This window comes from Anomaloglossus baeobatrachus, chromosome 1 (genome assembly GCF_048569485.1).
Source record: "Anomaloglossus baeobatrachus isolate aAnoBae1 chromosome 1, aAnoBae1.hap1, whole genome shotgun sequence".
In the NCBI taxonomy this organism is placed as follows: Eukaryota; Metazoa; Chordata; class Amphibia; order Anura; family Aromobatidae; genus Anomaloglossus; species Anomaloglossus baeobatrachus.
Window position 1 is genome coordinate 481,009,088 of NC_134353.1, and position 243,718 is coordinate 481,252,805.

The following is a 243,718-nucleotide window of genomic DNA, read 5'->3' on the forward strand; positions in this document are numbered from 1 at the left end:
ACGTTCTTTGCTAAATCTTCACTTGTAAAGTGGCTTTACTAATTTACATGTTTTAAAGGAACAATTAGTTAATGAGTTATGTAACCAACAACATAGGATACTGCTTTAAAGGGCATTGTGCTACAAACATAGACCTCTAAATGACATCTTAATGATATTCTCATGGGTGGTGTGTATTGATATTAAGATTCCAGTTGAGAAGGCTGGAAAAATATGGGTGTGATGTCTCCATAATAAGATGCCAATGGAAGAGGCTGCAAAAACTAGGTAGACAAATGCTGATAAGATCTTTCAACTGTTTGGAGCCAGCTTTTCTTTCGAGCAGCATAGTTTCTTCCCTATGGGACTCTAATCATAATGCTGGGAGTTGTAATAGATTGGTAATTGAAAACTGCCCTAATATACAGGAATTTTCTGGTGGGAGTTTTATTCTTGGTCATAATACAAAGCTCTTAGCTAGTCACAGGGTTAAAGTGAACCTGTCAGGTGCAATATGCTCCCAGAACTGCTCGTGGTATATTGCTAATCCCTGCCTAACCGTCCCTGTATACACTAGCATAGATAAAGCGATTTTTAGAATAAGTATTTCTAAGGATCTTTTATCTTCCGCTTATGAGTGCGGGGACTAGTCCCAAGGGCGTTGTATATCCGGACTAGTCCGCACTCTTAGCATGTTAGACGTGCTAACATGCTATTCAATTCAGCATCACCTGCCATGATGCGCGTACCTGTGTTCCCTGTGACCGCGCTTCTCAATGCCGGGCACTTCCGGTCATAAGCAGTATGAAGCCAGGTGTATGCGTCCTGGCATCAGAGAGGTCTACTGTACATGACGAAGTGCCCGGCATTCAGAAGCGCTGTCACCGCGAACACGGGTATCCGTGGCTCCGCTGGTGATGTTGAATTGAAGAGCATGTTGTACACCCCTGTGGGCGTGCTAACATGCTAAGAGGGTGGACTAGTCAGGGGATATAACGTCCTTGGGACTAGTCCCCGCGCTCATTAGCATAAGATAAAATATCTTTAGAAATACTTTTAGAAACACAACCGTTGCCGGCTATTGCCATTCTCGCCCTGCACTTGGGGTACGCCGGTGTAATGCGAGTGTAGTGTGATTTTTCTCTTGCCCCATAGACTTGAATGGGTGTGAGAGAAACAAGACTCGCATTACAATCGCAGCATGCTGCGATTTGTGTTCTCGGTCCGATTAGGGCTCAGAAAATAATCGCTCATGGGTGCTGGGACATAGAGTAATATTAGTCCGAGTGGAATGCAATAAAACATCGCATTCCACTCGCTCCGATTTTCATGCCGTGTGTCTTAGGCTTATAATATAAAAAGCGAGATCCCACTTTCACAGAAAAGCAGGTCTAAGGGTTGGTTCCTGGTCTGTATGTTCAAACCCAACTTTTGCTAGTAGTTTTGGTTCTTTAGGTTGATATAAGGGGACACTAAAAATAACCAGTCTGGGGCTGGCCATCTGCCCATTCTATAATAGGCACTCCCTTAAGGCCGGTGTCGCACTTGCGAATGCTTCGCGTGTATCTCGCGCGAGTTTCACGGTGCATCACCTGTCACGGACTCTCACTCTGCTCACAGGAGCTGGTCGGTTGCATGCATCTCTGTGCAGCTGAGACTCTCCTGTGAGGAGAGGGTGAGTCTGTGACGGGTGATGCACCGTGAAACTCGCGCGAGATACACGCGAAGCATTTGCAAGTGAGACACCAACCTAAGGCTTTCATAGACATTTGGATAGCGGTTGACCAAATGATCATGCAGCCAATGGTTTATCCATCCCCCCCCCCTCCTCAAAAAAAACAAACAAACCCCAAACAAACCCACATTAGACTGTGGACTGATCCAGCAGATAGCTGGATCACGCTAAATTCACCACATAATAAATTTACCACAACTTGTCAGTGGGTGCACATTGCCTGAAGTGGCACTGCAGTCATGAATTGGGGTAGTGAAAATTTTGCTATTCTAGCATTGTGTAACTATTTTGTAAAAAGCTATGATGAGTTGCCATCTCCGATGTAAAATCTGCCAGATTTATTATAGTGGTTCTGGGCTGTTTGATAAATTGGGTTACTTTTAGATTAAGTTTCCACCACATATTAGTTTGTGCCTAAAATGTGTGCCACAGTTTTCATCTACTGTGTTGCATATAAGGTCACGCCACTAAAAAGTGCTTAAAATGCATGATAAATATGGTGTGAGTCAGGAATGACAGAATTCTTTTGGAAATTTTTACCAAAAAAGGGACTCCTATTAGTATGAGTAATCTTCCCCACTGCTTTTAATAGGACATCACTACTTAATGTTATGAAGGACTGGCCCAGAAGAATATTACATTACCAATAACTGTGTTCGGTTTAGTATGAGATCTGTTGAGGTGTAAATAAGAATTTTTCTATAAATAGGATAATAAAATATTTAGGCCTTTTTAAAAGAAATATAATGTGCATGGCTTCAGGCAGGTACTGTATAAATCAGGATATGCCATGTGCTTGAACTGTTAAGTTCAGTGTATATATATGCTTTTAAAATAATTTCTAACATGTAGGCATATAAAAAACTTGAGCGCTTTTTATCTGGTTAAGTCCACGTGCGCACATTGAGTATTTGGTGAGTTTTTCAGTATTTGTAAGCCAAAACCAGAAGTGGGTAATAAATACAGAAGTGGTGTCCATGTTTCTATTATACTTTTCCTCTGAATGTTCCACTCCTAGTTTTGGCTTACACATACTGAGGTAAAAACTCACAAAACCAGGAATGGGTAATAAATGCAGAAGTGGTGCCCATGTTTCTATTATACTTTTCCTCTGAATGTTCCACTCCTAGTTTTGGCTTACACATACTGAGGTAAAAACTCACAAAACCAGGAATGGGTAATAAATGCAGAAGTGGTGCCCATGTTTCTATTATACTTTTCCTCTGAATGTTCCACTCCTAGTTTTGGCTTACAGATACTGAGGTAAAAACTCACAAAACCAGGAGTGGATAATAAATACAGGAGTGGTGCCCGTGTTTCTATTATACTTTTCCTCTGAATGTTCCACTCCTAGTTTTGGCTTACAGATACTGAGGTAAAAACTCACAAAACCAGGAGTGGGTAATAAATACAGAAGTGGTGCCCGTGTTTCTATTATACTTTTCCTCTGAATGTTCCACTCCTAGTTTTGGCTTACAGATACTGAGGTAAAAACTCACAAAACCAGGAGTGGGTAATAAATACAGAAGTGGTGCCCGTGTTTCTATTATACTTTTCCTCTGTCCCACTCCTGGTTTTGGCTTATAGATACTGAGGTCAAAATCTCACGAAATACTGAGTATGTACGTGGCCTAAAGGACATTGTTCTCTTTGCTCTTCCTTTTATCCAGGAGTTAAGTTACTCACGCTAGCTGCTTTTGGTAATCTGCTCCACCCTGACCAGCCCTGTTCACATGAGCCTGTACTGTGTGCACATTGTCTAGTGGATCTCTATGGAGCTGTGATAATTGCTTGTACAATAATGGACTGGTCTGCTAAATGCACCTCAGCAGGAATCAAAGGATATCCTGCCATAAGTGATTTACATTAATAAGGTACAATAAGCTATAGGAATAAATTATATTTACATTTAAAAGGAAACTGTCATCAGAAATTTAGCTATAAACCTAAAAGTTTCCCCCTCTGCAGCTCCTGGGCTGCATTCTAGCAAGGTTCCTCTAGTTTTTCTGGCCCCTTTTATACCAAAATAAACACTTTATAAAGTTGTACCTTTTTCGTATGTAAATTTCGTAAATTATCCATGGGGGCGGGCTGCCTGCTGTCGGTTACTGTCCTCCTGCCGATTTACGCCGCCCCCGAACGCTGAATTTCATATCTCAAGACTCCGCCCCTGGGCGCCCGAGGTCCTGCGCATGCGCTGTGCGACTGTAGCGGGACTGTGCACTGCGTGCACGTGTGACCGCTGGTGACGTTTTGCGCAGGCACGAGGTTATGGGCGGTGCTGTGAGTGTCATCAGCAAGTGCCGCCCATAACCTCGTGACCGCACTTTCCCCTCCGCCTCCAGCTTTCTGCGCCGGCCAAATGACCAGACGTCACCTCCTTCCCATCGTACCCTGCAGCAGGAAATAGATGGGAGGAGCGGAGAGGACCTGAGCGACGTACAGATAGTGCGGCCACGAAAGTATGGGCGGGCACTTGCGATGCAATCACAGCGCCGCCCATACTCTCGTGCCTGCGACCACGTCACCAGGTGTCCCGGCGTGCACGGGACCTCGGGCGCAGTGGGCGGCGTCCTGAGGGATGATTTGGAGCGTGGGGTGGCGGCGTAAGGGACAGCAACGGACGCCAGACGGCCCGCCCCCATGGAGAACTTACAAGATTTTCATACCAAAAGGTATAACTTTATAAAGTATTTATTTTGGTTCAAAAGGGGGCACAAAAAGTATAGAAACCTTACTAGAATGCAGCCCAGGAGCTGCAGAGGCGGAAACATTTAGGTTGAAAGCCAAATTTCTGATGACAGGTTCCCTTTAAGCTTCTACTATGTCTTTTTTCAACCAATCAATATGCATTCTCTTGGTAGGAAAGAAGAAAAAGATTAATGCTTGTCAAAATAGCATTCATAAGTTTACAAAGCGACAGACGGATTCTCTTCAGCAGCACTCCGTCTATATAGCTCTACTGCACTCCATTAGTCACTTTTAGGTTGGGGTCACACTAGCGTATTAAAAATCCGTTCCATTTTCATCCAGAAAAGTAGGATTTTTTTTGTCTCACTTTTCATTCATGTGCTGTGCATGTGTTGTCCGTATGCTGTCAGTGTGCAATCCGTTTTTTTTTTCTCACCGGTCATCCTTGTGCTGTTCGTATGCAAGCCTTTTTTTTTTTTTTCTTTTTCTTTTTTTCTCAGCAAGTATTATTCATTTACAGTCATTTACAGGACATTTACAGTGTTCTATGCTACAGAATAGTAATGTATCAAAAAAAAGACATCACTATTATGGTGTGGTCCGTGTTGCGTCCGTATTTTCTCGCACCCATTGATTTGTATTGGTGTGTCTCGCACGATTTCGGCATACACTCGCAGTCTGCTGCAACTTTTTTCTCATACAGAATCTGGATGAAAAAATAATTTCCCATCTGCTCTAACTCCTTGACTAACGTTGGCCTGAGTGCAATGTAATATTTTCTCACATTGCTCTTGTCCAATTCATAGGCTCGTGTGAGCAAAACCTTAAGGCCAGAGTCACACTTGCGAGTGCCTCGCGTGTAACTCGCGCGAGTCTCTCATTGAATCATCCGGCACGGACTCTCACTCTCCTGACAGGAGCGGGTCGGTTGCATGTATGTCTATGCAGCTGAGATGCTCCTGTCCTGAGAGTGTGAGTCCATGCCGGGTGATTCAATGAGAGACTCGCGCGAGTTACACGCGAGGTACTCGCAAGTGTGACTCTGGCCTATGGAGAAAACCTATGAGAGCTGTCAGCAGAGGCGTGTACAAACCACGTATAGGCGTTTGATGCATCATGGTGGGGCTAAACATTTAGGCTGGGGCCACATGAGGATTACTGCGATCCCCTTGCATGACACTCTGCTCACGCTGGCAGTTCAGCAGAGCCGAGTGTCATGCGATTGTCCCTGCAACTGAGGTCCGATTGTGTGAGCGGACCTCAGCTGCGGAGGACGGGCCGGCGCTGCGGAGGGGAGGGAGAGATATATCTCCCTCTCTCCTCCGTTGCCGGTTATTGCCATTCTCGCACTGCACTCGCAGTACACCGGTGTTCCGCGTGTGTAGTGTGATTTTTCTCTCGCCCCATACACTTGAATGGGTGTGAGAGAAACAATGATCGCATTACAATCGCAGCATCCTGCAACTGTCTTCTCTGTCCAATTAGGGCTGAGAAAATAATAGCACATGGGTGCTGAAACACAGGCTAATATTGGTCCGAGTGGAATGCGATTATTTAATTTATTTTTTTTCTCGCACTCCATTCGCACCGATTTTCATGCTGTTTGGCTTAGGCCTTGGGTGCACTTTGCCACATGCTTGTTTTCAATCTAAAAGATCTTTCCTTCCCCTTTTTTTCGATTGGCATCTCTTTTCACAGAGCCAGAGTAGTACTGAGGTAGATGGGAAAACAAGCACATAAGAAGATGCACCTAAAAGGACTCTATCAGGACAGGATTTCTGTTCACACCAAGTACAGACACTCGGTACATCATGGCGGGTCTAATGATTTAAACACACCTTTCCACCTGCATAGTTCCCTCAATCTCCACCACCCCAAACCCCCTCTTTTTTGACAGCTCTGGCCTCAAAGGCAGAGAGAGATGGAAAACAGGCAGGTGGGAAGGTGCACTTAAATGATTATCCCCGCCATGATGCACCTAGGGCAGCATATCCATTATTTCTGCGTTTTTGGCTGTGTTTTTTCACCATTGAAAGCAATGAAATAAAGTATAAAAAAAATTAGCATTTTTCCTGCCAGGATATGCAGATTTGGCTGCAGAATGTCTGCAACATGTGCACATAGCCTTAATATACATTCCCACAAGACACAAATGCAACAGATATTACAGTATGAGAATTGTGCATGTTATTTTGTAGACATGGGGGGAATATCCACATTGCAAATTGCCATGGATGTTCCAGTGTAATTTTCCCAGTTTGAAATGTAAGGCTACGTGCACACACTGAGTATTTGGGGAGTTTTTTACCTCAGTATTAGTGAGGCAAAGCCAGGACTGGGTAATAAATACAGGAGTGTGTTTCTATTATACTTTTCTTCTGATTGTTCCACTCCTGGTTTTGGCTTACAGATACTGAGGTAAAAATTCACATAACCAGGAGTGGGTAATAAATACAGGAGTGGTGCCCGTGTTTCTATTATACTTTTCCTCTGATTGTCCCACTCCTGGTTTTCCCTTACACATACTGAGGTAAAAATTCACATAACCAGGAGTGGGTAATAAATACAGAAGTGGTGCCCGTGTTTCTATTATACTTTTCCTCTGAATGTTCCACTCCTGGTTTTCCCTTACAGATACTGAGGTAAAAATTCACATAACCAGGAGTGGGTAATAAATACAGAAGTGGTGCCCGTGTTTCTATTATACTTTTCCTCTGATTGTGCCACTCCTGGTTTTCCCTTACAGATACTGAGGTAAAAACTCACCAAATACTGTGTGCATGTGGCCTAAAGCGTGAACTGCACTTAACTTCTTTAAACCAGACAATCTCTTTACCACCTATACACAGGTTAGGTGATGACTTTCTAACCAGTGGTATCCTGCCCTTGGGCCCTGCACCAATCTGTGTAACTGGGATTATCTTTGACAAGGAACCTTTATGACTATTGCAAAATGGTGCGGCAGGTTAGTCGGACCCCTGACTGCACTGCTGCTTTATTCCAACAGGGATAAAAACTTTCTCTTTTGCGGAGACCCCCACCTATCAACAAGTTACGTACTATCCTGTGGTAAGAGCTATCTCGCTTTAATGGACAGCCTCTTTAACATAATAACTGTAATGCCCGGGTAAAATATACACTCAGGCCATGTGCACATGAGTATTTGGTGAGGTGTTTTACCTCACTATCTGTAAGCCAAAACCAGGAGTGGGACAGTCAGAGGAAAAGTATAATAGAAACACGGCACCACTCCTGTATTTATTACCCACTCCTGGTTTTGGCTTACAGATACAGAGGTAAAAAAACTCACCAAATACTCAACATGTGCACGTGGACTTATTGTCTAAACCCATGCAAATATAATGGACTTTTTAACACCAGCAGAGGTCAAATGCAAAGGGTTCATCCACATTGGACTTGTGTCCTGCAGAAGATAAGTCATTAAAATTTTAGCATAAATTGACATGCTGCGGTGAGAAAAATGAATGTAAAAACCTGTAACCCTTAAAATGTGCAGTTGACTACCACCATTGGCCTCAGGTCAGAGCAAGTCCTCTACTTTACTCATGTGATCCCAGCCAATTCTAGTTGTAGAACATTTCCCTGCATCCAGCTATTTGTTCTGGAGCAATTCACATATGCAGTTCTTTTTTTTTTTTTTGCAAAATTTAAGAGTTTATGAATGACAAATATAAAGGGAAAGTATATGTAGCGGTGATAAAACAAAAATTAAAAAGTGTGGGCAACATATTCTATGTAGCTTTTTTTTTTGTCTTAGGCCACATCCACACATTGAGTAATTGGTTAGTTTTTTACCTCAGTATCTGTAAGCCAAAACGAGGGGTGGAAAAATCAGAGGAAAAGTATAATAAAGCACGGACACCACTCCTGTATTTATTACCCACTCCTGGTTTTGTGAGTTTTATACCTCAGTATCTGTAAGTGAAAACCTAGAGTGGGACAGTCAGAGGAAAAGTATAATAGAAACACGGGCACCACTTCTGTATTTATTACCCACTCCTGGTTTTGTGAGTTGTTACCTCAGTATCTGTCCCACTCCTGGTTTTCCCTTACAGATACTGAGGTAAAAACTCACAAAACCAGGAGTGGGTAATAAATACAGGAGTGGTGCCGTTTCTATTATACTTTTCCTCTGACTGTCCCACTCCTGGTTTTCCCTTACAATCAGAGGAAAAGTATAATGGAAACACGGGCACCACTTCTGTATTTATTACCCACTCCTGGTTTTGCCTTCCAAATATTGAGGTAAAAAAAGAAGGGAATTTTGTTACTTACCGTAAATTCCTTTTCTTCTAGCTCTTATTGGGAGACCCAGACGATTGGGTATAGCTACTGCCCTCTGGAGGCCACACAAAGCACTACATTAAAAGTGCAAGGCCCCTCCCCCTCTGGCTATACCCCCCCGTGGTATCACGGGTTCTCCAGTTTTAGTGCCAAAGCAAGAAGGAGGAAGCCAATAACTGGTTTAAACAAATTAACTCCGAATAACATCGGAGAACTGAAAAACCGTTCAACATGAACAACATGTGTACCCGCAAACAACAAAAAAAAACATCCCGAAGGACAACAGGGCGGGTGCTGGGTCTCCCAATAAGAGCTAGAAGAAAAGGAATTTACGGTAAGTAACAAAATTCCCTTCTTCTTCAGCGCTCTATTGGGAGACCCAGACGATTGGGACGTCCAAAAGCTGTCCCTGGGTGGGTAAATAAATACCTCATGTTAGAGCTGCAAAACAGCCCTCCCCTACGGGGGTGTCACTGCCGCCTGCAGGACTCTTCTACCTAAGCTGGCATCCGCCGAAGCATAGGTATGCACCTGATAATGCTTGGTGAAAGTGTGCAGACTGGACCAGGTAGCTGCCTGGCACACCTGTTGAGCCGAAGCCTGGTGACGTAATGCCCAGGACGCACCCACGGCTCTGGTGGAGTGGGCTTTTAGCCCTGAAGGAACCGGAAGCCCCGCAGAACGGTAGGCCTCTAGAATTGGTTCTTTGATCCATCGAGCCAGGGTGGCTTTAGAAGCCTGCAACCCCTTGCGCGGACCAGCGACAAGGACGAAAAGTGCATCGGCACGGCGTATGGGCGCCGTGCGGGAAATGTAGATTCTGAGTGCTCTCACCAGATCTAGCAAACGTAAGGCCTTTTCATACCGGTGAACCGGATGAGGGCAAAAAGAAGGCAAAGAAATATCCTGATTAAGATGAAAAGAGGATACGACCTTAGGGAGAAACTCCGGAATGGGGCGCAGCACAACCTTGTCCTGGTGGAACACCAGAAAGGGAGCCTTAGATGACAGAGCTGCCAGCTCAGACACTCGCCGAAGCGATGTGATTGCAACAAGAAACGCCACTTTCTGCGACAGCCGAGAAAAGGAAACTTCCTTCAGAGGCTCGAAGGGCGGCTTCTGGAGAGCAACTAGTACCCTGTTCAGATCCCATGGATCTAACGGTCGCTTGTACGGGGGCACAATATGACAGACCCCCTGCAGGAACGTGCGCACCTTAGGAAGACGTGCTAGACGCTTCTGAAAAAACACGGATAGTGCCGAAACTTGCCCTTTAAGGGAGCTGAGCGACAAGCCCTTTTCTAACCCCGATTGCAGGAAGGAAAGAAACTTGGGCAATGCAAATGGCCAGGGAGACACTCCCTGAGCAGAGCACCAGGACAAGAAAATCTTCCACGTTCTGTGGTAGATCTTAGCCGAATTCGACTTTCTAGCTTGTCTCATTGTGGCAATGACTCCCTGAGATAATCCAGCAGATGCTAGGATCCAGGACTCAATGGCCACACAGTCAGGTTCAGGGCCGCAGAATTCTGATGGAAAAACGGCCCTTGGGACAGTAAGTCTGGTCGGTCTGGCAGTGACCACGGTCGACCGATCGTGAGATGCCACAGATCCGGATACCACGACCTCCTCGGCCAGTCTGGAGCGACGAGTATGACGCGGCTGCACTCGGATCTGATCTTGCGTAGCACTCTGGGCAAGAGCGCCAGAGGTGGAAACACGTATGGGAGCTGAAACTGCGACCAATCTTGAACCAAGGCGTCTGCCGCCAGAGCTCTTTGATCGCGCGACCTCGCCATGAATGCCGGGACCTTGTTGTTGTGCCGGGACGCCATTAGGTCGACGTCCGGCACTCCCCAGCGGCGACAGATTTCCTGAAACACGTCCGGGTGAAGGGACCATTCCCCTGCGTCCATGCCCTGGCGACTGAGGAAGTCTGCTTCCCAGTTTTCTACGCCTGGGATGTGAACCGCGGATATGGTGGATGCTCTGTCCTCCACCCACATTAGAATGCGCCGGACTTCTTGGAAGGCTTGCCGACTGCGCGTCCCTCCTTGGTGGTTGATGTATGCCACCGCTGTGGAGTTGTCCGATTGGATTCGGATCTGCTTTCCTTCCAGCCACTGTTGGAAGGCCAGTAGAGCAAGATACACTGCTCTGATCTCCAGAACATTGATCTGAAGGGTGGACTCCTGCGGAGTCCACGTCCCCTGAGCCCTGTGGTGGAGAAATACTGCTCCCCACCCTGACAGACTCGCATCTGTCGTGACTACTGCCCAGGATGGGGGCAGGAAGGATCTTCCCTGAGACAATGATGTGGGAAGGAGCCACCATTGTAGAGAGTCTTTGGCCGTCTGGGAAAGCGAGACTTTCCTGTCCAGGGACGTTGACTTCCCGTCCCATTGGCGGAGAATGTCCCATTGAAGTGGGCGCAGATGAAACTGCGCAAAGGGAACTGCTTCCATGGCTGCCACCATCTTCCCTAGGAAATGCATGAGGCGCCGCAAGGGATGCAACTGGCCCTGCAGGAGAGATTGCACCCCTGTCTGTAGTGACCGCTGCTTGTCCAGCGGAAGCTTCACTATCGCTGCTAGAGTATGAAACTCCATGCCAAGATACGTTAGTGACTGAGTCGGTGATAGGATCGACTTTGGAAAGTTGATAATCCATCCGAAAGACTGTAGAGTCTCCAGCGTAGCATTCAGGCTGAGTTGGCATGCCTCCTGAGAGGGAGCTTTGATCAATAAATCGTCTAGGTAAGGGATCACCGAGTGTCCCTGAGAGTGCAAGACTGCTACCACCGCCGCCATGACCTTGGTGAAGACCCGTGGGGCTGTCGCCAGACCAAATGGAAGAGCTACGAACTGAAAATGGTCGTCTCCTATCACAAAACGTAGAAAACGTTGATGTTCTGTAGCAATTGGCACGTGGAGATAAGCATCTCTGATGTCTATTGAGGCAAGGAAGTCTCCTCTGGACATTGAGGCAATGACAGAGCGGAGGGTTTCCATCCGGAACCTCCTGGCGTGCACATGCTTGTTGAGCCGTTTTAGGTCCAGAACAGGACGGAACGAGCCGTCCTTTTTTGGAACCACAAAGAGATTGGAGTAAAACCCTTGCCCTTGTTCCTGAGGAGGGACTGGGATAACCACTCCTTCCGCTTTTAGGGAATCCACCGCCTGCAGCAGAGCATCTGCTCGGTCTGGCCGTGGGGAGGTTCTGAAGAACCGAGCTGGAGGACGAGAATTGAACTCGATTCTGTACCCGCGAGACAAAATGTCCGTCACCCACCGGTCTTTGACCTGTGACATCCAAATGCCGGAAAAGCGGGAGAGCCTGCCCCCGACCGGCGATGCGGAGGGGGGGGGCTGGAAGTCATGAGGTAGCCGCTTTGGAAGCGGTACCTCCATTTGCTTTCTTGGGGCGTGTGTGAGTCCGCCACGAATCTGAGTTTCTTTGCGTCCTCTGAGTCCCTTTGGACGAGGTAAATGGTGTCTTGCCCGAACCTCGAAAGGACTGAAACCTCTGCTGCCACTTTTTCTGCTGAGGTTTGGGTGTTCTGGGTTGTGGTAAAGAGGAGTCTTTACCCTTGGACTGCTTAATGATGTCAGCCAATGGCTCGCCAAACAGTCTCTCTCTAGACAACGGCAAACTGGTTAAACATTTTTTGGAACCAGCATCCGCTTTCCAGTCCTTTAACCACAAGGCTCTGCGCAAAACTACCGAATTGGCGGACGCCATTGAGGTGCGACTGGTAGATTCTAGGACCGCATTGATAGCGTAAGACGCAAACGCCGACATCTGCGTGGTAAGGTGCGCCACTTGCGGCACTGCTGGATGCATGATAGCATCCACTTTTGCTAAGCCAGCTGAAATAGCCTGGAGTGCCCAGACGGCTGCGAATGCCGGAGCAAACGACGCGCCTATAGCTTCATAGACAGATTTTAACCAAAGGTCCATCTGTCTGTCATTGGCATCTTTAAGTGAAGCGCCATCCTCCACTGCAACTATGGATCTAGCTGCAAGTTTGGAAATCGGGGGGTCCACCTTTGGACACTGTGTCCAGCGCTTGACCACCTCAGGGGGGAAAGGGAAACGCGTATCTTTAGATCGTTTAGAGAAACGCCTTTCCGGGTGAGCGTCGTGCTTCTGGATTGATTCTCTGAAGTCAGAGTGATCTAACAAAGCACTCAATTTACGCTTGGGATAAAGGAAACGAAACTTTTCCTGCTCCGCAGCCGCCTCTTCTGCTGAAGGGGCTGGGGGAGAAATATCCAACAGCCTATTGATGGCTGAGATAAGGTCGTCTACCATGGCATCCCCATCCGGGGTATCCAGGTTGAGAGGGGTTCCAGGAGTGGATTCCTGATCACTCTCATCAGACACATCACAGGGAGACTGATTGCGCTGAGACCCTGAGCAGTGTGAAGACGTCGAGGGTCTTTCCCAGCGAGCTCGCTTAGGGTGGCTGGGGCCATCATCTGAGTCATAATCCTCGGCCTGTGAAGCCGGGGACCCCCCTGTGGGCTGGATACATTCCAAGTAAGGGGGACCTGAGGACAGAGGCCTCGCCGTGCCCAGAGACTGAGCCCCATGCATAGATTGCAAGGTCTCAAGGATTTTTGCCATAGATACAGACATATTATCTGCAAAAACTGCAAAGTCCGTCCCTGTCACCGGGGCAGAACTTACAAGCGTCTCAGCCTGGGTCGCTACCTCTCCTGACTCCGGCTGGCGAAGCAGCACCGGGTCGGAGCATTGCACACAATGGGGGTCATCAGAGCCTGCTGGTAGATTAGCCCCACATGCAGCACACGCAGTATACACAGCCCTTTTTGCCTTGGCCGCCTTGCGTTTTGAGGATGACATGTTGCTGCTTCCACAGAGCGATCTGGGATATGCAGCCAGAAGCGCACCTCACAGTGCAAGAAATACAATATCTATATAACTGTATCCAGTACACTGATACACAGTGAGGCACTAGAGGGACCAGCACAGAAAAAACGCTTACCGCCCGCTTAAAAAGCGGGTGTGTGGTCGCCAGATAGCCCCTAGTCCAGGTCTCCCAGAGCCTTGCGTCCTTCCTCCAGCCAGGCATGCATGTAATGGCTGCCGGCGTCTCGAGAGAGGAAGGGGGGCGGGCCCTGGGCGTTCCTGGCCAAGAGCGGGAAGCCTGCTTCCCTCTGTGCCTAGTGTGAGGGCTGGAGCATGTAAATCAGGCTCCAGCCCTCGTCGCTGCTTGCGAACAGCGTCTCTCCCCTACCCTGAATGACAGGGTGGGGGCGGGAACGGAACGGAGCTGCCGGCGTCCTAGGCCCAAAAAGCCGGGGACTAAAGTTATAACCGCCGCCGCCGTAAAAGCGCGGACGGCGGATCCCCGGCGCACCACAAGTCACAGCAGCGCCGCCCGGTCCAGAGGGGGTCGGCGCTGCGTTCCCATACACAAAACATCCCCCAGTAATCTGTAGGGACACTAACTCCAACATTGCGGTCCCCGGCGCACTACAACACCCAGCCAGCCCGGAGTGTGTCTGTGCCTGCCGGGGACACAGAGTACCTGTAAGATGCAGGGCCCTGTCCCTGATCGTACTCCTGCTCCGAATCCATCAGGTTCTAATGGGTCTGTGGATGGAGCCCGGCATCAGAGCTGAGAGGCCGGCAGGATCCCACTTCCACAGAGCCCTACCAGGGGATGTGGAAGGAAAACAGCATGTCAGGCTCCAGCCCTGTACCAGCAATAGGTACCTCAACCTTACAACACCATCCAGGGGTGAGAAGGGAGCATGCTGGGGACACTATATGTGTCCTCTTTTCTTCCATCCGAAACCGTCAGCAGCTACTGCTGACTAAAATCTGTGGAGCTATGCATGGAATGTCTGACCTCCTTCGCACACAAAGCTAAAACTGGAGAACCCGTGATACCACGGGGGGGTATAGCCAGAGGGGGAGGGGCCTTGCACTTTTAATGTAGTGCTTTGTGTGGCCTCCAGAGGGCAGTAGCTATACCCAATCGTCTGGGTCTCCCAATAGAGCGCTGAAGAAAAAAAAAAGTACTCAATGTGTGCATGTGACCTAAAGGGGAATCTGTGGGGTCATGGAAGTCTCCCAAACCACCACCAATAAGTTTGAGTCTTATTCTTCCTTCTAAATAATGTCCTAAATGGGGTTTTTCGGTCTTCTGATAAGTCTGCAGTGACTCTCTGACTGCAGACTTCTGAATCCTGACAGCGTGCGGTGCGTGGGATTACTGGTGAAAGTCGGCGGTCACTTTACCTCAAGTGTGCATTTGCAGACTTTAGGCTATGTGCGCACTAGAGATGTGAAGTTTCTCGAGAAAATCTTCTCGAGAAACTTCTGGGAGTGAAAGATTTGCTGACCTCCGGAAAAAATCCGCGGCAAAACCGCATGCGGATTTGCCGCGGATTTACCGCGGATTTGCCGCGATTTTGCCGCGATTTTCCCGCGGGTGGTTCCCTGCGGATTTTTGCAGTCTGTACTGCAGAAATCCGCGGGATACCTGCGGATTTAATGGACATGTTCATTTTCTCAAGAAACTTTCTCGAGAAACTTTTCTCAAGAAACTTTCTTGAGAAAAATCCGCACCAGTGCGCACAGCTTTTTTTTTTTCTCATAGAATTTCATGGGAAATGTCTGCACAAAGATTGCAGACATTTCTCAAGAAATTTCCGCGGCAAATCCGCGGGTAAATCCGCGGGTATTTTGCTCTAGTGCGCACATAGCCTAAGGCCTCTAGACATTCCCAGCTTCTCTCAATACAAGGAAATTGAGAGAAGCCAGGGACGTCTATTCAGAGCACTTGACTGCCTACTCTTAACGGCAATATTGCTGAATCCTGATTGTACACAAACACACTGTCAGGACCCAGAAGTCTGCAGTCATATAAAGTGACTGCAGACTTGCCAGAAGACCGGAAAACCCTTTGTGTCTGACGACAAATCTTCTTGTGTGGGGAAAACTACTTTTATAGCTAAATTGTGGCGTGTATGAAGTATCTAAACAGCTGTGCTGTTATCTTCATTTGGCAAGATGCTTGTCCTATACACTTATCTGAAGTGTGGCTTCTGTAAAGGTGGTGTCACACATAGCGACGCAGCAGCGATCACGACCAGCGATCTGACCTTATCAGGATCGCTGCTGCGTCGTTACATGGTCGCTGGTGAGCTGTCAAACAGGCAAATCTCACCAGTGACCAGCCAGCAGCGACGCGTGGAAGCATAACTAAGGTAAATATCGGGTAACCAAGGAAAGCACTTCTCTTGGTTACCAGATATTTACCTTAGTTACTAGCGTCCGCCGCTCTCATGCTGCCAGTGCCGGCTCCCTGCACTCCTAGCCAGAGTACACATCAGGTTAATTACCAATGTGTACTCCACTTACGTGTGCAGGGAACAGGGAGCCGGCACTGGCAGCGTGAGAGCTGTGGACGCTAGTAACTAAGGTAAATATCGGGTAACCAAGGAAAGGGCTTCTTGGTTACCCGATGTTTACCGTGGTTACAGCTTACCGCAGCTGCCAGACGCCGGCTCCCTGCTCGCTTCAGTTCGTCGCTCTCTCGCTGTCACACACAGCGATGTGTACTTCACAGCGGGAGAGCAACGTCCAAAAAATGAAGCAGGACATTCAGCAACAACCAGCGACCTCACAGCAGGGGCCAAGTCGTTGCTGGATGTCACACACAGCGACGGGACGTCACTGCTACGTCACAGAAAATGGTGACTTAGCGACGACGACAACGACGTCGCTGCTATGTGTGACAGCACCTTAAGTCTCATGTGTGTTTTTAGAACTGATAAGTAAATGAGATATATCTATCTAGAGTAACGGATAAAATACATACAAAGAAACACTATTTTCCTTATTGGACTTATTATGGTAAAAGATATGGCAGCATTTAATGGGGTGAGTGATGTAACATACGAGGCATTTCAGTGGCAGTAACACCCATGTTTAGTACATCCTGAAGACCTGCATGCAGTACTTGGGGCCTTCACTACTGTACCTCTTCTGCTCCTCCAGTCTTTTCCTGGACATAGTAAAACACTGGCTCTATATATGGAATGATCCTATTTATTGGCAGAATGTGTATATAGAAATGTTACAATTTATGTATATATAATTAGTAATGTCTCCTACAGAAAAGAATGAAGGCTTCTAGTAAAACGTTCTTGTGTGATGTGATGAGACTGAAAATCTCAAACTGTATATAAAAAAAAAAAAAAAGTGTAGTTTGTCTTGGTGTATTTGTGTCCTTAATTTTGGGAGAAGTTGACTTTTGTTGGGGTGGGGGTATTTTTTTTTTTCTTCTTACTGTGTTTGAGTTGCATTCTGAAAAAATAATAAAAATACAAACTGATGCACATTTAATTCTGTATACAGGACCTTTCTTCCCTCCTCTCTGTCATTGTTTTCATCAGTTTGCTTTTATAATTAACTTATTACAATTTTTAATAAAATTTTATTTTAAATAAAATTTTATTTTTAATTTTATTGTCTCAAAGGCTCACAACAGGAGCAAATCTAGGATTAAAACACAATACAAATTTTCCTTCATCTGGTAATCTAGCTAGTGAGGTCCAATTGAGAGAGATCTGCTGGCTCTTGGGTGTGAAACCTGCTGTGCATGTGGGATGGAGGATAGCGGTAGATATGTCAGCAGCCCTGCTCTCTTCCTGATGCAAAAAGTCCTACATCCTGGAGAGTGTTGTTCACTTGGTTGATGCTGTGAAGGGGTTTCTCTTCACCATGATAATTCTTCTGCAATCATCCACCACTGCTGTTTTCTGGAGGCGTCTAGGTCTTTTTACATTGTTGAGGTCACCAGAGCTTGCTCTCTTTCTCAGGATGTACCAAACTGTAGATTTAGCCACTGTTGTAGCAAATTCTCGATTTTTTTTTTTTATTTTTTTTTTTTTTCCTGTTTTCGCAGATGACGAATGGCTTGTTTCACTTGCATAGAGAGCTCCTTTACCACATGTTTACTTTTCAGCAAAAACTTCAAAATGCAAGCACCACATCTCAAATCAACTCCAGGCTTTTTATGTGCTTAATTGAGAATGAAAAACCACCCTGCCCATGAAACAGCCTATGAGTCAATTGTTCATTTAGTTTTGGGCCCTTTAAAACCAGGTGGCACATGTAAAGGAGCTGAAACTCCTAAACCCTTCATCAACTTTTAATATGGATACCCTCAAATGAAAGCTAAAAGTCAGGACTTTATGTCCATGTCTATTATATAACTATATCTTGAATATTTTTCAGTAAAGAATGTCCACTTATACATGGACCTAACTGTATTTTAGGCTGCGTTCCCACCATGAGTATTTAGTGAGCGTTTGATATTGCAGAATTTTGCACTCTTAAGGCATATTAGGTTACTTGCGGTTTTTCCAAATGCGTTCTTGACACTGAGGTTTTTGTCTCTTGTTGGTATGTCATGTTTTTTAACCTCTTAACGACATATGTACAGTTGCGCCATATGTCGTATCCCTCTCAGAGGTATATGATGGCTGAATAACTCAGCCATCTCTGCTAACAGCTGCGGGTGAAGTGGAGCTCAGCCCTCAGCTGTTAACATATTGAATGCTGCTGTCAATCTCTGCCATGGGAGCATGCCATTCTATGCGCCCCCAATTTTAAGGCGACAAATGGGCGGCCATGACAGCTGGAGATCTGCTAAGACCCTGAGGCTGCCATTATGTTATTTCTGAAAACTAGCGTTTAGCTTTTGTGTTCACAGGAGACCGCTAGTTTCACTATACATAGCAGTGCTGATGCACTGCTATGTATAGTACAAGCGATCTGATGATCACAGGTCCAAGTCCGCTAACAATACTAACAAATAGTTAAAAAAATAAAGTTTTTAAAAATATTAAGTTCAAATCACTCCCCTTTTGCCCATTAAAAATCAATTTTAAAAATAAAGCCCAAGAAAAACATTTTTATTACTGCGTTCGTAAAAGTTTGACCTAGCAAAATATAAAATTAATCCGATTGGTAAATAATTTAATGAGAAAAAACAAAACAACAAATCACCAGGATTTCACTTTTGAGCTGCTGTAACGTTGCAGTAAAAGATTACCAAAACATTGTATCTGCCCCAAAATGGTATCCGTAAAAATGTCAGCTTATGGTGCAAAAAAAAAATCATTATATTGCCAAATCAGTTTTAGGCTATGTGCGCACGGTGCGTCGTGTCACTGCAGAAATTTCTGCAGTGATTTGACAGTACATGTCCACGTCAAATTGCTGCAGAAACACTGCATAATGAATGCAGTGTTTCTGCACAAAAAAAAAGCTGATTTCATGCGCTCTGGATGCTGCCCCTACCACAGACAAACAGAGCAGGACCTGCATCCATAGCGCACGGAATAAGTGACATGTTGCCTTTTACAACGCAGCAATTTGGAACAAAATTTTGGCATCCAAATCGCTGCGCTCTCAAACGCAACGTGCGCATGGATTATGCACAATCTTCATAGATTATGCTGGAGACGCAGGTTGCATGCATTTACGCTGCGGTGCAATACGCAGCGTAAATGCATGAAATTCGGTAGAGTGCGCATGAGCCCTTAGGGCTTCTGCGCACATTGCGTCGTGTCCCTGCAGAAATTTCTGCAGTGATTTGACAGCTGTTGTGCGATTCAAATCGCTGCAGAAACACTGCGTCATGGATGCAGATTTCTGTAGAAAAAATGCTAAATTCATGCGCTCAAGATGCTGCCCCCACCATAGACAGAGTGGGAGCAGCATCCAAAATGCACGGAATAATTGACATGTTGCATTTTTAAACAATGATTTTGTCAAATTTTTGACATCCAAATTGCTGCGTTCAAAAAAAGCATCGTGCGCACAGATTGTACTGGGGACGCAGGACGCATGCATTACGCTGCAGTGCAATACACAGCGTAAACGCATGAAATTACGCAACGTGCGCACAAGCACTTACTGTATAGTAAACATAATAAAATAAACTTGTGCAATTGCCCCCCCCCCCCCCAGTTTAACACACTTGGATTTTTTTTTCCTGCTTTCCAGTGCATCACATGATGAAAAGAATGGTGTTACTCAAAAGAAAAGTACAACTTGTCCTGAATAAAAAAAACAATCCCTTGTATGCCTATGTTGTCAAAAAATAAAAAAAGCTATGGCTCTTAGAAGAAGGGGGAAACTGACACTGATCTGAGAAGGGGTTAAACAAAACTGTTTCTTTTTTTTTTTTAATATACGGTAATACTTCCTGGTATTTCACTTGTCAAAAAGCTGAATAAAGAAATTGACATTTGGATGTTGCCACGCTCCTTCCTTGAAAGGCTCACTTCAGATAGTGTAAATAAAGGCTGTGTTAAACAGCTGACATCCATCTGTAACATCCACCATTATAGGTAATTACAGCAGATTAAACCCTTTGCTGCAGTCCGTAGTTAACTGATGTCTAAGGGGTCAGACTGAGGGATGCTGATGTATTACGATGGTACCCATGGGCCTAAGCCGAGGTTTGTGACTACATTTTATTTATTTGCGTATTTGCAGTGCAAACGTGCTCAGTGTGAACATGCATTACTCACAAAATGTTAGGGGTGAAACTTCAGGATGATCCTAAAATACACTTACTAGTCATGCGTGAGGATGCTTGCCACTACTCATTACTCGACTGAGCATCGGTGTTGAAAAATGCTTGAGTTTCCCATTAACTTCCATTATACTTGGTACTTGAGTCATGCCTGATACTCATCACTAACTCCAACCTTTTCCGGTAAGCTTAATGTAATTGTCTCTAAACCTTTGAATGTCCAGGTCCAACTGTTCAATGTTTCAGAACTTTTTTGCACAACTTGCTGTTCTCTAACAAGGAGATTAATGGCAAAACTCCAAACAGGTGTTTGATCCATGAATCAAATGTATAAAGCTGAGTGTATGTATATACAGTATGTGTATGTATGTCTGCCAAAGGAATCTACACCATCGCATTTACAATCACAAAATGTTGCACAGACACCTAATTTGACTCGGAGATCGTCATAGACTGTTTTGAGGGGAAGTTTTAACCCTGCACTTTACAGTTAGTTGCTAAAAAAAAACCACGTTTCCCTAATATATTGGATGTTTTGACAGCCTGGATATTTATCAGATGGTAAGCAAACAATCACAGATCTGCTATTATTTTGCTACAGGTTATTAACTGGAGCTCTGATTGGTTGCTATAGGCAATGAAGGACATGCTTATTATAAGATAGCTTATTTGTCAGTTAATATGATTGTGGTGGTGAGGGAGGGGAGTGGGCGAGAGAAACTTAGTTAATATCCTGAGCAACGCCGGGTTCTACAGCTAGTAGCCCAATATATTTTGAGGTTCAATTAGAATTGGTATTTATAGTCCTCCTCATCAACGATACCTCGCCATTGCGTGGCTTCAAGCAGGATGTTCTGAGACGGAAATGGCCACTGAGCTTAGAGTCTCAGCAGTTAGCAATAGAGATATTGAGAGACTGAAAGAGTCACAAAAAGGCATAGAAGTGGACATCCTTTGGCCACATCCCACACTAATAGCTTCATTGTGAACAATTCCCTTTGGAACCAGATGATGAATGCCACACAATCCCAGGCACATTTAAGGCTGGTGAGAGGCACCCCCAAATGTCACATCAGACCATACAAAGCCAGTTACACAAGTGTGGCCTGCGTGCTAGACTATCTGCAAGAGTACCTGACCATACCACCAGGCACAAGTGTTATCGTTTTTCATGGGCCAGGGGGCTTCTACTCTAGACAAGGGACCAGTGGGCCTTAGTACTATCCATTGATGAAAGATGATTCATGCTGAGCAGAAATCATGGCCGCCAACTACTGTATGTTGGAGACATCAAGGAGAGCACTATGCATCAGCTACTACTGTCACCAGATGGGCCTTAGGAAGTGGTGTTAGTGTGGGCAGTCTAGTGTGTCTATTCAATACATAACTGCCCTACACTTTGTGAATGCTACAGTGACAAGCCCCTACTACTTGAATAACCCCATTAATCCAGTCATTGTGCCTCTGCATGAACATCACAAGCCTAGCTTCATTTTCATAGATGACAATGCTCCAGCTCATTGAGGTCACATCATTAGGGAACGGCTGCTGGAGACTGGGGTACCTCAAATGTAGGGTTCTGCACTTTCTTCAGAACTGAATCCCCTAGAAAACCTGTGAGATCAGTAGAGTCGCCATGTAGAGACTTTTAAATCTGTTCCCCGAAGCCTCAATGACCCGAGGGCCGTCTTTTACGAAGAGTGGGATGCCATGACACAATAGACAATAACTCGTCTTGTGATCAACAGGAAAGTCGCTGTCAAGCTGTGATTGATGCTCAAAGACACACGACAAGTTTTTGAGACATTATTTTTTGTTGGGTATACCCACCACTGTTGGCTTTAGTTTCAATAAATTGTTTTAGATGAGAAAATCAACTTTGCATACTTCTACTTAAATGTCCTACTTGCCATAGCACTGTAACATGAACTTTTTCCATTCTCCATAAAATTCACCCGAAAGCCAAATACTGTATCTCTAACTTTGTGTGAGTAGCTTATAATGAAGGCCCTCAGGTCTGCTAATACCTGCTATCGGGTCAACAGTTCCCAGTTACTGCTCCTATTTTATTCCTGCTGCTCCAGAGTATTCCATTTTACATATTTTGTTCTAAATCCACAATACAATTCCTGAAATTTTGACCTTTTTATTTAGTGCTTATTTTTATGGTCATTACAAAAAGGGGTGTTGCTCACAGGATAATTATGCAGAGCAGCTTTAACCCCTTAGCAGCCGCCAATTTTAACGCCAGTTATTCAGGGTACTTATTCCTAAGGCCCCTTTCACACGTCAGTGATTCTGGTACGTTTGTGCTTTTTTTTAAACGTACCAGAATCACTGACATACGCAGACCCATTCTAATGAATGGGTCTGCTCACACGTCAGTGATGTTTCACTGACCATGTCTCCGTGCAGCGTTCACGCGTGTCCATGATTGCCGCACGGAGACATGTCCATTTTTTTCTGGCATCACTGATGTCCCACGGACCACGCAGTGGTGTGGTCCGTGAAACACGTGCCAGAAAAAAACGTGCTTTTAAAATAAAAAACATTTTTACTCACCCGGCTTCAGCGGCGCTCTCTGCAGCCCGTGCAGCCTGCTGCTTGTAAGCCGGCTCATTACTGTCGCGCATATTCATGATGACACAGCCGACCCGGAAGCAGGTGCTGCAGGGGTCAGCGCCGGCCGGATGCTGCACCGCGGGAGCGATCAGCACCATGGAGAGCGGGAGCGCGCACAGGTGAGTTGATTTCTAAGTGCAATCACGGGCCACGGAGAACGGAGCCCAGATTGCACTTAGACAACCCACGTGTGCCGTAATTCACGGCACACGGAGAGACATGTGCGTGTTTTACACGCCAGTGAAAATTGTCAGTGTTTTTCACTGATGTGTTAAACGGGCCTTAGGCTGTTAAAAAAACGGCGCTGAGGGATAAGAGAATAGTGCCGCCGCCACGCAGAGTAAAATTACGCTGCTAACAGTTGTACACGACAGTTGACACCCACAGGAATCGGCCCTGTTCGGTTCCATTAATCCCTTAAATGCCACTGTCAATTGCGAAAGTGATATCTAAGAGGTTAAACAGGGGTTAAAAGACCTCTTTAGGCAGGATCATTGCCATTGTACCCTGGAGTCATCTGATGATCCCAGGGTAAGGTGGCCTATAAGATATAAGTAGTGTCTTACAGGCTGTGTCAGTGAATCACAGACCGGTCTCATGCTGCTGTAGACGAATACAGCAGTGAATGAGGTCAGTACTCAGAGTAAAACGTAAAACATATTCATGTACCCGGGACTAAGTGAAAAGTAAAATAAAATGTGAAAAAAAAAACACACAAAAAAAGCGCATACATCATGAAAACGCATTTTGCCAATAAAAATGCAGCTTTTGTGTTAAAACAAAAATGAACAATAAATAGTATTGCCGTGTCCAGAATGACCTGATCTATAAAACTGTTACAGTATTCAACATACAGAATAAATGTAAGAAAAAAAAAACAACAAAACACTAAAAATGGCATTTTTCATCATTCTGACACAAAAAAAGTGAATAAAAAGCAATCAAAAGTCATATGTAAAAAAAAAAATGGTAGAAACAAAAATTCCAAACTGTTCTACAAGAAACATGCCTAATATGGCTCATTTGGAAAAAAAAGAATTACAGGTCTCAGAATATGGTGATGAAAAAAACAAATTAATTGGGGCGTGGCCTGAACGCTGATGTCGCTGGCTGCATAGGTGCGGACCTCCAGCTAAATAGGCTCCAAAGCAGCTTTCATAGACCAGATTAAGCAGAGTTTCTCCTCCAACTCATGTTCCCTTTGGTGCCTGACCGCCAGAATCATGTTATAAAGCGGGGAAAGTCCTTGAAGTGCAGTTCAATGGCTAAACTTACAGATTTCTTTGCTGGCGACGCAGCTAAGTCCGGGGCCGAGAAGATGGCAGTGTCCTAACCTCCATTTTCTCCTGCTCCTCAGGATCCCAGGGGGTGTCAGACCTGCTGGACAGTGACGCTACAGATATTCCCCTTAGGCTACTTTCACACATCTGGTTTTTGCTGAGCGGCACAATACGGCACGTTGCAGAAAAAACGCAACCGTTTTTTTGCCACCGGTTGCGTTTTTTCCGCCTAGACTTGCATTAGCACCGTATTGTGCCAAATGGCCTTGCGTTGCGTCCATTTTTGCCGGATGCGGCATATTTAGCCCATGTGGCGGCCGGAGGAAACGTTGCCTGGCACGTTTTTTTGTGCGGTGAAAAAAAAGCATTGCGCCGGATCCGGCGCAATTTACAATGCAAGCCTATGGACACCGGATGTGGCATCCTGCGGCAAAAACCGCATCCGGCCGCCGGATGTGTTTTTTGAACTGCGCATGCTCAGTATCAAGCCGCATCCGTCAAAAAACGGACGGGCCGCATGGAAAAACTTATGCAACGGATCAGTTTTTTTCGCCGCATCCGTTGCATAGGTTTTTGAGCCGGATTGAGCCGCACTGCAAAAACCGGATGTGTGAAAGCAGCCTTACCAAGAACACGATACAGAGCCTACTTACATCCCTGAGAATCTCTCTCCAAGAAGACCTCAAACATATGGTAGCTGAACTGAAAGGGGAACTTAATCCAATGGGGAGAACGCACCTCTCATATAGAATCCAAGATGGCGGAACTTGCTAGTGCTCATAATGATTTGATATATACCATATGATAGATTGGAGGAAGAGGTCTCAGCTTAAAAAGATTTTAGACTTTGAGGACAGATCTGAGTGGAATAATTTTAGAGTGCGGGGGATTCCAGAATCGATACCAGACCGGGACTTACACAAATTCTTCACAACATGTTGGTGGCAGTCCTGCCAGAGCAGGATATTAAAGAGCTTGTGGTTGACAGAATACAAGGAGTGCCCAAACCTAAAGCACTGAACCTAGAAATGCCATGTGACACCTTGCCAAACTATTTTTTTTTTCCCCATAAACGAAGGAGGCCTTTTCACAAAGTCTGAGGAAGGGTCCTGCTCTTCCAGAGGAGTAACAAAACGTTTGTGTTTCCAGTCCTCTCTGCTTGGACATTAGCCAAAAGAAGGGAATTTGCTCTGTTAACCAAAGCACTACGGGATAATAGTATAATGTAAAGATGGGGCTTCCTGGTTAACACACTACATGCACACGCTGCAGTTTTTTCTGCACACACACTGCAACCAAAACTGCACCTTGTCACAGAGAGCCTGGGAATGTAAAAAAAACGCTTGTAATGTAGATACGTTTTTTAAAGGAGAAATAAAATATGATAGGATAGGATAATTGATAGCTAGAATAGATGAATAGATAGAAAAAAACAGAAAGAATAGATGGAAATAAATAACAGAACAGCTTGATAGAGGGATAGCTAGCTTGGCCAGCTGTGTTTTTAAGTTTTTGGGGGTAAAAAAAAAATTATGTTGAGTCTCCCCCATTTTTCATATCCAGCACAGGAACAGCATCAGGTGCAGGCTGCAACCCTCAGCGGTGTGCTGTACCTTGGCTGGTTATGAAAAATAGAGAAGATCCCACGCTTTTAGGGTGTGACCGCACTTTGCGTTTCCACCTGCGTTTCAGCTGCGTTTTAGGTCCGTTTTGAGAAGCACCTTTTTCATGCCAAAAGGCATGCGTTTTGATTTTACAGCAAAGTCAATGGAAAATGGTGATTTTCAGACCGCACTTTGCGTTTCTAAACGCTACGTTTAATTTGCATATTTTGTGGCAAAAACAATGCGTTCAAAGAAGCAGCATGTCAATTGTTTTTGCCATTTTGGATGCGTTTTGCTAACATTGAAGTCAATGAGAAATGGCCAAAACCAAGAGTTTTTCAAATTCCTGCGTTTTACCTGCTTTCCTTTCTCGCCTTTTCATTGGGGGACATAGACAGTGGTTATTATGATGTCTCCAGGGAGGCGTGACACTAGATATAAAAAAGTGTTAGCTCCTCCCCCCACAGCATATACCCTAGCTAGGCAGCAAACTAGCTCAGTTTTTTCTAGTGTCAGCAGGGAGGCTGACATGTCTGGACTGAGCTCCACCAGAGGTGCCTCAGGCCAGCTTATTTTGTTTTCATTTTTACTTTTTATTTTGTTTTCTTTTTCTTATTCATTCTATTTTTGATAGGGGCAATACCAGGGTGCCTTGCCACCCCCGTTCCCCCCGTGTACGGGCAGAGGAAACCTGGCGTGCACAAGCCGTTAGTCTTCCCTCGCGCCCAAGTGGTCGGGTCTGCGTATCCCTCCAGGCTCCCTGGAAGCACCTCACAACAAGGTAGCTCCAGACGGCTAAGCAGAGCCGAGGACCTGCTTCAGCCTTGAGCCGAAGATGCGTCCCTGAGATCCTTGCATCCATCACCGACGCGTCTTCAGACGGAGCCAGGAGCAGGTATGGAGATGACGAGTCATCTGTCCACTGCATCCAAACCGCCGCCTGGAAAGGCGCCGGTGGGGCGATGCAGGCCGTGATCCCGGGGAGCATCATTAATTTAGCCCCCGCCTTCGGCCTGCATTCTAGCAACGCCCCCTCTCACTGCTCTGGAAGCCGCTCCCTCACTCAAGAGCAGCTCCTTTCCGACTGGCCATCACGCTTAGTCCCAGCCTTGAGACCAATCAGTCTCTGGGGGCCGTCTCTCTCCTCCAGGCTGCCAGGAACACTGGACGCCATTTTCCACGTGGGGAGCAGACTCGGGTGAGATCGCCTCCTTGGCTCTGCACTTCTGCAGCACTATATACCACTCTGCTCAGCGGTATATCGCTGTCTCTCTAGTGGTGTGTGCCTGCTGGCTAGCGGTGTATATCAGTTATTAGCGGTATATACTGGCTCTGCCAGCAGGTATATGCCGGCTGTTTGACAGTATATGCCATTTTGCTACAGTATATACCGGCTGTGCATAGCAGTCACTTTATAATACTGCTAGTGGCTCCTCACTCATATAACTCTACCCCTATAGGGCTGTAGGACTCTATTGCTGACATGCGTAACCGCAAGGGTGATAAACCTTCCCAGGCGTCCTCTACGGACCTGTACTATGCCTGTACCACCTGTGGACGCTCATTTCTAATGGCCGAAGCTATCCACTATGCCAGGGCTGCGATGCCCCTTCTACCATGTCACAACAGACCCCGTTGCCGGACCAGGATGCCGTGCAGTCTCGGACGATAGTCAGTCTGACCGAGATTCCGTGACCTTTAGTAGTCACGATTCTCAAGACTCTGACTCTGATTCAGATGTCCTTTCTGAGTCTAGGCATATAGAAGACACACTAATTTCGGCTGTCAATCACTCTCTGTCGATCTCTGATCAGCCTCCTGACCCAACTTCTCAGTCGGCAATCAAGCGGGCCAAGAAGCCTCCTAAATCCTTTGCTCAGGATCCGGTTTTTCGGCAAATTATATCTAAACGGTGGGATCACCCTGATAGAAGGTTTAATAAAAAACCCTTCTCTTCATTCGCTTATCCCTTTCCCTCTGAAATGGTTAAGCCCTGGTCAGTACCCCCCCGTTGTGGATCCGCCAGTATCCAGACTGGCTAAACACACGATCATGTCTGTTTCAGACAACGCGTCTCTCAAGGACTCGTCCGACCGCGCAGTTGATGCTGCGGTCAAATCTATTTTCCAGGCTTCGGGCTCCTCTCTTCGCCCCCTGTTTGCCTTAACATGGGTCGCGAGAGCTATGGGTGTGTGGAGCAAGAACCTACGCAGGATGCTTCGCTCTTGTAATATTCCCCCAGCGGCTTTTGAGATCCTTGATTTGTTCTCTCTAGCCTCTAATTATTTTCTTCACGGCTCCCTAGATGCAGCTAGTTTGTCAGCCTTATCGGCGGCCAATGCTGTCTTTGCCCACAGACTCCTTTGGCTAAAAATATGGAATGCGGACAGTACCTCCAAGAAATCCCTGTCCACACTCCCCTTCCATGGCCTGCGTCTGTTTGGAGAATCGCTGGACAAACTCATATCTGAGACAACGGGTGGTAAAAGTACCATTCTACCTCAAAAGCGGCCTGTATCCAGGAATTTTAAAAAATCTCCTTGGCGCAGGCAGTCCTTTCGGCCTGCCCCCCAAAAACCATCAGCCCAAGGATCGTCCCAACGCTCAGATCAAGGATCCGGCCCCTCAAGGAGCTCTTCTTGGCGTTCCCACTCCAAGCAACCTAAACCCAAAGGACTTCGCTCTGTACAGGCCCCCTCAGCATGACGCCAGGTATCCCTCAGATCCGACTCCTGTTGGAGGGCGGCTTCTGCTTTTTCGGGATATCTGGCTAGACCACACTCACGATGCTTTGGTTCGATAAATCGTCACCTCAGGTTACAAGATCGATTTCCATTCCCTGCCGGCCAACAGGTTTCTGCGTTCTCGTCTTCCAAAGTCCAAAACGCAAAGCCAGGCCTTATTTCAGGCCATAGCCTCTTTACAGAAAGCAAACGTTATCATTCCAGTGCCCCTGGAACAGCGCGGCAAAGGTTTCTATTCAAACCTTTTTGTCGTTCCCAAAAAAGATGGCTCTGTCTGCCCTATCTTGGACCTCAAACGGTTGAACAAATTCGTACGGATTCAAACTTTCCGAATGGAATCATTGAGAGCAGTGCTAGTCCCCATGGAACCTGGAGAATTCCTAGCTGCCATAGACGTTCAAGATGCTTATTTACACATTCCCATATGTGTCTCATCAACGGTTCCTTCGCTTTGCCGTAGGACACTGTCATTTCCAATTCAGGTCCCTCCCCTTTGGGCTAGCCACTGCGCCTCAGGTCTTCACAAAGGTCATGGCGGCCGTCATGTCCATTTTACACCCCAGAGGCATCCTGGTCATTCCCTATTTGGACGACCTTCTTGTCAAAGGGAGCTCTCTTCAAGTTTGCTCAGAAAGCGTGCAGATTTGCCTAGACACGCTGTCAAGGCTAGGGTGGCTTATCAAATTCAACAAGTCATCCCTCATTCCTCATCAGCGTATCACCTTTTTCGGTATGCTGATAGACACGGCTCAGTCCCGGGTTTTTCTTCCAGAGGACAAGAGGTCTTCCCTGATCTGGGCCACCCAATCCCTCCGCTCTCGCCGTCACACATCCCTTCGGAATGGAATGAGAGTGTTAGGCAAGATGGTGGCGGTCATAGAAGCCGTGTCCTTTGCCCTACTCCATCTGCGCCCTCTACAACTGAATCTTCTATCCTCCTGGGACAAGAATCCAGCTTCCCTAGACCGGTCTGTCCGCCTATCTCGGTCTGCGCTCAGCTCCCTCGTCTGGTGGACTCAAGCCTCATCCCTATCTCAAGGGAAGTCCTTCCGCCCGGTCCACTGGCAAGTAGTCACAACGGATGCCAGCCTGATAGGCTGGGGGGCGGTGTTTCTCCACCACACTGTTCACGGACGCTGGTCTCCTTCTGAGCGCTCCCTGCACATCAATGTTCTGGAGATCAGAGCCAAATTTTTGGCCCTACAGAACTTTCAACCCTTACTATTGGGCCTCCCTATTCGGATCCAGTCAGACAATGCCACGGCCATGGCTTACATCAACCGTCAGGGAGGAACTCGCAGCAGGGCAGCGATGAAAGAAGTATCCAGGATTCTTCTTTGGGGAGAGATGCACATTCCCATTATTTCAGCTGTCCATATTCCGGGGGTAGACAACTGGGCCGCAGACTTTCTCAGCAGGCAAGGGCTAGCGGCAGGGGAATGGTCCCTCCACGACGAAGTGTTCCATCAGATCACTCTTCGTTGGGGACTCCCAGATGTGGATCTCATGGCTTCTCGGATGAACGCCAAAATACATCCCTTCATATTCCGGTCGAGAGACCCGCTAGCGCTCGGCTCCGACGCTCTAGTCTTTCCGTGGTCGCAGTTTCGCCTACCCTACATCTTCCCTCTGTTTCCTCTCATTCCGAGAGTAATCAAGAAAATCAAAGCGGAGGGAATCCCGGTGATCCTCGTGGCCCCGGACTGGCTCAGGAGAGCCTGGTACCCGGAGCTTCTCCAACTGCTCGGCGACACTCCCTGGCGTCTTCTCGACCGCCCGGATCTTCTGTCGCAAGGTCCAATATTCCACCAGAATACAGCACAGCTGCATTTGACGGCGTGGCGCTTGAATCCCTGATTCTAGCAAAATCAGGTCTTTCTTCTAAGGTAGTTCATACCATGTTTTTTTTTCCAGGGCCAGTGTAAGTGCCTTAGCAGTAAGCACACTAAAGGTTCAAGGTATCAAGACAGAGTAATAGTTAGTGAAGAACCATAGGCACATTACCCAAACACATGACCCAGCGGGGAATCCACCGAATGTAAACACTCACATGCAGACGCACATGGGGAGCAGTCCCAACACGTGTTTCGTGATGACTTCCTCGGGGGACCATGTGTTTGGGTAATGTGCCTATGGTTCTTCACTAACTATTACTCTGTCTTGATACCTTGAACCTTTAGTGTGCTTACTGCTAAGGCACTTACACTGGCCCTACTGGGAATGTACCCTTGTATTTACCTTGCTAGATCCGTGCAGCCCCACATGGGGATTTTTTGCTCGCTATTCTGTGTCATGTAAACCTCTTCACTGTCTATGATGTTTTTATATCCCATGTGAAATTTATACGCCTGACCCAACCAATTAAAGTTTTTTATGTGCTACTTGCTTTGGTGTTGGTGGTTCCTGGGCCATGGGATATGATGTAATATGAAGCAAATTTAAAGACTTCTTTTTTCTGCTTTTTTGAATATGTTTCTGAAGTTGTTGCCTTTTACTCTATCTAAGTCTGCTGTGACTGTCTTGGTTGTTGCTATCTATCAGGCGAGTGTCCGAACTGGTGGCCCTTTCCTGTCGCTCACCTTACCTGATTTTCCATCATGATAAGGTGGTCCTTCGGCCTTCTCCCGCTTTTCTCCCGAAGGTCGTATCTTCTTTCCACTTAAACGAGGACTTTGTGTTGCCGTCATTCTGCCTGGTCCTGGTCCACTCTTTTGAAAAAGCCCTTCACACTCTAGATCTCGTCAGGGCTCTGCGGATCTACATCTCCAGAACATCGCCGTTGCGCAAGTCCGATGCCCTCTTCGTCCTCTCACAAGCACACAAAAAGGGCAATCCGGCTTCTAAATCCATGATTTTTCGATGGATTAGGACTGCCATCTGTGAGGCTTACAAAACACGAGGTGTTGTTCCTCCTCAATCTGTGCGGGCCCACTCTACGCGAGCAGTGGGTGCTTCCTTGGCTATCCGCCATCAGGCTTCGGCGGCCCAACTTTGCAAGGCCGCTACCTGGTCCAGTGTGCACACGTTTACAAAATTCTACAGAGTGCATACGCATGCCTCTGCGGATGCTGCTCTTGGAAGACAAGTCCTTCAGGCGGCAGTGGCCCATTTATTAGTGGCCACTGCTCGGTTTCTTGACAGTGTTGATATGTGTTCACTGCAGTTGCAGTTGTTGGTCAGCTCTTATAACTGACCCTAACACAGTTAGGGTCACAGAGCTAGGGACCCCAATATAGAGATATACCTTGACGAGGTTTTGGGGCTCAGTTACATTGATCAATGCGATTGCTAAATATCTCCTTTTTCCTAATATTCATAGCAGGTATGCAATTCATTATTCACATGTTCAAATTAGCAAGTAGCATTTTTCATTGTATATTCCAATATTTTTCCATATGCTTGAGGCATTATACCATTATCTAAGTTTGATGTGCAGCCTTATTCTTATATATAGTATGTATTTTTGGCTTGCACTCATATATATATATTAGTGCTCACTTCAGTTATCCTATTCAGTTATATGTAGTTTTTTTCTGAATGTGAACACAGCTCCGCCCCTTTCGGCCATGTTTTTTCCATCTCCTATATAAGAAAGTCCTTAGTTACCCCTCTCCACCCATAGCAGTTTTTAATTGCAATGAGATGACACACAGTTAGGGTCACAGAGCTAGGGACCCCAATATAGAGATATACCTTGACGAGGTTTTGGGGCTCAGTTACATTGATCAATGCGATTGCTAAATATCTCCTTTTTCCTAATATTCATAGCAGGTATGCAATTCATTATTCACATGTTCAAATTAGCAAGTAGCATTTTTCATTGTATATTCCAATATTTTTCCATATGCTTGAGGCATTATACCATTATCTAAGTTTGATGTGCAGCCTTATTCTTATATATAGTATGTATTTTTGGCTTGCACTCATATATATATATTAGTGCTCACTTCAGTTATCCTATTCAGTTATATGTAGTTATTTTTCTGAATGTGAACACAGCTCCGCCCCTTTCGGCCATGTTTTTTCCATCTCCTATATAAGAAAGTCCTTAGTTACCCCTCTCCACCCATAGCAGTTTTTAATTGCAATGAGATGACACACAGTTAGGGTCACAGAGCTAGGGACCCCAATATAGAGATATACCTTGACGAGGTTTTGGGGCTCAGTTACATTGATCAATGCGATTGCTAAATATCTCCTTTTTCCTAATATTCATAGCAGGTATGCAATTCATTATTCACATGTTCAAATTAGCAAGTAGCATTTTTCATTGTATATTCCAATATTTTTCCATATGCTTGAGGCATTATACCATTATCTAAGTTTGATGTGCAGCCTTATTCTTATATATAGTATGTATTTTTGGCTTGCACTCATATATATATATTAGTGCTCACTTCAGTTATCCTATTCAGTTATATGTAGTTTTTTTTCTGAATGTGAACACAGCTCCGCCCCTTTCGGCCATGTTTTTTCCATCTCCTATATAAGAAAGTCCTTAGTTACCCCTCTCCACCCATAGCAGTTTTTAATTGCAATGAGATGACACACAGTTAGGGTCACAGAGCTAGGGACCCCAATATAGAGATATACCTTGACGAGGTTTTGGGGCTCAGTTACATTGATCAATGCGATTGCTAAATATCTCCTTTTTCCTAATATTCATAGCAGGTATGCAATTCATTATTCACATGTTCAAATTAGCAAGTAGCATTTTTCATTGTATATTCCAATATTTTTCCATATGCTTGAGGCATTATACCATTATCTAAGTTTGATGTGCAGCCTTATTCTTATATATAGTATGTATTTTTGGCTTGCACTCATATATATATATTAGTGCTCACTTCAGTTATCCTATTCAGTTATATGTAGTTTTTTTTCTGAATGTGAACACAGCTCCGCCCCTTTCGGCCATGTTTTTTCCATCTCCTATATAAGAAAGTCCTTAGTTACCCCTCTCCACCCATAGCAGTTTTTAATTGCAATGAGATGACACACAGTTAGGGTCACAGAGCTAGGGACCCCAATATAGAGATATACCTTGACGAGGTTTTGGGGCTCAGTTACATTGATCAATGCGATTGCTAAATATCTCCTTTTTCCTAATATTCATAGCAGGTATGCAATTCATTATTCACATGTTCAAATTAGCAAGTAGCATTTTTCATTGTATATTCCAATATTTTTCCATATGCTTGAGGCATTATACCATTATCTAAGTTTGATGTGCAGCCTTATTCTTATATATAGTATGTATTTTTGGCTTGCACTCATATATATATATTAGTGCTCACTTCAGTTATCCTATTCAGTTATATGTAGTTATTTTTCTGAATGTGAACACAGCTCCGCCCCTTTCGGCCATGTTTTTTCCATCTCCTATATAAGAAAGTCCTTAGTTACCCCTCTCCACCCATAGCAGTTTTTAATTGCAATGAGATGACACACAGTTAGGGTCACAGAGCTAGGGACCCCAATATAGAGATATACCTTGACGAGGTTTTGGGGCTCAGTTACATTGATCAATGCGATTGCTAAATATCTCCTTTTTCCTAATATTCATAGCAGGTATGCAATTCATTATTCACATGTTCAAATTAGCAAGTAGCATTTTTCATTGTATATTCCAATATTTTTCCATATGCTTGAGGCATTATACCATTATCTAAGTTTGATGTGCAGCCTTATTCTTATATATAGTATGTATTTTTGGCTTGCACTCATATATATATATTAGTGCTCACTTCAGTTATCCTATTCAGTTATATGTAGTTTTTTTTCTGAATGTGAACACAGCTCCGCCCCTTTCGGCCATGTTTTTTCCATCTCCTATATAAGAAAGTCCTTAGTTACCCCTCTCCACCCATAGCAGTTTTTAATTGCAATGAGATGACACACAGTTAGGGTCACAGAGCTAGGGACCCCAATATAGAGATATACCTTGACGAGGTTTTGGGGCTCAGTTACATTGATCAATGCGATTGCTAAATATCTCCTTTTTCCTAATATTCATAGCAGGTATGCAATTCATTATTCACATGTTCAAATTAGCAAGTAGCATTTTTCATTGTATATTCCAATATTTTTCCATATGCTTGAGGCATTATACCATTATCTAAGTTTGATGTGCAGCCTTATTCTTATATATAGTATGTATTTTTGGCTTGCACTCATATATATATATTAGTGCTCACTTCAGTTATCCTATTCAGTTATATGTAGTTTTTTTTCTGAATGTGAACACAGCTCCGCCCCTTTCGGCCATGTTTTTTCCATCTCCTATATAAGAAAGTCCTTAGTTACCCCTCTCCACCCATAGCAGTTTTTAATTGCAATGAGATGACACACAGTTAGGGTCACAGAGCTAGGGACCCCAATATAGAGATATACCTTGACGAGGTTTTGGGGCTCAGTTACATTGATCAATGCGATTGCTAAATATCTCCTTTTTCCTAATATTCATAGCAGGTATGCAATTCATTATTCACATGTTCAAATTAGCAAGTAGCATTTTTCATTGTATATTCCAATATTTTTCCATATGCTTGAGGCATTATACCATTATCTAAGTTCGTTGGTCAGCTCTTAGACGGGCTTTGCACACTACGACATCGCAGGTGCGATGTCGGTGGGGTCAAATTGAAAGTGACGCACATCCGGCATCCCATGCGACATCGTAGTGTGTAAAGCCTAGATGATACGATTACCGAGCACAAAATCCTCGTAATCGTATCATCGGTGCAGCGTCGGCGTAATCCATAATTACGCTGACGCGACGGTACGATGTTGTTCCTCGCTCCTGCGGCAGCACACATCGCTGTGTGTGAAGTCGCAGGAGCGAGGAACATCTCCTACCGCCGTCACCGCGGCTTCCGTAGGATATGCAAAAGGAAGGAGGTGGGAAGGATGTTTACATCCTGCTCATCTCCGCCCCTCCGCCGCTATTGGCCGCCTGCCGTGTGACGTCGCTATGACGCCGCACGACCCGCCCCCTTAGGAAGGAGGCGGGTCGCCGGCCAGAGCGACGGTCGCAGGGCAGGTGAGTGCATGTGAAGCTGGCGTAGCGATAATTTCCGCTACGCCAGCTATCACACGATATCGTACCTGCGACGGGGGCGGGGACTATCGCGTGCGACATCGCAGCATCGGCTTGCGATGTCGCAACGTGCAAAGCCGCCCTTAGTCTGATGTTATACACTGTTAATAGTTCAGTTCCCACCCAGGGACTGCTTTGGGACGTCCCACTGTCTGTTTCCCCCAATGAAAAGGCGAGAAAGGAAATTACATTTTTGTGTACTCACCGTAAAATGTCTTCCTTGGAGCCTTTCATTGGGGGACACAGCTCCCACCCTTGTGGTTTTGGTTGTCCTTCTCCTACTGCTTTTACACCAAACGGAGCTAGTTTCCTGCCTAGCTAGGGTATATGCTGGGGGGGGGAGGAGCTAACATTTTTTCATATCTAGTGTCACGCCTCCCTGGAGACATCATAATACCCACTGTCTGTGTCCCCCAATGAAAGGCTCCAAGGAAGACATTTTACGGTGAGTACACAAAAATGTCATTTTTATGTGCAGAAAACGCGTTTTGGACTACCAAAACGCATGCTTTTTGCACATCAAAATAATGATTTGCAATGTCCCTTTACACACACACATAGTCCGACAATTAAAATTATGAAAATTATGCTTTAAATGCTATTTTACCGATTAAATATATATTACCGCTATAATTTTATGATAAATCTATATTTTCTTTAATTTTCCCATTAATATAGATCTGATCCTTTTTTTTCTCTTTTTTCATTCTGTTTGACAGTTTAAACTTTATTTAGCAGTGTCTTGATGTTCAAAACGCATCTGTCAAAACGCAGGTGGAAAAGCATGTAAAAAGCGCTGAAAACGCATCTAAAACGCGGTAAATACGCGTGCGTTTTCAGCGCTAAATTTCTGGAAAAGGCAACTTTGGTCAAATCAATTAAGCCCAAAACGTGCGTTTTAAACTGCAAGTAGGTGAACGCAAAGTGAGGTCGCAGCCTTAAAGTATTTGATTTATTTTTAAAAAAAATGACGTGGGGTCCAGACATTTTTCTAAAACCAGTCACGGGTACAGCAGACAACTGGGGGCTGATATTATTAGGGTGGGAAGGGCCATCATTATTTGGCTCTTTCCAGCCTAACAATAACAGCCTGTACAGCCGCCCCAGAAGTGGCGCATCCATAAGATGTGCCAATTCTGGCGCTGGACCCAGCTCTTCTCGATTTGCCCTGGTGCGGTGGCAATCAAGGTAATAAAGAGTTAACAGTAGCCCATAGCTGCCACTAACTCCTAGATTGGTGATGGCAGTCATCTGAGACCCCGCCCCATCACCAATCTGTAAGTGAAAGTAAATAAACATGAACACCCTAAAAATCCTTTATTTAGAATAAAATACAAAAAGGCCCCCTCTTTCACCACTTTATTAACCCCCAAACACCCCTCCAGGTCTGAAGTAATCCATACTAGGTCCCACGGCAATTCAGCTCTGCTACATCTCTGTCCTGTTACAGCTAGCATCTTAACATGACTGCTAGCTGTGAGTGCAGACAGAGCCGCGGAAGAATGAACTCAAGTGAACCCCTGACGTCACAGCTGCGGGACCCGCAATACCGCATGTGTTGCGGCAGTGACCTCTTGGGCTCACCGCTGTGAGGTTCAGGCCGTGAATTAAGTGAGCCACGCAATCAGCGGTGACGTTACTCAGGTGAGTCCGCCACCTGTGGCTCACTTCAATCACTGCCTGATTTGTGGTCACAGATGGAGGACTCCAGCTGTGAACTGAAATTACCTGAGTGACAGCACCGCTGATCTTGCGGATAACTTCAGTCACTCAGGTGATTTGCTGTCACAGGTGGAGGACTCCAGCTGTGGCTAATCTGAGTGATGTCACCGCTGATATTCAATATCAATATTCAGTCTTTAAGGCACCTAGGTTGTGTTTAAATTAATAACTTCTTACTAACAAGGAAGTCGTAGATGAAATTCCCAAAAACCTAAAAGAATATTTTCTCTGCAATGACAATGGTGCAGTATTGGACGAGACCTTATGGACAGCTCATAAAGGATTCATTAGACATTTTCATCAAAATAGCCGCGTTTGAGGAAAAAAAAAGAGAGAAAAAACTAACTGATATTTTGATCCGAATCAGTCTTTTGGACGAGGCCAATAACCCCCCACCTCCCCGTTCGTCAGTGAGCTTCAAATCTATCACATCATTAAGATCCCAACTCATGAAGTCACTGCTCGTTACAGCGAGCGGTTCACACAGTAGCATGCAAAGCACCAGCGACTGTGACGAGCGGTGACATCATGAATTCACCGCAGTTCAGTGCCACCAGCTCTCGTGATACTTTGTGTGAGAACCATGGCAGTGAACTCATGATGTCAGAGCTCGTCAAATCCAGCAGAAGTTCACACGCTATTGTGTGACCCACTTGCAGTGAACTATGGTGACCTCATGAAGTGAATGTAGTTCACTGCCAGTGGCGGCTCTCAAGCATCACAGCGTGAAAGCTGGTAGCAGCTGCTGTCCCAGCCTAGGGGGGTTCATGCTCTGAGCATTTTTCATAGACTGGGACATTGAGTATGGGAACGTCATGGGACCTCCATATGGATTATGGTGTGCCTGCTTGGGATTTTGGTGGGGAACTAATGCTTGTCTTTATTTCCTTACTAGCTGTAGTACCCGGGCGTTGCTGTCTCTCTCCTAGTCTCTGTCTGTGTGTTGCTGTCTGTCTGTCTCTCTGTGTCTATGGCTCTGCCTGACTATTTCTATCTCTGTCTGTATTTGTATCAGTCTCCATCTCTGTCTCTCTCTATCTCTGTGTCTGTCTGTCTCTATCTGTGTGTGTCTGTCTGTCTCTCTCTATGTGTGTGTCTGTCTGTCTCTCTATATCTCTATGTGTGTGTCTGTCTGTCTCTCTATATCTCTATGTGTGTGTGTGTCTGTCTGTGTCTTTCCCCGGCTGTCTCTTTGCCCGTCTGTCTCTTTGCCCGTCTGTCTCTTTCCAGGGCTGTCTTTTTCCAGGTCTGTTTCTTTCTCCATCTGTCTCTTTTCAGGGCTGTCTCTTTTCCCGTCTGTCTCTTTCCAGGGCTGTCTCTTTCCAGGGCTGTCTCTTTGGCTGTCTGTCTCTTTCCAGGTCTGTCTCTTTCCCCATCTGTCTCTGTCTGTCTTTTTCTGTCTCTCTATCCATCTCTCCACCGACATCATATAACCTCACGCATAAGCTTCAACTAAGTTTATTTTGTTCCTATAGCAACCACTGACCGTTGCTATTAATAACCTATAGCTCCCACCTCCATTCAGTTTAATGGCGGCAGGATTTTAGAGACTAACTGTAAGGCACGGGGTTAAATTTTTCTGTCAAAACAGTCTACGACGCTCCCTGGGTCACATGAGGTGTCTGTGCAAAATTTCGTGATTGTAAATGCGACGGTGCGGATTCCTTTAGCGGACATACACACAAACACACACACATACACACACTCATACATACACACATACACTCAGCTTTATATATTAGATTAATTCTCTCATTTTATATCTTCAGATTAACTTTTGTCATCAAAAGATCAAACAGAAGTGGACTCCCGCGCTGTCGTAAGAAGATGGTCAGCAGTAATGGATAAATCATGATTTTATTACGCATTTCAGAGATCACCTCTACTTCCTCAGATAAATCACACATGTACAACAATATGTTGTTATAGCTTATGTTGTACATGTTTGATTTTTCTGAGGAAGGAGATGTGATCTCTGAAACGCGTAATAAAATCTTGATCTAACCATTACTGCTGACCATGTTCTTACAACAGTGCGGGAGTCCACTTCTATTTGATCTTTTGACGCTAACCTCCTCATGGTGCCTGCTGCAGCCGTAATCTTATTCCCTTTCAATAGCAGTTGTGACTATTTTCACAACTGCATCAGGTGAGCACATCTGATATTTCCTACAAACGTTCTTTAACATTAGTACCCTATTAGCACTTTTTGTCTTTACAGTCTGCTTCACATTGAGGGGAACTTTTGTGGAACATTGTGGTACCTCCATGTGAAATACGGCAGAACGCCAAGGCTTTTTATTTTTTATAATAAATTGGTGAATGAGAGCTACTGTCAGAGGGTGTTTTTATAAATAAAATATTTTTTATGTTTTTACTATATGCATGTACTAAGTTAGTAATGGGCGTGTAAAGATAGACACCCAACCATTACTTGATTCCAGCTGTCAATTCACAGCTGGCATGATCCCTATATATTACCCCATTTGCCACCGCACCAGGGCAACAGCAAGAGCCGAGAACAGTGCCAGGATTGGCACATCTAATGAGTGCACCATTTCTGGGGTGACTGCGGCCTGCTATTTTTAGGCTGGGAAGGGACCAATAACCATGGCCCTTCCCACCCTGAGAATACCAGCCCCCAGCTGTCAGCTTCAATTAGGCTGCTGATCCAGTTTAAAAATAAATCATTTTAAAAAACATTGTGGGGTGACCTCTGTTTTTGATGATCTGCCAATGTAAAGCTGCCAGCTCCGGCTGTCTGCTTTTACCTTATCTGGCTACCAAAAATACGGTGAACCCCACGTTGTTTTTTTCATTTATTAATTTTGTGGCTACCTACAAGGCTAAACACCTTTTAGTGTCACATGTAAAGGGTGCAAGCTTAGAATATGTAAGGAGTGGGCAATTATATAGGTGTTTGACATCAGTCTATCTAGCATCGATCATTTTTCTGGCTTTTCACGTTTTACATATAAAAGAACCTTCATTTCAGTATCATGCTTTTTTTTTCTGGCACCGGTTAGGCTACGTTCACACATCAGTTTTTTCCCATCAGGCAGAATCCGGAAAAAAACGGATAAAACTGATCCAGCTCCAGATCCGTTTTATCCCCATTGATTTGTATTAGAGCCGGATTGTGCCTGATGGCCTTGCGTTGCATCCGGCTTTTGACGGATCTGGCGTAATTACTCAATGTGGCGGCCGGATGGAACGTCTCATTGAACGTTTTTTGTCTCTGAAAAAAAAACGTATCGCGCCAGATCCGTTGCATCAGGATTGTGCCTGATGCCAAAAAACTGATGTGTGAACATAGCCTTAGGCTAGGTTCACATTTCCGTTAAAATGTATCAGTCACAATCCGCGGCTATGGTAAACAATGCAATCCGTTTAGCGGATTCCGTTGTTTCCCATAGACTTGTATTAGTGGCGGATTGCGACTGATGACCTTGCGTTGCATCTGCTGCGCCACGGTCAGTTGTTTTTTGACTGACCGCCGGGCGGGAGCAACGCAGAATGTAATGTTTTTCTGGCCGTCAAAATTAACGCGCCGCGCAGGAATCCGTCAAGCTTGTAATGGATGTCTATGGTGCTGGATTCCGTCGTAACCAGTCTTACAACAGAATCCAGCGCCGGATTCCGACAAGCTCTACTGAGCATGCCCAGCATGTTTGGCACACCCACTGGGCTGTCCCAAACACAAACAGATCATGACTGATCCGTCAAAAAACGGACGCATAGCGGATGTAACGGACGCGACGGATCAGTTTTTTCACAGGATTCCTGTGAAAGGAATCCTGTGAAAAACACATCCATTGCGTCAGTTGACATCTAAAAAAACAACTGATCCGTTGCTGACGGATTTAAAACGGAAGTGTGAACCTAGCCTTACACAGATGTCAAACGCACGGACGTATGACGTCCAAAACAGGCCGTGCAACACGTGTAAAGCGGGCCTTAGGCCGTGTCCACAATACTCTGCAAACCTGGTAAAATTGCAGCATCTTTACGGCAATTTTGATAAATGATAGAAAAAATAAAGCAGCACTATCGCATTGTATGAACCTGACAACATTCTGGCAGGTGAAGAGGCTCCTGAGCTTGACCACCAGGGCTGCTGGTGAATGCACAGCTGGGGTAAGAAACCATGGGGCCCCCATAATGTCTTCACACACTGCAGCAATATGGCGCACAGGATGTTTGCCTCTGGGTATTGCTTGCACTCCATAAAACTGTGCCCACTTGTCAGGGACTATCCATACTGATGTCAGGAAACATAAAGAGCTGCAGGTTCCCACGTATACAGTGCTCTAGTAAGGAGCCGTGGCTCCCCCATCCTGGGTTTAATCCTAGTGACAGCCATCAACACCTCACGCTGCGCCACATTCACAGTAGACCGACTCTCTGCATTAGTGCGCATGCGCATCATCCGCGAGCGCACACATTCTTGTAAGGAAAGCGCCACGTGCTGACTTTCCGGCGCTTCGTCCACGTCATTAGCCGTATTTCGAGCTGCTGCTATTGCTGCCATGGTGATAGGCCGTGTGGTGAGTACTAGTTTTGCGACGCTTCCGGCCGCTGTAAACGAGTGGCGGTGCTCTGTGAGAGGTGTTGGGTTTGGTGCAGGCCGCATCCTCGCCATGGAGGTGCCGCTGCCCCCAGAAGGTGAGAGGCAGGGTTGGTTTCTCCTGGGATGCTGTGTTTCCCGCCATGTGTGAGGAGACTTCCCTGACACTGGAGGGGTGTCAGTCCTCTCTGCCGGTCAGGCAAGGGTGCAGTGTTCAGTGGAGTTTTCTCATATCTATTAACCCCTTCCTGCTGTGGCCAATTTTCCTTTTAGTGCTTTCGTTACCTGCCTTTCTTTTCAAAGAGACTTACATTTATATATCCCACGGGCATAGCCATAAAGGCCTGTTTTCTGCAGGACAAATATAGAATTTCAACCTTGACTTTTGGGTATTGTATTTTCACACAATAATTGTGTGGTAAAATGAGCTAAGTATCTTGGTTCTCCAGGTTAGTGTGATTACAGCGATACCACACGTGTATAGTTTATTGTTGTTAGAGTAAAAAAAAATTCAGAACATTGAGGACAAACCAGGATTAGTGTATTTTGTTAATGCGTGCATCGTGGCCGCCTTGCGTGCCTGCTTTCTTTCGTGCCTGCGTCGGGGCCGCCTTGGGTGCCTGCTTTCTTTCGTGCCTGCGTCGGGGCCGCCTTGGGTGCCTGCTTTCTTTCGTGCCTGCGTCGGGGCCGCCTTGGGTGCCTGCTTTCTTTCGTGCCTGCGTCGGGGCCGCCTTGGGTGCCTGCTTTCTTTCGTGCCTGCGTCGGGGCCGCCTTGCGTGCCTGCTTTCTTTCGTGCCTGCGTCGGGGCCGCCTTGCGTGCCTGCTTTCTTTCGTGCCTGCGTCGGGGCCGCCTTGGGTGCCTGCTTTCTTTCGTGCCTGCGTCGGGGCCGCCTTGGGTGCCTGCTTTCTTTCGTGCCTGCGTCGGGGCCGCCTTGGGTGCCTGCTTTCTTTCGTGCCTGCGTCGGGGCCGCCTTGGGTGCCTGCTTTCTTTCGTGCCTGCGTCGGGGCCGCCTTGGGTGCCTGCTTTCTTTCGTGCCTGCTTCGGGGCCGCCTTGGGTGCCTGCTTTCTTTCGTGCCTGCTTCGGGGCCGCCTTGGGTGCCTGCTTTCTTTCGTGCCTGCTTCGGGGCCGCCTTGGGTGCCTGCTTTCTTTCGTGCCTGCTTCGGGGCCGCCTTGGGTGCCTGCTTTCTTTCGTGCCTGCTTCGGGGCCGCCTTGGGTGCCTGCTTTCTTTCGTGCCTGCTTCGGGGCCGCCTTGGGTGCCTGCTTTCTTTCGTGCCTGCTTCGGGGCCGCCTTGGGTGCCTGCTTTCTTTCGTGCCTGCTTCGGGGCCGCCTTGGGTGCCTGCTTTCTTTCGTGCCTGCTTCGGGGCCGCCTTGGGTGCCTGCTTTCTTTCGTGCCTGCTTCGGGGCCGCCTTGGGTGCCTGCTTTCTTTCGTGCCTGCTTCGGGGCCGCCTTGGGTGCCTGCTTTCTTTCGTGCCTGCTTCGGGGCCGCCTTGGGTGCCTGCTTTCTTTCGTGCCTGCGTCGGGGCCGCCTTGGGTGCCTGCTTTCTTTCGTGCCTGCTTCGGGGCCGCCTTGGGTGCCTGCTTTCTTTCGTGCCTGCTTCGGGGCCGCCTTGGGTGCCTGCTTTCTTTCGTGCCTGCTTCGGGGCCGCCTTGGGTGCCTGCTTTCTTTCGTGCCTGCTTCGGGGCCGCCTTGGGTGCCTGCTTTCTTTCGTGCCTGCTTCGGGGCCGCCTTGGGTGCCTGCTTTCTTTCGTGCCTGCGTCGGGGCCGCCTTGGGTGCCTGCTTTCTTTCGTGCCTGCTTCGGGGCCGCCTTGGGTGCCTGCTTTCTTTCGTGCCTGCTTCGGGGCCGCCTTGGGTGCCTGCTTTCTTTCGTGCCTGCTTCGGGGCCGCCTTGGGTGCCTGCTTTCTTTCGTGCCTGCTTCGGGGCCGCCTTGGGTGCCTGCTTTCTTTCGTGCCTGCTTCGGGGCCGCCTTGGGTGCCTGCTTTCTTTCGTGCCTGCTTCGGGGCCGCCTTGGGTGCCTGCTTTCTTTCGTGCCTGCTTCGGGGCCGCCTTGGGTGCCTGCTTTCTTTCGTGCCTGCTTCGGGGCCGCCTTGGGTGCCTGCTTTCTTTCGTGCCTGCGTCGGCGCCGCCGTGCGTGCCTGCGTCGGGGCCGCCGTGCATGCATTGCCTGCCTGCGTCAAGGCCGACGTACTAGCAGGGTGATGTGTGGCCTAGTAACCCCTTCATTCCCCTCCCTGTGTTGTTATAGTGTGTAATATGAATGTATAAAAATGTTTTATTTCTTACACGTTCCCTATATAAATGATCAGAGTCTCTAGCCCCGTGGGCGTTTGCAGCTTTCCGTGGTATCATGCTGCTGTGGGCGCGATACCATTGATTTACATTAGCGACGTCACCATCAGCTTCTTGAGATCGCGTACGTGCGTGCCATTCCCGCAGCCTTGTTATCCGGGTGCTTGATTGCCGGCTTCAGATGCACACTACGCATGACCAGAAGACTCCTGTTGTTCCGACCATGCGCACAGCGCGTCTGAAACCAAGAAGCAAGCATCCGGATAACAAGACTGTGGGAATGGTAAGTGTGCACGCGCGGGATCTCAAGGAACTGTGGTGACATTGCTAATGTAAATCAATGGTATTGCGCCCTCAGGAGCGTGATACCACGGATAGCTGCAAATGCCCACGGGGCGATGCCCAGGGGACTAGACCCTCTGATCATTTACATAGGGAACATGTAAGTAATAAAACGTATTTTTATACATTCATATTACACAATATTACAACGCAGGGAGAGGTAGGCCGGGGGGTTTCTAGGCCACACATCACCCTGCTTCTAGGTCAGAACGCATATGGGACCTGACAGGTACCCTTTAAATACAAGCTGCAACCTAGTTAATGAAATGGTACGAAGCATGACTCGGATGTGTCTGCTACTACCTAATAATCAGATGCTTTCTAGTACAATATGAAATCGGTGAATAGTTATGTCTTGTTCCCTTTTTAATAGATCAAGAACTGCGTAATGTTATTGACAAGCTTGCACAATTTGTGGCTCGAAATGGGCCTGAATTTGAAAAGATGACCATGGAGAAGCAGAAAGACAACCCAAAATTTTCATTCCTGTTTGGAGGAGAGTTTTACAGCTACTACAAGTGTAAACTTGCTATGGAACAACAACAGTGTATGTCTGAAACCTGCCGAATAGCCTTTATTATGTCCCGTGTATTATATTGTACTTCTGAGTTGCCTGTTAATCATTGCATGAGCTGTAATAATGAGAATGATGCAAAGTATGCAGACGTCTTTAAGATTTGTATATATTTTATTTAGACAATTAGAATCCTAATAATTCATCAGCCAATAATATTCATAATACCTTCATCCAATATATTGTTTTGTATCAGGTTGTCCATAATGAAAGTGCACGTTACTGTGGACAATCTCTGTCTATGCAAATTGCTTCACACCAACTCTGCGGCCTACAGCACTTTAGTTTAGGAGATGGCTCAAATGTGGTATTCTGACATGCTGAACACATTTCAATTGTGTTTTTTTTATTTATACAGTGATTTGCAAGCAAACACAGGACTTGGAACCCAAACTTCCGATCCCCACCATTCCCCCACCATCTCTGCCACTGCCTCCCACGTTACCACCACCGCAGGGTACCCCAGCTCTAGAGGATCTTATTCAACAAAGCCAGTGGAACCTTCAACAACAAGAACAGCAACTTGTCAATATGAGACAGGTATCAGTCAGTGTTATTTTATATCACAGGGGTTAATAGTAGAAGTATACCTTGTTCAGAACCCCTGTCTACAGAGTGCATCTCTGCCTAAGGGTGGCTTTACATGCTGCTATATCCGGCCCGATATCGCTAGCATGAGACCCGCCCCCATTGTTTGTGCGCGACGGGCATATCGCTGCCTATCGCGCACAAAATCGTGCACCCCCGTCACACGTACTTACCTGGCCTTCGACGTTGCTGTGACCGGCGAACCGCCTCCTTTCTAAGGGGGTAGTCCGTTCGGCGTCACAGCGACATCACTAAGCGGCCGCCCAATGAAAGCGGAGGGGTGGAGATGAACGGCCGTAACCTCACGCCAACCTCCTTCGTTCCGCATTGTTGGCCGGAGGCAGATAAGGAGATGATCCTCGTTCCTGCGGCGTCACACGTAGCGATGTGTGCTACTGCAGGGACGAGGAACAACTTTGCCCCAACGACAGCAGCGATAACTGGCAGCGGACCCCCATGTCAACGAGGAGCGATTTTGGACGTTTTTGCAACGATCCAAGATCGCTCCTAGGAGTCACACGCTACGACATCGCTACAGCGGCCGGATGTGCGTCACAAAATCCATGACCCCAACGAGATCGCTGTAGCGAAATCGTAGCGTGTAAAGCCCGCTTAATTCTAGTTACACGCATCCTTTATCGCAATCAGCGCATGGCCAAAGATGTGTTCAACAGCCGAGGGCTCCTGACCTGAGTTCGGCAACCTCATATATACCTATAAGGCTAGTAAGTTTGGGTCAGGAGCTCCTCGACCGCTCAGTGTATTATAGTCTGTGTTAACATAAGCTTATCAGTAAAGTTTTAACAAAGCTCCGCAGTCAGTATTAGATACATTTCTGCTTTGGAAATGCAATAAAAACTCATGTTTTGTTTTATTTGCATGGTTTCCTCCTCTCATTAAAGTCTATGGCTAAATTCTGAAAATAAGGCATTTAGTGCAAGAGAAATTGACATATTGCAAAATTCTAAATTGTACTGTATCAAAAAAGAAAAAATGCTTCACTACTGCAACTGTAATAAGATGTTTTGGGGTTTTTTTGTGTAACAAACCCTACCTAATACTCATTGTGGAAATGTTACCTAATGGTTTTACTTCTACACATGGCAATACATTAGAAAATAAGATATTTGAAAAAAGGCTAAATTGTCCAAATGTGCTTCTAAAGGCCCCGTCACACACAGATATAAATCTTTGGCAGATCTGTGGTTGCAGTGAAATCATGGACATATTGTTCCATTTGTACACAGCCACAAACCTGGCACTGATTGTCCACAATTTCACTGCAACCACAGATCAGCCAAAGATTTATCTCTGTGTGGCCTTAACTCAAATCTATTGGCAATGATCATAGAATTTAAAGGGAACCTGTCAGGTGCAATATGCACAGAGACCCACGAGCAGTTCTGGGTGCATATTGCTCTAATCCCTGCCTAACCATCCCTGTATACACTAGTATAGATAAAGATCTCTTTAGAAAAAGTATTACTAAAGATCTTTTATCTTCTGATTATGAGTGCGGGGACTAGTCCCAAGTGTGTTTATATCCCCTGACTAGTCCGCCCTCTTAGCATGTTAGCACGCCCACAGGGGTGTACTAACAGGCTATTCAATTCAGCATCACCAGTGGTGACGCACGCACCTGTGTTTGCTGTGACCGTGCTTCTGAATTCCGGGCACTTCCGGTCATGTGCAGTATGAAGCTGGGTGTACACGTCCCGGCTTCAGAGAGGTCTACTGCACATGACCAGAAGTGCTGGGCATTCAGAAGCGTGGTCACAGTAAACACAGGTACGCACGTCACCGCTGGTGATGCTGCATTGAATAGCGTGGTAGTACGCCCCTGTGGGCGTGCTAACATGCTAAGAGGGCGGACTAGTCGGCGATACGAGGGACTGTGGATAAGTCTTTGGCTTTACCCAGAAAGAAACGAGATGGGATGATGAAACTTTACATTTATTCCACATACTTTCCACTGATATCAACACTTCTTACGTCAGTATTCCAAGTTCTGTAAGCCTAGCAAAAAGGATTTTGGTTGTGCCTCAAACCAGGCATCCGTAGCAGCCATGGCATCAGAAATTGTGTGAAATTTGGTACCCTTGAGGTGTTTCTTCAGGTTTGGAAACAGATGCTAGTCGGAAGGAGCTAGATCTGGTGAATAAGGTAGGTGGGCAATCCGTTCGAAGCCCAGCTCTGCCAGTTTTGCCGCGGTTGCTTGTGCAGTGTGAGCGGAGGCGTTGTCTTGCAGGAACAAGATTCCTTTGGACAGCTTGCCGCGCCTTTTGCCCTTCAGAGCTGCCTTCAATTGGTCTATAAGTTCCATGTAATACCTTCCATTGATGGTGGAACCCTTTTGAAGGTAGTCCACTAGCAGTACGCCCTCCTTATCCCAGAACACAGACGCCATCACCTTAGTGGCTGATTTTTGCACCCTGAACTTCTTTGGATGAGTAGAACCACTGTGCCTCCACTCTTTTGACTGCTCCTTGTTTTCAGGGTCATACAAATAGATCCAGGTCTCATCCATAGTGACCAGTCAATCCAGGAAGATCTGATCAGTCTGGAAACACTGACAAATGGACCGGGAAGTTTTCACTCGCATGCTTCTCTGATCTGTTCTCAGACATTTGGGGACCCACTTTGCAGATAGCTTCCTCATGTCCAAATGTTCATGGATAATGACAGAAACATGTTCACGGGAAATCCCCATGATGTCTGCTATTGCTTTAGCTGAAATTCGTTGATTCTCCAGTATGAGATTGTGCACAGCATCGACCATCTCCGAAACAACAACTACTCTCGGTCGTCCAGGACGTTCCTCATCATTGGGGCTGAAGTGGTCCATTTTGCATTTGGCAAACCAGTTCTTAACTGGAATATGAAGGTCATGATCCTCCAATGTCTGCGATATGACCATGAATATCCTTCGCGGACTTTTCTTGCAGAAACAAGAATTTTTATCACTCCTCTGCTCTCAGTTGCAGTGAATATCGCATGAGACTCCGCCATTTTGTTTTCCCTCCTGCGTAGAACACCGTTACCATAAGCAACAAACACAAAATTTCTTTATCGTTCCTTCCATGGGAGACCCAAACCATGGGTGTATAGCTAGCGCCTCCGGAGGACACACAAAGTACTACACTCAAACGTGTAGCTCCTCCCTCCGGGCTATATACACTCCCTGGATGACAATCTATCCAGTTCAATGCTTTGTGTTTCAGGAGGATACACACACATGCATTCTCTGATATTTTTTTCTCATTTTTATTTTATTTTAAAGATTTGGAAGAAAAGCAGGTCCAGTCTGGACTCCCGGCATGTCCCTTCACACCCCACTCTGTCGGCGGTGCTGTTAAGGTTGACTTTATAAGGCTGGAGCCTTCACATGCCGCGCTCCTTCACATCCTCTAAGAGGCTCTGGGTTGAAGTGGGAGCCTCCACGGTCCTCTCTGCTTGCAGAAGACCGGTCTCCATCCGCAGCCCTGTCTGGTCCCTGCTGGAAGGAGCATTTACCCCCCCTCTCCAGGGACATGGCCCTGCGTCTCAAAGCTAAGTATAGAGACGTTTTTCAGGGGTCCCGGGTACTTTTATTAGGGGGACAGTATGTGTTTTAGCGTTACTGTAAATTCCGGCCGATTCTGGGGATTTCCCCTGAGAACCGCGCCGAAGGTGCCTGCTCGTCGGCCGCATTGTTAAATCTAGGCCCCGGCTTCTGTTTGGGCCTAGTTTCGGTTTTGGCTTCTCTGCATGTTTTGCATACAGCGCCGCCCACCGCCCGACCAGCAGAGGGGAGGGCACTCCTCTCTGGGGAGATGTTCCCTCCCCTGTATATCGTCCTGTATCTCTCTGCCCTCCGTTTTTCCCGCTCCTGGGCTTTTACACGCCCCCCCCCTCTTTCTCCCAGCGCCATTTTCTCAGCGTTCTTACGCTGGAGGGCGCTGGATGCTGCAGCTGCATACTATCAGGAAGGCTAACGCTTCACAGGGGAGCGGTGGAATCCGGAGGGCACACAGAGAGCACGGGCTGGTAAGCCACAACCTCTGGTTGTGGACTTTTATTACACTCTCAGGCATTCTATAGGAGTGTATTCTGGCTGCAGAGCCTCCACCTCAGCAGCATGTCTGTCACTAGGAGCAAGGCTGCAAACATGTACGCTATATGCACTGCTTGTAAGCTCATTCTGCCAGAGCCAAGCACATACCCACATTGCGATGCCTGTGCTAACATGGTTGTGTCTCAGCCTGGAGCCTCCGCAAGGGTCCCTCCGGCTGCTTTGGCCCCGGTGGCTGAACCCCCGGCTTGCGGCTTGGGTAGCATCCTTTTCACAAGCTATTTCCAAGTCTTTTGCCGACTCCATGGGGCAGCTGTCCCGGACACTGCTGATCATGCATCAGCCCCCTTCTCAGGGTGCTTCGGCTGCTTCTAGCTCTGCAGAGCTCCCAGAGCATGTCCCAGGACCCCGTCCCCCTAAACGGAGACGCAGGGACCCTTCCCCTTCCCACGGCTCTGATTCACGTGCCGAGGTGCAGGGCGAGGAGGACTCGTTTACTGTGGGCTCAGACGCTACCTCTATGTACCCCATTGACTTGTCTGAGGGTGATGCGGATGTTAGTGACTTGATTGCGTCCATTAACTCCGTACTGAACCTCAACCCACCAGAGTCTGAGGAACAAGCCTCTCTGGTAGAGATACACCAGTTTACCTCACCTAAGAAAGCTAAAAGTATGTTTTTTAACCACTCCAGCTTTCAGGCCACTGTTACCAAACCCAGGGCCTGTCCTGACAAACGTTTTCCGAAGCGTAGTTCAGATGACCGTTTTCCTTTTCCACCAGAGGTGGTTAAGGAATGGGCTCAGTCCCCAAAGGTAGACCCTCCGGTGTCCAGAATCTCAGCCCGCACAGTCGTGGCTGTGGCTGATGGCACTTCTCTTAAGGATCCCACTGACCGCCAGGTTGACCTTTTGGCCAAGTCTGTATATGAGGCGGCTGGAGCCTCGTTCTCCCCGTCTTTTGCGGCAGTGTGGGCTCTCAAGGCAGTCTCTGCCTCTCTGGAGGAGATGCATTCCCTCACCAGGGACTCTGTGCCTGACCCGGAGACCTTAACTTCTCAAGCTTCGGCTTTTGCATCCTACGCCATGTCTGCCATCCTGGAGGCTTCTCACCGCACGGCGGTGGCCTCCGCTAACTCCCTCGCGATCCGCAGGATCTTGTGGCTTCGAGAGTGGAAAGCAGACGCTTCCTCAAAAAAGTACCTTGCGCTCCCTTTTGCTGGGTCCCGGCTGTTTGGGGAACAGCTGGATGACATAATCAAGGAGGCTACTGGCGGGAAGAGTACTTCCTTGCCTCAAACTAAGGCCAGGAAACCTGTCCAGGGCAGGATCCAATCGAGGTTTCGTTCCTCTAACTGGTCATCCTCGAAGCCCTCGACCGCGTCCACTACCGCAGCCAAGGATCGTAAATCGAACTGGCGCGCAAAGCCGCGTCCTCAAAAGACCGGAGGAGCCGCTGCCACTAAGGCAGCCTCCTCTTGACTATCTGGCTGCGCCAGCAACGTCCTTGGTCGGTGGCAGGCTCTCCCACTTTGGAGACGTGTTGTTCCAACACGTCACCGATCAGTGGGTGCGGGATATTATCTCCCACGGCTACAGGATAGAATTTTCTTCCAGCCCGCCAAACAGATTTTTTCTGTCCACACCCCCTTGCTCCAAGGCCGCCGCCTTCTCTCAGGCCGTGGCATCCCTGCAGGCCAACGGGGTAATTGTTCCGGTTCCCGCCCGGGAACGGTTCAGCGGTTTCTACTCAAACCTCTTTCTAGTCCCCAAGAAGGACGGTTCCTCCCGGCCCATCCTGGATCTCAAGCTTCTCAACAAGCATGTTCAGGTGCGGCACTTTCGCATGGAATCTCTGAGATCGGTCATTGCCTCAATGACCCAAGGAGATTTTCTGGCATCCATCGACATCAGAGATGCCTATCTGCATGTGCCTATTGCGGTCTCACACCAGCGTTGGCTACGCTTTGCAATCGGAGAGGAACATTTCCAGTTCGTGGCTCTTCCCTTTGGCTTAGCCACGGCCCCTCGAGTGTTCACCAAGGTCATGGCAGCAGTGGTTGCGGTCCTGCACCTCCAGGGATTGGCAGTGATTCCTTACCTGGACGACCTTCTAGTCAAGGCCTCATCCAGTGTAGACTGCCAGCGGAGTGTCTCTCTTACTGTCGCCACGCTAGTTCAGTTCGGGTGGCTTGTCAACCTGCCCAAGTCCACTCTGACCCCGACCCAGGTACTTATGTACCTAGGGATGCAATTCGAGACTCTGCCGGCACTTGTCAAGTTGCCCTTAGTCAAACAGCAGTCCCTTCGTCTGGCGGTGCGCTCTTTGCTGAGGCACCGCCGTCATTCCATCAGACACCTCATGCAGGTGCTGGGTCAGATGGTGGCGTCAATGGAAGCGGTTCCCTTTGCCCAGTTCCATCTGCGTCCCTTGCAGCTGGACATTCTCCGCTGTTGGGACAAGCGGATCTCTTCCTTGGACAGGCTGGTGGCTCTGTCATCACAGGCCAGGAACTCCCTTCAGTGGTGGCTTCAGCCCCTCTCCCTGTCACAGGGACGCTCCTTCCTGACTCCGTCTTGGGTGATCCTCACCACGGATGCCAGCCTCTCCGGTTGGGGAGCGGTATTTCTCCATCACCGAGCACAGGGCACTTGGACTCCGTCCGAATCAGCCCTCCCGATCAATGTGCTGGAGATCAGAGCTGTGTTTCTAGCTCTCCTAGACTTTCACCACCTGTTGGCGGGCAAGCACATTCGGGTTCAGTCGGACAACGCGACAGCGGTTGCCTACATCAATCACCAGGGCGGGACTCGCAGCCGTCTGGCGATGTTGGAGGTTCAACGAATCCTCCAGTGGACGGAGGACTCCAAGTCCACCATATCTGCAGTCCACATCCCAGGCGTGGAAAACTGGGAGGCCGATTATCTCAGCCGTCAAACCGTGGACGGCGGCGAGTGGGCCCTGCATCCGTCAGTGTTCCGATCGATCTGCCGCAAGTGGGGCACTCCGGAAGTGGATCTAATGGCATCCCGGCACAACAACAAGGTTCCGGTTTACGTGGCTCGCTCCCACGATCCTCAAGCCTTCGCAGCAGACGCACTGGTTCAAGATTGGTCTCAGTTCCGTCTGGCCTATGTGTTTCCCCCTCTAGCGCTCTTGCCCAGGGTTCTGCGCAAGATCGGAACGGAGGGCCGTCGAGTCATACTCATTGCTCCGGACTGGCCCAGGCGAGCTTGGTACCCAGACCTGCTCCGCCTGTCCGTAGAGGTGCCGTGGTATCTCCCGGACCGCCCAGACCTTCTCTCTCAAGGTCCGTTCTTCCGCCAGAATTCTGCTGCTCTCAGATTGACGGCGTGGCTCTTGAGTCCTGGATCCTGACGGCTTCAGGCATTCCCTCTGAGGTCATCTCCACCATGACTCAGGCTCGGAAGTCTTCCTCGGCCAAGATTTACCACAGGACTTGGAGAATTTTCCTGTCCTGGTGTCGCTCTTCCGGCCATGCTCCTTGGCCGTTCTCCTTGCCGACCATCCTGTCTTTTCTACAGTCAGGTCTACAGTTAGGTCTGTCCCTCAATTCCCTCAAGGGACAGGTGTCGGCTTTGTCGGTATTGTTCCAGCGGCGTATCGCCCGACTGGCTCAGGTGCGCACCTTCATGCAGGGCGCATCTCACATCATCCCTCCTTACCGGCGGCCCTTGGATCCCTGGGACCTTAATCTGGTCCTCACGGCCTTACAGAAACCCCCTTTTGAGCCTCTCAGGGAGGTTCCTTTGTCTAGACTTTCACAGAAAGTTGTCTTTCTAGTAGCCATAACTTCTCTCAGGAGAGTTTCTGATTTGGCTGCGCTTTCTTCGGAATCCCCCTTTTTGGTGTTTCACCAAGACAAGGTGGTTCTTCGTCCGACTCCGGACTTTCTCCCTAAGGTGGTGTCTTCCTTCCACCTTAACCAGGACATTTCATTGCCCTCTCTTTGTCCGGCCCCTGTGCATCGCTTTGAGAAGGCGTTGCACACCTTGGATTTGGTGCGGGCGCTCCGAATCTATGTGTCACGCAACAGCGGTGCACCTCAATTTTTGTGCTAACCACGGGTCAGCGCAAGGGTCTCTCTGCTTCTAAACCGACCCTAGCTCGTTGGGTTAGGTTGGCTATCGCCGATGCCTACCAGTGTTCTCAGGTGCCTCCCCCGCCGGGGATTAAGGCGCACTCGACCAGAGCTGTCGGTGCCTCCTGGGCTTTCAGGCACCAGGCTACGGCTCAGCAGGTGTGTCAGGCTGCCACTTGGTCCAGTCTGCACACTTTTTCGAAGAACTACCAAGTGCATGCTCATGCTTCGGCAGATGCGAGCTTGGGCAGACGCATCCTTCAGGCGGCTGTCGCCCATTTGTGAAGTTAGGTTTTGCCTACTTCTCAGTTTGGTTTATTTCCCACCCATGGACTGCTTTGGAACGTCCCATGGTCTGGGTCTCCCATGGAAGGAACGATAAAGAAAAAGAGAATTTTGTTTACTTACCGTAAATTCTTTTTCTTGTAGTTCCGACATGGGAGACCCAGCACCCTCCCTGTTGCCTGTTGGCAGTTTTTTGTTCTGTGTGTTTCACCGGCTGTTGTTGTAGACAGAGTTCTGGTTTTGCCGAGTTTTACTCTATCTCTACTTATGGGTGGATGTCCTCCTTCAGCTTTTGCACTGAACTGGGTAGATTGTCATCCAGGGAGTGTATATAGCCCGGAGGGAGGAGCTACACGTTTGAGTGTAGTACTTTGTGTGTCCTCCGGAGGCGCTAGCTATACACCCATGGTCTGGGTCTCCCATGTCGGAACTACAAGAAAAAGAATTTACGGTAAGTAAACAAAATTCTCTTTTTTGAAAACATATATTAGACACATAAGACTTTCATTACCATAGAAACAAAAAAATATTGCACGTGACAAGTTTCCTTTTAAAGGGAATCTGTCACCAGGTTTTTGCTCCCCCATCTGAGTAGCATAATGTAGAGACAGAGACCCTGATTCCAGTCATGTGTCACTCACTTACTGAGTTGTTGGCTGTCATTGTTTTTTGTTTTTTTTTTTTTTGCTGGAGATCTAGCAGTTCTACAGAGCTCATAAATATGTTGGCTTATCTAGCAGCAGACTGAGTAGTCCTCCAATGATAGTTTACTGCTGATTAAACTGATTTTATCTAAACTACACTAAGCAACTCAGTAAGTGACATCCCTTTGGAATCTGGGTCTCTGCCCATACATTATGCAGCCCTCAGATTAGGTGGCAAAAACCTGGTGACAGATTCCCTTTAATGAAGAGACTTGTGTGTGGCCATCTCTCCAATAACATTTATGGGTAAATAGTTCTAATTGCACTGATCTATGGCAAGAAAATCTGTGCATGTGAATTTATCCGCAGATTCTAACCCGAAGGATGATGCTAATTGCATGTTTGGCTTTATTTTCTCAGGAGCAAATAACTGCTGCAGTAGAGCATGCAATTGAACAGCAAATGCAGGTCCTGCGGGAAGAAACTCAGTTGGATATGAGCGAGTTTGACAACTTACTCCAACCTATCATTGACACTTGTACTAAGGATGCCATATCCGTGAGTCAACCTATTTCTTTCATGTGTACTTTCTTGCTTAGGAAGGACTCTTAATAATTGATTTTTATATAATACTAGAAGGTTGCCCGATTCTAAAGCATCGGGTATTCTAGAATTTGTGTAGTTAATGTATAATTTTTGTTATATATATTAGATGTTGCGTGTAGTTGCTAAGTGTTTCTGTAGGGGCTGTACATGTTCTGGGTGTGGCGGGGGGTGAGAGCGGTGTTGTATGTGTGTTGCGTGTGTTGCGTTGTTTGTGGAGCGCTGTGTGTCTGTAGCGTTGTGTGTGTTGCACGGTTTGTGTGTGTGTGTGGTGTGTTTTGGGGGGAGGTATGTTTTGTGCAATGTGTGTGTTGTGCGGTATGTGCGTATATTTATGTATGCCGCGGTGTTTGTGTGTTGAGTGTTGTGTGTGTGCGGCGTTGTCTGTGTGTGTGGGTGTCTGTGTAGGGCGGTGTTTGTGGTTCTGTGGTTCCCAGTGTGTGTGTGTGTGGTGTGTTGTGCAGTGCGCGTGTCTGTGTGTGTGTTGGGGGGAGGTGTGAACCTCCCATCGTGCCCCATCCCCCATGCTGCGCACCTCCCATCGTGCTCCATCCCCCATGCTACGCACCCCCCATCGTGCTCCATCCCCCATGCTGCGCACTCCCCATCGTGCTCCATCCGCCATGCTGCGCACTCCCAAACGTGCTCCATCCGCCATGCTGCGCACTCCCAAACGTGCTCCATCCGCCATGCTGCGCACTCCGAAACGTGCTCCATCCGCCATGCTGCGCACTCCGAAACGTGCTCCATCCGCCATGCTGCGCACTCCGAAACGTGCTCCATCCGCCATGCTGCGCACTCCGAAACGTGCTCCATCCGCCATGCTGCGCACTCCGAAACGTGCTCCATCCGCCATGCTGCGCACTCCGAAACGTGCTCCATCCGCCATGCTGCGCACTCCGAAACGTGCTCCATCCGCCATGCTGCGCACTCCGAAACGTGCTCCATCCGCCATGCTGCGCACTCCGAAACGTGCTCCATCCGCCATGCTGCGCACTCCCAAACGTGCTCCATCCGCCATGCTGCGCACTCCCAAACGTGGTTCATCCGCCATGCTGCGCACTCCCAAACGTGGTCCATCCGCCATGCTGCGCACTCCCAAACGTGCTCCATCCGCCATGCTGCGCACTCCCAAACGTGCTCCATCCGCCATGCTGTGCACTCCCAAACGTGCTCCATCCGCCATGCTGCGCACTCCCAAACGTGGTCCATCCGCCATGCTGCGCACTCCCAAACGTGCTCCATCCCCCATGCTGCGCACTCCCAAACGTGCTCCATCCGCCATGCTGCGCACTCCCAAATGTGCTCCATGCCCCATGCTGCGCACTCCCAAACGTGGTCCATCCCCCATGCTGCGCACCCCCCATCGTGCTCCATCCCCCATGCTGCACCAGCATCAGCCTCTCTGCCCACAGCATCAGCCTCTCTGCCCGCAGCATCAGCCTCTCTCCTTCCAGCCTACCCGAGCCTCAGCCTCCCACAGCCTCTCTTCTCTCAGCCTTTCCCCCTCCCCCTCCCAGCCTTCCCCAGGATCAGCCTCTCTCCTCCCAGCATCAGCCTTTTCTGTCCCCAGCATCATCCTCTCTCCTTCCAGCCTACCCCAGCCTCAGCCTCCCCCAGCCTCTCTTCTCTCATCCTCCCCCCTCCCAGCCTCCCCCTCCCAGCCTTCCCCAGGATCAGCCTAGCCTACCGCAGCCTCAGCCTCCCCCAGCATCAGCCTCTCTTCTCAGCCTCCCCCCTCCCCCTCCCAGCTTTCCCCAGGATCAGCCTCTCTCCTCCCAGCCTCCTCCAGCACGCCGTGCTCCTCTGCCGACACTCACAGATCCGATCGCTCGCACACACACACACACACACACACTCACGCACACCCGATCGCATACACTCACGCACACACACACTGACGATATCGCACATACGCGCTCACACTCACAACATCCGGAGATACCACATGCTTCTGGCCATGTGATCCTCCGGCAGGTCCTGGAGAAGCAAGCGATATCCCAGGATGTTGTGAGTGTGTGGATGCGATGTGATGTGTGTGTGAGGTGTGTGTGAGAGTGAGTGTGATCTGATGTGTGTCTGTTGTTATGTGTGTGCGTGTGTGTATGTTACGCCGCTGCATGACCTTGATGCGCTGGTAACTATGCTAGCATGGTTACCAGCGTATCTCGTCCCCCGCTCGCACGGGAGCCCACACCAGCATACGGCGGCCAGGCCCAGCAATGCGAGGGTATGTGTCAGCTGGGTTTGCGGCGTACGCTGATGTGGGCTCCCGGGGGTACAGTACTCACCTGTGAGTCGTGGCTCCGTGACAGTGTCGGTTCGGGGAATGCGCGCGCGGGGGGGGCAGAGCTAGCGTGCATTGCGTGAGGGGGGCGGGGCGTGGCGTGGCCGAGTTGCCAATGCCTGCAGGGTGCCGGGGCGAGAGGCCAATCCGTGTGGGGGCGCAGCCTGGGCGAGCAGCCAATCAGTGTGGGGGGGCGGGGCCATGGCGAGCCCAGCGGCCAATCAGCTTTGTGTCACCGTAAGGACACAATTTTGGAGCATGACAGACAGACAGACTAAGGCAATTATATATATACTAGAAGGTGGCCCGATTCTACGCATCGGGTATTCTAGAATTTACGTATTGTGTAGTTCATGTATGATTTTTGTTATATATATATATATATATATATATATATATATATAGATGTTGTTGTGTGTAGTTACCAAGTGTTTGTGTAGGGCGCTGTACATGTTCTGAGTGTCGCGGGGGGTGAGAGCGGTGTTGTATGTGTGTTGCGTGTGTTGCGTTGTTTGTGGAGCGCTGTGTGTCTGTAGCGTTGTGTGTGTGTTGTGCGGTTTGTGTGTGTGTGGTGTGTTTTGGGGGGAGGTATGTTTTGAGCAATGTGTGTGTTGTGCAGTATGTGCGTATATTTGTGTGTGCAGCGTTGTCTGTGTGTGTGGGTGTCTGTGTAGGGCGTTGTTTGTGATTCCTAGTGTGTGTGTGTTGTGCAGTGCGCGTGTGTGTGTGTGTTGGGGGGAGGTGTGCACCTCCCATCGTGCTCCATCCCCCATGCTGCGCACCCCCCATCGTGCTGCATCCCCCATGCTGCGCACTCCCAAACGTGCTCCATCCGCCATGCTGCGCACTCCCAAACGTGGTCCATCCGCCATGCTGCGCACTCCCAAACGTGCTCCATCCGGCATGCTGCGCACTCCCAAACGTGCTCCATCCGCCATGCTGCGCACTCCCAAACGTGCTCCATCCGCCATGCTGCGCACTCCCAAACGTGCTCCATCCGCCATGCTGCGCACTCCCAAACGTGCTCCATCCGCCATGCTGCGCACTCCCAAACGTGCTCCATCCGCCATGCTGCGCACTCCCAAACGTGCTCCATCCGCCATCCTGCGCACTCCCCATCGTGCACCATCCGGCATGCTGCGCACTCCCAAACGTGCTCCATCCGTCATGCTGCGCACTCCCAAACGTGCTCCATCCGTCATGCTGCGCACTCCCAAACGTGCTCCATCCGCCATGCTGCGCACTCCCAAACGTGCTCCATCCGCCATGCTGCGCACCCCCATCATGCTCCATCCGCTTGGGAGTGCGCAGCATGCCGGATGGTGCACGATGGGGAGTGCGCAGTATGGCGGATGGAGCACGTTTGGGAGTGCGCAGTATGGCGGATGGACCACGTTTGGGAGTGCGCAGCATGGCGGATGGACCACGTTTGGGAGTGCGCAGCATGGCGGATGGACCACGTTTGGGAGTGCGCAGCATGGCGGATGGAGCACGTTTGGGAGTGCGCAGCATGGCGGATGGAGCACGTTTGGGAGTGCGCAGCATGGCGGATGGAGCATGATGGGGGGTGCGCAGCATGGCGGATGGAGCACGTTTGGGAGTGCGCAGCATGGCGGATGGAGCACTTTTGGGAGTGTGCAGCATGGCGGATAGAGCACGATGGGGAGTGCGCAGCATGGCGGATGGAGCACGTTTGGGAGTGCGCAGCATGGGGGATGGAGCACGTTTGGGAGTGTGCAGCATGGCGGATAGAGCACGATGGGGAGTGCGCAGTATGGCGGATGGAGCACGTTTGGGAGTGCGCAGCATGGCGGATGGAGCACGTTTGGGAGTGTGCAGCATGGCGGATAGAGCACGATGGGGAGTGCGCAGCATGGCGGATGGAGCACGTTTGGGAGTGCGCAGCATGGGGGATGCAGCACGATGGGGAGTGCGCAGTATGGCGGATGGAGCACGTTTGCTCAGCCTCTCTCCTTCCAGCCTCCCTCAGCATCAGCCTCCCCCTCCCAGCCTTCCCCAAGATCAGCCTCTCTGCTCCCAGCCTCCTCCAGCACGCCGTGCTCCTCTGCCGACACTCACCCACACCCGATCGCATCCACTCACCCACACAACCGATCGCATCCACTCACCCACACAACCGATCGCATCCACTCACCCACACAACCGATCGCATCCACTCACACACACAACCGATCGCATCCACTCACACACACAACCGATCGCATACACTCACACACACAACCGATTGCATACACTCACACACACCCGATCGCATCCACTCACACACACCCGATCGCATACACTCACACACACCCGATCGCATACACTCACACACACAACCGATCGCATACACTCACACACACCCGATCGCATCCACTCACACACACCCGATCGCATACACTCACACACACCCGATCGCATCCACTCACACACACCCGATCGCATACACTCACACACACCCAATCGCATACACTCACACACCCCCGATCGCATACACTCACACACACAACCGATCGCATACACTCACACACACCCGATCGCATCCACTCACACACACCCGATCGCATACACTCACACACACCCGATCGCATACACTCACACACACCCGATCGCATACACTCACACACACCCGATCGCATACACTCACACACACCCGATCGCATACACTCACACACACCCGATCGCATACACTCACACACACCCGATCGCATACACTCACACACACCCGATCGCATACACTCACACACACAGACACTGACGATATTGCACATACGCGCTGATACTCACAATATCCGGGGATATCACATGCTTCTGGCCATGTGATCCTCCGGCAGGTCCTGGAAGCTCACAGCACAATATCGCCGCCGAGAAGCAAGCGATATCCCAGGATGTTGTGAGTATTTGGATGCGATGTGATGTGTGTGTGAGTGTGATCTGATTTGTGTGTGTGTGTGTGTGTGTGTGTGTGTGTGCTGTTATGTGTGTGCTGTTATGTGTGTGCTGTTGTGTGTGTGCTGTTGTGTGTGTGCTGTTATGTGTGTGCTGTTATGTGTGTGCTGTTATGTGTGTGTGCTGTTATGTGTGTGCTGTTATGTGTGTGCTGTTATGTGTGTGCTGTTATGTGTGTGCTGTTATGTGTGTGCTGTTATGTGTGTGCTGTTATGTGTGTGTATGTTCCGCAGCTGCAGGACCTTGATGTGTGGATGCGATGTGATGTGTGTGTGAGAGTGAGTGTGAGCCGGTGTACACTGGTAACTATGATACACATCGGGTAACCAAGGGACCTTAGTTACCCGATGTGTATAATGGTTACCAGCTTTCACGGCCTCCGTGAAGATCCCAGCATCGCAAGGTTATGTCTGGCGCTGCCGGGATCCTGACGGAGCCGGTGTAGAAGCAAGCGATATCCCAGCATGTTGTGATGTGTGAGGTGTGTGTGAGGTGTGTGTGAGAGTGAGTGTGATCTGATGTGTGTGTGTGTGTACTCACCTGGGAATCGGGGCTCCGTGTCAGTTGGGCCAGAGCGAGCGTGCATTGCGTGAGGGGGGCGGGGCCTGCAGAGAGCCGGGGCGAGAGGCCAATCCGTGTGGGGGGCGGGGCCATGGCGAGCCCAGCGGCCAATCAGCTTTGTGTCACCGTAAGGACACAATTTCGGAGCATGACAGACAGACAGACAGACAGACAGATAGACAGACAGACAGAATAAGGCAATTATATATATAGATAGATGGATGCCCCCTAGGTTGTCTTGGTAAGCTGCAGTTACATTATTGGAAGGAACAATGGGGTGACAGCCATCCATTTTTTTTTTTTTTTTTTCATTTGAAAAGGATCCATTTTTTACTTACTGGATCCGTTTCAAGTCGAATAACATGGTTGATTATTTAATGGATCTTTTTTCCGTAGCCTTAAATCAACTGAATCCATCTATGTTCACATGTCCAGTAATTTTCTGTAGGAATGGATTTAGCAGCAATCTGTTGACAAGAAAAGTTGTGCATGCTTTTTTTTTTTTTTTTTTGTAAGTCTGAAAAAAGTGATTTTAATAGTTTTAAAGGGAAGGTGTCGTCAATTTTTTTTTTTTTTCAATAACTGAAAAAAAAGTAAAGTATTAATGTTTTAATATGTTTAAATATTGTTTTTAATTAAGAAAAATATATAAAAAAAAATTAAGTTTGATATTTTCCACTCTTAAACACTAGAGGGAGCAGCTGCTGAGATCCTGCTGCAGAGCTACTGTAGAACTAGCTCACATTACAACTGCAGTAAAAGTGGGCAGAATCTGCTCTCCTGTGTGAACTAGATGGACCTAGGTCTTTTTTCAACCTAAGTAACTATGTGTGTGATGTCACAGCTCCCCCTCCCAATCTGGACGTTTCCAAAAGAATAAGGGAAGATGAAGTTTAGGATCACAGTGCGGCGCCATTTTGTTGGTGGCCGCAAAATGATCCTAATATGTCCAAAGTGTCACTAAGGCCAGCTGCATAGTGCCTCACTGTCTCCCTATGCCCTGCTCGCTGACTGACCTCACTGTATGGCTGTTCCCACGTTGCGTTGTGTCCCTGCAGAAATTTCTGCAGCGATTTGAACAGCACATGTGCGCTTCAAATCACTGCAGAAACACTGTGTAATGAATGCATTGAAAAGCCGATTTCTTTGTCGCTCCATTGGGAGACCCAGACAATTGGGTGTATAGCTTCTGCCTCCGGAGGCCACACAAAGTATTACACTTTAAAAAGTGTAACCCCTCCCCTCTGCCTATACACCCTCCCGTGCATCACGGGCTCCTCAGTTTTTATGCTTTGTGCGAAGGAGGCTGACATCCACGCATAGCTCCACATCTTAGTCAGCAGCAGCTGCTGACTAGGTCGGATGGAAGAAAAGAGGGCCCATAACAGGGCCCCCAGCATGCTCCCTTCTCACCCCACTCTGGTCGGCGGTGTTTGTTAAGGTTGAGGTACCCATTGCGGGTACATAGGCAGGAGCCACATGCTGTTTTCCTTCCCCATCCCTTAAGGGCTCTGGGTGAAGTGGGATCCTAATCGGTCTCCAGGCTCTGGGACCGTGCTCCCTCCGCAGCCCCTGGGGAATCTGCTGGACAGGAGCCGGGTATCGTCAGGGACAAGGCCCTGCTACTGTGAGGTACTCTGTGTCCCCGTGGGGACCGCGCATGGAGCGCTTGTGCCATTACACACTGCAGCGCTGCTGGGTGTGTTAGTGCGCCGGGGACTACCGTGCCGACCGCGCGTATTTGCCGGCCGCGCTCATAACTTTAGTCCCCGGCTTTTGCGGCCTAGTATCGCAAATTCCCGCCCCCAGGCCTGCCAGTCAGGGGAAGGGCGGGACGCTGCACAGGACATCAGCGCTGAGGGCTGGAGCATACTTTGTATCCTCCTCCCCCCTCACTGAGCACCGTGGGGCACCAGATTCCCGCACTTTCCAGGGCACGCCCACGGCCCCCTCCTCCCCACAGAACGCCGGCAGCCATTCCTGTCAGCACTTCTGACGCTGGAGAGGAGAGACAACACGGCTCTGGGAGGCCCAGGCAGGGAATCTGGTGATCACACAACCGCTTTGAGCAGCTGGTAAGCAGCACCTGAGGTGCTGGCCCCACTGAGTTCCGAAGTGTACATATATATACACTGTTGATTTTTTACTATATACCCTCCTGGATTGTACTCAGAGGAGACAACAGCATGTCGTCCGCAAAAAGCAAGGGTGCGAAAGCACAGGCTTACTTTGCAACCTGTACCTCATGTGTGGCTATACTACCGGCAGGTTCCACTGACCCTCATTGTGTGCAATGCTCGGCCCCTGTGGCACTTACTCAGCCGGAGCCTCTGCTACAGGTGGCCCAGGTGGAACCACCTGCTCCCACTGTCCACGTGACAGGGACGGAGTTTGCAGTATTTGCTGACAAACTTTCTGAGAGTATGGATAAATGGTCTGCTAAGATACTAGAAGCCTTGCAGTCCAGACCGGTAACTCAGGCCACGGGCACTGTTGAATCATTGACCCAGGCCCCCCTCATTTGGAGCAACAAAGTGCTCCTGGGGTGTCTCATAGGTCCCAGGATGAGGTCTCTGACACAGACCGCAGTCCCAGACCACCTAAGCGGGCTCGCTGGGAAATTCCCTCGACTTCATCACACTGCTCAGGGTCTCAGCAGGAGGACTCTCTAGACGATGAAGCTGAGGTAGCAGATCAGGATTCTGATCCTGAGGCCGCTCAACCTAGATACACCTGATGGTGACGCCATAGTGAATGACCTTATAGCGACCATCAATCAAATGTTGGATATTTCTCCCCCAGCTCCTCCACTTGAGGAGTCAGCTTCTCAGCATGAGAAATTCCGTTTCAGGTTTCCCAAGCGTACAATGAGTACGTTTCTGGATCACTCCGACTTCAGAGAGGCAGTCCAGAAACACCGAGCTTGTCCTGATAAGCGTTTTTCCAAGCGCCTTAAGGATACACGTTACCCCTTCCCCCCTGACGTTGTCAAGGGCTGGGCTCAGTGTCCCAAGGTGGATCCTCCAGTCTCCAGACTGGCGGCTAGATCCATAGTTGCAGTGGAAGATGGGGCCTCACTCAAAGATGCCACTGACAGACAGATGGAGCTCTGGTTGAAATCAATCTATGAAGCTATCGGCGCGTCTTTTGCCCCAGCATTCGCAGCCGTATGGGCGCTCCAAGCTATCTCAGCTTGTCATGCGCAGATTAATGCAGTCACACGTACGTCTGCTCCGCAAGTGGTGTCCTTAACCTCTCAGGCGTCGGCGTTTGCGTCCTACGCCATTAATGCTGTCCTGGACTCTGCGAGCCGTACGGCGGTAGCATCCGCCAATTCAGTGGCAATACGCAGGGCCATGTGGCTACGTGAATGGAAGGCAGACTCTGCTTCCAAAAAGTTCTTAACCGGTTTGCCATTTTCTGGCGACCGCCTGTTTGGTGAGCGATTGGATTGTTTAATGATTTCATCCAAGGGAAAGGACTCTTCCTTACCCCAGTCCAAACCAAACAGACCTCAACAACGGAAGGTACAATCGAGGTTTCGGTCCTTTCGGTCCGCGGGCAGGTCCCAATTCTCCTCGTCCAAAAGGCCTCAGAAGGATCAGAGGAACTCCGATTCATGGCGGTCTAAGTCACGTCCTAAAAAGACTGCCGGAGGAACCGCTTCCAAAGCGGCCTCCTCATGACTTTCGGCCTCCTCACACAGCATCCTCGGTCGGTGGCAGGCTCTCCCGCTTTGGCGACGCCTGGCTGCCAAAGGTAAAAGACCGATGGGTGAGAGACATTCTGTCTCACGGTTACAGGATAGAGTTCAGCTCTCGTCCTCCGACTCGGTTCTTCAGAACATCTCCGCCCCCCGAGCGAGCCGATGCTCTTCTTCAGGCGGTGGGCACTCTGAAGGCAGAAGGCGTGGTGATTCCTGTTCCTTTTCAGCAACAGGGTCACTGTTTTTACTCCAACTTGTTCGTGGTGCCGAAAAAGGACGGATCCTTCCGTCCTGTTCTGGACCTAAAACTGCTCAACAAACACGTAAAAACCAGGCGGTTCCGGATGGAATCGCTCCGTCATCGCCTCAATGTCCCAAGGAGATTTCCTAGCATCAATCGACATCAAAGATGCTTATCTCCACGTACCGATTGCACCAGAGCATCAGCGCTTCCTGCGTTTCGCCATAGGGGACGAACACCTTCAGTTCGTGGCACTGCCTTTCGGCCTGGCGACGGCCCCACGGGTCTTCACCAAGGTCATGGCAACAGTAGTAGCAGTTCTGCACTCTCAGGGACACTCGGTGATCCCTTACTTAGACGATCTGCTTGTCAAGGCACCCTCTCAAGTGGCATGCCAACACAGCCTGAACATTGCTCTGGAGACTCTCCAGAGTTTCGGGTGGATCATCAATTTTCCAAAGTCAAATCTGACACCGGCCCAATCACTGACATATCTTGGCATGGAGTTTCATACTCTCTCAGCGATAGTGAAGCTTCCGCTGGACAAACAGCGTTCACTACAGACAGGGGTGCAATCTCTCCTTCAGGGTCAGTCACACCCCTTGAGACGCCTCATGCACTTCCTAGGGAAGATGGTAGCAGCAATGGAGGCAGTTCCTTTTGCGCAGTTTCATCTGCGTCCACTTCAATGGGACATTCTCTGCAAATGGGACAGGAAGTCGACGTCCCTCGACAGGCACGTCTCCCTTTCTCAGGCAGCCAAAACTTCCCTTCGGTGGTGGCTTCTTCCCACTTCATTGTCGAAGGGGAAATCCTTCCTACCCCCATCCTGGGCGGTGGTCACGACGGACGCGAGTCTGTCAGGGTGGGGAGCGGTTTTTCACCACCACAGGGCTCAGGGTACTTGGACTCAGCCAGAGTCCTCCCTTCAGATCAATGTTCTGGAGATAAGGGCAGTGTATCTTGCCCTGAAGGCGTTCCAGCCGTGGCTGGAAGGCAGGCAGATCCGAATTCAGTCGGACAACTCCACAGCGGTGGCATACATCAACCACCAAGGCGGAACACGCAGTCGGCAAGCCTTCCAGGAAGTCCGGCGGATTCTGCTGTGGGTGGAAGCCACAGCCTCCACCATATCCGCAGTTCACATCCCGGGCGTAGAAAACTGGGAAGCAGACTTTCTCAGTCGCCAGGGCATGGACGCAGGGGAATGGTCCCTTCACCCGGACGTGTTTCAGGAGATCTGTTGCCGCTGGGGGATGCCGGACGTCGACCTAATGGCGTCCCGGCACAACAACAAGGTCCCGGCATTCATGGCACGGTCTCAAGATCACAGAGCTCTGGCGGCAGACGCCTTAGTTCAGGATTGGTCGCAGTTTCAACTCCCTTATGTGTTTCCTCCTCTGGCACTGTTGCCCAGAGTGTTACGCAAGATCAGGTCCGACTGCCGCCGCGCCATCCTCGTCGCTCCAGACTGGCCGAGGAGGTCGTGGTACCCGGATCTGTGGCATCTCACGGTGGGCCAACCGTGGGCACTACCAGACCGACCAGACTTGCTGTCTCAAGGGCCGTTTTTCCATCTTCTGCGGCCCTCAACCTGACTGTGTGGCCATTGAGTCCTGGATCCTAGCGTCTTCAGGGTTATCTCAAGAGGTCATTGCCACTATGAGACAGGCTAGGAAACCAACGTCCGCCAAGATCTACCACAGGACGTGGAGGATATTCTTATCTTGGTGCTCTGATCAGGGGTTTTCTCCCTGGCCATTTGCCTTGCCCACTTTTCTTTCCTTCCTTCAATCCGGATTGGAAAAAGGTTTGTCGCTCGGCTCCCTTAAGGGACAAGTCTCAGCGCTCTCTGTGTTTTTTCAGAAGCGCCTAGCCAGACTTCCACAGGTACGCACGTTCCTGCAGGGGGTTTGTCACATAGTCCCTCCTTACAAGCGGCCGTTAGAACCCTGGGATCTGAACAGGGTGCTGATGGCTCTTCAGAAGCCACCTTTCGAGCCAATGAAGGATATCTCTCTCTCACGCCTTTCACAGAAAGTGGTCTTCCTAGTAGCAGTCACATCACTTCGGAGAGTGTCTGAGCTAGCAGCGCTGTCATGCAAAGCCCCATTCCTGGTGTTTCACCAGGACAAGGTGGTTCTGCGTCCGGTTCCGGAATTTCTCCCTAAGGTGGTATCCCCCTTTCATCTCAATCAGGATATCTCCTTACCGTCTTTTTGTCCTCATCCAGTTCACCAATGTGAAAGGGATTTGCACTTGTTAGATCTGGTGAGAGCACTCAGACTCTACATTTTTCGTACGGCGCCCCTGCGCCGCTCGGATGCACTCTTTGTCCTTGTCGCTGGCCAGCGTAAAGGGTCACAGGCTTCCAAATCAACCCTGGCTCGGTGGATCAAGGAACCAATTCTCGAAGCTTACCGATCCTCTGGGCTTCCGGTTCCCTCTGGGCTGAAGGCCCATTCTACCAGAGCCGTGGGTGCGTCCTGGGCTTTGCGGCACCAGGCTACGGCTCAGCAGGTGTGTCAGGCGGCTACCTGGTCGAGCCTGCACACTTTCACGAAACACTATCAGGTGCATACCTATGCCTCGGCAGATGCCAGCCTAGGTAGGAGAGTCCTTCAGGCGGCGGTTGCCCACCTGTAGGAAGGGCCCGTTTTACGGCTCTATTACGAGGTATTCTTTTACCCACCCAGGGACTGCTTTTGGACGTCCCAATTGTCTGGGTCTCCCAATGGAGCGACGAAGAAGGGAATTTTGTTTACTTACCGTAAATTCCTTTTCTTCTAGCTCCAATTGGGAGACCCAGCACCCGCCCCTGTTCCCTTCGGGCTGTTGTTCTTTGTGTACACATGTTGTTCATGTTGAATGGTTTCAGTTCTCCGAAATTTCTTCGGATTGAATTTATTTTAACCAATTTATAAGTTTTCCTCCTTCTTGCTTTTGCACCAAAACTGAGGAGCCCGTGATTCACGGGGGGTGTATAGGCAGAAGGGGAGGGGCTTTACACTTTTAAGTGTAATACTTTGTGTGGCCTCCGGAGGCAGAAGCTATACACCCAATTGTCTGGGTCTCCCAATTGGAGCTAGAAGAAAAGGAATTTACGGTAAGTAAACAAAATTCCCTTTCTTCGGCGCTCCATTGGGAGACCCAGACGATTGGGTGTATAGCACTGCCTCCGGAGGCCACACAAAGCATTACACTAAAAAGTGTAAGGCCCCTCCCCTTCTGGCTATACACCCCCCGTGGGATCACGGGCTGCTCAGTTTTCAAGCTTTGTGCGAAGGAGGTCAGACATCCACGCATAGCTCCACTGTTTAGTCAGCAGTAGCTGCTGACTATATCGGATGGAAGAAAAGAGGGCCCATACTAGGGCCCCCAGCATGCTCCCTTCTCACCCCATTCCTATTGGCGGTGTTTGTTAAGGTTGAGGTACCCATTGTGGGTACGGAGGCTGGAGCCCACATGCTGCTTTCCTTCCCCATCCCCCTGAGGGGCTCTGAGGAAGTGGGATCTTACCGGCCCCCAAGCCCTGAGGCCGGGCTCCATCCACAGACCCGTAGAACCTGCTGGATACGGAGCTGGGTACCGTTCAGGGACAAGGCCCTGCAACATTCAGGTACTCTGTGTCCCCGTATGGACAGGCCGCGCACACTCCAGACTTGCTGGGTGTGCTAGTGCGCCGGGGACAGTAACGCTGTGCGCTGGGGTTACAGTCACTGCAGTTTCTCTGAGGGACTTTATGTGTTGGGGACTGCCGCGCCGGCCGCCCCTGGAGCGGCGGCGCGGCTGAGACTTGTGGTGCGCCGGGGACTTAGCGCCGACCGTGCTTTTACGACGGCGGCGCTTATAAATCTAGTCCCCGGCTTTTGCGGCCTAGCTCCGCTTCGTTCCCGCCCCCACCCTGTCAATCAGGGCAAGGGAGAGACGCTGTACGATAGTCAGCGCCGAGGGCTGGAGTCTTATTTACATACTCCAGCCCTCTCACTGAGCACAGTGGGGCGCAGGTTTCCCGCACTTTGTCTGCACACGCCCAGGGCCCGCCCCTCTCCACAGGACGCCGGCAGCCATTCCTACATGCAGTCTGGCTGGAGAACGGACACAGGCTCTGGGAGACCCAGACAAGGGATTTCTGGCGACCACACACCCGCGTTAAGCGGGCGGTAAGCAGCACATTAGTGCTGGCCCCACTAGTGCCACAGTGTTATATTGGTGTATTTTTTTCTCTATACCATATATATATATATATATATATATTGCACTGTAAGGTCGCTTCTTGGCTGTATACCCTATATTGCTCTGAGGAGACGACAACATGTCATCCGCAAAACGCAAGGGTGCCAAGACACAGGCTGTATACGCTACTTGTGCCGCTTGTGGGGCTGATCTACCGGCAGGTTCCAATGACCCCCATTGTGTGCAATGTTCGGTCCCTGTGCCACTTCGTCAGCCGGAGTCTATGGTGGTAGTGGCCCAGGCAGAGTCACCGGTGAACCCTGTCCCGGTGACGGGGACAGAGTTTGCAGTTTTTGCTGACAAGATGTCTGTCACTATGACAAAAATCCTAGAGACCTTGCAGGCCAGGCCAGTTACTCAGACCATGGACACTGCTGCGTCAATGTTCCCCGGTCCCCCTCAGTTGGAGTTAATCCGTGCTTCAAGGGGGTCCCAGGCATCTCAGGCTGAAGGCTCTGACTCAGATGACAGTCCCAGGCAGCCTAAGCGAGCTCGCTGGGAGAGACCCTCCACGTCATCACGCGGATCAGGGTCTCAGCGAGAAGAGTCTCTGCATGATGAGACAGAGGAGGGTGATCAGGAGTCTAATCCTGAGACCGCTCTCAATCTGGATACTCCTGATGGTGACGCCATGGTAAATGACATTATAGCGGCCATCAATAGACTGTTGGATATTTCTCCCCCAGCCCCTTCAGCAGAAGAGGCAGCTGCACAGCAGGAGAAGTTCCATTTCAGGTATCCCAAGCGTAAACTGAGTACTTTTCTGGACCACGCTGACTTCAGAGAATCAGTCCAGAAACACCATGCTTATCCAGACAAGCGTTTCTCCAAACGTCTTAAGGATACACGTTATCCCTTTCCCCCTGACGTGGTCAAACGCTGGACCCAGTGTCCAAAGGTGGATCCCCCAATCTCCAGGCTTGCGGCTAGATCCATAGTTGCAGTGGAGGATGGGGCTTCACTTAAAGATGCCAATGACAGACAGATGGACCTTTGGTTGAAATCTGTCTATGAAGCTATCGGCGCGTTGTTTGCTCCAGCATTCGCGGCCGTGTGGGCACTCCAAGCTATTTCAGCTGGTCTGGCACAGGTGGACTCTATCATACGTCCAGCAGTGCCGCAAGTGGAGTCCTTAACTTCGCAAATGTCTGCGTTTGCGACCTATGCTATCAACGCTGTCCTGGACTCTACGAGCCGTACCTCAATGGCGTCTGCCAACTCGGTGGTTTTGCGCAGAGCCTTGTGGTTAAAAGAATGGAAAGCGGATTCTGCTTCCAAAAAATGTTTAACCAGCTTGCCACTATGTGTAGACAGACTGTTTGGTGAGCAATTGGCTGAAATCATTAAACAGTCCAAGGGTAAAGACTCCTCCTTACCCCAGCCCAGATCAAGCAAACCTCAACAGAGGAAGTGGCAGTCAAGGTTTCGGTCCTTTCGAGGCTCGGGCAAGCCCCAATTCTCCTCGTCCAAAGGGACTCAGAAAGAGCAAAGGAGCTCTGATTCCTGGCGGGCTCACTCACGCCCCAAGAAAGCAACCGGAGGTACCGCTTCCAAGGCGGCTGCCTCATGACTTTCGGCCGCCTCCCTCCGCATCCTCGGTCGGTGGCAGGCTCTCCCGCTTTTGCGACATTTGGCTGCCACAGGTCAAAGACCGGTGGGTAACAGACATTTTGTCTCACGGGTACAGGATAGAGTTCAGTTCTCGGCCTCCGCCTCGGTTCTTCAGAACTTCCCCACATCCCGACCGAGCAGATGCCCTTCTGCAGGCGGTGACTTCTCTAAGAGCAGATGGAGTGGTGGTCCCTGTTCCTCTTCAGGAACAAGGTCAAGGTTTTTACTCCAATCTCTTTGTGGTGCCAAAAAAGGACGGCTCATTCCGTCCTGTTCTGGACCTAAAACTCCGCATCCTCGGTCGGTGGCAGGCTCTCCCGCTTTTGCGACATTTGGCTGCCTCAGGTCAAGGACCGGTGGGTAACAGACATTTCTTCGGCGCTCCATTGGGAGACCCAGACGATTGGGTGTATAGCACTGCCTCCGGAGGCCACACAAAGCAATTACACTAAAAAGTGTAAGGCCCCTCCCCTTCTGGCTATACACCCCCAGTGGGATCACTGGCTCACCAGTTTTCTGCTTTGTGCGAAGGAGGTCAGACATCCACGCATAGCTCCACTGTTTAGTCAACAGTAGCTGCTGACTATATCGGATGGAAGAAAAGAGGGCCCATATGGGGCCCCCAGCATGCTCCCTTCTTACCCCACTTGTGGTTTGTAAGGTTGAGGTACCCATTGCGGGTACGGAGGCTGGAGCCCACATGCTGTTTTCCTTCCCCATCCCCCTGAGGGGCTCTGAGGAAGTGGGATCTTACCGGCCACCAAGCCCTGAGGCCGGGCTCCATCCACAGACCCATAGAACCTGCTGGATGTGGAGCGGGAGTGCCGTTCAGGGACAAGGCCCTGCAACTTTCAGGTACTCTGTGTCCCCGTATGGCAGGCCACGCACACCCCAGGCTTGCTGGGTGTGCTAGTGCGCCGGGGACGGTAGCGCTGTGCGCTGGGCTTATAGTCCCCGCAGATTACTGGGGGACTTTATGTGTGTGGATCGCCGCGCCGACCGCCCCTGGAGCGGCGGCGCAGCTGCGACTTGTAGTGCGCCGGGGACGCGCCGACCGCGCTTTTACGGCGGCGGCGCTTCTAACTTTAGTCCCCGGTTTTCTGCGGCCTAGCTCCGCTTCGTTAACGCCCCCCACCCTGTCAATCAGGGTAGGGGAGAGACTTTGTTCAATCGGCAGCGCCGAGGGCTGGAGCACGATTTACATGCTCCAGCCCTCTCACTGAGCACAGTAGGACACAGGCTTCGCGCTTTTTCTCTGTGCACGCCCTAGGCCCGCCCCCAGGCTTGCAGCTCCCCAGGACGCCGGCAGCCATTATACACATGCAGTCTGGCTGGAGAACGGACGCAGGCTCTGGGGGACCCAGGCTAGGGGTTTCTGGCGACCACACACCCGCGCTAAGCGGGCGGTAAGCAGCACATACGTGCGGCCCCACTAGTGCCACAGTGTTATATTTTTCGCTGTACCAGATATATTTATATACTGCACTGTAAGGTCGTTTCTTGGCTGTACACCCTATATTGCTTTGAGGAGACAACAGCATGTCATCCGCAAAACGCAAGGGTGCCAAGGCACGGGCTGTATACACTGCTTGTACAGCATGTGGGGCTAATCTACCAGCAGGCTCCAACGACTCTCATTGTGTGCAATGTTCAGTCCCAGTGGCACTTCGGCAGCCAGAGTCTATGGTGATGGTAGCCCAGGCAGAGACGCCTGTGAACCCTGCCCTGGTGACGGGGACAGAATTTGCAGTCTTTGCTGATAAAATGTCTGTGACTATGACAAAAATCCTGGAGACCTTGCAGTCCAGGCCAGTTGCTCAGACCATAGACACTGCTGTGTCTATGTTCCCCGGTCCCCCTCAGTTGGAACTAATCCGTACTTCAAGGGGGTCCCAGGCATCACAGGCTGAGGGCTCTGACTCCGATGACAGTCCCAGTCCGCCTAAGCGAGCTCGCTGGGAGAGACCCTCCACGTCATCACGCGGATCAGGGTCTCAGCGAGAAGGGTCCCTATATGATGGTTCAGAGGTGGGTGATCAGGAGTCTTGTCCTGACACCGCACTCAATTTGGATACGCCAGATGGTGACGCCATGGTAAATGACCTTATAGCGGCCATCAATAGGCTGTTGGATATTTCTCCCCCAGCCCCTTCTGCAGAGGAGGCAGCTGCACAGCAGGAGAAATTCCATTTCCTGTATCCCAAGCGTAAATTGAGTACTTTTCTGGACCACTCTGACTTCAGAGAATCCATCCAGAAACACAATACTTATCCGGACAAGCGTTTTTCTAAACGCCTTAAGGATACACGTTATCCTTTTCCCCCTGACGTGGTCAAACGCTGGACCCAGTGTCCAAAAGTGGACCCTCCAATATCCAGGCTTGCAGCTAGATCCATGGTTGCAGTGGAGGATGGGGCTTCACTTAAAGATGCCAATGACAGACAGATGGACCTTTGGTTGAAATCTGTCTATGAAGCTATCGGCGCGTCGTTTGCTCCAGCATTCGCGGCCGTGTGGGCGCTCCAAGCTATTTCAGCTGGTCTGGCACAGGTGGACTCTCTCATACGTCCAGCAGTGCCGCAAGTGGCGTCCCTAACTACGCAAATGTCTGCGTTTGCGACCTACGCTATCAATGCGGTACTGGACTCTACGAGCCGTACCTCAATGGCATCCGCCAACTCTGTAGTTTTGCGCAGGGCCTTGTGGTTAAAGGAATGGAAAGCAGATTCTGCTTCTAAAAAATGTTTAACCAGCTTGCCATTATCTGGAGACAGACTGTTTGGTGAGCAATTGGCGGAAATCATTAAACAGTCCAAAGGTAAGGACTCCTCCTTACCCCAGCCCAGATCAAGCAAACCTCCACAGAGGAAGTGGCAGTCAAGGTTTCGGTCCTTTCGAGGCTCGGGCAAGCCCCAATTCTCCTCGTCCAAAGGGACTCAGAAAGAGCAAAGGAGCTCTGATTCCTGGCGGGCTCACTCACGCCCCAAGAAAGCAACCGGAGGTACCGCTTCCAAGGCGGCTGCCTCATGACTTTCGGCCGCCTCCCTCCGCATCCTCGGTCGGTGGCAGGCTCTCCCGCTTTTGCGACATTTGGCTGCCACAGGTCAAAGACCGGTGGGTAACAGACATTTTGTCTCACGGGTACAGGATAGAGTTCAGTTCTCGGCCTCCGCCTCGGTTCTTCAGAACTTCCCCACATCCCGACCGAGCAGATGCCCTTCTGCAGGCGGTGACTTCTCTAAGAGCAGATGGAGTGGTGGTCCCTGTTCCTCTTCAGGAACAAGGTCAAGGTTTTTACTCCAATCTCTTTGTGGTGCCAAAAAAGGACGGCTCATTCCGTCCTGTTCTGGACCTAAAACTGCTCAACAAGCATGTGAACGCCAGGCGGTTCCGGATGGAATCCCTCCGCTCAGTCATTGCCTCAATGTCTCAAGGAGATTTCCTAGCATCAATAGACATCAAGGATGCTTATCTCCACGTGCCGATTGCTACAGAGCACCAACGCTTTCTACGCTTCGTGATAGGAGACGACCATCTTCAGTTCGTAGCTCTGCCATTTGGTCTCGCGACAGCCCCACGGGTGTTCACCAAGATCATGGCGGCAGTGGTAGCAGTCTTGCACTCTCAGGGACACTCTGTGATCCCTTACTTGGACGATCTACTGGTCAAGGCACCCTCTCAAGAGGCATGCCAACTCAGCTTGACTGTTGCACTGGAGACTCTCCAGACGTTCGGGTGGATCATCAACTTCTCAAAGTCAAATCTGTCACCGACCCAGTCACTAACGTATCTTGGCATGGAGTTTCATACTCTCTCAGCGATAGTGAAGCTTCCGCTGGACAAGCAGCGGTCTCTACAGACTGGGGTGCAGGCTCTCCTTCAAGATCAGTCGCACTCCTTAAGACGCCTCATGCACTTCCTCGGGAAGATGGTGGCGGCAATGGAGGCGGTTCCGTTTGCGCAGTTTCATCTGCGCCCACTTCAATTGGACATTCTCCGCCAATGGGACGGGAAGTCAAAATCCCTGGACAGGAAAGTCTCCCTTTCCCAGACGGCCAAGGACTCTCTGCAGTGGTGGCTTCTTCCCACCTCATTATCACAGGGAAGATCCTTCCTACCACCGTCTTGGGCGGTGGTCACGACAGACGCGAGTCTGTCAGGGTGGGGAGCAGTTTTTCTCCACCACAGGGCTCAGGGTACGTGGACTCAGCAGGAGTCCACCCTTCAGATCAATGTTCTGGAAATCAGAGCAGTGTATCTTGCCCTACTAGCCTTCCAGCAGTGGCTGGAAGGAAGGCAGATCCGAATTCAGTCGGACAACTCCACAGCGGTGGCATACATCAACCACCAAGGGGGGACACGCAGTCGGCAAGCCTTCCAGGAAGTCCGGCGGATTCTGATGTGGGTGGAAGCCACGGCCTCCACCATATCCGCAGTTCACATCCCCGGCGTAGAAAACTGGGAAGCAGACTTCCTCAGTCGCCAGGGCATGGACGCAGGGGAATGGTCCCTTCACCCAGACGCGTTTCAGGAAATCTGTCGCCGATGGGGAAGGCCGGACGTCGACCTCATGGCGTCCTGGCACAACAACAAGGTCCCAACCTTCATGGCACGGTCTCGCGATCAAAGAGCGCTGGCGGCAGACGCCCTAGTGCAAGATTGGTCGCAGTTCCGGGTCCCTTATGTGTTTCCACCTCTGGCACTCTTGCCCAGAGTGCTACGCAAGATCAGATCCGATTGCAGCCGCGTCATACTCGTCGCTCCAGACTGGCCGAGGAGGGCGTGGTATCCGGATCTGTGGCAGCTCACGGTCGGCCAACCGTGGGCACTACCAGACCGACCAGACTTACTGTCCCAAGGGCCGTTTTTCCATCGGAATTCTGCGGCCCTGAACCTGACTGTGTGGCCATTGAGTCCTGGATCCTAGCGTCTTCAGGATTATCCCAAGGGGTCGTTGCCACCATGAGACAGGCTAGGAAGCCCACGTCCGCTAAGATCTACCACAGAACGTGGAGGATATTCTTATCCTGGTGCTCTGCTCAGGGAGTGTCTCCCTGGCCATTTGCATTGTCTACCTTTCTTTCTTTCCTGCAATCTGGGTTAGAAAAAGGTTTGTCGCTCGGCTCCCTTAAAGGTCAGGTCTCGGCGCTATCCGTCTTTTTTCAGAGGCGTTTGGCACGCCTTCCTAAGGTGCGCACGTTCCTACAGGGGGTTTGCCATATCGTACCCCCGTACAAGCGGCCGTTAGATCCATGGGATCTGAACAGGGTACTAGTTGCCCTCCAGAAGCCGCCCTTCGAGCCTCTGAGGGAGGTTTCACTTTCTAGACTATCACAGAAAGTGGTTTTTCTGGTAGCGATCACATCTCTTCGGAGAGTGTCTGAGCTGGCAGCGCTATCATGCAAGGCTCCCTTCCTGGTCTTCCACCAGGACAAGGTAGTGCTGCGCCCCATTCAGGAGTTTCTCCCGAAGGTGGTATCCTCTTTTCATCTTAATCAGGATATCTCTTTGCCTTCGTTTTGTCCTCATGCAGTTCATCGGTATGAGAAGGATTTACATTTGTTAGATCTGGTGAGAGCACTCAGAATCTACATTTCCCGCACGGCGCCCCTGCGCCGCTCGGATGCACTCTTTGTCCTTGTCGCTGGCAAGCGCAAAGGGTCGCAGGCTTCCAAAGCCACCCTGGCTCGATGGATCAAAGAACCAATTCTTGAAGCCTACCGTTCTGCTGGGCTTCCGGTTCCATCAGGGCTGAAGGCCCATTCTACCAGAGCCGTGGGTGCGTCCTGGGCATTGCGACACCAGGCTACGGCTCAACAGGTGTGCCAGGCAGCTACCTGGTCGAGTCTGCACACTTTCACCAAACATTATCAGGTGCATACCTACGCTTCGGCGGACGCCAGCCTAGGTAGAAGAGTCCTGCAGGCGGCAGTTGCCTCCATATAGGGGAGGGCTGTCTTGCAGCTCTAACATGAGGTATTCTTTACCCACCCAGGGACAGCTTTTGGACGTCCCAATCGTCTGGGTCTCCCAATGGAGCGCCGAAGAAGAAGGGAATTTTGTTACTTACCGTAAATTCCTTTTCTTCTAGCTCCTATTGGGAGACCCAGCACCCGCCCTGTTGTCCTTCGGGATTTTTGGTTGTTTTTCGGGTACACATGTTGTTCATGTTGAACGGTTTTCAGTTCTCCGAGGTTACTTCGGAGTGAATTTGTTTAAACCAGTTATTGGCTTTCCTCCTTCTTGCTTTTGCACTAAAACTGGTGAGCCAGTGATCCCACTGGGGGTGTATAGCCAGAAGGGGAGGGGCCTTACACTTTTTAGTGTAATTGCTTTGTGTGGCCTCCGGAGGCAGTGCTATACACCCAATCGTCTGGGTCTCCCAATAGGAGCTAGAAGAAAAGGAATTTACGGTAAGTAACAAAATTCCCTTCTTTGTCTCACGGGTACAGGATAGAGTTCAGTTCTCGTCCTCCGCCTCGGTTCTTCAGAACTTCCCCACATCCCGACCGAGCAGATGCTCTTCTGCAGGCGGTGGGCTCACTAAGAGCAGAAGGAGTGGTGATCCCTGTTCCTCTTCAGGAACAAGGGCAAGGTTTTTACTCCAATCTCTTCGTGGTTCCAAAAAAGGACGGCTCGTTCCGTCCTGTTCTGGACCTAAAGCTGCTCAACAAGCATGTGAACGCCAGGCGGTTCCGGATGGAATCCCTCCGCTCCGTCATTGCCTCAATGTCTCAAGGAGATTTCCTTGCATCAATAGACATCAAAGATGCTTATCTCCACGTGCCGATTGCTACAGAGCACCAACGTTTTCTACGTTTTGTGATAAGAGACGAACATCTCCAGTTCGTAGCTCTGCCATTTGGTCTGGCGACAGCCCCACGGGTTTTCACCAAGGTCATGGCGGCAGTGGTAGCAGTCTTGCACTCCCAGGGACACTCGGTGATCCCTTACTTGGACGATCTACTTGTCAAAGCACCCTCTCAAGAGGCATGCCAACACAGCCTGAATGTTGCGCTGGAGACTCTCCAGACTTTCGGGTGGATCATCAACTTTTCAAAGTCAAATCTGTCACCGACTCAATCACTAACGTATCTTGGCATGGAGTTTCATACTCTCTCAGCGATAGTGAAGCTTCCGCTAGACAAGCAGCGGTCACTACAGACAGGGGTACAGTCTCTCCTTCATGGTCAGTCGCACTCCTTAAGGCGCCTCATGCACTTCCTAGGGAAGATGGTGGCAGCAATGGAGGCAGTCCCGTTTGCACAGTTTCATCTGCGCCCACTTCAATGGGACATTCTCCGCCAATGGGACGGGAAGTCAACTTCCCTGGACAGGAAAGTCTCCCTTTCCCAGACGGCCAAGGACTCTCTGCAATGGTGGCTTCTTCCCACCTCATTATCACAGGGAAGATCATTCCTACCCCCATCCTGGGCAGTGGTCACGACAGACGCGAGTCTGTCAGGGTGGGGAGCAGTTTTTCTCCACCACAGGGCTCAAGGGACGTGGACTCAGCAGGAGTCCACCCTTCAGATCAATGTTCTGGAAATCAGGGCAGTGTATCTTGCCTTACTAGCCTTCCAGCAGTGGCTGGAAGGACAGCAGATCCGAATTCAGTCGGACAACTCCACAGCGGTGGCATACATCAACCACCAAGGAGGGACACGCAGTCGGCAAGCCTTCCAGGAAGTCCGGCGGATTCTGTTGTTTGTGGAGGACAGAGCATCCACCATATCAGCGGTTCACATCCCGGGCGTAGAAAATTGGGAAGCAGACTTCCTCAGTCGCCAGGGTATGGACGCAGGGGAATGGTCCCTTCACCCGGACGTGTTTCAGGAAATCTGTCGCCGCTGGGGGGTGCCGGACGTCGACCTAATGGCGTCGCGGCACAACAACAAGGTCCCGACGTTCATGGCGCGGTCTCGCGATCAAAGAGCTCTGGCGGCAGACGCCTTAGTGCAAGATTGGTCGCAGTTCCGGCTCCCTTATGTGTTCCCACCTCTGGCACTCTTGCCCAGAGTGCTACGCAAGATCAGATCCGATTGCAGCCGCGTCATACTCGTCGCCCCAGACTGGCCGAGGAGGTCGTGGTACCCGGATCTGTGGTATCTCACGGTCGGCCAACCGTGGACACTACCAGACCGACCAGACTTACTGTCCCAAGGGCCGTTTTTCCATCGGAATTCTGCGGCCCTGAACCTGACTGTGTGGCCATTGAGTCCTGGATCCTAGCGTCTTCAGGATTATCCCAAGGAGTCGTTGCCACCATGAGACAGGCTAGGAAGTCCACTTCTGCTAAGATCTACCACAGAACGTGGAGGATTTTCTTATCCTGGTGCTCTGCACAAGGAGTATCCCCCTGGCCATTCGCGTTACCTACTTTTCTTTCCTTCCTGCAATCTGGGTTGGAAAAGGGCTTGTCGCTCGGCTCCCTTAAAGGGCAAGTCTCGGCACTATCCGTGTTTTTTCAGAAGCGTCTAGCACGACTTTCTCAGGTGCGCACGTTCCTGCAGGGGGTTTGTCATATCGTCCCTCCGTACAGGCGGCCGTTAGATCCATGGGATCTAAACAGGGTACTAGTTGCTCTCCAGAAGCCGCCCTTCGAGCCTCTGAGGGATGTTTCACTTTCTCGTCTCTCACAGAAAGTGGCCTTTCTAGTGGCGGTCACGTCTCTTCGGAGAGTGTCTGAGCTAGCAGCGCTGTCATCCAAGGCTCCCTTCCTGGTGTTCCACCAGGACAAGGTAGTGCTGCGCCCCATTCAGGAGTTTCTCCCTAAGGTGGTATCCTCTTTTCATCTTAATCAGGATATCTCCTTGCCTTCCTTTTGTCCGCATCCAGTTCTTCGGTATGAAAAGGATTTACATTTGTTAGATCTGGTGAGAGCACTCAGAATCTACATTTCCCGCACGGCGCCCCTGTGCCGCTCGGATGCACTCTTTGTCCTTGTCGCTGGTAAGCGCAAAGGGTCGCAGGCTTCCAAAGCCACCCTGGCTCGATGGATCAAAGAACCAATTCTTGAAGCCTACCGTTCTGCTGGGCTTCCGGTTCCATCAGGGCTGAAGGCCCACTCTACCAGAGCCGTGGGTGCGTCCTGGGCATTACGACACCAGGCTACGGCTCAACAGGTGTGCCAGGCAGCTACCTGGTCGAGTCTGCACACTTTCACCAAACATTATCAGGTGCATACCTATGCTTCGGCGGACGCCAGCCTAGGTAGAAGAGTCCTGCAGGCGGCAGTTACCTCCCCGTAGGGGAAGGCTGTCTTTGCAGCTCTAACATGAGGTATTTCTTTACCCACCCAGGGACTGCTTTTGGACGTCCCAATCGTCTGGGTCTCCCAATGGAGCGCCGAAGAAGAAGGGAATTTTGTTACTTACCGTAAATTCCTTTTCTTCTAGCTCCTATTGGGAGACCCAGCACCCGCCCTGTTGTCCTTCGGGATTGTTGGTTTTTTTCGGGTACACATGTTGTTCATGTTGAACGGTTTTCAGTTCTCCGATGTTACTTCGGAGTGAATTTGTTTAAACCAGTTATTGGCTTTCCTCCTTCTTGCTTTAGCACTAAAACTGAGCAGCCCGTGATCCCACGGGGGGTGTATAGCCAGAAGGGGAGGGGCCTTACACTTTTTAGTGTAATTGCTTTGTGTGGCCTCCGGAGGCAGTGCTATACACCCAATCGTCTGGGTCTCCCAATAGGAGCTAGAAGAAAAGGAATTTACGGTAAGTAACAAAATTCCCTTCTCTTCATGCGCTCTGGATGCAGCCCCCACCATAGACAGAGCGGGACCTGCATCCGAATCGCATGGAATAAGTGACATGTTGCTTTTTAGAACGCAGCGATTTGGCAGCATGCAAATCGCTGCGTTCTAAAACGCAACGTGCGCATGGATTATGCACAGTCTTCATAGATTGTGCTGGGGACGCAGTACGCACGCTGTTACGCTGCAGTGCAATATGCAGCGTAACTGCATGCAATACGCACACTTGGGCACAGAGCCTATCTCGCGCCCCCATATACTGTGCTGTCGGCTGGGATTGGAGGTCCGAGGGGACATGCGGCGAGGAGGGGTGATCTGCAGCCTGAGCGGCACTGCACTATAGATGTCATGCTGAGATTACCACTCCCAGCCGCATGCACTCACCTCAGACCTGCGCCCCGACAGCCTGTCCTGTCAGCGATCACAGTACCCCAGCAGTGGAGGCCCGAGATGAGCACACGCGGGGGGGTGAGGTGACTGGCAGAGGGTCACTATCGCAGTCAATGCCCTGGGCGCTGCTTAAAGGAGGTGACAGGCCCACAAGATTGGAAGAGGCAAGGAAAAAGAGCTACTGCTGGGGTAAGCGGTACTTTCTTTATCGTTCCTATGGGAGACCCAGACAATGGGTGTTTAGCTTCTGCCTCCGGAGGACACACAAAGTACTACACTTAAGTGTAGCTCCTCCCTCTGAGCTTATACACCCCCTGGAGAACCAGATCTAGCCAGTTTATCGCTTTGTGTTCAGGAGGCATACATCCACACATGCATTCTCATCTGATTTTTGATTTTTGGAAAGAGTTTGAAGAAAAGCGGGTCCAAGTCTGGACCCCCGGCATGTCCCTTCTCACCCCACTGTGTCGGCGGTGTTGTTAAGGTTGATTCCAAGGCTGGAGCCTTACATGCCGCGCTCCTTCACCATCCCTCCTGGGCTCTGGCTTGAAGAGGGAGCCAGCACGGTTCTCCATGCTTGGCAGGAGACCGGTCTCCATCCGCAGCCCTTCAGGATTTTGCTGGACCGGAGCACTCATCCCCAGGGACTTGGAACCCTGCGTCTCAGCAAGCTAAGTACCTGAGGTGTTTATATATTGGGGGTCCCTATACTTTATTGTTGTGGGAGAGTGTGCTGATTGTGTTTTATGACATTTCCGGCGGGTTCTCTGGCTGTCGCCTGAGAACCGCGCCGATGGTGCCTGCGCGCCAGCCACACCACTCAAATTTAGGCCCCGGCTTCGCCAGAGGCCTAGTTTCGGTTTCTCTGCCCTCGCATGTCACTCATGCAGAGGGACAGGCTCGGCTCCACCCGGCGGCCGTTCTGCACAGGGGAGGGTCACTCCTCACTGCAGTGTATGTCCCCTCCCCTGTAGGTCTCTATGGCCCTCCAGATCCCGCTCTCAAGCAAGTCCCGCCCCCTCTCTTCGCTCCGGCGGCCATTTTCTCAGCGTTCCCCCTGCGATCAGTCATTGCAGCGCTGGTCTGCAGCATCCCTGCTGAGGTGCTGTGCTTGGGGGTCTGGGCTTCGGGATCTGGAGGGCACACAACACGGCTCCAGCGGTCTGTTAAGCCACAACCTCTGGTTGTGGACCTCTGTATATACTCTCTGGGGGTCATTCTCTGGCAGAGCCCCCACTCCAGCAGCATGTCTCACACGAGGAGCAAGGCTCCAAAGCTGTATTCAGTATGCGCTGCATGTAAGCTCCTACTGCATGAACCGAGCACCTATCCACATTGTGATGCCTGCTCTAACCTGACAGTGCCTCAGCATGGAGTCTCACTCCCAGTGGTCTCTCAGGCTGCTCCTGCTCCTGTGGCTGAACCCCTGGCTTGGGTAGAATCCTTTTCTAGGTCTATCTCCCAGTCTTTTGCCGACTCCATGGGACTTCTGTCCAGGACTTTGCTGAATATGCATCAGCCCCCTTCACAGGGTGCCTCTGCTGCTAGGGGTCTCTCAGGACCGGAGCTCACAGAGGATTCATCATCTGGTCCCAGACCCCGTCCTTCTAAGAAGAGACACAGGGTTCCCTCTCCTTCCTCGTCCCGCGGCTCTGATTCAGGAGCTGACTCGCAGGACGAGGAGGATGCCTTTACGGGGGGCTCTGAGGTTAACTCCATGTACCCCATTGATCTGTCCGAAAGTGACTCAGATGTTAGTGATTTGATTGCGTCCATTAATTCTGTACTGGATCTCAATCCGCCAGTATCGGAGGAACAACCCTCTCTGGCAGAAAAGCACCAGTTTACCTCGCCTAAAAGGGCAAAGAGTGTGTTCTTTAACCACTCCAGTTTTCAGGCCGCTGTGACCAAGCCCAGGGCCTGTCCTGACAAACGCTTCCCAAAGCGTGGTTCTGATGACCGTTTTCCCTTCCCACCTGAGGTGGTCAAGGAGTGCGCTCATTCCCCAAAGGTAGACCCCCCGGTGTCTAGAATCTCAGCCCGGACCGTTGTATCGGTGGCTGATGGCACCTCTCTTAAGGATTCCACTGACCGCCAGATTGACCTTCTGGCCAAATCTGTATATGAAGCGGCAGGGGCCTCGTTCTCCCCGACTTTTGCAGCAGTGTGGGCTCTCAAAGCAATCTCTGCTTCTCTAGAGGGGATGCATTCCCTCGCCAGGGAATCTATGCCCGAAATGGTTACCTTAACTTCCCAAGCTTCACAGCTTTTTCATCCTATGCCATGTCTGCCATGCTGGAGGCTTCTCACCGCACTGCGGTGGCTTCGGCTAATTCCCTCGCTATCCGCAGGATCTTGTGGCTTCGAGAGTGGAAGGCAGATGCTTCCTCAAAGAAGTTCCTTGCTGGACTCCCTTTTGCTGGGTCCCGGCTGTTCGGTGAACAGCTGGATGAAATTAAGGAAGCTACTGGCGGGAAGAGTACTTCCATGCCACAAACCAAAACCAGGAAACCTGTCCAGGGCAGGAACCAGTCGAGGTTTCGTTCCTTTCGTTCCTCCAACTGGTCGTCCTCTAAGCCCTCGGCCTCGTCCACTAACTCGGCCAAGGACCAGAAATCCAACTGGCGCCCAAAAGCGCGTCCACAAAAGACCACAGGAGGTGCTGCCACCAAGGCAGCGTCCTCGTGACTATCTGCCCGCTCCAGCAACATCATTAGTCGGTGACAGGCTCTCCCACTTTGGCGACGCGTGGTTTCAACACGTCTCCGATCAGTGGGTGCGGGATATCATCTCCCACGGCTACAGGATAGAATTCTCTTCCAGCCCGCCAAACAGATTTTTTTTCTCTCAACTCCCCCCTGCTCCAAGGCCGCCGCCTTCTCTCAGGCCGTGGCATCCTTGCAGGCCAACGGAGTAATTGTACCGGTTCCCGCCCGGGAACGGTTCAGAGGTTTCTACTCAAATCTCTTCCTAGTCCCCAAAAAGGACGGTTCCTTCCGGCCCATCCTGGATCTCAAGCTTCTCAACAAGCATGTTCAGGTGCAGCATTTTCGCATCGAGTCTCTGCGATCAGTCATTGCCTCAATGACCCAAGGGGATTTCCTGGCATCCATCGACATCAGAGATGCCTATCTGCATGTGCCAATTGCAGTTTCACACCAGCGTTGGCTACGTTTTGCAATCGGAGAGGAACATTTCCAATTCGTGGCTCTCCTCTTCGGGTTAGCCACGGCCCCTCGGGTATTCACCAAGGTCATGGCAGCAGTGATTGCGGTTCTGCACCTCCAGGGGTTGGCAGTGATTCCTTACCTGGACGACCTTCTAGTCAAGGCTTCATCCAGCGCGGACTGTCAGCGGAGTGTCTCGCTCACTAGCCCAATTCGGGTGGCTGGTCAATCTGCCCAAATCCACTCTGACTCCGACCCAGAGTCTCACGTACCTAGGGATGCAGTTCAAGACTCTGCCGGCACTTGTGAAGTTGCCCTTAGTCAAACAGCAGTCCCTTCAACTGGCGGTGCGTTCTCTGCTGAGGCCCCGCCGTTATTCCCTCAGGCGCCTGATGCAGGTGCTGGGTCAGATGGTGGCGTCAATGGAGGCTGTTCCCTTTGCCTAGTTCCATCTGCGTTCCCTGCAGCTGGACATTCTCCGCTGTTGGGACAAGCGGCCTTCCTCCTTGCACAGGTTAGTGGCTCTGTCGCCACAGACCAGGAGCTCTCTTCAGTGGTGGCTTCGGCCCCTCTCTTTGTCTCAGGGGCGCTCCTTTCTGGCCCCGTCCTGGGTGATCCTCACCACGGATGCCAGTCTATCCGGCTGGGGAGCGGTATGTCTCCACCACCGAGCGCAGGGCACTTGAACTCCGTCCGAGTCAGCCCTTTCGATCAATGTGCTGGAAACCAGAGCCGTGCTTCTGGCTCTCCTAGCTTTTCACCACCTGTTGGCGGCCAAGCACATCCGAGTCCAGTCAGACAACGCGACAGCGGTTGCCTACATCAATCACCAAGGCGGGACACGCAGCCGCCTGGCAATGTTGGAGGTACAACGCATCCTTCAATGGGCGGAGGACTCCAAGTCCACCATATCCGCAGTCCACATTCCAGGCGTGGAAAACTGGGAGGCAGATTATCTCAGCCGTCAAACCGTGGACAGTGGCGAGTGGTCCCTGCACCCGGCAGTTTTTCAGTCAATCTGCCGCAAATGGGGCACTCCGGACGTGGACCTAATGGCATCCCGTCACAACAACAAAGTTCCCGTTTACGTGGCTCGCTTCCACGATCCTCAGGCATTCGCCGCGGACGCTCTGGTTCAAGACTGGTCCCAGTTTCGTCTGTCCTACGTGTTTCCCCCTCTAGCTCTCTTGCCCAGAGTCCTGCGCAAGATCAGAATGGAGGGCCGTCGAGTCATCCTCATTGCTCCGGACTTGCCCAGGCGAGCTTGGTACCCAGACCTGCTCCATCTGTCCGTAGAGGTGCCGTGGCCTCTTCCGGACCGTCCAGACCTTCTCTCACAAGGTCCGTTTTTCCGCCAGAATTCTGCGGCTCTCAGATTGACGTCGTGGCTCTTGAGTCCTGGATCTTGACGGCTTCTGGTATCCCCCCTGAAGTCATCTCCACTATGACTCTGGCCCGTAAGTCTTCCTCCGTCAAGATCTATCACAGGACTTGGAAAATTTTCCTGTCCTGGTGTCGCTCTTCCGGCCATTCTCCTTGGCCATTCTCGTTGCTGACCCTTCTGTCTTTTTTACAGTCCGGTCTGCAGCTAGGACTGTCCCTCAACTCTCTCAAGGGACAAGTCTCGGCTCTGTCAGTGCTATTCCAGCGGCGTATCGCCCGGCTGGCTCAGGTCCGCACCTTCATGCAGGGCGCGTCTCACATCATTCCACCTTATCCGGCGGCCCTTGGACCCCTGGGACCTCAATTTGGTTCTCACGGTTTTGCAGAAACCCCCTTTGAGCCTCTAAGGGAGGTTTCTTTGTTTCGTCTTTCACAGAAAGTGGTCTTTCTAGTGGCCATAACTTCCCTCAGGAGAGTCTCCGATTTGGCTGCGCTCTCTTCGGAGTCACCTTTTTTAGTTTTTCATCAAGATAAGGTGGTTCTCCGTCAGACTCCGGACTTTCTTCCTAAGGTGGTCTCTCCTTTCCACCTTAACCAGGACATTACCCTACCTTCCTTTTGTCCGGCTCCTGTTCATCGCTTTGAAAAAGCGTTGCATACTCTGTATCTGGTGCGTGCTCTCCGGATCTATGTGTCTCGCACCGCTGCTCTTAGGCGGTGCACCTCTCTTTTTGTGTTAACCACAGGTCGGCGCAAGGGCCTCTCTGCTTCTAGCCGGCCTTAGCCCGTTGGATTAGGTCGACCATTTCGGATGCCTACCAGTGTTCTCAGGTGCCTTCCCCGCTGGGGATCAAGGCACACTCGACCAGAGCTGTTGGTGCCTCTTGGGCTTTCAGGCACCAGGCTACGGCTCAGCAAGTCTGTCAGGCTGCCACTTGGACTAGCCTGCATACCTTTTCAAAGCACTACCAAGTGCATGCTCATGCTTCGGCAGATGCGAGCTTGGGCAGACGCATCCTTCAGGCGGCTGTCGCCCATTTGTGAAGTTAGGCTCCGCCTACTTCTTAGTTTTTCTGTTTATTCCACCCATGGACTGCTTTGAGACGTCCCATTGTCTGGGTCTCCCATAGGAACGATAAAGAAAGAGAATTTTGTTTACTTACCGTAAATTCTTTTTCTTATAGTTCCGTATTGGGAGACCCAGCTCCCTCCCTGTTGCCTGTTGGCAATTTCTTGTTCCGCGTGTTATCACCGGCTGTTGTCGTGGACAGAGTCTCCGGTTGTTCCGGTTCTTGCTCTGTTTTTACTTGTGGGTGGCTATTCTTCTTCAGCTTTTGCACTAAACTGGCTAGATCTGGTTCTCCAAGGGGTGGTGTATAAGCTCAGAGGGAGGAGCTACACTTTTAAGTGTAGTACTTTGTGTGTCCTCCGGAGGCAGAAGCTAAACACCCATTGTCTGGGTCTCCCAATACGGAACTATAAGAAAAGAATTTACGGTAAGTAAACAAAATTCTCTTTTTTGCCCTTCTCCAGCAATGGAGTACCATTAGCAGCACAAGTTGCTGCCTCTGCAGCTGAAGCAGAAGCTCCAAAAGCAGCCGGGTGGCAACCGCTCCAGCAGCCGTGCCCGCCAGAACTCCAGAGATTCCAGAAGGGAGGGATCCTGTGACTTGGTGCAGCCTCCGGATCCGGAAGTACCCCAGAAAAGGTTGTCCAAGACAAAAAAAAGGAAAGTGTCTTCTGTGTAAGTCCCCGTTACCACCTGGGGCACAGAAGAAATTATGCCAGAGTTGTATTTTGGAGATTGTTAGAGAGGAGATCCTGGACTTTGCATCTAGTCTTAGGACTATAATAAAGACTGAGGTTAAGGAGTCCTGTAATGCCCTGTCCCACTTAAAACCAAAGAGGTAAAAAAAAGTCATGTCCCAGGACATAGTCTCGGGGGAATCTTCTAAGTCAGATGGAGACTCTGCTTCTACCTGCTCGTCACCTTCATTGTCATCTTCTTCAGAAGGGCCGGAAGGTAGACCTTGTTTTCCAAATACAGAGGTTAACCGATTGATCAAGGCAGTTAGATCCACAATAGGTCTAGTGGACACTAGTGAGCCTGAATCCCTGGAGGACATTATTTTTGGGGGCCTGACCATAAAAAGAGACACTCCTTTACAGTTAATCATAGAGTTAAGCGGGTGGTAGAGGAGCAGTGGAAAAAACCCAATAGGAGGGCCGCACTGTCCTCTGCCTTCAGGAGGAGATACCTCTTTGAAGAATCAGAAGCTGCTTGCTGGGACAGAAGCCCAAGAATTGACGTGGCAGTAGCTAAGATGGCAAAAAGATCTTCCCTTCCATTTGAGGATCTGGGCTCCTTTTTAAAAGATGATTTGGACAGAGAAGCAGATAGCTTTCTAAAAGGCTCTTGGGAGGCATCTGCAGGCTCCCTGAGACCAGCTGTTGCAGGCACCTGCGTGGCCAGATCTCTCATGGTATTGCTGCAGCAGTTAGAAGCCCAGGTGAAGAACAACACCCCCAGGGATAAAATTCTTTCCTGATGCGTCCACCGAGTCCATTAGACTATCGGCAAAATCGGCATAACTGACCAGAAGAGCGCTCTGGCTTAAGGGCTGGCTGGGAGATGCCAAGTCCAAAACTAAACTTTGTACCCTGTGGAGGAAACTTCCTTTTCGGGGATGCCTTGGATTATATTTTGAAGAAGGCTGCTAATGGTAAACAAGGGTTTCCCAGGTTTTCTTCACGGCAATTCCAGCGTCATTCCTTTCGTAAAAGAAGATACCTGAAGAGAAAGTCACCCAGTGATCAAGTCACCTGGAAATCTCAAATAAGGAAGCGCTCAAACTTTGTTTGGTAGTCCCTCCAAGGAAAGCAGAAAATCATCTCAATGACATCACATCCCAGGTGGGAAGAAGGGTCTCCCACTTTTTTCATGCCTGGGAAAAGATAACTGCCAGCATCTGGATTATGGATATAATAAAACAAGAACTCGAGTTAGAGTTTCACTCGACCCCCAGGCGGTCACTAATTGTAACATCGCTCAGCAGGGCGGAGGAGAGATGCCTTGCTCTACAGAAAGAGGTATTAGACCTCATCCACAAAGCAGTCATAGTGGAAATTCCCAAAAGCGAAGTGGGCAAGGGGTTGTACCCCCTCCCTTTTCCTGGTTTCACACCGGATGGCACTTATAGGAAAATAATAAATCTGAAGGGGCTAAACAAACAAATAAATGTTTTTTCCGAATTGCTACATGGGAGTGTTAGATCTCAAGGACGCATACTACGTTGTCCTCATTCACCCAGCACATCAGCAGTTCCTGAGAGTGGCCCTCCCTTGGCAAGGAGGGATAGGTCATTTTCAATTTAGGGCTCTTCTCTTCGGACTATCCATGGCTCCAATAATATTCACTAAGGTGGTAGCAGAGGCGATGGCCCACATAAGAAAAAAAACATACTCCTTATACCTTACCTGGATGATTTCTTAAAAGTGGGAAACTCGGAGCATCATTGCAGCACCCAGATCCAGATGGTAACCAAGATTCTAGCAGATCTGGGGTGGCTAATAAACCTGAAAAATCCAGGCTGTAACTTTTGCCTGTACAACCCTTTTCGGGGCTAATTCTAAATTCTTCGACCCAGTTGTGCCGTCTCCCTGTAGAAAAGATCTTCCATATCCAAGCCTTGGTGTCCTCCAGGATACTGGAGCCAATCATGACCCTCAGGAAGGTCATGTCTCTCCTAAGCTCTCTCACATCCTGCATCCCAGCAGTGTTAGGCTGCTTTCACACCTCCGGTTTTTGCTATGCGGCACAATCCGGCATAAAAAAAAAAACGGTTGCGATTTTCCTGCATAGACTTTAATTAGTGCCGCATTGTGCCGCATGGCCTTGCGTTCCATCCGGTTTTTGCCGCATGCGGCCGGATGGAACGTTGCCTGGCACGTTTTTTCGTGCGGCAAAAAAAAACCGCATCGCGCCGCATTCGGCCGATGCGGCGCATTTTTCAATGCATGCCTATGGCGGCCGGATGCGGCGTGATGCGGCAATAACCGCATCCGGCCGCCGCATGCGGTTTTTGCCACTGCGCATGCTCAGTAGCATGCCGCAAGCGGCAAAAACCGGACTGGCCGCAAAGGAAAAACTTGTGCAAAGGATGCGGTGTTTTCACCGCATCCGTTGCATAGCTTGCACAGCCGGATTGAGCCGCACAGCTCAAGCCGGATGTGTGAAAGTAGCCTTATGGGCGCAGTTTCACACTCCTCCCCTACAGTGGAAGGTATTAACAGCCCAAAGGAGGTTAGGGGGGTCCTTAGAAGAGAGGGTAGCGCTTCCCCTCCCTGTCATAGATTCCATTCAGTGGTGGTTGGACGCATAGAATCTCTCAGCAGGAGTTCCTTTGGTGGTGCAGATATCAGACACCATCACTATGGATGCAAGCGCCTTCGGTTGTGGGGCACACCTGAGAAGACACACAGCCCAGGGGAGATTGTCTCGATGATTCCATCTGAGTTTCTCCAATCTAAGTGAGCTATGGGCAGTGGGATGAGTCTTAAAACAGTTTCTCCCTTACAAGGCCGCCATGTCCGTCTTATGTCTGACAACAGAGGTGCAGTATCCTATTTGAATCATCAGGGGGGAACTCAGTCTCTCCCTCTAATGAAAGCAGCTCAGGAAATGTTATCCTTAGCAGAGAATCTTTCCATCTCGCATTCTGCTCTGCATATAAAAGGGGTGGCAAACGTAACCGCCCATTTCTTGAGCCGTAATTCGATGCAATGGGGGAGTGGTCTCTCAACCAGGAAATTTTCCATCAGGTAGTGGAACTTTTGGGGGGGGTCCCGATAATAGACCTATTTGCCACCAGAGCCAACAAAAAAGTACACAGGTTCTCTTCCCTGAATCCTCGTGAGAAGCTCTGGGCAGTAGATTCTTTTTAGATTCATTGGGGCTCAGGCCTATTGTACGCCTTCCATCCACTCATTCTCATACCTGCAGTTCTCAGGAAGATTCGGGAGGACCGAGCAAGGATTATTCTGATCGCCCTCTTCTGGCCCAGGATGCCATGTGTGTTTTTTTTTTTTTTTTTTTTTTATGAAAAGAATGTCTCCTTCAGACCCATGGGTTCTTCCAGAAATCTCGGACCTTCTCTCTCTCAGGGCCCGGTTGTTCATCCTCAGGTTTCAGGTCTACATTTGACGGCCTGGAATTTGGGATGGTCCTGTTAGCAAGCCTTGGATTTTCTGAAAATCTGGTCTCTACACTATTAAAGAGCAGAAAGCCTATTACCACTAAAAATTATTGTAGAGTCTGGAACAAGTTCCTCTCCTCCTCTGGGGAGGTTCCTCTGGGTTCCATTCTCGAATTCTTACAGAAAGGGCTGGAGCTGGGCTTAGCAGTTAGTAATTTTTAAAGTTCAGGTTTAAGCTTTAGCAGCCCTTTACAACTATGATTTAGCAGGCAATAGCTGGGTCAGGAGGTTTATAAGATCCTGCCAGAGATCTGCTCTGGTTCCTTCAAAAAGATTCCTCCTTGGGATTTAAACTTAGTTTTGGATTCCCTTACAGAGCCTCCCTTTGAGCCCCAAGGTCAGGCTTCAATAAATATACTCACTTTAAAAACTGTGTCTTTAGTCGCAGTCACGTCAGCCAGGAGGATAAGCGACTTACAGGCTCTAGCTTCCAAACCTCTTTACATTCTCATTTCAGATGATGGCATAAGCTTGAAAACAGACCCAAGGTTGCTGGATCATTTCATAGATCGCAGGAGATAGTCTTACCTTGCTTTTTTCCTTTCCTCAAAAATCAGGGGAAAAGCTTCACACTCTGAACGTAAGAAATATGCTGATTCGGTACTTAGTCTAAAGGCCCCGTCACACTAAGCAACATCGCTAGCAACATCGCTGCTAACGAACAACGTTTGTGACGTTGCTAGCGATGTTGCTGTGTGTGACATCCAGCAACAACCTGGCCCCTGCTGTGAGGTCGTTGGTTGTTGCTGAATGTCCTGGGCCATTTTTTAGTTGTTGCTGTCCCGCTGTGAAGCACAGATCGCTGTGTGTGACAGCGAGACAGCAACAACTAAATGTGCAGGCAGCAGGAGCCGGCTTCTGCGGAGGCTGGTATCCACAGTAAACATCGGGTAACCAAGAAGCCCTGTCCTTGGTTACCCGATATTTACCTTTGTTACCAGCCTCCTCCACTCTCACTGTCAGTGCCGGCTCCTGCTCTGTGCACATGTAGCTAGCTGCAGGACACATCGGGTTAATTAACCCGATGTGTGCTGTAGCTAGGAGAGCAGGGAGCCAGAGCTAAGCAGTGTGCGCTGCTCCCTGCTCTCTGCACGTGTAGCTCCGTGCGGTGGTAACCAAGGTAAATATCGGGTTGGTTACCGATATTTACCTTAGTTACAAAGCGCAGCATCTTCCACGCGGCGCTGGGGGCTTGTCACTGGTTGCTGGTGAGCTCACCAACAACTCGTGTAGCCACGCTCCAGCGATCCCTGCCAGGTCAGGTTGCTGGTGCGATCGCTGGAGCGTCGCAGTGTGACATCTCACCAGCAACCTCCTAGCAACTTACCAGCGATCCCTATCATTGTTGGGATCGCTGGTAAGTTGCTTAGTGTGACTGTACCTTTACACGGGATGGAGAAGGACCCGGGCACTGTTTGCTTCCAAAGGGGTCAGGAAAGGTTTAGCGGCCTTTTAAAGGTACCTTAGCTAGGTGGGTCAAGGATGCAATTAGTCTAGCCTATACAGGCCGAAATGTTTCGGTTCCTAAAGGCATTACAGCTCATACCACCAGAGTGGTATTTACTTCGTGGGATGAAAAAAGCTAAGGTACCTATTGATCAGATTTGTAAAGCTGCAACTTGGTTGTCTCCTTGCACCTTTTTATAGACCGGATTTGTCCTTCACAGTGGATTTATTGTTTGGTAGAGGGGTTTTGCAGGCGGTGATCCCTCCCTAAGCTTTTTTGGATCTATCATAATCTCTCTGGTGGTGCTGCCATGGGGGAAGGGAAAAATCAAAATTACTTACCGGTGATGTTTTTTTGCAGAGCCCATGACAGCATCACCGCTTCCTTCCATGTTTACTTTCCTTGTATAGACACGAGGTGCTAGTCTTAGTTTTTATGGTGCTGGTTTATATTGATATATATATTTTTTTGTCTGATATTCCTCTCTTGCTCTGTAACGTAAGGCTATGTGCCCATGGGACAACGTACCCGTTGATTTTGCTGCAGGTTTACCGCAGCTTCTGCCCAGAATCCACAGCTGCTGGCCGGAATCTGCAGCTGTCCATTGCTGCGGGATTCGAGCAGTTTTGTTGTGGTAAAACGGTGAAAATACCGCAAAATCCAGATGAATCTGCAGGTACGTTGTCCCGTGGGCACATAGCCTGATGCGGTAGAGAGGTACTGTCCTTTTTAAAGGGAACCTGTCATCAGAAATTTCGCCCAAAACCTAAAAGATTCCCCCTCTGCAGCTCCTGGGCTGCATTCTAGGAAGGTCCCTGTTATTATTGTGCCCCATGTGAGACCAAAATAAAGCCTTTATAAAGTTCTACCTTTTTGTATGCAGCTTCTGTAAATCCGTCACGGGGGCGGGCTCTCTGCCGTCCGTTATTCTGCCCCCTGGTCCTGTATGCCGCCCCCATCGCTCCTTTCCATATCTGATGCACCGCCCACTGCTCCAGCCATCCCCGCGCATGCCCAGTGCCAGTCTCACAGGACTGAGCAGTGTGACCGCTGGTGACGTGTGCGCAGGCAAGTGATTATGGACGGGGCTGTGATTGTTATCAGCAAGTACCCGGCCATAATCTCTTGAGCGCGCAAACCTCACCAGCGGTCACACTGAGCTCAGTGTAGATGCTAGACTGTATGGGCTGCTTCCAGGGATGACGTCCCTTTGTCATGTGATAGGGGCGTGTTCGAAATACTATCACGTGACAAAGGGACGTCATTCCTGGAAGCAGCCCATACAGTCTAGCATCTACACTGAGCTCAGTGTGACCGCTGGTGAGGTTTGCGCGCTCAAGAGATTATGGGCGGGTACTTGCTGATAACAGTCACAGTCCCGTCCATAATCACTTGCCTGCGCACACGTCACCAGCGGTCACACTGCTCAGTCCTGTGAGACTGGCACTGGGCATGCGCGGGGATGGCTGGAGCAGTGGGCGGTGCATCAGATATGGAAAGGAGCGATGGGGGCGGCATACAGAACCAGGAGGCAGAATAACGGACGGCAGAGAGCCCGCCCCCGTGACGGATTTACAGAAGCTGCATACAAAAAGGTAGAACTTTATAAAGGCTTTATTTTGGTCTCACATGGGGCACAATAATAACAGGGACCTTCCTAGAATGCAGCCCAGGAGCTGCAGAGGGGGAATCTTTTAGCTTTTGGGCGAAATTTCTGATGACAGGTTCCCTTTAATTCAGTGGGTTTCCTGTCCTAAGATGGGTGGACCTCTCTCTCCGGTAGTGCTGTTATGGGCTCTGGAAAAATCCATTATCTGTAAATAATACCTCCCCCCCCCCCCCCCCCCCCTGGTACCAGTCACACTGACGTACGCATGTCACATGGATGACACACATGATTTATACAGATGTCCAAAACGGATTGTGCAAAACGTGCTTTCTTTGTCGCTCCATTGGGAGACCCAGACAATTGGGGTGTATAGCTTCTGCCTCCGGAGGCCACACAAAGTATTGCACTTTAAAAAGTGTAACCCCTCCCCTCTGCCTATACACCCTCCCGTGCATCACGGGCCCATCAGTTTTTTGCTTTGTGTTGAAGGAGGCAGACACATTCACGCAAGCTCCACATTTTAGTCAGCAGCAGCTGCTGACTTTATCGGATGGAAGAAAAGAGGGCCCCTAACAGGGCTCCCGGCATGCTCCCTTCTCACCCCACTCTGGTCGGCGGTGCTGTTAAGGTTGAGGTACCCATTGCGGGTACAAAGGCTGGAGCCACATGCCGTTATCCTTCCCCATCCCTTAGGGGCTCTGGGTGAAGTGGGATCCTAACCGGTCACCATGCACTGGGACCGGGCTCCCTCCGCAGCCCCTGGGGGAATCTGACGGACAGGAGACCGGGTATCATCAGGGACAGGCCCTGCTCCTCTGAGGTACTCTGTGTCCCCTTGGGGACGGCGCATAGAGCGCCTGTGTAACGGACGCTGCAGCAGCTGCTGGGTGTTTTGTGTTGCCGGGACTACCGCGCCGACCGCGCTTGTTTGCCGGCCGCGTTAATAACTTTAGTCCCCGGCTTTTGCGGCCTAGTACCGCATACTCCCGCCCCCGGGCCTGCCAGTCAGGGGTAAGGGCGGGACGCTAGACTGGACGTCAGCGGTGAGGGCTGGAGCATACTTAGGTATCCTCCGTCCCCCTCACTGAGCACTGTGGGGCACTGGATTCCCGCACTTTCTGAGGCACGCCCACGGCTCCCTCCTCCCCTCAGAACGCTGGCAGCCATTGCTATCAGCACTTCTGCCGGTGGAGAACTTCAGACCGAGCTCCACAGCTCTGGGAGGCCCAGGCAGGGAATCTGGTGGACACACAACCGCTGAGGGCGGTCGGTAAGCCGCACCTGTTACTAGGTGCTGGCCCCCCTGGGTGCCGAAGTGTATATTTATATCTTTATATTGTATACATTTACTCTGTTCGGCCGCATTATTTGCTTTTGGCTATATACCCTCACTGATTGCTCTAAGAGGAGACAACAGCATGTCGTCCGCAAAAAGCAAGGGTACCAAGGCACAGGCTTATTTTGCAACCTGTACCTCTTGTGCGGCTATGTTACCTGCAGGTTTCACCTACCCTCATTGTGTGCAATGCTCGTCCCCTGTGACACTCACTCAGCCGGAGCCTCAGCCACGGGTGGGACCCTCGGCCCAGGTAGAACCACCGGCTACCACTGTCCAGGTGGCAGGGACAGAGTTTGCAGTGTTGGCTGAGAAACTTTCTGAGTCACTTTCTCAATCCATGGCTCAGTCTATGGATAGATGGTCTGCTAAGATAGTTGAAGCTTTGCAGTCCAGACCGGTAACACAGGCCCCGGGCACTGTTGAATCATTGCCCCCAGGCCCCCCTCGGTCGGCGCAGCAAAGTTCTCCTGGGGGGACTCCTAGGTCCCATGGTGAGGACTCCGACACGGACCGCAGTCCCAGACCGGCTAAGCGGGCTCGCTGGGAGCTTCCCTCAACTTCATCACACTGCTCAGGGTCTCAGCATGAGGACTCTCTGGAGGATGAAGCGGAGGTGGCAGATCAGGGCTCTGATCCTGACGCTGCTCTCAATCTTGATACACCTGAAGGGGACGCCATAGTAAATGACCTTATAGCGTCCATCAATCAGGTGCTAGAACTTTCTCCTCCAACTCCTCCGATTGAGGAGTCAGCTTCTCAGCAGGAGAAATTCCAATTTAGGTTTCCCAAACGTACACGGAGTGCGTTTTTTGATCACTCCAACTTCAGAGATACAGTCCAGAAACACTGAGCCTTTCCAGACAAGCGCTTTACTAAGCGCCTTAATGACACACGTTACCCCTTCCCCACTGACGTAGTTAAGGGTTGGGCTCAGTGTCCCAAGGTGGATCCTCCAGTCTCTAGACTGGCGGCTAGATCCATAGTAGCAGTGGCAGATGGTTCATCGCTCAAGGATGCCACTGACAGGCAAATAGAGCTCCTGATGAAATCCATCTATGAAGCCATAGGCGCGTCTTTTGCTCCGGCATTCGCAGCCGTATGGGCACTCCAAGCTATCTCAGCTTGTCTGTCTGAGATTAATGCAGTCACACGTGCCTCTACTCCGCAGGTTGTGTCTTTAACCTCTCAGGCGTCGGCTTTTTCGTCCTACGCCATGAACGCCGTCCTGGACTCTGCGAGCCGTACAGCGGTAGCATCCGCCAATTCAGTGGCAGTCCGCAGGGCCATGTGGCTACGCGAATGGAAGGCAGACTCTGCTTCCAAGAAGTTCTTAACCGGTTTGCCATTTTCTGGCGACCGTCTGTTTGGCGAGCAATTGGATGAAATCATTAAACAATCCAAGGGAAAGGACTCGTCCTTACCCCAGTCCAAACCAAACAGACCTCAGCAACGGAACATACAATCGAGGTTTCGGTCCTTTCGGCCCTCAGCCAGGTCTCAATTCTCCACGTCCAACAGGCCACAGAAGGGCCAGAGGAACTCTGATTCATGGCGGTCTAAGTCACATCCTAAAAAGACCGCCGGAGGAACCGCCCCCAAAGCGGCCTCCTCATGACTTTCGGCCTCCCCAAACCGCATCCTCGGTCGGTGGCAGGCTCTCCCGCTTTTGCGACGCCTGGTTGCCACATGTCCAAGACCGATGGGTGAGAGACATTCTGTCTCACGGTTACAGGATAGAGCTCAGCTCTCGTCCTCCGACTCGTTTCTTCAGAACATCTCCGCCCCCCGAGCGAGCCGATGCTCTTTTTCAGGCGGTGAGCACTCTGAAGGCAGAAGGAGTGGTGATCCCTGTTCCCCTTCAAGAATGGGGTCGCGGTTTTTACTCCAACTTGTTTGTGGTGCCAAAAAAGGACGGATCATTCCGTCCCGTTCTGGACCTCAAACTGCTCAACAGACACGTGAAAACCAGACGGTTCCGGATGGAATCTCTCCGCTCCGTCATCGCCTCGATGTCCCAAGGAGACTTCCTAGCATCAATCGACATCAGGGATGCTTATCTCCACGTGCCGATTGCACCAGAGCATCAGCGCTTCCTGCGTTTCGCCATCGGAGACGAACACCTTCAGTTCGTGGCACTGCCTTTCGGCCTGGCGACAGCCCCACGGGTCTTCACCAAGGTCATGGCAACAGTGGTGGCAGTCCTACACTCTCAGGGACACTCGGTGATCCCTTACTTAGACGATCTTCTAGTCAGGGCACCCTCCCGGGTGGCATGCCAACACAGCCTGAACACTGCTCTGGAGACTCTACAGAGGTTCGGGTGGATCATCAATTTCCCAAAGTCAAAGTTGACACCGACCCAATCGCTAACTTACCTCGGGATGGAGTTTCATACTCTCTCAATGATAGTGAAGCTTCCGCTGGACAAACAGCGTTCACTACAGACAGGGGTGCAATCTCTCCTTCGAGCCCAGTCACACCCCTTGAGGCGCCTCATGCACTTCCTAGGGAAGATGGTGGCAGCAATGGAGGCAGTTCCATTTGCGCAGTTTCATCTGCGTCCACTCCAATGGGACATTCTCCGCAAATGGGACAGGAGGTCGACGTCCCTCGACAGGAACGTCTCCCTTTCTCGGGCAGCCAAAGCCTCTCTTCAGTGGTGGCTTCTTCCCACTTCTCTGTCGAAAGGAAAATCCTTCCTGCCCCCATCCTGGGCTGTGGTCACGACGGACGCGAGTCTGTCAGGGTGGGGAGCGGTCTTCCTCCACCACAGGGCTCAGGGTACCTGGACTCAGCCAGAGTCCTCCCTTCAGATCAATGTTCTGGAGATAAGGGCAGTGTATCTAGCCCTAAAGGCGTTCCAGCCGTGGCTGGAAGGCAGGCAGATCCGAATTCAGTCGGACAACGCCACGGCGGTGGCGTACATCAACCACCAAGGCGGCACACGCAGTCGTCAAGCCTTCCAAGAAGTTCGGCGGATCCTGCTGTGGGTGGAAGCCACTGCCTCCACCATCTCCGCAGTTCACATCCCGGGCGTAGAAAACTGGGAAGCAGATTTTCTCAGTCGCCAGGGCATGGACGCAGGGGAATGGTCTCTTCACCCGGACGTGTTTCAAGAGATCTGTTGCCGCTGGGGTACGCCGGACGTCGACCTAATGGCGTCCCGGCACAACAACAAGGTCCCGGCATTCATGGCACGGTCTCAAGATCACAGAGCTCTGGCGGCAGACGCACTAGTTCAGGATTGGTCGCAGTTTCGACTGCCTTATGTATTTCCCCCTCTGGCACTGCTGCCCAGAGTGTTACGCAAGATCAGGTCCGACTGCCGCCGCGCCATCCTCATCGCCCCAGACTGGCCGAGGAGGTCGTGGTACCCGGATCTGTGGCATCTCACGGTGGGTCAACCGTGGGCACTACCAGACCAACCAGACTTGCTGTCTCAAGGGCCATTTTTCCATCTGAATTCTGCGGCCCTCAACCTGACTGTGTGGCCATTGAGTCCTGGATCCTAGCGTCTTCAGGGTTATCTCAAGAGGTCATTGCCACTATGAGACAGGCCAGGAAACCAACGTCCGCCAAGATCTACCACAGGACGTGGAGGATCTTCTTATCCTGGTGCTCTGATCAGGGTTTTACTCCCTGGCCGTTTGCCTTGCCCACTTTTCTGTCCTTCCTTCAATCCGGAATGGAAAAGGGTTTGTCTCTCGGCTCTCTCAAGGGACAAGTCTCGGCGCTTTCCGTGTTTTTTCAAAAGCGCCTAGCCAGGCTTCCGCAGGTACGCACGTTCCTGCAGGGGGTTTGCCACATAGTCCCTCCTTACAAGCGTCCGCTAGAACCCTGGGATCTTAACAGGGTGCTAACGGCTCTTCAGAAATCACCTTTCGAGCCAATGAGGGATGTTTCTCTTTCACGCCTTTCGCAGAAGGTGGTCTTCCTAGTGGCAGTCACATCACTTCGGAGAGTGTCTGAGCTAGCAGCGCTGTCATGCAAAGCTCCCTTCCTGGTGTTTCACCAGGATAAGGTGGTTCTGCGTCCGGTCCCGGACTTTCTCCCTAAGGTGGTATCCCCTTTTCATCTCAATCAGGATATCTCCTTACCTTCTTTTTGTCCCAATCCAGTTCAGCAATGTGAAAAGGATTTGCACTTGTTAGATCTGGTGAGAGCACTCAGACTCTACATTTCTCGTACGGCGCCCCTGCGCCGTTCTGATGCGCTCTTTGTCCTTGTCGCTGGCCAGCGTAAAGGGTCGCAGGCTTCCAAGTCAACCTTGGCTCGGTGGATCAAGGAACCGATTCTTGAAGCCTACCGTTCTTCTGAGCTTCCGGTCCCTTCAGGGCTGAAAGCCCATTCTACCAGAGCCGTGGGTGCGTCCTGGGCATTGCGGCACCAGGCTACGGCTCAGCAGGTGTGTCAGGCGGCTACCTGGTCGAGTATGCACACTTTCACGAAACACTATCAGGTGCATACCTATGCTTCGGCAGATGCCAGCCTAGGTAGGCGAGTCCTTCAGGCGGCGGTTGCCCACCTGTAGGAAGGGGCCGTTTTACGGCTCTTTTTATCGAGGTATTCTTTTACCCACCCAGGGACTGCTTTTGGACGTCCCAATTGTCTGGGTCTCCCAATGGAGCGACAAAGAAGAAGGGAATTTTGTTTACTTACCGTAAATTCCTTTTCTTCTAGCTCCTATTGGGAGACCCAGCACCCGCCCCTGTTCCCTTCGGGCTGGTTGTTCTTTTGTGTACACATGTTGTTCATGTTGAATTGTTCTTTTGGTTCATGGTTCAGTTCTCCGAACATCCTTCGGATTGAGTTTACCTTAGACCAATTTATAAGTTTCCTCCTTCCTGCTTTGGCACCAAAACTGATGGGCCCGTGATGCACGGGAGGGTGTATAGGCAGAGGGGAGGGGTTACACTTTTTAAAGTGTAATACTTTGTGTGGCCTCCGGAGGCAGAAGCTATACACCCCAATTGTCTGGGTCTCCCAATAGGAGCTAGAAGAAAAGGAATTTACGGTAAGTAAACAAAATTCCCTTCTTTTTTTTTTTAAACTGATGTGTGTAGGAGGCCTTAGGTAGTATTGCAACCAGCAGTGTGTACATACACTTGATGCAGGATTCCCAAATACCTTTTCACTGAAGCACAAGTTACACACTTAATCCAAATCACACTCATCCACACTCGCGATAGAAGACGACTAAGGCGCTGTGCGCACTAGAAAATTGAATTTTCTTAAGAAAATTCCGCACCCCCTGAAAGATTACTGCACCTGCGGTAAAAAAACGCAGCAAGCCGCATACGGTTTTACCGTAGTTTGCCGCAGGTTGGTACCTGTGTTTTTATGCCTTCAATGCAATAAAGCACGTTAAAAAAAAAAAAGTGTTGTCATTTCCTTCTTCTTATATAGATAATGGATAGATAAATAGATAATGGATGAATGGATAAATAGATAATAGATAGATAGAGGGATAGATGATGGATAGGTTGATAGATATTACAGCTTTTATTTCTGATATGTGAATAGTATTTGATACAGCAGTGACCCTGCAGGACCTTGGATCTGAGTTCTCACAGGGTCCCTGCTGGTCGGTGACGTCACTCTATTAACACTTGTGAGGCCCTGAAGTTCTCGTGAGCGGTAATGTGTTGACTTCACCAACCGTGAGAAATGTCCAGGAGTTACCCTGCAGCTTCGTTCACAGAACGAGGCTGCATTGAGTACTATGTCTCAGACGCCGCTGGATCAGTATGCAAGCGTTGTGGCACCTCGTGTGGATTACTCCGGAGCTGGAGGGGTATTTGGGGATTTTAATTTAAAGTTGTGAAAGAGGGGTTTTTTTTGTGTTTAATTTCAAATAAAGAATTTTTCAGTGTATATGTTTACTGTCACTACAGTTTAGTGATGGCGTCTCATAGACGCTGCCATTATTAAGCTAGGACTTAGTGGCAGCTATGGGCTGCTACCATTAACTCCTTATTACCCATGGCAATCGTGATGAGCCGGGTAGAGTCCCAGGACTGTCGCATCTAATGGATGCGGCAATTTCGGACGGCTGCTGGCTGATATTTTTAGGCTGGAGCGCTCCCCAACCTGAGAATACCAGCACCCAGCTGTGAGACTTTATCTTGGCTGGTTATCAAAATTGGGGGGGGGGACTGCACGTCGTTTGTTTTTTGTTTTTTTTTTTTTTTGTTTAAAAATGTATTTTACTGCAAGATAAAGACCCGCCCACCGGCGGCTGTGATTGCTTGGAGTGAGACAGCTGTCACTAAGCATGGGGGCGTGTCTGACTGCAACCAATCACAGCCACCGGTGAGCAGGGAAGGCGTGAATATGTTATGAGCCTAATGAGCGGCGGCTCAGGAAGATGAAAGAGCTGCCGCGGGAGCAGTGTGACAGCCGCCCAGTGATCGCTTGCTCCTACCCCTTTGCGCCCGATTCTGATCCCCATAGACTTTATATGGGGAGCAGTGTTTGGCCAAATACCAGCCCTACTAACGTACGTTGCTGATTTCTATGTACATTATACATTATATGTATGTGTCTGTGTGATGTGTGTATTTTCTCTCTGCTCAATTTCCTCTTCCTCTTCTAGTGACATCACTTCCTTGCAAAACGCAGGGTAGTGATGATCACTATGTCCCGAGAAACGCAAAATACCGTGGGAATAATGCAATGAAACGCACATAATTTGTTATCTGCGTTATTTGCTGCGGTATTACATTACAGGCAATGGGGTAAAATACCGCAGGTACCTGCGGAAAAGTGACATGCACATTAATTCCGCAGCGGAAATTCCGCAGCAAAACCTGTTGGTGAAAAAACTGCAGTGTTTTTTTTACCATAGGTTTTGCTGAGGAAGGACTGCAGCAGGGGTTTGAATATATTCTGCAGCAAAACCGCGCGTACAGGGCCTTAAATAGTTATTTTCTGTTAGCTGCAATATAACCTGTAACTCACTGCAGTGTTCAACTAGATCGGCTTTATTAACATTGAAGTCTATGAAAAACAAATCCTTTTCAAATTAAAAAAAAATGTATGGCTATTTAATAGATCTGTTTTCCATAGACTTCAATGTGGAAAAAAAAATGGATCCACTTGAAATACTTTGACTAAAAAAAAAAAATATCTACACTACTTCTTTGTATTGCTGCTGGATCAGTTCTTATGGCTGATTGCTGGACATGTGAACATAGCCTTACTCCACCTGCTGTGTTTGTGTTAACCTCGAGAGCAATCAGATGGTGAGAGCTCTGTGATCACTGCCTGAACTGCATTCCCCCCCTCCTAATGGAATGTGACGTATTCATAAGGAGTTAAAAAAGCATCTCTGAGGCTATGTGCACACTAGAAAATGACTATTTCTTAAGAAAAAAATGGACCCTCTCAACGAATCCCGCATCTGCGGTAAAAAAACGTAGCGAAATCTGCATGCGGTTTTACCGCGGATTTACTGCGGTAAATCTGCAGCGTACGCACAGGGCCTGATACTGAATGTGGTTCAGCATCTTACTACTGCAGTTTGTAAGAGCGTAATCTGAGATATTTACAAACAACTTAAAAATCCATCAGAGCTTCTACTCCTATCATTCTCCCTCTGTTAAGGCAATGTCTCACTAAGCGACATAGCTAGCGACATCGCTGCTGAGTCACGGTTTTTGTGACGCAACAGCGATCTTGCTAGCGATGCTGTTGTGTGTGACATCCAGCAATGACCTGGCCCCTGCTGTGAGGTCGCCGGTCGTTGCTGAATGTCCTGGACCATTTTTTTGCTCGTTGCTCTCCCGCAGTGAAGCACACATCGCTGTGTTTGACAGCGAGAGAGTAACAACTGAATGTGCAGGGAGCCGGCTTCTGCGGACGCTGGTAACCAAGGTACACATCGGGTAACCAAGCAAAGCGCTTTGCTTGGTTACCCGATATTTACCTTGGTTACCAGCGTTTGAAGCTTCTATAAGCCGACTCCCTGCTCCCCGCACAGGAAGCCAAGGTACACATCGGGTAACTATAAGCAAAGCGCTTTGTTTAGTAACCCGATATTTACTATGGTTACCAAACACAGCGTCGTTACACGGGTCGCTGGTGTCCGATCTCTGATCGCTGTGGAGATCGGCCTGATTGACAGCTCACCAGCGACCATGTAGCGACGCTCCAGCGATCCCTGCCAGGTCAGATCGGTGGGACCGTTGGAGCGTCGCTAGGTGTGACAGTATCTTTAGAGATGGCAAAAGGAAGGTGGTTGTACACCACAGATCTCTAGAGAGTGTGTGTATATATAGAGGACAAAATTATTTTGGGGAGCGACGTGGAAATGGCTTACAGAAAGATGACCGTACATGAAAAATAAATGAAGCGGTCCTGATCTGAGCTAATGAAGGCAGCAAACAGACATTACACACAGCCTGTTACTGGGAAGACTCACAAAGGAAGCCTGCTTTAAAACTTAAGGAACCTGTTTGATTTTAATTTTGCTCCAGCCACAGGCAGCATTAATCGAGCCTTGCTGCGCTATATTTTATGTACGCACATGGGAAAGACCTATTTTAATAGGAGCAGGTTAGGGAGAAGCTGGCCAGGAACTGCATGGGGACAGAAATCTCTAAAGGGAAAATGTATAATAAGACACTGAAACTTCTGTTCTTTAGGCTGGCAAAAATTGGATGTTCAGCAATGCAAAATCCCCTCAGCACTGTGAGCTCATGGCTGATCACCTTCGCAATCGGATCACCGCTGAAGGCGCGCATTTTGAATTGCGCTTGCATCTCATATATCTGACTAATGACGTGTTACATCATTGGTAAGTAATGTTTTCTGGTAGAACAGCAGAATGTAGTTAAAGTATTATATATGTAATGTGTATAAAGAATGTATATTTTCCTGTTACAACTTGTAAGAGAACTATATAGGGCTTTGCAGATATGGTACTCTTTATAATCCAGCAACTTTAAAACTGGATTATAGGTAATAGAAAAAGGAAACTCCTTTGTTTCCATTTTCAAGAAAGAAGCAGGGATGTTTGTCTTTGTGCGGTCTTAGTTTCCTGCTGGGCACCGATTAGTTGTTGGCAACATATGCCCATGGTTGTGATTCCCTGCACCAAAGTTTACTTGAAGCAGTTCAAGACCGGGCCATTTACCCTTGTTTCTGAACAAGCACATCCTGTTCATGTGTGTAATTTTTGCTTTTTTTTTGTCACTGCCATATTCTCTTTAAAATTTACATATTATGCCCTATGATAAGGTCATAAAATATCTTTGAGGGATCATTTAATATTATTTTCCCCTTATTTCCCTTGTAATTGAGACTCATATATTGACCCTAGTTACAAGAGAGATGCAGCTCCTATTGCTTCCATATGCGCAGTGATCATATTACCACTGTGAATGGAGGAGGAAGTGCTGTCAGAGCTTCCTGTTACTGTGTATACAGCACTTCTTTAGCACGGTGTATACAGTCACTGAGAAGGCACAGACTAATAAACTATCTGTTCCCTCTGCAGGTACATGATCACGTGTTGCTGCATTACTATGCAGTGATGTTTTAGATCAGGGGTGGGGAACCTTTTTGCTGCCGGGGGCCATTTGGAAATTTCTGCCAACCTTTGGGGGCCGCACAAAATTATCAATGTGAAAATGAACCAACTATATTTGGTCAAACAGTTTATTAACTCACCCTTACTGTAATGGCTGGAGCGGCTTCTCTTTTGTGCGGCTGTGATGTTCAGTGATACTTATGTTGCTTCGCTCTTTTCCAGGTTTGTCTCGGTCTGGAGCGCAGGCAACTCTTTGTGATAATAATATTGGTAGACTACATACATCACACAACAGACACAGGGACTGGTGTGTATATAAATCACAGGAGACATATACATGACTGAAGGGGCTGTTGGGATATACATCACACAGGAGACGCTGGGACTGCTGTATATACATCACAGGAGACACCTACATCACACATGTATATGCCCCCAGCCCCCTTCTATGATGTATATGCTTTCAGCCCCTCCTGTGAGGTATATGCGCCCAGCCCCTCCTGTGAGGTATATGCGCCCAGCCCCTCCTGTGAGGTATATGCGCCCAGCCCCTCCTGTGAGGTATATGCGCCCAGCCCCTCCTGTGAGGTATATGCGCCCAGCCCCTCCTGTGAGGTATATGCGCCCAGCCCCTCCTGTGAGGTATATGCGCCCAGCCCCTCCTGTGAGGTATATGCGCCCAGCCCCTCCTGTGAGGTATATGCGCCCAGCCCCTCCTGTGAGGTATATGCGCCCAGCCCCTCCTGTGAGGTATATGCGCCCAGCCCCTCCTGTGAGGTATATGCGCCCAGCCCCTCCTGTGAGGTATATGCGCCCAGCCCCTCCTGTGAGGTATATGCGCCCAGCCCCTCCTGTGAGGTATATGCGCCCAGCCCCTCCTGTGAGGTATATGCGCCCAGCCCCTCCTGTGAGGTATATGCGCCCAGCCCCTCCTGTGAGGTATATGCGCCCAGACCCTCCTGTGAGGTATATGCGCCCAGACCCTCCTGTGAGGTATATGCGCCCAGACCCTCCTGGGAGGTATATGCGCCCAGACGCTCCTGGGAGGTATATGCGCCCAGACGCTCCTGGGAGGTATATGCGCCCAGACGCTCCTGGGAGGTATATGCGCCCAGACGCTCCTGGGAGGTATATGCGCCCAGACGCTCCTGTGAGGTATATGCGCCCAGACGCTCCTGTGATGTATATGCCTCCTAGCATCTCCAATGTGATGTATATATCGCAGGAGGGGTTGGGGCATATCCATGACAAGAGGGGCTGGGGAACAGACATAACTAGGTCACAGGGAGGCGTAAGCATTGCTGTGGGGCACAGACGGCACTGGGGTGGCACACACATCACTAGGGCAGCACAGAGAGCACGAACATCACTAAGTGGGGGGGCACACAGACAGCACTAAGTGGGGGGGCACACAGACAGCACTAAGTGGGGGGGGGGCACGCAGACAGCACTAAGTGGGGGGGGGCACGCAGACCTCACTAAGTGGGGGGCACGCAGACCTCACTAAGTGGGGGGCACGCAGACCTCACTAAGTGGGGGGCACGCAGACCTCACTAAGTGGGGGGCACGCAGACCTCACTAAGTGGGGGGCACGCAGACATCACTAGGAGATTGGGGGGCACAGACGTCACTAGGGGGTACACAGCATTGGAAAGAAGACAGCACTGGGAGCTGCACACTCCACTGATGGGGTACGCTGCACCGGTGAGCGGGAGGCGCAGGGGAGCGGGCGGTACACATACTGGGAGCTGCACACTCCACTGATGGGGCACGATACTACACCGGTGAGCGGGAGGCGCAGGGGAGCGGGCGGCACACTTCACTGATGGGGCACGCTGTACCAGAGAAGGGGCGGTGAGGGGGGCGTCGCAATGCTGTGGGACGGAAGTGCACGCAGAGCGCTAAACCCACCCACAGAGTCGAGTTCTGAGCACGCTGACACCTGCCAGCGAAAGAGCTCATTGGTGCGTTCAAGCAGCACATGTGGAGATTTAAAGGGCCGGCGGCCGGTAAAACCACGGCGGTGGCCAGAGTACTGCGCCCCCGGGAATCTGCCCGGGGGCCGCACAAAAGGTCATGGCGGGCCGCATGCGGCCCGCGGGCCGGAGGTTCCCCACCCCTGTTTTAGATTGTCACTGCAGAGTTGGTGCAGGACCGCCCGGTTGTTAAAACAATTAGCAATCCTGAACGTCCTAGAGTAATTTTGTTTTCTCTCTATTAATAAACAGTCTTTATAAAGTTAAAAATCTTTGTAATCTATGCCATTGCCTTATTTGCCTTCCTTTTCTCTAAAACGCCATGCTGGAAGTGACGTTTCAGTTGTCCTATTCATGTACTGTATGTAGAGAAGATGATTTGAAGTGCAGATTTCCCAGATTTTTCTATTCCAGGTTGAGCCTCTGCTCCACCATATGCCCCTTTATGCTTAGATGCTATTTACAAACTCTTCCTATCTGAGCAGGGGAAGGTGAGCAGAGAACATCTGCACTTCAAATTGGCTTCTCAAAGTAGATGAGTAGGACAGTTGAAACAGAATCTCCAGCATTTTCTTTGGGAGTAAACATTCATTACTTTGCAAAAACTAAGCAATAGTTTATCCCTTTTTTTTTTCCTCTTCAAATCATTCATTTTCAGGAGGGTTTTGTGTAAAAAGCTGTTTTCTCTGTGGTCAGGTTGGTGAGTGATTAAATATGTCTGGGGACAGGACACCTAGTCTGTTACTTAAGATGGGGATCCGGATGGATGATCTGTGTCCTGGGTGGGAGAATGCTAATCTGATGCATATGATGTGGTCCTGTGGGAATATTGAAGACTACTGGAGGGCAGTATTAGAGCTAATCAGGCAAGGTTTTAATGTACGTCTACAGCAAAGACCTGTTAGGCTGCTTTCACACATCCGGTTCGTGCTAAGCGGCACAATCCGGCTCAAAAACCTATGCAATGGATGCGGCGAAAAAAATGGATCCGTTGCATACGTTTTTCCATGTGGCCCGTCCGGTTTTTTGCCGGATGCGGCTTTATACTGAGCATGAGCAGTACAAAAAACCGCATCCAGCGGCCGGATGCGGTTTTTGCCGCAGGACGCCGCATCCGGCGCCCATAGGCTTGCATTGTAAATTGCGCCGGCGTGATGCGTTTTTTTTCGCCGCACAAAAAAACGTGCCAGGCAACGTTACATCCGACCGCCGCATGAGCTAAATATGCCGCATCTGGCAAAAACCGGACGCAACGCAAGGCCATGCAGCACAATATGGCGCTAATGCAAGTCTATGCAGGAAAAAATGCAACCGGCGGCAAAAAAAAAAAAATGGTTGCGTTTTTTTTCTGCAGAGCGCTGTTGTGCCACACAGCAAAAAACGGATGTTTGAAAGCAGCCTAACATGTGTTCTGGGTCTCCTGGAGTGGTGGGGTGGGGTGGGGGGGTTACTTAAGTTCGCTGGTCATGGTCCGTATTACGTGTCTCTTATATCAGGCCAGAAAACGGTTGGCCTACCACTGGTTGGATCCAGCTCCTCCGGCCATCGGGGATCTTACGGAAACAGTTAACGCTGTACTTGGGCTGGAGAGGGGAGTGTACCTTAAAAGAAATGCACTGAAGAAGTTCTATAAGATCTGGGGGCCGTGGTTGGGTACTCCGGGCCTTCCCTTCTTGGCACTACTGCAAGACAGTGTGGGAGAATAGGTCCTCAACCGGTTGATAATTTACTGGAATGGGGTGAATTGCATGTTGCTGGGACGCACGTGGTTGCCTAAGATGTTGGGTAGTTTATATTATGGGTAGTATATTGTAAAATATATACTTTGTGACCCATGCTGATGTGTGGCATAGACTGTAGGTGCACTCTATTCCCTTTCTCTGTAATGTTTTTGCAGGGAAACAAACTGTTATTTGTGTTGTGTGACTTTGTTGATAAATAAAGATGAACCTGATTTAAAAAAGATATATGAAATGTGGATTCATCCTATGTAAAGTTTAGAATGGTGGGGACACCATTCTAAACTTTACATAGGATGAATCCACATTTCTATTATATAATTTTTGTTTTTCCTCATACAGTCAAAGGAAACAAGCTCGGGATCTTCTGGCTGCCCTTCAGAAAGTAGTTGTCCCAATTTACTGTACTAGTTTTTTGGCAGTGGAAGAGGACAAGCAGCAGAAGATTGCACGTGTAAGTAGGACTCTGTGGCAAGAAAATAATTACTCCTCCTTTTACTTCAGTACACCAATCTAGTAATACTCATTCGGTGATGAAGGGTTGTGTGACGACAAAGTTCTTTTGATGGTTTGCATGCTAATATTTTTTTAAAGGGAACCTGTCATCAGAAATTTGGCTTTCAACCTAAATGTTCCCCCTCTGCAGCTCGTGGGCTGCATTCTAGCAAGCTTTCTATACTTTTTGTGCCCCCTTTTAAACCAAAATAAATACTTTATAAAACTGTACCTTTTTGGTTTGAAAATCTTGTAAATTCTCCATGGAGGCGGGCCGTCTGGCGTCCGTTGCTGTATCTTACGCCGTTCCCCATGCTCCAAATCATCCCTCAGGACGCCGCCCACTGCGCCCGAGGTCCCGTGCACGCCAGGACACCTAGTGACGTGGTCGCAGGCACGAGAGTATGGGCGGCACTGTGATTGCATCGCAAGTGCCCGCCCATACTCTTGTGCCAGCCCTTTCCCCACTGCACCATGTGACTGGGAGTGAAATTAGGCCCTCTGTAAAGCTTTTGAAATCAAAGAATTTAAAATTGAAATAAATTTGAAGAACATTCTCTGTTGTGAGACAACATATGAATGTCAGTGGTCCATTGCTTTTGGACCCCTTCTCTGACCAGGATCTTACAGCTGCCAACAGATTGCATTTCCAACAGACTTGAATATTTAATTTATGTTATGGTTGTCAATTCATTTAACCTCATAACGACGGCCGTACGACTTAAAGCGGCGGCAAAACAGGGTACTTATTCTGTTCCGCCGCTTTAAAGTGTCGGGCCGAAGAAAGCCTGTAGCGCCCCCCAGCGACCGAAAATCTCGGGGGTTTCAGCTACCGGGGGTAGCTGAGACCCCCCCCAGATTATGAATCGGGGTGGTTTTTTTGGACCCCGATAATGTGATCGCCAGTATACACCGTATACTGACAATCACATAAAAAAAAAAAAGAAATGTCCGGTAAAACTGATTTCTTTTTCATCTGACGTGATAAAACATGTCAGATGAGAGAAATATAAACCCCTAGTGCCCCCAAAGCACCCGGTACCGTAGATTCCCCCCCACCCCACCCCCACTCCGGAACAGTCAAAATGGCGCCGAAGCGCACAGAAAACTGCCGCCGCCGCCGGCTCTGCATTCATTTCCCTCCGATCTGAAATGATCAAACATTTCAGATCGGAGGGAAATGTCCTCCCCCTGACCCCTCCTCCGGGACACCGGAGGTCTCTGGTCCCCCGGAGCCCCCTCCGGTTCTCCAGAGCGCTCCCCCTTCCCCTCTCCGGAGCATGCAAGATGGCGGGGCGCGGCGCACAGTAGCGCGCAGCCGCATTCATCCTGATCTTTCTGCCGCATGTGACACGTCACGTGCGACAGAAAATTTGTCGCCAGGTCTCCTGCCGTCAGCCCCCGGTCTTCCCCGTTACCTGGCTTCTGCTCCGTCTGGAAAGCTGGCAGCGCATGTGCAGACAGCGGCTGTCAGCTGGATCCTTGCAAGCAGGGACGCTGACCTCGCTGCTGCACTGTGGACCGGGGGAGAGTGAGTGCAGTAATCTGCAGCCACACTCCTCACATGGAGAGCCTGCTGTTCTAGAAAATGGGGGGTATGTTCTGTGAGCGTGCCCCTCATATTCTGGAATGAGGTTACTGCAGGTCACTCTGCCCTAGGTTGGACCGGGGCAGTGTGAGTGCAGTATTCTCAGATTACTGCACCCACACTGCTCATGGAGAGCTTGCTCTTCCAGAAAATGGGGGATACGTTCCCTGAACATGCCCCCCATATTCTAGAAGGTCCAGAGTCGTCGAGGGACCTCCAAAATGGATTACAGCGACCGGATTTTGTTTATTTTCAATAAATTGGTGAAAGAGGAATGTTTTGGAGGTTTTTTTTCAAATTTTTTTTTTTGTCTTTATTTTTTTCTATTACTGACTGGGTTAGTGATGTCGGGTATCTGTTTAGATGCCGTGACATCACTAACCCCAGGGCTCGATGCCAGGTGACATGTATCAACCCCGTATATTACCCCGTTTGCCACCGCACCAGGGCGCGGGATGAGCTGGGGCGAAGCACCAGGATTGGCGCATCTAATGGATGCGCCACTTCTGGGGCCGCTGCGACCTGCTATTTTTAGGCTGGGAAGAGTCCAATAACCATGTCCAATAACCCTGAGAATACCAGATCCCAGCTGTCCGCTTCACCTTGGCTGGTGATCTAATTTGGGGGGGACCCCACGTTTGTTTGTTTTTTGTGTTTTTTTTTTTTTTTTTGTTTTTTCCTTTTAAAACGCCTGGGGAGCCCTCCAAATTGATCACCAGACAAGGTGAAGCTGTCAGCTGTGGTTTGTATCAAAAATAGGGGGGACCCCACGTCGTTTATTTTAATTAATTTTTTGGGGGGCTAAATACAAGGCTAGGCACCTTTTTAGTGCCACATGAAAGGTACTAAAGGGCGCCAGCTTAGAATATGCAAGGGGGTGGGATGTTATACATGTTTGACGTCTATCCATTCATCCATTGTAGCATTTTAGGCTGTGTGCCCACGATCAGGGTTTGCAGCGTTTTGGGAGCAGAGTGTTTTCCCTGCGTCCATAACGCTGCGTTGTGCAGTAGAAGCACAGTGGAAGGATTTTTAGAAATCCCATGCCCAATGTGCTTCTTTTCTCCGCAGCATACACTGACCTGTGGTGCAGCTTCCCGAGCCTCAGCATGTCAATTTATGCTGCGGAGACAAGTGTTCTCTGCAGGTAGCATAGAGCTCCACAGCAGCCTGAACCCAAATCGTGGGCATGGGCAGCTGTGTTCTCCAGTGGACAACACTCACATCTCTGCAGGAAGGCTGGTACTGTGTACTAGACGCCGTGTCGCTGGATCACGGCCACATAGCCTAAAAGTGAGAAATTTGTTGCTACAGCAACATTTTTGTGAAGTACCGGTGGATTCAAAATGCTTACTATACTCCTGAATAAAATCCAGTTTCCAAAATGGGGTCACATGTGGGGGGTTTCTGCTGCATAGGTACCCAAGGGGCCCTGCAAATGTGACATGGTGCCCGCAATTTATTTCAACTTTTCCAGAATTCAAATGGTGCTCCTTCCATTCCAAGCCCTCCCATTTATCCAAACAGAGGTTTTTGGCCACATGTGGGGTATCCCTGTGCTCATAAGACATTGGATAACAACCTGTTGGGTCCACGGTTTATTGTTGCCTCTTGAAAAAGTAAGAAATATGATGCTAAAGCAACATTTTTGTGAAATAAATGAACATTTTCAATATGGCAACCTAAGCTTATCAAATTCTGTGAAGTACTCTTGGATTCAAACTGCTCACTATACACCTAGATAAAAGCCTTGAGGTGTCTTGTTTCCAGAATGGGGTCACTTGTGGGGAAACCTCCACTGTTTAGGCACCTTAGGGGCTTTCCAAATGCAACATAGCGTCCGCTAATGATTCCAGCCAATTGTGCAGTCAAATGGCGCTCCTTCCCTTCCGAGCCCTGCTGTGTCCCAAACAGTTGATTTTCATCACACATAAGGTATCAGCATACTCAGGAGAAATTGCACAATAAATTTTATGCTGAATTTTTTCCTTTTACACTTGTAAAAAAAAAAGCTACCTGGTTGAAGTAACAATGTTGTGGTAAAAATGTGTTTTTTTTATTTTCACAGCTCAACATTATAAACTTCTGTGAAGCACCTGAGGGTTCAGGGTACTCACCAAACATCTAGATAAATTCCTTCAGGGGTCTATTTTCCAAAATGGGGCCACTTGTGGGGGACCTCCACTGTTTAGACACCTCAGGGGCTCTCCAAATGCAACATAGCGTCCGCTATTGATTCCAGACAATTTTGCAGTCAAATGGCACTCCTTCCCTTCCGAGCCCGGCCATGTGCCCAAACAGTTGATTTCCACCACATATAAGATATCACCAAACTCAGGAGAAATTGCACAATAAATTTCATGTTGATTTTTTTCCCCTGTTACCCTTGTGAAAAAAAAGCTACCTGGTTGAAATAACAATTTTGTGGTAACATTTTTATTTTCATGGCTTAACGTTATAAACTTCTGTGAAGCACCTGGGGGTTCAGGGTACTCACCAAACATCTAGATAAATTCCTTGAGGGGCCTAGTTTCCAAAATAGGGTCACTTGTTGCGGGGTTTCTGCTGTTTAGGTACCTTAGGGGACCTCCAAATGCGACATGGTGCCTGCAATCTCTTTCAGCCAAATTTCCTTTCCAAAATTCAAATATTGCTCCTTTCGTTCCAAGCCCTCCCATTTGTCCAAACAGAGGTTTCAGACCACATGTGAGGTATCACCGCGCTCATAAAAAAGTGGGTAACAAACCTTGAGGTCACATTTTTGGAATTACCTCTTGAAAAAGTGAGAAAATTGATGCTAAAGCAACATTTTTGAGAAAATTATTAAAATTTTCAATATGACAACGTAACGTTAACAAAATCTGTGAAGTACCTGTGGATCCAAAATGCTCACTATACCCCTAGATAGAAGCCTTGAGGGGTCTAGTTTCCAAAATGGCGTCAATTGTGAGGGGTTTCTTCTGTTTAGGTACCTTAGCGGACCTGTAAATGCAACATGGTGCCCGCAATCTATTTCAGCCAAATTTGCTTTCCAAAATTCAAATATTGCTCCTTCTGTTCCGAGCCCTCCCATTTGTCCAAACAGAGGTTTCTGACAACATGTGGGGTATCGGCGCACTCATAAGAAAGTGGGGAACAAGTTTTGGGGTCCATTTTTTGTGTTATTTCTTCTAAAAGTGAATAAATTTGGGTTAGAGCAACATTTTTAGGTAAAATTTAATTTTTGCTTTTTTTTCATTCCACATTGCTTTTGTTCATGTGAAGCACCTGAAGGGTTAATAAACTTCTTGAATGTGGTTTTGAGTACTTTGGGGGGTGCAGTTTTTAGAATGGTGTCACTTTTGGGTATTTCTGTCATCTAGGCGTCTCAAAGTCACTTCAAATATGATGTGGTCCCTAAAAAATGGTTTTGTAAATTTTGATGTAAAAATGAGAAATCGCTGATAAACCTTGAACTCTTCTAACTTCCTAACGAAAAAAAATTTTGTTTCCAAAATTGGGCTGATGTAAAGTAGACAAGTGGGAAATGTTATTTATTAACTATTTTGTGTCACAGAAATCTCTGGTTTATCGGTATAAAAATTCAAAAGTTGAAAATTGCTACATTTTCAAAATTTTTGCCAAAATTCAATTTTTTTCATAAATAAACGCAAAAAATATTGTCCTAAATTTGGTACTAACATGAAGTCCGATATGTGACGAAAAAACAGAATCACCGGGATCCGTTGAAGCGTTCCAGAATTATAACCTCATGAAGTGACACTGGTCAGAAGTGCAAAATTTGGTCTGGTCATTAAGGTGAAAATTAGCTCCGTCACTAAGGGGTTAAATATATAGCTAACTTCTTTGTTCTCCAGTTATTTACTAAGGGGTGCTTCACACACAGCGAGCTCGCTGCCGAGATCGCTGCTGAGTCACGCTTTTTGTGACGCAGCAGTGACCTAATTAGCGATCTCGCTGTGTGTGACACTGAGCAGCGATCTGGCCCCTGCTGTGAGATCGCTGCTCGTTACACACAGCCCTGGTTCGTTTTCTTCAAAGGCGCTCTCCCACTGTGACACACAGATCGCTGTGTGTGACAGCAAGAGAGCGACAAATGAAGCGAGCAGGGAGCAGGAGCCGGCGTCTGGCAGCTGCGGTAAGCTGTAACCAAGATAAATATCGGGTAACCAAGGTGGTTACCCGATATTTACCTTAGTTACCAGCCTCCGCAGCTCTCACGCTGCCTGTGCTGCCGGCTCCGGCTCTCTGCATATGTAGCTGCTGTACACATCGGGTTAATTAACCCGATGTGTACTGTAGCTAGGAGAGCAAGGAGCCAGCGCTAAGCAGTGTGCGTGGCTCCCTGCTCTCTTCACATGTAGCTGCATTACACATCGGGTTAATTAACCCGATGTGTACTGTAGCTAGGAGAGCAAGGAGCCAGCGCTAAGCTAAGCGGTGTGCGCTGGTAACTAATGTAAACATCGGGTAACCATACCCGATGTTTACCTTAGTTACCAGTGTCGGCAGCTTCCAGACGCCGGCTCCGTGCAAGCGCAGCATCGCTTGCACGTCGCTGCTGGCTGGGGGCTGGTCGCTGGTGAGATCTGACTGTTTGACAGCTCACCAGCGACCATGTAGCGATGCAGCAGTGATCCTGACCAGGTCAGATCGCTGGTCGGATCGCTGCTGCATCGCTAAAGTGTGAAGGTACCCTAAGTGTTTGATGAACTGATCCATGACACTTTTTTTTTTTTTTTTTTTTTTGTGTCTTCCATCTAATTAGGACATTGTCTTCATAAGACAGCCCATTTGATGCAAACTAGCAGGTTGTTTTTTTGTTGTTTTTTTTAACTAAATCTGTCTACTTATCCTAAGGTGCCCTATACACAGCTGTTGGCTCAATGGTTCAGCCAACAGCTCTCTCCTGCCTACTCCATACACAGGAGTGCTTACATACCCTGTTTCTTTGTCGCTCCATTGGGAGACCCAGACAATTGGGTGTATAGGCTATCCCTCCGGAGGCCGCACAAAGTATTACACTTAAAAGTGTTAAGCCCCTCCCCTTCTGCCTATACACTCCCCGTGCTCCCACGGGCTCCTCAGTTTTTTGCTTTGTGCGAAGGAGGTCAGACACGCACGCACAGCTCCACAGATTGGTCAGCAGCAGCTGCTGACCATGTCGGATGGAAGAAAAGTGGGCCCATATAGAGCCCCCAGCATGCTCCCTTCTCACCCCACTCTTGTCGGTGGTGTTGTAAGGTTGAGGTATCCATTGCGGGTACGGAGGCTGGAGCCCACATGCTGTTTTCCTTCCCCATCCCCCTCAGGGCTCTGGGTGAAGTGGGATCCTATCGGTCTCCAGGCACTGAGACCGTGCTTCATCCACAACTCCTGTGGAGCCTGCTGGATAGGAGCCGGGTATCGTTCAGGGACATGGCCCTGCTACTTGGAGGTACTCTGTATCCCTGTGGGGACAGTGCACAGCAACACTCCAGCTTTGCTGGGTGTGCTAGTGCACCGGGGACCACGGCGCTGACCGGGTTAATATGTGCCATTACACACTCAGCGTTGCTGAGTGTGTTTATGTATAGGGACTGCCGCACTGACCGCCGCGGCCATGGAAACACTGCGGCGCGGCTGGGACTTGTAGTGCGCCGGGGACTTTCACGCCGGCCGCGCTTTTACGGCGGCCGCGTTTATTACTAGAGTCCCCGGCTTTTTGCGGCCTAGTTTCCTTTCCTCCCGCCCACAGCCCTGACAGGCAGGGGAAGGGCGGGACGCTGCACAGAACGAGCAGCACTGAGGGCTGGAGCATGCTTTGCATACTCCACCCCTCTCACTGTGCACAGTGCGGGCACCAGTTCCCGCTCTTTCTGGGTCACGCCCACGGCTCCCTCCTCTCCTCAGGACGCCGGCAGCCATTCCTGTCAGCTCCTCGGACGCTGCAGAGGGGGACAAAGTCTGGGAGACCCAGGCAGGGACTCTGGTGGCCTCACAACCGCTTTAGGCGGGTGGTAAGCAGCACCTGTGGTGCTAGCCCCATTGTGCAGTAGTGTAACATTATATGTTTATGGTATATATGTTTTACACTGTATGGTGCACAGTTGATTTCTGGCTATATACCCTATGGTGTTACTCAGGGAAGATAATAGCATGGCGCCCACGAAAGGCAGGGGTGCCAAAACACAGGCTTATTATGTTGCCTGCGCCGCATGTACGACCCCGCTACCGGCAGGTTCCACTGACCCTCATTGTGTGCACTGTTCGGCTCCTGTGACACTTACTCAGCCGGAGCCTCTGCTAAGAGGGGCCCAGGGGGAGCCACCTGCTAACACTGTTCAGGTGACGGGGACGGAGTTTGCAAAACTCTCTGAGACTATGGCTAAGATACTAGAAGCCTTGCAGTCCAGGCCGGTATCTCAGCACAGGGACTCTGTTGAATCTTTGTTCCCTGGCCCACCTCAGCTGGACCAACAATGTCCTCCCGGGGTATCTCATGGATCCCAGGCTGAGGGTTCTGACACAGACCCCAGCCCCAGACCGACTAAGCGAGCTCGCTTAGATTTTCCCTCGACATCATCATATTGTGCAGGGTCTCAGAGGGGGGAATCTCTGGTTGATGATGCGGAGACAGCTGATCAGGATTCTGATCCTGAGGCCGCTCTCAATCTTGATACTCCGGACGGGGACGCCATAGTGAACGACCTTATTGCGTCCATCAATCGTATGTTGGATATTTCTCCTTCAGCTCCTCCGGTGGAGGAGTCAGCTTCTCAGCAGGAGAAATTCCGTTTCAGGTTTCCCAAGCGTACACAGAGTATGTTTCTGGACCACTCTGATTTCAGAGAGGCAGTCCAGAATCACCATGCTTGTCCAGATAAGCGTTTTTCTAAGCGCCTTAAGGATACACGTTATCCTTTTCCCCCTGACGTGGTCAAAAGTTGGGCTCAGTGTCCCAAAGTGGATCCTCCAATCTCCAGACTGGCAGCTAGATCCATACTTGCAGTGGAAGATGGGGCTTCACTCAAAGATGCCACTGACAGGCAGATGGAACTCTGGTTGAAATCCATCTATGAAGCTATCGGCGCTTCTTTTGCCCCAGCGTTCGCAGCCGTATGGGCGCTACAAGCTATCTCAGCAGGTCAAGCGCAAATTGACGCAGCCACACGCACGTCCGCGCCACAGGTGGCGTCCATAACCACTCAGACGTCGGCATTTGCGTCTTACGCTATTAATGCTGTCCTGGACTCTGCGAGCCGTACGGCGGTTGCAGCCGCCAATTCGGTGGTACTCCGCAGGGCCTTGTGGCTACGGGAATGGAAGGCAGATTCTGTTTCCAAAAAGCGCTTAACCAGTTTGCCAATTTCTGGCGACCGATTGTTTGGCGAGCGTTTGGATGAAATCATCAAACAATCCAAGGGAAAGGATACATCCTTACCCCAGCCCAAACCGAACATACCCCAACAGAGGAAGGGGCAGTCGAGGTTTCGGTCCTTTCGGGGCGCGGGCAGGTCCCAGTTCTCCTCGTCCAAAAGGCCTCAGAAAGATCAAAGGAACTCTGACGCATGGCGGTCTAAGTCACGTCCTAAAAAGGCCACCGGAGGTGCCGCTACCAAAGCGGCTTCCTCATGACTTTCGGCCTCCTCACTCCGCATCTTCGGTCGGTGGCAGGCTCTCCCGCTTTTGCGACGGCTGGCTGCCACGGGTAAAAGACCGTTGGGTGAGAGACATTCTGTATCACGGTTACAAGATAGAGTTCACCTCTCGTCCCCCGACTCGATTCTTCAGGTCATTCCCGCCTCCCGAGCGAGCCGAGGCTCTTCTGCAGGCGCTGGGCACTCTGAAGGCAGAAGGAGTGGTGGTCCCTGTTCCTCTTCAGCAACAGGGCCACGGTTTTTACTCCAACTTGTTTGTGGTCCCAAAGAAGGACGGCTCTTTCCGTCCTGTCCTGGACCTGAAACTTCTCAACAAACACGTAACGACCAGGCGGTTCCGGATGGAATCCCTCCGCTCCGTCATCGCCTCAATGTCCCAAGGAGATTTCCTTGCATCGATCGATATCAAAGATGCTTATCTCCACGTACCGATTGCTCCAGAGCACCAGCGCTTCTTGCGCTTCGCCATAGAAAACGAACACCTGCAGTTCGTGGCACTGCCGTTCGGCCTGGCAACAGCCCCACGGGTTTTCACCAAGGTTATGGCTACTGTAGTAGCGGTCCTCCACTCTCAGGGTCACTCGGTGATCCCTTACTTGGACGATCTCCTGATCAAGGCACCCTCTCAAGAGGCATGCCAACACAGCCTCGACGCTACCCTGGAGACTCTCCAGAGTTTCGGGTGGATCATCAATTTTCCAAAGTCAAATCTGACACCGGCCCAATCGCTCACATACCTTGGCATGGAGTTTCATACCCTCTCAGCGATAGTGAAGCTTCCGCTGATCAAGCAGCGGTCACTACAGACAGGGGTACAATCTCTCCTTCAAGGCCAGTCACACCCCTTGAGGCGCCTCATGCACTTCCTGGGGAAGATGGTGGCAGCAATGGAGGCAGTTCCTTTCGCGCAGTTTCACCTGCGTCCTCTTCAATGGGACATCCTACGCAAATGGGACAGGAAGCCGACGTCCCTCGACAGGAACGTCTCCCTCTCTCAGGCGACCAAAGCTTCCCTTCGGTGGTGGCTTCTTCCCACTTCATTATCGAAGGGGAAATCCTTCCTACCCCCATCCTGGGAGGTGGTCACGACGGACGCGAGTCTGTCAGGGTGGGGAGCGGTTTTTCTCCACCACAGGGCTCAGGGTACGTGGACCCAGCAAGAGTCCTCGCTTCAGATCAATGTTCTGGAAATACGGGCAGTGTATCTTGCCCTGAAAGCGTTCCAGCAGTGGCTGGAAGGCAAGCAGATCAGAATTCAGTCGGACAATTCCACAGCGGTGGCATACATCAACCACCAAGGCGGCACACGCAGTCGGCAAGCCTTCCAGGAAGTCCGGCGGATTTTGATGTGGATGGAAGCCACGGCCTCCACCATCTCTGCAGTTCACATTCCAGGCGTGGAAAACTGGGAAGCAGATTATCTCAGTCGCCAGGGCATGGACGCAGGGGAATGGTCCCTTCACCCGGACGTGTTTCAGGAGATCTGTTGCCGCTGGGGTGTGCCGGACGTCGACCTCATGGCGTCCCGGCACAACAACAAGGTACCGACGTTCATGGCACGGTCTCAAGATCCCAGAGCTCTGGCGGCAGACGCCTTAGTTCAGGATTGGTCGCAGTTTCAGCTCCCTTATGTGTTTCCTCCGCTGGCACTGTTGCCCAGAGTGTTACGCAAGATCGGGGCCGACTGCCGCCGCGTCATCCTCGTCGCTCCAGACTGGCCGAGGCGGTCGTGGTACCCGGATCTGTGGCATCTCACGGTCGGCCAACCGTGGGCACTACCAGACCGACCAGACTTGCTATCTCAAGGGCCGTTTTTCCATCTGAATTCTGCGGCCCTCAACCTGACTGTGTGGCCATTGAGTCCTGGATCCTAGCGTCTTCAGGGTTATCTCAAGAGGTCATTGCCACTATGAGACAGGCTAGGAAACCAACGTCCGCCAAGATCTACCACAGGACGTGGAAAATTTTCCTGTCGTGGTGCTCTGCTCAGGGTTTTTCTCCCTGGCCTTTTGCCTTGCCCACTTTTCTGTCCTTCCTTCAATCTGGACTGGAAAAGGGTTTGTCGCTCGGCTCCCTTAAGGGACAAGTCTCAGCGCTCTCTGTGTTTTTCCAGAAGCGCCTAGCCAGACTTCCACAGGTACGCACGTTCCTGCAGGGGGTTTGTCACATCGTTCCTCCTTACAAGCGGCCGTTAGAACCCTGGGATCTGAACAGGGTGCTGCTGGTTCTTCAGAAACCACCATTCGAGCCAATGAGAGATATTTCTCTCTCACGCCTTTCGCAGAAAGTGGTTTTTCTAGTAGCAGTCACTTCACTTCGGAGAGTGTCTGAGCTAGCAGCGCTGTCATGCAAAGCCCCTTTCCTGGTTTTTCACCAGGACAAGGTGGTTCTGCGTCCGGTTCCGGAATTTCTCCCTAAGGTGGTATCCCCCTTTCATCTCAATCAGGATATCTCCTTACCTTCTTTTTGTCCTCATCCAGTTCACCAATGTGAAAAGGATTTGCACTTGTTAGATCTGGTGAGAGCACTCAGACTCTACATTTCTCGTACGGCGCCCCTGCGCCGCTCGGATGCACTCTTTGTCCTTGTCGCTGGCCAGCGTAAAGGGTCACAGGCTTCCAAATCAACCTTGGCTCGGTGGATCAAGGAGCCAATTCTCGAAGCCTACCGTTCGGCTGGGCTTCCGGTTCCCTCAGGGCTGAAGGCCCATTCTACCAGAGCCGTGGGCGCGTCCTGGGCTTTGAGGCACCAGGCTACGGCTCAGCAGGTGTGTCAGGCGGCCACCTGGTCGAGCCTGCACACTTTCACGAAACACTATCAGGTGCATACCTATGCTTCGGCGGATGCCAGCCTAGGTAGAAGAGTCCTTCAGGCGGCGGTTGCCCACCTGTAGGAAGAGGCCGTTTTACGGCTCTCTTACGAGGTATTATTTTACCCACCCAGGGACTGCTTTTGGACGTCCCAATTGTCTGGGTCTCCCAATAGAGCGACAAAGAAGAAGGGAATTTTGTTTACTTACCGTAAATTCCTTTTCTTCTAGCTCCAATTGGGAGACCCAGCGCCCGCCCCTGTTTTTTTGTGTACACATGTTGTTCATGTTGAATGGTTTCAGTTCTCCGATATTCCTTCGGATTGAAGTTACTTTAAACCAGTTTATAATTCTTTTTCCTCCTTCTTGCTTTTGCACCAAAACTGAGGAGCCCGTGGGAGCACGGGGGGTGTATAGGCAGAAGGGGAGGGGCTTAACACTTTTAAGTGTAATACTTTGTGCGGCCTCCGGAGGCATAGCCTATACACCCAATTGTCTGGGTCTCCCAATTGGAGCTAGAAGAAAAGGAATTTACGGTAAGTAAACAAAATTCCCTTCTTTCCCGAAAATAAGACGCGGTCTTATATTTTTTTTGCCCTGAAAAAAGCACTATGTCTTATTTTCAGGGGGTGTCTTATTCTCGAGTAGACATGGTTGGGGGGTAAGTTTACCCCCCACAAAAAGCAGACACCCCCCCCCCCCCATCCCAGGATCGTCATACTTACCAGCCCAGGGCGTCTGTATGGCTCCCAGATGGTACGCTGCATGCCTCCCTTGCGTCTGGCTGACATCAGATCTCACACACACATACACACACACATACACACACACACACACTTCTCCCTGTGATCTCCCTGCAGCTGTGCTCCCCTGCGTCTGGCTGACATCAGATCTCACTCTCTCACACACACATCAGATCACACACACACACATCAGATCACACACACACACGTCAGATCACACACACACACGTCAGATCACACACACACACGTCAGATCACACACACACACGTCAGATCACACACACACACGTCAGATCACACACACACACGTCAGATCACACACACACACGTCAGATCACACACACACACGTCAGATCACACACACACACGTCAGATCACACACACACACGTCAGATCACACACACACACGTCAGATCACACACACACGTCAGATCACACACACGTCAGATCACACACACGTCAGATCACACACACATCAGATCACACACACATCAGATCACACACATCAGATCACACACACACACACGTCAGATCACACACACACACGTCAGATCACACACACACGTCAGATCACACACACACGTCAGATCACACACACACGTCAGATCACACACACACGTCAGATCACACACACACGTCAGATCACACACACACGTCAGATCACACACACACGTCAGATCACACACACACGTCAGATCACACACACACACACGTCAGATCACACACACACACACACGTCAGATCACACACACACACACACGTCAGATCACACACACACACACGTCAGATCACACACACACACACACACACACACACACGTCAGATCACACACACACACACACAATCAGATCACACACACACACAATCAGATCACACACACACACAATCAGATCACACACACATCAGATCACAAACACACACACACCCCACTTCTTCCCACAAACCCCACGATCCCAGCAGCTGTGCTGCACGCCGTGCTCCTCTGCCTCCTGCCGACACTCACAGATCCGATCGCATACACTCACACAGTCACACATCAGACAGTATACAAGCACACATCTGATCGCATACACTCACACCCCACTTCTCCTTGTGCCCACCGGTGGGCGGTCCCAGCAGCTGTGCTGCACGCCGTGCTCCTCTGCCGACACTCACTCACACACACGCACACATCCGATCGCTTACACGCACACATCCGATCGCATACAAGCACACATCCGATCGCATACACACACACACACACGATATCGCACATACGCGCTCACACACTCACAACATCCGGGGATACCACATGCTTCCGGCCATGTGATCCTCCGGCAGGTCCTTGAAGGTCACTGCACAGGGGACAGTATCGCCGCCGAGAAGCAAGCGATATCGTCGGATGTTGTGAGTGTGTGGATGCGATCTGATGTGTGTGTGATCTGATGTGTGTGTGTTCCGCCGCTGCAGGACTTTGATGCGCTCACCTGCTCCCGGTCGGCGTCTGGTAAGTATGATCGGGGGTCTTCTTTCTCCTGTCTTCTCTCTTCTGGGGATCTCCGCTGCCTATAATGAAGTGTCCTGCAGTGTCTAGAACCCTTTCACCGCTGCATGACACGTCATTATTGACCACAGCTATGTCTTATTTTCAGGGGTTGTCTTATATTAAAGCATCCCTGAAAACTCCTGCTATGTCTTATTTTCGGGGACGTCTTATTTTCGGGGAAACACGGTAGTTACATAGGTTGAAAAAAGACCTAGGTCCATCTAGTTCAACCTTCCTCCACCAATTATACGTTTTTTCACTAAATCATTTATAACCAACAATGTTGAGTGAATAAAGATGCTGGGTAATCTATACTATGGAGAATATATTGGGAAATAATATGCACTTTGTGACCCATATTGAAATGAGACTTGGACTACGGGTGCATTGTTTGTTTATTATGTTATTTGTGTGGTTTTTCTTACTGACATCATCCAGCCCTTTTTTAAAAGGTAGTATAATATCTGCCATTACTACCTCTTGTGGTAGGGCATTCCACAGTCTGACTGCTGTAATTGTAAAGAACCCTTTCCTATTTAGCTGCCAGAATCGCTCTTCTTCCACTCACAGTGCGTGCCCCCTGGTCCTTAGTATTATCTTTGGAAGGAATAAGTCATGTGCCAGTCCTTTTATATTGACCACACATGTATTTATACATATAAACTAGAAATAGGCCTGATGCTATCACATCAGGAGTGCGGTGAAATGAACATCTGTCACTGCTTAGTGGTGCTGACAGGAGCAGTGGTGAGTGGGGCTGGGGGCATTCAGATCTGGTGGGGGTGAGGCTGGGGGCATACAGATCTGGTGAGGGGGGGCTGGGGGCATACAGATCTGGTTGGGGGGAGGCTGGCGGCATACAGATCTGGTGGGGGTGGAGGCTGGGGGCATACAGATTTGGTTGGGGGGAGGCTGGGGGCATACAGATCTGGTTGGGGAGGAGGCTGGGGACATACAGATCTGGTGGGAGGGGGAGGCTGGGGACATATAGATCTGGTGGGGGGGAGGCTGGGGGCATACAGATCTGGTGTGGGGGGGGGGGGGGGGCTGGGGGCATACAGATCTGGTGGTGGGGGGTTGGGGGGCATACAGTTCTGGTGAGGGGGAAGGCTGGGGGCATACAGTTCTGGTGGGAGGCTGGGGGCATATAGTTCTGGTGGGGGGGGAGGGCTGGGGGCATACAGATCTGGTGGTAGTGGTGGGGGCTGGAGGCATACAGATCTGGTGGTGGGGGAGGCTGGGGGCATACAGATCTGGTGTGGGGGGGGGCTGGGGCATACAGATCTGGTGGTGGGGGGTTGGGGGGCATACAGTTCTGGTGAGGGGGAAGGCTGGGGGCATACAGTTCTGGTGGGAGGCTGGGGGCATATAGTTCTGGTGGGGGGGGAGGGCTGGGGGCATACAGATCTGGTGGTGGGGGGGCTGAAGGCATGCAGATCTGGTGGGGGGGCTGGGGGCATACCGATCTGGTGGGGTGGTGGTGGTGGGGGGGGCTGGGGGCATACAGTTCTGGTGGGGGGGGAGGCTGGGGGCATACAGTTCTGGTGGGGGGGCCTGGGGGTGTCGAGGGAGAAATTTTAGGTAAGATATGATTATGTAGATAGAAAAATGTAAAAAGTGGCTCTTTAAAAGGTGAGGGAGAAAAATTGAGAGTTGAGAGAGTACCTAACTATGAATACTCGCTATACTCATAACGAGTACTGTCTAATACTCTCGTATTCATGCCAAATAGCGTGTGCAATGAAAACTCACAAAGTAATGAGTAACCCGAATGCTACACTATTGACTACTGACATGAATACTACAGCATTCGGGTTACTCGTTACATTGCGAGGTTTCCCCATTGACTTACATTGCACATGCTATTCGGAATGAATATGTGAGTATTAGACAGTACTCGTTATGAGTATAGCGAGTACAAATAGTTAGGTACTCGCCCAACTCTAATTGAAAGTAAGAAAAAAAAATGGTTGCATTTACAAGGGTTTATTATTTTTAAAAAATAATGCCCTTTAAATCTGGAACAAAAATACTCCTCATCTAGGATATAAACAAACAATAGTGCATCAAACAGAAATGGACTTTAAAATATTGCTTTTCCATCTGTAGTTACTTCAGTTGTGGGAGAAGAATGGCTATTTTGATGAGGCTACTATCCAGCAGCTGCAGAGTCCTGCCCTTGGATTGGGACAGCACCAGGTAATTTCTGTGAACAGTCTTTTGGTTTGAGAAATCAGAAACTTATTGAATTAACCTCTATCATGATTGTCTTTTTAGGCTGCCTTACTGAGTGACTACTCTAATGCAGTGCGGCCAGTCCTTGTGGCGTTCCAGCAGCAAATTCAGAACTTAAAGTCACAACATGAAGAATTTGTAGCTGGTCTAAAGCAGCAGCAGCAACAGCAGCAGCAGCAGCAACAACTGCAACAACAGCAGCAGCAGCAACAACTGCAACAGCAGCAGCAGCAACAACTGCAACAGCAGCAGCAGCAGCAACAACTGCAACAGCAGCAGCAGCAGCAACAACTGCAACAGCAGCAGCAACAACAGCAGCAGCAACAGCAGCAGCAACAACAGCAGCAACAGCAGCAGCAGCAACAACAACAGCAGCAGCAACAGCAGCAGCAACAACAACAGCAGCAGCAACAACAGCAGCAGCAGCAACAGCAGCAGCAGCAGCAACAGCAGCAGCAGCAGATTCAGATACCAGTGATGGAGCCTATTCCCGAACCACCAGCTCCTGCCCCAACGCCTGCACCTGTTCACATACCCCCACCAGGTAATCGCTGTTACCTTTCTGCCACTCAGCATGTATGTTCTTTTAAATTTACATGTTACCATTATTTCTAACACTTTTCTATCTTGCCCATATTTCTTTTGTCTCATAGAGGATGTGAAACCACCTCTTCCTATCCCTCCAACAGTTGAATTTGAACCTCCACCTGGCAGTGTACCAGATCCTGGGACTGCAGTAGCCCGAGGTCCAGCACCTCATGAAAACATGCCTCCTAATAAACCTCCCTGGTTTGACCAGCCACAACCTATGGCACCATGGGGCCAGCAACAGGTATTGGATATCTATAAAATAACACTTGGAGAAATTCATCGAACTAATAGTGTTTAAACATAAATTCCATTTTAACACATTGTAGGACAACCCCCACATACAGCACACAAATATAATTATATTCTTTCTGAAGTGCAGAATACTTATAGCGGTTTCTCCACAAACGAAAATAATGTTAATCACTAGATATTCTACAATAGAATGTTTTTTTGCTGTTTTTATAAAAAAAAAAGTTCCTGTGCTTAAATATCTTTTCTCTATCGTTTCATTGGGGACACAGGACCATGGGTTATGCTGCTGTCACTAGGAGGCTGACGCTAAGTAAACACAAAGTTAGCTCCTCCCTAGCAGTATACACCCCGAGCCGGAGGCGTACTCAGATCAGTTTTTTGCTTAGTGTCGTAGGAGGCTGATGTGGGCCGTCTCGGCCCCCCTCAGCCATTTGTTTTTTGCGCTTTTTTCCTTTATTTCGGCGCCGCTCATCGCTCTCATACCTGTCTTTCTTTTTTTATGCAGGTATTCTCTTCACTCATCCTCCGCAGCCCTGTGGGTATCACTCCCCAGGGTCGCAGGGGCTTGAGATTTCGGGCCCTCTCCCCCGTCCATCCCCGTGGTACCACTCCCGGGTTTGCGCGTGTGGGCAGATCCTCATGGGCACCCCTGATTCGCCCTGCGGTATCACCCCAAAGGGCGTACAGTGGCATACAGCAGGAACGGGACCTCCGCAGCGCGTTTGTAATCGATGGGGCCCTCACCGCTGCCTTCTCCTGCAGGGGGGCTTCTTACCCTCATCCTGATGTCCTGCCTCAGCACGCTGCTCCACCGGAGCTCGCAGTCTTCCAGGACGGGGGCACTGTACACAGGCAGAGGCAGAGCGTCCTGCCTGCTCCGCATCCATCGCTGGGCCCGGCGGCGCCGAGATCAGGTAGGACCGACCTCTCCTACCCTCTTCCCCCGGCTGCTCCAAAATTTAGGTCTCGGCCTAGTCGCTCCTGCGTCCTAGCCACGCCCCCCCCGCTGCAGCGCTATTGGCCGCCGATCGTCAGGCCCAGTCTCCTCCCACCGCTCAGCCTCCTGGCTTATGGTGGGGGCTGTGGATACTCCGGTTTTTCGCGCCTGAACGCTGCTCCTCCTCCAGCGTCCCATTGCCATTTTAGCCTGTTCCTGGTCCCCTGAGGCTGCAGCGCGCCGGCGTTCTCTCTCGCTGGCCAGCTCACTCCTGGACTCCCTCTTCTGCACTGGTGGGCAGCACACAGGACCTGGGTAAGCTCTGCTCCTAAGGAGTAGCCCTCACTAGGTAGCGTTCACTTAGTTTAGGGACGAGTTAACCCTCTCCTGTCTCCTTCCTAGCAGCCACCAGGGAGAGTACCTTTTTTCACCATGCCTAATACTAAGTCCACCCGACCCAAGCAGGCCCCTTTTGCCTTATTTTTTGCATGCTCCTCCTGCAAAACCAAATTTACCCAAGGCCAGGACGCCCCGCTATGCTCCGACTGTTCTGCAGACTCACAGCCTCCGCAGGACTCCTCGGCCGACACTTCTGATACCGCAGCCGCCGCAGCGCCGGATGCTACAGGGCCCTGGGTCCCGCCCCCCCCCCCGACTGGCTAGCGTCCCTGTCCCAGTCCGTAGATTCCCTCTCTGAGGCTTCTCGGACCATTGCGCAAGCACTGCGCCTGCTGCCGTCGCTCGCCCAGACTCCCGCAGACCCGACGCAATCGCCTCCGAAGCAGGTGAGCCCCGTCGCAGGGACCTCCTCGGCTGCTCAGAAGCGGACCCGCCAGGTCTCGTCTTCAGCCTCTTCCCAGGTTTCACCTTCATCCCCAGGTCCAGACTATCATTCCTCCCTGGAGTCTTCTGACCGCTCCGATGATGATTCAGATGCAGCACCCCTGCTGGACTCAGAGCAGGCGGCTGATGTTCGGCGCATGGTGAATAGCCTGGTAGAAGCAGTAAACCAGACCCTAAAGGTACAGGTGGACCCCGTCTTCTCCCAGAGCACCCAGGTCTCGTTTAAGCGGATGAAGCGGGCCCAGAGCGCGTTCAGCGGACATCCAGAATTCGCTGAGTTACTGCGCAACCACAGGCAACAGCCGGACAAGGTATTTACCAGCGGTAAGTCCATTGATTTGCATTATCCCTTTCCCGAAGGTCTTTGAAAGGAATGGGCAGGCTCCCCTGTGGTCGACCCCCCCCCCCCCCCCCCCCCAATCTCCCGCTTGTCTCCTCACACAGTCCTTCCACTCACTATCGGTACGTCTCTCAAGGACCCCACGGACCGTACTATTAACAGGTTGGCCCGTTCCGCCTTCGAGGCAGCGGGCACATCCCTCTCACCGGCCTTTGCCTCGGTTTGGGTTGCGAAGGCACTGATGTCCTGGGCGGACACGCTATGCTGTGGACTCCGCGCCATTCCTGCCAATCCGGATCTGGTCCACATCTCCTCGCAGATTTCCCTCGCGGGTGAGTACCTGCTCAACGCAGCCCTGGCATCTGCCAATTGCACGGCCCAGGCCTCCAGCAACAATGTGGCCATCCGTCGAGCCCTCTGGCTCCGGTCCTGGAACGCGGATGCGGCCTCTAAGAAGTCACTGACTTTCCTGCCCTTCCTGGGGGAACGTCTTTTCAGAGATGAGCTGGATCAGTTGATCTCCGAGGCGACGGGAGGAAAGAGTACATCCCTCCCCCAATTTCGCCCCAAGCGTGTCCAGAATCGGCGCCCCACCGCTCGTTTCCGGCCCTTTCGCAGCTTCAACTCCCCTCCCCAGCCTCGAAAAAGCCGCTCTCCTCCGAGAGACAGGAGGACCCCGTCATTCAAGACCAATCCCGCCTGGCGTTCACGTCCCCGCCAGTCCACGAAGTCCTCTTCCGGTTACCGTCGACGCTCCTCCAAGTGACTCGCGGTCGGCGCGCAACAGCGCCAGACTCGTGGGAGGGCGTCTGTCTCGTTTCCAGCATGTGTGGATCCACCTGACCGCGGATGCCTGGGTCAGAGAGATCATCGTCTCAGGCTACAAAATAGAATTTGATTCAAAGCCACCGAGACGTTTTTTCCTATCTCGCCCTCCCGAGTTTCCCGCACGGGCTCGCGCGTTCTTTCACTCCATAGACTCCCTCCTCCAAGCCGGAGTCGTGGTACCAGTCCCTCCCGCAGAACGTTTCAAGGGGTTCTATTCCAACTTTTTCGTGGTCCTCAAGAAGGACGGCTCTGTCCGCCCCGTCCTCGACCTAAAGCTTCTAAACAAGTCGGTGAGGCCTCGGCCGTTTCGAATGGAGTCACTCCGCTTCGTGATCACGTCCATGGAGGTCGACGAATTCCACGTCCCTATAGCCACCTCTCACCAACAGTTCCTCCGCTTTGCGATAGCGGAGGATCACTTCCAGTTCATGGCTCTTCCTTTCGGCCTCGCATCCGCCCCCAGAGTCTTTACGAAGATCATGGCGGCTGCCATGTCCGTCCTACATTCCAGGGGTGTTATGGTCATCCCGTACTTGGACGATATGTTGATCAAAGGTTCTTCTTTCGAGGACTGTCGTCTTGGGGTTCAGGTCACGATCGACACCCTTTCACGGTTAGGGTGGCTGATCAATCGGAAGAAGTCCTCTCTGACCCCGGCCCGACGGATCACCTTTTTTAGGCATGGTATTCGATACCACCCAAGGGCGAGTTTTCCTCACACAGGAGAAGATGTCCTCCCTGCAATGAGGCCTCCGGGTTCTCCGACGTCAGCGCCAAGTTTCCATCAGGTTCGACATGCGAGTCCTCAGTCGTATGGTGGCAGCGATGGAAGCGGTACCCTTTGCACAGTTCCACCTCCGGCCTCTCCAGCTGGCCTTGCTGAGGAAGTGGGACAGATCTCCCTTTTCTCTGGACCGCAAGTTTCATCTTTCGCCGGAGACCCGCCACTCACTTCGTTGGTGGATCAATCAACGCAACCTCGCGTCAGGAAGGTCATTCCTCCCGCTCCACTGGAAGATAGTGACCACCGACGCCAGTCTCCAGGTCTGGGTGGCAGTGTTCCGGCATCACACAGCGCAAGGCCGATGGACACAGCGGGAGAGTTGTCTCCCGATCAACATTCTGGAGATAAGATCCATCCGGCTAGCCTTGCAGCAGTTTCGGCACCTAGTACAGGGTTGCCCGGTCAAGATGCCGCGGCGGTGGCGTACATCAACCACCAAGGAGGCACAAGAAGTGTCGGGGCGATGCGAGAAGTCAAGAAGATTTTGCACTGGGCCGAGTGTCATCACTCCCTGATCTCAGCGGTACACATCCCAGGCGTGGACAATTGGGCGGCGGACTTCCTCAGCAGGGAAGGCCTTGCCTCCGGCGAATGGTCCCTCAACCGGGAAGTCTTCAACCAGATCTGCGACAGATGGGGAGTTCCGGATGTGGACCTAATGGCCTCCCGGTTCAACTGTCAGGTTCCGCAATTTGTAGCGCGGTGCCGCGACCGCTTGGCATTAGGAGTCGACGCCCTCACCCTGTCATGGAGCCAGTTCAGTCTCCCGTACATCTTCCCGAGGGTCCTCAAGAAGATCAAGGCAGAAGGAATTCCAGTTATTCTGGTGGCTCCGGACTGGCCCAGGCGAGCATGGTTCGCGGAACTCACTCAGCTCCTCGCAGACGCTCCGTGGCGCCTTCCAGACCGTCCCGATCTTCTGCAGCAGGGACCTCTTTTCTATCAGAACTCAAGGGTCCTAAATTTGACGGCCTGGCTATTGAATCCTGGGTTCTAGCTCAGGCTGGTTTTTCTTCAAGGGTGATACAGACAATGATTAGGGCCAGGAAGCCATCTTCATCAAAAATATATTATCACACGTGGAAAGTCTTCTTCAGGTGGTGTGAAGAACACAGCATTTCTTCTCCTCTCGCCTTCTCCCTTCCTTCCTTATTGGCATTCTTGCAGTCAGGCCTAGACGCGGGTCTCTCGCTCGCCACACTAAAGGGCCAGGTATCGGCTTTGTCAATCCTGTTTCAGAAGCCACTGGCCTCTCGCCCACAGGTGAAGACCTTCATCCAGGGAGTTGCCCACCTGGCCCCGCCGTATCGTCGGCCTCTAGAACCGTGAGACCTTAATCTAGTCCTAGGGTCACTTCAGGGTCCTCCCTTCGAGCCCTTGCGGGATTCTTCCCTTTCTCACCTGTCTTGGAAGGTGGTGTTCCTCGTTGCCATCACTTCTATTCGAAGGACATCAGAGCTGGCAGCTCTCTTGTCGTGCCCCCTTTTTGGTTTTTCACCAGGACAAAGCTGTTCTCCGGCCAGATCCCTCCTTTCTCCCAAAGGTAGTCTCCCCGTTCCATCTAAACGAAGAAATTGTCCTTCCGTCCTTCTGTCCTGGCCCCTCTCACAGCTTGGAGAGGTCCTTGCACACCCTGGACCTCGTGCGCGCCCTCTGAATTTATGTCTCCAGGACCGCGCCGTTCCGTAAGTCGGATGGTCTGTTTGTCCTTCCTTCTGGTCCCAAGAGGGGTAAATCTGCTTCCAAAGCTACAATTGCCAGATGGATCCGTTCCGCCATATCTGAGGCCTATCTGATTCGGGACAAGTCTTCCCCCCGCGGGGGGGTAAGGGCGCACTCTACCCGGGCAGTGGGAGCCTCTTGGGCGATTAGGCGTCGGCCGACCAGGTCTGCAAGGCCGCCACCTGCATACCTGCATAGCCTGCATACCTTTACTAGGTTCTACCATGTTCACACCCAAGCATCGGCAGATGCTAGTTTTGGGAGAAAGGTCTTGCAGGCGGCAGTTGCACACCTGTAATAGGGTGACAGCATTCAATTATGGTACAAGCCCGCCGAGGGAGGTCATTTTTTTCTTCCTATCTGCGGTGCTTATGTATTCCCACCCAGGGACTGCTTTTTGGACGTCCCATGGTCCTGTGTCCCCCAATGAAACGATAGAGAAAGTAGGATTTTTGTGTACTCACCTTAAAATCTCTTTCTCTGAGTCTTCATTGGGGGACACAGCACCCACCCTGCTTGTTTTTTGGTTGTTTAATTGCATTTGCCTGCCATTTTCAGCGGTCTTATGTTCATAGACCACTTGTTCGCACGGCTGCATTATTTTAGTTATAACTTTGTTTTATGTATAGTGATTCTGGTACTCCTCCTCCTGCTTGTGCACCAAACTGATCTGAGTCCGCCTCCGGCTCGGGGTGTATACTGCTAGGGAGGAGCTAACTTTTTGTGTTTACTTAGTGTCAGCCTCCTAGTGACAGCAGCATAACCCATGGTCCTGTGCCCACCAATGAAGACTCAGAGAAAGAGATTTTACGGTGACTACACAAAAATCCTACTATATATGTGCCCTGCTATGAACTGTTTTAATGGCCATGTCATGGTCAGATCATGCCACATCTTCTCATCAGGGGAGGATAAATAAAGTAACAGGCATTACAGCATGGGATTGCAAATAATTATTTCTCTGGCGTAAAAGATTTTTTAAAAAGTCAGGGAAATGTTTTACCTCACAGAATCAGCGACCATCCTGTGCTGTAATGTCTGTATACTTTTTTGTGTCCTCCCCTGCCCAGGAGATGTGGTATGATCACACCATGTCCCTGTCACATCCATTACACAGTACATAGCAGGGACACACAATTATTATATATATATATATATATATATATATATATTAATCTCAGCACAGGAGCTGTGGTCTGATCAGACCATGTCCCTGTACGGTCAGACACTGCCATTACACATTACATAGCAGGGATACATATGAGATTGTCTCAGCACAGGAATGTTTTATAAAACACATCCTGTTGTGGAAATAATAATATCTATTGATTAAAAATGAACTTTGTTCGTGTGAAAACCCCCCCTTTATTTTTTTTTTATTTTTATTTTTTTCTTCTTTCTATTTTTCTCTTCTTAATCGTTCCTTTGGGAGACCCATACCATGGGTGTTTAGCTTCTGCCTCCGGAGGACACACAAAGTACTACACTTAAGTGTAGCTCCTCCCTCTGAGCTTATACACCCCCTGGTAGCCAGTCCTAGCCAGTTTATTGCTTTGTGTCAGGAGGCATACATCCACACATGCATTCTCATCTGATTTGTTTGACTTTTGGAAAGAGTTTGAAGAAAAGCGGGTCCATGTCTGGACTCCCGGCATGTCCCTTCTCACCCCACTGTGTCGGCGGTGTTGTTAAGGTTGATTTACAAGGCTGCAGCCTTACATGCCGCGCTCCTTCACCATCCCTTCTGGGCTCTGGCTTGAAGTGGGAGCCAGCACGGTCTCCATGCCTGGCAGGAGTCCGGTCTCCATCCACAGCCCCTTGAGGATTCTGTTGGTCCGGAGCACTCATCCCCAGGGACATGGCCCTGCGTCTCAGCAGCTAAGTACCTGAGACGTTTATGTTGGGGGTCCCGGTTCTTTATTGTAAGGGGAGAGTATGCTGTATGTGATTGTTTTAACTTTTCCGGCGGATTCTCTAGCTTTTGCCTGAGAACCGCGCCGATGGTGCCTGCTTGTCGGCCTCGCCGCTTAAATTTAGGCCCCGGCTTCGCCGGGGGCCTAGTTTCATTTTCCTGCCCTCGCATGTCACTCATGCAGAGGGACAGGTTCGGCTCCTCCCGGTGGCCGTTCTACACAGGGGAGGGACACTCCCCACTGCTGGGGCGTCCCTCCTTCCCTGAAGGTCTCTATAGCCCTCCAGTTCCCGCTCTTTTATAGGAACGCCCCCTAGTCATTTCTCAGGCAGAGTTCACTCTGCTCTGGGACATCCTGCATTCTGCATCTCTGCTGAGGTGCTGCGACTGGGGGACCGGGCTTCGGGATCTGGAGGGCACACAACACCGCGCTCAGCGGTCTGGTAAGCCACAGCCGGTCTCCGATTGTGGACCTCTGTATACCAGCAGCATGTCTCACACAAGGAGCAAGGCCCAGTGGTCTCTCAGGCTGCTGCTGCTGCCCCTGTGATTGAACCCCCGGCCTCGGTAGAGTCCTTTTCTAGTTCCATATCCCAGTCATTTGCTTAGTCCATGGGACTTTTGTCCAGGACTTTGATGAATATGCATCAGCCCCCCTCACAGGGTGCCTCTAATACTCTTGACAGAGGACTCCTATCCTCTGACCTCCGTCCATCAGAGCTCACAAAGGATTCATCATCTGATCCCAGACCCCGTCCTTCTAAGAGAAGGTGCAGGGTTTCCTCCCCCTCCCCATGCCACGGCTCTGTCTCAAGAGCTGACTCTCAAGAAGAGGAGGATGCCCTCACTGGGGGCTCGGAGGCTATGTATCCCATCGATTTCTCTGAGGGTGACTCAGATCTTAGTGATTTGATTGCTTCTATTAATTCTGTGCTGGATCTCAATCCGCCAGTGTCGGAGGAGCAACTCTCTTTGGCAGAAAAACATCAGTTTACCTCGCCTAAGAGAGTGAAAAGTGTGTTCTTTAACCACTCCAGTTTTCAGACCGCTGTGACCAAACCCAGGGCCTGCCCTGACAAACGCTTTCCAAAGTGTGTTTCTGAAGACCGGTTTCCATTTCCACCTGAGGTGGTCAAGGAGTGGTCTCACTCCCCAAAGGTAGACCCCCCGGTGTCTAGGCTCTCAGCCCGGACCGTTGTGTCGGTGGCTGACGGCACCTCACTTAAGGATTCCACTGACCGTCAGATTGACCTTCTGGCCAAATCTGTGTATGAAGCTGCGGGGGCCGCGTTTTCTCCGACTTTTGCAGCAGTGTGGGCTCTCAAAGCCATCTCTGCTTCTCTAGAGGAGATGCATTCCCTCACCAAGGAATCTATGCCTGAGATGGTTACCTTAACTGCTCAGGCTTCAGCCTTTTCATCTTATGCCATGTCTGCCATGCTAGAGGCTGCTCACCGCACTGCGGTGGCTTCAGCTAATTCTCTTGTTATCCGCAGGATTATGTGGCTTCGAGAGTGGAAGGCCAATGCTTCTTCCAAGAAGTTTCTTGCTGGGCTCCCTTTTGCTGGTTCACGGCTGTTTGGTGAACAGCTGGATGAAATCATTAAAGAAGCTACTGGCGGGAAGAGTACTTCCATGCCACAAACCAAGACCAGGAAACCCGCCCAGGGTAGGAATCAATCGCGGTTTCGTTCCTTTCGTTCCTCCAACTGGTCATCCTCTAAGCCTTCCGCCTCGTCCGCCAACTCGGCCAAGGATCAGAAATCCAACTGGCGCCCAAAAGCGCGTCCGCAGAAGACCGCAGGAGGTTCTGCCACTAAGGCAGCTTCCTCATGACTCTCGGCCCGCTCCAGCCACGTCCTTAGTTGGTGGCAGGCTCTCCAACTTTGGCGACGCTTGGTTAAAGTGGGTGAGAGACATCATATCTCACGGCTACAGGATAGAATTCTCTTCCAGCCCTCCAAACAGATTTTTTCTCTCCACTCCCCCCTGCTCCAAGGCCGCCGCCTTCTCGCAGGCCGTGGCGTCCTTGCAGGCAAACGGAGTGATTGTCCCAGTTCCCGCTCAGGAACGGTTCAGAGGTTTTTACTCAAATCTCTTCCTAGTTCCAAAAAAGGACGGTACCTACCGGCCCATCCTGGATCTCAAGCTTCTCAACAAGCATGTCCGGGTGCGGCATTTTCGCATGGAGTCTCTGCGATCAGTCATTGCCTCTATGACCCAAGGGGAGTTCCTGGCGTCCATCAACATCAGAGATGCCTATCTACATGTGCCAATCGCAGTGTCATATCAGCTTTGGTTACGTTTTGCGATAGGAGAGGATCATTTCCAATTCGTGGCTCTCCCCTTCGGGTTAGCCACGGCCCCTCGGGTATTCACCAAGGTCATGGCGGCAGTGATTGCGGTCCTGCACCTCCAGGGGTTAGCAGTGCTTCCTTATCTGGACGACCTTCTGGTCAAGGGTACATCCAGCACAGACTGTCAGCGGAGTGTTTCGCTCACTCTCGCCACCCTAGCCCAATTCGGGTGGATTGTCAATCTTCCCAAATCCACTCTGACTCCGACCCAGAGTCTCACGTACCTAGGGATGCATTTCGAGACTTTGCCGGCACTTGTGAAGTTGCCCTTAATCAAACAGCAGTCTCTCCGGCTAGCGGTGCGCTCTCTCCTGAGGCCCCGCCGTTATTCCCTCAGGCGCCTGATGCAGGTGCTGGGTGAAATGGTGGCCTCCATGGAGGCGGTTCCCTTTGCCCAGTTCCATCGACATCCTCCGCTGTTGGGACAAGCGGCCTTCCTCCTTACAGAGGTTAGTGGCTCTGTCGCCACGGACCAGGAGCTCTCTTCAGTGGTGGCTTCGACCCCACTCCCTGTCCCAAGGGCGCTCCTTCCTGACTCCGTCCTGGGTGATTTTCACCACGGATGCCAGCCTTTCCGGCTGGGGAGCGGTACATCTCCACCACAGAGCACAGGGCACTTGGACTCCGTCCGAGTCAGCCCTTTCAATCAATGTGCTGGAAACCAGAGCTGTGCTTCTAGCTCTCCTAGCCTTTCACCACCTGTTGGCGGGCAGGCACATTCGAGTCCAGTCAGACAACGCGACAGCGGTTGCCTACATCAATCACCAAGGCGGGACACGCAGCCACCTGGCAATGTTGGAGGTCCAACGCATTCTTCAATGGGCGGAGGACTCCAAGTCCACCATATCCGCAGTCCACATCCCTGGCGTAGAAAACTGGGAGGCAGATTATCTCAGCCGTCAATCCGTGGACGGTGGCGAGTGGTCCCTGCACCCGGCAGTGTTTCAGTCAATCTGCCGCAAGTGGGGCACTCCGGACTTGGACCTAATGGCATGTCATCACAACAATAAGGTTCCGGTTTACGTGGCTCGCTCCCACGAACCTCAGGCCTTCGCCGCGGACGCTCTGGTTCAAGACTTTTCCCAGTTTCGTCTGTCCTACGTGTTTCCCCCTCTAGCTCTCTTGCCCAGAGTCCTGCGCAAGATCAGAATGGAGGGCCGTCGAGTCATCCTCATTGCACCGGACTGGCCCAGGCGAGCTTGGTATCCGGACCTGCTCCAACTGTCCGTGGAGATGCCGTGGCATCTTCCGGACCGTCCAGACCTGCTCTCGCATGGTCCGTTTTTCCGTCCGAATTCTGCGGCACTCAAATTGACGGCGTGGCTCTGGAGTCCTGGATTTTGACGGCTTCTGGTATTCCTCCTGAAGTCATCTCCACTATAACTCGGGCCCGTAAGTCTTCCTCCGTCAAGATCTATCACAGGACTTGGAAAATTTTCCTGTCCTGGTGTCGCTCTTCTGGCCATTCTCGTTGCCGACCCTTCTGTCTTTTTTACAGTCCGGTCTGCAGCTAGGACTGTCCCTCAACTCTCTCAAGAGACAAGTCTCAGCTCTATCAGTGCTGTTCCATCGGCGTCTAGCCGGGCTGGCTCAGGTCCGCGCCTTCATGCAAGGTGCGTCTTACATCATTCCGCCTTATCGGCGGCTCTTGGATCCTTTCGAGCCCCTTAGGGAGGTTTCTTTGTATCGTCTTTCTCAAAAGGTGGCCTTTCTAGTTGCCATAACTTCTCTCAGGAGAGTCTCTGATTTGGCTGCGCTCTCCTCGGAGTCACCTTTTTTGGTTTTTCACCAAGACAAGGTAGTTCTCCGTCCGACCCCAGACTTTCTTCCTAAGGTGGTCTCTCCCTTCCACCTTAACCAGGATATTTCCTTGCCTTCCTTCTGTCCGGCCCCTGTTCATCGCTTTGAGAAAGCGCTGCATACTCTAGATCTGGTGCGTGCTCTCCGGATTTATGTGTCTCGCACCGCTGCGCTTAGGCGGTGCACCTCTCTTTTTGTGCTAACCACAGGGCGGCGCAAGGGTCTCTCTGCTTCTAAGCCGACCTTGGCCCGTTGGATTAGATCGACCATTTCGGACGCCTACCAGAGTACTCGGGTGCCTCCCCCGCCGGGGATCAAAGCACACTCGACCAGAGCTGTCGGTGCCTCTTGGGCTTTTAGGCACCAGGCTACGGCTCAATAAGTCTGTCAGGCTGCCACTTGGACTAACTAAACACAAGCTTGACACCGAATTACCAGCCAAGAATGAAGTGAATTAATACAATATCGTTAATGAAATATTATTTTATTATCAATAAACTCACAAATATACACTTTTCAAACAAGAGAGCCACCTGGGGGGCACATGGTTCCAGAATATTTGCATATCATCACCATCCTATATGTAACGTATCTTAAATCCAAACACAGGATAATTACATCCAGTATTTATACATACCGTATTTTTCGGACCATAAGACGCACTTTTTTCCCCCCAAATGTTGGGAGAAAGTGGGGGGTGTGTCTTATGGTCTGACTATAGGGCTGTGGCCGGGAATGTGGGTGCTGGGGTGGAGCGGGTCATCGGGGGCACGAGCAGGCTGCAGCAGCGCCTGCCGTGACCACGTGGGCCCGCTCATTACATATGCACGCCCATCCTCCCGCCCATCATCTCTCAGCGAACACGGCGCTGACAGGTGGGCGGGGTGATGGGCGGGGGGGTGCGCGCATAATTAACAGCCGGCCATGATCACCCCTGGCAACTACAGCCTGGAGTGATCATGTGCGGCTGTATTCACTGCCCCCCGTGCATCATCATCAGCGCGGGGAGCAGTGAATCAGTGTACTCACCTGTCACCGCGTGTGGAGCCGCCCCCCTGCAGCATCGCGCGATGTCTTCCTGTCTGTGCCGGTCAGCTGATCTGGTCACTAGCGGCGCGCACAGCGATGATGTCATCGCTGTGCGCGCCGCTAGTGTCCACCAGCTCAGCTGACCGGCACAGATAGGAAGACATCGCGCGATGCTGCAGACGGTGACGGCTCCACACGCGGTGACGGCTCCACACGCGGTGACGGCTCCACACGCGGTGACGGCTCCACACGCGGTGACGGCTCCACACGCGGTGACGGCTCCACACGCGGTGACGGCTCCACACGCGGTGACGGCTCCACACGCGGTGACGGCTCCACACAGCGGCGCTGCAGCTGAGACAGAGATCGGTGCTTCAGGGAGTGAGGAAAGGTGAGTATAAACGTTTATTTTTTTTTTCTGTGCCACAGGCCATATACCAGGATGGGGGAATAACATGAGCAGGATGGATGGGGGAATAACATGAGCAGGATGGATGGGGGAATAACATGAGCAAGATGGATGGGGGCATTTCATGAGCAGGATGGATGGGGGAATAACCTGAGCAGGATGGATGGGGGCATATCATGAGCAGGATGGATGGGGGCATATCATGAGCAGGATGGATGGGGGCATATCATGAGCAGGATGGATGGGGGCATATCATGAGCAGGATGGATGGGGGCATATCATGAGCAGGATGGATGGGGGCATATCATGAGCAGGATGGATGGGGGCATATCATGAGCAGGATGGATGGGGGCATATCATGAGCAGGATGGATGGAGGCATTTCATGAGCAGGATGGATGGGGGCATTTCATGAGCAGGATGGATGGGGGCATTTCATGAGCAGGATGGATGGGGGAATAACATGAGCAGGATGGATGGGGGAATAACATGAGCAGGATGGATGGGGGAATAACATGAGCAGGATGGATGGGGGAATAACATGAGCAGGATGGATGGGGGAATAACATGAGCAAGATGGATGGGGGCATTTCATGAGCAGGATGGATGGGGGAATAACATGAGCAGGATGGATGGGGGCATATCATGAGCAGGATGGATGGGGGCATATCATGAGCAGGATGGATGGGGGCATATCATGAGCAGGATGGATGGGGGCATATCATGAGCAGGATGGATGGGGGCATATCATGAGCAGGATGGATGGGGGCATATCATGAGCAGGATGGATGGGGGCATATCATGAGCAGGATGGATGGGGGCATATCATGAGCAGGATGGATGGGGGCATATCATGAGCAGGATGGATGGGGGCATATCATGAGCAGGATGGATGGGGGCATATCATGAGCAGGATGGATGGGGGCATTTCATGAGCAGGATGGATGGGGGCATTTCATGAGCAGGATGGATGGGGGCATTTCATGAGCAGGATGGATGGGGGAATAACATGAGCAGGATGGATGGGGGAATAACATGAGCAGGATGGATGGGGGAATAACATGAGCAGGATGGATGGGGGAATAACATGAGCAGGATGGATGGGGGAATAACATGAGCAGGATGGATGGGGGCATTTCATGAGCAGGATGGATGGGGGCATTTCATGAGCAGGATGGATGGGGGCATATCATGAGCAGGATGGATGGGGGGTATATTATGAGCAGGATGGGGGTATATGAGCAGGATCATATACAAGGCAGGAGGATCATTACCAGGCTGGGGTACCTTAGTAGAGAATTTGGGGACATTACCCCATAACAGTGTCAGCAGCAGATCCTCGCCCCATAACAGTGTGTCATGACCATATTTTTTGGTTAAAATTTTATTTCTTCGGCGCTCCATTGGGAGACCCAGACGATTGGGTGTATAGCTACTGCCTCCGGAGGCCACACAAAGCATTACACTAAAAAGTGTAAGGCCCCTCCCCTTCTGGCTATACACCCCCAGTGGGATCACTGGCTCACCAGTTTTCTGCTTTGTGCGAAGGAGGTCAGACATCCACGCATAGCTCCACTGTTTAGTCAGCAGCAGCTGCTGACTATGTCGGATGGAAGAAAAGTGGGCCCATATGGGGTCCCCAGCATGCTCCCTTCTCACCCCACTTGCGGTTTGTAAGGTTGAGGTACCCATTGCGGGTACGGAGGCTGGAGCCCACATGCTGTTTTCCTTCCCCATCCCCCCTCAGGGCTCTGGGTGAAGTGGGATCTTACAGGTCTCGAGGCACTGAGACCGGGCTCCATCCACAGACCCAGAGAACCTGCTGGATATGGAGCTGAGTATCGTCAGGGACAGGCCCTGCTACATTAAGGTACTCTGTGTCCCCGGGCAAGCGCGCACACACACACCAGCATTGCTGGGAGTGTTAGTGCGCCGGGGGCAACAGCGCAGAGCGCTCGTGCTATTAGTCACTACAGCTTTGCTGAGTGACTTTATGTATTGGGAACTGCCGCGCCGGCCGTTGCTGGGTGTTTTTTACACTGTGGCGCGGCTGGGACTTGTGGTGCGCCGGGGACTTCCGCGCTGGCCGTGCACATGGACGGCCGCGCTTATTACTCGAGTCCCCGGCTTTGCGGCCTAGTTTTCGTTTCGTTCCCGCCTCCAGCCCTGCCAGTCAGGGGAGAGGCGGGACGCTGTACAGACAGTCAGCGCCGAGGGCTGGAGTCTGCTTTGCATTCTCCAGCCCCCTTCACTGGACACAGTGGGACGCCAGTTTCCCGCTCTTGTCTGGGGCACGCCCACGGCCCGCCCCTCGTCACACGAGCTGGAGAAGGACGCCGGCAGCCATTCCTGCACGCCGTCCGAGCTGGGGAACGGAGACATGCTCTGGGCAACCAACACAGGGCTCTGGCGACCACACACCCGCGTTATAGGCGGGCGGTAAGCAGCACCTGAAGTGCTGACCCCACTACCTACCGAAGTGTCCATTTGTATTTTATGCCTGTATGCTATACACTGCACTGTAGGTCGCTATCTTTGGCTATATGACCTTCTAGATGGCGAGATAACAGCAGCAAAAACGCAAGGGTGCTAAGGCACAGGTTTTCTAGGCTGCTTGTATTGCATGGCTGAAGTGTTCATTTGTACTTATGCTTGTATGCTATACATTGCACTGTACGGTCGCTACTCTTGGCTATATTCTCCTAGAGGGCTGGACAACTGCAGCAAAAAAGCATGGGTGCCAAGGCACAGGCTTTATAGGCTGCTTGTACTGCATGTGCTGAAGTGTTCATTTGTATATATGCTTGTATGCTATACATTGCACTGTACGGTCGCTACTCTGGGCTATATTCTCCTAGATGGCTGGACAACAGCAGCAAAAAAGCAAGGGTGCCAAGGCACAGGCTTTCTATGCTGCTTGTATTGCATGTGCTGAGGTGTTTATGCTTGTATGTTGTACATTGCATAGATGACTAGAATACAGCAGCAAAAAAGCAACACAGGCTTTCTATGCTGCTTTTCCTGCAGATACTGTTCCACCGGCAGGTTTCACTGACCCCCATTGTGGGCAATGCTCCCCTGTAGCACTTGGTCAGCCGGGGTCTCTACTAGAAGTGGCCAAAGAAACCACCTGTGAACCCTGTCCAGGGACAGGGACGGAGATTGTCATGGGATGGAGACTTTGCACTCCAGACAGGCCATGGGCAATCTTGATTAATGCTCCCTGGCCACCCTCATTTGGAACGTACTCAGTACTCCGGGGGGGTCCCAGGCATTCCAGGGTGAAGGCTCTGACACGGACGGCAGTCCCAGACAGCCTAAGCTAGCTCGCTGGGTGCGACACTCGGCTTCATCACTGGTCAAGGTCCCAGCAGGACGACTCTCTGTATGATGAGGCAGACGTAGCTGATCAGGGCTTTGGTCCTGACACCGCTCTCAATCCGGATACACCGGATGGGGACGCCATAGTGAATGATCTTATAGCGTCCATCAATGGAATGTTGCATATTTCTCCCTCAGCTCCCCCAGTGGAGGAGTCAGCTTCACAGCAGGAGAAATCCTTTTTCAGTACTCATGCGTAGATTGAGTACTTTTTCTGACCACGCTGACTTCAGAGACGCAGTTCAGAAACACCACGCTTACCAGATAAACGTTTTCTCCAAACGTATTAAGGATGCACATTATCCCTTTACCCTGATGTGGTACAGCCCTGGACCCAGGGTCCAAAGGTGGATCCCCCAATCTCCAGGCTTGCGGCTAGATCCATAGTTGCAGGGGAGATGGGAATTCACTTAAAGATGCCATTAACAGACAGACCTCGGGTTGAAATCTGTCTGTGAAGCTATCAGCGTGTCGGTTGCTCCGGCATTCGCAGCCGTATGGGCACCCTAACCTATTTCAGCTGGTCTTGCGCAGCTGGTCTTGAGCACATGTACATCTGTGCCGCAGGTGGTGTCCTTAACCTCGCAATGTCTGCATTGCGACTTACCCTAGTAATGCTGTCCTGGGGGGACAGTCGAGGTTGGTCCTTCCCAGGCTCGGGCAAGTCCCAATTGTACTCGTCTAAAAGGGCTCAAAAGGCTCAGAGGGGCTCAGATTCCGGCCGGGCTCATTCACGCCCAAGGAAGGCAGCAGGAGGAACCGCTGCCAAGGCGATCTCCTCATGTATTTCAGCTCTCTCTCCCCGCATCCGCGGTTGGTGGCAGAATCTCCCGCTTCTGGGTACATTTAGCTGCCACAGGTCACAGACCGGTGGGTGAGAGACATTGTGTCTCACGTGTACAGGATAGAGCTCTGTTCTCGTCCTCCGGCTCGATTCTTCAGCTTCCCCCCCCCACCGAGCCGATGCTCTTCTGCAGGCAGAAGGAGTGGTAATCCCTGTTCCTCTTCAGGAACAAGACACGGTTTTTTCCTCCAATCTTATTGGGGTGCCAAAAAAGGGTGGCTTTTTCCGTTCCGTTCTGGACCTAAAACTGCTCACCAAGCACGTGAAGGCCAGGCGGTTCCGGATGTAACCCTCCGCTCCGTCATTGCCTCAATGTCTCAAGGAGATTTTCCTAGCATCAATAGACATCAGGATGCTTATCCCCTCGTGCCGATTGCTCCAGAGCACCAGCGTTTGCTACGTTTCGTTATTGAAGACGAGCATCTTCAGTGCGTAGCCCTGCCCTTCGGTCTGGCGACAGCCCTACGGGTTTTCACCAAGTTCAGGGCAGCAGTGGGAGCAGTCCTGCACTCTCAGGGTCACTCTGTGATCCTTACTGGACGATCCACTTGTCAAGGCACCCTCTCAAGAGGCATGCCGACACAGCCTGAACGTGGCGCTGGAGACTCTCCAGAGTTTCGGGTGGATCATCAACTTTTCAAGGTTACATCGGGCACCGACCCAATCGCTGACATATCTGGGCATGGAGTTTCACACTCCCTCAGCCATAGTGAAGCTTCCGCTGGACAAGCAGCGTTCACTACAGACGGGGGTGCAGTCTCTCCTTCAAGGCCAGTCACACCCCTTAAGACGCCTCATGCAGAGGCAGTCACCTTCGCGCAGTTTCACTGCGTCCACTTCAATGGGACATGCTTTGCCAATGGGTTGGGGAGTCGACGTCCCTAGAAAGGAACGTTTCCCTTCTCAGACGGTCAAGGACTCTCTCCAGAGGAGTCCATCCTTCAGCTCAATGTTCTGGAAATCTGGGCAGTGCATCTTGCCCTGCAAGCCTTCCAGCAGTGGCTGGAAGGAAAACAGATCCGAATTCAGTCGGACAATTCCACAGCGGTGGCAGACATCGCCCACCAAGGCGGAACACGCATCGCCAAGCCTACCAGGCAATCCGGCGGATTCTGATGTGGGTGGGGGACAGAGCATCCACCATATCCGCAGTTCACATCCCGGGCGTAGAAAATTGGGAAGCAGACTTCCTCAGTCGCCTGGGCATGGACGCAGGGGAATGGCCTCTGCACCCAGTATGGTGTCAGGAAATCTGTAGCCGCTGGAGGATGCCGGACGTCGACCTAATGGCGTCTCGGCACAACAACAAGGTCCCGATTTTAATGGCGCGGTCTCACGAGCAAAGAGCTCTGGCGGCAGGCGCCCTAGTTCAGGATTGGTCGCAGTTCCAGCTACCCTATGTGTTTCCTACTCTGGCACTGTTGCCCAGAGTGCTACGCAAGCTCAGCTCCGCTTGCCGCCGCGCCATCCTCGTCGTCTCAGACTGACCGAGGAGGTCGTGGTCCCGGATCTGTGGCATCTCACGGTCGGCCAACCGTGGGCACTCTCAGACTGGCCAGACGTACTGTCCCAAGGGCCGTTTTTTCCACTGAATTCTACGGCCCTGATCCGGACTGTGTGGCCATCGAGTCCGAGATCCTAGCGTCTTCAGGATTATCTCAAGACGTCATTGCCACCATGAGACGGGCTAGGAAGCCGACGTCTGCCAAAATCTCCCACAAGACGTGGAAGTTATTCTTATCTTGGTGCTCTGCTTAGGGAGTGTCTCCCTGGCCATTTGCATTGTCTCCTTTTTCCCCCCTTCCTGCATCTGGATTGGGAAAAGGTTTGTCGCTCGGCTCCCTTAAAGGACAAGTCGCAGCGCTGTCGGTATTCTTTCAGAAGCGCCTAGTACGACTTCCTCAGGTACGCACGTTCCTGCAGGGGGATTATCACATTGTCCCTCCGTACAAGAGGCCGTCAGACCCATGGGATCTGCACAGGGTATTAATTGCTCTTTAGGAGCCGCCCTTCGAGCCTCTGAGGGTTGTTTTCACTTTCTCGACTTTCACAGAAAGTGGCCTTTCTGGTAGCGGTCACGTCTCTTCGGAGAGTGTCAGAACTAGCAGCGAGGTCATCCAGAGCTCCCTTCCTGGTGTTCACCAAGATAAGGTAGTGCTGCGTCCGATCCCAGAGTTTCTCCCTAAGGTGGTATCCCCTTTTTATCACAATCAGGATATCTCCTTACCTTCCTTTTCTCCATTTCATCGATATGTAATGGCTTTGCATTGTTGGATCTGGTGTAGAGCACCCAGAATCTACATTCCCGCACGGCGCTCCTGCGCCGCTCGGATGCACTCTTTGTCCTTGTCACTGGTCAGTGCAAGGGATCGCAGGCTGCAACATCCACCCTGGCTCAATGGATCAAGGAACCAATCCTTGAAGCCTACCGTTCTACTGGGCTTCCGGTTTCATCAGGGCTGAAGGCCCATTCTACCAGAGCCGTGGGTGCGTCCTGGGCATTACGGCACCAGGCTACGGCTCAACAGGTGTGCCAGGCAGCTACCTGGTCGAGTCTGCACACTTTCACCAAACATTATCAGGTGCATACCTATGCTTCGGCGGACGCCAGCCTAGGTAGAAGAGTCCTGCAGGCGGCAGTTGCCTCCCCGTAGGGGAAGGCTGTCTTGCAGCTCTAACATGAGGTATTTCTTTACCCACCCAGGGACAGCTTTTGGACGTCCCAATCGTCTGGGTCTCCCAATGGAGCGCCGAAGAAGAAGGGAATTTTGTTACTTACCGTAAATTCCTTTTCTTCTAGCTCCTATTGGGAGACCCAGCACCCGCCCTGTTGTCCTTCGGGATTTTTGGTTGTTTTCGGGTACACATGTTGTTCATGTTGAATGGTTTTCAGTTCTCCGATGTTACTTCGGAGTGAATTTGTTTAAACCAGTTATTGGCTTTCCTCCTTCTTGCTTTTGCACTAAAACTGGTGAGCCAGTGATCCCACTGGGGGTGTATAGCCAGAAGGGTAGGGGCCTTACACTTTTTAGTGTAATGCTTTGGGTGGCCTCCGGAGGCAGTAGCTATACACCCAATCGTCTGGGTCTCCCAATAGGAGCTAGAAGAAAAGGAATTTACGGTAAGTAACAAAATTCCCTTCTTTCCTATTTTCCTCCTCTAAAACCAGGGTGCGTCTTATGGTCAGGTGCGTCTTATAGTCCGAAAAATACGGTAGATACTAATCAGATCAAAATTACATCCAGTGTCTATTCACATTGACATATGGTGTATAACCTCATAATGATTCCGCATCAACATATAATCTTAAAGAATGCCCAAGAGAGCAACCTTCAATTAGTCATCCAGACATACACGACTAATCTCAATGGGTATATCACTGCTGCTGCCCAATATATCATCACCTAACCTTCTTCTATGCTTTCATCAGCGCGGCATATTGAGGTGGACAGATATATAGTCCAATACCCTCTAAACGTCACTGGTATACTGAAGCAGATCACACGCATGGCTAAATCATTGTCATCTATTGATATATCTACTCAGCACCTGCTGATTTGTATATATGATAAGACACAATTCAGCCACTGCGTCACCACCATCTACCAGCGACTAATCCCCATATATCACGCTGATAACGCAACAAAGGGCACTCGTTATCTATGTATACATGATAGGGCAATACAGCAGAGATATGCGTTGCAGATAAAGTATTTAAGATACGCTTTTAGAGATTGAGTATTAAGGCCCCGTCACACTAAGCAACATCGCTAGCAACATCGCTGGTAACGAACAACTTTTGTGACGTTGCTAGCGATGTTGCTGTGTGTGACATCCAGCAACAACCTGGCCCCTGCTGTGAGGTCGTTGGTTGTTGCTGAATGTCCTGGGCCATTTTTTAGTTGTTGCTGTCCCGCTGGGAAGCACAGATCGCTGTGTGTGACAGCGAGACAGCAACAACTAATGTGCAGTGAACAGGGAGCCAGCTTCTGCTGAGGCTGGTAACTAATGTAAACATCGGGTAACCAAGAAGCCCTGTCCTTGGTTACCCGATATTTACCTTTGATACCAGCCTCCTCCGCTCTCACTGCCTGTGCTGCCGGCTCCTGCTCTGTGCACAGATAGCTGCAGGACACATCAGGCAATTAACCCGATGTGTGCTGTAACTAGGAGAGCAAGGAGCCAGCGCTCAGTGTGCGCTGCTCCCTGCTCTGTGCACATTTAGCTGCAGCACACATCGGGTTAATTAACCTGATGTGTGCTGTAACTAGGAGACTGGGGGCTGGTCACTGGTTGCTGGTGAGCTCACCAGCAACTCGTGTAGCCACGCTCCAGCGATCCCTGCCAGGTCAGGTTGCTGGTGGGATCGCTGGAGCGTCGCAGTGTGACAGCTCACCAGCAACCTCCTAGCAACTTACCAGCGATCCCTATCGTTGTTGGGATCGCTGGTAAGTTGCTTAGTGTGACTGGACCTTTAGAATGGATACTTACATTATTGACTGATTCGTCTGGCCATGCGTCCCACCACCCCTGACGTACGTTTCGCCGCTGCTTTTTGAAAAAGATTAAGATTATATGTTGATGCGGAATCATTATGAGGTTATACACCATATGTCAATGTGAATAGACACTGGATGTAATTTTGATCTGATTAGTATCTATGTATAAATACTGGATGTAATTATCCTGTGTTTGGATTAAAGATACGTTACATATAGGATGGTGATGATATGCAAATATTCTGGAACCATGTGCCCCCCAGGTGGCTCTCTTGTTTGAAAAGTGTATATTTGTGAGTTTATTGATAATAAAATAATATTTCATTAACGATATTGTATTAATTCACTTCATTCTTGGCCGGTAATTCGGTGTCAAGCTTGTGTTTAGTCAGATTCTATAGAAGTGTATATAAGTAAGTGGACTTTGGTGATTAATTGCCACTTGGACTAGCCTGCATACCTTTTCGAAGCACTACCAAGTGCATGCTCATGCTTCGGCAGATGCGAGCTTGGGCAGACGCATCCTTCAGGCGGCTGTCGCCCACTTGTGAAGTTAGGCTCCGCCTACTTCTTAGTTTTTCTGTTTATTCCCACCCAGGGACAGCTTTGGAACGTCCCATGGTATGGGTCTCCCAAAGGAACGATAAAGAAAAAGAGAATTTTGTTACTTACCGTAAATTCTTTTTCTTATAGTTCCGTATTGGGAGACCCAGCTCCCTCCCTGTTGCCTGTTGGCAATTTTCTTGTTCCGTGTGTTATCACCGGCTGTTGTCGTGGACAGAGTCTCCGGTTGTCCCGGTTCTTACTCGGTTCTACTTGTGGGTGGCTATTCTCCTTCAGCTTTTGCACTAAACTGGCTAGGACGGGCTACCAGGGGGTGTATAAGCTCAGAGGGAGGAGCTACACTTTTAAGTGTAGTACTTTGTGTGTCCTCCGGAGGCAGAAGCTAAACACCTATGGTATGGGTCTCCCAATACGGAACTATAAGAAAAAGAATTTACGGTAAGTAACAAAATTCTCTTTTTTATATTCACCCCCCTTTTTCCTTTTCTCTTGCGCCACATATTTTAGAAATGATTGATATTACACGTGGTGACGCTTCTAATGCAAGATATTCATATTGTGAGTGCCACCGAATGAATGAATGTGGAGGGGTTTTTTTTGGCACATCTGTGGTGTATGTTTGTGATTTTGAGCACATTTCAGCTTTGTTAAATTACTATCATTAAATTCTTGTCATTTTAACTTTATCTATAGCCCTGTGATCAGCCCCCTTTTCCTCATCATCAGGGCCCCCCTCATTGCCCTCCATGGAATAATAGCCACGAAGGCATGTGGAATGACAGAGATCCTAACTGGAACAATGAACCTGAACCAGCATGGAACAATCAGCGGGAACCTCCATGGAATAACCAGTTTGATGCTCCTTGGAGTAACCAGCATGAGCAACCTCCATGGGGTGGTGGCGGTGCTCAAAGAGACCCACATTTTCGCATGCAGCATCCTCCACATTTCCGGGGGCCATTTCCTCCTCATCAACAGCACCCTCCACAGTTCAATCAGCCACCTCATCCTCATAATTTCAACAGATTTCCACCACGTTTTATGCAGGATGACTTTCCTCCACGCCATCCTTTTGAGAGACCACCCTTCCCTCATCGTTTTGATTATCCTCAAGGAGACTTTCCTGCAGGTAGTATTGATTATAGTCCATCCTGTTAATGTTCACTTCTCTATTGAACAATAGACTAAAAATATTTTGATGCTTTTTGTAAATGGATTGTTTTCTTATGATGGTAAAAGAGGGAGGTTAAGCTATTCTTAGTTGTTAGGCCTGTGCCCACAATCAGTGTTAGTGTTTTGGACGCAGTGTATTTTCCCTGGGTCCAAAATACTGCGATGTGCAGTACAAGCACAATGAATGGGATTTATAGAAATCTCATGCCCACTGTGCTTCTTTTAGCGCTCTGCAAACTGACCTGCTGCACAGGCTTCTGAGCTGCACTATGTCAACTCATTCTTGTGGAGACGCTAGTGTTCTCAGCGGGGAGAACACTATATATATGTATGTATGTATGTATGTATGTATGTATGTATGTGTATATATATATAATATATATATAATGTATGTATATGTATATGTGTGTGTGTATGTATGTATTTATATGTGTGTATATATATATATGTATATATATATGTATGTGTGTGTATATATGTATATATATATATATATATATATATATATATATATATATATATATATATATATATATATATATATATTAGTGTGTGTGTTTAGATCTGACGAGACTTGTGTATTTACTGTGAAAATCAAAGGATTGCCTGTATAATCCTTTATAAAGTTTCCTCAATTTCCGCCCACCTGCCTTAATTGACGACCTCTCAGTGACCTCAAAATTATACAGCAATTCTGTTAAGATTGGTGTACTTAGGCTAAGTTCACACTTCCGTTGTTTTGCATCAGTCACAATCCGCCGCCTTGAGGAATTACGGTATCCTGCAAAATATTTTGCAGGAATCCTGTTTTTCCCCATAGACTTCTATTAGTGACGGATTGCGACTAATGATGCTGCGTTGCATCCGCTGTGTCATGGTCAGTCGTTTTTTAACTGACCGCCGGGCGGGAGCAAACAGCCTGTAACGTTTTTTGAGCAGTGCGATCCGTAGGATTTTGCTGCGCATGCTCTCTTTGGCTTCCTGCCCCCGTAACCAGGATAAACATCGGGTAACCAAGCAATGTGCTTTGGTTAGTTACCCGATATTTACAGTGGTTACGGGGGCAGGGAGCCCGCGCTAAGCTGGTATCCAAGATAAATATCGGTTAACCAAGCAAAAATTTGCTTTGCTTATACCCGATATTTACCCTGGATACAGTGTGCAAGGAGGCCGACACTTCCCCACTCGGCTCCGCCCCTCCCGCACTCCCCATGTGTACACACACACACACTCACACTTGTCCCCAGCCCTGCAGTCCCCGCGGCACTGAAGTCCTCAGCTCCACGGCTCCGCCCCCTCGCACTCCACCCCCTCTCCGCATGTACACACACACCTCTCACTCACCTGTCCCCAGCCATACAGACCGTGGAACTGACGTCCTCAGCTCCACCCTCTGAACTCCGCCCTCCGCCCCCAGCACACAATGGAGTCCGACAATGAAATTCTTTCTTTGCCATCCGTTGTCATCTGTTGTACAACGCATCAGTCACATGCGTCAAGCGACGCATGTGACTGATACAAAACAACGGAAGTGTGAACTTAGCCTTACTGTGAAAATCATTATCCGGTCTAATCAGTTTGTGATTGTTTTGCAATATCTGCTGACAGATTAGCTTTAAATTACTCCATAAAAAATGGCACAAATGAATCTTGCATGTTAGGCTAAGTTCTCCTGTCCAGTAATCGTCTGTTAGAATGGATCTAGCAGCAATCCGTTGGAAAAATAGTTGTGCAGACAACATTTTGGTCCATTTTGAAGTAACTGATTTCAGCTGGATCCATTATCTTTGATATGAAGCTGCTCCAGCAAGCAAAAAACAGATCCTTTACAAATGAAAGAAAAACTGAGGCCGAACTCATCTGTTGTCCATAGACTTCAATGTTAAAAAAAAAAAAATACGGCTCCTGCATAAATTGGTTGTTCATTTATAAATAAGGTTCTCTGCACAATTGTTTTGCCCACAGATTGCTGCTGGACCCATTGTAATGGTTAATTACTGAACATAGTGTTAGAATCTCTTATCTGTTGATATAACCGTGTAAGATTATATATTAGATATTATTACTACTGTAAATGCTTCTACATTTTCCATATGTGGTAGGAGCTTGTACAGTAAAATATAACTTTTATCTACCTTATAAGACTTATTAGGTGTTAAGCAGTGAGCAGGTTCCCAAAACGATGCATGGAAATGACTTATTATAGATAACGTTTTATTTTATATCACTTAAATCAATCTGAACCTCTCTTTAGAAATGGGACCGCCACACCATCACCAAGGCCACAGGATGCCGCACCCTGGCATGAATGAACATCCTCCATGGGGAGGCCCCCAACACCAAGATTTTGGCCCTCCGCCACATGGTTTTAATGGGCAACCACCTCACATACGTAGACAAGGACCTCCACATGTTAATCATGATGACCCAAGCCTTGTTCCAAATGTTCCTTACTTTGATCTCCCAGCAGGACTTATGGCTCCATTGGTTAAGGTAATTGCACTTAGTAGTCACCAGTTTTAATTATGTAACCTCAAGAAATATTTTATATAGCAGATATATTTACATGGTTAATCCAATATATTTACAAAATGCCTTTTCTTTGTCGCTCTATTGGGAGACCCAGACAATTGGGTGTATAGGCTATGCCTCCGGAGGCCACACAAAGTATTACACTCAAAAGTGTTAAGCCCCTCCCCTTCTGCCTATACACCCCCCCGTGCTCCCACGGGCTCCTCAGTTTTTTGCTTTGTGCGAAGGAGGTCAGACACACACAGCACAGCTCCACAGATTGGTCAGCAGCAGCTGCTGACCATGTCGGATGGAAGAAAAGTGGGCCCATATAGGGCCCCCAGCATGCTCCCTTCTCACCCCACTCTTGTCGGCGGTGTAGTTAAGGTTGAGGTATCCATTGCGGGTACGGAGGCTGGAGCCCACATGCTGTTTTCCTTCCCCATCCCCCTCAGGGCTCTGGGCGAAGTGGGATCCTATCGGTCTCCAGGCACTGAGACCGTGCTTCATCCACAACTCCTGTGGAGCCTGCTGGATAGGAGCCGGGTACCATTCAGGGACATGGCCCTGCTACGTGAAGGTACTCTGTATCCCTGTGGGGACCGCGCACGGCAACACCTCAGCTTTGCTGGGTGTGCTAGTGCACCGGGCCGCGGCGCTGACCGGGTTAAATGTGCCATTACACACTCAGCGTCGCTGAGTGTGTTTATATGTAGGGGCTACCGCGCTAACCGCCGCTGCCCTGGGAAACTGCGGCGCGGCTGGGACTTGTAGTTCGCCGGGGACTTCGGCGTGTGCCGCGCTTTTACGGCGGCCACGCTTATACTCGAGTCCCCGGCTTGGCTTGCGGCCTAGTTTTCCCTTTCTCCCGCCCTCAGCCCTGACAGGCAGGGGGAAGGGCGGGACGCTGCACGGAACGAGCAGCACTGAGGGCTGGAGTATGATTTGCATACTCCACCCCCCCCTCACTGTGCACAGTTCCCGCACTTTCTCGGCCACGCCCACGGCTCCCTCCTCTCGTCAGGACGCCGCAGCCATTTCTGTCAGCTCCTCCGACGCTGCAGAGAGGGACAAACCCTGGGAGACCCAGACACGGTCTCTGGTGGCCTCACAACCGCTTTAAAGCGGGTGGTAAGCAGCACCTGTTGGTGCTAGCCCCATGGTGCTGTAGTGTATTGATACATTGTTTGTTTATAGTATATACTCTACACTGTATGAGCACAGTTCATTCTGGCTATATACCCTATTGTGTTACACAGGGAAAACAATAGCATGGCGCCCACAAAAGGCAGGGGTGCCAAAACACAGGCTTATTATGCTGCCTGCGCCGCATGTATGACCCCACTACCGGCAGGTTCCACTGACCCTCATTGTGTGCACTGTTTGGCCCCTGTGGCACTTGTTCAGCCAGAGCCTCTGCTAAGAGGGGCCCAGGGGGAGCCACCTGTTGACACTGTCCAGGTGACGGGGACTGAGTTTGCAAAACTCTCTGAGACTATGGCTAAGATACTAGAAGCCTTGCAGTCCAGGCCGGTATCTCAGCAAAGGGACTCTGTTGAATCATTGTTCCCTGACCCCCCTCAGTTGGTCCAACAATGTCCTCCCGGGGTATCTCATACATCCCAGGCTGAGGGTTATGACTTAGACCCCAGCCCCAGACCGAATAAGCGGGCTCGCTTAGAATTTCCCTCGACATCATATTGTTTAGGGTCTCAGCGGGGGGAATCTCTGGTTGATGATGCAGAGACAGCTGATCAGGATTCTGATCCTGAGGGCGCTCTCAATCTTAATACTCCAGACGGGGACGCCATAGTGAACGATCTTATTGCGTCCATCAATCAAATGCTGGATATTTCTCCCTCAGCTCCTCCGGCGGAGGAGTCAGTGTCTCAGCAGGAGAAATTCCGTTTCAGGTTCCCCAAGCGCACACAGAGTATGTTTCTAGACCACTCTGATTTCAGAGAGGCAGTCCAGAATCACCATGCTTGTCCAGATAAGCGGTTTTCTAAGCGCCTTAAGGATACACGTTATCCTTTTCCCCCTGACGTGGTTAAAGGTTGGACTCAGTGTCCCAAAGTGGACCCTCCAATCTCCAGACTGGCGGCTAGATCCATACTTGCAGTGGAAGATGGGGCCTCGCTCAAAGATGCCACTGACAGGCAGATGGAGCTCTGGTTGAAATCCATCTATGAAGCTATCGGAGCTTCTTTTGCCCCAGCATTCGCAGCCGTTTGGGCGCTACAAGCTATCTCAGCAGGTCAAGCGCAAATTGAAGCAGCCACATGCACGGCCGCGCCACAAGTGGCATCCATTACCACCCAGACCTCGGCAATTGCGTCTTACGCTATTAATGCGGTCCTGGACTCTGCGAGCCGTACGGCGGTTGCGGCCGCCAATTCGGTGGTACTCCGCAGGGCCTTGTGGCTACGGGAATGGAAGGCAGATTCTGCTTCCAAAAAGCGCTTAACCAGTTTGCCAATTTCTGGCGACAGGCTGTTTGGCGAGCGTCTGGATGAAATCATCAAACAATCCAAGGGAAAGGATACATCCTTACCCCAGCCCAAACAGAACATACCCCAACAGAGGAGAGGGCAGTCGAGGTTTCGGTCCTTTCGGGGCGCGGGCAGGTCCCAATTCTCCTCGTCTAAAAGGTCTCAGAAAGAACAAGGGAACTCTGATGCATGGCGGTCTAAGTCACGTCCTAAAAAGACCACCGGAGGCGCCGCTAACAAAGCGGCTTCCTCATGACTTTCGACCTCCTCTAGTAGCATCATCGGTCGGTGGCAGGCTCTCCCGCTTTTGCGACACCTGGCTGCCACAAATAAAAGACCGCTGGGTGAGAGACATTCTGTCTCACGGTTACAAGATAGAGTTCACCTCTCGTCCCCCGACTCGATTCTTCAGGTCATCCCCGCCTCCCGAGCGAGCCGAGGCTCTTCTGCAGGCGCTAGGCACTCTGAAGGCAGAAGGAGTGGTGGTCCCTGTTCCTCTTCAGCAACAGAGCCAAGGTTTTTACTCCAACTTGTTTGTGGTCCCAAAGAAGGACGGGTCTTTCCGCCCGGTCCTGGACCTGAAACTGCTCAACAAACACGTAAAAACCCGACAGTTCAGGATGGAATCCCTCCGCTCCGTCATCGCCTCAATGTCCCAAGGAGATTTCCTTGCATCGATCGATATCAAAGATGCTTATCTCCACGTACCGATTGCCCCAGAGCACCAGCGCTTCTTGCGCTTCGCCATAGGAAACGAACACCTGCAGTTCGTGGCACTGCCGTTCGGCCTGGCAACAGCCCCACGGGTTTTTACCAAGGTTATGGCTACTGTAGTAGCGCTCCTACACTCGCAGGGTCACTCGGTGATCCCGTACTTGGACGATCTGCTGATCAAGGCACCCTCTCAAGAGGCATGCCAACGCAGCCTCGACGCTACCCTGGAGACTCTCCAGGGTTTCGGGTGGATCATCAATTTTCCAAAGTCAAATCTGACACCGGCCCAATCGCTGACATATCTTGGCATGGAGTTTCATACCCTCTCAGCGATAGTGAAGCTTCCGCTGATCAAGCAGCAGTCACTACAGAAAGGGGTACAATCTCTCCTTCAAGGCCAGTCACACCCCTTGAGGCGCCTCATGCACTTCCTGGGGAAGATGGTGGCAGCAATGGAGGCAGTCCCTTTCGCGCAGTTTCACCTGCGTCCTCTTCAATGGGACATCTTACGCAAATGGGACAGGAAGCCGACATCCCTCGACAGGACCGTCTCCCTCTCTCAGGCGACCAAAGCTTCCCTTCGGTGGTGGCTCCTTCCCACTTCATTATCGAAGGGGAAATCCTTCCTACCCCCATCCTGGGAAGTAGTCACGACGGACGCGAGTCTGTCAGGGTGGGGAGCGGTTTTTCTCCACCACAGGGCTCAGGGTACGTGGACCCAGCAAGAGTCCTCGCTTCAGATCAATGTTCTGGAAATACGGGCAGTGTATCTTGCCCTGAAAGCGTTCCAGCAGTGGCTGAAGGGCAAGCAGATCCGAATTCAGTCGGACAACTCCACAGCGGTGGCATACATCAACCACCAAGGCGGCACACGCAGCCGGCAAGCCTTCCAGGAAGTCCGGCGGATTTTGATGTGGGTGGAAGCCACGGCCTCCACCATATCCGCAGTTCACATCCCAGGCGTGGAAAACTGGGAAGCAGATTATCTCAGTCGCCAGGGCATGGACGCAGGGGAATGGTCCCTTCACCCGGACGTGTTTCAGGAGATCTGTTGCCGCTGGGGGGTGCCGGACGTCGACCTCATGGCGTCCCGGCACAACAACAAGGTACCAATGTTCATGGCACGGTCTCAAGATCCCAGAGCTCTGGCGGCAGACGCCTTAGTTCAGGATTGGTCGCAGTTTCAACTCCCTTATGTGTTTCCTCCGCTGGCACTGTTGCCCAGAGTGTTACGCAAGATCAGGGCCGACTGCCGCCGCGTCATCCTCGTCGCTCCAGACTGGCCGAGGCGGTCGTGGTACCCGGATCTGTGGCATCTCACGGTCGGACAACCGTGGGCACTACCAGACCGACCAGACTTGCTGTCTCAAGGGCCGTTTTTCCATCTGAATTCCGCGGCCCTCAACCTGACTGTGTGGCCATTGAGTCCTGGATCCTAGCGTCTTCAGGGTTATCTCAAGACGTCATTGCCACTATGAGACAAGCTAGGAAACCAACGTCCGCTAAAATCTACCACAGGACGTGGAAAATTTTCCTGTCGTGGTGTTCTGCTCAGGGTATTTCTCCCTGGCCTTTTGCCTTGCCCACTTTTCTGTCCTTCCTTCAATCTGGACTGGAAAAGGGTTTGTCGCTCGGCTCCCTTAAGGGACAAGTCTCAGCGCTCTGTGTTTTTCCAGAAGCGCCTGGCCAGACTTCCACAGGTACGCACGTTCCTGCAGGGGGTTTGTCACATCGTCCCTCCTTACAAGCGGCCGTTAGAACCCTGGGATCTGAACAGGGTGCTGATGGTTCTTCAGAAACCACCATTCGAGCCAATGAGGGATATTTCTCTCTCACGCCTTTCGCAGAAAGTGGTTTTTCTAGTGGCAGTCACTTCATTTCAGAGAGTGTCTGAGCTAGCAGCGCTTTCATGCAATACCCCTTTCCTGGTGTTTCACCAGGACAAGGTGGTTCTGCGTCCGGTTCCGGAATTTCTCCCTAAGGTGGTATCCCCCTTTCATCTCAATCAGGATATCTCCTTACCTTCTTTTTGTCCTCATCCAGTTCACCAATGTGAGAAGGATTTACACTTGTTAGATCTGGTGAGAGCACTCAGAATCTACATTTCTCGTACGGCGCCACTGCGCCGCTCGGATGCACTCTTTGTCCTTGTCGCTGGCCAGCGTAAAGGGTCACAGGCTTCCAAATCAACCCTGGCTCGGTGGATCAAGGATCCAATTATCGAAGCTTACCGTTCGGCTGGGCTTCCGGTTCCCTCAGGGCTGAAGGCCCATTCTACCAGAGCCGTGGGCGCGTCCTGGGCTTTGAGGCACCAGGCTACGGCTCAGCAGGTGTGTCAGGCAGCTACCTGGTCGAGCCTGCACACTTTCACGAAGCACTATCAAGTGCATACCTATGCTTCGGCGGATGCCAGCCTAGGTAGACGAGTCCTTCAGGCGGCGGTTGCCCACCTGTAGGAAGAGGCCGTTTTACGGCTCTCTTACGAGGTATTATTTTACCCACCCAGGGACTGCTTTTGGACGTCCCAATTGTCTGGGTCTCCCAATAGAGCGACAAAGAAGAAGGGAATTTTGTTTACTTACCGTAAATTCCTTTTCTTCTAGCTCTAATTGGGAGACCCAGCGCCCGCCCCTGTTTTTTTGTGTACACATGTTGTTCATGTTGAATGGTTTCAGTTCTCCGATATTCCTTCGGATTGAAGTTACTTTAAACCAGTTTTATAATTCTTTTTCCTCCTTCTTGCTTTTGCACCAAAACTGAGGAGCCCGTGGGAGCACGGGGGGTGTATAGGCAGAAGGGGAGGGGCTTAACACTTTTGAGTGTAATACTTTCTTCAGCGCTCTATTGGGAGACCCAGACGATTGGGGTATAGCTGCTGCCCTCTGGAGGCCACACAAAGCACTACACTAAAAAGTGCAAGGCCCCTCCCCCTCTGGCTATACCCCCCCGTGGTATCACGGGTTCTCCAGTTTTAGCTTTGTGTGCGAAGGAGGTCAGACATCCACGCATAGCTCCACAGATTTTAGTCAGCAGTAGCTGCTGACTATTTCGGATGGAAGAAAAGAGGACACATATAGTGTCCCCAGCATGCTCCCTTCTCACCCCTGGATGGTGTTGTAAGGTTGAGGTACCTATTGCTGGTACAGGGCTGGAGCCTGACATGCTGTTTTCCTTCCACATCCCCCTGAGGGGCTCTGTGGAAGTGGGATCCTGCCGGCCTCAAAGCTCTGATGCCGGGCTCCATCCACAGACCCATTTGAACCTGCTGGATGTGGAGCTGGAGTACCGTTCAGGGACATGGCCCTGCACCATTACAGGTACTCTGTGTCCCCGTACACACAGGCACAGCACACTCCAGACTTGCTGGGTGTGCTAGTGCGCCGGGGACAGTAAAGGGTTACAGTCACTGCAGCCTTGCTGAGTGACTTTATGTTTTGGGAACTACCGCGCCGGACGCTCCGGGAGCGGCGGCGCGGCTGGGACTTGTAGTTCGCCGGGGACTGGGCGCCGACCGCGCTTTTACGGCGGCGGCGCTTATAACTCCAGTCCCCGGCTTCTGCGGCCTAGTGCCGCTTCGTTCCCGCCCCCTCCCTGTCACTCAGGGAAGGGGACAGGCGCTGAGCAATCAGCAGCGCCGAGGGCTGGAGCCTTTTTACATGCTCCAGCCCTCTCACTGCACACTGTCGGGCGCCGGATTCCCGCTCTGCCTTGGGGCACGCCCACGGCCCGCCCCTCCTCACACGAGCTGGGGAAGAAGCCGGCAGCCATTACTGCAGAGCTCGGGGCACCAAGGCAGGACAGTGGCGTTCATACACCCGCTTATAGGCGGGCGGTAAGGGCACACATAGTGCTGACCACAATAGATATGCAGTGTATACATGTGTTGTTTTTAACTGCATAGGTCGCTGTATGCCCGCTTGGGGAGCGACTCATCAGCAGCAGGAAAGCAGGTGTGCTAAGGCACAGGCTTTCTAGGCTGCTTGTTTTGCACGACTGAGGTGTTCATTTGTGTTTATGCTGATATGCTATACATTGCACTGTACAGTCGCTAGTCTTAGCTATATTCTTCTGGAATGGCTAGACTACAGCAGCAGAAAACCAAGGGTGCTGGGGCACAGGTTTTTTTCTATGCTGCTTGTATTGCAGGGGCTGCAGTGTGCATTTGTACTTGTGCTTGTATGCTATACATTGCACTGTATGGTCACTCTTCTGGGCTATATTCCCCTAGATGACCAGTCTACAGCAGCAGAAGAGCAGAGGTGCCAGGGCACAGGCTTCTACGCTGCTTGTATTGCATGTGCTGCAGTGTTCATTTGTACTTGTGCTTGTATGCTATACATTGCACTGTAGGGTCACTCTTCTGGGCTATATTCCCCTAGATGACTAGTATACAGCAGCAGAAGAGCAGGGGTGCCAGGGCACAGGCTTCTATGCTGCTTGTATTGCTTGTGCTGCAGTGGTCATTTGTACTTTATGCCTGTATGCTATACATTGCAATGTACGGTCACCAATCTTGGCTATATACTTCTAGATAGCTAGTCGGCAGTGGCAAAAAAGCAACACAGTTTTCAGTGCTGTTTTTACTACATGGGATGCTGTTCATGACACCGTCCCATTGTGTGCATGCTCCCCTGTAGCACGTCGTCTGCCGGGGTCTCTAGCACTTCGTCTGCCGGGGCTCTACTAGTTGTGGCCAAAGAAACCTCCTGTCAACCCTGTCCATGGACAGGGACGGAGTAGTCATAATTTAGAGACTTGCACCCATGGGCAATCTACTTGAACAAAAGGCAGCTCTTCAGGGCTTTGATACTGACATCGCTCTCAATCCGGATACACCGGGTGGTACCGCCATACGGAATGATCCTATACCGTCCACCAATGGAAGGTTGGATCTTCCTCCCTCAGCTCCCCCAGTGGAGATAGGAGACGAACAGGAGAAGTTCCTTTTCAGTGTCTCACGCAGATATTGAGTATTTTTCTGGCCACGCTGACTTCAGAGAAGCAGTCCAGGAACACCACGCTTACCAGATAAGCGTCTTCTCCAAACGTTTTTAGGATACACGTTATCCCTTTTTTCCCCTGACGTGGTCAGCGCTGGACCCAGGGTCCAAAGGTGGATTCTCCAATCTCCAGGCTTGCATATAGAGCCATAGTTGCACTGGAGATGGGGCTTCACTTAAAGATGCCATTCACAGACAGATGGACTCTGGTTGAAATCTGTCTAGGAGGCTATCGGCGTGTCGGTTGCTCCGGCATTCACAGCCGTATAGGCAACCTAACCTTTTCAGCGGTTCTTGCGCAGCTGGCCTTGAGCACATGTACATCTGTACCGCAGAGGCGTCCGTAACTCCGCAATGTCTGCACTGCGACTTACCCTATTAATGCTGTCCTAAAAGTACAGTCGAGGTTTCGGTCCTTCCCAAGCTCGGGCAGGTCCCAATTGTCCTCGTGCAAAAGGGCTACAAAACCTCAGACGGGCTCAGATTCCGGCCGGGCTCAATCACGCCCAAAGAAGGCAGCCGGAGGAACCGCTACCAAGGCGGTCTCCTCATGACTCTCAGCTCTCTCCCTCTCTCCGCATCCGCGGTTGATGGCAGACTCCCCCGCCTTTGGCGACATTTAGCTGCCACAGGTCACAGACCGGTGGGTGACGGACATTGTGCTCACGTGCACAGGACAGTGTTCTGTTCTCGTCCTCCGACTCCATTCTTCAGAACGGCCCCACCTCTCCACCGAGCAGATGCCCTGCTGCAGGCGGTGGACGCTCTAAGAGCAGAAGGAGTGGTGATCCCTGTCCCCCCTCAGGAACGAGGGCGAGGGTTTGTACTCCAATCTCTTTGTGGCTCCAAAAATGGACGGTTCCTTCCGTCCTGTTCTGGTTCTGAAACTGCTCAACGAGCATGCGAACGCCAGGCGGTTCCGGATGGGATCCCTCCGATCCGTCATTGCCTCAATGTTTCGAGGAGACTTCCTTGCCTCAACAGACATCAAAGATGCCTATCTCCACGTGCCAATTGCTACGGAGCACCAACGTTTTCTACGTTTTGTGATAGGAGACGAACATCTTCTGTTCGTAGCTCTGCCATTCAGTCTGGCGACAGCCCCACGGGTGGGCACCAAGGTCATGGCAGCAGTGGTAGCAGTCTTGCACTCTCACGGAGTGATTCCGTACTTGGACGATCTACTCGTCAAAGCAACCTCCCTCGAGGCATGCCAACGCAGCCTGAATGTTACGCTGGAGACTCTCCAGACTTTCGGGTGGATCATCAATTTGGCAAGGTCAAATCTGTCTCCGACTCAATCACTAACGTATCTCGGCATGGAGTTTCATACTCTATCAGCCATAGTGAAGCTTCCGCTGAACCAGCAGCGTTCACTGTGGACAGAGGTGCAGTCTCTCCTTCAAGGCCAGTCGCACCCCTTAAGGCGCCTCATGCACTTCCTAAGGAAGATGGTGGCAGCCATCGAGGCAGTTCTCTTTGCGCAGTTTCATCTGCGCCAACGGCAATCGGACATTCTCCGCAAATGGGATGGGCAGTCAACCTCCCTGGACGGGAAGTCTCCCTTTCCCTGACGGCCGAGGACTCGCTGCAATAGTGGCTTATTCCCACCTCATTGCCATAGCCCCCATCCTGGGCAGTGGTCACGACAGATACGAGTCTGTCAGGGTGGGGAGCAGTTTGTCTCCGCCACATGGCTCAGGGGACGTGGACTCAGCAGGAGTCCACCCTTCAGTTCGATGTGCTGGAAATCGGGGCAGGGTATCTTACCCTATTAGCTTTCCAAAAGTGGCTAGAAGGGAGCAGATCCGAATCCAGTCGGACATCTCCACAGCGGTGGCATACATCAACCACCAAGGAGGGACACGCAGTCAGCAGCCTTCCAGGAAGTCCGGCGAATCCTCATGTGGGTGGAGGACACAGCATCCACCATATCCGCAGTTCACATCTCGGGCGTAGAAAACTGGGAAGCAGGCTTCCTCAGTCGCCAGGGCATGGACGCGGGGGAATGGTCCCTTCACCCGGACGTGTTTCAGGAAATCTGTTGCCGCTGGGGGGGGGCCGGACGTCGACCTAATGGCGTCTCGGCACACCAACAAGGTCCCGGCATTTATGGCACGATCGCGCGATCACAGAGCTCTGGCGGCAGACGCCTTAGTGCAAGATTGGTCGCAGTTCCGGCTCATATATGTGTTTCCACCTCTGGCACTCTTGCCCAGAGTACTGCGCAAAAATCAGATCCGATTGCAGCCGCGTCATACTCGTCGCACCAGACTGGCCGAGGAGATCGTGGTACCCGGATCTGTGGCATCTCATGGTCGGCCGACCGGGGTCACTACCAGACCGACCAGACTTACTGTCTCAAGGGCCGTTTTTCTCCATCGGAATTCTGCGGCCCTGAACCTGACTGTGTGGCTTGTGTGTCCTGGATCCTAGCGTCTTCAGGATTATCCCAAGGGGTCGTTGCCACCATGAGACAGGCTAGGAAGCCCACGTCTGCTAAGATCTACCACAGAACGTGGAAGGTTTTCTTAATCTGGTGCTCTACTCAGGGAGTGTCTCCCTGGCCATTTGCATTGCCTATCTTTCTTTCCTTCCTACAATAGGAGTTAGAAAAGGGCTTGTCGCTAGACTCCCTCAAAGGGCAAGTCTCAGCACTATCCGTGTTCTTTCAGAAGCGTCTAGCACGTCTTTCTAAGGTGCCCACGTTCCCGCAGGGGGTTTGTCATATCGTACCCCCGTACAAGGGGCCGTTGGATCCATGGGATCTGAACAGGGTTCTAGTTGCTCTCCAGAAGCCGCCTTTCGAGCCTCTGAAGGAAGTTTCTTTTTCTCGCCTGTCACAGAAGGTGGCGTTTCTCGTTGCGATCACATCGCTTCGGCGAGTGTCTGAGCTGGCAGCTCTGTCATCCAAGGCTCCCTTCCTGGTGTTTTCACCAGGACAAGGTAGTGCTGCGCATCATTCCGGAGTTTCTCCCTAAGGTAGTATCCTCGTTTCATCTTAATCAGGATATCTCCTTACCGTCCTTTTGCACTCATCCGGTTCACCGGTATGAGAATGATTTACGTTTGCTAGATCTGGTGAGAGCACTCAGAATCTACATTTCACGCACGGCGCCCGTACGCCGTTCCGATGCCCTTGTCGCTCGTACGCGCAAGAGGTTGCAGGCTTCTAAAGCCACCCTGGCTCGATGGATCAAAGAACCAATTCTGGAAGCCTACCGTTTTGCAGGGCTTCCGGTTCTTTCAGGGCTGAAAGCCCATTCAACCAGAGCCGTGAGTGCGTCCTGGGCGCTACGACACCAGGCTTCGGCTCAACAGGTGTGCCAGGCAACTACCTGGTCGAGTCTGCACACTTTCACCAAACATTTTCAGGTGCATACCTATGCTTCGGCGGATGCCAGCTTAGGTAGAAGAGTCCTGCGGGCGGCAGTGACATCCCCGTAGGGGAGGGCTGTTTTGCAGCTCTAACATGAGGTATCTCTTTACCCACCCAGGGACAGCTTTTGGACGTCCCAATCGTCTGGGTCTCCCAATAGAGCGCTGAAGAAGAAGGGAATTTTGTTACTTACCGTAAATTCCTTTTCTTCTAGCTCTTATTGGGAGACCCAGCACCCGCCCTGTTGTCCTTCGGGATTTCTTGGTTGTTTGCGGGTACACATGTTGTTCATGTTGAACGGTTTTTCAGTTCTCCGACGTTATTCGGAGTTAATTTGTTTAAACCAGTTATTGGCTTCCTCCTTCTTGCTTTGGCACTAAAACTGGAGAACCCGTGATACCACGGGGGGGTATAGCCAGAGGGGGAGGGGCCTTGCACTTTTTAGTGTAGTGCTTTGTGTGGCCTCCAGAGGGCAGCAGCTATACCCCAATCGTCTGGGTCTCCCAATAAGAGCTAGAAGAAAAGGAATTTACGGTAAGTAACAAAATTCCCTTCTTGTGCGGCCTCCGGAGGCATAGCCTATACACCCAATTGTCTGGGTCTCCCAATTAGAGCTAGAAGAAAAGGAATTTACGGTAAGTAAACAAAATTCCCTTCTTCTTTGTCGCTCTATTGGGAGACCCAGACAATTGGGTGTATAGCTTCTGCCTCCGGAGGCCACACAAAGTATTACACTTTAAAAAGTGTAACCCCTCCCCTCTGCCTATACACCCTCCCGTGCATCACGGGCTCCTCAGTTTTTTGCTTTGTGTTGAAGGAGGCACACATTCACTCAAGCTCCCATTTTAGTCAGCAGCAGCTGCTGATTGTATCGGATGGAAGAAAAGAGGGCCCCCGGCATGCTCCCTTCTCACCCCACTAAGTCGGCGGTGCTGTTAAGGTTGAGGTACCCATTGCGGGTACAGAGGCTGGAGCCACATGCCGTTTTTCCTTCCCCATCCCTTAGAGGCTCTGGGAGAAGTGGGATCCTAACCGGTCACCATTCACTGGGACCGGGCTCCCTCCGCAGCCCCTGGGGGAATCTGCCGGACAGGAGACTTGGTATCATCAGGGACAGGCCCTGCATCTAAAGGTACTCTGTGTCCCCTTGGGGACGGTGCATGGAGCCCCTGTGTCACAGACGCTGCAGCGGCTGCTGTTTTTTGTGACGACCGGGACTACCGCGCCGACCGCGCCTGTTTGCCGGCTGCGTTATTAACTTTAGTCCCCGGCTTCATGCGGCCTAGTACTATAACTCCCGCCCCCGGGCCTGCCAGTCAGGGGTAAGGGCGGGACGGTCGACTGGACGTCGGCAGTGAGGGCTGGAGCATACTTAGGTATCCTCCTCCCCCCTCACTGATCACTGTGGGGCACCAGATTCCCGCACTTTATTAGTCGCCGCCCGCGGCTCCCTCCTCCCCTGAGAGCTCCGGCAGCCATTTTTACAATCACTTCTGCCGGTGGAGGATTTCAGAACGAGCTCTGCAGCTCTGGGAGGCCCAAGGCAGGGAATCTGGTGGACACGCAACCGCTTTGGGGCGGTCGGTAAGCCACACCGGTTACACGGTGCTGGTCCCCCTGGGGTGCCGAAGTGTATATATATATATATGTATACATTTTCTCTGTTCGGCCGCATTGTTTTGCGTTTGGCTATATACCCTCAGTGATCACTCTCCGAGGAGACAACAGCATGTCGTCCGCAAAGAGCAAGGGTGCCAAGACGCAGGGTTATTTTGCAACCTGTACCTCTTGTGCGGCTAGGTTACCTGCAGGTTCCACCTACCCGCACTGTGAGCAATGCTCGGCCCCTGTTGCACTCGCTCAGCCGGAGCCTCGGGCACTGGTGGGACCCTCGGCTCAGGTAGAACCGCCGGCTTCCACTGTCCAGGTGGCAGGGACAGAGTTTGCAGCTTTGGCTGAGAAACTCTCTGAGTCGCTTTCACAATCCATGGCTCAGTCTATGGACAGATGGTCTGCTAAGATACTAGAAGCCTTGCAGTCCAGATCGGTCCTTACACAGGCCTCGGGCACTGTGAGTTCATCGCCCCCAGGCCCCTCTCTGTCTGCGCAGCAGCGTGCTCCTGGGGTGACTCCTGGGTCTCACGGGGAGGACTCCGACACGGACCGCAGTCCCAGACCGGCTAAGCGGGCTCGCTGGGAACCTTCCCCGACTTCATCACACTGTTCGGGGTCTCAGCTTGAGGACTCTCTGGAGGATGAAGCGGAGGTCGCAGCTCAGGGCTCTGACCCTGACGTTGCTCTCAATCTTGATACACCGGAAGGGGACGCCATAGTAAATAACCTTATAGCGTCCATCAACCAGGTGCTAGGTCTTTCTCCCCCAACTCCACCTATAGAGGAGTCTGCTTCGCAGCAGGAGAAACACCAGTTTAGGTTTCCCAAACGTACACGGAGTGCGTTTTTCGATCACTCTAACTTCAGAGATGCTGTCCAGAAGCACAGAGCATTTCCGGACAAGCGCTTTTCTAAGCGTCTTAATGACACACGTTACCCCTTCCCCGCTGACGTAGTTAAGGGTTGGGCTCAATGTCCCAAGGTGGATCCTCCAGTCTCTAGACTGGCGGCTAGATCCGTAGTATCAGTGGCAGATGGTTCATCGCTCAAGGATGCCACTGACAGGCAAATAGAGCTCCTGATGAAATCCATCTATGAAGCCATAGGCGCGTCTTTTGCCCCAGCCTTTGCAGCAGTGTGGGCACTCCAAGCTATCTCAGCTTGTCTGTCTGAGATTAATGCGCTCACACGTACCTCTGCTCCGCAAGTTGCGTCTTTGACTTCTCAGGCGTCGGTTTTTTCATCCTACGCCATGAATGCCGTCCTGGACTCTGCGAGCCGTACAGCGGTAGCGTCCGCCAATTCGGTGGCAGTCCGCAGGGCCATGTGGCTACGCGAATGGAAGGCAGACTCTGCTTCCAAGAAGTTCCTAACCGGTTTGCCATTTTCTGGCGACCGTTTGTTTGGCGAGCAATTGGATGAAATTATTAAGCAATCCAAGGGAAAGGACTCGTCCTTACCCCAGTCCAAACCAAACAGACCTCAGCAACGAAAAATTCAATCGAAGTTTCGGTCCTTTCGGCCCTCAGCCAAGTCCCAATCCTCCACGTCCAACAGGCCTCAGAAGGGCCAGAGGAACTCTTATGCATGGCGGTCTAAGTCACGTCCTCCAAAGACCGCCGGAGGCACCATCTCCAAGGCGGCCTCATGACTTTCGGCCTCCCCAAACCGCATCCTCGGTCGGTGGCAGGCTCTCCCGCTTTTGCGACGCCTGGTGGCCACATGTCCAAGACCGATGGGTGAGAGACATTGTCTCACGGTTACAGGATAGAGCTCAGCTCTCGTCCTCCGACTCGTTTCTTCAGAACATCTCCGCCCCCCGAGCGAGCCGATGCACTTTTTCAGGCGGTGAACACTCTGAAGCCAGAAGGAGTTGTGATCCCCGTTCCCCTTCAAGAACGTGGTCGCGGTTTTTACTCCAACTTGTTCGTGGTGCCAAAAAAGGACGGATCATTCCGTCCCGTTCTGGACCTCAAACTGCTCACCAGACGGTTTCGGATGGAATCTCTCCGTTCTGTCATCGCTTTGATGTCCCAAGGAGACTTCCTAGCATCAATCGACATCAGGGATGCTTATCTCCATGTGCCAATTGCACCAGAGCATCAACGCTTCCTGCGTTTCGCCATCGGGGACGAACACCTTCAGTTTGTGGCACTGCCTTTCGGCCTGGCGACAGCCCCACGGGTCTTCACCAAGGTCATGGCATCCATGGTGGCGGTCCTACACTCTCAGGGCCACTCGGTGATCCCTTACTTAGACGATCTCCTAGTCAAGGCTCCCTCCCGGGCGGCATGCCAACACAGCCTGACCATTGCTCTGGAGACTCTCCAGAGGTTCGGGTGGATCATCAATTTCCCAAAGTCAAAATTGACACCGACCCAATCACTGACTTACCTCGGGATGGAGTTTCATACTCTCTCAGCGATAGTCAAGCTTCCGCTGGACAAACAGCGTTCGCTGCAGACAGGGGTGCACTCTCTTCTTCGGGCCCAGTCACACCCCTTGCGGTGCCTCATGCACTTCCTAGGGAAGATGGTGGCAGCAATGGAGGCAGTTCCCTTTGCGCAGTTTCATCTGCGTCCACTTCAATGGGACATTCTCCGCAAATGGGACAGGAGGTCGACGTCCCTAGACAGGAACGTCTCTCTTTCACTGGCAGCCAAAACCTCTCTTCAGTGGTGGCTTCTTCCCACTTCTTTGTCGAGGGGAAAATCCTTCCTGCCCCCATCCTGGGCTGTGGTCACGACGGACGCGAGTCTGTCAGGGTGGGGAGCGGTTTTTCTCCACCACAGGGCTCAGGGAACCTGGACTCCGACAGAGTCCTCCCTTCAGCTCAATGTTCTGGAGATAAGGGCAGTGTATCTAGCCCTAAAGGCGTTCCATCGGTGGCTGGAGGGCAGGCAGATCCGCATACAGTCGGACAACGCCACGGCGGTCGCGTACATCAACCACCAGGGCGGCACACGCAGTCGTTAAGCCTTCCAAGAAGTTCGGCGGATTCTGCTGTGGGCGGAGGCCACAGCCTCCACCATCTCCGCAGTTCACATCCCGGGCGTAGAAAACTGGGAAGCAGACTTTCTCAGTCGCCAGGGCATGGACGCAGGGGAATGGTCTCTTCACCCGGACGTGTTTCAAGAGATCTGTTGCCGCTGGGGAACGCCGGACGTCGACCTCATGGCGTCTCGGCACAACAAAGTCCCGGCATTCATGGCACGGTCTCAAGATCACAGAGCTCTGGCGGCGGACGCATTAGTTCAGGATTGGTCGCAGTTTCGACTGCCTTATGTATTTCCTCCTCTGGCACTGCTGCCCAGAGTGTTACGCAAGATCAGGTCCGACTGCCGCCGCGCCATCCTCGTCGCTCCAGACTGGCCGAGGAGGTCGTGGTACCCGGATCTGTGGCACCTCACGGTGGGTCAACCGTGGGCACTCCCAGACCGACCAGACTTGTTGTCTCAAGGGCCATTTTTCCATCTGAATTCTGCGGCCCTCAACCTGACTGTGTGGCCATTGAGTCCTGGCTCCTAGCGTCCTCAGGGTTATCTCAAGATGTCATTGCCACTATGAGACAGATCTTGGCGGACGTTGGTTTCCTGGCCTATCACAGGACTTGGAGGATCTTCTTATCCTGGTGCTCTGATCAGGGTTTTACCCCCTGGCCGTTTGCCTTGCCCACTTTTCTTTCTTTCCTTCAATCCGGAATGGACAAGGGTTTGTCTCTCGGTTCTCTCAAGGGACAAGTATCGGCGCTTTCCGTGTTTTTTCAAAAGCGTCTAGCCAGGCTTCCGCAGGTCCGCACGTTCCTGAAGGGAGTTTGCCACATAGTCCCACCTTACAAGAGGCCGCTGGAACCATGGGATCTTAACAGAGTGCTAAAGGCTCTTCAGAAACCACCCTTCGAGCCACTGCGGGATGTCTCTCTATCACGTCTTTCGCAGTAGGTGGTTTTTCTAGTGGCAGTTACATCGCTCCGTAGAGTGTCGGAGTTGGCAGCGCTGTCATGCAAAGCCCCCTTCCTGGTTTTTCACCAGGATAAGGTGGTTCTGCGTCCGGTCCCGGAATTTCTCCCTAAGGTGGTGTCCCCTTTTCATCTCAATCAGGATATCTCCTTACCTTCATTTTGCCCTCATCCAGTTCACCAATGTGAAAAGGATTTGCACTTGTTAGATCTAGTGAGAGCACTCCGGCTCTACATTTCTCGCACGGCGCCCCTGCGCCGTTCTGATGCGCTCTTTGTCCTTGTCGCTGGCCAGCGTAAGGGGTCGCAGGCTTCCAAGTCAACCTTGGCTCGGTGGATCAAGGAACAGATTCTTGAAGCCTACCGTTCTTCTGGGCTTCCGATTCCTTCAGGGCTGAAAGCCCATTCTACCAGAGCCGTGGGTGCATCCTGGGCATTGCGGCACCAGGCTACGGCTCAGCAGGTGTGTCAGGCGGCTACCTGGTCGAGTCTGCACACTTTCACGAAACACTATCAGGTGCATGCCTATGCTTCGGCAGATGCCAGCCTAGGTAGGCGAGTAATGTAAGAGGGGGCCGTTTTTTCGGCTCTTTTTATCGAGGTATTCTTTTACCCACCCAGGGACTGCTTTTGGACGTCCCAATTGTCTGGGTCTCCCAATGGTGCGACAAAGAAGGGAATTTTGTTTACTTACCGTAAATTCCTTTTCTTCTAGCTCCTATTGGGAGACCCAGCACCCGCCCCTGTTCCCTTCGGGCTGTTGTTCTTTTGTGTACACATGTTGTTCATGTTGAATTGTTCTTTTGCTTCATGGTTTAGTTCTCCGAACATCCTTCGGATTGAATTTGCCTTAGACCAATTTATAAGTTTCCCCCTTCCTGCTTTTGCACCAAAACTGAGGAGCCCGTGATGCACGGGAGGGTGTATAGGCAGAGGGGAGGGGTAACACTTTTTAAAGTGTAATACTTTGTGTGGCCTCCGGAGGCAGAAGCTATACACCCAATTGTCTGGGTCTCCCAATAGGAGCTAGAAGAAAAGGAATTTACGGTAAGTAAACAAAATTCCCTTCTTTTAACATTTTCATGATCCTTTTCATATCGCTTCTCTGCAGTTGGAAGATCATGAGTACAAACCTCTTGACCCCAAGGATATCCGTCTCCCTCCTCCCATGCCTCCAAGTGAAAGACTTTTGGCTGCTGTTGAAGCTTTTTACAGCCCTCCATCACATGATAGACCTCGCAACAGGTTAGTTTTTCTTGTATGGTGTACCCAATACTTGGGAGATCTTTCAGTTGTAAGGAGGCCACACTTGTTTAATCTATACCAATTAATTTTTTTCCTCCATAATCAGCTGACAAGTATAATTTGGTGGTGTTGGATTACTTGTATTTATTGGTACATGTCTATTGGTCATAAGTAACTGTTTAGCATAATATGGAAAAAACAGAAGATTTTGCTCACTGTGAAATGTAGAGGTGACCCACATTTAATGTCTAGGCTTTCCACCCATTGGCTGGGTGAAACAAGAGTAAACTCCAATAAAAAGGATTGATTGCTGGAAGCTTGGAATAAAATTAAAATTTATTTTTCTTTTTATACAATATAATTGAATCCTAAATGGTCATACTTTGTGCACGTGGCCTAAAGCATTTAGAAGTGGCTCCTAGAAAGATGCATCACTTTGTGCACGTGGCCTAAAGCATTTAGAAGTGGCTCCTAGAAAGATGCATCACTTTGTGCTCGTGGCCTAAAGCATTTAGAAGTGGCTCCTAGAAAGATACATCACTTTGTGCACGTGGCCTAAAGCATTTAGAAGTGGCTCCTAGAAAGATACATCACTTTGTGAAAGGAGTGCACTATCAATTCAGACTTTAGCCTGTTACGGTCAGCTCAGTGTTCAACAAGTCAGCAGTGACCTCCACTATTCATGGAAGCTTAAAGTCAGTAAGTTTTAATTCAATGACAACTGTTACAGAAAAATTTACCACACTCTACCTTTTAAGTCTTCCTCGTCTTCAGTGCTGCCGTTTTCTGCTGGTCTGTTTTTTTTCCCCTGCAGTAATGACTTGCTGACAATGCATGCATGAGCTGCACCAATCACTAATTTAGGTTTCATGCTGAACATACAGGCATCACAAGTGAAGCCCAATAATTGATTGCAATGATCACCAGCAAATAAATGGCATGTCATGAACTGGGGGAAGTAAACACAGTCCACTAGAGCGGCCGCATATTTAAAAGGTATTTTATAGCATTTGATGCTGTTGAAGAACTTTTTAAAAAAATTATGGACATCCTCTTTAAAGGAACCTGTCCCCATATTTGGTGACAATAAGCTGTGGCCACCATCACTGAACTCTTATATACAGCACTAGAAGTTGGCCCGATTCTAACGTATCGGGTAGTCTAGAATGTGTATGTAGGTTAGCAGATTGAATAATAAGGTAATGAATGGACTCTGGATGGATTAGGTTTAATTTAGTATTCTTATAATTGTTTATTGGTTTTAAAATGACAAACAGAAGGAACAGATTTAATAGATGAGTCTAATGTTTAATGATGTCCATGGCTTGTAATGAAAGAAGGCCATGAACAGTGTTAAGTTAAGTAAAAGTATTTTTGCACCACATTTTGTGTGAAGACCTTTTCACTATCTGTAAGTAACTTTCTTTGTAAAGGGGTGTCATCAACTTGCACTTTGACATTGGATTTCATTGTCACTCTTGAAAACGCAACGTACAGTTGTCCATGGCCAAAAAGTGGTTCCCATCCTGCTTTAGTCTCCATCCTTGTATGGCCCCCATCCTGGTATGTGGGCTGATGCTGTGATGTGGCCCAATGCTGGTATGTGCCCCCATCGTGGTGCAGCCATCATCCTGACATGTGCCCTTATCACAATGTAATGTGTGCAGGGGGGCGGAGTGCTGGTGGGGTGGAGCCGAACGGGGCCATGGCGCTGAGGACGTCAGTGCTGGGGACTGCATGGCTGGGGACAGGTGACTATTTGTGTGTGTGCAGTGTATACATGCGGAGGGCAGGTTGCGGGTGTGGGGCGGAGCTGAGTGGGGTAATGTATGCGGGGGCGGAGTGCGGGTGGGTGGAGCCGAGCAGGGCCATGGCGCTGAGGACGTCAGTGCTGGGGACTGCATGGCTGAGGACAGGCGACTATTCGTATGTGCGTGTGTGTGTGTGTGTGTGTGTGTGTGTGTGTGTGTTCAGTGTATACATGCGGAGGGTGGGGGTGGAGGGAGGGTAGTGCCGAGTGGGGTAATGTGTGCGGGCGGCGGAGGCGAGCGGTGGGTATGTGTCGGCTTGGTTGCCGGTGTGGGCTCCCGGGGGGGGGGAGGGGCGCGCTAGCACTCACCGGGGAGTCGGGGCTCCGTGTGGGTGCGGGGAAAAGTGTCGGGCGTCGTCCTGTTGGCCCGTAGGTCGGGCTGTTCAGTTAGCTGAGCCGTTGGTCGCAGGCTCTTTAGCGCGCACGGTGTGGCGACGGTTGTCACTGTAATGACGTCATTTTGGAGCAAAACAGACAGAATAAGGCAATTATATATATATATAGATTCTAGAATACTGTATATAAGAGCCCAAGCCGCTATGTAGTAAAGTAAAAATCACTTTATAATACTCACCTAAGGGGCGATACGGTGCAGACTGGTCGATTTGGGTGTCTCCGGTACCGGCGCCTCCTCTTTTAGCCATCTTTGTCCTCCTTCTGAAACCGGGGTGCATCATGCGTCCAACGTCATCCACACTAGCCGGCATTGAGGTCCTGCGCAGGCGCACTTTGATTTGCCCTCTGCAGCGCAGATCAAAATATTGTAGTGACAGGGCAAATCAAAGTGCGCCTGCGCAGGACCTCAATGCCTGCTAGTATGGATGACGTTGGACGCATGATGCACCCCGGTTTCAGAAGGAGGACAAAGATGGCTAAAAGAGGAGGCGCCGGTACTGGAAAACTGAGACACCCAAATCGACCAGTCTGCACCGTATCGCCCCTTAGGTGAGTATTATAAAGGGATTTTCTTTATCGTTCCTTATGGGAGACCCAAACCATGGGTGTATAGCTACTGCCTCCGGAGGACACACAAAGTACTACACTAAAAGTGTAGCTCCTCCCTCCGAGCATATACACTCCCCGGATGACAAATCCACCCAGTTTCTTGCTTTGTGTGTCAGGAGAATCACACACACATGCATCCTCTTTTGATTTTTCATTTTTTCTAAAGATTTGGAAGAAAAGCGGGTCCACTGGACTCCCGGCATGTCCCTTCTCACCCCCCTGGCGGCGGTGCTGTTAAGGTTGACTTCAGGGAAGGAGCCCTTCATGCCGCGCTCCTTCACCATCCCTTAGGGGCTCTGGCTTGAAGTTAGAGCCAACACGGTTCTCACTGCCTTGCAGGAGACCGGCCTCCATCCGCAGCCCTTTTGCAGGACCCTGCTGGACGGAGCACTGAACCCCCACCCCACCCAGGGACTGGGCCCTGCGTCTCAAAGCTAAGTATAGAGACGTTATTCAGAGGGTCCTTCTGCAATGTGGGGCACTTTTATTGGGGGGGGGCAGTGATTTACTTTGATAATGCTGCTTTTTACTGTGTTTCCGGCCGGTTCCACGGTTTTTACTGAGAACCGCGCCGATGATGCCTGATTGTCGGCCGCATGCTTAACTCTAGGCCCCGGCTTCAGCCGCGGCCTAGTTTCGTTTCGTTCCCCTGCATGTCAGTCATGCAGGGGGACACTGCAGCGCCGCCCGCCGGCCGCTCTGCACAGGGGAGGACACTCCTATCTGAGGAGATGATTCCCTCCCCTGTACATCTCCTTAGCCCTCCGATTCCCGCTCCTGGGTTAACCCCCGCCCCCCCCCCCCCCCCCCCCTCACTCTGGCGCCATTTTCTCAGCGTTCTTAGTACACTGGTCGGCGCTGGCTGCTCTGCAGTGCAGAGGGAGTGAATATCTGGCTGGGGGTCCAGGCTTGGAATCCGGAGGGCACACATAATAGCGGCCTGATAAGTCACAACCTCTGGTTGTGCACTTTTATACACTCTCAGGGCATTCTGAAGGAGTTAATTCTTTATTATAGAACCTCCTCCTCAGCAGCATGTCTCACACTATGAGCAAGGCTCCAAGGCTGTACACTACATGCTCTGCATGTAAGCTCATATTGCCTGAACCGGCACAGACCACACACTGTAATGGTCTAATGTGGTGGTGCCTCAGCCTGGAGTCTCCCCAGGCTGAACCCCTGTCTTGGGTAGCATCTTTTTCCAATGCTATTTCCCAGTCCTTTGCAGACTCCATTGGACAGTTGTCTCGGACGCTGCTAAGCATGCATCAGCCCCCTTCTCAGGGTGCCTCTGATGCTCCAGCTCGCTCTGCAGAGCTCAGAGTCTGTTTCATCTAATCCCAGACCCCGTCCTCCTAAACGGAGACGCAGGGACTCCTCTCCTTCCTCGTCCCACGGCTCTGCCTCACGGGCCGAGTCACAGGGCGAGGAGGATACCCTTACTGTGGGCTCAGACGCTTCGTCTCTGTACCCCATTGATACCGATGGTGATGCAGATGTTAGCGATTTGATAGCGTCCATTAACTCCGTTCTGGACCTTAACCCTCCAGTGTCAGAAGAACAGGCCTCTTGGGTAGGAAAACATCAGTTTATCTCACCTAAGAGAGCAGGCCACTGTGACTAAACCCAGGGCCTGTCCTGAAACGCTTTCTTAAGCGTATTTCTGACTTACTGGGGGCTCGGACGCTCTCCATGTACCCTATTGATCTGTCCGAAAGTGACGCAGATGCTAATGATTTGATTGCGTCCATTATATTTGTACTGGACCTCAATCCGCCTGTATCAGGGGAGCACCCCTCTTTGGCAGAAAAGCATCAGTATACCTTGCCTAAGAGAACAAGGAGTGTGTTCCTTATCCACTCCAGCATTCAGGTCACTGTGACCAAGCCCAGAGCTTGTCCTGACAGACGCTTCCCAGAGCGTGGTTCTGATGACTGTTTCCCCCTTCCACCAATGGTGGTCAAGGAGTGGGCTCATTCACCAAGGGTGGACCCTCCGGGGTCTAGACTTTCAGCCCGGACAGTTGTCGGCTCCTCTCTGAGGATCCCACTGTCCGCCAGGTTGTCCTTCTGGCCAAATCTATATATGAGGCGGCAGGGGCCTCGTTCTCCCCATCTTTGCAGCAGTGCGGGCTCTCAAGCCATCTCTGCTTCTTGGGAGGAGATGCATTCCCTCACCAGGGCCTTTTTGCCCGAATTGGTTGCCTTAACTTCCAGGCTTCAGTCTTTTCATCCTATAGCTGGAGACTGTCACCGCACTGCGGTGGCCTCGGCCACTTCCCTCGCTATCCGCAGATTCCTGTGGCTTCGAGAGTGGAAGGCAGATGCTTCTTAAAAGGTTCCTTGCTGGACTCCCTTTTGCTGGGACCAGTCTATTCGGTGAACAACTGGATGAAATTATTAAGGAAGCTTTTGGCAGGAAGAGTACTTCCATGCCACAACCCAGGAAACCTTCCAGGGCAGGAACCAGTCGAGGTTTCGTTCCTTTCGTTTCCTCTAACTGGTCGTCCTCTAAGCCCTCGGCCTCGTCCACTATCTCAGCCAAGGTCCGTAAACCAACTGGCGCATGAAGCCGTGTCCTAAGTCGGCAGGAGCTGCTGCCACCAGGGCAGCCTCCTCTTGATTATCTGGCCACGCCAGTAACGTCCTTGGTCGGTGGCAGGCTCTCCCTCTTGGGCGACGTGTGGTTGCAACACGTCTTCGATCAGTGGGTGTGGGTTACCCTCTCCCACGGCTACAAAACAGATTTTTTTCTGACAACTCCCCCCTGCTCCAAGGCAGCCGCCTTCTCACAGGCCGTGGCATTCTTGCAGGCCAATGGAGTAATTGTACCAGTTCCCGACTGGGAACGGTTCTGAGATTTCTACTCAAATCTCTTCCTAGTCCCCGAGAAGGACGGTGCTTCCGACCTGGATCTCAAGCTTCTCAACAAGCATGTTCAGGTGCGGCAATTTTGCAGAAATCTCTGCGATCAGTCAATGACCCAAGGAGATTTCTTAGCATCCATCGACATCAGAGATGTCGCTCTGCATGTGCCATTCGCAGTTTCCCACCAGCGTTGGCTACGTTTTGTAATCAGAGAGGAACATTTCCAATCGTGGCTCTCCCCTTGGGTTAGCCACGGCCCTTCGTGTATTCACCAATTGCGGTGCTGCTCCTCCAGGGGTTGGTAGTGATTCCTTTCCTGGACGCCCTTCTAGTCAGGGCTTCATCCAGTGCAGACTGTCAGCGGAGTGTCTCGCTCACTCTCGCCACGCTTGCAAGTCCACTCTGACCCCGACCCAGGAACTTACGTACCTAGGGATGCAATTCGAGACTCTGCTGGCGCTTGTGAAGCTGCCCTTAGTCATACAGCAGTCTCTTCATCTGGCGGTTCGCTCTCTGCTGAGGCTCCGCCGTCATTCCATCAGGCACCTCATGCAGGTGCTGGGTCAGATGGTGGCGTCAATAGAAGCGGTTCCCCTTGCCAGTTCCATCTGCGTCCCCTGCAGCTGGACATTTTCCGCTGTTGGGGCAAGGGACTTCTTCCTTGCACAGACTGGTGGCTCTGTCGCCACAGACCAGGAGCTCTCCTTAAGTGGTGGCTTCGGCCCCTCTCTCTGTACCAGGGACGCTCCTTTCTGGCCCCGTCCTGGGTGATTCTGACCACGGGCCAGTCTATCCGGCTGGGGAGAAGTTTCTCCACCACCGAGCATAGGGCACTTGGACACCGTCCGAATCAGCTTTCTCGATCAATGTGCTAGAAATCAGGGCTGTAGTCCTTGGACTCGCAGCCGCCTAGCAATGTTGGAAGTTCAACATATCCTTCAGTGGACGGAGAACTCCGAGTCCACCATATCCGCAGTCCACATCCCAGGCGCAGAAAACTGGGAGGCAGATTATCCCAGCCGTCAAACCGTGGGCAAGCGGCGGGTGAGCCCTGCATCCGGCAGTGTTCCGGTCAATTTAGCAGGCGGGGCACTCCGGAAGTGGATCTATGGCATCCCGGCACAACAACAAGGTCCCGGTTTACGTGGCTCGCTCCCACGATCCTCAGGCCTTGGCAGCGGACGCGCTGGTTCCAGATTGGTCCCAGTTCCGTCTGGCCTACGTGTTTCCCCCTCTAGCTCTCTTGCCCAGAGTCCTGCGCAAGATCAAAATGGAGGGCCGTCGGGTCGTACTTATCGCCCCAGGCCCAGGCGAGCTTGGTTCCCAGACCTGCTCCGTCTGTTCGTAGAGGTGCTGTGGCATCTCCCGGACCGGCCAGACGTTCTCTCAGAGGGTCCGTTTTCCACAACAATTCTGCGGCTCTCAGATTGACGGCGTGGCTCTTGAGCCCTGAATCCTTACGGCTTCAGGCATTCCTTCCGAGGTCATCTTCACTATGACTCAGGCTCGGAAGTCTTCCTCGGCCAGGATTTACCTCAGGACTTGGAGAATTTTCCTGTCCTGGTGTCGTTCTTCCGGCCATGCTCCTTGGCCGTTTTTTCCTTGCCGACCATCCTGTCCTTTCTACAGTCCGGCCTGCAGCTAGGTCTGTCCCTCATTCCCTCAAGGGACAGGTCTCGGCTCTGTCAGCATTGTTCCAGCGGCATATCGCCCGACTGGCCCAGGTGCGCACCTTCATGCAGGGCGCATCTTACATCATTCCGCCTTACCGGCGGTCTCTGGATCCCTGAGACCTTACTCTGGTCCTCATGGCCTTACAGAAACCCCCCTTTGAGCCTCTTGGGGAGGTTTCGTTGTTTAGTCTTTCACAGAAAGTGGTCTTTCTGGTGGCCATAATTTATCTCAAGAGAGTCTCTTATTTAACTGTGCTCTCTTCGGAGTCACCCTTTTTGGTTTTTTTCACCAAGACAAGGTGGTTCTCCGTCCAACTCCGGGCCTTCTCCCTAAGGTGGTGTCCCCTTTCCACCTTAACCAGGACATTTCATTGTCTTCCCTTTGTTCGGCCCCTGTGCATCGCTTTGAGAAAGCGTTGCATGCTTTAGATTTGGTGCGGACGCTCCGGATCTATGTGTCACGCACCGCTGTTTCTTAGGCGGTGCACCTCTCTTGTGTGCTGACCATACGTCAGCGCAAGGGTCTCTCGGCTTCTAAACCGACCCTAGCTCATTGAATAGGTCGGCCATATCCGATGCCTACCAATGTTCTCAGATGCCTCCCCCGCTGGGGATTAAGGCGCACTCGACCAGAGCCGTCGGTGCCTCTTGGGCTACGGCTCAGCAGGTCTGTCAGGCTGCCACGTGGTCTAGTCTGCACACTTTTTCGAAGCACTACCAAGTGCATGCTCATGCTTCGGCAGATGCGAGCTTGGGCGGACGCATCCTTCGGACGGCTGTCGCCCATTTGTGAAGTTAGGTTTCACCTACTTCTCAGTTTCTGTTTATTTCCCACCCATGGACTGCTTTGAGACGTCCCATGGTTTGGGTCTCCCATAAGGAACGATAAAGAAAAAGAGAATTTTGTTTACTTACCGTAAATTCTTTTTCTTATAGTTCCGTAATGGGAGACCCAGCACCCTCCCTGTTGCCTGTTGGCAGCTTTCTTGTTCCGTGTGTTTTCACCGGCTGTTGTTGTAGACAGAAGTTCCGGTTGTTCCGGGTTTTACTCTATCTCTACTTATGGGTGGATGTCCTCCTTCAGCTTTGGCACTAAACTGGGTGGATTTGTCATCCGGGGAGTGTATATGCTCGGAGGGAGGAGCTACACTTTTAGTGTAGTACTTTGTGTGTCCTCCGGAGGCAGTAGCTATACACCCATGGTTTGGGTCTCCCATGTCGGAACTATAAGAAAAAGAATTTACGGTAAGTAAACAAAATTCTCTTTTTTACGTTCTACACAGTGGCCTGGGCTCTTATATACAGCACTCTAACATGCTGTATATAAGGGCACACTGGTGGTGGCCGCAGCTTATAGGCCCCAAATCTGGTGACAGGTTCCCTTTATGCCATGCAACCATCAAAGAAATAAAAATAAAACTCCTCTGAAGAGGTTTGGCCAGGAATTGACTTGTTTCTTTTGGTCACATGCAGCTTTTCTATAGCTGCTAATATTTGGGATGCAACTAACTGATATGGTCTGCAGCCCCTTGCATGCATTCTTGAGGACTGCAGCTGTTTAGTGTGAATCCCTGTTCTAGAAATCGAGATTCCAACTGAAAACTAGGGGGTGAAAAATGTATTGTAAACACTATTAGCTCTGAGCAATATGTGCCAAATACTTAAACCTCATCCCCAACCCATTTGTCATCTTATCGTTCTCCAGTGAAGGATGGGAGCAGAATGGGCTTTATGAGTTCTTCAGAGCAAAAATGAGAGCTCGTCGGAGGAAAGGCCAGGACAAAAGGAGCAGGTATGTACAAACTTTTAGATAGTTATGTTTTCAACAATTAATACACCTTTCCATAATGTGTAGGAACCAATTCAGTTCACCCTAACAGTGATGCTTACAAAAACACTAGTTACAAGTCCATAGGAAGAATCAAATCTGCTAATAGTGACAGGACTCTCCCCCTCACAGAGTTTATGTACCAGACTTTTCAGATGTAACCTGTTCCTATTTTGATGTAGCTCTTTAACAATATATATTGCTAGAGAGCTACTTCATTATATTTTTTTTTTTGTCAACCATATATTTTTGCATTTTAATTTTTCATCCCACCTCATTTACACCTATACATCCTAGGTTCTTATGTGGGTGTTACAGGAGACGATCTATCGCGCTATATGTCGTCGGAGTCACGGTTTTCGTGACGCACATCCGGCATAGTTTACGACTTTGTCCCGTGGGACACCTATGAGCGACACAGAACGTTCGCAAATTGTGTATCGTTGACACGTCGCTCATTTTTAAAAAGTCGTTTATTTTTCTGTGCGCCGGTTGTTCATCGTACCCGTGGCAGCACACACCGCTCCGTGTGACACCCCGGGAGCGATGAACACAGCTTACCTGCGTCCCGTCGGCTATCCGGAAGGAATGAGGTGGGCGGGATGTTACGTCCCGCTCATCTCTGCCCCTCCGCTTCTATTGGCCGGCCGCTGTGTGACGTCGCTGTGATGCCGAACATCCCTCCCCCTTCAGGAAGAGTATGTTCGCCGCCCACAGCGACGTCGCTCAGCAGGTAAGTACGTGTGACGGCGGTTTAACGACTTGCCCGTGACGCACAAACGACGGGGGCGGGTGCGATCGCACGATAGATCGTTTCGTGTGACGCCCACATCAGGGTAAATGATCTCCAGTCTGACAGCCAGTCCAGTACCTGTGCTAATGTGTACACAGATACTGGCGTATATCATCATCACCTATCTGATCCCACCTGGTAGCTCTCGGGCTTCTCCTCTCCCAACTCCACCCTTATCTCCCACTGTAAGGAGGAATCAATATAATAGACAATTCGAGCATGGCACCTTAATCAAAGTGGTATACACAATGCTTTCACAAAAACATCTGCATTATTTTTTAATAGTCTATGCTACAAATAAATTAAAGAATGAAAATGGCTAGAATTTCTTTAAAAGGTCCCTGATCTAAATGGCTCTTTCTATTATATGATTATTATTTATTTGTATGTGTGTTTGCATATTCAGTGGGTAAAATTTATATTAAGCACGTTACCATTTTTCTAAGTGTAGTTCTAAAGGTGCTATTGACATGAATTTCTCACCAGATGTCGATAACAAACCATCCAATCCACACAGGAAAATAAATCAAACCATAGATGTCTATAAATTCTGTAATATTTAAGCAAAAAAAAAACAACCTTTGAACACCTGAAGATGTGCAAAAAGCCATTGAAAGGTATGACAGCAACTGAAATAAATTATTATTTAGAAGACAATCCTGCCACTTGGTGAATATCAGCTGATTCAACTGATGACCTATAAAAAGGGTGTCTCATTCCCAAGGAGACACACAAGACACCTCTGACTGATAAAACCATTATTTTTAAGACCTTTGCAACTTTATTGTTGCAAAACATACTAATGGCATTAGTAACAGAGTAATCTACTGAATGTTCCAGTGATCACTGTTGGGGCCATAATTTTGAAGTGCAAAGAACATAATTTCATCATAAACCGGCCACGATCAGGTGGTCCCTGCAAGATTTCAGACAGGTGTGAAAAGAATTATCAGAAGAGTTGTCCAAGAGCTCAGAACCACCTGTAGAGTTACAGAGAGACCTGTAATCGGCAGGTACAATTGTTTCAAAGAAAACAATAAGTAATATACTCAACCTCCATGACCTTTACATGCTTACCACGCAAGACCCCACTGCTGAACAAAAAGCATGTTTAAGAGCATTTAAAGTTTGCTGAACAAAGATTTAGATAAGCCTGGGAAATACTTATGCCCCAAAAACTACAAACCTATTTTAGGAGTGATACCTTTTATTGTAGATAAGCCTGGGAAATACTGTGAGAAAAAGTCTCGTCAGGTGAGAATAAAATTTTACTCTTTTGGATTCCATAATACACACCATGGTTTTTGGCCAAAAGGCACTGCATATCACCTGAAAGTCACCATACAAACAGTGAAGTTTGGAGGTGGGAACATCATGGTGTGGGGCTGTTTTTCAGCATATGGCACTGGCAAACATTATATAATTGAAGGAAGGATGAATGGACAAATGTATGGAGACATTCTTACTAAGAATCTGTTGCCATCTACGAGAATGATGAAGATGAAACGAAGGTGGACATTTTTTGTGTGGAAGAATGTGCTAAAATCACACCTGAGCGGGGGGCGTGGCCAGCAGGCAGCATGAGCGGTCGCATTTGAGAGCAGCTCCGCAGTCCAACGCTGATATATCCTATTAATCCTGCCTAAATACACCTCCGGATTACCTGTGGTGTCATTCTGACTGGTAATATGAGTAGAGGTCGCAGTGCTGCGGCAGCTGAGAAGCTGAAGAAATTTGCCCGAGACTCCCAGCAAGATGGCGCCGGTAAACAGGCAGAGCGGGAAGCCAGTGAGGAGGAGGAGGACATGGAGGCCGGATCCAAGGGATCGCAGGAGCTGACCTTGCAGCAAGTCACTACGCAATTACTTGCAGCGATCCAGGATTCAAAAGTGTCGCTGACGGGTAAAATTGAGGAGGTTAAGATCGATGTGGGTCTCCTCAGGTTGGATTTGCAAAATCTAAGAGAGCGGGTAAAGGAGACGGAGCAGCGGATCTCCACGCTGGAGGACAACGCAAGAGCGACGCCGGGCAGACTATCCTTTTTGGAAAGCGCGGCAAGCAACTGGGCACAGAGGGCTGATGGTCTGGAAAATCGCCTGCGTCGCAACAATTTAAGAATCCTAGGGATGCCGGAGAGAACAGAAGGGAGCGACCCTTGTAAGTTCATGGAAACATGGCTCTCCGAAACTTTCCCTGATGTGACGTTGTTAGCGGCCTTCGCCATAGAAAGAGCCCACCGGGTGCCGGCCAGACCTCCTCCTCCAGGAGCGCAGCCCAGACGCCTCCTGGCCCGACTGTTGAGCAGCAGGGATAGAGACGCGATCCTTGGTGCGGTGAGACGCAAGGGCCTGATCTCACATAACAACGCTTCCATATTGATCTTCCCTGACTTCTCTGTGTCTCTCCAGAAAACAAGGGCATCCTTCATCCAAGTGAAAAAACGCCTTAGAACACCAAATTGCCTACTCCATGATCTTCCCAGCTCGTCTCAGAGTGGTTCATCAAGAGCGCTCCCTGTTCGTCACCTCTCCTGCGGAAGCGGATTACTGGATCAACTCACTGAAAGGGAAACGCTGATGCGCTGCAGTTACGGGCGATGTCCGGAAGGTCGTTGTTGTGCTGGCGTCGCGGTTTCGACCCACTTATTTCTTCTTCTCCGAAGTGAGGTCGGTAATGCGATTCTAATTCCTGGGACGTCGTGGCTGAAATCGCTGTTGCGATCGCTTTATGATCCTCCACTGCTGGTATTCGGCGTCCCTTGTTACTGAAGGCGCGAAATATTTTTGTTTTCGCCTCCTCTTCTTCTGTCATGTGAGTGGAGCGGGGCTCGGGATCGCTGTTGCGCCCGTTCCCTGATCTCCTGGTTCCAGATCGCTGAGAAGCTGGTGCGCTTGTAGCCCTCCGGAAGCATGTGAGCTACTGGGTGCGATCATTATTGGCCTTCCATTGAGCCGGTTTCCTGGTCGGCCCCCTCGCGTCTGGTTAGCTGGAGGTCGCGTCTTTGGATGTGACGTGCCCTGCGATCACTGCCAAGTTCAGCTTGAGCTCCAGATTACTCGGTCGCAGGTGCGTCGCTTATGGGACCGGACCGAGGCGAAGTCAGGCGGGACTTGGGCCAGACCGCTGTTGCGGCACCAAGAACACTTTCAAGCGAACTCAGGCCATCCTGTATCTCTCGATCCAATACGGGACTCTATTTTGGGTTCGCAACATTTGGCAACGCACTTAAGTTCATAATGTTGATTTCTATTTTAGAGCTAGCTTAGAGCTTAAGTCTCTTAGGTTACCATGTATCATAGTATCTTATAACCTAAGGCTACCTGCAAATATTCCTCTCATTTCCTTCACACTTCCATCCCTTCTCTCCCCCTCCCCCCTTTTGCTTAACCCCTCATCCCACCTCTTCCCCCCCCCTTACCCCCTCCCCTTGTCCCCTCATCCCCCCTCCCCTCTTTAGGTCTCCCCCTTGCTCTTCTCTCCAGTTTCCCCCTTCACCCCCTCTCCCCCCCCCCCAGTTTCCTCCCATGTTCTCCCTCTGCTACCTCTTTTCCTTCCTCACATTTCTATATTTTCCCTTCCCCCTCCTCCTCCCCCCCCCTTTTTTTTTTTTTTTTTTTTTCTTTCTCTCCCTCTCTCCCTCTCTCCCTCTCTCCCTCTCTTTCCCCTGCCCTCTTTCTTCTTTACTTCTTTACTTCTCCCCCCTTCTTCTCTCCCTTATTTCTATACCCCTCTATTCTTGGTTCTTTTATTTATGCATGTTAAAGGCTATGTAGCAGGGTAATTAACAAAATTAGTTATTGGACTGCAGGAGACCCTTAAGTCCTTGTTTGAGGACACCCCAGTACCAAGTACACCATCTAGCCACGTTGGTTCACCCTAGTCGTTGCTAGGGAAAATCTCTCCTGGTCACACTACTGGACCAGTTCTTGTCGGCTGCGTGAGTGCAGCCGATTGTTTGTATTTAAGGGTACGTTTACCCAAGTTCTACTGTAGGTTAAGTTTTTGACATTTTCCATTCAATCTAGCAAGTGGTATCTTTCAATGGCTTTAAGCTTGATGACATGGAATGTTCGGGGACTGGGCACACCCAGGAAGCCCTAGGGCGGCAGTATTCGCACATATCAAAAGATCCAAAGCTCAGATTGTATGTTTACAAGAGACCCATTTATTGTTGGAGACCACTAGAGTGCTTCAGAAGCCTTGGGTTCAATGGTCAGCTGATTCTGTTCATTCCTCATATTCTAGGGGAGTATCAGTGCTAATCCACAAAACACTGCGTTGGGACTCGGGTAAGATTATAAAGGATAATGATGGGAGGTATGTGTTTATCCAGGCTCATATCGATGGGGTAATGATAGTGATCCTAGCCATATACATCCCCCCTGCAACGGGAATCTCGATACTGTATGAGGCGGCTAAGTTTGCCTCACAATTCCCACAAGCTTTGGTGCTCTGTATGGGGGACTTTAACTTGATTAATAACCCAGGACTGGATAGATTCAGCACCCGACAGGTCCCGATCTCCCCTACGATACAAACTAGACTGAGTGCATTCCTACAGGAGGTGGGATGGTGCGACATGTTGCGGTTTTATAACACAGTACTGAGAGAATATACATGTTATACTCCCGGGAAAAATTCTCTATCTCGAATTGACTACATCTGTGGAAACGAAAGAGTCTGTGCCCATATACAATCGGTATGTCACTTGCCCAGATCAGTATCAGATCACCCCCCGGTATTTGTAGGCATTAAATGGGAGGGATGTAAATCACGTAAACTATCACGGAAGATTAACCCTTGGTGGCTTTCACTCTTCGGAACCAACGATAGGATTCCTGATCAAATCAGGGCATATACTGAGACGAACTCCGTGGAAGAGAATCACTCGGCCTATTGGGATGCACTTAAGGCGTATTTGAGGGGATGTTGTCACTCCTCTATCTCCTATCTCAAGAAACAGGTGGCCAGAGAGGAGGAGGAATTGGCCACTCAAAATACAGCGCTAGAACATAGATTTACCTCGGACCCTTCTGAGGAAAACAGATCTCAATGGCTACAGGCTGGGAGGAAATATCTTTTGTACTTGCAAGATAAGGCTAAGAGACATGTCTTCTTCACGAACCAGATTTATTTTGAGCAAGGGAACCAATCTAGTAGTTTACTAGCGTTCTTGGTGCACCAATCCAATAGTTCATCTGCAGTCCTTAAGATTAGAGACCCTAGCGGCGAACCAGTCACTTCCGTCAATTGCATTCTGGAGGTGTTCTTGGACTTCTATAGGAACCTATATGAATCCAGACTGACAGTGTCAAGGGAGGAGATCGCTGGTTATTTACGAGATCTGGAGTTTCCCAGATTGACTTCGGCCCAGAGATCGGCCTTGGATGAGCCCATTAGTATGGAGGAGATGGTAGAGGCGATGGGGGCCCTTAATAGGGGTAGGGCGTCCGGCCCGGACGGACTCCCGATTGAAATATTTGACAAATATCAGGGGGGGGGCTGGCTCCAGCCCTCCTGGAAACGGTTGAGGCTTCGTTCCGCAGGGGACGGTTGCCTGACTCTTTCTTTCTATGAGGCAACCATCGTTCTGCTGTTGAAACCAGATAAGGACTCATTGGATTGTGGCTCATACAGACCGATCTCTTTGTTGAACTCTGACTATAAAATTCTTACCAAAATACTAGCAACTAGACTCAACAAAGTAATCTCCTCCATAATACATGAAGACCAGTCTGGATTCATTCCGTGTAGGAGTACCTCTGATAACCTGAGGAGGGCGCAGGTGGTCTTACAGATGGGCACCAAGTTAGAGGAGGATTGGGCTCTGGTCTCACTGGATGCGGCCAAGGCCTTTGACTCTATAGAGTGGCCATACCTGCTGGAGGTGCTGCGGGCATTGGTTTCGGCAACGAATTCATTAGATGGATTGAGATTATATATAAAGCACCATCTGCTAACATTCAGGTGGGTGGCGGGGTGTCGGAAACTTTTCCTTTGGGTAGGGGAACCAGACAGGGATGTCCCCTATCCCCTCTCCTGTTCGCCCTGGCCATGGAACCGTTGGCGGTGCGCATTCGGGCGGACCCAATTTACTGAGGAGTGAGGCACCGTAAGGTAGATGAACGCTTCTCTGTATGCAGACGACTTATTGTTTGCATCTGATCCGGATTCCTCCATTCCTAGAGCTGTGGAACTAATTGACCGATTCGGGGAGTTCTCGGGTCTGTCAATAAACTGGTCAAAGTCGTACCTCCTCTTTCTGTCTCGGGACAGAGAGGAAATAGCGAACACCCACATATGTAGGGTTTCAGTAGTGGATCACTTTAAATACCTTGGGATTATACTGGCAGGAAGCCCTTCGGAGATGATAGCAAGAAATATTGCCCCCCTGTTATCACACATCGGGGAGAAATTTAATAGATTGAGCCAGCTCCCGCTCTCAGTGGCGGGAAGGATTAACCTCCTTAAAATGATAGTGCAACCAAAGTGTCTTTATATTACCCAGCATGTATTTGTGCAGATTCCCCGCTCCTTCTTTTGGACCCTGGAATCCTTAATGATCACCTTTGTCTGGGGTGCCTCCAGATCGAAAATCCAATTGGCCAAATTACAGAGACCCAAAGACCTGGGGGGTATGGCCCTTCCTGATCTTTATATATATTACCTGGCCGGACAATTGAAATATCTGGGTCAATGGACACTTCCTGGGGTGAGGGGTTCTCCGGAGGGACTCTTGGCAGAGTTCACGGGTGTGGCTCTCCTATGGCCACTGTTGACAGATCACAAGAGAGCCCCTGAGGGCCGTGTCCTCCCGATACACAAACTAGGGGCCAGGATCTGGAAAGAGGCTAAAGCCATATTCGGATTTCATGACATGCCAATTGAGACCCCCTTATGGGATAACCTGGACCTTCCACACTTTTGTGGGTTGCCGGGGTTTGGTGAATGGAGGAATCGCGGAATAGTCTCCCTGGGTTCAATTGTCCGTGATGGTGAACTCCGCCCTTTCGCGCAACTGCGTGCGGAATTCGATCTGACGGAATCTCATGGGTTTCAGTATCTCCAGATCAGGCACGCCTTTCGGGCTCAGTTCTCTGGTCGTGGAGCTAGATTCTCTTCCTTCCCAGTCATTGGAATTATTAGATCGCAGGGCCCTGGCGGTCTTATTTCCAAACTATACTCCTCCCTCATTCGGGCCAAAACCATGAACAGTCCTCTTTCTGTCCGGGAGAAGTGGAGTGCCAGGATCTCTGAAATTGATGATGTAGTGTGGGATGACATTGTCGAATTCCACACGTTGGTCTCTCCCGCAATTAATAATAGACTGATCCAATTATATATTACACCAGAGTTATATCACTCCCCAGAGACTGAAAAAGATGAATAATTTGGTGGGGGTGGGTTGTCCGAGATGCGGGAGAGACTGTGTTGATTTCTGGCACATGATATGGGATTGCCGGGTCATTCTCTCCTATTGGGGTGAGGTTGTAGCGACTCTTTCCACCATACTTCAAAAAGCGGTTGCTATGAGCCCAATCCTGTGTTTATTCGGGGTGGTGGATGTACACTCCTGGTCCCAAGATGAGAATCTATTAATAAAAAAGGTCCTGTTTTTGGCCCGGAAGGGTATTATACTAAATTGGATGAGCACTCATCCCCCAACTCGAGCCTCTTGGATTTCATTGGTAAATGCTATAATTCCGTTAGAACAATTTGTATATAAGACGAGAGGTTCTTTACATAAATTTGACAAAATATGGGGTAGATGGCTGGGATCGCCCTTGACCGGAGGATCACCCGGTTCACTGACGATAACCTACAGTCATTACTATCGCAGTAATACTCGATATTGCTCCAGTGATGGGAGAGGAGAAATATGTAATCCATGAAACTCCGTATCAGTAATGTGACGTGGTCCCTGACACCTGGGTTGTACATTCCTTGTCAATATGGGCTTTTTGCCCCAGGTTGGATATGGCTCGCGAGCTGACACCTTTGAAATATCTACTGTACGAATGCCATGCTGAAAGCAATAGATGTTGACCTGATTGTTGATGCATTATTAATCTAGCTATTAACCAATTTACACATTTTTATTGTACAAATTGCTGATTTGTCTTTTATTGTAATGATTTACTTAACCTTCAATAAAACGAGTTTAAAAAAAAAAAAAAAATCACACCTGAGCAATGCATGCGACTAGATTTCTCCATACAGGAGGTGTTTGTCTTGAAGTGGTCACCACCAACAAAGACAAATTTCAGTAATCATGTTCGATAATTTTTTTTTGTCATTTCCCATTATTACCAATAACTTAATTTATGGACCTCCATGGTTTCATTTCTTTGCCTTTAAGTCAAATCTATTGACTGGAAGGGCTCAAAAACAATGGAAAAATGCAAAAAGAATTGACATGCCTCATCTTCAAAAACGCAGCCAAGATGCAGCCAACAAAAGATGCCCAGTAGACAGTAAAATAGAAATCTCATAAACTCTGCTGGGGGAAGGAAATAAATGCATTTAGGTGCATCTGTGTGACCTAGAAAACGAAATAAAAGATGCACTGTGTGAACATAGCCTTACACTGCCCAGCCTACAGCTCACCTCACTGGTAGGTCAACCACTCCCTTCTCTGATAAGCTGCTCACGGTCAATAGACAATGTACATAGAAAGCTGTGGTGTGCGCAGTTAATCATCTGAGCACTGCTACATGTAAGAACTATGTTTGTGTCACAACTGTTGCACCCAGTAAACTAAATGATACAATGTTGTAATCCGGGTCTCTCTTCCTATATAATGCTGCTCTTAGAGGAGGTAGCAAAAAACCTGGTGAAAGATTCCCTTTAACTCTGGGCTCTTCCCTGAGATAACTCTGTGCCCTCAGTGCTCCATGCCTGGGCTGATTCAACAGTACTAATGCTGTGTAAACTGAGTCTGTACTTATTGAATAGCACCAACAATAGTCCGTCATTTGTACATTAGAATTGGTTCAGTCATGGAGAAGTCACGGGGGGAGGCAACTGTGAAGAGTGTGAATGCAATGATTGGGCTACTGCTTCTTGGAACCTTTTGCTTGATCAATAAACATGTATGGTGAAGGAGATCTAAAACCACTAGGTCCACATGTTTATAGACTCTTTAAGGCACAAGCTCTCTTTAGCTAATTTTTTATTTTTTTTTGCTCACTAAAATATTTGTTTTATAAATATGGCTTGCCTGTACAGAACTAACTTTTAAATAGGTGTATTTTTATGGCATGCATTAACAAAGTTACTCTTCTTCTGTCTAGGCAATCAAGATCCAACAGTCGATCAAAAAGTCGTGGTGGATCTTCTTCACGTTCCAATTCCCAATCTTCAAAGTCCTCTCGCTCATACTCCAGGTCTCGTTCCAGATCTCAATCCAGATCCCGGTCTTATTCCAGATCCAGATCAAGGTTAGGCATGCAAGTCCCATTCGGCAATTGGAAATTGTTTCAATATGCCCATGATTTTTGTTTTTAGTGCTTCGTCATCTATTATGTGTGTTAAATTTTTAGGAGCAGAAGTCGGTCTAGGTCATCCCAAAGTCGCTCAAGGTCTCGATCTAGGTCACAATCATTTTCACCTGGAAGAAAACGGAGATCTCGGTCTCGCAGTGCAACTCCACCGTAAGTAAAAGCAGGCATAATGGTAGTGCCGGGACACCTGTGATACTAAACTGCTGTTTTTGGAATGCAAAATATGTCCTACATCCAGGGATCAGCAACCTTTGGCAGTCCAGCTGCTATGAAACTAGAACACACAACATGTAGGGAGTTGTAGTTTCACAAATGCTGGACTGCTAAAGATGGCAGAGCCCTGTTGTAGACCTTAAAGGTGTATTACCATCTCCAAGATCCTATCCCAAAATGTTGTAGTGGTAGTTGTGGAGTTGGTTGTTGCAAATACCTCCAAATAGAAATGTAGTATAGTTCTTCTGATTCACTGTCACTTATCTCTTGTTCAGGGCATTGCAAGGCCTTAGGTATCCATGGTTATGACTGTATGCGTGGTCGTAGCCATGGATACCTAAGGTCCTGGAATGCCCTGGACAATGAGGTAAGTGACATAGCTAATCAAGAGAACTAAACTATATTTCTTTGTCGCTCCATTGGGAGACCCAGACAATTGGGTGTATAGCTTCTGCCTCCGGAGGCCACACAAAGTATTACACTTTAAAAAGTGTAACCCCTCCCCTCTGCCTATACACCCTCCCGTGGATCACGGGCTCCTCAGTTTTATGCTTTGTGTGGAAGGAGGCAGACATCCACTCATGCATTCTCATATTAGTTATGTCGGTTGGAAGAAAAGAGGGCCCCCACGGGGTCCCCGGCATGTTCCCTTCTCACCCCACTACGTCGGCGGTGTTGTTAAGGTTGAGGTACCCATTGCGGGTACAAAGGCCGGAGCCTCATGCCGTCTCCTTCACCATCCCTTAGCGGCTCTGGGAGAAGTGGGATCCTGAGCGGTCATCCATTTACTGGGACCGTGCTCCCTCCGCAGCCCCTGTGGGAATCTGCCGGAGTCTATTCAACCTCAGGGTCCGGGCCCTGCAACTCTAAGGTACTCTGTGTCCCCATTGGGGTCTGTGCAGGAGCACACCTTCTTCCCGGACGCTGCGGCAGCTGCTGAATTGAGAAGGCCGGCGGACTTCCGCGCCGACCGTGCCTGCTTGTCGGGCACGGTCTCAAATTTAGTCCCCGGCTTCATCGCGGCCTAGTCGCAAAAATCCCGCCCCCGGGCCTGCCTGTCAGGGGTAAGGGCGGGACTGCCGACCTGACGTCGGATGTGAGGGCTGGAGCATCCTGCATATTTCCTCCCCCCTCACTGATCACTGTGGGGACCCCAGATTCCCGCACTTTTCCTGCGCCGCCCACGGCTCCACTCCTCCCCTGAGAGCTCCGGCAGCCATTTTTTGGGCATTCTGCCGGTGGAGGATTCTCAGGAACAGCTCTGCAGCTCCGGGGGACCTAAGGCAGGGAATCTGGAGGACACACACACTCCGCTTGTTAGCGGTCGGTAAGCCACACCGGTCACCCGGTGCTGGTCCCCCCTAGGGTGCCGGAATAGATACGTATTTATATATATATTTCTGTTCGGTCGGGCTGTATACCCTTTTTTGCCCATATACCCTCAGTGATCATTCTCCTAGGAGACAACAGCATGTCGTCCACAAGGAGCAAAGCTGTTGAGGCACAGGGTTTTTTTGCGGCCTGTACCTCTTGTGGGGCTATGTTACCTGCGGGTTCCACCTACCCTCACTGTGAGCAATGCTCGACCCCTGTTTCGCTTGCTCAGCCGGAGCCTCGGTCACTAGTGGGCCCCTCGGCTCATGTAGACCCCCCTGCTCCCCCTGTCCAGGCGGCAGGGACAGAGTTCGCCTCGTTTGCTGAGAAACTCTCTGAGTCACTTTCACAATCCATGGCTCAGTCTATGGACAAATGGTCTGCCAAGCTGCTAGAAGCTTTGCAGTCCAGACCGGTCCTTACACAGGCCCCGGCCCCTGTTGGATCGTCGCCTCCAGGCCCCTCTCGGTCCGCGCCGCAGCGCGCTCCCAGGTCGGGCCCTAGGTCCCACGTGGAGGACTCCTGCCCGGACCACAGTCCTAGACCGGCTAAGCGGGCTCGCTGGGAATCTTCCCCGACTTCTTCACGCTGCTCGGGTTCCCAGCTTGAGGACTCTCTGGAGGACGAGGCGGACGTCGCAGCTCAGGGCTCTGACCCTGACGTCGCCCTTAACCTTGATACACCTGAAGGGGACGCCTTAGTGAATGATCTTATCTCGTCCATCAACCAGGTGTTGGATCTCTCTCCCCCGCCTCCTACTGTAGAGGAGTCGGCGTTTCAGCAGGAGAAACACCAGTTTCGGTTCCCCAAAGAGACGCTGTCCAGAAGCCCAGAGTGGTTCCGGACAAGCGCTTTACTAAGCGCCTCACTGACACGCGTTACCCCTTCCCCTCTGAAGTCGTTAAGGGTTGGGCTCAATGTCCCAAGGTGGATCCTCCAGTCTCTAGATTGGCGGCTAGATCTGTGGTATCGGTTGCAGATGGCTCATCGCTAAAGGATGCCACTGACAGGCAGATAGAGCTCCTGGTGAAGTCCATCTATGAGGCCACGGGCGCGTCTTTTGCCCCGGCCTTTGCAGCCGTGTGGGCACTCCAAGCTATCTCAGCTTGTCTGGCTGAGATTAATGCTGTCACACGTAATTCTGCTCCGCAAGTTGCGTCTTTGACTTCTCAAGCGTCAGCTTTTTCTTCCTACGCCATGAACGCAGTCCTAGACTCTGCTAGCCGTACAGCTGTGGCATCCGCTAACTCTGTGGCAGTCCGCAGGGCCATGTGGCTGCGCGAATGGAAGGCAGACTCGGCCTCCAAGAGGTTCTTAACCGGTTTGCCGTTTCTGGCGAACGATTGTTTGGCGAACGATTGGATGAGATTATTAAGGAATCCAAGGGAAAGGACTCCTCCTTACCCCAGTCCAAACCTAAGAGACCTCAGCAACGGAAAATACAATCGAGGTTTCGGTCCTTTCGTCCCTCCGCCAAGCCCCAATCCTCTTCGTCCAGCAGGCCGGAGAAAGGCCAGAGGAACTCCTATGCGTGGCGGTCCAAGTCACGCCCCCAAAAGGCCGCAGGAGGCACTGCCTCCAAGGCGGCCTCCTCATGACTCTCGGCATCCCCTAGCCTCATCCTCGGTCGGTGGCAGGCTCTCCCGCTTTGGCGACGCCTGGTGGCCACATGTTCAAGACCGATGGGTGAGAGACATTCTGTCTCACGGTTACAGGATAGAGTTCAGCTCTCGTCCTGCGGCTCGTTTCTTCAGAACCTCTCCGCCCCCCGCTCAGGCCGACGCACTTTTTCAGGCAGTGGACGCTCTGAAGACAGAAGGAGTTGTGACCCCCGTTCCCCTTCAGGAACGTGGTCGCGGCTTTTACTCCAACTTGTTCGTGGTGCCAAAAAAGGACGGATCATTCCGTCCCGTTCTGGACCTCAAGCTGCTCAATAAACATGTGAGAACCAGACGGTTTCGGATGGAATCTCTCCGCTCGGTCATCGCCTCGATGTCACAAGGAGACTTCCTAGCATCGATCAACATCAAGGATGCTTATCTCCACGTGCCGATCGCACCCGAACATCAACGCTTCTTGCGTTTTGCCATCGGGGACGAACACCTCCAGTTCGTGGCATTGACTTTCGGCCTGGCGACAGCCCCACGGGTTTTCACCAAAGTCATGGCATCCGTCGTGGCGGTCCTACACTCTCAGGGCCACTCTGTGATTCCCTACTTAGACGATCTCCTAGTCAGGGCCCCTTCTCGGGTGGCGTGTCAACACAGCCTTACCGTCGCTCTGGCGACTCTCCAGCAGTTCGGGTGGATCATCAACTTCCCGAAATCCAAGTTGACACCGACCCAATCACTGACTTACCTCGGGATGGAGTTTCATACACAGTCAGCGGTAGTCAAGCTACCGCGGGACAAACAGCTTTCTCTGCAGGCAGGGGTGCAATCACTTCTTCGGAGTCAGTCACACCCTTTAAGGCGCCTCATGCACTTCCTGGGGAAGATGGTGGCAGCTATAGAGGCAGTCCTGTTCGCGCAATTCCATCTTCGGCCACTCCAATGGGACATTCTCCGCAAATGGGACAGGAGGTCGGCTTCCCTCGACAGGAACGTCTCTCTTTCCCTTGCAACCAAGACGTCACTTCAGTGGTGGCTCCTTCCCAATTCTCTATCGCAGGGAAAATTCTTCCTACCCCCAACCTGGGCTGTGGTCACCATGGACGCGAGCCTGTCAGGGTGGGGAGCGGTTTTTCTCCACCACAGGGCTCAGGGAACCTGGACTCCGATAGTCTTCCCTTCAGATCAATGTTCTGGAGATAAGGGCAGTGTATCTAGCCCTATTGGCTTTCCATCGGTGGCTGGAGGGCAGGCAGATCCGTATCCAGTCGGACAACGCCACTGCCGTCGCATACATCAACCACCAAGGCGGCACTCGCAGTCGTCAAGCCTTCCAGGAAGTCCGGCGGATTCTGCAGTGGGTGGAAGCCACAGCCTCCACCATCTCCGCAGTGTACATCCCGGGCGTAGAAAACTGGGAAGCAGATTTTCTCAGTCGTCAGGGCATGGATGCGGGGGAATGGTCTCTGCACCCAGAAGTGTTTCGAGAGATCTGTCGCCGCTGGGGAACGCCGGACGTCGATCTCATGGCGTCACGGCACAACAACAAAGTCCCGGCATTCATGGCACGGTCTCAGGATCACAGAGCTCTGGCAGCGGACGCGTTAGTTCAGGATTGGTCGCAGTTTCGACTGCCTTATGTGTTTCCTCCTCTGGCGATGCTGCCCAGAGTGTTACGCAAGATCAGGTCCGACTGCCGTCGCGCCATTCTCGTCGCTCCAGACTGGCCGAGGCGGTCGTGGTACCCGGATCTGTGGCATCTCACGGTGGGTCAACCGTGGGCGCTTCCAGACCGCCCAGACTTGCTGTCACAAGGCCCATTTTTCCATCTGAATTCTGTGGCCCTCAACCTGACTGTGTGGCCATTGAGTCCTTGCTCCTAGTGTCTTCAGGGTTATCTCAGGATGTCATTGCCACCATGAGACAGGCCAGGAAGCCAACGTCCGCCAAGATCTATTACAGGTCTTGGCAAATCTTCTTATCCTGGTGCTCTGATAACGGTTTTCCTCCATGGCCGTTTGCCTTACCCACTTTTCTTTCATTCCTTCAATCCGGAATGGACAAGGGTTTGTCACTCGGCTCTCTCAAGGGCCAAGTATCGGCGCTCTCCGTGTTTTTTCAAAAGCGTCTAGCCAGACTTCCGCAGGTCCGCACGTTCCTGCAGGGAGTTTGCCACATAGTCCCACCTTACAAGCGTCCGCTGGAACCCTGGGATCTTAACAGGGTGCTAACGGCTCTTCAGAAACCACCTTTCGAGCCGCTGCGGGATGTCTCTTTATCACGTCTTTCGCAGAAGGTGGCCTTTCTAGTGGCAGTTACATCACTCCGGAGAGTGTCTGAGCTTGCAGCGCTGTAATGCAAAGCCCCCTTCCTGGTGTTCCACCAGGATAAGGTGGTTCTGCGTCCGATCCCGGAATTTCTCCCTAAGGTGGTATCTCCTTTTCATCTCAATCAGGATATCTCCTTGCCTTCATTTTGCCCTAATCCAATTCACCAATGTGAAAAGGATTTGCACTCTTTGGATCTGGTGAGAGCACTCCGGCTCTACGTGTCTCGCACGGCGCCCCTTAGTCGTTCAGATGCGCTCTTTGTCCTTGTCGCTGGCCAGCGTAAGGGCTCGCAGGCTTCCAAGTCAACCTTGGCTCGGTGGATCAAGGAACCGATTCTCGAAGCCTACCGTTCTTCTGGGCTTCTGCTTCCTTCAGGGCTGAAAGCCCATTCTACCAGAGCCGTGGGTGCGTCCTGGGCATTGCGGCACCAGGCTACGGCTCAGCAGGTGTGTCAGGCAGCTACGTGGTCTAGTCTGCACACTTTCACGAAACACTATCAAGTGCATACCTATGCTTCGGCAGACGCCAGTCTAGGTAGGCGAGTCCTTCAGGCGGCGGTTGCCCACCTGTAAGAGGGGGCCGTTTCGGCTCTTTTTATTGAGGTATTCTTTTACCCACCCAGGGACTGCTCTTGGACGTCCCAATTGTCTGGGTCTCCCAATGGAGCGACAAAGAAGAAGGGAATTTTGTTTACTTACCGTAAATTCCTTTTCTTCTAGCTCCTATTGGGAGACCCAGCACCCGCCCCTGTTCCCTTCGGGCTGGTTGTTCTTTTGTGTACACATGTTGTTCATGTTGAATTGTTCTTTTGGTTCATGGTTTTCAGTTCTCCGAACATCCTTCGGATTGAATTTACCCTAGACCAATTTATAAGTTTTCTCCTTCCTGCTTTTGCACCAAAACTGAGGAGCCCGTGATCCACGGGAGGGTGTATAGGCAGAGGGGAGGGGTTACACTTTTTAAAGTGTAATACTTTGTGTGGCCTCCGGAGGCAGAAGCTATACACCCAATTGTCTGGGTCTCCTAATAGGAGCTAGAAGAAAAGGAATTTACGGTAAGTAAACAAAATTCCCTTCTTCTAATTAGAGGTATTTGCTAATAATATTAAATATTAGAATAGGTTCTTGGCGATGGGAATAATCCTTTAAACGAAGGGTCAACAAGTATTTACTTTTAATGAAGAGTATTTGGATGCTCACCCTAAATGTAAATGTTGTTTTTCGTAGCCTTCATTTGGGGACACACAAGCCATGAGTGTATGGAGGCTGACTAAGAATTACAAAAGCCGCCTCCTCCCCTGCAGGCGCTGTTCTATACAGGGTAGTGAAAAAGCAGTAGGAGAAGCTTTTACAATAATAATGTGCAGTCCAGGAAGAGTTCCTACACCACAATAAATGTAAACCTCCCAACAATGGAGGAGCTGAGAAAACTGCAAGAGAAATCATGGAAAGAGGTAGGTGTTAAGGGACACAACCATCACCAAATAGATACTTGGCAAAATGAGTCAAGACCCATCTAGAAGACATGCTTTAGGTCCCAAATGAGAATGACCTGTCTGGGAAGAAAACACACCAATTGAAATGAGAAGATGGAGAACGCGATCTAGTATTCCCTGGCTCAGACTGCCAGGACTCTATGAAGACCACCTTTGAAACTGAGGGTAAGGGCAGAACAAAAGACCTTAGCCAACCACCCCAATGGGGATATTTTGTCAGGAAATCAATGTTTCTTTGTCGCTCCATTGGGAGACCCAGACAATTGGGTGTATAGGCTATGCCTCCGGAGGCCGCACAAAGTATTACACTAAAAGTGTAAAGCCCCTCCCCTTCTGCCTATACACCCCCCCGTGCTCCCACGGGCTCCTCAGTTTTTATGCTTTGTGCGAAGGAGGCAGACATGCACGCACAGCTCCACAGATTAGTCAGCAGCAGCTGCTGACTATGTCGGATGGAAGAAAAGTGGGCCCATATAGGGCCCCCAGCATGCTCCCTTCTCACCCCACTCTTGTCGGCGGTGTTGTTAAGGTTGAGGTATCCATTGCGGGTACGGAGGCTGGAGCCCACATGCTGTTTTCCTTCCCCATCCCCCTTAGGGCTCTGGGTGAAGTGGAATTCTAACGGTCTCCAGGCACTGAGACCGTGCTTCATCCATAACTCCTGAGGAGCCTGCTGGATAGGAGCCGGGTATCGTTCAGGGACATGGCCCTGCTACTTTAAGGTACTCTGTGTCCCCGTTGGGACCGCGCACAGCAACACTCCAGCATTGCTGGGTGTGCTAGTGCACCGGGGACCGCGGCGCTGACCGCGTTTGTGCCATTATACACTGCAGCGTCGCTGAGTGTATTTGTGTATGGGGACTACCGCGCTGACGGCCGCTGCCATTGTTTTTACTTATGCGCGGCTGGGACTGTTAGTGCGCCGGGGACTCTGCGCCGGCCGCGCTTATACGGCGGCCGCGCTTATAACTCGAGTCCCCGGCTTTTGGGCCTAGTCTCTGTTTCTTCCCGCCCCCAGCCCTGCCAGTCAGGGGAAGGGCGGGACGCTGTACAGCACGGCAGCACTGAGGGCTGGAGCATGCTTTGCATACTCCACCTCCCTCACTGTGCACAGTGAGGCACCAGCTCCCGCACTTTCTGGGTCACGCCCACGGCTCCCTCCTCTCCTCAGGACGCCGGCAGCCATTCCTGTCAGCCCCTTGGACGCTGCAGAGGGGAGACAAACTCTGGGGGACCCAGGCAGGGATTCTGGTAGCCACACAACCGCTTTAAGCGGGCGGTAAGCAGCACCTGAGGGCCCCACTTGTACAGAAGTGTGATTATAGTTTAAATTTTTAAGGCTATATGTTACACTGTATGGTGCACAGTTGTTTTCTGGCTATATACCCTGTTGTGTTGCTCAAAGGAGCAACAATATGTCGCCCACAAGAAGCTGGGGTGCCAAAACACAGGCTTACTATGCTGCCTGCGCCGCATGTATAACCTGGCTACCGGCAGATTCCACTGACCCTCATTATGTGCACTGCTCGGCCCCTGTGGCATTTACTCAGCCGGAGCCTCTGCTAAGGGGGGCCCAGGGGGAACAACCAGCCACTCCAGGCGACAGGGACGGAGTTTGCAGTTTTTTACTGACAGACTTTCTGAGACTATAGCTAAAATACTAAAAGCTTGCAGTCCAGACCGGTATCTCAGACCATGGGCACTGTGGAATCACTGCCCCCTAGTTCCCCTCAGTTGGAACAACAATGTCCCCCCGGGGTGTCTTATAGATCCCAGGGTGAGGTCTCTGACACGGACCGCTGTCCCAGACCGCCCAAGCGAGCTCGCTTGGAAATCCCCTCGACCTCATCACATTGTTCAGGGTCTCAGAGAGATGACTCTCTGTATGATGAAGCGAATAGCTGATCAGGATTCTGATCCTGAGGCCGTTCTCAACCTTGATTCTCCTGATGGGGACGCCATAGTGAATGATCTTATTGCGTCCATAAATAAGATGTTGGATATGTCTCCCTCAGCTCCTCCAGCAGAGGAGTCAGCTTCTTAGCAGGAGAAGTTCCGTTTCAGGTTCCCCAAGCGTACAGCGAGTATGTTTCTGGATCACTCCGACTTCAGAGAGGCAGTCCAGAAACACAGAGTTTGTCCAGATAAGCGTTTTTCCAAGCGCCTTAAGGATACACGTTATCCCTTCCCCCCTGACGTGGTGAAGGGCTGGGCTCAGTGTCCCAAGGTGGATCCTCCAATCTCCAGACTGGCGGCTAGATCCATAGTTGCAGTTGAAGATAGCGCTTCACTCAAGGATGCCACTGCCAGACAGATGGAGCTCTGGTTGAAATCCATCTATGAGGCTATCGGCGCATCTTTCACTCCAGCATTCGCAGCAGTATGGGCACTCCAAGCTATCTCAGCGGGTCAAGCCCAAATTGACGCACTCACACGTACGTCTGCGCCGCAAGTGGCTTCCATAACCTCTCAAACGTCGGCATTTGCGTCCTACGCTATTAATGCTATCCTGGACTCTGCGAGCCGTACGGCGGTTGCAGCCGACAATTCGGTGGCATTACGCCTCACACCGCATCCTCGGTCGGTGGCAGGCTCTCCCTCTTCTGCGACACCTGGCTGCCGCAGGTAAAAGACCGATGGGTGAGAGACATTCTGTCTCACGGTTACAGGATAGAGTTCAGCTCTCGTCCTCCGACTCGATTCTTCAGAACATTTCCGCCTCCCGAGCGAGCCGATGCTCTTCTGCAGGAGTTGGACACTCTGAAGGTAGAAGGAGTGGTGATCCCTGTCCCTCTTCGGCAACAGGGTCACGGTTTTTACTCCAACCTGTTTGTGGTTCCAAAGAAGGACGTGTCTTTCCGTCCTGTCCTGGACCTAAAACTGCTCAACAAACACGTAAAGACCAGGCGGTTCCGGATGGAATCCCTCCGCTCCGTCATCGCCTCAATGTCCCAAGGAGTTTTCCTTGCATCGGTCGATATCAAAGATGCTTATCTTCACGCTCCGATTGCTCCAGAGCATCAGCGCTTCCTGCGCTTCGCCATAGGAGACGAACACCTCCAGTTCGTGGCACTGCCGTTCGGCCTGGCGACAGCCCCCCGGGTTTTCACCAAGGTCATGGCTACAGTAGTCGCGGTCCTCCACTGCCAGGGTCACTCGGTGATCCCTTACTTAGACGATCTGCTGGTCAAGGCTCCCTCCCAAGAGGCATGCCAGCACAGCCTCAACGCTACTCTGGAGACTCTCCAGAGTTTCGGGTGGATCATCAATTTTCCAAAGTCAAATCTGACACCGGCCCAATCGCTGACATATCTTGGCATGGAGTTTCATACCCTCTCAGCGATGGTGATGCTTCCGCTGAACAAACAGCGTTCACTACAGACGGGGGTGCAATCTCTCCTTCAAGGTCAGTCACACCCCTTGAGGCGCCTCATGCACTTCCTGGGGAAGATGGTGGCAGCAATGGAGGCAGTCCCTTTCGCGCAGTTTCACCTGCGTCCTCTTCAATGGGACATCCTACGCAAATGGGACAGGAAACAGACGTCCCTCGACAGGAACGTCCACCTCTCTCAGGCAACCAAAGCTTCCCTTCGGTGGTGGCTTCTTCCCACTTCATTATCAAAGGGGAAATCCTTCCTACCCCCATCCTGGGCGGTGGTCACGACGGACGCGAGTCTGTCAGGGTGGGGAGCAGTTTTTTCTCCACCACAGGGCTCAGGGTACGTGGACTCAGCAAGAGTCCTCGCTTCAGATCAATGTTCTGGGGATCAGGGCAGTGTATCTGGCCCTAAAAAAGTTCCAGCAGTGGCTGGAAGGCTAGCAGATCCGAATTCGGTCGGACAACTCCACAGCGGTGGCATACATCAACCACCAAGGCGGGACACGCAGGCGGCAAGCCTTCCAGGAAGTCCGGCGGATTCTACTGTGGGTGGAAGCCACAGCCTACACCATATCCGCAGTTCACATCCCAGGCGTAGAAAACTGGGAAGCAGACTTTCTCAGTCGCCAGGGCATTGACGCAGGGGAATGGTCCCTTCACCCGGACGGGTTTCAGGAGATATGTTGCCACTGGGGCATGCCGGACGGCGACCTAATGGCGTCCCGGCACAACAACAAGGTACCGACGTTCATGGCACGGTCTCAAGATCCCAGAGCTATGGCGGCAGACGCCTTAGTTCAGGATTGGTCGCAGTTTCAGCTCCCTTATGTGTTTCCTCCGCTGGCACTGTTGCCCAGAGTGTTACGCAAGATCAGGGCCGACTGCCACCGCGTCATCCTCGTCGCTCCAGACTGGCCGAGGAGGTCGTGGTACCCGGATCTGTGGCATCTCACGGTCGGCCAACCGTGGGCGCTACCAGACCGACCAGACCTGCTGTCTCAAGGGCCGTTTTTCCATCTGAATTCTGCAGCCCTCAACCTGACTGTGTGGCCATTGAGTCCTGGATCCTAGCGTCTTCAGGATTATCTCAAGAGGTCATTGCCACTATGAGACAGGCTAGGAAACCAGCGTCCGCCAAGATCTTCCACAGGACGTGGAAAATTTTACTGTCGTGGTGCTCTGCTCAGAGTTTTTTCTCCCTGGCCATTTGCCTTGCCCATTTTTCTGTCCTTCCTTCAATCTGGACTGGAAAAGGGTTTGTCGCTCGGCTCCCTTAAGGGACAAGTCTCAGCGCTCTCTGTGTTTTTCCAGAAGCGCCTAGCCAGACTTCCACAGGTACGCACTTTCCTGCAGGGGGTTTGTCACATCGTTCCTCCTTACAAGCGGCCGTTAGAACCCTGGGATCTGAACAGGGTGCTGATGGTTCTTCAGAAACCACCATTCAAGCCAATGAGGGATATTTCTTTGTCGCTCTATTGGGAGACCCAGACAATTGGGTGTATAGGCTATGCCTCCGGAGGCCGCACAAAGTATTACACTCAAAAGTGTTAAGCCCCTCCCCTTCTGCCTATACACCCCCCGTGCTCCCACGGGCTCCTCAGTTTTTTGCTTTGTGCGAAGGAGGTCAGACACGCACAGCACAGCTCCACAGATTAGTCAGCAGCAGCTGCTGACTATGTCGGTTGGAAGAAAAGTGGGCCCATATAGGGCCCCCAGCATGCTCCCTTCTCACCCCACTCTTGTCGGCGGTGTTGTTAAGGTTGAGGTATCCATTGCGAGTACAGAGGCTGGAGCCCACATGCTGCTTTCCTTCCCCATCCCCCTCAGGGCTCTGGGTGAAGTGGGATCCTATCGGTCTCCAGGCACTGAGACCGTGCTTCATCCACAACTCCTGTGGAGCCTGCTGGATAGGAGCCGGGTACAGTTCAGGGACATGGCCCTGCTACGTGAAGGTACTCTGTATCCCTGTGGGGACCGCGCACGGCAACACCTCAGCTTTGCTGGGTGTGCTAGTGCACCGGGGACCGCGGCGCTGACCGGGTTAAACTGTGCCATTACACACTCAGCGCTGCTGAGTGTGTTTATATGTAGGTGCTACCGCGCTAACCGCCGCTGCCATGGGAAACTGCGGCGCGGCTGGGACTTGTAGTTCGCCGGGGACTTCGGCGTCGGCCGCGCTTTTACGGCGGCCACGCGTATACTCGAGTCCCCGGCTTGCTTGCGGCCTAGTTTCCCTTTCTCCCGCCCTCAGCCCTGACAGGCAGGGGAAGGGCGGGACGCTGCACGGAACGAGCAGCACTGAGGGCTGGAGTATGATTTCCATACTCCACCCCCCTCACTGTGCACAGTGTGAGCACCTCGGCCACGCCCACGGCTCCCTCCTCTCGTCAGGACGCCGCAGCCATTTCTGTCAGCTCCTCCGACGCTGCAGAGAGGAACAAACCCTGGGAGACCCAGACACGGTCTCTGGTGGCCTCATAACCGCTTTAGGCGGATGGTAAGCAGCACCTGTGGTGCTAGCCCCATGGTGCTGTAGTGTATTGATACATTATTTGTTTATAGAATATATTTACATTGTATGAGCACAGTTCATTCTGGCTATATACCCTAGTGTGTTACTCAGGGAAAACAATAGCATGGCGCCCACAAAAGGCAGGGGTGCCAAAACACAGGCTTATTATGCTGCCTGCGTCGCTTGTACGACCCAGCTGCCGGCAGGTTCCATTGACCCTCATTGTGGCAATGTTCGGCCCCTGTGACACTTCTTCAGCCAGGGCCTCTGCTAAGAGGGGCCCAGGGGGAGCCACCTGTTGACACTGTCCTAGTGATGGGGACGGAGTTTGCAAAACTCTCTGAGACTATGACTAGGATACTAGAAGCCTTGCAGTCCAGGCCGGTATCTCAGCAAAGGGACTCTGTTGAATCATTGTTCCCTGGCCCCCCTCAGTTGGACCATCAATGTCCTCCCGGGGTATCTCGTACATCCCAGGCTGAGGGATCTGACTTAGACCCCAGCCCCAGACCGACTAAGCGGGCTCGCTTAGAATTTCCCTCGACATCATATTGTTCAGGGTCTCGGCGGGGGGAATCTCTGGTTGATGATGCGGAGACAGCTGATCAGGATTCTGATCCTGAGGGCGCTCTCAATCTTAATACTCCAGACGGGGACGCCATAGTGAACGTTCTTATTGCGTCCATCGATCAAATGCTGGATATTTCTCCCTCAGCTCCTCCGGCGGAGGAGTCAGCTTCTCTTACACCGAGTATGTTTCTGGACCACTCTGATTTCAGAGAGGCAGTCCAGATTCATCATGCTTGTCCAGATAAGCGGTTTTCTAAGCGCCTTAAGGATACACGTTATCCTTTTCCCCCTGACGTGGTTAAAGGTTGGACTCAGTGTCCCAAAGTGGATCCTCCAATCTCCAGACTGGCAGCTAGATCCATACTTGCAGTGGAAGAGGGGGCCTCGCTCAAGGATGCCACTGACAGGCAGATGGAGCTCTGGTTGAAATCCATCTATGAAGCTATCGGAGCTTCTTTTGCCCCAGCATTCGCAGCCGTATGGGCGCTACAAGCTATCTCAGCAGGTCAAGCACAAATTGAAGCAGCCACATGCACGGCCGCGCCACAAGTGGCATCCATTACCACCCAGACCTCGGCAATTGCGTCTTACGCTATTATTGCTGTCCTGGACTCTGCGAGCCGTACGGCGGTCGCGGCCGCCAATTCGGTGGTACTCCGCAGGACCTTGTGGCTACGGGAATGGAAGGCAGATTCTGCTTCCAAAAAAGCGCTTAACCAGTTTGCCAATTTCTGGCGACAGGCTGTTTGGCGAGCGTCTGGATGAAATCATCACACAATCCAAGGGAAAGGATACATCCTTACCCCAGTCCAAACAGGACATACCCCAACAGAGGAGAAGGCAGTCGAGGTTTCGGTCCTTTCAGGGCGGGGCAGGTTCCAATTCTCCTCGTCCAAAAGGTCTCAGAAAGAACAAAGGAACTTTGATGCATGGCGGTCTAAGTCACGTCCTTAAAAGGCCACCGGAGGCGCCGCTAACAAAGCGGCTTCCTCATGACTTTCGACCTCCTCTAGTAGCATCCTCGGTCGGTGGCAGGCTCTCACGCTTTTGCGACACCTGGCTGCCACAAATAAAAGACCGCTGGGTGAGGGACATTCTGTCTCACGGTTACAAGATTGAGTTCACCTCTCGTCCCCCGACTCGATTCTTCAGGTCACTTCCGCCTCCCTAGCGAGCCGAGGCTCTTATGCAGGCGCTGTGCACTCTGAAGGCAGAAGGAGTGGTGATCCCGGTTCCTCTTCAGTAACTGAGCCACGGTTTTTACTCCATCTTGTTTGTGGTCCCAAAGGAGGACGGGTCTTTCCGCCCGGTCCTGGACCTGAAACTGCTCAACAAACATGTAAAACCAGACGGTTCAGGATGGAATCCCTCCGCTCCGTCATCGCCTCAATGTCCCAAGGAGATTTGCATCGATCGATATCAAAGATGCTTATCTCCACGTACCGATTGCTCCAGAGCCCAGCGCTTCTTGCGCTTCGCCATAGGAAACGAACACCTGCAATTCGTGGCACTGCCGTTCGGCCTGGCAACAGCCCCACGGGTTTTTACCAAGGTTATGGCTACTGTAGTAGCGCTCCTACACTCGCAGGGTCACTCGGTGATCCCGTACTTGGATGCTGATCAAGGCACCCTCCCAAGAGGCATGCCAACGCAGCCTCGACGCTTCCCTGGAGACTCTCCATGGTGTCGGGTGGATCATCAATTTTCCAAAGTCAAATCTGACACCGGCCCAATCGCTGACATATCTTGGCATGGAGTTTCATACCCTTTCAGCGATAGTGAAGCTTCCTCTGTTCAAGCAGTAGGCACTACAGAAAGGGGTACAATCTCTCCTTCAAGGCCAGTCACACCCCTTGAGGCGCCTCATGCACTTCCTGGGGAAGATGGTGGCAGCAATGGAGGCAGTCCCTTTCGCGCAGTTTCACCTGCGTCCCCTTCAATGGGACATCCTACGCAAATGGGACAGGAAGCCGACGTCCCTCGACAGGACAGTCTCCCTCTCTCAGGCGACCAAAGCTTCCCTTCGGTGGTGGCTTCTTCCCACTTCGTTATCGAAGGGGAAATCCTTCCTACCCCCATCCTGGGAAGTAGTCACGACGGACGCGAGTCTGTCAGGGTGGGGAGCGTTTTTTTCCCCACCACAGGGCTCAGGGTACGTGGACCCAGCAAGAGTCCTCGCTTCAGATCAACGTTCTGGAAATACGGGCAGTGTATCTTGCCCAGAAAGCGTTCCAGCAGTGGCTGGAGGGCAAGCAGATCCGAATTCAGTCGGACAATTCCACAGCGGTGGCATACATCAACCACCAAGGCGGCACACGCAGCCGGCAAGCCTTCCAGGAAGTCCGGCGGATTTTGATGTGGGTGGAAGCCACGGCATCCACCATATCCGCAGTTCACATCCCAGGCGTGGAAAACTGGGAAGCAGATTATCTCAGTTGCCAGGGCATGGACGCAGGGGAATGGTCCCTTCACACGGACGTGTTTCAGGAGATCCGTTGCTGCTGGGGGGTGCCGGACGTCGACCTCATGGCGTCCCGGCACAACAACAAGGTACCAATGTTCATGGCACGGTCTCAAGATCCCTGAGCTCTGGCGGCAGACGCCTTAGTTCAGGATGGTCGCAGTTTCAGCTCCCTTATGTGTTTCCTCCGCTGGCACTGTTGCCCAGAGTGTTACGCAAGATCAGGACCGACTGCCGCCGCGCCATCCTCGTCGCTCCAGGCTGGCCAAGGAGGTCGTGGTACCCGGATCTGTGGCATCTCACGGTCGGCCAACCGTGGACACTACCAGACCGAACAGACTTGCTATCTCGAGGGCCGTTTTTTCCATCTGAATTCTGCGGCCCTCAACCTGACTGTGTGGCTATTGAGTCCTGGACCCTAGCGTCTTCAGGGTTATCTCAAGACGTCATTGCCACTATGAGACAGGCTAGGAAACCAACGTCCGCCAAGATCTACCACAGGACGTGGAAAATTTTCCTGTCGTGGTGCTCTGCTCAGGGTTTTTCTCCCTGGCCTTTTGCCTTGCCCACTTTTCTGTCCTTCCTTCAATCTGGACTGGAAAAGGGTTTGTCGCTCGGCTCCCTTAAGGGACAAGTCTCAGCGCTCTCTGTGTTTTTCCAGAAGCGCCTAGCCAGGCTTCCACAGGTACGCACGTTCCTGCAGGGGGTTTGTCACATTGTTCCTCCTTACAAGCGGCCGTTAGAACCCTGGGATCTAAACAGGGTTCTGATGGTTATTCAGAAACCACCATTTGAGCCAATGAGAGATATTTCCCTCTCACGACTTTCGCAGAAAGTGGTTTTTCTAGTAGCAGTCACTTCTCTTCGGAGAGTGTCTGAGCTAGCAGCATTGTCGTGCAAAGCCCCTTTCCTGGTGTTTCACCAGGACAAGGTGGTTCTACGTCCGGTTCCGGATTTTCTCCCTAAGGTGGTATCCTCCTTTCATCTTAATCAGGATATCTCCTTACCTTCTTTTTATCCTCATCCAGTTCACCAATGTGAAAAGGATTGGCACTTGTTAGATTTGGTGAGAGCACTCAGACTCTACATTTCTCGTACGGCGCCCCTGCACCGCTCGGATGCACTCTTTGTCCTTGTCGCTGGCCAGCGTAAAGGGTCACAGGCTTCCAAATCAACCCTGGCTCGGTGGATCAAGGAGCCAATTATCGAAGCCTACCGTTCTGCTGGGCTTCCGGTTCCCTCAGGGCTGAAGGCCCATTCTACCAGAGCCGTGGGCGCGTCCTGGGCTTTGAGGCACCAGGCTACGGCTCAGCAGGTGTGTCAGGCGGCTACCTGGTCGAGCCTGCACACTTTCACGAAGCACTATCAGGTGCATACCTATGCTTCGGCGGATGCCAGCCTAGGTAGACGAGTCCTTCAGGCGGCGCTTGCCCACCTGTAGGAAAGGGCCGTTTTACGGCTCTCTTACGAGGTATTATTTTACCCACCCAGGGACTGCTTTTGGACGTCCCAATTGTCTGGGTCTCCCAATAGAGCGACAAAGAAGAAGGGAATTTTGTTTACTTACCGTAAATTCCTTTTCTTCTAGCTCTAATTGGGAGACCCAGCGCCCGCCCCTGTTTTTTTGTGTACACATGTTGTTCATGTTGAATGGTTTCAGTTCTCCGATATTCCTTCGGATTGAAGTTACTTTTAACCAGTTTATAATTCTTTTTCCTCCTTCTTGCTTTTGCACCAAAACTGAGGAGCCCGTGGGAGCACGGGGGGTGTATAGGCAGAAGGGGAGGGGCTTAACACTTTTGAGTGTAATACTTTGTGCGGCCTCCGGAGGCATAGCCTATACACCCAATTGTCTGGGTCTCCCAATTAGAGCTAGAAGAAAAGGAATTTACGGTAAGTAAACAAAATTCCCTTCTTCTCTCGCACGCCTTTCGCAGAAAGTGGTTTTCCTAGTAGCAGTCACTTCACTTCGGAGAGTGTCTGAGCTAGCAGCGTTATCGTGCAAAGCCCCTTTCTTCGGCGCTCTATTGGGAGACCCAGACGATTGGGTGTATAGCACTGCCTCCGGAGGCCACACAAAGCAATTACACTAAAAAGTGTAAGGCCCCTCCCCTTCTGGCTATACACCCCCAGTGGGATCACTGGCTCACCAGTTTTCTGCTTTGTGCGAAGGAGGTCAGACATCCACGCATAGCTCCACTGTTTAGTCAGCAGTAGCTGCTGACTATATCGGATGGAAGAAAAGAGGGCCCATTTGGGGCCCCCAGCATGCTCCCTTCTTACCCCACTTGTGGTTTGTAAGGTTGAGGTACCCATTGCGGGTACGGAGGCTGGAGCCCACATGCTGTTTTCCTTCCCCATCCCCCTGAGGGGCTCTGAGGAAGTGGTATCTTACCGGCCACCAAGCCCTGAGGCCGGGCTCCATCCACAGACCCATAGAACCTGCTGGATGTGGAGCGGGAGTGCCGTTCAGGGACAAGGCCCTGCAACTTTCAGGTACTCTGTGTCCCCGTATGGCAGGCCACGCGCACCCCAGGCTTGCTGGGTGTGCTAGTGCGCCGGGGACTGTAGCTCTGTGCGCTGGGCTTATAGTCCCCGCAGATTACTGGGGGACTTTATGTGTGTGGATCGCCGCGCCGACCGCCCCTGGAGCGGCGGCGCAGCTGCGACTTGTAGTGCGCCGGGGTCGCGCCGACCGCGCTTTTACGGCGGCGGCGCTTCTAACTTTAGTCCCCGGTCTTCTGCGGCCTAGCTCCGCTTCGTTAACGCCCCCCACCCTGTCAATCAGGGTAGGGGAGAGACGTTATTCAATCGGCAGCGCCGAGGGCTGGGGCACGATTTACATGCTCCAGCCCTCTCACTGAGCACAGTAGACACAGGCTTCTCGCTTTTTCTCTGTGCACGCCCTAGGCCCGCCCCCAGGCTTGCAGCTCTCCAGGACGCCGGCAGCCATTATACACATGCAGTCTGGCTGGAGAACACACGCAGGCTCTGGGGGACCCAAGGCTAAGGGGTTCTGGCGACCACACACCCGCGCTCAGCGGGCGGTAAGCAGCACATACGTGCAGCCCCTCTAGTGCCACAGTGTTATATTTGTCACTGTACATAGACACTGCTGTGTCTAGATATATTTAATACTGCACTGTAAGGTCGCTTCTTGGCTGTACACCCTATATTGCTTGAGGAGACAACAGCATGTCATCCGCAAAACGCAAGGGTGCCAAGGCACGGGCTGTATACACTACTTGTACAGCATGTGGGGCTAATCTACCAGTAGGCTCCAACGACTCTCATTGTGTGCAATGTTCAGTCCCAGTGGCACTTCGTCAGCCAGAGCCTACTGTTCTGGTAGCCCAGGCAGAGACGCCTGTGAACCCTGCCCCGGTGACGGGGACAGAATTTGCAGTCTTTGCTGATAAAATGTCTGTGACTATGACAAAAATCCTGGAAACCTTGCAGTCCAGGCCAGTTGCTCAGACCATAGACACTGCTGTGTCTATGTTCCCCGGTCCCCCTCAGTTGGAACTAATCCGTACTTCAAGGGGGTCCCAGGCATCACAGGCTGAGGGCTCTGACTCCGATGACAGTCCCAGTCCGCCTAAGCGAGCTCGCTGGGAGAGACCCTCCACGTCATCACGTGGATCAGGGTCTCAGCGAGAAGGGTCCCTATATGAGGGTTCAGAGGTGGGTGATCAGGAGTCTTGTCCTGACGCCGCACTCAATTTGGATACGCCAGATGGTGACGCCATGGTAAATGACCTTATAGCGGCCATCAATAGGCTGTTGGATATTTCTCCCCCAGCCCCTTCTGCAGAAGAGGCAGCTGCACAGCAGGAGAAATTCCATTTCCTGTATCCCAAGCGTAAATTGAGTACTTTTCTGGACCACTCTGACTTCAGAGAATCCATCCAGAAACATAATACTTATCCGGACAAGCGTTTTTCTAAACGCCTTAAGGATACACGGTATCCTTTTCCCCCTGACGTGGTCAAACGCTGGACCCAGTGTCCAAAAGTGGACCCTCCAATATCCAGGCTTGCAGCTAGATCCATAGTTGCAGTGGAGGATGGGGCTTCACTTAAAGATGCCAATGACAGACAGATGGACCTTTGGTTGAAATCTGTCTATGAAGCTATCGGCGCGTCGTTTGCTCCAGCATTCGCGGCCGTGTGGGCGCTCCAAGCTATTTCAGCTGGTCTGGCACAGGTGGACTCTCTCATACGTCCAGCAGTGCCGCAAGTGGCGTCCCTAACTACGCAAATGTCTGCGTTTGCGACCTACGCTATCAATGCGGTACTGGACTCTACGAGCCGTACCTCAATGGCTTCTGCCAACTCTGTAGTTTTGCGCAGAGCCTTGTGGTTAAAGGAATGGAAAGCAGATTCTGCTTCTAAAAAATGTTTAACCAGCTTGCCATTATCTGGAGACAGACTGTTTGGTGAGCAATTGGCGGAAATCATCAAACAGTCCAAAGGTAAGGACTCCTCCTTACCCCAGCCCAGATCAAGCAAACCTCCACAGAGTAAGTGGCAGTCAAGGTTTCGGTCCTTTCGAGGCTCGGGCAAGCCCCAATTCTCCTCGTCCAAAGGGACTCAGAAAGAGCAAAGGAGCTCTGATTCATGGCGGGCTCACTCACGCCCCAAGAAAGCAACCGGAGGTACCGCTTCCAAGGCGGCTGCCTCATGACTTTCGGCCGCCTCCCTCCGCATCCTCGGTCGGTGGCAGGCTCTCCCGCTTTTGCGACATTTGGCTGCCACAGGTCAAAGACCGGTGGGTAACAGACATTTTGTCTCACGGGTACAGGATAGAGTTCAGTTCTCGTCCTCCGCCTCGGTTCTTCAGAACTTCCCCACATCCCGACCGAGCAGATGCCCTTCTGCAGGCGGTGAATTCGCTAAGAGCAGAAGGAGTGGTGGTCCCTTTTCCTATTCAGGAACGAGGTCTAGGTTTTTACTCCAATCTCTTTGTGGTGCCAAAAAAGGACGGCTCATTCCGTCCTGTTCTGGACCTAAAACTGCTCAACAAGCATGTGAACGCCAGTCGGTTCCGGATGGAATCCCTCCGCTCAGTCATTGCCTCAATGTCTCAAGGAGATTTCCTAGCATCAATAGACATCAAGGATGCTTATCTCCACGTGCCGATTGCTACAGAGCACCAACGCTTTCTACGCTTCGTGATAGGAGACGACCATCTTCAGTTCGTAGCTCTGCCATTTGGTCTAGCGACAGCCCCACGGGTGTTCACCAAGATCATGGCGGCAGTGGTAGCAGTCTTGCACTCTCAGGGACACTCTGTGATCCCTTACTTGGACGATCTACTGGTCAAGGCACCCTCTCAAGAGGCATGCCAACTCAGCTTGACTGTTGCACTGGAGACTCTCCAGACGTTCGGGTGGATCATCAACTTCTCAAAGTCAAATCTGTCACCGACCCAATCACTAACGTATCTTGGCATGGAGTTTCATACTCTCTCAGCGATAGTGAAGCTTCCGCTGGACAAGCAGAGGTCACTACAGACTGGGGTGCAGGCTCTCCTTCAAGATCAGTCACACTCCTTAAGACGCCTCATGCACTTCCTCGGGAAGATGGTGGCGGCAATGGAAGCGGTTCCGTTTGCGCAGTTTCATCTGCGCCCACTTCAATGGGACATTCTCCGCCAATGGGACGGGAAGTCAACATCCCTGGACAGGAAAGTCTCCCTTTCCCAGACGGGCAAGGACTCTCTGCAGTGGTGGCTTCTTCCCACCTCATTATCACAGGGAAGATCCTTCCTACCCCCATCCTGGGCGGTGGTCACGACAGACGCGAGTCTGTCAGGGTGGGGAGCAGTATTTCTCCACCACAGGGCTCAGGGTATGTGGACCCAGCAGGAGTCCACCCTTCAGATCAATGTTCTGGAAATCAGAGCAGTGTATCTTGCCCTACTAGCCTTCCAGCAGTGGCTGGAGGGAAGGCAGATCCGAATTCAGTCGGACAACTCCACAGCGGTGGCATACATCAACCACCAAGGGGGGACACGCAGTCGGCAAGCCTTCCAGGAAGTCCAGCGGATTCTGATGTGGGTGGAAGCCACAGCCTCCACCATATCCGCAGTTCACATCCCCGGCGTAGAAAACTGGGAAGCAGACTTCCTCAGTCGCCAGGGCATGGACGCAGGGGAATGGTCCCTTCACCCAGACGTGTTTCAGGAAATCTGTCACCGCTGGGGGGTGCCGGACGTCGACCTAATGGCGTCACGGCACAACAACAAGGTCCCAACCTTCATGGCACGGTCTCGCGATCAAAGAGCGCTGGCGGCAGACGCCCTAGTGCAAGATTGGTCGCAGTTCCGGCTCCCTTATGTGTTTCCACCTCTGGCACTCTTGCCCAGAGTGCTACGCAAGATCAGATCCGATTGCAGCCGCGTCATACTTGTCGCCCCAGACTGGCCGAGGAGGGCGTGGTACCCGGATCTGTGGCAGCTCACGGTCGGCCAACCGTGGGCACTACCAGACCGACCAGACTTACTGTCCCAAGGGCCGTTTTTCCATCGGAATTCTGCGGCCCTGAACCTGACTGTGTGGCCATTGAGTCCTGGATCCTAGCGTCTTCAGGATTGTCCCAAGGGGTCGTTGCCACCATGAGACAGGCTAGGAAGCCAACGTCCGCTAAGATCTACCACAGAACGTGGAGGATATTCTTATCCTGGTGCTCTGCTCAGGGTGTGTCTCCCTGGCCATTTGCATTGCCTACCTTTCTTTCTTTCCTGCAATCTGGGTTAGAAAAAGGTTTGTCGCTCGGCTCCCTTAAAGGTCAGGTCTCAGCGCTATCCGTCTTTTTTCAGAGGCGTTTGGCACGCCTTCCTAAGGTGCGCACGTTCCTACAGGGGGTTTGCCATATCGTACCCCCGTACAAGCGGCCGTTAGATCCATGGGATCTGAACAGGGTACTAGTTGCCCTCCAGAAGCCGCCCTTCGAGCCTCTGAGGGAGGTTTCACTTTCTAGACTATCACAGAAAGTGGCTTTTCTGGTAGCGATCACATCTCTTCGGAGAGTGTCTGAGCTGGCAGCACTATCATCCAAGGCTCCCTTCCTGGTCTTCCACCAGGACAAGGTAGTGCTGCGCCCCATTCAGGAGTTTCTCCCGAAGGTGGTATCCTCTTTTCATCTTAATCAGGATATCTCTTTGCCTTCGTTTTGTCCTCATGCAGTTCATCGGTATGAGAAGGATTTACATTTGTTAGATCTGGTGAGAGCACTCAGAATCTACATTTCCCGCACGGCGCCCTTGCGCCGTTCGGATGCACTTTTTGTCCTTGTCGCTGGTAAGCGCAAAGGGTCGCAGGCTTCTAAGGCCACCCTGGCTCGATGGATCAAAGAACCAATTCTTGACGCCTACCGTTCTGCTGGGCTTCCGGTTCCATCAGGGCTGAAGGCCCATTCTACCAGAGCCGTGGGTGCATCCTGGGCATTACGACACCAGGCTACGGCTCAACAGGTGTGCCAGGCAGCTACCTGGTCGAGTCTGCACACTTTCACCAAACATTATCAGGTGCATACCTATGCTTCGGCGGACGCCAGCCTAGGTAGAAGAGTCCTGCAGGCGGCAGTTGCCTCCCCGTAGGGGAGGGCTGTCTTGCAGCTCGAACATGAGGTATTGCTTTACCCACCCAGGGACAGCTTTTGGACGTCCCAATCGTCTGGGTCTCCCAATAGAGCGCCGAAGAAGAAGGGAATTTTGTTACTTACCGTAAATTCCTTTTCTTCTAGCTCTTATTGGGAGACCCAGCACCCGCCCTGTTGTCCTTCGGGATTTTTGGTTTGTTTGCGGGTACACATGTTGTTCATGTTGAACGGTTTTCAGTTCTCCGATGTTACTCGGAGTGAATTTGTTTAAACCAGTTATTGGCTTTCCTCCTTCTTGCTTTTGCACTAAAACTGGTGAGCCAGTGATCCCACTGGGGGTGTATAGCCAGAAGGGGAGGGGCCTTACACTTTTTAGTGTAATTGCTTTGTGTGGCCTCCGGAGGCAGTGCTATACACCCAATCGTCTGGGTCTCCCAATAAGAGCTAGAAGAAAAGGAATTTACGGTAAGTAACAAAATTCCCTTCTTCCTGGTGTTTCACCAGGACAAGGTGGTTCTGCGTCCGGTTCAGGAATTTCTCCCTAAGGTGGTATCCCCCTTTCATCTCAATCAGGATATCTCCTTACCCTCTTTTTGTCCTCATCCAGTTCACCAATGTGAAAAGGATTTGCACTTGTTAGATCTGGTGAGAGCACTCAGACTCTACATTTCTCGTACGGCGCCCCTGCGCCGCTCGGATGCCCTCTTTGTCCTTGTCGCTGGTCAGCGTAAAGGGTCACAGGCTTCCAAATCAACCCTGGCTCGGTGGATCAAGGAACCAATTCTCGAAGCTTACCGTTCTGCTGGGCTTCCGGTTCCCTCAGGGCTGAAGGCCCATCCTACCAGAGCCGTGGGTGCGTCCTGGGCTTTGAGGCACCAGGCTACGGCTCAGCAGGTGTGTCAGGCGGCTACCTGGTCGAGCCTGCACACTTTCACGAAACACTATCAAGTGCATACCTATGCTTCGGCGGATGCCAGCCTAGGTAGACGAGTCCTTCAGGCGGCGGTTGCCCACCTGTAGGAAGGGGCCGTTTTACGGTTCTATTACGAGGTATTATTTTACCCACCCAGGGACTGCTTTTGGACGTCCCAATTGTCTGGGTCTCCCAATGGAGCGACAAAGAAGGGAATTTTTGTTTACTTACCGTAAATTCCTTTTCTTCTAGCTCCAATTGGGAGACCCAGCACCCGCCCCTGTTTTTTTAGTGTACACATGTTGTTCATGTTGAATGGTTTCAGTTCTCCGATATTCCTTCGGATTGAATTTACTTTAACCAGTTTATAATTTTTTCCTCCTTCTTGCTTTTGCACCAAAACTGAGGAGCCCGTGGGAGCACGGGGGGTGTATAGGCAGAAGGGGAGGGGCTTTACACTTTTACTGTAATACTTTGTGCGGCCTCCGGAGGCATAGCCTATACACCCAATTGTCTGGGTCTCCCAATTGGAGCTAGAAGAAAAGGAATTTACGGTAAGTAAACAAAATTCCCTTCGTCTGTCAGTCGGGCCTAAAAAAAAACAAAAAAAAAAAAGAGGTGCTGCATCCATGAAGGTAGATAATCTGGGCATCAACCAAAAGAGGTACCCCATAGACTGGTCACCAAGTAGCCATCTTTCAGATGACCTGACAATACAACCAGAACACCTATCCTGGTGCCTGAATTGTGGAAAAGATAGAAAAAAAATGACTAAATGAACATTAGAGTGACTAAGGGGGCTTTTCACATCAGCATTCATCAACTGTAAGGTAATATGGGTGGCTTGAGTGTGGCAGTCTACTATATTACTCTATTGGAGAAATGGCCCATGCTAAGGTCAGATGAGAATCCAGATGGCAATTATTCTCTGCCAGCAATAAAAGTTGGAACAAGGTTACCTGGACAGAGGTCTCTACTGTATTATTAAAGGGAACCTGTCACCTAAAATATGCGTTCTGACCTATTAGCAGACGCATGTGTGCCATAATTACACCTCCCTACCCATCCCTGTTATAAAATTGTATAATATGAAAGTAATAAACATTTTATTACCTTCATATTTCCTATGTAAATAGCAGGGAATATGGTCACAGGGGCGGGCGCCTTGCCCTGCATACTTTCCGTGGTATCACGCCCCTGTGGGTGTGATACCATGGAGTCACATGAGCGACGTCTCCGTCGCTCATTCTATCCTGCGCACGTTTATACTTACTATTGCGGCAGGCTTATCTTCCGGATTCTCCTTGTCAGGTTCAGATGCGCACTGCGCATGCGTAGTGCGCGTCTGAAGCCGGCGCGTGAACACCCGGAAACTAAGCCTGGCGCAATGCGCGCAGGATAGAATGAGCAATGGGGACATCTCTCATGTGACTCCATGGTATCACGCCCACAGGGGCATTATACCACGGAAAGTATGCAGGGCAAGGGGCCGCCCCTGTGACCATATTCCCTGCAATTTACATAGGAAATATGAAGGCAATAAAACGTTTATTTTCATATTATACAATTTTATAACAGGGATGTGTAGGGAGGTGTAATTAGGGCACACATGCGTCTGCTGATAGGTCAGAACGCATATTTTAGGTGACAGGTTCCCTTTAACTCCAACTGGTGATTAGAGAAACTCCTTAGTCCATTAGTATAATGCACCATATGCTGAGTGGTCTTGCTATTGGAGTACCGTATGGCTTGCCTGTGTGATACACCACACTGAAAGGTCTTTGGCTGCCAGATGAACCCCACTTACAGAGTGGCATGGGCACCATCTGGTTCGCCCATGCAATATGCTGTGCCGAGGGTTCCTCTGCTGGTCTGACTCGTCTTAAGAAGTGGTAAGACTTCTGTCTGGTTGTTTTGTGCAGAATGCCTTACTAATCTGTCTTCGCATGTTGGTCTGCCAGTGTGATACGTTACAGTGAAAGGTCTCAGGTTGCTGGACTGGCTCATCTTAGGGAGTGGTATGAGTACCAGCCGGTTTGCCTGTGCAGTACGCCCCGCTGAAGGGTTTGTTTGTTGTACTGGCTGTCCTTGGAAGAGGAAAAAAGAAAAAAGTTTGAAACAAATAAAAGAAACAGGTCTGGGCCTTAGACTTGTGTGTGCCTCCTGTGTGACACTAAACACAATTTGGTGTATTGCATTGTCTGCAGGTGGGTGGTGTCTGCAGGGCAGCAGATGACTCTTGTCACTTTTAGGGCTACTTCTCACTTGCGAGTTTCTCGCAGTAGAGCAATGCGAGAAATACTCGCATTGGAATCTGACACATGTTAGACACATGATTCAGCTCGCATTTGCAAGCACGCCGCTTTTTCTTTATCGTTCCTTTGGGAGACCCAGACCATGGGTGTTTAGCTTCTGCCTCCGGAGGACACACAAAGTACTACACTTAAGTGTAGCTCCTCCCTCTGAGCTTATACACCCCCTGGTAGCCAGTCCTAGCCAGTTTATTGCTTTGTGTCAGGAGGCATACATCCACACATGCATTCTCATCTGATTTGTTTGACTTTTGGAAAGAGTTTGAAGAAAAGCGGGTCCACGTCTGGACTCCCGGCATGTCCCTTCTCACCCCACTGTGTCGGCGGTGTTGTTAAGGTTGATTTACAAGGCTGAAGCCTTACATGCCGCGCTCCTTCACTATCCCTTCTGGGCTCTGGCTTGAAGTGGGAGCCAGCACGGTCTCCATGCCTGGCAGGAGTCCGGTCTCCATCCACAGCCCCTTGAGGATTCTGTTGGACCGGAGCACTCATCCCCAGGATCATGGCCCTGCGTCTCAGCAGCTAAGTACCTGAGACGTTTATGTTGGGGGTCCCGGTTCTTTATTGTATGGGGAGAGTATGCTGTATGTGATTGTTTTTAACTTTTCCGGCGGGTTCTCCAGCTTTTGCCTGAGAACCGCGCCGATGGTGCCTGCTTGTCGGCCTCGCCGCTTAAATTTAGGCCCCGGCTTCGCCGGAGGCCTAGTTTCATTTTCCTGCCCTCGCATGTCCTCATGCAGAGGGACAGGTTCGGCTCCTCCCGGCGGCCATTCTACACAGGGGAGGGACACTCCCCACTGCTGGGGCGTCCCTCCTTCCCTGCAGGTCTCTATAGCCCTCCAGTTCCCGCTCTTTTTTTATAGGAACGCCCTCTTCTCAGGCAGAGTTCACTCTGCTCTGGGACATCCTGCATTCTGCATCTCTGCTGAGGTGCTGCGACTGGGGGACCGGGCTTCGGGATCTGGAGGGCACACAACACCGCGCTCAGCGGTCTGGTAAGCCACAGCAGGTCTCCGGTTGTGGACCTCTGTATATTCTCCCTGGGGTTCATTCTCTGCAAAGCCCCCCACTCCAGCAGCATGTCTCACACAAGGAGCAAGGCTCTAAAGCTTTATGCTGCATGCACTGCATGTAAGCTCCTGCTGCATGAGCCGAGCATTTATCCACACTGTGATGGTTGCTCTAACTTGGCGGTGCCACAGCCTGGAGTCTCACCCCCAGTGGTCTCTCAGGCTGCTGCTGCTGCACCTGTGACTGAACCCCCGGCCTGGGTAGAGTCCTTTTCTAGGTCCATATCCCAGTCATTTGCTGAGTCCATGGGACTTTTGTCCAGGACTTTGATGAATATGCATCAGCCCCCCTCACAGGGTGCCTCTAATACTCTTGACAGAGGACTCCTATCCTCTGACCTCCGTCCATCAGAGCTCACAAAGGATTCATCATCTGATCCCAGACCCCATCCTCCTAAGAGAAGGCGCAGGGTTTCCTCCCCCTCCCCATCCCACGGCTCTGTCTCAAGAGCTGACTCTCAAGATGAGGAGGATGCCTTCACTGGGGGCTCGGAGGCTATGTATCCCATCGATTTCTCTGAGGGTGACTCGGACCTTAGTGATTTGATTGCTTCTATTAATTCTGTGCTGGATCTCAATCCGCCAGTGTCAGAGGAGCAACTCTCTTTGGCAGAGAAACATCAGTTTACCTCGCCTAAGAGAGTGAAGAGTGTGTTCTTTAACCACTCCTGTTTTCAGACCGCTGTGACCAAACCCAGGGCCTGCCCTGACAAACTCTTTCCAAAGCGTGGTTCTGATGACCGGTTTCCATTTCCACCTGAGGTGGTCAAGGAGTGGTCTCACTCCCCAAAGGTAGACCCCCCGGTGTCTAGGCTCTCAGCCCGGACCGTTGTGTCGGTGGCTGACGGCACCTCACTTAAGAATTCCACTGACCGTCAGATTGACCTTATGGCCAAATCTGTGTATGAAGCTGCGGGGGCCGAGTTTTCCCCGACTTTTGCAGCAGTGTGGGCTCTCAAAGCCATCTCTGCTTCTCTAGAGGAGATGCATTCCCTCACCAAGGAATCTATGCCTGAGATGGTTACCTTAACTGCTCAGGCTTCAGCTTTTTCATCTTATGCCATGTCTGCCATGCTAGAGGCTGCTCACCGCACTGCGGTGGCTTCAGCTAATTCTCTTGTTATCCGCAGGATTTTGTGGCTTCGAGAGTGGAAGGCAGATGCTTCTTCCAAGAAGTTTCTTGCTGGGCTCCCTTTTGCTGGTTCACGGCTGTTTGGTGAACAGCTGGACGAAATCATTAAAGAAGCTACTGGCAGGAAGAGTACTTCCATGCCACGAACCAAGACCAGGAAACCCGCCCAGGGTAGGAATCAATCGAGGTTTCGTTCCTTTCGTTCCTCCAACTGGTCATCCTCTAAGCCCTCCGCCTCGTCCGCTAACTCAGCTAAGGACCAGAAATCCAACTGGCGCCCAAAAGCGCGTCCGCAGAAGACCGCAGGAGGTTCTGCCACTAAGGCAGCTTCCTCATGACTCTCGGCCCGCACTAACCACGTCCTTAGTCGGTGGCAGGCTCTTCCACTTTGGCGACGCTTGGTTAAAGCAAGTCTCCGATCAGTGGGTGAGAAACATCATATCTCACGGCTACAGTATAGAATTCTCTTCCAGCCCTCCAAACAGATTTTTTCTCTCCATTCCCCCCTGCTCCAAGGCCGCCGCCTTCTCGCAGGCCGTGGCGTCCTTGCAGGCAAACGGAGTGATTGTCCCAGTTCCCGCTCAGGAACGGTTCAGAGGTTTTTACTCAAATCTCTTCCTAGTTCCAAAAAAGGACGGTACCTTCCGGCCCATCCTGGATCTCAAGCTTCTCAACAAGCATGTTCGGGTGCGGCATTTTCGCATGGAGTCCCTGCGATCAGTCATTGCCTCTATGACCCAAGGGGAGTTCCTGGCATCCATCGACATCAGAGATGCCTATCTACATGTGCCAATCGCAGTGTCACATCAGCGTTGGTTACGTTTTGCGATAGGAGAGGATCATTTCCAATTCGTGGCTCTCCCCTTCGGGTTAGCCACGGCCCCTCGGGTATTCACCAAGGTCATGGCGGCAGTGATTGCGGTCCTGCACCTCCAGGGGTTGGCAGTGCTCCCTTACCTGGACGACCTTCTGGTCAAGGGTCCATCCAGCGCAGACTGTCAGCGGAGTGTTTCGCTCACTCTCGCCACCCTAGCCCAATTCGGGTGGATTGTCATCTTCCCAAATCCACTCTGACTCCGACCCAGAGTCTCACGTACCTAGGGATGCAGTTCGAGACTTTGCCGGCACTTGTGAAGTTGCCCTTAATCAAACAGCAGTCTCTCCGGCTAGCGGTGCGCTCTCTCCTGAGGCCCCGCCGTTATTCCCTCAGGCGCCTGATGCAGGTGCTGGGTCAAATGGTGGCTTCCATGGAGGCGGTTCCCTTTGCCCAGTTCCATCTGCGTCCTCTGCAGCTGGACATCCTCCGCTGTTGGGACAAGCGGCCTTCCTCCTTACAGAGGTTAGTGGCTCTGTCGCCACGGACCAGGAACTCTCTTCAGTGGTGGCTTCGACCCCTCTCCCTGTCCCAAGGGCGCTCCTTCCTGGCTCCGTCCTGGGTGATTTTCACCACGGATGCCAGCCTATCCAGCTGGGGAGCGGTACATCTCCACCACAGAGCTCAGGGCACTTGGACTCCGTCCGAGTCAGCCCTTTCAATCAATGTGCTGGAAACCAGAGCTGTGCTTCTAGCTCTCCTAGCCTTTCACCACCTGTTGGCGGGCAGGCACATTCGAGTCCAGTCAGACAACGCGACAGCGGTTGCCTACATCAATCACCAAGGCGGGACACGCAGCCGCCTGGCAATGTTGGAGGTCCAACGCACTCTTCAATGGGCGGAGGACTCCAAGTCCACCATATCCGCAGTCCACATCCCTGGCGTAGAAAACTGGGAGGCAGATTATCTCAGCCGTCAATCCGTGGACGGTGGCGAGTGGTCCCTGCACCCGGCAGTGTTTCAGTCAATCTGCCGCAAATGGGGCACTCCGGACGTGGACCTAATGGCATCCCGTCACAACAACAAGGTTCCGGTTTACGTGGCTCGCTCCCACGATCCTCAGGCCTTCGCCGCGGACGCTCTGGTTCAAGACTTTTCCCAGTTTCGTCTGTCCTACGTGTTTCCCCCTCTAGCTCTCTTGCCCAGAGTCCTGCGCAAGATCAGAATGGAGGGCCGTCGAGTCATCCTCATTGCACCGGACTGGCCCAGGCGAGCTTGGTATCCGGACCTGCTCCAACTGTCCGTGGAGATGCCGTGGCATCTTCCGGACCGTCCAGACCTGCTCTCGCAAGGTCTATTTTCCGCCCGAATTCTGCGGCACTCAAATTGACGGCGTGGCTCTGGAGTCCTGGATTTTGACGGCTTCTGGTATTCCTCCTGAAGTCATCGCCACTATGACTCGGGCCCGTAAGTCTTCCTCCGTCAAGATCTATCACAGGACTTGGAAAATTTTCCTGTCCTGGTGTCGCTCTTCCGGCCATTCTCCTTGGCCATTCTCGTTGCCGACCCTTCTGTCTTTTTTACAGTCCGGTCTGCAGCTAGGACTGTCCCTTAACTCTCTCAAGAGACAAGTCTCAGCTCTATCAGTGCTGTTCCAGCGGCGTATTGCCCGGCTGGCTCAAATCCGCACCTTCATGCAAGGTGCGTCTCTCATCACTCCGCCTTATCGGCGGCCCTTGGATCCCTGGGACCTTAACTTGGTCCTCACGGTATTGCAGAAACCCCCCTTTGAGCCTCTTAGGGAGATTTCTTTGTATCGTCTTTCTCAAAAGGTGGCCTTTCTAGTTGCCATAACTTCTCTCAGGAGAGTCTCTGATTTGGCTGCGCTCTCCTCGGAGTCACCTTTTTTGGTTTTTCACCAAGACAAGGTAGTTCTCCGTCCGACCCCGGACTTTCTTCCTAAGTGGTCTCTCCCTTCCACCTTAACCAGGATATTTCCTTGCCTTCCTTCTGTCCGGCCCCTGTTCATCGCTTTGAGAAAGCGCTGCATACTCTAGATCTGGTGCGTGCTCTCCGGATTTATGTGGCTCGCACCGCTGCGCTTAGGCGGTGCACCTCTCTTTTTGTGCTAACCACAGGGCGGCGCAAGGGTCTCTCTGCTTCTAAGCCGACCTTGGCCCTTTGGATTAGATCGACCATTTCGGACGCCTACCAGAGTACTCGGGTGCCTCCCCCGCCGGGGATCAAAGCACACTCGACCAGAGCTGTCGGTGCCTCTTGGGCTTTTAGGCACCAGGCTACGGCTCAACAAGTCTGTCAGGCTGCCACTTGGACTAGCCTGCATACCCTTTCGAAGCACTACCAAGTGCATGCTCATGCTTCGGCAGATGCGAGCTTCGGCAGACGCATCCTTCAGGCGGCTGTCGCCCACTTGTGAAGTTAGGCTCCGCCTACTTCTTAGTTTTTTCTGTTTATTCCCACCCAGGGACAGCTTTGGAACGTCCCTTGGTCTGGGTCTCCCAAAGGAACGATAAAGAAAAAGAGAATTTTGTTACTTACCGTAAATTCTTTTTCTTATAGTTCCGTATAGGGAGACCCAGCACCCTCCCTGTTGCCTGTTGGCAATTTTCTTGTTCCGTGTGTGATCACCGGCTGTTGTCGTGGACAGAGTCTCCGGTTGTTCCGGTTCTTACTCGGTTCTACTTGTGGGTGGCTATTCTCCTTCAGCTTTTGCACTAAACTGGCTAGGACTGGCTACCAGGGGGTGTATAAGCTCAGAGGGAGGAGCTACACTTTTTAGTGTAGTACTTTGTGTGTCCTCCGGAGGCAGAAGCTAAACACCCATGGTCTGGGTCTCCCAATACGGAACTATAAGAAAAAGAATTTACGGTAAGTAACAAAATTCTGTTTCTTCATCGTTCCTTATGGGAGACCCAGACCATGGGTGTATAGCTTCTGCCTCCGGAGGACACACAAAGTACTACACTAAAAAGTGTAGCTCCTCCCTCCTAGCATATACACCCCCTGGATAAAAAAAATATAGCCAGTTCAATGCTTTGTGTTTAGGAGGCACACATCCACATTCATGCATTCTCATCTGATTTTCATTTTAAAGAGTTTGAAGAAAAGCGGGTCCAAGCCTGGACTCCCGGCATGTCCCTTCTCACCCCACTGTGTCGGCGGTGTTGTTAAGGTTGATTTCAAGGCTGGAGCCTTACATGCCGCGCTCCTTCACCATCCCTCGGGCTCTGGCTTGAAGTGGGAGCCAGCACGGTTCTCACTGCTTTGCAGGAGACCGGTCTCCATCCGCAGCCCTTTCAGGACCCTGCCGGACGGAGCACTCATCCCTCAGGGACCTGGCCCTGCGTCTCACAAGCTAAGTATTGAGATGTTATTGTCAGGGGGGTCCCTTGTACTTTAATGTTGGGGAGAGTGTGTTTTGTACCATTTGTGACATTTCCGGCCGGTTCTCCGGTTTTCACCAGAGAACCGCGCCGAGGGTGCCTGAGCGCCGGCCGCATTGTAAACTTTAGGCCCCGGCTTCGGCTGCGGCCTAGTTTCGTTTTCACTGCCCCTGCATGTCAGTCATGCAGAGGGACAGTGCGGCGCCGCCCACCGGCTGTTCAGCTCAGGGGAGGACACTCCTCTCTGAGGAGAGGTTCCCCTCCCCTGTATATCCCCTTGGCCCTCCGGTTCCCGCTCTTGGACTAGGGCCCGCCCCCCCTCCTCACTCCGGCGCCATTTTATCAGCGTTCTCACACTGATCGGCGCTGGCTGCTGCATCTCTGCAATCTGTCTGGGGGTCCGAGCTGTGGAATCCGGAGGGCACACAAAACGGTCTGGTAAGCCACAACCTCTGGTTGTGGACTTTCTTATACACTCTCTGGGGGTCATTCTGAAGGAGTGTATTCTTTACTGCAGAGCCTCCACCTCAGCAGCATGTCTCACACTAGGAGCAAGGCTGCAAGGCTGTACTCAATATGCACTGCATGTAAGCTCGTACTGCCTGAACCGAGCACATATCCTCATTGTGATGCCTGCTCTAACATGGTGGTGCCTCAGCCTGGAGTCTCCCCAGTGGTCCCTCCGGCTGCTCCGCCCCCAGTGGCTGAACCCCCGGCTTGGGTAGAAGTGTTTTCTAAATCTATCTCCCAGTCCTTCGCCGACTCCATGGGACAGCTGTCCCGGACTCTGCTAACCTTGCATCAGCCCCCTTTTCAGGGCGCCTCTGCTGCTTCGGCTCGCTCTGCAGAGCTCACAGAGGATTCTTCATCTGCTCCCAGACCCCGTCCTCCTAAGAGGAGACGCAGGGATCCCTCTCCTTCCTCGTCCCGCAGCTCCGATTCACGAGCCGACCCGCAGGACGAGGAGGATATCTTTACTGGGGGCTCGGACGCTACCTCCATGTGCCCCATTGATCTGACCGAGGGTGATGCAGATGTGAGTGATTTGATTGCGTCCATTAATTCTGTACTGGACCTCAATCCGCCAGCATCAGAGGAGCAACCCTCTCTGGCAGAAAAGCACCAGTTTACCTTGCCTAAGAGAACAAGGAGTGTGTTCTTTAACCACTCCAGTTTTCAATCCACTGTGTCCAAGCCCAGAGCCTGTCCTGATAAACGCTTCCCAAAGCGTGGTTCTGACGTCCGTTATCCTTTTCCACCAGAGGTGGTCAAGGAGTGGGCTCACTCACCAAAGGTAGACCCTCCGGTGTCTAGACTCTCAGCCCGTACAGTTGTATCTGTGGCTGATGGCACCTCACTTAAGGGTCCCACTGACCGCCAGGTTGACCTCCTGGCCAAGTCTGTCTATGAGGCGGCAGGGGCCTCGTTCTCCCCATCCTTTGCAGCAGTGTGGGCTCTCAAAGCCATCTCTGCTTCCCTAGAGGAGATGCATTCCCTCACTAGGGACTCTATGCCTGAATTGGTTGCCTTAACTTCCCAGGCTTCAGCCTTTTCAGCCTACGCCATGTCTGCCATGCTGGAGGCCTCTCACCGCACTGCGGTGGCCTCCGCTAATTCCCTCGCTATCCGCAGGATCTTGTGGCTTCGACATTGGAGGGCAGATGCTTCCTCAAAGAAGTACCTTGCTGGGCTCCCATTTGCTGGGTCCAGGCTGTTCGGTGAACAACTGGATGAAATAATTAAGGAGGCTACTGGCGGGAAGAGTACTTCCTTGCCACAGACTAAAACCAGGAAACCTGTCCAGGGCAGGAACCAGTCGAGGTTTCGTTCCTTTCGTTCCTCTAACTGGTCGTCCTCTAAGCCCTCGGCCTCGTCCACTAACTCAGCCAAGGACCAGAAGCCCACCTGGCGCAAGAAGCCGCGCCTGCAAAAGTCCGCAGGAGCTGCTGCCACCAAGGCAGCCTCCTCTTGACTATCTGGCCGAGCCAGCAACGTCCTTGGTCGGTGGCAGGCTCTCCCACTTTGGCGACGTGTGGTTTCAACACGTCTCCAATCAGTGGGTGCGGGATATCATCTCCCACGGCTACAGGATAGAGTTCTCTTCCAGCCAGCCAAACAGATTTTTTCTGTCAACTCCCCCCTGCTCCAAGGCCGCCGCCTTCTCTCAGGCCGTGGCATCCTTGCAGGCCAGCGGAGTGATTGTACCGGTTCCCGCCAGAGAACGGTTCAGAGGTTTTTACTCAAATCTCTTCCTAGTCCCCAAAAAGGACGGTTCCTTCCGGCCCATCCTGGATCTCAAGCTTCTCAACAAGCATGTTCAGGTGCGGCACTTTCGCATGGAGTCTCTGCGATCAGTCATTGCCTCAATGACCCAAGGAGATTTCCTGGCATCCATCGACATCAGAGATGCCTATCTGCATGTGCCAATTGCAGTTTCACACCAGCGTTGGCTACGTTTTGCAATCGGAGAGGAACATTTCCAATTCGTGGCTCTCCCCTTCGGGTTAGCCACGGCCCCTCGAGTATTTACCAAGGTCATGGCAGCAGTGGTTGCGGTTCTGCACCTCCAGGGGTTGGCAGTGATTCCTTACCTGGACGACCTTCTTGTCAAGGCTTCATCCAGCGCAGACTGTCAGCGGAGTGTCTCGCTCACTCTCGCCACTCTTGTTCAATTCGGGTGGCTTGTCAATCTGCTCAAGTCCACTTTGACCCCGACCCAAGAACTCACGTACCTAGGGATGCAATTCGAGACTCTGCCGGCACTTGTCAAGCTGCCCTTAGTCAAACAGCAGTCCCTCCATCTGGCGGTGCGCTCTCTGTTGAGGCCCCGCCGTCATTCCATCAGGCACCTCATGCAGGTGCTGGGTCAGATGGTGGCGTCAATGGAAGCGGTTCCCTTTGTCCAGTTCCATCTGTGTCCTCTGCAGCTGGACATTCTCCGCTGTTGGGACAAGCGGACTTCTTCCTTGCACAGGTTGGTGACTCTGTCGCCACAGACCAGGAGCTCTCTTCAGTGGTGGCTTCGGCCCCTCTCTCTGTCTCAGGGGCGCTCCTTCCTGGCCCCGTCGTGGGTGATCCTCACCACGGATGCCAGTCTATCCGGCTGGGGAGCAGTATTTCTCCACCACCGAGCACACAGGGCACTTGGACTCCGTCCGAATCAGCCCTCTCGATCAATGTGCTGGAAATCAGAGCTGTGCTCTTAGCTCTTGTAGCCTTTCACCACCTGTTGGCGGGCAAGCACATTCGAGTCCAGTCAGACAACGCGACAGCAGTTGCCTACATCAATCACCAGGGCGGGACTCGCAGCCGCCTGGCAATGTTGGAGGTTCAACGCATCCTTCAGTGGACGGAGGACTCCAAGTCCACCATATCCGCAGGCCACATCCCAGACGTAGAAAACTGGGAGGCAGATTATCTCAGCCGTCAAACCGTGGACAACGGCGAGTGGGCTCTGCATCCGGCAGTGTTCCGGTCGATCTGCCGCAAGTGGGGAACTCCGGAAGTGGATCTAATGGCATCCCGGCACAACAACAAGGTCCCGGTTTACGTGGCTCGCTCCCACGATCCTAAGGCCTTTGCAGCGGACGCGCTGGTTCAGGATTGGTCCCAGTTCCGTCTGTCTTACGTGTTTCCCCCTCTAGAACAAAGAGAGACAGGGCAGCACTCACCGATAAACTGGGACTATTTTATTTTTCAATGCTGACAGGTGCAACGGACATGAGGGAATGCAGGGAGGGGAGCACGAGGACCTAGTCCTCGTGCTCCCCTCCCTGCATTCCCTCATGTCCGTTGCACCTGTCAGCATTGAAAAATAAAATAGTCCCAGTTTATCGGTGAGTGCTGCCCTGTCTCTCTTTGTTCTATGGATATACTTGTTTAAATTGGGCAATAGCACCTCGGTAAGGGACTTTGTTGGATCCATCAAGATGAGACAAAATGTGTTTCTGTGACATCTGTAAACTAATGGATATTATCAAGGAAACTTCACACTGAACTGTGTTTGAGACAGAAATACCACACTACCTCCAGTCTAGGTAAGCAGTGCGGTGCACAATCTTTTCTTATTTTTCAAAGTGTTTCCCCCTCTAGTTCTCTTGCCCAGAGTCCTGCGCAAGATCAGAATGGAGGGCCGTCGGGTCATACTCATTGCTCCAGACTGGCCCAGGCGAGCTTGGTACCCAGACCTGCTCCGTCTGTCCGTAGAGGTGCCGTGGCATCTCCCGGACCGTCCAGACCTTCTCTCACAAGGTCCGTTTTTCCGCCAGAATTCTGCGGCTCTCAGATTGACGGCGTGGCTCTTGAGTCCTGGATCCTGACGGCTTCCGGCATTCCTCCCGAAGTCCTCTCCACTATGACTCAGGCTCGGAAGTCTTCCTCGGCCAAAATTTACCACAGGACTTGGAGAATTTTCCTGTCCTGGTGTCGTTCTTCCGGCCATGCCCCTTGGCCTTTTTCCCTGCCGACCCTTCTGTCCTTCCTGCAGTCTGGTCTGCAGCTAGGACTATCCCTCAATTCCCTCAAGGGACAGGTCTCGGCTCTCAGTGTTGTTCCAGCGGTGTATCGCCCGGCTGGCTCAGGTGCGCACCTTCATGCAGGGTGCATCTCACATCATTCCGCCTTACCGGCGGCCTCTGGATCCCTGGGACCTTAATCTGGTCCTCACGGCCTTGCAGAAACCCCCTTTTGAGCCACTTAGGGAGGTTTCTTTGTCTCGTCTTTCACAGAAAGTGGTCTTTCTAGTGGCCATAACTTCCCTCAGGAGAGTCTCTGATTTGGCTGCGCTCTCCTCGGAGTCACCTTTTTTGGTTTTTCACCAAGACAAGGTGGTTCTTCGTCCGTCTCCGGACTTTCTTCCTAAGGTGGTATCTCCTTTCCACCTTAACCAGGATATTTCCCTGCCTTCCTTTTGTCCGGCTCCTGTTCATCGCTTTGAAAAAGCGTTGCATACTCTGGATCTGGTGCGGGCGCTTTGGATCTATGTGTCTCGCACCGCTGCTCTTAGGCGGTGCACCTCTCTCTTTGTGCTGACCACTGGTCAGCGTAAGGGCCTCTCGGCTTCCAAGCCGACCCTAGTTCGCTGGATTAGGTCGGCCATTTCCGATGCCTACCAGTGTACTCAAGTGCCTCCCCCGCCGGGGATCAAGGCACACTCGACCAGAGCTGTCGGTGCCTCTTGTGCTTTCAGGCACCAGGCTACGGCTCAGCATGTCTGTCAGGCTGCCACTTGGTCCAGTCTGCATACCTTTTCGAAGCACTACCAAGTGCATGCTCATGCTTCGGCAGATGCGAGCTTGGGCAGGCGCATCCTTCAGGCGGCTGTCGCCCATTTGTGAAGTTAGGTTTCGCCTACTTCTCAGTTTTCTGTTTATTCCCACCCATGGACTGCTTTGGAACGTCCCATGGTCTGGGTCTCCCATAAGGAACGATGAAGAAAAAGAGAATTTTGTTTACTTACTGTAAATTCTTTTTCTTATAGTTCCGACATGGGAGACCCAGCACCCTCCCTGTTGCCTGTTGGCAGTTTTCTTGCTCCGTGTGTTTTCACCGGCTGTTGTTGTAGACAGAGGTTTCGGTTGTTCCGGGTTTTGCTCTATCTCTACTTGTGGGTGGATGTCCTCCTTCAGCTTTTGCACTAAACTGGCTATATTTGGTTATCCAGGGGGTGTATATGCTAGGAGGGAGGAGCTACACTTTTTAGTGTAGTACTTTGTGTGTCCTCCGGAGGCAGAAGCTATACACCCATGGTTTGGGTCTCCCATGTCGGAACTATAAGAAAAAGAATTTACGGTAAGTAAACAAAATTCTCTTTTTTTTTTTGCGAGTTTCTACTGCGAGTTTCTCCAATGCAAGTCTATGGGAGCGTGTAAATAATCGGATGTCACGGGACTGCACTCACACCATCCTAGTGACATCCGATTTTTTTAAATACATTTCTCGCATGTTTCCTAAAACACTGGAAACGAGTGATCTCTCACAATGTCTGTCAATCACTATTCTGTCAGTCGGTCTCTCCCTCTCGGTCTCTATTCTCTCTCTGTCGGTCCGTCACTATCTCTGTCCCTCTCTCACAGTCTGTCGGTCATTTTCCCCTCCTCTCTCATACTCACCGTTCCCCGATCCCCGGTGCGGCGCTGCACAGCATTCACACTGCTGCGGCGGCTTTTACTATTTTGAAAAAGCCGGCCGCTCATTAAACAATCTCGTATTCCCTGCTTTCCCCGCCCACAGGCGCCTTGGTTGCAGTGAGACACGCCCCCACGCTGAGTGACAGGTGTCTCACTGCACCCAATCACAGCAGCCGGTGGGCGGGCCTATACTGTGCAGTGAAATAAATAATAAATAAAAAAATGGCGTTCGGTCCACCCCAATTTTAATACCAGCCAGATAAAGCCATACGGCTGAAGGCTGGTATTCTCAGGATTTGGGAGCCCCACGTTATGGGGAGCCCCCCAGCCTAACAATATCAGTCAGCAGCCGCCCAGAATTGCCACATACATTATATGCGACAGTTCTGGGACTGTACCCAGCTCTTCCCATTTTGCCCTGGTGCGTTGGCAAATCAGGGTAATAAGGAGTTAATGGCAGCCCATAGCTGCCACTAAATCCTAGATTAATCATGTCAGGCGTCTCCACGAGATACCTTCCATGATTAATCTGTAAGTGACCGTAAATAAACACACACACACCTGAAAAAAAATCATTTATTAGAAATAAAAAACACTAACAAATTCCCTCATCACCAATTTAATAAGCCCCAAAAAGCCCTCCATGTCCGGCGTAATCCAGGATGGTCCAGCGTCGCTTCCAGCTCTGCTGCATGAAGGTGACAGGAGCTGCAGTAGACACCGCCGCTCCTGTCAGCTCCACGCAGCAACTGAGGTGAGGAGCGCGATCAGCTGAGCTGTCACTGAGGTTAATCGCGGCCACCGCTGGATCCAGTGGCGGCCACCGGGTAACCTCAGTGACAGCTCAGCTGATCGCGCTACTCACCTCAGTTGCTGCGTGGAGCTTACAGGAGCGGCGGTGTCTGCTGCAGCTCCTGTCACCTTCATGCAGCAGAGCTGGAAGCGACGCTGAAGGTCCATGGATTACGCCTGACATGGAGGGCTTTTTGGGGCTTATTAAATTGGTGAACCAGGGAATTTGTTAATGTTTTTTATTTCTAATAAATTATTTTTTCGTGTGTGTGTGTGTTTATTTACTGTAACTTACAGATTAATCATGGAAGGTATCTCGGGGAGACGCCTGACATGATTAATCTAGGATTTAGTGGCAGCTATGGGCTGCCATTAACTCCTTATTACCCTGATTTGCCAACGCACCAGGGCAAATCGGGAAGAGCCGGGTACAGTCCCAGAACTGTCGCATCTAATGTATGCGGCAATTCTGGGCGGCTGCTGACTGATATTGTTAGGCTGGGGGGCTCCCCATAACGTGGAGCTCCCCATCCTGAGCATACCAGCCTTCAGCCGTATGGCTTTATCTGGCTGGTATTAAAATTGGGGGGACCGCACGCCGTTTTTTTTAATTATTTCACTGCACAGTATAGACCCGCCCACCGGCTGCTGTGATTGGGTGCAGTGAGACACTTGTCACTCAGCGTGGGGGCGTGTCTCACTGCGACCAATCATAGGGGCCTGTGGGTGGGGAAAGCAGGGAATACGAGATTGTTTAATGAGCGGCCGGCTTTTTCAAAATAGTAAAAGCCGCCGCAGCAGTGTGAACGCCATGCAGTTCCGCATCGGGGATCGGTGAGTATGAGAGAGGGCTGCTAACTTCAGTCACTCAGCGGATTAGCGGTCACCGTTGAACCCTTCACAGGTGACCGCTAATCAGTACGCGGCACAGACAGAGCCGCAGCATGACAATGAAGTTGAGTGAAGTTCACCCGAGTTCATTCTGATCGTGCAACTCTGTGTCTGCTGTCATCTGCCATTCAGCTCTGCTACATGGCTGTCTGTGTCTGCTGTCAGTGGCCATGTAGCAGAGCTGAATGGCAGATGACATAGTAAAAAATACGCATTACACACGCTAGTAAAATCATTAATTTATTCAGAAAAAGCATCGCACTTGCGTTGCACTCGGACCTAACGTGAACTAAAATCAGCCGAGTTTTTTTTCAGCCCAGTCGGACTGATTTTACTCGCATAGATGTGTTTCCAGCCTTAGTGTTGGCCTTCTGATGGAAGCAGGATACACCCATGGCTCCCGTCTCCCCAATGAAGTGGCCATGAAATTGTTGTTACCTGTGTTAACCCTTTTAGCCCAGTAATGTAATACACGGACTTGATTCGATAAAATAATATTTCTAAAAAAAGATAATATTTAACTTAATTTAACTAGCTTCGGCAGCACATATGCTCAGTGGCAGAGCTTACACACAAGATGATTAGCATATGAATATGATTAGCCCCGGCACAGCAGCAGCAGGCCAAGGATGATGACTTGGAAAATACAAAAAAAAATAAATAATTTAACTTTTTTTTTACACTGTATTTCATGTGTAATTTCTTGCGCCATGTAAATGGGAACCTGTGTGATGCAATATGCATAGAACATGAGCACGACCACAAGTTCTGGCTGCATATTGCTAATCCCTGCCTGATCGTCCCTGTATACAGTAGCATAAAGAGATCTTTAGAAAAAGTATTACTAAAGATTCTTTGATATATTATATTAATGAGCGCAGGGACTAGTCACAAGGGTAATTCCTGCGTTTATTCCGCCCTCTAAGCATGTTGGCACTCACACAGGGGCGTGCTGACATGCTATTCAATGCAGCCCATTGCCTCGCGTCGTCGGTGGTAACGCACATACCTGTCCGTTGTCACCGCATCACTCGCCGGGCAGTGCGCATGATCAGAAGTCACCGCGCTCCCAGCCATGTGCACTTGACCTCTCTGAATCCGGGATGCATACACCCAGCTTCATAATGCGCATGACCGGCAGTGCAGGGCATTCTCATCATGCGCTCTGACCGGTGTCTGAGAGGTGGTGACAACGGACACAGGTATGTGTGTTACCACTGATGAAGCGAGGCAATGGGCATTGAATTGCATGTTAGCACACCTCTATGGGCGTGCTAACACGCTAAGAGGGAGGAAGAGCTCAGGAACTAACGCCCTTGCGATATAGTCCCTGTTCTCATTAGCATAAGATAAAAGATCTTTAGTAATCCTTTTTCTAAAGATCTTTTTTCTATGATACTAGATGCAGGGAGGGTTAGGCAGGGATTAGCCATAGCCACCCAGAACTTGTGGTTCTATGCATATTGCACCTGACAGGTTCCCTTTAAATGTAAGAAACTCACCAGTTACTTGTCGTCCCCTGCCCCAGTGATGCCTGTTCACCATTTCTTCAGTCTTTGTGGACAGGCTATATCTTGTTCACTGTAATAATGATATAAGTGGCTTGTGCATCTACATCTGCATCACCGTTTGATACCAAAGATTGCATATATGGCAGCTACAGGCAGTCGCTGTATTTGTGAAGGCTTGCTTGGCAGACGGGCCGGGCTGGAACAGGGAAGAATATCAGGGAAGGCTTATTATTGCTAGGATTATATAAATGACTGCCTACAACCAAACCTGAGATAATGTTCATCTTTTTTTTAGTTCTTCTTCAGGCTTGGGTTCAGGGCCAGGAGGAAGTGTGCCCAATGTGCGCCTAGGGGAGGAAAACAAGGGACATCAGATGCTGGTGAAAATGGGTGAGACATTTAACTACAGGATTCCTGATATTTTTTATGTGTAGAAGTTGTATACTTTGCTTGCAATCAATTGTGGTGTTAACTGTTGCTCCTAATGCATCTCGTAATATTATTTCTTACAGTTTTGCCTACAGAGGCTGCAAAATACCTAAACATGTTTGCAAACTAGCTGACCCTATAAGGAAGATACTGTAGGACCTCTCAACCTTTGACTAATATTGTAGTGAACTGAGTGCACCGGCAGCACAGGAATTAGGTTGTGAAACTGGTCCTGTGGTCCATCTTAACTCCTTACCAGCATCCACAGGAAAAGTACAGTGCAAGTCTGTAGTGGGTGTGTAGAGCCCCATACCCAGCAGATAGCTGCTGAGGAGTGCCACCCACGATGGTTAACCTGTTAAATGCTGCTGTCATACTCAAAATTAGCATGCCGGTTTGGGGGTACATGATTCTACGAGCCCAACAGCGTGCCCATGACCCGAGTATGTCAGCCAGAGGTCTCCTTGAAGACCTTCATGCCTGTCAGCATAGAGCTGCTGTAAAATAGCACAAGCCCATCAACCAAAAAATAAAAATGGTACAGGTCTAGGAAAATGGTGACACCATAAAAAAAGTTTGTATGGATGGTTGATGGGTGGATGGTTGATGGGTGGATGGTTGATGGGTGGATGGTTGATGGGTGGATGGTTGATGGGTGGATGGTTGATGGGTGGATGGTTGATGGGTGGATGGTTGATGGGTGGATGGTTGATGGGTGGATGGTTGATGGGTGGATGGTTGATGGGTGGATGGTTGATGGGTGGATGGTTGATGGGTGGATGGTTGATGGGTGGATGGTTGATGGGTGGATGGTTGATGGGTGGATGGTTGATGGGTGGATGGTTGATGGGTGGATGGTTGATGGGTGGATGGTTGATGGGTGGATGGTTGATGGGTGGATGGTTGATGGGTGGATGGTTGATGGGTGGATGGTTGATGGGTGGATGGTTGATGGGTGGATGGTTGATGGGTGGATGGTTGATGGGTGGATGGTTGATGGGTGGATGGTTGATGGGTGGATGGTTGATGGGTGGATGGTTGATGGGTGGATGGTTGATGGGTGGATGGTTGATGGGTGGATGGTTGATGGGTGGATGGTTGATGGGTGGATGGTTGATGGGTGGATGGATGATGGGTGGATGGTTGATGGGTGGATGGTTGATGGGTGGATGGATGATGGGTGGATGGTTGATGGGTGGATGGTTGATGGGTGGATGGTTGATGGGTGGATGGTTGATGGGTGGATGGATGGTTGATGGATGGATGGTTGATGGATGGATGGTTGATGGATGGATGGAGGATGGTTGATGGATGGTTGATTGGTAATTTATATGATCATTGATTGATAGATGATTGCTTCATAGATGATGAATGATTGATTGATTTATTGATAGATGATGGATTGATTTATTGATAGAGGATTGATAGATAAATCTACCCTTGTGGTCGGCTCAGTGACCTCGGCCGTCCCCCGCACTGCTGTACTTGCTTCAGCAGCTCCTCCTGCTCCACTGGCGTCCTGCTCTGAGACACCACTGCCGACCCCTGTAAACACACAGCACTGTGCAGCCTTCACGGAGACCCTGGTGCAGAAGCCAAACCCCTGCATCCTGCAACCCCGCCTTGCACAGCCCAGGCCCTGCACCACAGCGCACTGGTCAGCAGCCCTCCATACATTTGCAGCCATCTTCAGGTCATGACATGATGCTCGCACGCTGCTGACCTCCCTCACCATTGTGTGTGTGTGTGTGTGTGTGTGTGTGTGTGTGTGGTTCCTCACCTCTCTGCCCCTGCCCCACCTCGCCATGACACTAGTGTGGGTGGGCGGAGGTGACGTCTGCAGTGCTATATAGAAGTTAACATAGCACTGCACACGCTCCGCCTCAGACAGAAGGATGCATTATATTGTAAATAGAAGATTATTGGATACGCTTGATAAGGGTCTACTTGTCCATAGCAACCAATCGGAGCTCAGCTTTCACTTTACCTCAGCAGCTTCAGTGCTGTAAGCTGCACTCTGGTTACTATAGGCGACCAGAGCGATCTTACTGCGAGGCAATTTTCAAAAATGAGGCCCCAGTTATATCTGCTTTGGCAGCAATATCTAATTTATTTTTTTATTAACGTCACCGCACGTTAATTTTCTTCCGGTTTTCTAGTACTCTATGTGGGAAGATGAATACTGTCATTAACCACTTCACGACATCCGCCGTACATGTACGGTGCCGCAGAGACAGCTCACATGTGAAATCACGATACATAGGTGACACCCTGCTGCAACACTCACAATCGGTGCTAGCACCAATCGCAGGTGTTTAACCCCTCTGATGCCACAGTCAATAGCGGCAGTGCTCCCTCTTTGCTCTGATCGGCACAACGTGATTGCAATGGTCTCGATGGTCACTTTGGGCTGAATAATGGCCACAAGATCACCCAGTTACGGAGGCCTGCGATGTCCTGCATTGATCTGGATCTGACACACCTCCTTCCTCTGTGCAAGTCACTGATCTAATTCCCTGTAATGTAAAAGCATCGCAGAGTATTAGAACAGCGATCAGGGCAGGGAAAGTTGATGGCCCATCCTGAGACTAGGTAAAAAAAAAAAATCATTAAAAAAACAAACATACATATATTTCGGTAAAATTAAACAAAGAACACACTTGGTATCGTCACGTCTGGAACAACCTGCTCTATACAACTAACAACGTATAACTCCTTCAGTGAACACTTTTTTTATTTACTTATTTATTTTTTTTAAATGCTTTCATTATGCCTTCGAAAAAAGTGTAATAAAATGTGATCAAAAAGTTGCTTGAAAATGCAAAAAATTATCCCCCCCCTCCAATCAGCTGCGTCCCCAGAAAACTAAAAGAATATAGCAATGCAAAAAAGTTTTTTTTCTATAAGTTTTTGTGCAAAAGCAGCAAATCTTATTAATTTTAACACACTGTTAACAGCATTAAAAATAAAAAAAAATCTGAATTGCTGTTTTATGTTCCTTGTGTTTCCCAAAAAGTGGGATAGAAAGCAAACAAAAAAATAGTGCCAAACATGGTACCAATAAAAAGCGTAAAATCATTAATCAAAAAACAATCCCTCACCGACCGTCTGCAGAAATTCAGAATAATTATAACTTTCAAAATATGGCCATGGAAAAACTGTTTGATGTGTGATGATAGCCAATTATTAAAAATACCGTATTTTTCTGATTATAAGACACACTTTTCCTCCCAAAAATTTGGGAGGAAAATGAGGGGTGCGTCTTAAAATCCGAACATAGCCTACCGGTGGGGCTGTCTGTGCGGACGGCTGGGTGCCGTGGCTGCGTGCCTGCTGCCTCTCTGTCCCGGCGGCCAGCTGCTTCTCTGTGCGGGTGGGCGGGCGGCCTGCTTGCTGGCTGCCACCCTGTGCGTGCCGCTGTGCGGACTGCGGTAGCTGTGCGGCGGGTGTCTACGGTCCCGGTTTCAAATGATGGCACCGGGTGTCAGCGCGTGTGCAGATGGAGCCCTTGGATGAGAGCTCCATCTGTGCATGCGCCGCTCCGGGCGCCATCACTTGAAATGGGACCGCGGACACACCGCACCGGCCTGCGCCACCACTGAGCCGTCGCTGCTGCCACCACTGAGCCGCTGCAGCCGCCACCACTGAGCCGCCGCAGCCGTTACCGCCGCTGCCACCACTGATGACTGCCACTGCCAGGACAACCTCTGCCTCCTGTGACCCGCTTTACCACTACTGACCACTACTGCTGCCCCGCTCTGGTAAGGCTGCTTTCACACCTCCGGTTTCTGCAATGCGGCACAATCCGGCACTTTGCAGGAAAATCGCAACAGTTTTTTTTTTTTTTGCTGCCGGTTGCGTTTTTCCTGCATAGACTTTAATTAGTGCCGCATTGTGCCGCATGGCCTTGCGTTCCATCCGGTTTTTGCCGCATGCGGCAGATTTAGCCGATGCAGCGGCCGGATGGAACGTTGCCTGGCACGTTTTTCGTGCGGCAAAAAAAACGCATCGCGCCGCATCCAGCCGATGCGGCGCATTTTTCAATGCATGCCACATGCGGTTTTTGCCACTGTGCATGCTCGGTAGCATGCCGCAAGCGGCAAAAACCGGACGGGCCGCATGGGAAAAACTTATACAAAGGATGCGGTGTTTTCACCGCATCCGTTGCATAGCTTGCACAGCCGTATTGAGCCGCACAGCTCAAGCCGGATGTGTGAAAGCAGCCTAAGACAAACCCCATTTTTTTTTTTTTAAATCCATCTCCAACTTTGATCTGCGTCTTATAAAACGAAAAATATGGTATATAATTCTGTTCTGCAATCCCAGCGACCTGAGGAATAAAACCATCAAATTACTTATGCCGTACAGTGAATGGTGTAAAACCAACTCTCAAGCTGATGTTGATTTATTCGTTGTTCCTCCCAAAGATGGCAGTAAGGCTCTGCTTCCATTTATCCTGCACTCTATGCTGAGGGCTTGCATCAGTTTCCGTGTAAGTCTCCGAAATAGGTGATTCAGACACGACTCCTGATGGAAGGTTCCCTATAATGAGGCAGATGGAGTCCCCTTGAACTCACTCTGTCCTATGATCCAGTGGTGTCTGTTAGTCATGCAAGAAAGTGGTCAACCACAGTTTTGTGCAAGTCTGAGAAGGACAACCCTGAACAGAGGCTAGATGGAGTCCATAGTAAGGGTATGTGCGCACGTTGCTTTTTACCTGCTTTTTTGCTGCTTTTTCTTCTGCGCTGTTTAATGCCAAAATGGATGTATTCTTCTATTCAAGCAAAGTCTATGGGAATTTGGGTTTCTTGTTCACACTATGTTGTTCAAAATGCTGCCTTTTTGTGGCAGAACTTTGGTCAAAAACTCAGCTTTGCAGTGCAAAACCCAAATGGCAAACACAATTGACATGTTGCTTCTTTGAAAAGCTGAGTTTTTGACCAAAGTTCTGCCACAAAAAGGCAGCATTTTGAACAACAGTGTGAACAAGAAACCCAAATTCCCATAGACTTTGCTTGAATAGAAGAACACATCCATTTTGGCATTAAACAGCGCAGAAGAAAAAGCAGCAAAAAAGCAGGTAAAAAGCAACGTGCGCACATACCCTTACGCTGCTGAGTCATGGATCTTTCGGGGGTGGCATCTGAATCTAATTACCCGTAGATTTTAGATGGAAATCCTGATGTAAATGCTCAGCGTAGAGTATGGGAAAATGTGATGAAAAAGCTGACCAATAAAAGGTTCAACTTAATCTACACAAAAAAACAATTCCCCAGTCTGGTCCATCATATGGAAATATAGGAGTATTCCACGTTACGCCTAAGAACTTAGAAAAAGCGGTATAGCTCCCCCCAAAAGAAGACATTTTAAAAAAAAAAAATTGGCGGCTATAGTAACATTTTTGTTAGGAAAAAATGTATTGAGGATTTTTGTCCTTTACGGCTCAATGTTCTAAAATTCTGTGAAGCGCCTGGGAGTTCAAGGTGCTCACCACACCTCTTGATACATTTCTTAAGGGGTCTAGTTTCCAAAATGCACACCAGGGGCTCTCAAAACATGATATATTGTTTATCTAGTCCAGACAATTTTGCATTTGAAAAGACAAATTACGTTCCTTCTGTTCCAAGGCCTGTCATGCGCCCAAACAGTAGATTTCCACCACATGCGGGGTTCTGGCATACTCTGGATAAATTGCATAACAGATTGTATGGTGCATTCTCTCCTGTTACCTTTTTGTAAAAATAAAAAAATCATCTGCTAAACTAACATTATTGTGGGGGAAAGTAAAAAATTGTCTTTTTGTTTCTTTTTTTCTTCCACCTTGCTTTAGGTCCCTCTTCTTCTTTTTTTTTTTTTTTTTTTTTTTTTTTGAAAACAAAAAAACAACAAAAAAAAAAACTTCTTGGATAGAGCACATTGATGGGTGCAGTTTTTAGAGTATCGCTTTTGGGTATTTTCTGGCCTCTGTCACTTCAAATGTGACTTTGGTCCATAAAAAGAAATGTACATTTTTTTGTGAAAAATTTGAAATTACTGATTAACTTTGAACCCTTCTAAATTTCTAACAAAAAAAAGTTTCAAAAATTGCACTGATGTAAAGCAGACATATGGGGAATGTTATTTATTAACTATTTAGTGTGACAGAATGGCATACAAATTCAAGTTTAAAAATTGTGACATTTCTGACATTTTCACAAATAAACAAAAAAAAAATATCTGCCTAAATTTTACCACGATCATGAAGTACAGTATGTCATGAAAAAAGATTCTCAGAATCATCGGGATCCATTGAAGCGTTCGAGTTATTACAGCATAAAGTGCCACTGGTCAGAATTGGAAAAAAATGTCCTGTTCATGAAGGTGAAAACAGGCTGGCAGTGAAGGGGTTAAAAATTTCAATTTATCCCACAAGAAAAACCCCTCTTATGGCTATGCGGACAGAAAAATAAAAAGTTATGGCTCTTGGAAGCAGGGGAGGGAAAAAAAAAACCCTGAAATTGTCTAAAAAGAGTTAGATTTTTTTTTTTGTCAGTGTGCATAACTCTAGAAGAGGGCTCAGTAATTTGTGCTACTATTCCTGGTCATGCTGGGACTTTCTGGAAAGACTATCACTTTGGGAAGTTTCTGGTCCATGCTCCAGGGCAGTGGTGCACAACTTTTGTTAAGGGGGAATCATGCAGCCACCCATCTTAAGGCTGCCACTAGAGAGCTGTAGTATGTAGGTTTTTATTTTTGGAATAGGTGATAACTTGTTACTTGGTTGGTCATCTACTGCTGGGATCCGTACCAGTCGCCACAATGGGTCACTTGTATCCATGTTAAAATGAAATGGCATAGTATATGCTTGACCACAACGCCATTCATTCTCTACTGGCCACCAAGCATTGCCCTCAGTGTATTTTTCTTTTCCTCCAGCAACCCCAGAGAGAGTGGAGCAGTGGTTGGGCATCCGACCTGTCCCATTCTAATCAGGATAAAAATTTCCAAATCAGCAATCTGACCCTCACCAATCTGTCAGTTATTACCTTTCCTATGGATAGGTTCTGACTTGTTTTCACCAAACAACCCCTTCAAGGGATCATTATTGGTAGTTAGTATTTGAGAGCCACAAAACACCTATTCACATGTTTGCTTTTTTTTTTTTTGCATTTAGGATGGAGTGGAGCTGGGGGTCTAGGTGCCAATGAGCAGGGAATTCAAGACCCAATTAAAGGAGGAGATGTACGTGACAAGTGGGACCAGTATAAGGGGGTTGGCGTTTCTCTTGATGACCCTTATGAAAATTATCGTAGGAACAAAAGCTATTCCTTTATTGCTCGCATGAAAGCCAGAGATGAAAGTAAGTAATGGAAAGCTGAACTATTTTGTTACTATCTGGATCTCTTGATAACCTATATTTCAAACTTTCTGAAAGTCGATATTGGTGGCAAGAGTTTAATTTCTGTTATTGTCTTAAGTGGCTATTTGCATATATAAGCAGTTAGCGGTTCAGGGAGTACACAGCCGTATTACATTTTCGGGGGAAAGCTTTCTACTATTAATATTGTTTGTAATCATTCCTAGATGTTGAATTATCTTTTGCAATTATTGTGCTTATGTAAGAAGTTAATGCAATAAGAAACATACAAATTCCTTGTTATTTGTATGTTGGGTACTTGTTTATGTGCAATGAATAATATGCAAACTATGATTTTTATTTTTTTTTTAATATTTTTTTATCTCTCTATTGCAGTAAAACGTGAAGGCCAAGATCCTCCAGCACAAGAGTGAAGGAGCGGACAGTGAAAGACATCTTTGTTTCAGTGTGAACTCTTGCCGTAAACTGGACACTTAAAAATTTGGACTGGGAGCAAACTATTAATTTAATCTGAAAAAAAAAAATAATTCAAGATGGTATTTGTGCAGCTCAGAAGACTTGAATTATATAGTTACCATTACTCTTGGTTTGGTACATTTATTCTACTATGAATTCTAGGTTCCATTCCTGTAATGATCCCCAAAACGCAATAGTAGATTGGTGGCTAATGGCTGTTTTTCCAACATGCATATCCTGGTTTCACCTGGGAAATGATGGGTGTTAGAGTTCAGCAAAAAGATTTGTGGGGCCTTTGTACAGCAGTCACAGCAATAGTTAGTTGTTGTTAGACCAGAGTCCTGCAAATCTTTCTTACTTGCCAGCATCTCTGGTGGTGCTTTTTGTGATCAATAGGCCTAGCATGATGTCCTGCAAGCGTCAAACTATATGATTAGTAGGCACTTGTCTCTTTTCTGGCACGGCAGACTATCAACATGGCAATGGGACTAGGGTCTTCCAAATCTTTTTTTCTGAGCTCAAGTAAGTTTGCGTCATACCTAATGATGGGCGGACCCAGACTGTAAAAGTCTGATGCAGTTTCAAATGTACCCAAGTGGTGGGCCTGGGCCCGGAATTCTCAGGGCATTTTGGCTAATGATTCGGCACTCTGGAATTAAAAAGAAAAAAAATATGATGAAGGGGAAAAAAGGAATGAAGCACGCTCTTCATACTTACGGAGGTTCCGGCACAGCCGTAAATGCTCCCGCAGCCGCTCATTATTGCTCATCCATATGCACTGCTTTCACCGGTCGTCCTGGCATATGTGTTACAGCATCTGACTGCAACCAATCACAGACACTGTCTGCGGTTCAGTATCGTGGTGTAAAATAAAGAAAAAATTGGTGTAGGGGTCCCCTTGTTTTGATACACAGCAGAGAAAAAGCATACTTCTACAGGCTGCAGCCCCCAGCGGTGCACTTATCTTGTCTTTATATCAAAATAATGGGTACCGCATGCAGCTTTTTTTTTATAATAAATTTAAATAAATAATTAAAAAAAAAAAAACAGCGTGCGGTCTCCGTAAATTTTGATACCTAGCCATGATAAAACCTGACAGCTGGGGTCTGGTAGTCTCAGGCTGTGAAGATCCATTCTTATTAGGCCACCCCCCAGCCTATAAATAGCATCCTGCAGCCACCCAAAATTGCCGCATCCATTAGATGTGACGGTCCTGGCGCTTTACCAGACTCTTCCCGATTACCTTGGTGCGGTGGCAATTGGGGTAATAAGGGGTTAATGTGAGCTCACAGCTGCAACTCAGCCATAGATTGGTAATGGGAGGCATCTGAGACCCCCCATTACTAATCTGTAAGTTAAAGTAAATAAGCACAAACACCCCAAAAAAATCTTTTATTTGAAATAAAAGACAAAAATGCACCCTCTTTCACCACTTTATTAATCCTAAAAACACCCCTGCAGGTCCGACTTAATCCACACAGAGTCCCACAATGATTCCACCTCTGCTACATCTAACTTCACACTGAGCAGCCATAGAACATGACTGCCCACTGTGAGATTCAGGCAGACCCTGAGTGAGCCGCACGGTCAGCTTAATGAGGTCACCTGAGATGACGTTACCTGCGATCACAGGTAGAGGACCGTGGGAACATCCTGTGACCGCATATTACCTGAGGGATGTCACCACTGTTCGCCTGGCTCACTCAGTCGCTACCTGAACCTCACAGCGAGCGGTCATGTTCTATGGCCGATTTGTGTGAATTCAGATGTAGCAGAGCTGGAATCGTCGTGGGACCTCGTGTGGATAAGTCGGACCTGTAGGGGTGGTTTTGAGGTTAATAAAGTGGTGAAAGAGGCTGCATTTTTGTCTTCTATTTCAAATAAAGAATCTTTGGGGTGTTTGTGTTTATTTTCACTTACAGATTAGTAATGAGGGGTCTCAGACTCCTCCCATTACTAATGTATGGTTTAGTGGCAGCTATGAGCTGACATTAACCCCTTATTACCCCAATTGCCACTGCACCAGGGCAATCTGGAAAAGTCGGGTAAAGCGCCAGGACTGTTGAATCTAATGGATGCAGCAATTTTGAGTGGCTGCAGGCTGCTATTTTTAGGCTTTATTTTTACACCAAGATACTGACCCACAGACAGTGCCTGTGATTGGTTGCAGTCAAATGCTGCCATACAGGCTGGGGGAGTGTCTGACTGCAACCAATTACAGATGCCAGGACAGCCGATGGGCGGGAAAAGCATTACATATGCATGAGCAATAATGAGCAACCATGGAAGAATAAGAGGCCGTAGGAGCAGTTACAGCCATCTCATCTCGATGCCTCGGCTAGTATGAAGCTCCTATCCCTTCTACCACCTTTTTTAATCACCAGATTCTGGTCTCCATAGACTTTTATATGGGGACCGGTGTCCGGCCAGATAACGGGCTAGAACCGGGATTTTTTTTTTTATCAACCTGGTTAGACCCGCCGGTCCTAGTTATCTGCGAGTCCGCCCATCACTACTCGTACCATGGCTGGGGTTAGTTTCCCAGAATACTCACCAGTTATATCTTCATCGTGTGCATAGTCATGAATTTGTAACCCCAGCACAAATGTCAGTGGCACAATGTAAACACCCCTTCCTCTGGGGTAGTTCCAGACAAAGAAGTATT

The 243,718-nt window shown here is 50.6% G+C and overlaps 1 protein-coding gene across 3 annotated transcripts; it reads left to right on the forward strand.

The window, feature by feature from the left end:
• Positions 1-41,940: 41,940 nt before the first annotated feature.
• Positions 41,941-242,298, forward strand: CHERP (calcium homeostasis endoplasmic reticulum protein). Of its 3 annotated transcripts, none has more exons than XM_075315030.1 (18): positions 41,941-42,036; positions 44,948-45,121; positions 45,507-45,688; positions 55,238-55,375; positions 104,004-104,155; positions 108,948-109,059; positions 125,515-125,604; positions 125,683-126,184; positions 126,294-126,472; positions 149,425-149,860; positions 152,159-152,397; positions 170,684-170,817; positions 179,878-179,964; positions 190,087-190,233; positions 190,336-190,446; positions 233,107-233,201; positions 240,394-240,579; positions 240,973-242,298. In XM_075315030.1, the coding sequence occupies exons 1-18, from the start codon at positions 42,012-42,014 to the stop codon at positions 241,008-241,010; spliced, it is 3,027 nt and encodes a 1,008-aa protein (XP_075171145.1). In that variant the 5' UTR covers positions 41,941-42,011; the 3' UTR covers positions 241,011-242,298. The 3 variants fall into 3 exon arrangements, with proteins under 3 accessions (XP_075171145.1, XP_075171164.1, XP_075171156.1); XM_075315049.1 differs by having other exon boundaries at positions 149,458-149,860; XM_075315041.1 differs by lacking the exon at positions 240,973-242,298 and having other exon boundaries at positions 240,394-240,587.
• The last annotated feature ends 1,420 nt before the right edge of the window (positions 242,299-243,718 follow it).

Bases quoted from the DNA above. Each gene is read 5' to 3' on its own strand.
- CHERP (XM_075315030.1), top strand. From the start codon at position 42,012: ATGGAGGTGCCGCTGCCCCCAGAAG. The intron at 55,376-104,003 runs GTGAGTCAACCT...TCTGTTCTTTAG, and splicing joins GTACTAAGGATGCCATATCC to GCTGGCAAAAATTGGATGTT. The intron at 152,398-170,683 runs GTAATTGCACTT...GCTTCTCTGCAG, and splicing joins TTATGGCTCCATTGGTTAAG to TTGGAAGATCATGAGTACAA.